The sequence below is a fragment of the Phoca vitulina genome, unplaced genomic scaffold (assembly GCF_004348235.1).
Source record: "Phoca vitulina isolate PV1807 unplaced genomic scaffold, GSC_HSeal_1.0 scaffold32, whole genome shotgun sequence".
Lineage (NCBI taxonomy): Eukaryota > Metazoa > Chordata > Mammalia > Carnivora > Phocidae > Phoca > Phoca vitulina.
In genome coordinates this window covers 14,910,567-15,198,924 of record NW_022589735.1, presented here as the reverse complement: position 1 = coordinate 15,198,924, position 288,358 = coordinate 14,910,567, and the positions used below count along the sequence as shown (strand labels likewise).

The following is a 288,358-nucleotide window of genomic DNA, read 5'->3' as shown; positions in this document are numbered from 1 at the left end:
AAAGTTCCGATTTTGTGCTCTGCTGCTCTATCACTTGCCAGAAGCGGCCGACGGAGGCCCCTCCCCCGCCGTCTATCCTCCCGCATATCGCCTCGGATTCACTTCTCCGCACATCCTACCTTCCAGAAAGTGGTCGCTTTTCTGTTCAGAGAGTTGTTGCTATTCTTTTCTTTAATCTCCTGTTGAGTTTGTAGGTGTTCAGAATGGTTTGATCCCTATCCAGCTGAATTCCTGAGAGGAGACGAAATCCAGGTCTCCTACTCCTCCGCCATCTTGCTCCGCCCCCCCCCATGGAGGTTTTTGAGCCGAAGTTAGGGATATTTACAGCCGTTCTCCATCTTGGATCCGAATTCTTTGGGAGAATAAGGGTCTCAAAAGAAAGGGAGGAGAGAGGGTGAAAAAGTGGATCCCATTTCTTTCCCCATTCAAATCCTGTAGGTGGAAACTTTTCTGAACAGGGAAAATGGGAAGAGACGAGATTTCCAACAGATACAAGGAGACCTTTTAAAATGGGTTAAATTGGACTGAACTGATATATTAATAGGTGGAAGTGATCAGAAAGTTATGATCAAGCTGTCATTAAGGGATGGGAGAAGACTGAGTGGAGCACAGTTAGAAGCAGTAACTAGAGAAAAATGGAACCATTTTACATCTGTACTTGACCCAGACCCAAGCGTAGAATGTTAAACAAACCAGTTATTTAATAATAAAAAAATAAAAAAATAATAGGGGAGCCTGGGTGGCTCAATTGGGTAAGCATCTGCCTTCGGCTCAGGTCATGATCCCAGAGTCCTGGGATCGAGTCCCACATCGGGCTCCCTGCTCAGCAGGGAGTCTGCTTCTCCCTCTCCCTCTGCCCCTCCCCCCAGCTCATGCACTCTCTCTCTCTCAAATAAATAAAAATCTTTAGGGCGCCTGGGTGGCTTAGTCAGTTAAGCGTCTGCCTTTGGCTCAGGTCATGATCCCGGAGTCCTTGCTAAGTGGGGAAGCCTGCTTCATCCCTCTATCCCTTCCCCTGCCTGTGCTCTCTCTCTCTCTCTCTCTCAAATAAATAAACAAAATCTTTTTAAAAATTACAAAAATTAAAAATAATTAAAAATAATAATAATATCCTGTCAAGTCTTCCGATCTTCCCAGTAACACTGTGGGAAAAAAAGCAGGGCTTTCATTACTTTTTAACACATGAGAAAATGTGAAGTTGAATAACTGGAACAATTGGATAATAATGAGAGGCCAGGTCATCTGACAGCTTGTGTGAAGCTACCCCAGTGATTTCAAACTGGGGTGAACATATGACCTGAGCCCATGGAGCTGTGCCAGAAAACTGGAATAGAAATTCCTATATCCTATCGGGAGAACAACAATGTTAGTCGATGGTAAGAAATTAAAACATGAAGCTTTATGGATACAATAGACATTTTTGCGTGACTTAAAAAGAAAAAACTTAATACTTCAAAGAAATTTGTTTTGGACTACACCTTCAGCCTTTTCCCCACCCAAACTCCATCAATGTCAAGCCTCTTCTTCAGCTAAGGGGTCATTTGGTGGACTTGCTGAAAAGCTCATCTCTGACATTCTTGAACCAGATTCGCTTTACTATTCGTGGTAACGAAAGGGAGAAAGACAATATCTAAGGGGAAGGAATGTCCTAATACCACATAGTGCTCCAGGGGTTTGGAGAAGATTAAATTTATTTCCCTAATCACACGTTGAAGTTGTTGTTATTTCAATAAGGTGAAGGAAGTTCTCAGGAAACCTGACTTGAATATTCTAATTACTTCAGTTGAAAATGGTTGGATGTTCAGCAGTGAGGTCCCCTACTGTGATACCAGAATGTTAGTGTACTCTATAAATTGTTACAAATTTTTATCATAAAATGATGAATGTTCCAGACAAGAGTTGATTAAAGGTAAGAAGCAGTGATTTTTTTTTAACTTTTAGCTAAAAATCTGCAAGGTCAACATTGACTGGATTATCCTAACATTAGCCAGAAATATGTAATCTCCCAAAAATCAGGAATAGCAAATTCCAGTAAATTAGAGAACATGTCTATTTTGTGCATTACTATACTCGTAGTGCCTAGAAGAGCGTCTTGAGTAAATTTGTAGCAGAGGCTCAAGAAATTCTCATTAAATAAATTAAGCCAAATTTACAACAATGTTAGAATTGGATCTGCACCAATGATGGATAGTAAGAGATACAAGACTTACGTGTATAGAGGACAAAGGTGGATATGTAATTCGGTGCAGATTAAGAAATGTAGCTACGAGACTGTCTGATCAGATTGTGCCAGCCATTCTCTGATGCATTAAGAAACACTTCGCCGTCTATTTGATTTCAGAAAGGTGCTAACAAAATGAGAAGAAGTGACTAATTGGACTAGAGGAGAAAAGAAAGATTTATGGTGATACTTTGGGAAAAACTTGAAGGTTAAGATGTATTATAAGCAGATGATTTTACAGGGATATCAGGCACGAGAGTGAGTAGGTTAACCTTGAAAAATATGATTATTGTACAAGTGTCAAGAAGAGAAAGGGGAAAAATTGACGGAAAGAAAAGGAAAAAAGAGAAATAAAATGTGAAACTTGTCTATTTCATTAGCATTCTCATTGGCAGTGCCACAGAAATCTGATAAACAAAGAGGATTACTTCATGAGGGAGTGAGAAGGATACGTACATGACAAAGAAAAATATTTTAAAAATCTAGACTTTTGCAGAACTTCAGCCAGTGCTCAGAAATACAATGAGAAGTATCTTCCAAGTATGTTTGCACAAGTATGTATTCATCAGCCATTTTTTAAAACATATTTTATTTATATTTTGACAGAGAAAGAGAGAGATAGCGAGAGAGGGAACACAAGCAGGGGGAGGGGGAGAGGTAGACGCAGACCCCCCCCCCACTGAGCAGGGAGCCCAATGCAGGGCTCGATCCCAGGACCCTGGGACCATGACCTGAGCCGAAGGCAGACACTTAATGACTGAGCCACCCAGGCGCCCCTTGTCAGCCATTTCTAATAATTCTTACTAAGATAACATTTGCATCATACCGAGATATGGGATGTTATAACTTTGTCCACCATCCAGACAACGTTTACTAATAAACCAGTTTCTGTTATCTCCATCAAGGAATATGAACACACCAAAATGATATCTATTGAGCAGGATAAAGATAAAAAGACGTTGTATTACTTGTTCATTATTTTTTTCTTATTGGGAATTGTAACACTATTTTGGTACATTGCATCCCATATCCTTGTTTAAATTAACAACTCATTAAGTTCGTAGCACAAGTGCCAACAAAGTATAATCTGTTAATTAAGTTCCACGAGACAGGGACGTTGTTGGTTCAACTCTCTATCCCCAGGGTCTAGAATAGTCGATGGCAACACAATAGGCATTCAATAAATATTTGTTGCACAAGTGGCCAAAACCATGATGGGTTTTAGCCAGTAGATGGACTTTAAACCTGGCTTCACGTGATATATTTGACTAATATCCTCTATTGCAAAGCAAAAATATAAGAATATTAAACATTTTCTTGGAATATTCATTTCTTCGAAATAAAATGTTGTACTATTTTTTTAGATCTGGCGGGCAGCTTTCTACCTTTGTCAAACTCTTAAGCTTCAATTTTTTTAAATGTAGACATCAAAAGTTTTCAAGGACTTTCTCCTATTTCGTAATTGGACCACAACAGAACCATAGGCACCATCAGAAGTCCCAGGGGTGTCTTTAAATTTCAAATATCCAAATTCACATCACTGTCTATCTTGGAAAGTTTCCCACTGAACTTAATCAGAAGGCTTGAATAAATTTATCCTACATCTACGTTCCGTCAAATTCACTGGTGATTTTTTTTAATTAAAGTGAGCTTTTAAGTTTTAGGAAAAGTGATCGGATATTCCACTTTCCTTCCATTTAAAAAGCATTAAATGGTATAACAAATGCATTGCAATGGACCCAATTATCATCCTATCGTAATAGTTAACCACTTCTGAGACGAGAGCCTAGGGAGTGCTCATCTTACACACATGCTGGGGTTTCTTTTCTTCTTGTCCTTTCCCTAAAGCTTTTCTGCCTAGATCAATTAGCTTTCTCCCAACCCAGCCTGGTTCTCATGAGTATGGGTGCCTCATGTTATCATTTTGAAAAGGTAGAACTTCATAGCAGTTCCTCGGATGCATTAACTTCAAATCCGTTTAAAACAAGCAACGTACTTCAATCTGATACCGGGAGTGAGACAAAATTATTCTACATATTTTTGTCTCCCAGTCCTCTCAGATCAACATTGGCTCCATTCAAAGATAATAACCTATCCAGACATGTTATTCACTTTGGTTAAAATTTCGCTCATTGGGATATTTTCTTTACAGGCCCTACCCCTAAAAGAAAGTCTTTTTGTATTAAAATGTTTTCAATTTTTGGAAATAGAACCCCCAAATAAGCTCAGGTTCGCTGTTTGGACTCTATCAGATACAGCTTTCCATTTTAAAGTCTCCAACATGAACCTCCACCCACAAACAAAAAAAAAATAGAGTTAATTTAATACATTTCCCCTTAATTTAAGAGCTTTCTCTTTCAGCGTTGCTTTTTCTTTTTCCTACTTTTTCATGTCAGCAAAATAGAAATCAATTTAAGTCTAGATGGTCAATATTCAGCCAGCCTGAATACTTTATTTCCTCTGTGGCCACATGCTATTATGATGTGTGGGAATGTAAGAATCTAGCAAATTAAATATAAGTAAATAATGGAGGATGGATGCCAAAGTGCCTATGCATCTGTAGTCTGCAACATAGATACTGCTCAGTTTAATGGAGGAAAAAAAAAAGTGGAAACCTCAAAATAAGCATCTTTGAAGGGCAGAAGATTCCCTATCGAAATGGAGCATAGCATTTCCACAACTATTTTGGCACCTAAGTAATCTTCAAAAACTTACACTGTCAATGCAGTTACATTTCTTCTAGCAAAGACTCGTGTAGATTACCTGGCATCTGGGTTTGGGTTTTTGGTTTTTTTGTTTGTTTATCACCTGTCCTTCCCACATACTTAAAGGTACTGATTTCTTAGACGCACAATTTATGGAACAAAATATGAAGTGATTTCACTAAAGAGGGAAAAAGGTGAGTTTTTTTAAGTTGACCTGCTTTTATTTTTATAGCTTTGTTATTTCAAAATATTTCAATAAACTTAACGGAATGAATGAATTATCTGAAAGACATCCCTTTAAAAAACAAGGATTATTTTCGTGATACTATAAATGGTTATTGAAATCTCTCTTCAATGTAATTCTTCAACTTGATGATCTGATACATGAATTATTCACAAAGAAATGTATCTTAATCACTTATCAGCACCGATATTTTAAGATTAGATCTCAAGGACATTATAGGTAAAACATAGTTTAAGCACAAATCCTATTATTGAGATTTGCTTCACGATCATTGGCATTTTGTGATTGCTAAAAGCCCTCATCTCATAACCAACCGTATTATTATGCTGTATTTAATGGAAACTCTTAGTATTAATATTTAAGATGCTATTTGAGGGGATTAACTTAAATCGATAGTTAGAGACTAAAGCAGCCTATTCATTCCAATCTATAAAGTGAAACTCAGTTCACGCTAGAATCATGAACCCACATTTTGAGGAATTCTTCAATATCATGTACATTGTATCAGTATTAGCATGCTTTCAGGGACAAGGAATGGAAAGGTTTACCCACACTGGTTACAGACTAAGGGAATGGTTGCAACTGGGGCTTTAGCAGCAGGAGGGGTATCAGGGTGGGTGTAGTCCCTGTGAGTTTCTCATCTGTGTTCTGCAATTAGAATGGTTTCATTTTCCCGTGGTGGGAAACAGTCCTGTGCTTCAAGGCTCCACAAAACGCCTTTCAGAGAAAGAACTTGTCTCTTCTGGGGGCTTTCTCCTAACAGAAAGGAAATTTCTTTCCAACCAGCCGAAGTCCATTGGCTCACCTTGGCCATTGCTCATTCCTGAACAATCTCATGGCTGGGGGAATGCCACAGCTGACTTGCCCAGGGCCTATTCCTAAACCAGTCACTGTTGCAAGGATTTGAGGTTACCTTTATTTTTTAATTTTTTTTAATTAACATATAACATATTATTTGTTTCAGGGGTACAGGTCTGTGATTCAACAGTCTTACACAATTCACAGTGCTCACCATAGCACATACCCTCCCCAATGTCCATCACCCAGCTACCCCATCCCTCCCACCCCCCCCCTCCACTCCAGGAACCCTCAGTTTGTTTCCTGAGATTAAGAGTCTCTTATGGTTTGTCTCCCTCTCTGGTTTCATCTTGTTTCGTTTTCCCCTCCCTTCCCCTATGATCCTCATATCGGTGAGATCATATGATACTTGTCTTTCTCCGATTGACTTATTTCGCTTAGCATAATACCCTCTAGTTCCATCCACGTTGTTGCAAATGGCAAGATTTCATTCTTTTTGATGGCTGCATAATATTCCATTCCATATATATATATATATATATATATATATATATATATACACACACACACACACACACACACACACACACAATCTTCTTTATCCATTCATAAAGAAGATACCACATCTTTATCCATTCATCTGTTGAAGGGCATCTTGGCTCTTTCCACAGTTTGGCTATTGTGGACGTTGCTGCTATAAACATTGGGGTGCATGTGCCCCTTCGGATCCCTACATTTGTATCTTTGGTGTAAATACCCAGTAGTGCAATTGCTGGATCATATGGTAGCTCTATTTTCAACCTTTTGAGGAACCTCCATACTGTTTTCCAGAGTGGCTGCACCAGCTTGCATTCCCACCAACAGTGTAGGAGGGTTCCCCTTTCTCCGCATCCTCGCCAACATCTGTCGTTTCCTGACTTGTTAATTTTACCCATTCTGACTGGTGTGAGGTGGTATCTCATTGAGGTTTGGATTTGGATTTCCCTGATGCCGAGCGATGTTGAGCACTTTTTCATGTGTCTGTTGGCCATTTGGATGTCTTCTTTGCAGAAATGTCTGTTCATGTCTTCCGCCCATTTCTTGATTGGATCATTTGTTCTTTGGGGGTTGAGTTTCATATGTTCTTTATAGATTTTGGATACTAGCCCTTTATCTGATATGTCATTTGCAAATATCTTCTCCCATTCTGTCAGTTGTCTTTTGGTTTTGTTGATTGTTTCCTTTGCTGTGCAAACGCTTTTTATCTTGATGAAGTCCCAATAGTTCATTTTTGCCCTTGCTTCCCTTGCCTTTGGCGATGTTTCTAGGAAGAAGTTGCTGTGGCTGAGGTCGAAGAGGTTGCTGCCTGTGTTCTCCTTTAGGACGTTGATGGATTCCTGTCTCACATTTAGGTCTTTCATCCATTTTGAGTCTATTTTTGTGTGTGGTGTAAGGAAATGGTCCAGTTTCATTCTTCTGAACGTGGCTGTCCAATTTTCCCGACACCATTTGTTGAAGAGACTGTCTTTTTTTCCATTAGACATTCTTTCCTGCTTTGTCAAAGATTAGTTGACCATAGAGTTGAGGGTCCATTTCTGGGCTCTCTATTCTGTTCCATTGATCTATGTGTCTGTTTTTGTGCCAGTACCATGCTGTCTTCATGATCACAGCCTGAGGTTACCTTTAAATCAACCAGGCCTAGCTCCCAGGCTGGAGATGAAGTCACCTTTCGCTGAAGCACATGGGTTTGGAGACATGACAAAAAATTAGGGCACAGTGAGGAAGGGTGAAGGGAGAATGCTAACAATGTTTAGCAGAAGATAGCAAAGCTTTTTTTTTTTTTATAGGTGATGTTGATCTAATAAATATTCAATAAAAGTCAACAAAATACTATAGAGCAGTAATTCTCAAAGTGGGGGGGTATCAGAAGCAACTAGAAATAATTTTATCTAAGTAAAATCACTCCCCATTCTGATTTGCATCTGTATGAGGCTCTCTTGCTTGCCTCATGGAAAATTAGTTACCCTTTGGAACCATGTTGGATCTGCTGGATGATAGGGGTTCAAAAGATTGAGAACCATTGCCACGGAAAAAGCTTTATGATAGGTGTGTGTGTGTGTGTGTGTGTGTGTGTGTGTGTGTGTGTGAAAGAAATGGTCCCTAAAGAAATAAAATAATGTATCTGGTGATTGATATTCTTTCTTGCTGCCTGCCTCTTTTCACTTGTCTTTTGCTTTCACAAATCCTGTGACAAAAGCTGTGACTGTTTTTTTCATCTCTTTGAGGAAAAAAGAAAGATTTCACCTAACCTAGTGCTAAGAAAGTCAGCCAAACTTGTTTTGTTTTGTTGACCCTGTATCTCACCGAAGACCGTGTCTCTTGGTAGAAAATGGTTCAGGACTAGCTATAGCATTTCCATCCCTTTCTCAGCAGAGGGCAAAAGAAATTTCTCAAAGGGCCTGGACAGCAGTGGCTAGTCACCCTTAGAAGCTTCATCCTGGAAACATTTGAATAGACCAGTTTGTTTATTTCCCCACATGAGGTCTGTTTTAAATTTAATAATATTTTGATAATTTTAAACAAAATAAAAATGAAACATAGAAAATCGAGAACATGTAGAAAAGTATAAAGAATAAGATTAAAAACCCTTAGAATCTCTTCAGCTAAAGAACCATTAATAACATTATCGCATAGTTTTCCAATTACATATGAATTAATTGTTATATATAATATGTGTATACATAGAGTGCTTTTTAAAAAGTAGTACTTCACCGGAAATGCTATTTTGTAAACTGTTCTCTTTGTTTAAAATACATTTCCCCCAAGGATTAATAATTCTTCTAAAACCATCATATAAACAAGACTATTTAACCAAATAAGAAAATATCTTACTCTTGCAGATAAAACCGTTTACAAAGCCAGGTCTCAAACACAACATATACCAAGCTCCTTTTTGAGCTACCTGAGTCCTAAAATTAGTGTTAAATCAGAAATCCGGTAGGAAAGCAAGGAACGAAAACCACAAACTGTAAAACGAAAGTGTGGCAAAGAGACAGAACAAGCTTGGAAAAGAACGATGAATCGAATACAGGCTGGGATTTCCTGGAAGTTTTCAGATCCAAGTCAGAAATGTTGCTTTGCCTACACGCGTCTGCACTCAGCTTCTGTTACGAGCTGCTCCTTTACCAAGGCGAGGGCCTTGCTGATGTCAACGCTGGAAACTGAAGCAAAAGGGAGAGGATCCAGAGGCAGAGCCCCTGCCCTGCAGGTAGCTATTCGTTTAGATCCTGGGTATGGGAGTTTTCAGGAGAACAGCTGGGGAAGACAGCTGTGCCCCTACTATCTCCATCACTCTGGGGAGGGGAGCGGGACCCTGGAAACCAGCGTTGAGCACGATACTGACAGTGGTCGCTCAGTTGGATCCAGAAGTGCCTTTGCTCTAAGGGAGTGTCCCCTCGTGGACAACTCAAACACCGGAAGACCACTATTTCGGCTCATCTTACATGGGAGAGCATTAAGACTTTCGATCCTTTGTAAACCGCCTTCCTGATCTTTCCATTTGCACCTATCGCGAGCACGATCATTAATATTTTTCTTTCAACTGAGTCACTTTTTTCTTTTAACTTAAAGACTTCATGTTATGTAAAAAAAAAAAAAAATCATGAATTTAACGGGAAAACAGAATCGCCACAAATGGAATGGTGGGTGACCTCATGAATTCAATGAAAACTAACATGTAACAAAAATAGTATTTAGTTAGGGATGGCTATTCAGTTAGGCTCTTGAGCTTGAGGCCTGATTTCTGTTTGTTTAGGAAAAGTGGGGAGGGCGGGGAGGAGCAATGGGTAGGGAGGAATTAGCAAGTGTTAAAAACATTACCAACAAACTCAGACTGCCAGATGACTTCCTCAGAACTGCAAGGGAATTCGGTCACTTTCACTACGTGATTCAACGTTATTTATACCACCTAGCTTCCTGTCCAGTGGCGTAGACGCCTCTCTAGCAAACACTGTGCTGGAGGAAGCCGCCCTCCTCTGTAAAGGGGTGGGGAGAATATCCCCATGCCACCTGGAGGCCCACCTTAGGAGGTATTAGGAGTTGAGGACTCACCATAAAATCCTATATACTCTGTAACTGAAAGATAGATTGGCTAGGGAATGCTCTCATATCTTGTAAATGTTCCTGTTATTCCCTGTCATTTGCCCTCACCCCAGCCACCCCCAAACTCATATGTTGGAAGCCCTAACCCTCAGTATTTCAGAATGTGTTTCAGTATTTGGAGATAGGGCTTATAAAGAGGTAATTAAATTAAAATGAGGTCATTACAGTGGGCCCTACTCCAGTGTAAGTGGTGTCCTTACAAGAAGACAGAATTAGGACCCACACAGAGCCAGACGCACAGAGAGACAATAGGCACTTACCAGCCAGGAAAGAGGCTTCAGAAGAAACCAACCATGTCAACACCTTGATCTTGGACTTCTAGCCTCCAGGATCATGAGAAAATAAACTTCAGCTGTTCAAGCCACCTAGTCTGTGTTTGTTACGGTAGCCCTAGCGCACTAAGGCGTCTTCCAAGTGGGACGAAGTTTAAAAGAGACTTCGTACAACCGCTGTGGCTTGTTTCCTGGAATATTACGAAGGTAGTGATGTCTAGAGCACATGTGGAGACCATTTGGGTTTGGTTCTCCGGGTGGTAATGGGTATTTTGAAGGCTACTAATGCGAATTATGTATTGGGGGCCATCCAGGGATGCATGTACAAGGTACCTGTTCAAGTCAAGTGATTAAAAGCAATTCTATAGGGGCGCCTGGGTGGCTCGGTCGGCTAAGCTCAGGTCATGATGCCAGGGTCCTGGGATCGAGCCCCACTTGGGGCTCCCTGCTCAGCGGGGAGTCTGCTTCTCCCTCTCCCTCTGCCCCTCCCCCCTGCTTATGTGCGCACTCTCTTTCAAATAAATAAAATCTTAAAAAAAAAAAAAAGCAATCCTGAATATTGTTGATGTCATGAGGTGTGTACTTGAAGGGAGGAAACAGTCTTAGGTTAAAATGGAGCCATGAGTCTGACTAATGGTGTTCTCAGAGGTGTGGCCCTTGCCACAAGAGGTCATTGGAACTTATTCCAAAATATGGCCACCATAAAATCATAAAATAATCCACAAATGAGATAGGCACTGTCTCTATCAACTGATAACCATGTGTTCCGGTGTACAAATTTTGAAAGTCTGAGTGTCCGCCAGGTGGATCAGAGACCCAGTCCGGCCACTTTGAGGGGAAGCTTAACTCCTGAGGCAGGGAGCGAGCCTCTGATACGGGGTGTGGATCCTCCCTCCAGGCATGTTTCCCTCTAGCTTCCTTTACGGTGGAAGGGACGAGCCAGATGATAGACTGGCCAATAATACAAATCAAAGATTTTTCTGTATTCTGTTACTTCAACCTGCAAGGGTGCGGGATAGTAGAATATCAATGAGATGCTGAATTCAATGACCTGGTGTTACTAGGGAGAAACATCGGACTCAGCAATGCCGCCTCCCCAGGACGTATACATGCCTGGGCTACAGCACTTCATACAGAGGGGATTACTTTCGCCATTTGTTTTTTTCACTTTCTGTTTTTGTCCCTCCTGCTAATCCCCATTGAGATCGAGAATTTTTTAGTTGACTACTTTATCTTCAGCATCTAGCAGGGTGCATGACACATAGTTTATGCTCAATTAGTACTTTTTTGAAGCAATGATAAGAGCCAAAGGCATAGACTGCGAAGCGAGATGGAAATCTCAGCCAGGTCATTCAAGTCGCTCTGTGACTCTGGGCAAGTTACTGACTCTTCTTAAGCCACAGTTTTTTATCTGTAAAATGGCTGGGGTAATACTTACTTCACAGTGCTAATTTAAGGAATCAGTATAGCACAGCACCTGGCACATAAATGCCTAATAAATATTAATATCATTATAATTATTGTGAGATAACATAAAAACCGAATCTGTTTAATTGACAGAGAATGGAGTGTTTGGGCAAAAGTAGATCATACTACTCATTGGTTTCACTACTTTTTTTTTATGTGTGCCCTGTAGATTTTTATTTTAAAAAATCCTGAATTCCTGGGGCTCCTGGGTGGCTCAGTTGGTTAAGCATCTGCCTTCGTCTCAGGTCACGACCTCCGGGACCTGGGATGGAGCTCCAAATCTGGCTCCCTGCTCAGCGGGAAGTCTGCTTCTCCCTCTTCCTCTGCCTTTCCTCCCTACTCATGATCACTTTCTCTCTCTCTTTCTCAAATAAATCATAAAAATCTTTTTTAAAAATCCTGAAATCCTGACAGCCAAAACATGTTTGGAAATTCTCACAATATTATACTGTAGTAGTTATAAGAGTCAATCTATTTTTTTTATTTTAGACTTTTGCTGTTCAAATCTAGTCAACATATTTTGTTTATAGTTAATGCATAATTCAACATATAGACTATTGCATGTATTTGTTGAAAACATTCTATTATAGCTTACAATGTATTTCAATGTTTTAAAGATTATTTTGTATTTAATGGAGCATTCCACATCTTTATCCATTATGAAATGTCCATAAAGGATAATGATGTTAAAGCAAATCATCACAATAACTTCAGATTATAACTGATTTATATAAGTGTCTAAACGAAACGTTCTGTAACAAAAAGAAATGCATGCAGTAACTGTCTTGTAATCGGCTGTTATCTAGAAGCAAGTGTGGGCGTGTGGGTGTATATTTCAGGAACATAAGACACTCTTGGGTCCTCTGAATATAAAGGGTTGTACTTATAAAGGGAGGCTAACAAAACTAGAAGTTCCAGTTTAGCTTTAGAGATATGTCTAATGACAGCCTTTCATGCAAGAACAAATCGCTGACGGTCAACTGGCCATTTTGATTGTTGTTTTTGCAGAAAACATAAAAGGTTCTTCATCATGTGTTCTTACCTGGGAATCAAAGTGTTACAAAATGCTGTGTTTATATTGTTGATTATTTATCATGTCTCAGACCAAAATTGCTTTTCCACCATGGTAGGGAAAGCAGACAGACGTGCGCACGCACACACACACACACACACGATACATACAAAATACATAATGGCCTGTTTTTAGGAGATTCACTATACTCTCTGAAAATTATTAAATGTAGCTTTATTCAATTCTTTTGAAATCAACTCTGTCTTGCAGAATTCTTTGATGGAGTTTATAATATATTCTTCAAGGTATAATTATAAGCAAACTGTCACAGAACTGTAGATGCTTTTAGCTCATTTGCCCAAAGCCTTGCAAAGCAATCTATTAACAAATACTTGTTTTATATGTTGTGCGGGAATACGAGAAAATTATGAGATAAATCCCCACCTATAAGGAATTGTCAATCTAGTTAGGAAATAAGATATCCTTATAAAACCAGCAGTGACCTTGTGAACAAGACAGGATTTTATACACACATGTATTTTGCATTTTATTCTGATTTTATACAAATGTTTGGTCCCCCTCCCCAACTTTTCTCTAAAAGACAGAGTTCAAGGAAGAAGAAAATCGCACTTTGATTTTTCATCTTGCCTTACTTGTGGCTTGGCCACGTGAATGATCCCATGCCTTTCAAGGATCCTTCTTTGAACGTGTTTTGTGTCGAAACCATATCATTGAGTAAAGAGCTCATTCTTTCCACTGAAAGGGGTGAAAACAGAGTCAAATTAAGTAAGATGCTTCCTCTGTCCTCGAGATATGGTCTAAGAAATTTTCTTGTAGATCTGTTTCTCGATGACCTAGAATTTAAGCCTAAGTCTCTACTCACTGTTTCTACGTAAGAAATCTGCGTACATTGTATTACATCCTACATATCTTATTCTTCTATTTTTTTGACTCTCATCTGAAAGCTTGGAAGGGTGGTTTTTAAGGCTCGGAGAGAGTAAGAAAACCTTTCGTCTGCCTCTACATCGCCTTCTTTAGAGCCCCTGGCAAAACGCAGAACCTCGAGTGAGACTTAGCTAAGCAGATGTCTGAATTCACCGTGTTCCTCAGGAAACAGTGGAGAAGCATTCATTTAGGGTGGCTTGCTCTCCCAACATGATGTGATGTGATCCCCCTAATTAAAGCCTAAGTGGGGACACAGGTGGCTACATGATTTTCACAAAGGCAGCATCCCGTTGCCCTCATTTACTTCTTGAGTTTCAGGTTCTTTTGTGTAAATGAGACCGAGAGTAGATACTGCATCCTACCACTTTAGAGAGCTAGACAAGAATTCATGGGGACCGTAGCCTAAAAGCATGCGGATGCAGACCTAGATTGGTTTTACGTTCTTTGGTTTGCCTTGATTTTCACTGCTCCTGACTAACCGAGTTCCTTACATAACGACTATTAGAAATTATTTTTTACAACTGTCGTTTGAACTCTCTCCTGAATGGAGAAAATAAAGCCTTTTAAAGCATTTTGTCCTAGCAATGTGTTTTCTTTTTTTTTTTTTTACTCTTAGCGGAATTCTAGTGGTTTGCCTGTACATGTAAGGATAACATTTTACATTTGAAGCTTCCAAACATAAATGTAGAAAAAGCAGCTCCTTTAGAAATTCAATAAATTCATTTTGCTTAATCTAATATATAGTGAGATCTTTAGTCAGTAAGAAAAATATTCTCTAATAGAAATATGGGTAAAGGATAAAATTAATATAAATGGCCAGCAGGCAAATGAAGATAGCCTTTACTTCAAACTTAAAAAAATGTAAGTAGATACAACACTGACATATAGTTTTTCACCTACAAGAACTTTTAAAAAATCTTTCAAATGCCCATGGTTGGCGAGCTGGAGAGAAAATGCCAACTCTTTTGTAATGTTGATAGGATTTAGATAGGTACAAACCTCTCGGACGGCAGTCTGGCAAAACACAACAACCTCGAAAAACTGCATAAACTTTAACTCGATAATTACATTACTAGTAACACATCTCGGGAAGATAATAAAATAAATCCTCAAGAATATTTTATAGGAATATCACACTAAATCCTTAGAATAGTCTAATGGTTCATCAATAAGAGGTTTATAAATAAATTAGGTTATAGTCACACATCAGAATGCCATACAGCCATAACAAAAAAATGATGATTAACTGCATGTGTATTTAACATGGAAAGGTGTACAAAACACAATGCAGATTTTAAAAAACAGATTACAGTACAACCTCTACAGTATTATCCTAATTCTATAATCCTCTATATCGAGAGACCCTTGGAAGTATGCTATTCAAAATACAAATAGCGATTATCTCTAGGTGCTGAAATCTGGCATGGTTTTTGTCATATTCTTAATATTTTTTTCTGCATTCTTAAAATTATTACACTGAACATGCTTTACTTTTAGAGTTTGAACAAAAAAGCAGACGATCTTTCCTCACTTTCAGGAAAAATTTTTTTATTAATGACAATGGTACTTTTAAAAAAATGGAAAACACCTCAGTTCCTTCACACTCTGTAGAGGTACATGCATTTTATAATTATGGAGTTATTCTTAGTAAATCAGTGTGAGTCTTTTATGTTTGAAGCTTTGTCTGACTAAGAGTAACCAGTAAAACAGGTGTGCTAGGTGGGGTAGACCATCTGTTTCTCCTCTTAGAGATTTTTTTTCAGAGATGGAAAAGGATTTAAAATATATCCTCATTGGCTGAAAAGCTAGAAAAAGAAAATTAATACCTTTCCTACAATCCAGCATTACCTTCTGTTGCTTTTTTCAGGGAACGTGTATTTAGAAATAACCAACAATGCTGTTCGTGAAGTTTTGCAAATGCAGGCTTTGATTCAGGCCAGAGTGTCAAAGTTTACTTGCCAAAAAGATGTTAATTAATAGCTTAGGGTAAGGTGAAAACAGCCACAAATGACTAAGTTCTTTCCAGAAAGTCCCACTTGTGATTAAAGGTTTGTTTTGTACTAGAAAGGTTTGGGGGTCTCTTGAGTCGAGCAGAGAAAATCTCTATTTGTCCTCCCTGCTTTATCATTTCCTTCCACTACCACAGGAGAAAATCACAGCAAGTAATTCACAGAGGGATTATTTTTGTTTTTTAAAGGGGTCACACAATAGCTCTCTTATTTGGGAAAAAAAAAAAGTCATTAATGTGTACAACCATTTTGGAAGACAGATGGGCAATTTCATACAAAACTAAACATACTTTTACCATGTGACCCTGCAAACATACTCCTTGGTATTTATATGAATGGATATAGAGACTGTGGTACGTCCACACAATGACAAAAATAAATGAGCTTTCATGATATGAAGAATCTTAAACGCACATTGCTAAGTGGAAGAAGCCAATGTGAAAAGACTACCCACTATATAATTCCCACTACATGAGAATTTTCTGGAAAAATGAAAATAATGGAGATCGTAAAAAAGTTAGTGGTTGCTGGGGATTTGTTGGGAAAGAACAGAAGAAGGGACAAAGAAGTGGATGGAGCGCAGGGGAATTTTATAGCAGTGAAGCTCTTCCGTATGTTACTATGATGGTGGATACATGTCATTAAACATTTGTCAAAACTCATAGAACGCACAACACAGAGAAGTGAGCCCAAATGTGAACTATGGACTTTAGTTAATAATAATAATGTATCAGGACTGGCTCATCATCTGTACCACACTAATGCCAGATACTAATAATGGGAGAAACCACGGGGGTGGGAAGCAAGGAGAAGTGGTATTTGTGAATTCTCTGTACTTTCCACTCAAATTTCCCACAAACCGATAACTTCTCTAAAACATAAAGTCTATTAATTTTTTTTAAAAAGTCATTAACAGGGGCACCTGGGTGGCTCAGTGGTTAAGCGTCTGCCTTCAGCTCAGGTCATGATCCCAGGGTCCTGGGATCGAGCCCCACATCAGTCTCGCTGCTTGGCGGGAAGCCTGCTTCTCCCTCTCCCACTCCCCCTGCTTGTGCTCCCTCTCTCCTATCTCTCTTTCTCTCTGTCAAATAAATAAATAAAATCTTAAAAAAATAAATAAAAATTAAAAAGTCATTAACGACTTTTATGTGAACTTCTGGATCCATCATAGAGCTCTGCAAAATATCTGTAGCTTTGCTCTGAAAGGCACTGCCTGTCCTGGCCTGTGCCTTTGTGTCCTATAGCGTACAGTGTACCATCTGAATGGTAGAATGAGAATTACAACGGGTGCATCGTGCATTGTGTATGTGCAAGCTCTTACGCCCATTGTTTCTCGTGATATATTACAATATTCTGGTCTCAACCCATATTTTCAAAAACTTCAGCCCTGAATTACTTTAAAAATATAATAGGTACCATTTTTTGTATTCATCTCAGAGATTTGCAAGGATGAAAAAGATGACTTCGAAGATCCGTGGTGTGATGCCACTATGTCTAGATACCTACGAAGTTTGAAAAGGGAGAGAATATACTGGTTTTGTAGTCACGCAATTTGTGCTTTCAAGACAACTTGGCTGAAAACTCCGGTAGCCGTGGAAATGCACCACGCAGATGTCCTGCTGCTGGGTGCATAGTTGATGGACAGCCCAGCATTCTGGAAGCACCTCAGTGTATGAGCTGAGGACACACTTGCCCTGGGCTCTCCCCAGCCAGTGACTAAGCACAGAGGGCTTGGTAGAGCACACATATTGCTGCCAGACACGGGACTCATCCAGAAGGCAACTTCCACTGCAGGACTCACCCTTGGGATGGCCAAAACTCACTTAGACCCCTTCCGTCTGAGACTTCTTCTCAATCCTCTTTCCTTTCCTTCACCTTTCACAGGGGTTAGACCTACATTGCCGTCTGCTATCTCCCTCGCCTTACTCCTTCTTCCTCCCCTTTATCCTGCATGAATAAATTTCTTGCTTGTCTCATCCCATCTTGGCATCTGCTTCTCAGAGGACCTGAACGAATACAAAGGCCAATCTCTAACACATGGTCATTTTTATCTTTTGAAGCATAATATGTCAGTGAAAATCTCTAAAGCTTGCGTGTCCACATTTATGAATTAAACTCTGATATCCAGAAACTGCAAAACTGAGAATAAAATCACATATTCCATATAATTTTTAAATCAGAGGACTATCAATTTAATTGTATATGGTTTGTCACGCAGTTCCCAAGTAGACATTGTGTCTTGGGAACTCATGTATTTCTCTCTTTCTCTCATGGGTATGAAGAACAAGAGGAAAAGAGAGATTTTAATATAACTCAGTTTGCTTAGTGAGCATCATTGCTTTCTTACTCATGTGCCATCTTACTCTTTTCTTTTCTTTTAAAGGTTTTATTTATTTATTTGACAGAAAGAGAGAGAGCACAAGCAGGGGGAGCTGCAGAGGCAGAGGGAGAAGCAGACTCCCCGCTGAGCAGGGAGCCCGATGCGGGACTCGATCTCAGGACCCCAGGATCGTGACCTGAGCCAAAAGCAGATGCTCAACAACTGAGCCTCCCAGGCTCCCTATTACTCTTTTCATATAAAGGCAAGATTCTCTTCATTTTAAAAGTCATACATTTTCAAATTTTTTTTAAAAAAACTCTATTTTGAATTAATTATAGACTCAAAGCAAGTTGTAAAAAAAGTAGTACAGAGAGATACAATACTACATTCAGCTTCCTCCAGTAATCAAGTTTAACATCAACTTTTATACACAATAAAATAATTTCAAGCTCTAGTGCAATGGCCAATTTATTTTTCATGAAGCAAAATGGATATTTTTCAATAATTTTAACAACCCACTGGAATTCAGTCTAACTACCCAATGGGATTTGGCTAATGGGGTGCCTCTATAACGTGCACCAGAATCACCTGGAGAACACGTTTAAACAGAGATTATTGGGCTTCTCTAAAATTTTGAATTCACTAGGTTTGGGTCAGACTCCTAGAAGTTGCAGTTGTAATAAATTTCCAGCAGATGCCGGATGGTGGTGATGGCGGCCCAGGCACCTCTCTCTGAGAACCGAAGGATGAAAACCACGGAGACCACAGCTAATTCCACATGTTTAGAAAGTAAGTGGAGCAACCCTGAGCTCTCCGAGAGAGAAAACACAACCGGTGAAACTGGTTGTTTTATTATCTGTCAATGTGTGACAGAGAAGATCGGGAAACAACCAAGTCTGGCCAATGTGCAAAGGTTGTTCTTTTCAATGAACTGGAATTACTAGAAAGTGATAGTGACATAGAAAGTTGAAACCTGATTAGTTGAATTGCAATGCATCTGAAGAAAAAAAAAGTCATCCACAGAGAAGAAGCGGTCTGGATAGATTCTGGAAAAAGACAGTCCTTCAGAGTAACATTTGTAGTGATTCAGCATTATCTGGAAAAGAGCGACCTTGACTAATGCTTATTAATGGTCACCTGGAATCAAACCTAAAGTGCTCATGCATGTATCAGACTTGACCACACTGGCCCTTGAGAACACTTCATTATCTCTGCAATTATTACACCTGATGTGCATATAGAAGGGACATGGCGCTTTTCTTTTCCAGCAAACTTTTGATCTGCTTGGAAATATTTTTTATATAAATGAACACATCAGCCTTCTGGACTCTATCTCAGACTCAAAGGAGTTTTCTTAGTCCCTAAGCTGCATCGACTCTGCAGACCCAGATAGCATAGAATTTCTGAATCTGCAAGAGCCTATTGGCTTGGTCAGTCCAATTTTATACAGACACTTGTATCTCGTCTTTATACTACACATCCTGAAAAATCATCCGTTTTAAACACATGAAATCTTTCATTACCTACCAAAACTCCAGAGAAGAGACCACTATGTTTCCAAGGTAACTACCAAGGTGAGTACCGTCAAGAACTGTGAAGGTTCTGAGATTTGTACTTTACTTGCTAGCTCACAAGATAGCCGCCGCACTGTCATGGATGCTGGTGGAAAATACTAGAGTCTCAGATCAGAGCTTAAGGACAGCAATAGCAATAGCTAGGATATAAGCGTTTCTGGGCGAGTTCTCCGAGCCCCACCTCCTACAGGACAACATGAAGAGGGCCAGGTGACAATGGTAACGCGCAGGTGACTGCATTGCAGGAGAAAGACCCTGTGCCTAGAGGGTCTTTTATAATGGGCAGTAAGCATGCCTGGCCTTCGCTCTAGAGGGAGGGGTTATCTTCGTTATACTGGATATGACGTATGCCTGCCCGTTTCTCCAGCAGCTGATACTATCCCTCTCTTCTGGGCTATAAGGAAACCTGCCCTTTGCTCCAATAGGGCAACACTTTCTCTATTTTCCAAGTGTGTTCTCTCTACAAATATCTTTGATATTGACCAGAACGAAAGACAGTCAGTACCTCGCTTATAATACATGCAGAAATGTGAAAGACCCACAGAGGATTGTCTCCCAACAAGTATGTATAACAAAATTTCCCGTCCTGAAAACATTAGCTCATAGATAAATGGTTTTTTGCTAGAAATCTTGTCCTTCCAAAATGCTATTCATATAAATTAGAGCTAGGTAAAACTTGTTACCCAGGCTAGTCTACTTCAAGATAAAGGCAGATTTGTTATAATATGTAATATAAAACGGCAGAAGCTATATGTATATTTTCAGGTCGTGCCCTTTCAAATACCGGCTCTTTTCCCCTCGATATTTCTAATATTTCTATCATTGCAAGTTTTTATAATTTCTGTTTTTCTTGCCTTTAGAATTGTTAGGAAATACTCTGATTCTGATTTTACCCAGCAAAATGACTCACTAGCTTAGAGCCACTCCTGAATCTTGGACATTTTGAAAGGTTAGTAAAATGTTACGTTGTTTCATTATTACTGTTGTGGTTACAGTTTTCTTCTCCCTTCTGCTTGCTGAGCTTTTGTTTATGTCCTGCTACAAAATACTTCTGATGCTCCCTTGATAACTTGTTCCAGACATAATGTCTCCTATCAGAGATCTGAGAGGGCAGTTGAAAAGAAAATCTCTATTGTCTCTTTATGTTAATTGGAACATATGGTCTTGTTCTCTTTTTCTCAATGAGATGCAGAAAAGGAGAATTTTATCTTGTTTAATTTCTTTTCCAAAAAAAAATAAGCATTTAGCATTTTATACAGAGTAAGTGTAATCCTTTCAAATACAGTGGGTAACCTTGAAGAAATACCCTGTCACAAATGGTTAAACTCTAAGGGAAAAATTGTGACAATCATTTCTAATTTTTGCAACTGTAATTGTCTACGGCAGATTCATTTGATGTGGATATTAGCTTAGACTCGTCCCTTGAAGCCAGTTATTCTTTCATTCTAAGCAGGCTGCTCACTGTAAGAATAAAAACAGTTTTAGCCTCTTCAGAAGCTCATTATTTTGAGAGGCAGTCTTTGGCTTGATAACTAGAACCAATTCTGGCTCATGGTCAGCTTTGTCTCCTTCCACACAAACATGTAGCAGTTGACTTGGATCCCAGAACTGTAATGTGGAAGATGCATTAGGGAGTTCCGGTCGTTCTCAACGTTTTACATGGAATAAATTCACAAGTTCCAGGGTTCCACCGTAACAAGAACCACAGAAACAAAAGCAAAATACAAAATTTTCTTGGGGGAGGTTTTGTACTTTCTGTCAGTATGATAAGGTCTTAGAATGTGTTCAGAAGACGCAGGCTCGCCCCCTCTACTATGTCTTTGTTTTTCTTGGTTGAGAGCGACCGCTAGTTTCAAGATTAGGGAATAAGCCTCGATGGGCCAAGGTCATACAGCTGGCTGGTGGCGGAGTCAGGTCTGTGACCCACTTCTCTTCCCTCTCAGAGGTGTTTGTCAGTATATTCCCTCCTGGGGCACTGGGCAGATGCTCAGTTGCTCCTTCAGTGATCGATCGACCCTTCCCTTCATGCCTGTAGTCCGGGCAGAATCATCTGACGAGTGAGTTAGCCTCAGGCATAAATAAGGCCATTTTCATTAATGCTTAAAGGTCATTAGGGTGCCATTAGCAAATTAGAGTTTTAGTTTAACTAAAGGCGTCCTAGTAGCTTGAAAGAATTTATGTTCCTCAAAGTATATTAAACCAGAATTGAATAATTTAATTTACTTTAGTACTTTGACAAATAATCCAAAACTTCTGTCCTCTTCTAAACTATTTAAGAATATTTGATGAAAATTCTATCATATTTGCGTCTCATACTCACTTTGGTGTCTATTAATGAATCACTGATTGACTGCATCGTCATTCGTCTGTGTCACATACTTCTACTGAGTGACACGACTTGAGAATAAAGATAAATCCGATACTCCCTGAACTCAAGACTCTCAAAATCTCGGAAAGAATAAAAAATACATAAGTAAAAAGTCACCTGGCTTGACTAGGAGTGCAGAGAGCTGTAATGTTTTAAGAACTTTACTTTTTAAAATATATTTGAAAATCCCTGCTTTTGCTACTAATGTAGAATCTTATTATATTAAGATAATCAAGATTGGGAGGGGCTTGGGTGGCTCAGTCCTTTAAGTGTCTGCCTTTGGCTCACGTCATGATCCCGGAGTCCTGGGATAGAGCCCCGCATCGGGCTCCCTGCTCAGCGGGGAGTCTGCTTCTCCCTCTCCCTCTGCCCTGCCCCCTGCTCATGCTCTCTCTCTCTCAAATAAATAAATAAAATCTTTTTTAAAAAGATAATCAAGATTATTAATTAATAATAAAGTCATATATTTCAATAACTGCTTTTAAAAACAAAAGGTTTTTATGGTTTTCTAAGAACTTACATGTACATCGTCTCATTTAATCTTCAAAACAACTCTGGGAAGTAGGATATATAATGCTGTCATCATTTTGTAGGTGAGGCACTGAGAACTCAGAAATCTGGCACCGAGCATATTGCAATGGATTAATACACTGTGAACTTACTGGTATTTATCTCCCTTCTGATCTCTGCCCCTGTTCAAGGTCCTCTGAGCGGAGGCTCAAACTTAATGCAGATTTTAGTCCCGGACCAGGTTTTCGGCCCCTGAATCCTTTGCCTATCACGGGAAGCCAGAAAGCAATGTAAACTCACTTTGGCCTCTGTCATTTAAGCCTGCGGTCAAACTTAAACAGAAAGTAGCCCATTGTATGTTCTTGGCACCCTTGCCGAAGATCAGTTGACTGTGTATGTGTGGGCTTATTTCTGGGCTCTCTCTCTGTTCCACCAGACTGTTTTTATGCCAGTAACACACTGTTTTTGACAGTTGAATGGACAAAGAAATGTGACATATACATACAATGGAATATTATCCAGCCTTAAAAAAAAAAAAAAAAGGAGGAAATCCTGCGATTTGTGACAATGCAGACGAACCTGGAGGACATTCTGTTAGCTGAAATAAGGCCTGATTCCACGAACAGGAGGTATCTAAAATAGTCAAACTCAGAGAAGCAAAAAGTACAGTAGTGGTTGTGAGAGGCTGGAGGGTAGGGGAAATGAGGAGCTGATATTCAAAGGATATAAAGTTTCCGTTACGCTAAATGAGTGAGTTCCAGCGATCTGCTGTGCAACACAGCACCGATAATTGGCAATATGGTATTGGGGGCTTCAAGGTTTGTGAAGAGAATCGATCTCATGTTGTGTTCTTAACACACACACACGCACACACACACACACACACAAAATGTAGCCTCAATGAGAAGGTTGAAGATGATGATCTTCATGCAACAAGCTAAATTCTCAAAGACCAGAACTCACAAAAACAAAAACAAAAACAAAAAACAAAGCACAACAACAAAAACTATGTCTAAAAGACCTCTCCAGCATTCCTGGTGATCAGGCAGAATTTTCTCTCATCAGATGCACATCCCATCCTCAAGTTGTAATCCTTCTTTCCAAAGGCAGAATGATTCAAAGGGAGGAAGGTTGGCCTTCCTAGTCCCCAGAGTTTGGCCTTATTCTACGTTCTCTCCATCATGTCCTAGCTTACTACTATCAACACTGCTTATGTGTTTCTGGTGATTTTTTTTTTTTTTTGACTTTTTTCCTTTCTTATCGTCTACTAGGACCTCTGAGAGAGGAAATTCAAGTGGAAATGGTAAAAAGTGTGGCCAAAGAATCAATATGGGACTTGTTTTGTCTCACTTCAGGTTCATTCCATACAACAAGCTTCCTCACTGAACCTCTTTATATTTTAAATTTTGCTTCAGTGATTTGAGGGTTGTTCGTGAGTATTTAGATTAAACTGCTCAAATTAAGGAATAAGTAAGACCAGTGTTTTCATATACTGATTAGCCACCCGAGTTAAAGAATCAATTACCTTTCAAATCAAACTATATTTAGAAATCTTTCAACCCTAAGTAATTTTTTTAAAAGATTTTATTTATTTATTTGAGAGAGAGAATGAGATAGAGAGAGCATGAGAGTGGGGAGGGTCAGAGGGAGAAGCAGACTCCCTGCTGAGCAGGGAGCCCAATGCGGGACTCGATCCTGGGACTCCAGGATCATGACCTGAGCCGAAGGTAGTCGCTTAACCAACTGAGCCACCCAGGCGCCCTCAACCCTAAGTAATTTAGAGTAATAGAAGCAGTCTCTAAAAATGAGAGAATTTTTTTAATTTTTAAAAATTAAAACTTTTACTTAGATTTATAAGGGCTTGGGGATGTTTCTAAAATAAAATAGACAATCACATATGTAACCTGAATGTTCTCAGACTGTGGGCTAATATGGTAAGACTGTGGGATAAAGGGTTCAAGAGTGGGATCTAGGGTCTAACGGCCTCGGTGGGTCTGATCTGGGACTCTCCCACTTATTCACTGTGTGATCTTAGGCAAGTCATTCACCTTCTCTGTGCCTCAGTTTGCTTATCTAAAAGAAATCATGGATAACAATAATATCTATCTCTTAAGATTGCTGAAATGTTGTCTTTGGTCATGACTGCACATGAGCTAATATTCATGTGAATACACTGGCTTATTCCCCTGCCTATGGTTGCAGGAATTCTGGCATCACTTAAAGTCTCACCAGTTTATTTCTGGAAGTTTCCAGTAACAGTTCTCATGAGCTCACAAAAAACTCATATTCTTCCACTTTGGCCTAAGCCAACCAAGGGCATCATTTGACTCGTGTGCTTTTGGCCCTGTGGTAGCCTGATTAGCCTTACCAAGGGTGCCATCTCTAGACACATCCAATCTCGGATTCCCACTGCACCAAAGCTGTGGTCTGTTCCACCTGGAAAGGAATACCTCTCCGGCCTCCTGACGTCATGTTCTGCCCTCTGGAGGGTATGCCTCAGGGAATTTGCTTTTATGCCTCATGCCTTCTACCTCTTTCTCCATAAGCTTCACACCTGGGGCCCTGGCTGGGGGGGTGGGGATAGTGATAACGGAGGCCCAAATCCCCTTGTGTTCCTACATCCTCCTTCGTCTTCAATGAGAAACTCTCCTGCAAATGGAAGCACGGAAGTGCCGTCCAGCAGTTCCTCACATGAGGTTGGTGGGCTCAAATCTTCCCTCAGGCTCCATCCAGGACTCTGAATTCCCCCCTACATGATTACACAAAGATGCTCATGAAATCCTGACACCCTCTTTGAGCAACCGGTAGAGAGAATTTCCTTTTAATGCTCCCTTTTCTGCAATTCCTGCACTATTTTCAGTAACTACATTTTCTAAACAAAGAGAAGTTTTCCATATGCTTTTGTGATTTTAGCATGCTGCTGAATGAGGACAGTAAAAGTCTGAAATGTGTGCATCGCTGGTAAGAAAGTCCCATATGTGTCTACTTCCTTAAACAACTTTCCATCAAAAGTACTAAATGTCTGCATAATATCAACTAGTAACAATGTTCTCAGTTCAATGTTTTATCAGTTGAGGCAATCAACTGATTTAATGTTACCTGGAGGCCTTTTTCTTTGAGATTCAAAATGGCAAACAGAAAGGGAATTTATATGCAATTGATGAATTACTGAAATCTACATCTGAAACTGATGAAGTTCTATATGTTGGCTAATTGAATTTAAGTTAAAAAAAAAAGAAAGGGAATTTAACATGCATAAAGCTCCGGGAAAAATATGAAGGCTTTCATGGTAGTGGGGAGTAGTAAACTGTTTTTTTCTTTTTTCCTGACAGATAATGTTTATATGCACAAATATATAGACCCACTGTTTCTACAAGCTTAGCAGAGGTACACTTGGCTGCAGGCTGTATGTGGTACTCGGAAGGCTAAGCTGTAAGCCCCTCTCTTCGCCCCACCCCCCACTAATCTGCCACACACTGGTGATTAGGAATTCCGGCTCCCACCATTAATCCTTTCACCATGAACATACTGCCATACAATTTATGGTTGCAGTTGCTAATATATCCCGAAGTATACCTAACCTTCAGTTGCTGTCCCATCTGGTGGTGTTTCCAGTTTTGTGAGTTTTATCTCTGAATCAGCTGTAATAGAAAATGGCAATGTCCCGAAGCATTCCTAATAACCTGGGTCCGGAACTCTATTTACTGCCGTATTTCAATAATGTACATTTCCCCCTTTAACTCCAGTGATCTGGGGGTGTTGAAAGAAGGCTTTGTATAGTGTTTCCCTAATATCCACATAGAGGTTCCCTAAGCCTCTAACTTTGTGCCATTCAAGTGTATTGTCAGATAAGGGGTTAGCCTGGCATTGAGCAATTGGAAACAAGGAAGCTTGCCGTAAATGAAGGCTAGGGCAAGATATTAAGATGAGCGACACCTGCTTACCATCAAGGCCAGGCTGTAAAAGCAGCAGTGCAAGCCTGACACCAAAAATCGACATGTACAAATGAAAAGGACTATCATTCCCACGCAAGCTTTTCAAAACCACGAGGACTGCCCCATCACTGAGGCACTAACACGACTTTGCAAACATTTCTAGTTTAAAAACGACCTGCAGAGTTTGACTTCTTCTTTGCCGATTCGGATGCCTTTTATTTCTTTTTGTTGTCTGATTGCTGAGGCTAGGACTTCCAGTACTATGGTGAACAGCTGTGCACAGAAAAAGCAGGATGCTTGATTTAACACAAAATGAGATTTTATGATATAGTAAAGGATATGTTCTGTATAAGCTGTAAAAGGAAGAAGAAAGCCCATAAGGAACTACCCCAGTCATTCAGAGATCGCTAATGTTCCTCTTTTGGTTCTCCATCCTCTCTAATTCAGCTCCCGGGGACGACTGGAAACTTCTGGCAGTCTTTCTGTGGCTAGGAACTACAGCACATAAGCCAACATTCACTTAGACGCTTCCAGATGACTGAGCTAACAGTTTAAAGTTTCACAATTTTAGAAGAGGCGGCCACCACCCTCGGACACCATAGTGCATCTGAATATGTGCAAGTGGATACAAATGATCATCTTTCCCAATCTTGGGCAGTTAGAGACAGAGACACCACACCAGACCTGCAAATTTTGTTATGGTGCCACTAGACTGTCCATCGCCGTCAAATTTCTATTGGTATTTCCATTAAAGAGGGAAGAAGGGGAGAGGAAAAGGGATGTGAAAGGGGAAAAAAATCGTAGCCCTTGAAAGTCGGCTCACATATTTGCGCTTAATATATTCTACGCTTTGATGATTTGGCAGGTGCAGTGGTAGAGACTAATATCCAACGTTGTCTGGCATTTATCTCAGCTTCTCCTCTGTACCCAGACCCAGAGTCAGCTGGAAGCACCATGCAAAGTGCTCCACGATGGAAGCACCTTAAACCAATGGGCTATTTTGTCTATGAAGCTGTCCCTCCAAATGAATAATTTCTTATTTATTGAGTGGTTTTCTTTTTCCCCTAAAGGAGTAATAGATTTTCACCTAACCATCTGTATACACTCACTCAGCTCCTGCTGGTGGCAAAGTCCAGTCTTTTATCAAGTGATTACCTTGGGCATGCAGTACAACATATGATCGATCACATACAGAGATCATTCTCCACAGAGTGAGAGGAGAGCCATATAGTGAGCCCTTGACCTGGGACTCATAATTACAATGCGCTTGCCAAGTGAACTTGCTGGTTACAGAAAAAGAAAGTATTTCAAGTTAGGAAACCAACCTGGTTGCCCAATGTTTTCTACTGAATATTAAATTATCCTCAGCATTTTTGCCTCAAGTTAAATAACTCAATCACTTTTATTCTTTACTCAGAAAGCTCTCATTTCCAGACACCTGACAACCAAGTACATCTGTGAACTTGGATTGGATCCTGATTTGAAAAAAATGTATAAAAGATATCTTTAGGGTAAGTGGAGAAATTTGAATATGATTATATTAGGGAATTACTGTTAATTTTCTTAAGCACAATATGCTACTATAGTTTTACATGAAAATACCCTTACTTTTAGAAGTTACAACTGAAATATTTAGGTGTGAAGTATGATGTCTGCAACTTTCAAATACAATACCTGTGCACGTGCGCGCACACACACACACAATAATGAAATTATTAACAAGGTGGTATTTGATTATTCATTGTACCATTCTTTTTTTACTTTTCCACATTTTTGAAATTTTTCACATTAAAAATTGAGGAATAATAATTTCTCTTTCACAAGTTGGGATAGCTTAATGGATCCAACATTCCAGGCAGGGGCAATGGTTAAAATAAAATAGAGATAAGAATTCCTCTCCCCAGTTAGGTTGCAAAGGAAAATAAATTCGAATTTGTTTCATTCATTCATCTATTCAACAAATTTTTATTGCATATTTACTGTGTGCTACATAATATGGGATAAAGTGATAATCAGAAATTCCTTCAGGAACTTGTAATTCAATAGAGAAAATCAACAGTAGATATTGTTAATTTTACCTCTTATAGCTTTGCATCCCCTTCAAGACCTTGACTCAACCATCATCTAATGCAGGTACAACCACTGCTGAGTATCTTCATCAACTCTCACTTGGGTCACTACAATTACTACGGACTTGGTCATGCTGTTACCCTGCTAAAGCTCCTGCCTGTCCTTGGACCTCATACGTCTATGATTAATTGGGTCTCCAGGCTTATCTAGCATCTCTTCATACCTCAATATCTACTCTCAATATAAATTAAATTGCTTTCCATTTTCCAGATTACTGAGCTACCTCTTACTTTAAGGGTGTGCACATGACATTCCCTCTCCTTGAATCATACTCTCTACTCCATTCCTCCTCTATCTTGGCCTGACACTCTTATCCTTTAGGTCTCATATTACATGTTGCTTCCTGCAGGAAGCTCTCCTTGACCTCCAAAATCATCACCCTGACAATACCACCATCTACTTTCCCTATCGTTCCACTTAGCACCCCATATTGTGACAGTCAGTTGAATAACCCGTTCAGTGCTTAAAAATTAGGATGGTATGCTTCTCACTATGAATTCTTGCATCATTGATAAGGATAATAACATTGACTGGAAATCAAAGGTATATTGGAAGAGTTTTCAGCTCTTTGTATATGGGTAACCTGAAAGTAACAGTTATTATCATATATCACCAGGGACAAATGGTCTGTGGATAAATACAGACCAGATGGCAATATATTAGCTGCCTTTTGTTTGGAATTATTAATAATATCTTTAGGAACCTAAAGGAGATCAGAACTTGACCACATTGTACATGCCCAGTATTGTACCACATGCCTTTAAATGGCATACATGTGCACATACACACATACACTTACAATGGAATGGAATAAATGAAAAACTCACAAACTGACAATATGCTTATCAATTCCCCTAGTTATTTGTTGAACTCGTCACTAGAAAGCCTTTCCTGAGTCCTCTGGTAATGTAAATAATTCTAATTATAGTACACTTCGTGCTTTGCTGAATATCTTGTTACTGAGCGCTCGCTCCTACCTTTCCTTCTCTTTCTTTTCTTTCCCTTTCCCCTTCCGTCATGGATTATTAAGGATGGCCGGCTGTGATTTATTAGCCTTCTTGCGCAGTGTTCCTTAAGTGCATCGTTGACATTAGCGAGATGCCAAGGTCTTAACCCTGCCATAATCCCTGTTGCACTGTTTTCCACTGAAACACTTGCTATTTTGCCCAAACTTCATTCATCACTGATTCCTTTCTAACAAACAAATATAATGCTGCCTACTAAGCTTTATTTTTAGTAATGCTTTGATTAAGCATATTTTAATTTTGAAAGTTGGCTTAAAGGAAGCTCAAATACAACTTGGCGTATTATCATGCAAGTATCTTTAAGTATTCCCTTTATAGCTTTAAAAACCAACTAATTCACATAATATACCAGTCACTAGACCGAAGTGATAACTCAGCCTCTTTTGAAAAATGAGGAATCACCCTGATTTATATGTATCACAAAATCATATCTACCCAGCTTTCTATCATCTGACAATTTTACATGACTACAGTAAATGATGCTCATCCTGATGAACTTGAAAAGCCTATGAGTCAGGAACATTCAATTATGGTTGGTGTATTTTTAGTGTTGAGTGCGTTTAATCTTTAATCCCTTTTGAAATGTAATGCAAGGGTTGTATAGGTAACCTAAATCGGTGTATATTTTTAACTGCTAACTCTCATTAGTCTCTTTTCCTTAATAGAGTGCCCTTGTGTGCACAAAATTGTTGTTAAACACTCCAGGTATTTTTTTGGTTCTCATCTACATGCTTTTTTTCTGTATGTGAATATTAAGTGGGTCATTTCAGAATTCAGAAAGGAAAAGTTATAATACATAGTTATGAAAGTTATCTCTCTGCAGTTATCACCAGGAAGAGTCTGACATTGAATTTTCTACCAACTCTCCTTTAACTGTGTGGTTTAATGGCAATAAATGTGAGCATTGCTTGCAATAATTTTAAACAGATTCCTGACCTACCTGAATATGGTTCTGTGGTCCATCCCAGTCTCTGCTTTCTTCCTTTGGAGAAACTGAGGTACAAAGTGTTCATAATTCTATATAAGCAGAGCATGAAACTTGGCCTTGAATCTTCGGGTTTCTTAATTCATGCTTATTTTGGTAGGCCAGCCATGAATCCTTTCTTTAATCCAAGTGCTCTTAAAATATTCAGGATTAGAAAAAAAAATCAGCATCTGTCATTGACTAATCCAGGAAAAAAACATGCGATGTGTCTTAGTTTAAATTTTAATGTGTTTTAAAATGAGCTTTAAATTTCTGAAGTTGTTGATTAAAAGAGATGAAGCAGACCCAAAATGCTTTGTTTGAATTTTTTTCACTCAATGAACTTTGTGTCTTTGCTGGTAACACAAGTCTTGTTCTAAATTCAAAGTTTGAAAAAAAAAATGGGAACAAATAGAAAATCATGTGTAATCTTTCTTGATTTCCAGAAAGAACCTCTATTACATGGTGGCTTGTGTCCATCCCCTGTGACACATCCCCAGAGCACCAGCTATTGCCCCTTTTATAATAGTCATCATGCTTATATTAGTTTAATGTTTGCTTTTCCCTAAAGGCTGCAATTTTCTGGAAGCAGAATGATCTCTGCCCTAGGCCCTGTCATATCCAGAGGGCCTCGTGTGGTGCATGTCTCGTAACAGGCACTCAACAGGTATCGGCTGTGGAAAGAGGACTGTTCTCTATGCATTTTTATACATATGATTTTTTTTTAAAGATTTTATTTATTTGACAGAGAGAGAGACAGCGAGAGAGGGAACACAAGCAGGGGGAGTGGGAGAGGGAGACGCAGGCTTCCCGCGGAGTAGGGAGCCGGATGCGGGACTCGATCCCAGGACCCTGGGATCATGACCTGAGCCGAAGGCAGCCGCTTAACTGACTGAGCCACCCAGGCGCCCCTATACATATAATTTTTGCTTCCAAAAATTAGTACTATATAGTCCAGATAGCGTGTTTCTTTTTTTCTTTTTAAGATTTTAAAAATTTATTTGAGAGAGAGAATGAGTGGGGGGAGAGGCAGAGGGAGACAGGACAAGCAGACTCCCCGCTGAGCAGGGAGCCCAATGCTGGCTGGATCCCAGGACCCTCAGATCGTGATCTGAGCTGAAGGCAGACTCTGAACCGAATGAGCCACCCAGGCGCCCCAGATAGCATGCGTTTTCAAGTAAAAAGCCTTTTAATACACAATTTAAAAGATTATCTCAGGCGATACAATGGTTGATGCCTTATTCTACTTCTAGTATGAAAAATATATATACGTAATAAATCTTCAAGTAAATACTTCACAGCATAGTACCTGTTCCAAGCCAGATCATACTCACACAGCAAAAAAATCAGTAGAGCCAAGCACAGATACCCAGCAAAAGACATTTATCTAAATATGAATAATGCTATAGTGGCTTTTCCAAATTTATAGTACCATATCTTTTTAATTTGTGACAATTTCTCAATAGGAAAGCTGTTGCATTTCAGAGCTCTCATGAGAATAGCCTAAGCTTTGACAAAAAGGTAGGTGGGGGACTGGGACAGAACAAATCACTAGCCTATGCAAAGGAGAGGGAGCTTTCCAAGAAATTTTAAAACCAGTGTATAATTACAATGGTGACAGGCGCTTCAATGTAGAAAAAAAAAAATGATAGAACCTCTCATCTGATGCCTCAAAACTATATTTCTCAGAAGACCTGAAACAAGATCTAAAATTAAAAAATTGGATTTGTTGCTGATACTCACTGTACAATTCCCCATGGGTACCAAGAACTCATTAATCACCAAATATAATCATTATCTCTTTTCCACCATCGATTTCATTGACCTCTTTTTCTTTCTTCATTTTTAATCTGTGCAAGGCACATCCTGATTGCTGTCACTTTCTTTACCTTCAATATTTTGTATTGGTTTTCCTCTTCCCTATCTGGCCATGATTTCCCATCCTGTTAATGTACCGGGCTTCCTTTCCTTGCTCTGTAAATATTGACTTTTCATTTTCTTGTCCTCTGAACTCTCCTCAGGCAATTTCCTATATTTTCATAGATTCAACTGTAGGACCCTCCAGAGCCCTATTTCCAACAGCCTGGTCATTTCCCCTCCATTCTCTTAAATTTTTGGCACTGCTCTCACTCTTCCTCTCCACGGCGAGCTAGGTTTCCATCGGAGGTGATTCAGTATTCTGGATGGCCCATTACCTGCCTCCCACATCTTCCAAGACCTACCCACACCACCTTAGCCAAACACTCCTGTGGTCATTCCTTGCAACTTTTAATGAACTGAAAACACTCTGCCATCAGAATGACTAATTTAAATATTCTGTGCTGTGACCAAAGCTTCCTCTTTTTCCAGTTTCTTCTTGAACTATATTCTCACCACAATTTTTCTGAAGCCTCATTAGATCTCTAGTCTTTTGAGCTTTTATCCTTCCCTGACGATCAACCCTTTGCCTTTACTTCTTTTCCTATACAGCTTAGTTACTATAATCCAACACTTCCAACATTCTCTTCCCAATATCCTAAACTGCCTTCACTCGATAGTTCTTCTGTCTTGCCTCCTCACCAAGCCCATTCAGGCTGCAACACTATGGTGCACTCCTACACTCCAGGGTTCTAACACTAGACAGGTTAATGTTGCCATATAGTCGTGACTGTTAACCTTAATTCTCACAAGGCCTATAAAGATATTTATGTTACTTAGCCAACTCTCTAATTCTTCATATATTATTCCAATATATTTCCCATTATCCTCAAAATTCTGATACTCTCTCTTCCACTTTCAAATGCTTAGTCACCCACAGATTTTCTCAGTTTCTACTTCACGGAGAAGAGCATAATCACAAAAGCAATCTCCTCAACTTGTCATTTGAAGACCTACAGACTTACTTACATCTGCATTCACTCTTCCTTCCTTCCATCTTACTATAATCCATTTAACAGACATTTATTGAAGGTCTTCTTTGGGCCAGTCCCTGTGCTAGGTGCTGGAAGTATAAAGAAGATTAAGATAGACATAATCTCTTACCTCCTGGACCTTACAGTTTGGTAGAGAAGAGATCTATTAAATAACTATCCTAATAATGAATTCTTTTCATTGGCGATAGGTGTTGTTATGAAAACGGGATGATGTAAGATCATATAGCAGGAGGACCTGACCTATATTTAAAGTAAGACTTAAAGGTAAGTAGGCGTTGTTCAGGCGAAGGTACATATATGTAGGAGTTTCAATCAAGAGAATGGATAAGAAATGTCATGTCCAAGGAAATAAGAAACGGTTGATGTATCAGGAATACAGAGAAATATAAGGTGAGATTGAAGACAGATAGGTCCTTGTTAATCATGCTAAAGATTTTGGCCATTTTTCTAACAACAGAGGGACATTTTGAGCTGGGGAGTATACAATGGAATTTCTTCTTGTTTTGTTTTGAAAAACACCTAATTCTGGCATTTAGAAGAGATTGTTCAAAATTGCGTGGAGGTAGGTAGAACAGAAGCCTGATTTGATTGTACTGAGGAGTGAGTGAGAACAGGACATGGATCAGGAAGAGCCTATTCCACTTTCTAATTTGGTTACAAAGAAAAAGATGGTTACTGCAGGGGGCTATGAAATTATAGGGTGGTTTGCTTTCACATGGAACACATTTGAGTACTGTTGTTGTAGAGAGGGCAACAGTGAAGGTAAGAAGGATGTTGCATTTGCAAAGATTCGGAGAAACCTAAGAAATCAGATTTCTTTCAGGGAGCTGACACTATAACTAGGTATACTTGCACTTGAAAAGGTCCTTCCTTATACCAGGAAGAACACATGTCACAATATGGCGCATACAATAAGTTACATAGTTTAGCATGAGGAAAAGATGGTGGGGATAGTTAGGGAGGAAGTGGTATATAAACTGAGCCTTGGAAACTGGGTAAAATAAAGATGTCATCAACTATGATGATGGAAGCTTAGATTCACGAGACATTTCAAGAGTCTATTTTACTTTTTGATTATGCCAGTATAGATGGTAGGACTGAGGGAAAGTCCAAGGTTTCAAACCAAGATGTGTGTGAGCCGGTGGTACTAATTTGGGAAATAAAAGGGCTGCTTCTCTCTTTTGGTCTCAGATATGAATTTTTTTTTTTCTTCCCCTAATGAAGCACAGAACAAAAATAGGGAAATGTAGGGTAAGGAATAAAATGGAGAAATTGACCAATATCCAGAAAATATTAAACTCAGTCTCTATTTTGTGGCTTGTTTTCTCTCCAAGTCTCCCAGAACGGCAAATCTACACACATCCAAGCATAAGTTCAACATTATTACCCATTTTTGTCTGTCAGTTGGCAGGAAAAAAAAAGAGAGTTATAATGCCTCATATTGATGAGGCTACGGGAAAATACGCACTCTTATGTACTTGGAGTCAGAGACTGAAACAGAACAAACTTTGTGCAGTCTAGCAATAAGTAGAGAAACTATATCCTTGAGGGAAAAATTCCATGTCTAGACATTTAGTTCAAAGAATGAATTGCAAAAAGTATAGGTATGAGGATGTTCACGGCAGAGTTATTTAAAAAGAGTGAAAAATTTGGGAAAAAAACCCAACATGTCCATTTTTTGAGTAATAATTAAAGTATGGTATATGTGTTCAAGGAAATACCATGAAGTTGTTACCCAGAGATATGGATCTATATGTACCAACATAGAAAGTGCTTCACAATCCAGAAAAAAATAACAAGTGACCAAATATGGTATGTATGTTTGCATCTATGAAGAAAACTATTTACTGACCCATAATAAATGTCTGAAAAGAGACACAAACAGAGAAAAAAATCACTTCGGAAAGACATGTAACCAAATGTTAAACGTGCATGAGAATGGAATTATGGCTGCTACCTAGTTTATTTTTGTTTGTTAATATTCTCTTGTATTTTCTTGTTTTTTTTTTTCAATTTTTTATTTTCATTTAAACGATAAGAGTAGTGGTATTTCACCTGCGACCCACAAGGCCAGCGGACCCCGCCCTGCCCCTTCGCGGGGATGGAGGGGTGTCTGGGCCCCACACTTATTCTACACCTCTCATGTCTCCTCACTGTGCCAAACTAGAGTCAAGCTCAACAGGGTCCGCTTTCCCTCCTATTCCTCTAAGCCCGTTCCCTTGGCTGTGGTTTTGTTCATCCATTCATGTGGGTCGCTAATTAGATGATGAGGCATTTGGCTACCTTAAGAGAGTCATAGTTACTGCCGCCATTTACCTGCGCCTCATTGAATTTCTTCATTTTGATCTCTTGTATTTTCTAATGATTCAGTAATTGATACAGATTGTTCTTATAAGGAAAATGTGGTTTTTAAGCTTAAAAATCCAAATCTAAATAATTTGGCATGATACATACATACCAACATTCTTATCCATCTACATGCTTAATGGGCTATCCACTATGAAAGGGAAGATGAATTGAAATTTTGGAGCTAAGATAAATAAATGAAAAGCCTTTTCATACTTAGGATACCACAGACTATTTTCTCCTTAATGTGATATTATCCTGAACGAGTCTTTAGAGACTTGAAAGTGTTACATCACCTCTCTAAGTATTCAACGAAAAGTAAGATGCAGTAAATAAAAATGGCCTTTCAAAATTGGACAAATGCCTGAGTAAAATCCAACTCCTCCAGAGCTGAGACTAAAAACCCATTTTCCTTAGAGTGGTCCCTGCTCCAGATCAGAGAACATTCTTTTAGGAATTCAGGTCTCTCCATGATGGACACAGCTCAGTTTAAGATTCTTGGGATCTTAATGCATAAAGTAACTATGAAAGTGCCTTTCACTTGGATGGCTCACTGAAATGAATGAATTAATGAAAGAATAATTAGATAAGTAATTATTGGCCAACAGGCCAGCCTGAGCATCAGAAATTTTAAGAAGCTTTTGAAAGTGATAAAATTATAATTATGCTGCTATGAAGTAAGGCAAATACATTGCTCTTAGACTCTACTGAAAGTAACGCCAATGAGCGATATTAGAAAAATGCTGTCTCAGTTAGTTCTGGCTGCTACAACAAGTACCACACACTGGATGGCTTAAACAACAAACATTTCTTTCTCACTATTCTGGAGGCCAGAAGCCCGAAACTGGGGTGCCTGCATGGTCAGATTCTTGGTGAGGGTCCTCTTCCTGGTTTTGTACTCGCCTGGCCTTTCCTGGGTGTGCACACTCAGAGAGAGAGATCCCATGTCTCTTTCTCTTTACTAAGGGTCTTGATCACATCCTGGAGACCCCCCTCCGAATGCCATCACAAAGGGGAATAGGACTACAACGTATAATTTTGGAGGAGACACAAACATTCAGTCCACAGCAAATGCCAACTTAATTTCCAGAGGCAGAATGTCTCCTTCATCCTATTGTTACCACTTATCCATCAATCAATGCTATTGTTTTTCTACAGGAAGAAAGGAGTCAACAAAAGTTGGGTAGTCAGCATGAGTGCCTAGAAAAAAGGAGACGTCAGAGAAAAAACTTGGCACTACCCATTCAGCATGTCCAGTGGACAGGGAGATAATCTAGCCCTACAACTACTCTTCCCAATCCCCCGTGGCAAGTGACCACAGCACAGAGGCTGAAAAATCAGGTTATTATAGGGTGATGTCATTAAGCATTTAGACATTACAATTGTCTCTCCTCCCCTCTCAACCACCATGGCTCTCTGTCTCTCATTCCATGTTCACTAAATAGCTTCTGATTGTAATGTACTTTCCCGTACAGATTTTGCACAGGGAAGGAATGTGCTGCTTTTGCAGACTTGCCAAGTCCATGGCATGCCCACATTTCTCCTCTCAGCTAGCTAACTGTCATTCTCATTTATACAAGCCCCCTTCCATGAGCTCACTTGGGGTATGCTGGATATCTAGAGATTAAACATGGTCTAGGAATGCCGATCAAGTAAGATAACATCTCTTAACTATTTGCTCACTCATAGACTTTGACCCCTTGCTCACAGTCTTCCTCTTTGTTTCACACTCTGCCATCCTCATAGGTGATTTAAACACCCAGATGGCTGTCCCTTCCAACATCTGGCTTCTTGGTTCTTTGACATGCAAATGTTCCCATTAGTTTTTCCCTCACTCCGCCTCATCCACCTGCTTGCTCCCAAGGCCAGATTCTAGACCTCCTCACCACCACCTGAAACTCTTTTACATTCCAAATCATTAACTCCTATTTCTTGTTCTCCGACCACAACTGCTTTCTAGCTTGCTAGCTCACTGCTGTCATGTCAACTGCTTCCTAAGTTCCTTTAAGGAATCAGAGCCATTCAGAGTTTTCTCCCAAATTTTTGTGGCCATTTTCTAAAGATATTTTCTCATTAGCTTTCTTTCTTTTTTTTTTACTGGGATAAAATAGCACAACATAAAAGTTACCATCTTGATCATTTTACAGCATACATTTTGGTGGCATTTAGGTACATTCTCACTGTTGTGCAACCATCCACCTCCAGAACTCTTTTCATCTTACAAAACTGAACCTCTGTACCTATTAAATCCTAAGTCTCAGTTCCCTCTACCTAACCCCAGCCCCTGGCAGCCACCTGTCTACTCCCTGTCTCTTTGAATTTGACTGTTCTAGGCACTTCATATGTCACACAGTAGTTGCCTTTTTGGGACTGGTTTATTTCACTTAGCGTGATGTCCTCATCCACGGTCACCCATGAGTTCATGAGAGGTTCATCCATGTTGTAGCGCGTGTCAGAATTTCCTGCCTTGTTAAGGCTGAATAATACCCTATTGTATGGATAGACCATGTCTTGTTTACCCATTCATTTGTTGGTGGACACTTAGGTTGCTTCCACCCTTTGCCTAGTGTGAATGAAACTATTATAAACGCGGGTATACTCATGTATCTTTCTTATTGCTGTCAATCTCTGAAAGTCTTTGTAATTTACTCATTTATGAACCAAACCAGTATTAAAATAATTCCTCAAACATTTGCCATTTATCTTCTCCCTTTGCCTTTTCTGAAAAGGTAGTGATAATGTAGTGATGATTGTGATGGTGCCATTTGACTAATCCATTCTATACTTGCAAAATGCTATTCATTGATTGGCTCTGCTATCAATGGATATGAGTTCTCTATTAAAGCTGGCTAGCTAGGGGTGCCTGGGTGGCTCAGTCATTGGGTGACTGTCTTCGGCTCAGGTCATGATCCCGGGGTCCTGGGATGGAGCCCTGCATCGGGCTCTCTGGCTCCGCGGGAAGCCTGCTTCTCCCTCCCCCACTCCCGCTGCTTGTGTTCCCTCTCTCACTGTCTCTGTTTGTCAAATAAATAAATAAAAATCTTTAAAAAATAAAAAAATAAAAAAGCTGGTTAGCTAAAATTCATTTATTAAACATGAAAGGTACGTGAGGTACTTCCTTAAAAGGGTTCAGACCAATAACATCGTTGTCAAATATAGTTTTTCAAAGTTAATTGCATGGACAGCTCTCCTTTCCTTCCAGACACAGGGGAAATTTTTACTTCCCTACTGTCATCGCAGTGATGAGAGGCCATGAGATAAATCCTGGAGAATCGGTTGCATGAAGAGTGTGTACATCTCTTCCAGGCTGAAGCAATGTAGGTTTACTTCTGGGCCAAAACTCTCTCTTCTGCTGCTGCATCCACTAAGGAGGCCATTCGCTGCAGATGGCACAGCCATAGGCCGGTGGGACCGCTAACAAGTGATCACTGAGTAGCCGTATGGAAAGGCGTTTGCCCTGGACAGTTGCCCAGAACCTCAACAGACATTTTGTAAACAAGAAATAGACCACTGAGATTTGTGGGATTGTTTGTTTCTGTAATACAACCTAGTCTATCCTGACTAATACAATAGTGGACTATTTAAGCAAATTGTGAGTGGCTATCTGTCCATTAACCATGCAATAAAAAAAATGAGGTTAGAATGGTTAATATAGAAAGATCCTCCAAATATATTAACTTTAAAAACCATCATATAGAATTGAGTATATATTGTTACTGTTTGTATAAAATACAACTAAACACTAACATATGTATTGAAGATCTGTCCAGATACACAAAAAAACTGGTAAGAGAGGTTTCCTCTGGGAAAAGGAAGGGAGGACAGACAGGTGTGGGAGAGACATTTTTTGCTGCTTGATACTTTATAACATTTAGTATTTAATAATATATTTTTTAAAAGATTTTATTTATTTATTTGACACAGAGAAAGAAACAGCTAGAGAGGGAACACAAGCAGGGGGAAGGGAGAGGGAGAAGCAGGCTTCCCGCTAAGCAGGGAGCCCGATGTGGGTCTCAATTCCAGGACCCTGGATCATGACCTGAGCTGAAGGCAAACGCTTAATGACTGAGCCCAGGCCCCCAGTTTTTAATAATATTTTAAAATAATGAATGTGTATGGATTACCTGGCCATAGATAAATAAACACTAAAAGCAGTTATGAAAGTCTAAATCAATCCAGTGGTTAGGGGAAGAGAAAAAAAATAAGAAATTTGAGAAATCATGCTGTAATCAGTATGACACAGTTTGAGAGCTTGTAAATATTAGGAATGCAGGGAAGGAAGAAATCAGAAGTAACCATAATATAAGTTCCATGAGGGCAAGAATTGTAGTCTCTTTTGTTCATTGACAGTCCATATGGATTGACTGACTATATAAGGTATCAATTATTGTTATGTTGAAAAAAATGTTTTTGTCTCTTGCCATTTACATTATGTTTAGAAATTGGTAATGTCTTTCCTTTTTCATGTAATGAAATTTCAATAAAGGAAGGGTTCCTTTATTTTTAATTTGGCCTACTTGTTACCTTCAAGTGCAGGTAACTATTTAATGAGAACATGTTAACAAAATATAAAACCACACCACGGAAATATAGAATTAAACATAAAGTTTACCAAACATTAAATGGTTGGGACTTAAAGGTCTTTATGAATTGGAGTGCCTGGGTGGCTCAGTCGGTTAAGTGACTCTTGGTTTCGGCTCAGGTCATGATATCAGGGTTGTGAGATCGAGCCCTGGTGTCAGGTTCCAAGCTCAGTGCAGAGTCTGCTTGAGATTCTCTCTCCTTTTCCCTCTGTACCTCCTGCTTGTTCTCTCTCTCTCTCCCTTTCTGTCAAATAAATAAATAAAATCTTCTTTAAAAAAGGTCTTTATGAATCTACGGCAAACTAGAAAAATATAAGCTGTTTTAGAATTCAGAAATCACTTCACAGAAAATAACATTGGCTTTAAGGTATGATATCACTTGTATAAAGTTATTCCTGAATTTTTTTTAATTTTATTTTTAAGTAATCTCTACACCCAACATGGGGCTTGAACCCACAACCTTGAGATCAAGAGTTGCATGCTCTACCGACTGAGCCAGCCAGGCACCCCTATTCTTGAATTTTGTTTAAACAGTTTTGTTAGGAGCATCTGGGTGGCTCAGTGAGTTAAACAACTGACTCTTGATTTTGGCTCAGGTCATGATCTCAGGGTTGTGAGATCAAGCCCCCCATAGGGCTCCATGCTCAGCGAAGAGTCTGCTTGAGATTTTCTCTCTCCCGCTCTCTCTGCCTCTCCCCTCCACTCACTCTCTCTCAAATTAAATAATCTTTTAAAAAATAATAATAAATAAATGCTTTTGTTTGGAACCTTCCAAAAAATAGCACTCATTTGTTTCAAGTTACTACATATTTTGCCTACCTGGTCTGAATGTGGGATCCTTATTCTTCTGTGAATTGTTGGAATTTTGCATAGATACACTGTAAATAGCATTGACCATCAGAATTACTGTCCTTTCTCTTGTGAATTTTGAAACTATTTCAACCATGTGAAGCCAACAGTATCCTATGTCATAGAACAATTTCTAATCTGTCAAACATGTAAGAGGAAGACAAATTGCTTGGTGTGGAGGGAAACCCTTTACGTGTAAGCAGCCCAGCTCTTTCTCCAAATAAAGGTGGAAGGAATGCTGAGAGTTCTTGTGTTACTTGAGGCGGCAGCGGGGGGCGGGGGGGGGGGGGGGGGGGTCACCTTTCTTCTTCACAGGCACAGGTAGCCCAGTGACCCAGAAAGGGATATGGGAGGCATCCCCCAGTGGCAGAACTCTGCCTCCCAGCGACTGTGCTATGGGCCCCGGAGCAGGTGAAAGTGTACCTGACTCTCCAGTCCATTTGGTTTGTTAATTACAGATGCCCAGGCTGAGATCAAGAGGCTTTACCGTGCTAAGCTTCGGCCTGAAATTCAGCCTCCCTGCTCTGGCCCAGAAGATTTCTGACTAGTGCCTGGTCCTGCGTGGCCTCAACATTTTCTGGGCTGTTCCCATATCACACAGCAATGCTGGCATCTTGTATGAACTCCAGGCAGAAAGCTTTCCCCCTAAACCTGCTTTCAGATTTATTTCCACTTTCCCAACAGCTGACCTCATTCATAACCTTTTCCTTATTTTTGGCATCTCTCCTCCATCATGGTTTTTAGTCATCCCCTTGATTATGCTGCTTCTGGCAGCTTAAGGGAAACACCTTACCTTGCCTTGCTCAGCCTCCTCGTCCTCTCAGGCTTCTGCAGGCAAGACCTTGCCGTGTACCCTGAGTCCCCCAATGGAATCTAGACAAATAAACAGGAGATTTCCAGAGACTATCTATATTCAAGAACAATTCACATAATTGGTCACCTCCAGGATCATAAGGAAATATGACAGTCAACTTGTCACTGCATTTGTTAGCATTCCATGATATTCTGACCCCCCAGAAGTTAAATCTCATTTCAGTCAATTATAAGGAGTTGTCAAAATTCTTTTGCACTGCAGGAATTGTGTTGTCTTGAAACAAAGTTGTTTTAAATATAAATTGCTTTCCCAGCACCATAGATTTGTTTAAAACAATTTTTCTGTCTATTTTACTTATAGGTTGATTTAACTTTTTTATACACATGCCAGATACTAACTATAGGAATGTTAGATAGTTGATTTTTTATTGCCTTTTTGTGGGCTTAAAGAAGGGTTTCCAGCACCTCAGTCCCCTTATTATTTGGACAGAATCCCCCACTGCGCAATCCCCTCTGGTACAGAAGTCACATTAGTCAAGTAAACCATCTTCCTCTTCCTGGAGGTTTCCATTCAGGCAAGAGACCAAGACTCTCTTTGGAAATTTCTCTTGAGAAATGGGGGTCATCTGAAAATCATTTATCGTGATTTATCTGAGGAATTTATCTTATATATTTTTAAATATTTATTTATTTATTTATTTGAGGTGGGAAGGGCAGAGGAGAGAGAAAGAATCTCAAGCAGAACCTCCGCTGAGCACAGAGCCCAACATGGGCCTTGATCTCATGACTCTGAGATCAGGATCTGAGCCAAAACCAAGAGTTGGACGCTTAATTGACTGCAGCACCCCGGCGCCCCGAGGAATTTATCTTAAATGAGAAAGGCGGTTGTCCTCATGCTCCATCCTCATCAATACCAATTTCTTCAAACTCGTAAAAAGAATCCCGTTTCACCATGCTTTGGGGGGATTATCAGGAAAAGTCCAACACAACAAAAGATCTGAGTGACTAGAACACATCCTGCTATCTTCTGTGTTATTGCATCTTGACATCTCTTTACCCTCTTGCCTGGTGGCAACTACACGTACTTTTGCTAGATTCGATTCCCCTAACCATCATGGTAAGCAGGGCTGCCTAGTCTATGTGTAAATTAGGAAAAGATGATCCTTCTTCAAGATGTTTTATGGACATCTGTCAGAAAATTGTTACAATACACTGATTTTATTAGAACAAGACACTTGACTACCTTAAGCCCAAAAATATTTGACCATAACACGTATATGATTCCGTAATGAAAAGAGCATACCTTCCGTGTGGCAGACATGACTATAACCGCCTTTTGAGTTTGCCTCCCGATGGCATGAGGAGTCCCAAGCAGCTAAGTGGAGGTAATTGCTTCCAGTTTAGTGGAACCGTAATTATTTTCCTGGCAGAAGAAATCTTGGAGTACTAAGAATTCAAAATCAGCAGAACCCCATGAAGGAAGGAAAAGTGGATCATTAGGTTTAATAGTGAGAGGTACCATTGGGTTTAAGAGTGAGAGGTTCCACACATTTGTTCTCAGGCCCATATATTGTATTACTATTTCTCTCTGGTTCAGAGCACATACCGCATCTACACATTACCTCCCTAGATTGGCACGATGTTGTTCCCTGAGCTACATAACTGAATATTCAATAGACATTCTGCTAGTCTCTAAGGCAAACTGCTTTGATCCCACAGGCATCAATATATTGCCTTATCTCACTAAAAAAGTAAAATGTTAAAAACAATGTTTTGAAAGAGAAGTTGTGAATGAGTCGTGTTCCGTACATCTATAGACTATGCTGCTGCTGGTGTATGGCTGTCAGGAAAAGCAAATCCAAATCCCAAATAAGTGCCTATTCCAGGAAGAAATGTGATCAGTTTGATGCCAAGCACCTTTCTGGTCTCACGAGAGTTGGGTCCCACGCTGGAGGCTCCTGTCTGCTTCCTGCAAATGTCAAGTTGGACATTCAGCAGTGACGGCAGGCAGACCCGCCTTGGTGAGGGGAAGTCTGAATAGCTGAGCCCATACATAGTTTCTATTTAGTCTCAGGGTCACCACTTGGTTTATGAGCTCATCGCAGCCACAGAGTATCTCAAGGAATGTCCAGTTTTATTAAAAACATCTCATTTACAATGGGAGGTTCATGAATGGAGTTCTCAGGACCGGTTTCAACCCCTACCAGGAACTGATCGCAAGCCCAAAGCTGTTTCTCAAAAGGAGAAATATTACTTGTCAAAGAGGATGTGCTTATGCTCAAACATCCTATGGGCCTCTCCTGTGATTCATTTATTGGAACTTTCTTCCTTCCTTCCTTCCTTTCTGTTTTCTTTCTTTCTTTCTTTCTTCTTTCTTTCTTTCAAGAATTTATTTGAGAGAGAGAGAGTAAGAGAGAGAGAGCACAAGCTGAGGGGTGGGGAGGGGCAGAGGGAGAGGGAGAAGCAGACTTCCCATCAAGCAGGGAACCTGATGTGGGGCTCCGTCCCAGGACCATGAGATCATGACCTGAAAGGAAGGCAGACATTTACCGACTGAGCCACCCAGGTGCCCCCTGTTTATTGGCATTTTCATCGGGTTTAGATAGTGTTCCAATCTGCTGTGGGACTTTTGAGTCCTGTTGGATTCACTAGGTCATAAAGGTCAAATAGTAGAGCTGCCTGCCTTGAAGCTTACATTTCCCAGCCTTCTCAGATCCCGGGTCTCACTCAAAATTTGCAGCCATTCGGGCCACCCTGTAAGTGAATCAAAGAAGCACACCTGTAGTATATGTTACTTCCAAAATTCAGTGAGGCTGATCGAGCACTATGCCTTTTTCTCTATTGCTGTCAGATGCAAGGTATGTTAACTTGTCCTTCATATTGACAAGGATATCCCCATGGAATTCAGACAGGTGCGAGACCCCTCTAAAGTCATTTCTACTTTCTATAATTGGGTATTTTCAGCAGGAAACAATAATGTATTAGATTAGCATGATGCCCCATGAAATGATGAGACTATCAGGTACCCTTTGGCCAAATTGTGGCACACAGTTCAAGAGCTACTGTATTCCTGAGACCAGATAAGTAAACCTGTGCTGGTGCCAAGTGAAAAGAACCTTCTGAGATTATTTAGCATTTGTGAGGTTGACAGATGTAAACTGAAAACTGTTCTTATTTGCTCCAGTAATTACATCTGGATTGGCGACTAGAATTTGGAAAACGGATTTGGCTAATGATCATCAACTGGATAAGGATGTTTATGAAACGTTTGGGAGACTCTGGTGATTTCTGCATGGGTCAAACCAGCTACCTCTGCATCTTCTAGGTCTTGGAAGGTAATATTTAACTTTGTATTTCCACCTCACCTTTCCCAGCCTCCTCCTGAGGATGTGATATGGCTTTCGATTTACTTTCTGATGGGGAGAGGGAGTTATAAGAGTTTTCCTTGGTCCTTCTTACCATAATAGCTAGGGTAACCATATAATTTATCATTAAAACCAGTACATTTTTTTAAAAGATTTTATTTGTTTGAGAGAGAGTAGAGCAAGAAAAAGAGAGCTCAAGCAGGGCTGAGGGTCAGAGGGAGAGGGAAAAACAGACTCTGCTGTGCAGGGAGCCTGACTCGGGACTCAATCCCAAGACCCTGAGATCATGACCTGAGCCGGAGGCAGATGCTTAACCGACTCTGCCACCCAGGTGCCCCTAAAACCAGTACATTTTTGATAGTGAAAAAGGACTGTTAATAATTATGCTGGAAAGACAGATACAAGCTGGTGCTTTATGGGGTCAAGAATCCAGTGTGGGGATTTGGTATTTGCTGAGGTTATCTGTACTGGTAATGCACTCAGGAACCAGGAAAGTCATCATCAGATATGATCAGGAACCCACTGAGCCTCCACAAGCTGGACTGGGTTCATGACTCTCTTTCAGCCTCCACCCTAACCAGTGAACCACACCGATGGTCTCTCTGCATTCCCGGAAATCAGTGTTAAGCTCAGAGCCAATGTTCAACAATCCCTGAGAAGTCTGGGTATTTGCCTTTCCCCACTGCACTGTCAATCTGGTAAATGAATGCTTTCCCTTGTGGAAAGCTGGAAAGAAAATCACAGAACACACTAGCATATTACAGGGTGCTTTCCTAGGTACATCCTGCCTCATCCCATTGTGCTAGGGATGCGTGTGTACAGACTCAGGTCCGAGAATTAGGTGAAAAGCTGTGATCATTGTGGGAGCTGAAAACAGGCCTGTCCAAGCCCAGAGGGGTGTTGCTGTTGTTATAGAAATCAAATAGAACCTCCATGGGCTCTTCTCCAGGGACTCTAATTATAGGCCTGGAGATTATCAGGGTTGGTGGAGGTCAGCACACAGACTCAGATTTCCCTGGCTTGATAACTTCCTCAGGTGAGGCTCTTACAGGCGCTGAAAGCAAGGCAACTGCAGACTTCTCCAAAGAGGAAAGAGACAACCCTTTGAGACATTCTGTTCCTTCCCAATTTCTTTATTCCTATCCTTACAGATCCAGTCTTTTTCAATCACTACTCTAATTTTCACACAAGAGACTGAGAAGAGCTGTGGATTCAGTTGATATTACTCAACAACCCACTGGATCAAATTCTGTATTTTATCTTGCCCAGCAACTTAAAAAGATAAAAGGTTTTGTGTGTTTATTTGCCCTTTTTTTCTTTTTTCTTTTTGGTAAGCGCTGCTATAGGAGTTTCTTGTCATTCACTAACTTCAAGCTTTTTGGAACCAACTGAAACATCTCTTTCATCCAATTTTCCTCAATCTCCTAATCCTAGGTTGAGCCTGAGATCCATTGTCTACACCGGGACACTTTGGAGAGTAAAATGGGTATGCTAAAGAAAATTATGCTGGGATAAGAAGCATAAAATATCCAGGAGACACTGGACATGTAATCCTTCAACTCATGCCCTGTATATTGTCTCATGGCGTTAGCCATGTGGTTGCCCGAAGTCTTACCTTCAGTGGATATTTCATTCCAGATGATAATTTGATTCAATCTGAATGAAAAGGTTGCCAGAGCAGCATGCCTTAATACTTGCTTACTTTTATTTTAAGTCCAAGCATACCAGATAATCAGTCCTAGATCCCCTTTACTCCCATCAGGATCTATTGCTAGAAATTTCCCTATATTCACTCATCTTACCAATTTCTTATCAGTTACAGTATTAGTATCAAATGATACCTAACAGAGAGTGTTGGACTGCCTGGAATCCCATTAAGTAACTCTTTAACTTCAAAGGATGGTATATTCTGGAGTGCCTAGAAGATGTGAGGTAGGGTCATCTACTTTGGTGGCATCTGATACCAACATCAGATCTACCACAAAAATGGCAGAACAGCTCTCATTCAGTTGTATTTTTGACATCTAATTACTGTCATGTGTTTTAATGGATCATAGCCTAATTCAAAAAAGTTACACAAAGCATTTGCTTTGTACATTAAAGACGGCATACTCCTAAGTCATATAAATGTGTTTTGGCCAAGGCAATATATCTGTGTAATTTGCAGACTCAATTGTATGGTTTAGAGCTAAAGCTTTTGTTTTTTTGTTTTTTGTTTTCATTACCTAGAGAAAAAAAGAGTGACTCCAATGTGTACAATAAGAGAATAAAGAACAATGTCAATGGAATCACAAATGGGGCAAAAAGGAATTATTTTCATGCTTTGGAGGACAAGGGAATCAAAACCAATCCTCTGGCTCTAGGACAGGATTTCCTCATCAATAAGTGGAGAATTGGATTCGGTGAATTATTAAGTAACTTCCAGCTCCATTAATTCTATGAATTTATAAAACTCCAGCATGGAAAATGTATGAATAACTAGCTATCACTCAATGTTAGAAAAGGAGAGTCATTATAATTAATTAAAATGTATGTGCCTACAAAGCGTAGGGTGTTTTTTGTTTTTGTTTTTCATGCATGCAGGAGAGGTGGGCTGGAGGGAGAAGAGCTGTCAGGCTTATTCCATGCTTTGGCAGAAGGAAGTCGATGTAGGCGTAGTTCAGGAAATCACTCTGTCACCAGTCTGGAAGGTTCTGAAAAGAGGTGCTTGACAAGAGGGTGAGCATGCTAGAATAGAGGGAACCACCCATATGGACACTACAGATTTCAGTTTGGGTGTGGTGCTGTTGGCTTTTTCCTTTTTGACATGGATCACACCCTTTCCATGCCAACTTGGATCTCAAGTCTTTCCTAGGATGGGACTTTACCATTTGCCACAAGATATACATTTCCTATGTGGTTCCAAGAAACTTTGCTTTGGGAAAATGAACCATGACTCATGTTCCAAATGTTGCACTCCAGAAAATCGAATGATCTTTTCATGTTTCTATTTTGAAAAGTTCTTTGACAATGATTTAAATGGCCCATCTTAGTACCTTTGAAGTCAAATAATTGTGGCCTCTTTTGGATGGAAGCCTTGATACACAGTACATGTTTCCCAGAAACGATGTTTTACAAAAGAAACTAAAGAAAAGAAGTATTTAAAAGCAGATGTCTTACAACTGCTTTGGTGATTTAGGGGCAGACACAGTTCATCTTCTACTATGTTGGCTGTGTGCGTTTGTGTGTGTGTGTGTGTGTGTGTGAACTCTTGGATTTGATTAACGATGATGAAAAACAGTATTATAAGAAAACAAACATAGATTTGCCCTTGGAAAGTCATTTTTATTGAATGGCTCAAAACCTGCTGAATTTACACTTACCAAGCAAAACTCTATGATTTGATGTTCTTTTATTTTGAATCCAGGTTTCCCATTGAAAATGTGGGCTTTGATCTTTATCTGTGACTTGCTCAACGTAGGCCTCAACATGTTCCATTTTGTAAGAAATTACTGTGCTCTACTTCTGGAATGAATTTCCCCAGGGCTTCTTAAATGGTTTGTGCTTTAATGCATGATAGTTTAAATTTTTTCCAATTTGATCAATTCCTTTTAAATTTGAATGAGATTCTGCTTTCCTTCCTGTCCTCAGATAACACTATTGACTCATAGTCAGGGGGCATGCACTTGGAGTAGATTTTGTAGCAGTGGTGATGAGAATCCATCCAGACCTGGGCACTCTTAGTCACCTCTTCTTGGGACTAAACGTGTTCCCGTTAGGGTACTGGTGTAGTCTTAACTGTAGATCAGAGCGAAACCTGGAAGTTCACACTGGTCTTACTCTTAGCCTGGGTCACCTTGGCACTGTTTTCTGACCAGTAGAATTAACTGACAGCAGACAGTTATTTTCGTCTTTGAAGTAGATCCAGGCTTTTGCTGTCTTGTTTTCTCTTTCCATTTCCTTAGGTTAGAGTTGCTTTATTTGCTGATATTTCCTAGCTTAGGTTGAGTTTCAAGCCAAGGACATTACTGCAAGAGTAGCAAGAATAGAAAATCAATACCATATTGATTGCCTGTGAGAATGATTATGAATAACTTCAGTTTCCTCTTTGTAGTTTTAGGTTCATTGTTCTATCTTCCCCATTTATGGCTCTCCGAGTTTTCATAATGAAAATGTGATTGAATCAAAGACGTGGAAGAAAATGATTTTGTCTGTACAAGTCTATAAATTCTTAAATGGTGTGCTTTAAAAAAAAAAAACAATCTTTCATTATGGATGTAAAAAGAATTATTTTCCTCTTCAGTTTTTTCGTAGGGAAAGTGTCATTTTCCTGGTCACATTTATAATAAAATGGCCATGTTTAGCCTGATCTAAATTAAGGTAAAAATATTTACCTGTTCACAATAATTTTCACTCCATTTTAGTACTAGAAAAAATGTATTGCATGATAATGCATTTATTTTAGATCCAGCATTCCTTCCAAACTTTGAGCATGAGAAAATAATGTTTAGCAAACCTATGAACTTAGAAGTGTTTTAAATTTTAAAGAAATCTTAGAGAACTAGGTCAAGCCTTAAGCATTTTTGGACTTAGGAGAATGTATTCTTTAACTGGCAGAAATTGGGGAGGGAGGCGGGGAGGGAGGAATCTGCCGGCCTTGGTAGGCTCCTAGAGAAATATCATTCTGCAGATAGAGGGCGGCTTTTGGGGGCTCTTTAAACTGTAGGGACGTTGATCTGGACTTACCTTTGGGAAAGCTGATTTGGAAAAGAACCGGAATCTTGCTGTCATCTTCAATGCTGAATCACTTACATTACTTCGGTTGCAGGCAACAGAAATGACCTTAGCTAATGTAAATGAGAAGCAATTCACTAGAGAGATATAGATATTTCCAAAATCCAGGAAATGCTGAAGACACAGACCTCAGTAAGGCCTGGAATCAGAACACTGTTGGTGATCTGGGTGTCCACTGAAGTCCAGACGCAGGCCTGAAACAGTGTCAATTTATTTGTCATCCCTTCTGTCTTGCCCTTGAGATTCAAATGCTGAGAGAGAGAGACAGAGAGAGGACAATTTGCCTAGCTGGACCTAGGGTGGGCAAGGATCTCTGATGGACGTACTGCTGTGACTTTATTCATGGGGGATGGGGAGGGGTCTCAAAAGGAAACAGGAAACTATTACCAGAAGGGCAGGAAAAAAACAACAGATCCCCTATGGGCAGTATTCTTCTCCCCCTCGCATTTTAGGACTTGTCATAATCTTTTGTCTGTCCCTATATCTCATGGCCTTATACTCTTGACTGTCCCCAACTCTTCCCCACCCTTTCCACTACAGGCTCACCCCACAAAAAGGATTTTAAAACTTTACTCCAGCTCTGAGAGGACTGTGCATTGAGTTCTTACTTTGGTCAGGCTATGCCTTGTCGTTTAGTCTAGCATAGGCTCTGCCTCGCTCCTGAGGTCCTGTCATCTTGTTTCTGAGATTCCAGTTCTAGCGACTACGACCTTATCTTATTTCTTGGATCTGAGTAGGAATAAAACCGTGATGTGCCTTTTGCTAGGCTTGGGTGCTTTCCTTCACTTCCGGTGGGTGGCCTACTGCCCTGTTCTCTACCAGAAAACTCCCTGGAGCTCTCTGTCTGATTGCTTCTAGATTTTCCAGCACCATGCTTCTGGTGCTTCTTCCATCAGAACACTTCTGATATTCCCGGTGGGATCCTGCTGATGCCAACTGTCTGACAAATTTTCTCTCTTTTTTTAAAAAATACAGGAACACCTCTTTATACAGTTCTGGCTCATCCAGTGTTCCCACTTAATTCTACCTTTTAAATTAGCATTAGTAAATATTGAATAGATATAAAATCCTAAGGATAATGTATGTGAAGTTTAAAGAAATATCAAATAATGACCTCCAATGTGCCTGCCACCCAGTTTAAGAAACAGGGTGCAATGTTCTTCTCTCTTTTTTCCTCATTAGATATTGGTGTTTTATTTATTATTTTTATTTTTAAAAGTTTTTATTTAAATTCCAGTTAGTAAACATACAGTGTAATATTAGGTTCAGGTGTACAATATAGTGATTCCACACTTCCAGCACCCGGGGCTCATCACAACAAGTGTGCTTCTTAATCCCCATGACCTATTTCCCCCATCGCCCAACCCACCTCCCCATCAGTTTGTTCTCTATGGTTAAGAGTATCTTTGTTTGTTGGCTCCTCTCTCTCTTTTTTCCCCTTTGCTCGTTCACTTTGTTCCTTAAATTCCACATATGAGTGAAATCATATGGTATTTGTCTTTCTCTGACTGAGTTATTTCACTTGCCATAATACTCAGTAGCTCCATCTCTGTCATTGCAAATGGCAAGATTTCATACTTTTTTTTTTTTTACAGCTGAGTAATATTCCATCGTATGTATGTGTACCACATCTTCTTTGTCCATTCATCAAAGCAGGGAAGAATATCCAATGGGAAAAAGAATGTCTCCCCAACAAATGGTGTTGGAATAACTGGACAGCAACATGCCAAAGAATGAAAATGCACTACTTTCTTACATCATACACAAAAATAAATTCAAAGTGGATTAAAGACCTACATGTGAGACCTGAAACCATACAAATCCTGAAAAAGAACACAGGCACTAACCTCTTTGACACTAGCTGGAGCAACTTCTTTCTAGATGTCTCCTCAGGCAAGGAAAACAAAAGCACAAATAAACCATTGGGATGACGTCAGAATAAAAACCCTCTGCACAGCGAAGGAAACAATCAACAAAAATGTCATTCTCTCTTAAAGTAACTCTGTGCCTGACTGGTTAGAATGGGCCCACCCCACCTTTGAGGTCACAGAAACTGTGTGAGACCCTCAGCTCTAATATTGCCAGTGTGATCTTAGGTTACTGCACTTCTCTGAGCCTTAATTTAAGCCTCCTACGTTTAAAGTGGATGACAGCATAGTTAGCACTCATAGACAGAAATGTTCTTTTATCTGAGTGCTCAGTGAGTGTCTAGCACTCTGCCCCTCCTCTTATACTTGCTTCCCATAGCTGTAACCAACCTGTTGAAACCCACTTTGCCCTGAAGTGGGATGTTCACAGGTAGTTGGACTGGAAATCCTTAAATCCTTTTCAGATGAATACAAGACTGGCCTTAAAGCAGAGCCCAGTGGGGACCTAGGGGTCCTGGTGTGGGAAAGAAGGATACACAGAGGGCCACACTATTTGAGGATTCATTATCCTCACCCCCTAAGTTACAAGGCTACATACAGAACTCAAGGTAGCATAACAGGAAATTATCCATCCTTAACCTGACCACTGAAACACTGATTCCCTTTAAACATCCCTCCCATCTTAACACCGGTGTTCACACTAGCCTACTAAATCATCTTTGCTGTGGGTCAGTCTTTGCTGGAACACATGTCTCAATTATACAATTTATTATGCTAGATATTTACTATTTGCTTAAATGTCTTCCTTCACACTAGACAGAGCTCCTCAAATGGAGGGATCTTTCTTGCTTGCCTTACGTTGTTATTTCCCTGTGCGCAGCACTGTGACTGACTCTTAGTAGGTGTTCAATACATGTTTGTTTCATGAAAGATGGAGAGGCAGGATTCAGCCTACCCAGGCTTTCTTAACATCACTTTGATCTAAAAATAGCAATTAAGTATTACATGTGCAAAACAAAAACAAAAACAAAAACAAAACAGGAGCTCTTAGATTGCTGCTTTGATACTAAGAAGAATCAATAATCAAATTTCACACATGAGTCATGGAAACAAACAATGGCGTCGAATTGCCTTTTTGTATAAATTTTAAAACCCTTAGCCTGTATTGCAAACTTCTATCTTGTTATTCCAACATTAACTACAATCCAGTCGTGATTCTCTGTTTCAGGCTGGCCTTGTCTGTTCCTGAGTGGGCAGGGAGAATACTTTATATTCAGCCGGCAGCAGTGAGCGGGAGGTCTTAATGGGAACACCGAATCTCCCCCGCGGCTACCACCTACACCCTACGTCCCCACCCCCAGTGTGCTGTCACATTATGAGTGTGGGGAATGCTCTACAATGTTGGCAGACAGAACCACACCCAGAAGTTAGTTAATTTCAGTTTAAATGGTTGTGTCCGAGTGAATTGCCACCCATAGTTGAAATTCCCTGGCTTATATAATACCACTTGTTTTGTTTTATTTTTTCTTAAAAGAAACCCCATTCTGGAAGCAATCAGAATTACTCAAAATTCTAACAATTGTGACATTGTCTTGCAAAGATCATTAAGGGTCTTTAAAAATCCAATTTAGGCAAAAGGTCTGTAAATATGTAAAACGTTGCATTCAATTAGGAAAAACAACAGAATTTAACGTATCAGATTCTAAGGAGCACATAATAAGTATTCTAACAGTTACTGTGTGTGGGTTGATTCTGCAGGGGCTGAACAGCTCAGAATATTGAAAGAGCAGTATTTCTCTGCGTGGGCAGTGGGCAGGAAGGGATGTCCTCTATGAAGTCAGCCAAGCAGCAAACATACTTGTGATTGCAGTGCCCGGGAAAATATTCGTAAAGCTTATTAGGGTAAAACAATTACACATAGACTTCTTGTCATCCTGCATGCGTTAAAGCCAGGATCAGTAACCTAAAACCGATAGTCTAATTCTGGCTTGCTTAAAAGAGTCCTAAAGAATTCTTGGTCCAGCTCTCACCAGCCCAAAGCAGATCAAGCCAGACACACGTCGCCAGTTTGAGATACTGTAACTTCCCTTTTCCCCCAAAGCCATTGGGACCTATTGTACTATTCAACTCCATCCCAGGTTCCTGAATTTAGAATTCAACTGTGGTTGGCTTTACGTGACTAAGAGACAACTAGATGACATTTTAATAGGTAAGTTCCAAAATGTATCATTCTTAAAAAGGTGAATTTCCAGGCTTTTTAGGCATACTGCGCTTTCAGTCAGTCTTCTCTTATCGGTTCCTGTTGTGTTTAAGGGCCTTAAGAAAGTGAAACCTATTCGTTTTGGAGGGGTGGGGACGATAAAATCATATTCAAAAGCAGTTTGAATCTGGAAGTCTTTTTTAAGTGAGGATAGAGAAAAGTAGAGAAAAGAAGCATCTGAAAATGAAACTGCCATCACACAAAAAAACATCAATCAAGTAACAATTCTTAAATATACTACAAAAGTGCTTTAAAATATATGGGACAAGAAGAGGCTCCACTGGGAGTACTCTAGGAAGAAGACAAGATTATTGGGGAAAAGTCTATGCTCTTGGGGAAAAGACAATTTGGCATGCCAGGAAACTCATTCATGGAGGTAAGGGAAACAATTACTTTCAGAGTTTAAGCCCAGGGATTCTGGGAAGGTTGTATGCAACAAAATTCTCACCCACCTTTTGGTATCTCTTCCCCTTGAAATTGTTCCTGGAGAGATTCTTGGGGGCAAGGAGTATGAGGGGTTGTATCCACCAAGTATCACGATAGACATTGCAAATATCCCCAGAAGTGGTAATGCATTGTTACTATTAATGTTGAATTGTTTCATCTAACACCTAAAGACATAGATGTTCAATGAAAATTAAGAGAGGGAGATCATTTTGGACCATGGACCACTGCCTTGAAAGTATGAGAGCACTTGGCTGGGGTAGGAAAGACAGGAAAGATTCCAACGTATTGGGGAAGGTGGAAGTAGGATGGTGGGAATTAGGGGATGGGGTGGGGAAGACATTCTATTTAAATTATATTTCTTCTTAAGATTTTAGAACTATTTTAGTTTTAGGGGCACCTGGGTAGCTCAGTCAGTTAAGTGGCTGACTCTTGATTTTGGCTCAGGTCATGCTCTCAGGACATATGTCAATTACCTATCCAGCATTCAGTTCTGTTGTCTGTTGTCTTAGGAAAATCCTGTATTTGCCAGCTAGTGGAAGTTTGGCAAGGATTAAACCCAATCTTAACTCTAAGAGTTGACTTTAATGGGTACAAGCCAATCATTTCATCCAATGTAGGCTAAAGCGGTATGGAGAGACCTTTGGGCGGGGGATACTTCTGGGATATGTGCTAACCCTTCTGCTCTAAGAGACACTCTCTATTCCAATATGTGGTGCCGTGTGTTGACATGAGTCTTGGAATGACTGCAGCCATTATTCTACCAGAAGGAAGTTAGCTGAAATTGAATTTGACACACAATGCAGAGCTAAGAAAACTATAGAGAAATTCAGCCAGAGCAGTCTTGAAACTAAAACCTCACCTACCTCTGGACTCTTTAGTTATACAAGCTGGTAAATTCCTTTTGTTACCTAAGCTGGGTTTGGTTTATGTTCTGTTACTTGCCACCAAAAGATTGCTAACCACTACATGAAGTTCTTGAGGGTTTTGTGAAGATTATGGTCTAGCACAATGCTTTGTATATAAATATTACTTCAAGAAATGATAGTTCCTTTATAAAAATTAATTTAGCAAATACGTGGTGAATACCCATTATGCCTTTATATATATATAAGACATGGCACCAAGTTTTAGGTCTATGCATGTAAATAAGACTGGTTCCCTGTTCTCAAGGAGTTCACAAACTACTAACTGGTATATACTAGTCTTTCAATAAGTCCTTGGCTATCACTAAAAAAATATAAGCAAATAGATACTGGGTTCTTTCATCTGGAATAAAAAGTTAGGTTACCCAGAATTTAAAAAGTTCATTCATGAATATAGAAATTTGACTATAATGCTAAGTTACCTGAATATGTTAATGTGGACTATAATAAATAAAGCAGTCTAATAATTTCTTTAGAAACTTACAAATTGGGGCACCTTGGTGGCTCAGTTGGTTTAACATCAGACCCTTGGTTTCGGCTCAGGTCATGATCTCAGGGTCGTGAGATCAAGCCCTGCATCAGGCTCCACGCACAGTAAGAAGTCTGCTTGAGACTCTCTTCCTCTCCCTCTGCCCCTCTCCCCACCTCTCTCTAATATATAAATCTTAAAAAAACAGAAAGAAACTTACAAATAGCATAGAATCAATGTTAGATAGGTTTTAACTGTGCTTTTCAATTCTTCACAATTCCTGTAACTGTTGGGGCTTCTCTTGGTATCATTTAAAAATATAAACATTCTTCTCTTCTGTGATTCAGAAGAATTCTGAAGTAAGTACCGCACAACTTCAAACATGTTCTATTTAAGTAAATTTAACACAGTTCTAAAGAATCTGTAGGTATTTCATAACACAGAAGCATTCTTTTCAAGATTTCCAGTTGAAACTCTGCTGCTGCTAGTGTTTTTGGAGTGGGAGAGTACTATTTTTAGAGCCCAAATTCAGTTGCTATTATGAGCATTTTCTTAAGAGTAGTAATACTCATCAGTAAATATTACTTAAAATTCAGTTGGCTTTTGTAGTGAGTTAGATTTGTTCCTTGATAGTTTGGGGAATACTACCTAGTATATTGTTATGATTCTATCTAAAGTACTTCTAACACTAACATCACACTGAATTTGGTGTTATAACAACTAGGTGCATCGTGTAACTTTGTAAAGTTGATCATAGTAATTTTCTTCTGCTATGTCATTCTTTGCACATGGGGACACCAACCTGAAGTGGGTGGAGCGTCCTTAAAAGTTAGAATGCAGGGCGCCTGGGTGGCTCAGTCGGTTGGCTCTTGGTTACCTCTTAGGTCATGATCTCAGGGTCGTGAGATCAAGCCCTGCATCAGGCTCCACGCTTAGTAGGGAGTCTGCTTGAGATTCTCTCTCCCTCTCCCTCTGTCCCGTCCCCCATATGCCCTCTCTCCCTCTCCCTCAAATAAATAAATCTTTAAAAAAACTACATTAGAATGCATCAATAAAGAATTTAGAAAATATCACCTATGTGGTAATTAGGCTGGTGTCAAAAACAACAAGCATAGGACACAAGCTGTACCTAAAATAATTTTCTCTGTTATTTCAATGTGAGCCACTTGAGCAAAAGGATGTGTGACCCTCTTTCAGGATCTCAAATGTTGGCCTATTTAAATGAAGTTTCAATAAGGAATTTCAATAAATAGTATCTGGTTTCACTTTCACAGGCAAAAGTTAATCAATAATGAGTGTGTGGAATTAAAATAGCTTCTCTCCCAGGTAGGAAATAATATCCATAGAATACTTTTTTTTTTAAGATTTTATTTATTTATTTGAGAGAGAGAGAATGAGAGAGAGCACATGAGAGGGGGCAGGGTCAGAGGGAGAAGCAGACTCCCTGCCGAGCAGGGAGCCCGATGCGGGACTCGATCCAGGGACTCCAGGATCATGACCTGAGCCGAAGGCAGTTGCTTAACCAACTGAGCCACCCAGGCACCCCATAGAATACTTCTTAAGGAAGCAAGATGGTTTTTCAACAAATGATAATTGAAAAAGAAAAGAAGGAAGATAAGGTAACAACAGAAGGAATAAATACACGTTACTGCTAATCACCATCCTCATGTCTTGCCCGAGAGTTTGAGCTAAACTTTTTGAATCGCCTGTTTGATTGAACACTAAAGCTGCCCTGCATGTTTTACAAATTTTTCACAGTCCGCATCATACAACATCAGACATAAACAACTTTGCTTTACATTGAAAACATGAAGCAGAGAGGTAAATACCAAGAAAAGACAAGCTGGCCAGCAGCTGTTATAAAGAAAAGAGCTTTGTTCCCTGTTTCATGTTGTTGGTTGGTTTTTTCCTCTTTGTTCATTTGTGTTGTATCAGCTTGAGGTTAATTCCAATGATGAGTGGTTCTGTCTCCTTGTCTTCCTCGTCTTCATAGCAAATCCTTGTCTGCTTATGCAGAATTCAAGTAATTCAACCTTTTGGAACTGAGTCAGTCCTTGTGCATCTATGATTGAAAGTGAAGGTCATTTCCAAACAAGACAAGGTGGTGTAGACCTCTTTTCCCCTGCTCCTTCCTGCTAAGTATGACTATAAACCTTGGAAAGGTGGTTTGGGACCCCAGGACTGTAGGAGCAACATAATCTCAAGGTATCTCATGTACTTCTATGTGACAGAGGAAGGCCACCCAGACCCAGAGTTTCTTGACTTTCAACCTAGCAATTGAAGGCCCCTCAGGTTGGCTCATTGCTACTCCCGGATTCCACAGGTGATCTAACAACATCACCTGTACACCTGATACCACTAGTGAAGGAGTATGGATTAGGAACATTGTTGGAAATAAAATACCACAGGGGGTACTGTTTTTCTCTGCTGGGTCTGAGACTCTCCTTTTCAATTCTTTTCCATTGAGAGATACTGAGGTAGATAGGCAGAGTTAGCAGGAGAGACCCAGTAGACTGATCTGGGAGACCCCTTTGTCCCCACAGGCCTGAAACTCTCCTTCCTCATTCAGAAGCACCCAGGGCAGCAGGGGGAGGCGGGGTGGGGAGTGACCAGTATGGGTACCTCTTTTAAAGCTGAATTAATGCCAATTTTACACAATCTCTTCCAGATAAAAGAAGAGGAGATGATGCTTCCCGATTTATTTTATGAGGCTAGTATTACCCTGATACCAAAACTGGACAAAGTCAGCGCCAAAACCCAAGGAAACAGCAAACGGTACAGACTAATATTAACTATGATGCAAAAATCTTCAATCAAAATATTAGCAAACCAATTCTAACAATGTGTTAAAAAATTATATACCACGATCAAGAGGCATTCATTCCAGTTCTTCCAAAAATTAATCCATGTAATCTATCATATCACTAGGCTAATGAAGAAAAATCATAACAGCATAGCAGTTGATGCAGAAAAAGCATTTGGCTGCAAAATCTAATACCTGTTCATGATCAAAACTTCCAGCAAATTAGGAATAGCAGGTAATTAACACAACCTGATAAAGAGCATCTATAGAAAACCTGCAACTAATATTATACCTTAATGGTGGAAGACTAATGTCAAGGTAAGGACATCCACTCTCACCATCTTAATCAACATAGGGCTGGAAGTTCTAACCACTGTGATAAGGCAAGAAAAAGAAATAAAAGGCATACATTTTGGAAAGGAAGAAATAAAATGATGTCTATTGGCAGATGATTGTCTACACAGAAAATCCCAAAAACTCTACAAGATAAAACCCCATAAACTATTAATGGAGTTCAGCAAGATCAAAGAGTACAAAATCAACACACAAAAATCAAACACATTTCTATATACTAACAATGACTATGCAGAAAACACAATTAATAATGCAATTACCATTTATAATTGCTCCCAAGAAAAGGAAATACTTAGATATGCCCATAAGAAATCAGGTACAGAATCTGTATGCTGAAAATTCTAAAATGCTAAAAATTCTAAAATGCTCACAAAGGAAATCAAAGATATAACCAACTGGAGATATATATCATATTCACAGAATGGAAATCTCAATTGAGTAAATATGTCAATTCTCCTCAAATTCTTCTGACACTTGATTTTGGCTCAGGTCTTGATCTCACAGTCCTGGAAATGAGTCCCGTCCAGTACCATTCCCCGCGCCCTGCCCCCACCCCCCCAGTCGGTCAGGCTCCTCACTCAGCAGGGAGTCTGCTTGGGGATTCTCTCTTCCTCCCCCTCTGCCCCTCCCCCTGCTCATTAGTGCTCTGTCTCTCTCTTTCTCTCAAATAAAATAAATCTTTAAACAAATAAAAAGGAAGGGGGAAGATCCTTGTAGTGTTTAGTATCACAACTGTGGTGGATATATGAACCTACACAAATAATAACATTGTATAGAAGTTCACATACACATCCAACCAAGTACAAGTAAAACTGGGGAAATCTGAATAAAATTGGTGGATTTTATTAATGTCAATATTCTGGCTGTGATATTATACTATAATTTAGCAAAATGTTATCATTGGGGTAAACTGGAAATATTGTCCAAGGGATTTCTCTGTATTACTTCTTATAAATGCATGTGAATCCATAATTATTTCAAGAGAAATTTCAGTTAGAAGGACTGAAAGTCAGCTTTATACCCTGAAGCTTAGAGTTTGTAAATTTAGAACAATTAAAAGGAAGTTGGTTGCAAATGTATACACTTTATTGCTCTAATTTCAGATGCTGAAAAATGTGGACACAATAAAATAATCAGAGATAATTGTATATAAATGATCCATCCAGGAATGCCTACATGGCTCAGTTGGTTAAGTGGCTGCCTTCAGCTCAGGTCATGATCCAAGGGTTCTGGGATGGAGCCACGGGATTGGGCTCCCTGCTCAGCAGGGGAGTCTGCTTCTCCCTCTTGCTCTGCCCTTCCCCCACTCCTGTTCTCTCTCTCTCTTAAATAAATAAATAAATAAATAAATAAATAAAATCTTTAAAAAATGATCTATCCATAAGGGATTCTTCTATGTAATTAGGATATTCATCACTATACCTAAGCTTTAGGGGAATTCATGTCCTTTCAAAAATGTTCTTTGGTGCCTCTGACAAAGATAATACAGTACTCGGAAACTGGCTGGTATCAATTCTAATATCAGTGACTCACAATATTTTGAGGTGTTTTTGAGGAAAAAAAAATTCCTATCTAAATTCAAATTCCTCCAAATATTTTTAATTTACAAGAAAGAATCTTCCCTTACACTCAACTTTTGTGCTCTTAAGAAAATATAATTTTCTTAAAGATTTATTTATTTGAGAGAGAGCAAGCCAGCACTAATGAGCAGGGGGAGGTGCAGAGGGAGAGGAAGAATCTCAAGGAGACTCCCTGATGAGCAAGGAGCCTGATGGGGAGACTCAGTCGCAGGACCCTGAGATCATGACCTGAGCCAAAATCAAGAGTCAGATGCTTAACAGACTGAGCCACCCAGGTGCCCCAAGAAAATATAATTTTTAATAAAAGCATAAATTATAAGAAGACCTTAGCCATATACTACAGCTATTTTCCATGTTTGTGCTGAACCAATTCATGATACAATCTACTGGGATGTTAAGTTTTCTACACCATCAACTGTATCCTTTTTACAATAATTAAGGTCATTGTGAGGAAGGTAAAACATAAATCATTCCAAGATACATAAAATATCACCTGTCCAATGCTCCTTTCAGCACAGTTTCAAAAGGCCTCCTATAAGCAACCTTCAAACATGAATTTTTTTGGTATGATGATTTATAAGATACCTTATCTTCTGTTGTCCCCCTTGGTGTAGATTGGAAGAGAGCCAAAAGGAAACAAATGAAAATATCAATTTGTGTTCACATTCTTTTTTCTGTATAAGATGAATATATAGAATGGCTCAGACCATAAATAGATAAACCTATGTCTGATGGTATGCCAAAAGGCTCAGTGTATCAATACGGTTTTCATGGCAATGTGGTAATATGATTTCCATTTGAACTTAGTTCTGAGGTTGTCATCTTCCCCAGTTCATCCTTCATCTACAGAAAATTCCTTAAGGGTTTAAGTCTAATCAAGCAGTAGGTCTAAGGTGGCAGTAGGGATCCCAAAACAATAATAACAATAATAAATTAATGTATGAGAATGCAGTGAAGTTAATTCAAACCTGTAAGCAGACCAGAAATTACATGCCTAACAGCCCTTCAATTCCAAAACGGTCTGAGTCAGCCAGAATTCCCCTGGCACTCCCACCTCCAAGAGTCAGTGGAAACCACATCAATTCTCAGAAGCATGTGTGCATTTGGAGCATGGGCATGTTGCCAGTGCAATCTCTCCATGGTGATCATCTTGTTATAACATCAACCATCAGAGAACCGTCAGCCCGTGAAAGACAAAGCAAACGCAAAGAGATATTTCAATATCCAATATCTAAAATACAGAGACCATAGTTAATATTTTAAAAATACATATTACTATGAAATATTTTGTAGTTAGTACTAATTTTGTAGGCATGGTAAGTGTGATTACAATTTCAACTTTCAAGTCACTGTATTATCTGTTAATTTTTCAAAATGTACTCCATGGTCTTTAAACCCTTTGAGAGTTAATTAAATTAAAATGAAATGGTATCCTGAGCATCAAAGAACAATTCTGCTAATGAGGAAAATAAAAGGAGGTCTTTATTTGCAAGAGTTTCACTATCAAAAAGGGTATTACTATAGAAAACAGTTTTTTGTGATTTCTAAGTGATAAAGAATAAAGGAAAGAAGCGACCCTTGGTGAGCATCAATATCCAGAATTTTTTTGGTAGGACCTCTCTTGATACCAAGAGGTAATAAGGCAGATTGAAATGGTCATGTGCCGGGCAGCCATTGCCAAATAACAAGGAATTTTGTAAGAACGGTTGATACCACATTGATAGTTTGACATTGGCCAGGGTGGGAATATTCACACCATGGATATTAGCAAATTCTGCAAATCATAGCCCCCTTCTCCTTCTCAGAGAGCCAGTAGTTAAACATTGACCACCATACCACTGGATTTAACTCACATTGGTGGAGTAAGTTGTCTCTTACATTTGTGATTTTGAGAGGAGGAACTGAGGGAGGTCCTACCTCTTTTAAAAAACTTCTGAACTAGTCTGCTACAATCATCACTAGGCCACTGTGAGATAGAGAAATGGACCCAGAAAGTCTGTTTGATAGTGAGGATTGCTTGTGTATAGTCTTGTATAGTTTACAGAGCTCTCAAAATGGCTGGTGCCATTTGATCTTTAAACAGTCCTGGAAAGCAGGTTTTAGTATTAATCTCATTTTACAGGTGTGGTAACTGAAGCTCAAATGGATTTAGTGTCTTGTCCAAGGTTACACACCAATGATGGAACGGGTAAACTTAGGTCTTCCATTGCTAACTTCAGGAAACTTCTACTATGTCATGTTTCTGAAGTAAAAGTACACTAAATTGGGCATACAGGCTGATTTGGTTTGGATTGGGAAATCTGGGTTGGAGAAGGTTGTAGAGCATGAACTGCTTCTCTAGTAATGGGTAAAGTATTCCCAAGCAAGCAGGGAACAATAAAATAGTACCAGATACTTAAGTGGTGAATAGCTCAGGAGAAACTATATTATCAAAAGAAGGCTAGGAATTGTGCCAAAGGCAAAGCTGCTTTCAAACACAGGTGATTTACTGAAGGCATTAAAAAAAATTAAAGTATTATAAGATCTGGCGGTTAAGATAGGGAAGGTGATGTCTAGAAATTGCAGGAAGCTGCTCCTACTCCTAACCTTAAAGATATTTAGAGACTAATTTTGGTCAAGAGTCCCCTTAACAACTCACATCATTCTAGTTAATGGGCTGGCTTGTGTGTGTATTGAAGTGGGCTGGTGTGGGGAACAGGAAAGGTAACTAAAGAGGCCAGGGAGAAATGATCATACGGACTTTGTTCTGATGTAGGGAGGCCCGAGATGAAGGTGATTTGAAACAAAGAGTGACCTTGGGATTAGCTCAGGTTCTAGAAGCGGGATTAAAGTGGAATTCATTTCATAACACTCGGATCTGACTTCGCTTCCAAAGACCTCCCTTTACTTCCAGTGATTTTATGAAGCCAGTCCTCATAATCCAATCTGAGATCTGCTTTAAAGTGATCTGGGAGTCTACAGTTTGTAAAAAGGGAAGGAATTAAAGGTAGAAAAAACCATTTACTTCACCAGAGAGCAACAAAGCTTTACTCTGAAAAGGACATGGGTCCAGGAGGTTTTTGGAGGTTAATGTGGTTCAATTTGTTTGCTCACATGAGGCAATACGGAGTCAATGTCACCAAAAGTATGTATGTGCTGGGCTGGGGGTGGTTGACGGGTAATATAAAAACAACCATACTCCACAACAAAACACCTATCTTTCTATTATATGTTATATTCATAAACACATCTATATATTATACACACATATATATACTAGATAACACATATTGTAGTTATACATTATAAAGGCATATTATATTACACACACACACAGACATTTAGAACAAGGACAGCTACAGACTTAGAGTGACACCCTTTGTGACTGCCCACCCCCTCCCGGATCTTTTTTTTTGACAGAGAGAGAGAGACACACAGCAAGAGAGGGAACATAAGCACTGCGAGTGGGAGAGGGAGAAGCAGGCTTCCCGCAGAGCAGGGAGCCCGATGCAGGGCTTGATCCCAGGACCCTGGGATCATGACCTGAGCCGAAGGCAGACGCTTAATAACTGAGCCACCCAGGCGCCCCCCCACCCTCCTGGATCTTGTTAGGGCTTGCCCAATGATATGGTGGCAGTCTCACGCCACATTAGAGAATCCATAAAACATATAATCTCCTTGCAGACAGTAGAGAGATATATGGGAAACTCATATTAGTGAGACCACAATGGAGAGATCATAAAAGGAGAAAATACGTTTGAAGCAAGAAGAGGGCAAGAACTTTGGTGGAACTGGAGTGTCTACAGCGTCCTGCTGGATCATTCGGAGACAGGTCTTATTTTTCAGCAGCATAGATTTGGTAACCCATAAGAAATTAATTTGAGTCACGTTCCTTTGGCTGAGACGTGACAAAGATTAAAGCTGATTCTCACATTTTCATCTCAGACTTTCCAGGGTGTTAGAGTCCCTGCTGCATGATTTACATTAAGTGGGAAAACTCTGTATTAAGGTGGGGGTAGTGGTGGGAGGCATGGAGAAGGGAAAAGTCAAGAAATAACTAAGAGGCTTTGGGATCTTAGGCTATTTCTGAGTTTTGGTCTCCCTAACATTTGCTCCCCTGTGTTCCTCAACACAGTGGTTATGACGGTTTGTTCAATGGAGAACTGACGTGGCATCCACCAGAAAGGAACAGAGTAAGGAAGGAGGCAGTTTTTCCCTCACTCTCCCCACAACAAAATCACAAGCCTTTGTTGGAAGGCAGCCCACATGGGCAGCATCAAATCATCAGGAAAAGAAGGCCCTGGCTTCACCCTCAGCGTGGACTGGAATGACAGGGGCGTTTCAAATTCTGAACATTTGACATGAGATAACCTTCATTTAGCCTAATGAAAGGCTATTGGCTTTGAGAAAGAAAAATGGTGTGCATAACACACACACACACACACACACACACACACATATTAATTATATTCTGAATGCAATCCCTCTCTGTCCCTCCATTACTACCTCTCTGGTCCTGGGCAGCACATGCGAGTGCATTGTTATAATCGCCTCCTAAATGGCTGACCACACAATCTCGTCCCATCAGAGCCACGGGAGAGATCTTCAGATGGAAACTGAATTATGTCAGAACTTTTCTAGAATTCTCCAGTTGCTTGCCTTTACATACCTCACTTGCAAAATGGACTTAACAAAAGTCTGTACTTGCTGGGGTTCCGAAAATTAAGTAAGGACTTGGTGTATGGCAGCCACTCAATAAATATTCAGTTTATCTTTGCTATTATTAGTATTCGTATTATATTTATTCAATGTGTAATGAGTTGAGAGTCATTTTGTACTTACACTATTTATTATTTTTTTTTCAGTCACTAGTGATGTTCAGTTGATAGTTGCTTGGGAGAATTATTAGCCATTGCCAAATAAGTAAGTTCCAGCTATTACACATTTTGAGGCAATATGTAAAGAATGCCCGTGTGAAAAGCATTTTCTTATGCAAATGACTGCCTGCCCTTGCTTCTTTGTTTGGGACTAGATTTGAAAATACTCTTTTATCTGTGACTAATACTTAAATTTAATAGCACATTTGTCTTAACTGACAGTCATAGAAGTTTCCCTGTACCTCAGTTTTGGCTGCTTCAGAAGATGAAGACATTTCTCCTTGAGGTACTCTCTGGAACTTCCAGTGTGAAATTTAGGAGTGTCATATCTAGGTCAGACTAGCCCAAATACACTCTCCAAATTTGGAAAAGGATAAGACTAATAATTTTCATGGAATGTGCCAAATAGACAAATAGAAAATTTGTTCACGTATATTCAATACTCTGTTTCATTATTACTCTGCAGTCTATGCAAATACTTATAGGATAACAAGATAAAAGTAAGCAGTGGGGAGGAGTAAGAATATATAAAATAAGATTATTCTAGAGTTGGTTGACCAACATGCATGCCATAAGGTACATGGACTATTTAGAAATAGGTTGCCAAGCTGATTCTAGGCTTCTTAGAAATCAGCACCAGAAGTAAATATGAGAATGAAATGATTTATGACATCTGTAAGATGAAAGCAAACTAGCTGTTTAAAAGAAGCATGGCTCCTCCTGGGTTTATAGCTGAGAAATTTGTTCCTTGGGTCCTCATGTGGAAGACATGATGTGATACGGCAAATGTCATCCCTAAAAATATTCTTATAGTAATTACTATAATGAGTTTCATAGGGCTGTCCCTCGATGTAAGCAATATTGGAACAGATGGTTTGGTAAAGCAAGTCTATGAAGGTGTGTTTTGGGGGGCAGTGGAGGAGATACAAAATAGTGTGGGCCAGATACATCTGCCTAAATACAATGATAGATTTGGGAGTATCTTTAGAGATTGGACTGAATATATTTTAGAAAATCCTCTAAAAATATTTTTCAGATTCATTTTCAGCAAGTATTATGTAACAAGGCAGTTTAAAGTTATACTCCCCAACGAACACCTCTCTTGCTAATTAAAGGCAGGCCCTATAATACACTGACATCCTCTTACCAAAGCCAAATCTAACCAGGGCATGTTCGAACAAACACTAATTTCAAATAATATAACTTCCTATTGAGTCCTCGTACCTGGCATATAGAATTTTAAGCAGTTAAAAGTTGGAGAATGTTTACTAAAATTAATTATTCATAACTATTGTGTACATACGTGGCTGAAAAGAGCCATGTACTATACCATGAAGCCAATTGTACACAAGTAAATATTGATTCTTTGGTTTAAGGAATCTCTCGTTCTTTGGGACTTGACATTTGGAAGAAGAGCTGATTAAGCACTAGGACTACAAACCGTAGCAACTCTCTGCTTCTGTTTCCTGTGAGTGCGACGTGCTACAATTCTCGAAGCTGTGCGTAGAGAAAGGTCTTATTTTTCCCCCTGCCTGTCCTTCTCCATCCCTCTCCCCGATACGTACTTAGAGTTGCTCTAAATCAGCTTGGTATAAATTACTAATTTAGGATCCCTCTTTCCCTTCCTGTCTTCTTCCTTCCCTCCTCCTTCATTCCTTTGCCAGTTTCGATCTGGAGGAGTAGTGCTTTAGTAAGTCATTCCTCAGTCTGATGGTATGCACCAGGTCGCCTTACTTACCTCCCCTATTACATCAGGAATGGCAGCATAAATACATGGACTCTGGGGGCAGACGTCTCTGTATTCAAACCCTAGCTCTGCCATTGACTAGCTGAGTGACCTGAACACTTTTCTTAAACTCTCTCCCAGTCCTACTTTTCTCATCCATGAAAAGAACAAAATGATACCTATCTATGGTCATTAAAAGAGCCGTTTTCTAGCAAGCACCTGACATTCTTTAGGCACTCAGTAGTTGTTAATTTCACTCTATCCCAGTTACTCTTACATAAGGCTTACAAGCGATAGAGACAAAATTATTCTAAGAATGGTGTTTGTAAGTATTGGGTGCTTACCTCCAGCCACCGGGGACAGGATCTACCTTTTAAAAACAAATACTCAAACTCAACAAAACAAATGGATAGACAAACAAAAAGCAGAACCAGGCCTAATAAATACAGAGAGAACAAACTGATGGTTGTCAGAGGGAAGGGGGGAGAGGGTTGGGCAAAAGGGTAAGAGGGAGTGGGAGGTATATAAGCTTCCAGTTATGGAATGAATAAGTCACAGGAATAAAAGGAACAGTATAGGGAGCATAGTCAATAATGTTGTAATAGTACTATGTGCTGCCAGATGGTAGCTACACTCGTGATGAGCATAGTATAGTGTATAGAGAAGCTGAATTACAACACAGTGAACTAATTAATTTCAAACCCTTCTATTTCACTTGGTCCCTGTTGAAAGGCAGAATAATGGCCCCCAAAGACATTCGTACCTTAATCCCCAGAACCTGTGACTATATGATCTCACATGGAAAAATGGGCTTTGCATTAAGATTAAGTCAAGAATTTTGAGACAGGGAGGTTATTCTGGATTATCTCCGGTGGGCTCAATGCAATCACAGGAGTTCTTCTGAGTGAAAGAGGAAGACAGGAGAGCGAGAGGCAGAGGATCGTGAGGGGAGAAGCAGAATTCGGTGTGAGGTGATGCTGGCCTTAAAAAATGAAAAGGGGCCTTACCAAGGAATGCAGGAAGCCTCTAGAATCTGGGAAACACAAGGAAAGCAATTCTCCTTGAAAACCTTCAGAAGGAACACAGCCCTGCTAACACCGAGATAGTAGCTCTGTGAGAACCATTTTGGAGTTGTGACCTCCAGACCTGTAACATGAAAATGTGTGTTGTTTGAAGCCTCTAAACTTCTGGTAATTTGTTACAGCATCAGTTGGAAACTAATACATGCTATTTTCTGCTTGTCTTTCTTCCAAAGGTTCCACTAATTGTAAAGCATGGGGGCCCAAGGTGTTCATTACAACTGAGTTGGGCTTATCTTGGAGCCTGTTCAGTGCACTGAGCTAAAAAGTATCTATAGAAAATAGTTGTGAGTTCATGATGATTTTTTGTGTGTGTGTCCTTGGGCAAGTATATTTGAATTACCAATTCAAATTCAGGATACAAGACTGTTTAGTTGGTCTTTTCTTTTTTTTCATCTGTATCATCAGGGATGGCAGGATTAAAATACACCATAATTACTCATTTTGCTTTGTCCCATGGTACCATATATAACAGTCTTAGGAAAACAACATCAACACTGCTACCAGCAACATGATTACTGAAAAATCAAAACAACACAAAAAAAAATCATACCTTTTTTTTTTTGTAATTTTTTTCCTTAGGATATATCCCATGAGGAATATATAGTCAAATTACTATATTTTAAAGTCACTTGGAATTACAATCTTTTATTTATTTATTTTTTTAAAAGATTTTATTTATTTATTTGAGAGAGAGAGAATGAGAGAGAACACATGAGAGGGGGGAGGGTCAGAGGGAGAAGCAGACTCCCTGCCGAGCAGGGAGCCCGATGCGGGACTCGATCCAGGGACTCCAGGATCATGACCTGAGCCAAAGGCAGTCGCTTAACCAACTGAGCCACCCAGGCGCCCAGAATTACAATCTTTTAAATAAATCATTTAACATGGGCAGGATAAAAATCATACTTCTTTCCCTTTACTGACCAATCATCATCTCAATATCTGCCAGATAATTATTTCTATTGCTGTGCACAATGTTTTAGTCTATTGAGGTTAGTACTAACAACAACAACAACAATTATTATTATTATTATGAACAGTTACCATAACAATCACATACAATTGGGTTGTCTGTTATCTGGATATGAATTCTAAAGCCAGCTTCTGTTTTCTTTTCTGCAACCTTGATCATGACTCAGTAACCTACTCAACATCACTGATAGATTTCCAATAAGATATTAATGTCCGGTTTAAAGGCATGCAGGAGTAAACTGAGGACTGCAGCCTTGGATTGTAGCCCAAACACTGCACACATAGATTCTCTTTAATATTCCAAGATCAGAACTAAGTTGATAAGGTGGCTTGCAAAAACCAGGGCTACTCCATCACTAAGTACTGAAATATCTGTAGTAACTTCAGAAGACAGAATGCGTTCCATTGTAAAGAGACCAAGCTGATTTGTCTTTGTCGATTTGAGTCAACAAGATCAAAAGAACACGGGTAATACATGGAAAGGAAAGGAGATACAGGAAGAGATTGGCTTTTATGATCATGAATATAAATTGACAGGCATATACTAATATGAATGAGAGTCACAGCTCTAGAAAGCAGTGAGTATTGGCATTTGATTGAAGTTTCTTCTTGGTTATATCTGGCAGAATATGAAGCATGAAGTCACAGCCCAAAGGGATAGGTCTGCAACTGGCAGGGTTTCCACCAGAAGCTGAGGTAGGGCTCCTGGTGACTGAAGAAGGCAGCTGCCGTGAAATACAAAGCTTTAGCAGGGTGTGGCCGGCTTTGTCCATCAGGAGAATATGAACCTAAAGCCAGGGCGCCTCACAACAACAGCAAGACAGAGGTTATATATATTAGGGAGAAGCCAAAGAAGCAAAGCAGGACTGAACCACGGCTTGGAATTCGAGTGTTCATGTGGACACAGAACCAGGCCACACAAGAAAGGAGACAGGTGGGAGATGGCACTGAGCTGAACCAAAAGCCAGGATGAAAGCCTAGTGATCAAGGTTCTTCAGTTACAAACGATCGAAATGTATTCTGGGTAATGCAAGCAAAACAGAGTTGTGTGAAAGGCAATTGGGGGTGGGAGGTCTTGCAGAATTGACAGGAAGCTGGAGGTCCTAGTTGGGGCAGAATCCAAAATGCTCCAGAGGATAAAATCTTAAAAAAAAAAAAAAAAAAACACCCAAATGCTCCAAAGGCTGGGATATAGGATCATAGCCACTATTGTATGGCGGGAGCTGTGTGGTTAAGGTGCTGGTCTTGGAATGGGGTGCCATTCCAAATGTTTTTAGATTCCATGTCCCTCTGCTCAAGATTCAAACCCAGGGAGAGAGCATCCATTTGGCATTGTTTAGGCAATGTGTTCCCCATTACTTCTCTCCCATCCGGTCAGGGACTACAGGGAGAGGGAGAAAATTCATCAAAAGTAAATCTGGGGAATAAACAGGTGCTGGATAGCCACTATATTAAAATGTCCAAATATACATGGTAGAATCAAGAGAAATAGGGCCTGAGGCAAATTTAAATAATGTTTTGCCTCCAGACACAAATCCCATTGATTATGTCTTAGACTTTTAAAGCTAGGGAACAGGGACATCTGGGTGGCTCAGTCAGTTAAGCCTCTGACTCTTGATTTCAGCTCAGGTCATGATCTCAGGGTTGTGGGATCAAACCCTGTGTTGGGCTCCCCCTCAGCAGGGGAGAGGAGCCTGCTTAGGATTCTCTCCCTCTCCTCCTGCCCCTCTCCCTCCAAGTAAATGAATAAAATCTTAAAAAAAAAAAAAAATAAATCTAGGGAACAATCTGGGAGCTGATATTTTCTATTTTGTATTACAGCTCATGTTGGATTAGAAAATGCAGGTGCCTAAGAGTCACATGATAGCTAACAACATACATATATTTATTTATTCCTTCCTCTACGTCAGACGCCGTGGTAAGGGCATTACAGATATATCATTGCATTTAATCTTCCTGATATCAGTGTGATGTAGGAAATACTGACTCATTTTACAGATGAGCCAACTGAGGTTCAGAAGGTTTAAATTGCACAAGGAAGGAGGATAAGAGGAAACTGAAAAGCAGTATGATCCTGTGATTATCCTAGAAAGGAGGATGAGAAGTACAGGGAAGGGAGGCTCTAAGTAAGGTACCCTCCCACGTCAGTTTTAACTTCTGTTGACCCAGCGATTTTGTTCAGTTGGATATGGCAACAAGAGCATAATAGGAACAGGTGGGGGGGGGGTGAAGACATGTCAGGAATTTAGCAGTACTGCTTGGTGAAGAGAGGGATGAAATTAAGACCAAGCATGACAGAGACTCAAGAAACATAATTAGATACAGATGTTGACCCCAACAAGGTAGTCCTCTGTCCCCCATCCAGAGGGCACATGAAGGTCAGACATGACTTAGACAAGCTTTGGTACCAATGTTCTTATCCAGAAGAAGGATATAGTAATCCAGTAAGCCCAGTCAGTGTGTGGTATTTGGAGAAGTTTCATCCTAGCAGGACCCTGGCCAAGGACCTAGGGTGTAGTCAGAACTGGGACTGGAGAACAATTTTCCACATTGGATGGGGTTCTGGGAAAGCCTATAGTTTCAATCAGAAGACACCAGAGGAGGAGTTCAGGGAAAACATTATGGGAGGGAAACAGACAGGGAAGTGGCACAGTTGGACGTCTATACTCTTACCCAGAGTGGCACTCTGAATCTTCAGCCAGAGGACTGCATGATTCCCATGGGTGAGGGCTGAGGAAACACCCAGTCTTGGTCAAATTTGGCTCATGTACTGGGATGGGCTCCTGAGGTAGTTATTAGAAAATAGAACTGTGGGGAGCAAAAGAATACCAAGATATGGAAAGTGGAGCAGGGCCAATCATTACAACCATCTCTAAACCTTAGATTCACATATTCCAGAATTCAAGCTGTTCTTAAAACCAATACCAAAAAAAAAAAAAAAAAAAAAAGGTAAAAAAGAAAAAGGAAAAAGAAATCACAGCTTTAGCTAACTCTTCCATTTATCACAAAACATTCTTCAGATAGCCAACTTTGTTTAAAAGCTGCCAAAATTCAGGCCTCCTAATGGAAAAAAAACAAAAATTAAATTGCCTAGCTAGAGATTTAGCCATTTTTTTTTGGCGAGACTCTTTTACACTTTTCATGGTGTTTATAGCTTGTCTCTCTCGGCAGTTTTCTTTATTGAAGTTCTTTCTCTTAAGAATATGTTCTTTTCCTGTATGAAGTTTTAAAATTATTTGTCTACAAGTTGTCTTCCCTAATAAATATCCTGTCTAATCTTTAGCTTCTCTTTCATTTATAGATGGTATACTCTACATAGAAAGTATTCTTTGAGGAGTGGTATAAACTAAATTGTGTCCTCCCTCCTCCCCACCAAATTCATATGTTGATGTCCTAACCCCTAGTGTGATGGTATTTAGAGGTAAGGTTTTTTGGAAATATTTAGGTTTAGGTGAGGTCATGAAGGTGGGGCCCTCATGATGGGGTGAGTGCCCTTTTAAGAAAAGCTAGGGAGAGAGAGATCTTGAACACACAATGAGAAGGCAGCCAGCCATCTGAAAGCTATGAAGAGAGCTCTGCACAGAACCTGACCATGTTAGCACCCAGATCTCAGACTTCTGGCCTCCAGAACTGTGAACAAATACATTTCTGTTGCTTAAGCCACCCAATCTATGGTATTTTGTTTTGTCAGCTTGAGCTAAAACAAGGATGCCTTAACAATGTGATTGTTGCTAAACATTACTTAAGATTGTTTTTTAAAGATTTTATTTATTTATTTGAGAGAGAGAGAGAGCAGTGAGCATGAGCAGGGGGAGGGACAGGGGGAGAGGGAGAAGCAGGCTTCCCGATGAGCAGGGAGCCTGATGTGGGGCTCAAACCCAGGACCCTAAGATCATGACCTGAGCCGAAGGCAGCCGCTGACTGAACCACCCAGGTGCCGAACATTACTTAAGATTATTATTATAAGATAAAATAAAGCCTTTTAGAAAAGTTTTGTGATTCTTGTACCTGGCTATTGTCTTTGACTCCCTTTCTACTGGCATACTTCCTTTCCTCTCCTTGACTGCAGGCTTGACTGGGGAAGAGGTTATCTTCCCAGTCTTTCTTTTAAAAGAATTTTTTTAAAGATTTTATGTATTTGAGAGAGAGAGAGTGAGAGAGAGCATGAGCAGGGTGAAGGGCCGAGGGAGAAGCAGGGTTCCCGCTGAGCAGGGAGTCCGATGCGGGGCTCGATCCAGGACTCCAGGATCATGACCTGAGCCGAAGATAGACACTTAATCAACTGAGCCACCCAGGAACCCCTATCTTCCCAGTCTTAGTAAAATACTTTGCTCTGCTCCCAGGCTCTGGCTACTGTTACAATGTCCCATTTTGTATCTTTCCTTTTTCTACTTGAGCATTTACTTTTTCTTAATTATATCTTTCTTCCAGGTAGTTTACCTTAAGGATAATATTGAAAAAGAAACAAGTGGTTTGCCAATGTCTCGGGCCCTACCCTCTGTCAATAAGTAAATCACCATCCTAGGTTTACCATTACAGTTAAATAAAATATTTGGAAGAAGAGAATGAATGTTTCTTGTTTTTATTTTCAAAGGTTTTCGCAAATACCTTAATCTCATAATTTTGTATTTTATATTTAACAGGTTATCAATTGTCACATGATTTTGGGCAAGTTAATTAAACCTCTTTGAGCCCATCATTCCTCATTCCTAACAGGGAAAAATGATAACAGCTGCTATATTACTTCACAGGATTGTCAGACTCAGATGGAATAATATAAATGGAATTTGTACAAGTGTTGGTTGTTACATTGTTAGTTGGGAAATATCTGCCTGTGTTTTACTCAGCCAGATTGGCCACATAGTTTATACATTGCACCAAAGTAGAAGGCTAGGTTCATCTTCCCTGCCTATTTGTATTTGGGGGTTATTTCTTGATCAATTTGTGCAAAACAGGTTTGGCTTATTTTAATAGTATGAACGGGGTGTAGGGAGTAAATGACTATAGCACAAACCTATGTGTTAGTGCTCTCATAATCTTTTTTTTTTGGAAGATTTTATTTATTTATTTGACAGAGAGAGAGCACAAGCAGGGGGAGCTGCAGGCAGAGGGAGAAGCAGGCTCCCTGCTGAGCAGGGAGCCCAATGCGGGGCTCGATCCCAGGACCCTAGAATCATGACCTGAGCCAAAGGCAGTTGCTTAACCAACTGAGCCACCCAGGCTCCCCGAGTGCTCTCATATCTTTAAGGATACACTAGGAACTTGGAATTACCAATTTTTTTTTTGACAAAATGCTTTCTTTCTTTTTTTTAAAGATTTTATTTATTTCGGATATAGAGAGTGCGAGAGAAGTACATGCATGAGGGAGGGGCAGAGGGAGAGAGAGTCTCAAGCAGACTCCCTGCTGAGCACGGAGCCCGGATCTAAGGACCCTGAGATCATGCCCTGAATCGAAATCAAGAGTTGGGACGCTTAACTGACTGATCCACCCAGGCACCCCAACCATATGCTTTCTTTTCATGTCCTACAAGTTCTTTGCTTGAGAGAGAACGTAGGTATATTTTGTGGAGAGTAAAGCTGGCCATTTTTCCCTTTTTTATAAGCAGTAAAACTTCAAGTGTGATAAAGAAGGAAATGGAATACTTTTCCTGCTTAAAACTCTAATTGAAGGCCTTAATTCTATACTCTCTCTATGGGGTGTGTGTGTGTAGGTGGGGCTAGGTACCCGAGGTAAGCATTCAGGAGAGAGGAAAAGAAAGAGAAGAATCAAAATACGTAAGGGAGACACTGGGATCAGATGTGAAATTAAAGGTCCCAGAAATTTTACTTTCTTTCTTTCCTCAAACTCCCACTTGGTAAATCCGGATTTTTTTCTAAGAAATTTATGGTAGTCTTAGGCTGAAGTCATTTTGAAGTAACTTCCCCCCCCCCCCCGATTTTAATAGAAATATACAGGCAAAATTCATGTTGGCTGTTTCATCCTGTTTTTCATCGAAATCATTACAGTTGTTGCATGCCTAAATGATGGAACAAATATTTACTTGTATCAACAGAGATCTACACTGAACAGAATAAAGTTCTGGGGGAAAAACGTGACACTGCTTTGGAAACATGAAAAATATTAATAGAATATAAGTATCTGAAGAGTGGCAATGATAGGAAACATAAAAACTATTTGATGTATAATATAGATGATGAAGAACTGTGATTTGTCTGCTTATGTTGAGACATTATGCTGCAAAATGAGTTTTGGCTTAGATGCCTGTGGTTTTTCCTTCATTAACGTAAGCAATTTGCATACTGCCAAATTTTTCTTACAAAAGAATAATATGAAAATCTCATTGGTTTCCTACCTGTACTACTTGCCAGTTTTAATCTATAGCAATTTCTAGGGCTAAGTTTAACAAAAGAGTCTTTACTGAAGTGTTTAAAAATGTAAACTTTTATTCCCATCCCTATCTAAACATGTGATTTGATCATATATTTATATACCTATATTTCGTAAACATTTATCGGTCTTTGAGGGGTGGGAGGGAGGTATTCTTAATCTAAACCGAGTTTTTTGAGGCAGAGTAAAAAATGGTTTGTTGGTTGTCAATGACAGTATTTATAGTTTGCTATATTGCAGACATTTCTTTCATTTATTGAGATAGGATTAACTTTGTTTCCTGTCTGTACTGGAGCCTGGGATAGATCAGAAACTTTGGGATATGTAATTTGAGTAGGCGAATTATTCTCCAGTCAGGGCATGCAAAAATCTTAGTTGCTTCTGACTCTCTAATAAAATGATGGTGGTGTGGCAAACACAGAAGCAGTTCTCTTATTATCTGTACCAAGTAATAGTCACTTCTTCACCTTCAGTTTAGGAAACAGTGTGAAAAGAGAGGTCAAAAAAATGTAAGAAACCTATTGTAATAATAATAAAAAAAATCCCCAAACAGCATCTTTCCATATAACTACACCTCTGAAGTTTACACATTAACCTTATCATCAGTCTGGTACAGCACGGAGGGAAAAAAAGATAAATCCTCCATGATTTTAAAATGCATCTGTTTCACTGGAGACTTTTAAGTTTTTCCTGAGAGAGAGAGAGAGAGAGAGAGAGAGAGAGAGAGATGGAGAGACTCATGTCTCTTGATACAGTTTATCAAAACATAAATATGTTTGATAATGAATTTTTAAACAGCGCTGGGCTGTGATTGTTCTTCAGGCACACCTTAATGCCTGACTTTTGAAAGAACTTTAGACATAAGTAATATTAGGTAATAAGTAACAATTAAAAACATATTTTCAGAGTCCTCTACAAATGCCTTCATGGCGAACGATTTCCACAGCGGTTTTTCAAAGTGACGTATCTTCATCCCACTTATCTGTAAAGACAGAGTATGGAATCTTCTGCCTTCTCTGTGTGGGCAGATGGGACTGCAAAGTGGAGTGAGAAAACACCGGTTCCACCTTGTGTTCTACAACTTGATAACCTGAGTGATGTTTGGTCTCTCGAAACTTCAGGAGGTGCATTTAAAACACTGAGCTAGTAACTATCACGTTATAGAGTTCCAAGGATTGATTACCTGAGCTCACAAACGGAGGTCTCTATAGACCGTAGTAAATGGGATGCAAACGTGAGCCACAACTCAGAGTTCCAAGCAGCTGCATCCCTGCTGTAGCACTGAGGTCACAAAAAAGGGGGGAAATGTCAACCCGGTGAGGTCACTCCCTTAGGCCAGGGCCCTAAAATTCTGCACCTGGAGGGCTGTGCTCGGCAGAGCCTCGAGAACCTGACTTGGCACAATGGCGCCCTTAGGCTCTTTGCTCACCCAAGCCGCGGAATTTTCAGTAGCTGTCCCTAATCACGGGAGCGTTTTCTTCCAGTTCTCCCCCAGAGACCTCACCAAGCCTCTCCTCTCCTAGCCTCGCCCAGAGAAACATACCCGTATCCACTATTACTCCACGTTCCCCCTCACGCACCGCTCGTGCGGAGGTGGGGATGGAGGAGTGGCTTGGCTTTTATAGGCCTTGCCAGCCAATGAACGTGCTGCCTTTCTTCCGGTTGGCGAGCCGGCCAATCCGAGCAGGTCGCTGTAATCTTCGGCTCTACTCGGCTCTTTTCGCTGATGCGGGAGCTTGGGGGCCGCCGCCGCTAGAGAGACGCTTTCCTTTTTTATTTTTTTCATGTGTTCACTTCCGGGTCCGGCGCCGATCCGGATGCCCGAGGCAGAAGGATGTTTGACCTCCGGATAAGCGAGGCGCCGCTGTGCATTCATTCCCGGCTGCATCGGTGGCGACAGCAGCGGCCCGGGCGGCGACTCTCCGGCCAGAGGCGGCGGTAGGAGGCACCGGCAGTAGTGCAGGGAGCGAGTCCGAGCCGAGCTGCGTTCCCTCCCTCGCTCGTTCCTTCCCCCCCCTACCTCGCTCGCTCCCTCCCTCCGTGGCTCGCTTTCCTCCTCCGGTCGCCGGCGGGTGTGATGTGCCGCCGCCGCTGCCCCCGCCGCCGCTGACTGACGGAGCAGGGGGCGCCGCCCGCGCCCGGGACCGACCCCGCAGCTCGCGGCCGCGCCTCTGAGGTAAAGCCCCCTCCGCGGTGGCGCGCGGCCGGGTGGCCCGGGCCCGGCGGCAGCCTCGGCGGGGCCGCTGCTCCCTCCTTCCCGGGTGGGGCTGGGTGGGCTGGGGTCCCGGGCTGGGAGGGCTGGGGTGCGACGGGGGCGGCGCCGCAGGCGGGGGCCGCGGAGGAGGAGGGGTGGGCGAGGACCCCGGCGGGCGGGCGGCGCGGAGGGAGGGGCCGCGGCCGGGGGGGAGGGGGGAGGTGGTGAGGGCGCCGAGGGCTGGGCGGCCGGGGAGGGGGCCGCGGGCGGCGGGCAGGGCGGGTGCAGAAGTTGCCGAGCGGTGCGGCGCGAGTGGGGACGCGGGGGAGGTGGGCGAGCCGGGAGAAGGCGGGGGCTTCTGCGGGGAGGGGTTTTGAGGTCGGGAGCGCAGCCCCGGCGCTCCTGATTGTGTCTAGACAATTACCCTCGGAGTGGGGGTTTGGGCAGGAGGGAGGCATCGGGCTGCTGGAAGGAGGTGTCAGGGGCCAGCATTCATTTCAGGGGTAAACTTCCCGCTGGGGTGTCTGTTGGGGGTGGGGGGCAGGGATTTACCTATTTGATAGAGCTTCTGACTTAGCTCAAAACTTAACCAAGGCATTAGTCGGGGGTAACAAAATTTCTCTGCTGACTACTGTTAAGGTGCTGGTTTGTTTGTTTACCCCACATGCAGGGGAAGTGACACACCGAAGCGTCGGTGCTCTTGGTCCACAGCTCCTACATTTCTTTTCGGTGGGGTGGTGATGGAGATGTGTGTGTGCTTGTGGGGTGGGGGTAGTTAGGCCTGTATTAGGATCATTCCAGTTTTCCCAGGGAAGGAGGAAAAGTTAATGGGTGGGAGAGAAAGAGAGAGTCTGTGTGGGAGACGGCTACTGTTGCTATACTGTGGGAATTAGTTGTAACTCTGTTGTAATGAGTAGGGAGGCTGGCTAATAAATGACCCCCTTTTAACCTTTTGTTTTAGAACGTCGACTTTAATTGGAAAATTAAAAACCTGATTTAATAAGAAAATAAGTCAATATTTCTCGGGCAGTTACTGGTGAATGACATTCGCTCACAGTAACCGATGTTGAACTACATCTGAGTTGGAATACTTTTAAAAATTAAAAATATTTAATTTTTAAACCCGTGGATATATTTTTGAGGAATATTTGCTTTCCCTATAAATAAAAAGTGGAGGAAAAATAACACAAATTATAAGAATGAGTTAGGGTTAGAAAGATAGGAGGCCAGTTTAAGAAACCATCTTCCAACAAAAATCAGATACAGTTGGTGACATTCTTAATAACTTTTTTCGGGGTGGGGTGGAGAGTTCTGCCTAGTGTATTTCATAACTCTTTCCAAACTTTGCTCCGGCTCTATTCTGAGCTAAGATAAAGTATCTTTTGTATATATTAGCCCTTATCATTGCACATTAAAATGAAAATCGTATTTATTGGCATTGAAAGGAAGACATTAATCAACTGCATGGCTTTGGCATAGATTCTCTGGAATGTACAGACACTTTGGCTTCCAGGAGCTTGCATTTCTGCATATGCATCAGGTATTAGTATTTCTTATTAGAATGGGGACAGAAAGATTAATTTTAATATTGATATATATGAGAGTTTTTGGGGGGATCTTAGAAAGTGATAATCTTCAGTGATGACTTATTGTGCTCTCTGCCATTCATCAACTCAGAACCTCTTCTGCCATTCATCAACTCAGAAATTAATGCATTATGTAATTATTGTTATTTTCATTGTTAGATTTACAAAGGGTTAACTCTTACCAAAATCTTCAACACATGGTATTCATTTATTCCTTCAAATAAAAAGACTGGAATTAAAATCAAGGAATAGTTCAGTTCAACCCGGACCTTTACTCTGTGGTGAGGATGGAAGAGTGGTTAGAATATGAAGATGAATCAGACCCAGTAGTCGTCTTAAAGGGAGAAGCAGACATGCACAGAAATAATGGCAACACAAGACACCTGTGGGATTTATTAGAGGTGCATGGAAGCGTGTGTGTGTGTGTGTGTATAGAGAGAGAGAGAGAGACTGATTTTTGACTGTGGAATTATGAATGACTTCAGAGCTGGTAGCACTCCATTTGGGCATTAAAATATTTTAATGGGCAAATGGGGGCTTGGTGTTTGTGTGTGGGAGGGGGCTTAGTTTTCTAGGCAAAGAGAACAGCTGGAGCACAGGCATGTTGGTTGGGTATTATGGGGACTGTTGAGCTGCACATGAGGCTGCTGGGCCAGGAGGTCTTTATGGGAGAGGAAGCTGTGAAAATAGGTGGAGATCAGGCGGTGGAAGTCCAGAATGCCTTGTATTTAAAAAATGAGTCAGTTTGAGGTATAAAGGTCCAAATGTCCAGATTTTATGCTTCTAGGAAGTAGGTAGGCAAATAAGGATAGTAAGTTCAAGGAAACAAACTATAACAGAATAATCAACTTGTTATGATTTATGCTAATGGAGGAAAGCAGAGAAGTATATAATCTACAACACTCCATACCTGGCTTTGTCATATTTCTGTACTTGAATTTGAATATGGGTGTGTCTGGAAATCTGGTAATTAGTTGTATATGAAATGAATCCAGGGTGTAAAAATGAGCCTCTGGAAGAAATGGGAAGCTCTCTGTTTATTTCTCTGTCCCCTTTGTAACCCACTCTGTACTGGCAATAGGCTATTTTTCTGGTGTAGTTTATTGATTCAGAGTTTTTCAGAAGGGAACAATTGGTTGTTTAAGTTTTAGAGGGTTTTCCAAAAGAATATTTCAAACTAAATTGAGGGCATGCTGCACTGTTAAACAACAAAACAAAACACAGATCATTGGATAGTTATATTGTTGTTAATGCATTTGAAGGTGAGATTAACTATGGATAAAGTGAAATGTAAGGAATCTACATACAGGGAGAATTGACCATGACAGTGGGATGATGAAATGGGAAATGTTCACGATTCCAGATAATATGTGTAAGGTTTTTAGTTATCTTAAGTATTAAATGACCCTAAAATAATTTAACCCCAATCTTTATCCCTATCAAAGAAGTACTTAGAGGGCGCCTGGGTGGCTCAGTCGGTTAAGCGTCTGCCTTCGGCTCAGGTCATGATCCCGGGGTCCTGGGATGGAGTCCCGCATCACGCTCCTTGCTCTGCGGGGAGCCTGCTTCTCCCTCTCCTCCCGACTTGTGCTCTCTCTCACTATCTCTGTCTCTCTCTCTCAAATAAATAAATAAAACTTAAAAAAAAAAAGAAGTACTTAGAAAAATACCACCGTCACAAATGACAGTGTTTAAGTCTATGTAGACTCACCTTTCTGGGAAGATTGTTTGATATTTTACTAACTATTCCCCTCTAGGTGTCCAGAAAGGGTATATATATTATAACTGAATTTGTGAACCTGCGTATAACTGAATTATCATAAACCTTCCATTTAAAACACTAATACTTGTTAAAATTTATTAACTGCCTACTTTGTAGAGCGACAATAGATGATACTGTCACGAGAACTCTTCTTGTTAGATGGTGTATAACCCTTGCTTTTGACAGTTGGAAACAGTCATCTAGAGTTTAAGTAACCTTTTTAAGATATAGCACAGTGCTTATTTAAATCATTTTTTTCCTGACTTCAGAGTCTTAAACCACCGATGATTTGTTCTTTTCTAATCTTCCATCCTCTTCCTTTTTTGTGTTTTCTCGAGAGGTTGGCACTTAATGGTATTGATTGGTATTGTTAGTATATGTTTGGGTGTTGGTTCTTCAAGATGGAACTTTTTTGGAAATGGCAATTTTGGGGGTATCTGTAGTTCTTTAATTGTAGAGATTCCGTAGGAACGGACAGGACAGTATGGTTCTAGTGACTAAAGCTATCTCAGAGTATCCTTTTGTTATGATCTATAGGGCAGAACCATATTTGGGATTCTTCATGTGTAGAAATCAAGTGTGTATTATCCATGAATGTGAAGTGACTTGGGAGACGCTCTGCATTACTCAGAAAATAAGGAATGAGAGAGAGAGAAAAGGACAGATAAGTTTTACACATACATTACAGGCTGCTATTAGCCATGTTTTTTCTAGCTCCCTTCTCAAAGCTAGGATTTAGAAACCATAAATGTTTCCTAAACTATAGGGTTTCCTCCTATTATGGGACCTTAGGAGGGTGTGTAGTGATTTGTTCTTAAACTACAGTAAGTGATTGGTTATATTCTCTCCTGCCACTCCCTGCCCGTCATCTTTGTTATGAGAAAGAATTCTTAATCAATGATCTTGAAGCGTTTATGTATTTGGTAGAGAAGACACACACTTCGGTCATTTTCTTGACTAATGATAGATCACACAGTTATAATTTAATTTAATGAAAGTCTATAGCTCAGTTATATCCACATATTCCTAAATCACATCCACATTTTTTATAGCTTTCACTGGAAGTAAGTAAAATATTATGATACTCTTTTTCTTAAGATAATGATGAATTGTTAGAAGGTTGATTGGTGGGTAGAATAAGCAAAGACTCTTGGGAACAGCCTATTTCAAGAGACTGTTTTAACTCACCTGTTTGACCCACTCAAAAGATTAATACTCTTCATTCATTTGCTGCTTGATGCCCATGCTATACTAAATGGCAGTAGACTACTCTCTAGTTTGTTTTGGAATTTTTAATCCCAGTAGTTATTTTATACTTACCAAGAATTGTTTGTGTTTGCCCCCAACAAACTGTTGATGGGACTTGTACTTGATGTTGTAATTACATAGTTTAATGAAACATTATTTAGTGAAATATGGAGGCAAAAAGTTATTTGTATAAGAACCTCTGGCTCCTTTGAAAACAGGTGAGTAGCTAAAATAATTATAGTTAAAATAGATGTGGGTGAGATAACTTTAAACAATGAGGGAAACCCTCATTAAACCCTAAAAATCTAAAAAGAATCGACAATAAGATTGCTTTTAAGTTTTGCAAGATATCTATCCATGTTTAAAAAACAGAAACTGGAAATCACAGGTGATGTACACTAGGTGTGGTTTTGCAAGAAAGACAATAAACTGTGATCTGTAGACCAATACTTGAAGAAAAGGCCTTGGCCTTGCATTAAAAGATTGTCTTGGGAGTGTACATTTTTTATGTTTTAGTTGCAGTAAAATGTTCAAGATATGTAGATTTTTTTATGATTCCCATTTCATGTTTTTTTTAAAAATTTTTAAGATTTTTTTTTTTTTTAAATTTGAGAGAGCGAAGGAGAGCAAGAGAGAGAGAGTGCGAGTGTGAGAGAGCAGGGGGAGGGCAGAGGGAGGGGGAGAGAGAGAATCTCAATTAGACTCAGTGCTGAGCGCAGAGCCCGATCGGGGCTCAATCTCACAGCTCTCAGATCATGCCCTGAGCCAAAACCAGGAGTCAGAGGCTTAACTGACTGAGCCACGCAGGCACCCCATGATTCCCCTTTTAAACTAACTTAGGAACTCTTGGTTAATAATATGTTAAAGACAGTATCTGCTTCTAAAATATCTATTTTATACCCTATCTTAGAGATTGATTTAATAGCATCGTCTGATAAAAAAGAAATTCTGGTATTTCTGACTGTATTCATTCATACCTTAGGATGAATTGTTTAATTATCTAGTCAGGTGATCAACCTATGGTTTTCACATATTTCCCTGTATGGTCCTTGATCTGACTTTGTATTCTACCTTTCAGCTTTTATATAGAGAGGAGCCTTCGTAGAATCCCCCCATCTCCTCAACCTGAGTAGGGACTGCTGGAGTGAATTGGTAGAGGAAATTGTCCCTTGGAAGAGGAAATGCCATACCCTTGATGTGTACCAGGAGTGTTTGAGCTTGGTGCAAAGCATGCTGGTCTAGCAGCTTAGAGGAGCTGCCCTCCTGAGCCCTCCTAGCTCAGCTCAAGTGTAAAGGAAAACTTTTAGGTTATAGGAAAGGAGGTCCAGGTGGGGGAAGGAAAGATAGATAGGTTATGCTATTTATCTTGGTGTTGCTGCATTTTAATGCCTGAAATGCAGTAGTTTCTGGTATGGAACACTAAAGTATTGAGGTAGGGCTAGTTTTTCAGAGCTTTGGTCTGCCTCTCTTTGATTTTTTTTGGCTCTGCTCTCCTCTTTGTGTTGGATTCATCCTCAGGCTTGTAGCAAGATCACATCTAGACATGCATTGGCCAGGAAATGTTTTGCACAAGCTTACCAGCATACTTTTCCTTTCATGTTTTATTGACCAGAATTAGGTCATGTGTATTTCCTAACCAGTCATGACAAGGGGAGTAGGGTTATCATGGTTGATTTCTGTTAAATCAGGATATATCCCCTGCATTTGGGGATGGGGTCACATTTTCCTGAGTTACATTGTGGAGGGAGGATATTTTTAAAAATTGTGGGAAGAATATGGGGGAAATGGATGTTAGAGAGGCAATCAATAGTGACCACTATATCTACTTGTTTTGAGAATGAAAATAAATAATGCATATGAATGCACTTTGAACTTTAAAGGGTTGTACAGATGTAGCGGATGAAAGATTAGAAAGCTGCTTCTATGTTGCTATCTTAAATGTGCTCAGGTATGAATATTTTAGGAGCATAAAACAGTGTTAGTTTTTTTATTGACTAACTTTGCATCAACAAAATCAGTTATTCAAGTTGTAAGATTATATATATCTTTTTTCCACAAAACTCATAAAGCTATTATAACTTTAAATTAAAAATTTCTACCTGTAAACTTACTTAAATTTTTTTGAGTTGCTGCCCTCCCTCCTTTCCAAAAATTGCCCACATCTTTGATCTTGTCAGATTTCTTTCTTCTTCACACTTAGAGGACAGTGAGTTGAGGAAATGGGAATTTGTCAGTCAGAGGAAGGGTTTATTTTGAATCACGGAATCCTAGTGAGATAGGAAAGGACAGTTTTTACCTATCTTGAGAGAAGCAAAAAATTGGTGGGGGAATGGGGAGACAGGGGAGAATCACAGAATTTTGGAATTGAAATGAAGTGAATCATGGGAAGGTTGAGTGAAATGCTCACGTCACACCCCTGGTGGGTAGACCCTTCTATACTAATTGGTAGTGTGGTGCTCTTTCTGACCCAAGAGGTGGGAGGCCATGAAGAGATTTGTCGACTTTGCAGTTTTGCTTGAGACCATGGGGTAGTTCTGTAAAGGAGTCAGCCAACTGCTGTTAGAACGATATATATTTCCAGGCTTTGGAAAATTTTAGCTAGAGATTTGGTTTTTTTTTTTTTTTTTAAGTAAAGCAAACAAACTGACAGATTTTTAAATTTTCCCTCAAGCACAGCAACACACACAGACAGACAGAGAAACAAGTAACCTCAAACCTGGCCTGCTTAAATGAAAATGCAGAAGCAGAATGAGTGCTTGGAACAATTTATGTATGTTTAAATTCAAGGAAGTTGTTATCTTAAAGATTTTTGTGCCTGTAGTATATGTAAAAGAATGCATGTGTGTGTGTATTATACATCTATATTGAGATACATGCATATATTATATATAAACACAGGATTTTAATTGTTGTAATACTTATCATTGTAATTGTGGCACTTGTAAATATACAGAGTAAATCCATCCATCCTCTGCAAGGGTATTTATGTTAATGACAGTTATTTATAAATAGTGAGATTTGGGGTGATTTTTATTTTTACACTTTTTATACTTCTCTATATTGTTTGGATTTTATGCTATAATTAATCATTATTATTTATTGTTAGGAAAAATAGTAAAGTTTTTTTTAAAGAGGAAGAAAAAGTAGAATCCTGGGGTAGGATGTTTTTTACCAACTTAGATTTTAACATACTTCTGCTTTTGTTTGTATATTACCTTGAATAAAGTATGTCTGGAATGCAGGGCTACTTTGCAATTGTCTTTACTTTTAGAATTGTACTTTTTAAAATTATTTACCTTAAAATTTTAAGTTGAAATTGGCCATTTGATACCTTTTGATACAAGTGTACTGTATAAAAGTAGTGGACTTATGAATATTTTGTAGTTATTAATCGTGTTACCTATTTTTACGATTTTATTTTTGACTTCAGGTGGTATACTTGGCAGTGTATTAGAGGACACTGTATTAAAGTCAAAGTTATAGTCAGAGTTTCCTTTAGTAAAAAAGGGAAGTGACAATGTTTTTTTCCCTTAGAGCCAGTCTGTGTCATGTTTATTTTCTATTTTTGTGAAATACTTATTTTATATTCTAACAATGAATACTTTCAAATGGCAGGCAAATATAGTAGGTAATGTCATAGGTAGAGAAGAGAGAAAATTCGTGGTATTCCTCTAGTTTTATGGTGTGCAAATATATGGCTACAAGACCTTTTAATAAAAATCCTGATTTGAAAAACTAATGTTGTAATGTATGGTGATTAACATAACATAATAAAAAAAAAAGTAGTGATATACATATATGCTACAATTGTATTATATACGTGTCTATGTGCATACACAATAAAATATTATTCAGCCTTAAAAAAGAAAAAAAAATCCTGATTTGAAGTGCAAATATAACCTAGTATTGTTTTGGAGGTGAAACTAGTAGATGTCAGTTGTTGGTGACATTTTTAGAAACTGGTATTTGTAGGTGCATATTTTTATAGGACATTATTTTATATTCTTTTATTCTAGAGATCTGAAAACAATGTGAACCAAAAAATGTATACATCTTAAAGAAGTGGAATCTTGTAATGCCAGTTTTCATTTAAAAAACGGTAGATTATTTACTGAGTTTTTTTTTCTGACATATGAATGTCTGGGCATATTGTGGCTCATATTCTTTTATACATTTGAGGTTCTGAAAGTATTTGTGGTTAGTGACATATCAAAATGTAATCAACTCTTTAAAATCATTCCTTTGAGTATTTTCTGATACTCTGTTAAACGTTGGTAACTGAGTATGTATCATATGCATGTTTATTGTATGTTCTGCTGTTGATACACATTTTAGTTACCAACTACTGGTGAAGTTGTTTCTGAAGACCAATTGAAAAAGTCCTGAGAATTGGGAATGAGAATGTGAGATAAGTCAAAATGTCTTTTATTATAGGCACTTGTTTAGAATCTTCCAATTCAAAATTAGTAAATTTTTTTCTGTGACAGAGTAAATGAGAACAAAAAGGGGTAATTTTAAAGATAATCCTTGCTGTAAGGCTGGGAGTGCTACCACTGACTAGAAATAAAAGTGTTTGTGAAGAAGGCTGTGTGTACCAGTGGTTCTCAGCCCTGACTTGACATTTACATTTTTTGGGGACCTTAAAAGACATGATGGATAAAGGGATTTTTACCCCTGCTCATTGATATTTGAGTCTGGGGCTGGGGCACTGATACATTTTAGGGTTTCTATAGGTGATTCCGGTGTGTGGCAGGGTTGAAAAGGACTGATTTCTCCTTTTTATACATCTCTTAGCTCTTAACTTTCAAGTTCTCTTTTTAATTGGGATAGGGGTGTGAAAGTGAGACAAGATATGCATAGGAAACATTTGCAAGAGGACCAGGTTAACAAACCAACTTCTGTTCATAGTTTCGTACCCAGAATCCTTAGTGATGCCACTATATTCTTTGCTTATTAGCAGTTTTTACTACACAGCACCAAAATTAGAGGATTTTTGAAGTTTGGAATATTTGTTAAAGGGAAATTTATCAAGAATAAATTAAAGTATCATCTCAGATGCCCCTGAAAATCTTAAGAAACCTAAAGTGATAAAAACAGTTGTATCTTTAATGTTATGTAAACTATAAGAAGGCAAGAATTGTTGCTAATCAAAATTTTATTAGTCATAGCTTATATTTATCATATTTATAATATCATTGAGTTGTATTTTTCCTGGAACATAAGGTTGAAAGAGGCCTTAATAGTTGAGTATAACTGCATGTGTACTGCTTTACTCTCTTTAATACCATTGTTGATGAGGAATATCTCTGTTTTCCCCTAAGTGGAAATAATTCACTTCAGTTATAGTACATTGTGTATATAGTATGTTGTCTATATCCTATGTAGTCAGTAATTGTATACATGTAAATGCACTATGATAATAGGGTTTTGTGGTTATTGTATCCTGTCATGACAATCAGGGTCTTTTTTTTGTGTGCCACATTTAGTGTAGCTTCCTAGGTCACAAACACCCTTACCAGTTACGGTCTTTTGTGATACAATGAGAACAAGCCGTTTTATGATGAGTTCAATATGCTAAATTCCATTCAAGGAACGTTGTTTGCCTGGTGGCAAAATTGGGTTTGGCAGTTCCTCTGTAAATTTCAAGGGTTAGACTTTCGTAAACTGCCCTAGAAGGACAATTTGTGGTAAAGAAATTTAAGAGCGGATAGAGTGTAGAGGACATGTTCTGTGAGAACTTGGAGAAGACTTTTAGAATTATTTTGTGTTCACCAAAATCCCACAAGTAAATCAGCACATGATAACAAGGCTCCCAGTAACACTTTGCACACACAGTGATTGAGCAATGGGTACTGTTCTTTAGGACCATAATTTCTTATCAACAATGTTAACATCCAGAATGCTCTGAAAACCAAAAATATTTTCTTGTATGTTTGGCACAAATTGGTTTTTTTCATAAAACTTGTGTTGAACTGTTGTGTCTTTATTTCATGGATTTGTTGGTTTCACTGCAGGAATACTAAATGTTTGATTATAATATACTGTTCCAGACTTCTGTGTGTCGTCCCAGCCTTTTTACAAAATATGTGGTGTATATACACTGTGTCACCTGTCAAAAATCCCCTAAAATTCCATATTCCAAAACATATTTGGCTGCAAGAACTTTGGAAAAGGGCTAGTGGAAATTGCATTAATTTGCTTCTACGTCTTGTTTCTTCATAGAAACTCTTCAGCATCTTATTCCTCTGAAGTGGAGTTTCAGTAAGATGCTAGTAAATTTTAGTGTTTTTTTTTTTCTCTTGTAAATACATACATACCAAGGGGCACTTTATTTTAATCTGTATTTGTTTAACAGTTGTTGAAAGCTTTTCTATTTTTTTTGGCACTAAGTTATTAACCCTGGTCCTGTGGGCCCCAGTGTGGTCCCAGGAGCATTGTGTAATTAGGATGCTTGGGATGGAAAATGTTTCGGGTAACTGGCATAGCCGAGTATTCATCACACATTCAGTTTAGTCCTTGGGGTTATATAATTTTACCTCTGCACATGGTAGCTTCATGCCAAAACACCTGTAGGCAGTCCTCTTTTTACATATCTTGGCTTCCTTTTTTCATAACAGAAAGAAGCAGGGGTGTGGTTGTAATGCCTGTTTTAGTTTCCTTAAACTTCCTAAATTTGTTTTTAAGACTTCACTGCAAAAATCTATATACTTAACTCTGGCTTTTTTTCCCCCCCACCGACCATCTTTTCTGGTTTTTTCTTTTCTCTCCTTTTCTTTATTACTCCACCCTCCCCTCCTTTATTTATTTATTTATTTTTAATGTTTTATTTATTTATTCATGAAAGTCAGAGAGAGAGAGAGAGGCAGAGGCAGAGGGAGAAGCAGGCTCCCCGCCTAAGCAGGGAGCCCGATGCGGGACTCGATCCCAGGACCCTGGGATCATGACCCGAGCCGAAGGCAGACGCTCAACCATCTGAGCCACCCAGGCGCCCCACCCTCCCCTCCTTTAAAATAATATTTCTCAACAAGAGAAGTTCATGGTTATGGTATTCTGAATCAGAAAAAATGCCCTGCTGGTGGGAAAGGTGACATATAAATCTGCATATTCTGGTATTCTCCCCCCCCCACCCAGGAGGACCTTATTCTAGGGGAGTGATTATTGTACTGCTTGATAGTGTTCTGTGTACATGGTCATTGCTTTCTTTGCCTCTGTAGACACTGAGGGTGATGGGGTGGTGTACCCTGTGGTACATGCTTTTTCAGTTGTGTTTTTGAATTTACCAAGATGGTGGGCATTTTACCATGTAGTTACTAATGGAAGATTTAGAGCTTACATAGTTAGGTTATGTGCACTTGCTGTGTGCTCTGAAAAGTGCTGTAATTCTCTTGTACATATCATACTTTATATTATTGTTCGTTTGAGCTGTGCGATGTCAGGGATTATGATTGTCTTGTGTGCCATTTCATTTCATGTATTTGGCACATGATAGGCCTCTTGTGATTACTTATTTGTTGAATGAATGGATTAATCATTTCATCTTTTTTATTAGGGAGAATTAACATGGAAGAACCTTGATTAAATGCCTCCTGAGGCACTGTGCTCGCTCCAAACCAAGTTAGTGTGCATCAGCATAGTTGTGTGAGGTATCTCAAACAAATAAATTGGCCCTGCTTTAAATGTGCTAATAAACGCAAACATCTGACATAGTTACTCAGGCTTAAAAGTAGAGAAATACTTTATAGAAAGGTTTTCTTTTTTTAAATGGCAGAAGTTGAAATTAGATGCATTTATGGGCTAGCCAGAAAATTTAAAGGAAGTATTCAGTTTTTTGAACATTTCACTGAATTACGATTTTGTCGCAAGGTATTTTTTTATGTTAGATAAATTTTTCTTTTTCCTGTTTTTAAATTTTTGCACACTAAAGTTCACTCCCCGTACTGTTAGTGCATGAAACAATTCCATTAGCTCCAAATATTTCCCTCCTGCTGCCCCTTTGTAGTCAACCCCTTCTACTCCCAGCCCCTAGCAACCCCTGATCTGTTCTCAGTTTCTGTAATTTTGCCTTTTTCAGTTTCAGAATAGCATATCAATGGAACCATGTGGTATGCAGCCTTTTGAACCTAGCTCCTTCCCCTTTGCATAGGGTATTTGAGATTCATCCAGGGTGAAGCATGTGTCATTTCTTTTTGCTGCTGAGCAGTATTCCATTATCTGGATGTACTTCAGCATGTTTATCCATTCACCATTTGAAGCATTTGCTTCCAGTTTTTGGCAATTAGGAATAAAGCTGCCCCAAACATTTATGTGCATTTTTTTTTTCTCTTTTTGGTAAATTGAAGTTTTCATTTCACTTGGTAAGTTCCTAGGATTGGAATTGTTGGTCATGTGATAAGTATATGTTTAACTTTATGAGAAACTGCCAAACTTTTCCTAAGCAGCCGTATACCGTTTTGCATTCCCACCAGCAATGTCGAAGAGTTCTAGTAATAAGCAGTTCCTGAAATTTAAATTTGCAATCTTGAATTACTTTTTAATAATTAGCTTGTTAATTTAGTTGCACACCAAAATATCATGACCATAATATTTATTCTGAACATGATCTTTTCATTGCCGTAGACTTATCAGATAGATAGTGATTTAGGGGAACCTCAATTTTTAGGGAATGCAGTCTTCATGATGTTTCGGAGCTTTTCTTTCTGGCTCAGGTGAGCCAGCCCTGATCTCTGTAAGAAAAACTAGACCTTGGGGCGCCTGGGTGGTGTAGTCCGTTAAGCTTCCAACTCTTGGTTTTGGTTCAGGTCCTGATCTCAGGGTCGTGAGATTGATCCCCACATCAGTTGGGTTCTGCACTCAGTGTGGTCTGCTTAGGACTCTCTCTCCCTTTCTCTCTGCCCCTCCACCCTACTCTTTGTCTCTTTCTCAAATAAATAAATCTTAAAAAAAAAAAGAAAGAAAAGAAAAGAAAAACTAGGCCTTAACCCTACTGCCCATATTGGGACTTAAATTGTCTTTCAGTTCTGTGTCTTTGTCTTCTGGCTACAGCATTTACTTGGAGAAGGATTTTCCGTAGTCTGAAGAAGTGGTAGTTTAAGCTTTTCTATCACTTATTGCAAGTTTCATTCTAGAATCTTATAGAAGTCAACTTGGTTATTCATGATTTATTCTCAGTTATGATATTAAGTTCTTTCTATGATGAGAATTGACAATATTAGCTTCCTAAGTAAAATTCTCAAGTGTGAAATCTTCTTTTTAAAGGTTTTATTTATTTGTCAGAGAGAGAACACAAGCAGGGGGAGGGGTAGAGGGAGAAGCAGGCTCCCCATTGAGCAAGGACTCCAGGATCATGACCTGAGCCAAAGGCAGACACTTAACCAACTGAGCCACCCAGGCGTCCCTCAGATGTCGATACTCTTGAGTGAACCTTTTAATTTTGTGACCTTTGCCTACACACGACGGTTATTTGTAAATATATATTTTTACAAATTTAGGGAATTAGCACTGTAGTTAAAAAAATATAATTTCATTATGAGAACTGTGAATGAAGCAGCTACTGACTTTTCTGAAGTACTTTCTCATTTATCTGGCATAATCACTCAGCGACCTGTTAGATAAATTAGAAGATTGAATTTATATTAAAATATTTTATTTTAGTATTCTTTTAAAATGATCAACTTTATGAGGTAGTACTCTTCTCAGTGTTTTCTAAACATATTCAGATCTTGCTGAGTCAGGGTTCTCATTCTGCACATCAGTTATAAAGTGTGCTGTGATGTATAGATTGTCTGAATTTATCGAGGTGTAAAGGTTGTCTTCTTTGTTCTCTGTCATATTTTTACTAGTCACTTCAATTGTTCCTTCTATGTTTGATTTTCTAATACTTACTAGAATTATTTTAAGATTAAAATATAGTTTAGGGGCTCTTTTTGTTTAATGAGCAAAATATGCATTTTGTGACTTCTTTTAGTGCATTTTTTTTCCTTCTGGTTCATAGCTATGTTTTGGAGATTTGAAACTACAGTATAGGGGCACCTGGGTGGCTCAGTCATTAAGCGTCTGCCTTCAGCTCAGGTCACGATCCCAGGGTCCTGGGACCGAGCCCCGCATCGGGCTCCCAGCTCCCCTGGAAGCCTGCTTCTCCCTCTCCCACTCCCCCTGCTTGTGTTCCTGCTCTCTTTGTCTCTCTCTCTGTCAAATAAATAAATAAAATCTTTAAAAAAAAAAAAGCGAAACTACAGTATAAAGGACCTTTGATTCGTGAGGTGTTATTCCACTTGTATCTTCTTAGAGCTGTAAATTGCCGGCCTGTCCATACCTTTTTTTTCCTTCTTTCTTTGAAAAAGACATGATCTTATAAATTAACATTCCTAAACTTCTAAGAGGTAGTTTGTCTGTTCACTCATTCATTCATTCACTCATTTATTCAACAAACTTTTAATAAACATCTGCTATGTATTATGTATTATAATAGATAATGAGGAGACCAAGTTCAATAAAATATCCTTGCCCTTCAGGACATCAGATAAAATAAATGGGCTATCTTTTTTTTTTTTTTTTTTAAATTTTTTTATTGTTATGTTAATCCCCATACATTACATCATTAGTTTTAGATATAGTGTTCCATGATTCATTGTTTGTGCATAACACCCAGTGCTCCATGCAGAACGTGCCCTCCTCAATACCCATCACCAGGCTAACCCATCCTCCCACCCCCCTCCCCTCTAGAACCCTCAGTTTGTTTTTCAGAGTCCATTGTCTCTCATGGTTCATCTCCCCCTCCGATTTCCCCCCCTTCATTCTTCCCCTCCTGCTACATTCTTCTTCTTCTTTTTTTCTTTCTTAACATATATTGCATTATTTGTTTCAGAGGTACAGATCTGAGATTCAACAGTCTTGCACAATTCACAGCGCTTACCAGAACACATACCCTCCCCAGTGTCCATCACCCAGTCACCCCATCCCTCCCACCCCACCCCAATAAATGGGCTATCTTAAGGTTGAAAAGTAAAAACGTTATGCCTTGTCTTTCCTGTAAATTGGTTGTAAAATGTAAAGGTTTCATCAGGTTCACTTAAAATTTTTTTTTCTTCCATTAGGAAGTTCAAAGGTTATCTTTTTTTTTTTTGAAGTTGGCAGCAAGTGATACTTGCCTACTTCTATTAGTTCATTAGGAGTTGCATAATGACAGTATTTGAATTCTTTCATTTCTTACTTATTAGATGGGAATATATTTAAAGAGAGAAAATTCCTCTCATCAATTAGGGTTGATCCTCATTATTAACAGATTCTATATTTGCAGATTTCTCTGCTTGCTAAAATTTATTGGTAACCCCCCAAATCAGCGTTCTTGGTGCTTTCCCAGGCATTCACGATATGCACATGTGCAGATCGGCAAAAAATGTGAATTACCCAACATGCATGTTCCCACCCAAAGCTGAACAAGGTGGTGCTCTGCCTTCTTGTTTTGCTTTTTGGGGTCTATTTAATGCTTTTTTGGGGGTGATTTTGCTGTTTAAAATGACCCCCAAATGTAGTATGGAAGTGCTGTCTAGTGTTCCTGAACTCAAAAAACCGGTGTGATTTGCTTTATTGAGAAAATGTGTGTTACATGGGCTTCGTTCAGGCATGAGTTTTAGTGCTGTTGGCTCTGAGTTCAATGTTAATGACTCAACAATACGTATTAAATAAGACGTCTTTAAACAGAAACATCCGTGAACAAGACTGTATATTAATCGTTTGATGAAAATGTTGTGACCAGAGACTTGCAGGAACTGAACCCTTTATCTTCCCTAGGAGCATTGGTCCATTGTTCCTGTTTCAGAGTTTGCTGCAACTTTATAGAACATAACTCCTGGGAACCAACTGTTTTTAGTTTTGCTCAGGTACAGAAGGATATCCTTTTTAATCAATATAAAAAATATACTACAGCGCCATGGGAGTCATGAAGTAGATAGGCTTGAAATGGCATGGTGAGACCTGTTCTGGGACAGGTTCATTGCTATATCCCCAGACCCTTGGACTGTGCTTGGTACAGGGTAGATATTCAGTAAGTATTTGTTGAATGCAGGTGAGTGCCCCAAAACAGAATATGACTTTCCTTGACAGCATGGAGTTAAAATTTAATACTGTTTCTGTGATTGGGATTTGCAGCCATATTTGTATTCTTATAGTGAGATGACCTGCTCATAGAGATTGATATTGTGAATTTTTCATTAATAGAAATTTCCTGTGACCTCTACTTGATTTTTCATTCCCATGATGCTTAAAGGGGCAGGAGATGAGGGTGAGGTATGCTTCTCTGGCTGCACATGTAATAAATGTTTAGGGGGCTGGACATTTTCAAATTAAACATTCGTTCCTGTTCCAACCATTGAGACTCCTTAGCTATGGTAAGGGGTATTACCAATGAGAGTATAAATTCACATGTGAAAATGAAAAGAGGAGGCACAAAAGATATTTTGAAGACCTATGATATAGTCGTATCCTAGTTACTAGAAGAGAGTCAGACCTGGAGAGTTAGAAAATTTACTTAATTAGATATTCCGTAATGTTTATGTTTATTAAGAAAATTTCTCATTAAAAATTGACTTAGTTATAACTGATTATAATTTAGCATGTTTTGATACTCCTGTGCTGTCATGTATTTATTACATCTTTCAAACTGAGAAATACTTTTTGACCATAACTCATAGAAATCTGTTTATCACAACCTGTAAAAATGTATTTTACATTGTGACCCGTGGATACGTATACATTGATATAAAGAACAAAAAGAAAATCTCATTGAACAAAACCATTCTTTATGACATATGTGTATTCCATTTTTTTTTCTATATAATACTATTTCATTTAAAAAAGTGCTGCTCAAGACTTCTTACATTAGTTTAACAACCCACTAATTTAGGGTCATGATCCACACTTTGGAGAACCCTGCTCGAATAGAACTGGTGGCAATTTTTAGACTAGAATTTCCTGGATCTTGATAGGAATATACAGGGGGCATCACTGAAGTCAGGTTTCAAAAATGTAAAGTGCTTTTGACTATAGTTACTAAATGTTTCTGAGACAAAATAAGTTTCTGTAGTATGTAATTAGAGAAATTAATCTCCATTTTTGACATTACAGTTAATGATTTAGCTTTTAAAAATAAGTGTTGAGTCTTTTCTTAGACAACCACAGTTGAGCTCATGCCAGAAACCAGTAACTGGGACACTTGCTGCTAATAGAAGCATGTGATGTACCGGCTAGCCATCACATCACAAATATCCTTATTCATTTAAATTTTGGAGGAGCCTGGAGACATGTATTGTAATGTAATTTTTAGAGACTGAATAAGGCATTTGAAACACTGCATGGGTCATTTCATATACTAGATACGGACTTTTTCATTTAAGTTATAAAGCAGTGACAAGTTATTAAGTTATCAATGCTGTGACAAGTAACATGTGAAAAACAATTTTTAAAATTTCCATTACTTCTAATTTTGTATTTGCAAAGAACATTGACTAACATGTTGAATATGAAAAGATAACCATAGAACATTTTCATACTTAATATTACAGATACGTGGAACAATTCTATATGTATTGCAGCAATATTTTAGAAGCTAGATCGAGTATTTAAGCATTTTAAAAAATTTAGAACTGCTCATTAATATTTGAAAGCTTTCGCTAACTCTGGGTGGTTTTTTATGAGGTAGAACATACTATACTGATATGTTCTCAGACTACTTACTCTGTTTTATGTAGTTGCAATCTAAAAAAGGTCAGTTGGCTCTGTAATGTATTAAATTATTGGCCCATGAAGATTAGAGAATCTGATTTTCTATTTTATGTTTTGAAGATTCGTCATTGATCATCAAATTAGGAGTATGCCAGTGGCCTGCATTTCTGTTCATCTAATCAGATTATGTCTAATGTTTTCTGTATTTAGCAGCTCTTTTTTAAAATCTTTATTAGTGGATGATATGACATCAAAATTCTATTTGTTTATGAAAGCAAAACAATTGATTATTTGTATTTGTTTATCAATTCTTGAGGATAATTTAAAAATACATCCTTTTAATAAATTCTGTCTTCTAAATGTAGGTATTTAAGTCAGTATGCTGAGAATAGTGATAGAATCAAACCTAATTTGTAAATATTTTGTTAACTCTTTATGCACATTCATGTAGCTTTATGCATATTAACTATAAATCCATGTCCATTCTTTTGGTTATAGATGGTTTAGGGTTTTAGTTAAAAGGGTAGTATCTCTTAAATAAAAGTTAAAATATCCTTAAGCCATATAGATCATTATTTAATTTGCGTTATCAGGTGTATCCTAGACATATTTGTATGATACTTGGTTCTCTCAGTTTTTATTTCTCTGGATGCCTGATTTTTAAGTTTTCAAGCTATGTTTTTCCATTCTCTTCCTTGTAGTTTTTGAATTTAAAACTTCTCAGAGAAATTTTCTGTTACTACTATTGACTGCCTCTGTAGGTATAATACAGTACTAGGATTATTTGTGGGCTTTTAGCAACCAGGGTAATTTTAATGGACATGAACTGTAATTGTAAAAAGAACTTGCTTGCAGCTTTAACAATTAGAAACCCTTCCCAAATAAAACTTGTCTTCAAAAAAAAAAAAAAAAGCTTCTGAATCTTGTATCTGCTTATATTTGTTTTTGCTTGACCGTTAGAAGTCAGAAAAATAAATTTGTTAAGTATGGGTACTGAACTGCATGGTATACATTTTGTATTTAGTATTACACAGTTATATTTCTAACATGACCTAGCTTCTTGCCTGATTCCTTACTTGAAATTTTTCTCAGTTATTTTGTAGGGTGTGTATTGTAAACTGCCCTAAATACTTTTCTCTAACAAGGTTGGCTTTTAAATAAAGTACAGATATTATTTAGTTTTTAGGATAGATTGTTGCTAAAAATGTATCTATAATTTAGTGAGAAAATGATACACTTTTCAGCGGTTCTTAACTTTTTTGGGTCATATAATCTTCTTACAATCTGTTGAAAGTTATGGATTCTGTCTTAAGAAAATGCTCAGGAGGTCCATGGATTTCAGGTTAAGAATTCCACAACTGTTTCCAGTGTTAGTGGATTGTATTTTCATTCAAAGTAAAGTAAACCAAACCAAAACAAAAACTATGATTTGTAGAGGCACTTACTACTTTACTTTTCAATAACTTGAAATGTTTTTATTGGGTTTTGATGGTGATTTTTAGTTACTGTAGGGTGAAGGCTACTTATTTATTCATGGTAGAATTAACATTTTTATTAAATTAATGACTGTATGCTAGAATATTAAAATAATGGAGAAAGATGTAAAAGTAATAGTATCTTGCCTCATATCTCTAGTATTTGAATTTTTCAGTAGATAAAACCACTTTCTTTTTTCCCTTGAGGAAGAATTAAAAGCCTGTCATTAGGTCATAAGAGGAGAAAAGAAGATTCCTTTGTAAAGGATCGTTTAATTAGGATCATAGATAAAAGAAAATTTGGTATTTAAAGAATGGGTCATTCCCCATGGAATTCTGGGAAGCTGAATAGCAGTTTAGTAAGTTTTCACAGACTTTAATATTTAAGTATATAGATTATAAACTTTCCCATGACTGGTTCTAGATTCCTCTCTCCCAAACCCCTTATGTAAACTATCTCTGAATCTGAGGATGTATAAAAGAACTTTTAATTATTTCAGTTTTAAATGCTTTAGGTAGTTATTTCTATAATTTAAAATAATATGCATATACTATTCTCTTTGATTCTATGTCAAATTATTTTAAGTAGGCTCCATGCCCAGCGTGGAGCTCAATGCAGGGCTTGAACTCACTACCCTGAGATCAAGACCTGAGCTAGATCAAGAGTTGGACACTCAACCGACTGAGCCACCCAGGTGGCTTTTGCCCCTATGTGAAATTAACAGTTTTTTTTCTAATTTTAATTTAATTTTTTTCCAGCTTTACTGAGGCATAGTTGACAAAATTGTATGTAAACTGTACAATATGCTGTTTTGTAGACATTGTAAAATGATTATGACAATCAAGTTAATTAACAAATTCATTACATAGTTACCTTTTTTTTTTTTTTGTGGGTGGTAAGGATAGTCATCTACTCCCAGCAAATTTTAAATATACAATATAGTTTTATTAAAATACAGTACAGTATTACTAACTATAGTCACCCAGCTGTACATTAGATCCTCAGAACTTATGGATCTTATAACTGAAAGCTTGCCCTTTGACCTACATCTCTCCATTTCTCCTAGCCCCTGGCATCTACCATTCTACTCTGTTTCTGTGAGTTTGACTTTTTTTTTTAGATTCCTCAAATTAGTGATTCCCTATAGTATTTGTCTTTCAGTCTGGTGTATTTCACTTAGTATAATGCCCTCGAGGTTTATCTATGGAGTCCCAGTGGCAGAACTAACTTCTTTTTTTATGGCTGAATAATGTTCCATTGAATATAGCCAGTTTTCTTTTTCCATTCATCTGTGACAGACACTTAGGTTGTTTCCATATCTTGGCTATTAGGAAATAGTGCTTCAATGAACATGGCAGTGCAGATATCTCTCTGAGATATTTATTTTGGTTTCCTTTGGATAAACACCCAGAAGCAGGATTACTGGATCATAGGGTAGTTCTATTTTTGATTTTTTGAGGAACCTCCCTACTATTTTCCGTAATGACTGTACTAATTTATATTCCCATTAACAAGTGCACAAGGGTTTGGTTTTCCCCATATCCTTGCCAACATTGGTTAATTCTTATCTTTTTGATAATAGACGTCTTAACAGGTAGGTATAAAGTAATATCTGATTGTGGTTTTGATTTGCACTTGCATGATAACTAGTGATGTCGAGCACCTTTTTTGTATACCTGTTAGCTGTTTGTATATCTTCTTTGGAAAAATGGCTATTCAGATCCTTTTCCTATTTCTTAATCACATTATTTACTATTGAGTTGTATGTGTTCCTTATATATTTTAGACATTAACCCCTTATCAGACATATGATTTGCAAATATTTTTTCCCATTCCATAGGTTGCCATTTTATTTCATTGGTAGTTTCCTTTTGCTACAGAAGACTTTTAGTTTGATGTAGTCCTACGTGTTCATTTTACTTTTGTTATCTATGCTTTTGGTATCATATCCAAAACAATCATTGCCGAGACCAGTGTCAGGAAGCTTTTTTCCTATGTTTTCTCCTAGGAGTTCTGGTTTCAGGTGTTATATTTAAGTCTTTGGCCCATTATGAGTTAATTTTTGTGAATGATGTGAGATAAGGATCCAGTTTCATCTTTTGCATGTGGATGTCTAGTTGTCCCAATACCATTTATTGAAGAGGCTGTCCTTTCCCCATTTTATGTTTTTGGTGCCCTTGTCAAAGATTAGTTGATATGTATATGGATTGATTTCTGGGTTCTCTGTCCTGTTCTATTGATTTATGTGTCTTTTTTTTTTTTTTTAATGCCAATACCATATTGGTTTGATTTCTGTAGCTGTGTAATATAGATTGAAGTCAGGAAGTGTGATGCCTTCAGCCTTGTTCTTCTTCAGGATTGGTTTGGTATTTGGTCTTTTGTGGTTCTCTATGAATTTTAGGATTTTTTTTTTTTTTGTTCTGTGAAAAAAGCCCTTGGAATTTTGGTAAGGATTGCATTGAATATGTAGATCACTTTGGGTTATTTAATCATAACAATACTAATTCTACCAATTTAAGAACATAGGCTATCTTTGTTGTATTTGTGCCTCTTCAATATTTTTCATTAATGTCTTAACACATTTCAGTGTATAGGTCTTTCACCTCCTTGGTTAAATTTATTTCTAAGTATTTAATTCTTTTTGATCCTATCATAAATGGGATTGCTTTCATAATTTCTTTTTCAGAGCATTTGTAGTTAGTATATGGAAGTTCAGCTGATTTTTGTTTGTTGATTTTTGTGTCCTGTAACTTTACTAAATTTGTTTATTATAGCTAACAGTTTTTGGTAGAATTGTCAGAAATACATCATACCAAAACTAATGGATATAGCAAAAACAGTTCTTAGAGGGAAATTTATGGTGATAAGTGCCTATAATAAGAATAAAAAAAGACCTCAAATAAAGGAACCTAAGTTTATATTTCAAGGTAAAAGAAAAAAAACTAGAAAAAGAACAAACTAAGTTCATAGTTAGCAGAAGGAAGGAAATAATGAGATCAGAGCAGAACTAAGTGAAATAGAAACTAGAAGAACAACAGAAAAGATCACAAAATGAAGAGCTGTTTTTTTAAGGATAAAATTGATAAAGTCTTAGCTAGACTAAGAAAAAAGAGAAGACTCAAATAAAATTAGAAATAAAAGAGGAGATACTGCAGCTAATACTGCAGAAATACAAAGGCTCATAAGAGACTCTTGTAGGCAATTATATGCCAACAAATTGTGTAACCTGAAGAAATAAAGTCATAGAAACAAACAACCTACCAAGACTGATTAAGGAAGAAATAGAAAATCTGAATAGACTTGTAAATACTAAGGAGATGGAATTAGCAATCATAAATCTCCCAACAGCAACAACAACAAACCAGGACCTGATGGCTTTACTGGTGAATTCTACTAAACATCTAAAGAAGAATTAATACCAGTTCTTCTGAAACTCTTCCAAAAAATTGAAGAGGAAGTAATACTCCTAAAGTCATTTCATGAGGCCAACACTACCCTGATGCCAAAGCCAGATAAGGGCACTACAAGAAAAGAATATTACAGACCAATATCCCTAATAAATATAAATGCAAAAATCCTCAACACAATACTAGCAAACTGAATTTACCAGAACATTTGAAGGATCATACACCATGATTAAGTGGGATTTAAGCCTGGAATGCAAGGATGCTTCAATGTTTGCTAATCAATAAATGTAATACACCACATTAAGAGAATAAAGGATAAAAATTGTGTGAGCACCTTAATAGGTTCAGAAAAAGACTGACAAAATTCAACATCTGTTCATGATAAAAGTCTTGAGAAATTATGTATAGAAAGAATGTAGCTCAACATAATAAAGGCCACATGTGACAAGCCCATAGGTAACATCATATTCAGTGGTGAAAAGTTGAAAGCTTTCCCTCTAAGATCAAAAACAGGACAAGGATACCCCCTCCTACCACTTGTATTCCACATAGTACTGGAAGTCCTAGCCACCGCAGTCAGACAAAAACAAACAAACAAACAAAAAAAAACCCAACAAAAACAAAAAAACAATAAAAGGTATTCAAATTAAAGGTAAGAAGCAAGGTTGTCTTTTTTTTTTTTTTTTGGCAGATGCATTGTCTTAGAATTTTCTACTAAAAGTGATGAAATTTTAGCTCACACATTTCCACTTACCCTTCTGTCTTTAAATGTTTGGATAGTTATTATGTTTACTTCCTCTATTGCTTACCTTTGACACTTTAAATAACAGTCTTACATCTCTGTTTTGTTCTAGCAAATTTTACATTATTATCTCTTTACTCTGTACTTTGTAAGGTGCAGATATTCTTATTTCTCTTGTTTCTTTTACCACTTCTACTTCTCCTTAGTAGGTGGGCATTTGTCAATTGTATCAAGGTTGGAAAATTTTATATTCTCTTCTGTAACATTTATCTTGCGTTTTTTGGGTAAAATTGATTCTAAAAGCTGAAAATCAATTAACCATGCTTGCACTGTTAGGACATGCAGGAGAACCAAGTAGTATGCTAGAGAGAGCGAGTGGGAGAGAGAGAGCATGAGTGGGGGAGGCAGAGGGAGAAGCGGGCTCTCCAAGTAGGGAGCCCAATGCAGGGCTTGATCCCAGAATCCTGGGATCATGACCTGAGCCGAAGGCAGACACTTAATTGACTGAGCCACCCAGGCACCCCAGTTAACATACAGGTTTATATTGGTTCAGGTATACAATATAGTGATTCAGCAATTCTGTACTTTACTCAGTGCTCATCGTGGTAAGTGTACTCTTTCATTCCCATCACCTATTGCACCTATTTCGCTCATCCTCACACTCACCTCCCATCTGGTAACTGTCAGTTCTCTGTAGTTAAGAATCTGTTTCTTGGTTTGTCTCCCTCTCTCTCTCTTTTTTCCTTTGTTTGTTTTGTGTATTAAATTCCACATATGAGTGATATCATGTGGGATTTGTCTTTCTCTGACTGACTTATTTCACCTAGTTAAACTTTCTCGCTTCATCTGTTATTGCAAATGACAAAATTTTATTTTTTTATGGCTGAATAACATTCCATTGAATATGTATACCATATCATCTTTATCCATTCATTCATCTTTCGATAGACACTTGGGCCAGTTCCATAATTTGACTATTTTAAATAAATAATGGTGCCATAAACAGAGGGAATCTTTCCTGATTAGCGTTCTATGGGCCCTTTCTGCTCTAGCTCAGGAAAATTTTTCTTAATTTTCTCTGTCCTCCACAATACTTAAAATTATTAGTTGGAAGTTGGAGGTGTTGGATTGCTTCATCCTATGTGTTTTCCTTTATTTGTTTTCTTATTTTTGTTTTACATATTAAGATTGCTTCTCCACTTGGTCTTTGCTTATTCCATTTAATGTAGCATTATTTTATCATTCTCCCTCTGTATTACTGTTCTTCTCAGAAGCCTGTGAGGATCTAATTGTTTTTATTTTTTGTAGTTTTTCTCTTATTTTGTGTGAGTGATCTCCTTTTTCCAGATTTTTCATTTGCTTTTTTGTTTGTATTTTTCTTTCGCATAATTAGCTTTCTTCACAAATATTGTAATTCTGGATTGTTGGTTCATTAGTTTCTTGGTGTCATGTATACACGATGGTGCTTATTGACTGTCAGTTTCCACATTAGAATGAGTACTCAGGGAACCAGTCTTTAGGCAAGGAATTCTTCAGAATGCCAAATGGGGATAGGTTTTATTCTGTGATGCCAGAGTATAATTTCCCCTCCCCCCATATTCTCCTTTGGACCCTCCTTTGGCTTCTTTAGAGGTTTGTTTTATTTTGTTTTGTTTTGTTTTACATAGGAAATAGTAATAGTAGTTAGTAACAATTTTCCCATTCCCCCATTTTGCCCCTGCCTCCCTTCCCTTTTTCATTCCTGCTTACTATTTCACCTAACTTCCTTTAGGAAGCCTTTGTGGACTTCTTTCTGGCAGGTCACTTCCTTACTCACCTGTTGTATTTTCTGGCACTTAGTTTGGGACTTTGCTTCCTTCATTGTTTCATCTGCAGTAAATGTGTTTCTTCCCGTCTTACAAAAGTTTATTAATATTTCATGTCTCCAAATGTTTTTATTGATATGGATATACATAGTTACAGTTGTTAACTCTTTTTTTTTTTAAGATTTTATTTATTTATTTGACAGAGAGAGGCACAGCGAGAGAGGGAACACAAGCAAGGGAAGTGGGAGAAGGAGAAGCAGGCTTCCCGCTGAGCAGGTAGCCCGATGCGGGGCTCGATCCCAGGACCCTGGGATCATGACCTGAGCCGAAGGCAGACGCTTAACGACTGAGCCACCCAGGCGCCCCAACAGTTGTTCACTCTTAAAAAAAAAAAAGAGTATTTCAACAGAAAGGTGTATATATCATAGGAAGACAGCACGTTGCAGTTTTGTAGGTTAATGATTTATTTCTTCTGGTGTGTGTGTGTGTGTGTGTGTATGGTCTTTTTGTTCATAAATGTCTTGGAACCCTGTGTACATGAATGGGGCTTGTTGAATGGTGGGTTCCCCTCCTTCCCCCAGGTTGGTTCAGATTAGGATCTGGCAACATTGAGGTGTTGTAGATACTGAGAATATAGGCTGGCAAAAGGGGAAAGTCCCAGGCCTGCAGATCCAGCTAGAAAGGTATTTTGAGAGGTCAGACAGTTAGCAAAAACAACATTAGGAGGTAAAGTGGATAAAAATATGAACTCCGGAATTCTACTTTTAATCATATTCCCACTGTACCACTTACTGACTTCATGATGCTGGTCATGCAGTATAATTTCTTTAAATTTTAGTTTCCTTTAAATTTAATTTCCTGTTGGTAAAAGTATGGATTCATTATAATACCTTACAATTTTGAGAATTGATGAATTAATCTGTTTAAAGTACTTAGCATAGTAAGTGCTCAGCAAATATCAACTACGGAGATTTTACAAAAAAAAAAAGGCTTCTGTAGTAGAATGTCCAGATTCCTGAATGGGAATGATATTGTTTCCAGCTGAGTAATAGCTGCCCCTTTCAAGTGGGGTATTTGCTTTCTAGTTTGCTGTAGTCCCCAGTATTCCTTATTGTCTTCTTCTCTGCTTGGTTTACTCATACGTATTACCTGCCTTACTTGTTTGGGCATTTGGATTTGTGACTCCTGTCTATTGGTGTTAGGTATAGCTGAAAGAATATCTTCAATCTTCAGAACTGATTTTTCTTTGGTGCTAGGATGAATCACTGCAGAAGACAGAAATGCAGGCAGTAATAACAGAGTAAATCAGGCAAGGGAACTCCGTCTCATCCAGGAAATTCTTGGGAGCACTGGTAGCACACTGGTTGGCATATGTGAATAATGCTCACTGAGGTGTTTCAGGTGAATGAAGAGCCTGATGTTAGGAGTCTGGTGATAAGTATCTGGGAGGGCTCTAAGTAGGAATCATACACCTAAAACCTGGAAATGTTTAGAGATAGAAATAACTAATTTATTAATCTACAATATCTATTGACTGCCCTACATGCCCATTAGTGTACTAGGTTCAGAGATCACAAAGTTACATATAAGAGTTGTTGTCATCAAATTTGATAGGAAATTCTAATACTGTGCATAATGTAAGAGTATCCTTAGAAATCTCCTCGTCTAATCCTATTTTATAATTATTAAAATAAGCACAGACATATTAATCGTTGCCCAAGTCTTTGCTACTAGTTGGTGTTCGAAGACTTCTTTTTTCTAATCCTCCGTAGGCAGGTAGCATCAAAGAGGTCTGGAAGCACATAGTGAGGGTCCCCAGACCTGGGAGAACTGTTACATTAGAGCGGGGTACAAAGATTGGAACTTAGGTATGAGAGAAGGTTATATTACCTTACATAAAACTCATTCTTAGAAAATTGGAGTTAGAGATTCTTTCTGGGGACTCGAAGAAGTAAGTGGCTATGTTGGAGAGGCCCACATGGCAATGAACTGTAGGCAGCTTCTAGGAACTATAGGCATCGTGTAGGACCTGAGGGTGGCCTCCATCCCAGAGCCAGCAGAAAGCAGGGGCCCTTACTTTTACGTGGCAAAAATGTGAATTCTGCCCATAATCCGAAAGGGCTTGGAAGATTATTCTTCCCTACTTTAGCCTCTAAATGAGAAGGCAGCCTAGCTGATACCTTGAATGAAGCTGTGAAGTCCTGAGCAAATGACTCAGTTGAGCTGTGCCCAGACTTCTGATCCACGGAAACTGTGAACTAATATGTGTGTATTGCTATAAGCTGTTAAGTTTTTGCTAATTTGTTACACAGCAATAGAAAGCTGGTATTTTTGTCGTGTCCAGGTATATTGTATTCTTTAGTATAGTGTTATAATGAACATAGCGCTTTACCATCTAATTTTGAAATACCTTGTCCACCCTGTCCTGTGATTTAAAAGCATGACAGTCATAGCAGTTTGTGGTGTGCTGTGCGGCAGTGGGAAGTGACAGGTGTGCCACAGGTGGCCTCTCACAACTACTCAACTCATGTAGCATGAAGCAGCCCTAAATATATGTAAATGAATTAACATGGCTTCATTCTTATAAAAACTTATGAACAATAAAATTTGAATTTCATCTAATTCTCATGTGTTACAAAATGCTATTATTCTTTTAATTTTTTCCCCCAACCAGGTAAAAATGGTTTGGGGGATAGTTTGCAGTGTACGAAACAAGCCACAGGCTGAATTTAGCCTGTAGGCTGGAATTTGTAGCTAGAGCGAGTAGCCAAACTTGTAGGCGGGACTAATACTGTTAGATAGTTGCTGTAATTGGGAAGGTACTAGCGCTGTTTGAGATCCTTAATAAGAAATTTTTTTTTTTTTTTTTTTTAAAGATTTTTTATTTATTTGACAGAGCACAAGCAGACGGAGAGGGAGGGAGAAGCAGGTTCCCTGCTGAGCAAGGAGCCTAATGTGGGACTCGATCCCAGGACCCTGGGATCATGACCTGGGCCGAAGGCAGCTGCTTAACCGACTGAGCCACCCAGGCGTCCCAATAAGAAAATATTTTAATAAAAAATCTAGTTTGTAAAAATATTTTGAAGACTAAAAAATCTGTTATGGGTTTATGAAGAGTTTCTTGAGTGTGGTGAACTGGATGGGCTAAAACAGAAAACAGCTTCATTTCTCACTAACCAGTATTATCATATATCTAATTGGATTATTTCTACTTTCGCCACTCATAGATGATATCTTAGCTTCCATTGATTTCTTGTCACATATTTATAAGAATAAGTTCACTTTTGGTAATGGACTTATTTTCAGGTATTTAAAAAATACCCGTTCTGGTTTTGATGTTCAATTTTAAGCTAATTCATTGCTTCTTTCAACCATTGTCTCCCCACCTCTCACTTTCAGGCCTGGCTCTTGGCTCTGGAACTTCGTTTGGGGAAGGGATTTGGTTGTCTCCTGACTCTGTCCCCCATTCGTTATGCTGGCCCTTAATCCTCTACAGTTCAGATTGGGTAGAGGGATATGAAAGCGAAAGGGCAAAAGTCCTTTCATGTATGAAACACTTCCATATGCTGTTTCTCTCATGAAGCAATTTTGGTTCTTCAGAGGCTTAAGGACTTCTGTAAAACAAGCAAGCAAACCCATAAATATTGCTGTACACAAGTATGTGCATGCATTACAAAAAAACTCTGGAGCATACGCACCAAACTGAAAGTAATGGTTATTACTTTCAAGGCAAGTGGGATGGAGGACAAGGGGTGTGGTTATCCCAAGGGGTATTTTTACTTTATCTTTATTTTTTTTTTAAAGATTTTATTTATTTATTTGAGAGAGAAAGAATGAGAGATAGAGAGCATGAGAGGGAGGAGGATCAGAGGGAGAAGCAGACTCCCTGCTGAGCAGGGAGCCTGATGCGGGACTCTGTCCTGGGACTCCAGGATCATGACCTGAGCTGAAGGCAGTCGCTTAACCAACTGAGCCACCCAGGTGCCCCTTTACTTTATCTTTATTATTTGAATTCTTATTACATGTAGATTGTGTTTTGGGTATTTGATTAAATATAAACAAAAAGCTACATATTGAAAATAACGTGAAAAATTGCAAAAGGAAAATTACTTCTAGAAGTAATAGAAAAAGTATAGAAGTATAGAAAGGCCCTTTAAGCTTCTAAAGTAAAGTACTGATATGTTCATTAACTCTAAGAACAGTAACATTTTCAGATAACTTTTATGATAATGTTATAGGATGGAAAAAACATGAGCTTTCAGATATAGCATGAAGTTTTTTGGATGTGGGTTATTTCTAAAAGTCACATTTTGAAGTGTCGTTGACATATAATATGATGCATAGGTTTTAAGTATCATTTTATGATTTTGGGCAAATGTATACACCTGTGTAATCCTTTCCCAGTTAAGATGTAGAACATTTCCTTTCCCCAGAAAGTTTCCTCATGCTACTCTTCACTCAGATATCCCAACACCCTAGGCAACACTGGTGTGATTTTCTATCACTGCAGCTTATTTTTGCTGGCTCTAGAACTTCACGTAACTAGAATCATATAATATGTACTCATTTGTTCCTGACTTCTTTCACTCAAATATCTGAGAGATTTTATTAAAAAAAATCAAATTCTTTTAATATATACAGAGCTATTGATATTTTGTTTCATCTTGTAATTCCGTGTTGGATTTTTCAAAAAATTTGTCCATTTCCTTTTTTTTTTTTTTTTTAAAGATTTTAATTAATTATTTTAGAGAGAGAGAGAGAGCACAAGAGGTGGGGGGAGGGAGAAAGACAAGCAGACTCTACACACTGAGTTTGGAGCCTGATGTGGGGCTGGATCTCATGACCCCAACATCATGACCTGAGCTGAAATCAAGTCAGTTGCTTACCCGCCTAAGCCACCCAGGTGCCCCAAGAAATTTGTCCATTTCATCTGAGTTATCAAATTATTGGCATAAAGTTGCTCATAATTGTCCTTTATCCTCTTAAAATTTCTAAGATCTTCAGTGATGTCCTTTCTTTCAGTATTGTTATTGGTTATTTGTATATTTTCTCTTTTATTTTTGATCATTTTTGCTAGGAGTTATCAGTTTTATTGTCCATTTTCAGAGAATGAATATTTTGGCTTTATTTACTTTCTCTGTTGTTTATTTTCTACTTTATTGATTTTGTTCCCTGGATAATTTCTTTGGATTTCCTTTCAGGTTCATTGACACTTTATTCTGCTTTATACAATCTACTTTTTTTTTTTTTTTTTATATTTGAGAGAGAGAGTAAGAGAGAGAGCACAAGAGGAGGGAGGGTCAGAGGGAGAAGCAGACTCCCTGCTGAGCAGGGAGCCCAATGTGGGACTCGATCCCGGGACTCTGGGACCATGATCTGAGCCGAAGGCAGTTGCTTAACCAACTGAACCACCCAGGTACCCTCCAATCTACTTTTAAGTGTATCCAGTGAAGCTTTTCATTTCAGATATGAGTCTTTTTATTCTAGAGTTTCCATTTTTTTGTATGATAGTTTGGCATTTATCTGCTGAGACTCCTGTTTTCACTAAGACTATATTTTCATATAAGTCCATGGGATATTAATAATAGCTCTATAAAGTACTTCTTAAAGTGATGTCTAATTTGCTCTTTTCTAACTTTTTAAGAAGAAAACCTAGATCATTACCTAAAAGTGTTTTTAAATGTAGGCATTTTAAAGCTTCTGATTTTATTCTAAGCATTGATCTAGATACAGCTTACAATTTTTAATGTTTCATTATTATTTTGTTAGTTTTTTTCTCATTTCTCATGTGATTTATTTTTCAACTCATTATTTATTTAAAAGTATATTTAATTTTCAAATATTTGGGGACTTTCTAGATATCATAATTTTTGATTCCTTTTTAAATTCTATTTTGATCAGAGAATGTGCTCTGATATTTCAGTTATATGAGACTTAAATTATGACACAGCATATGATCTTTCTTGGTGAACATTTAAAGGAAATATTCTGTAGTTTTTGGATGTTGTATTTTATAAATGTCAGTTTAAGTGCAGGGTATTGATGGTATTATTTTAGGTCTTCTATATCAGTATACATCCTGCTATTTTTGCCTCCTTTTAAATTTTTTTAAAGATTTATTTATTTTAGAGAGAGAGAGAGAGCATGCAAGAGTAGGGGGAGGGGCAAAAGGGAGAGGGAGAGAAAATCTCAAGCAGACTCCCGCTGAGCGTGGAACCTGATGTGGTGGGGCTTGATCTCATGACTCTGAGATCATGACCTGAGCCGAAATCCAGAGTCAGTCCCTCAACCACCTGAGCCACCCAGGCGCCCCTTGATATTTTTGTCTTCTATTTTATCATTTATTGAAACATTGTTAACATTTTCAACTTCGATGATCTTTTTTCCTTTAATTTTCTTAGTTTTAATTTTGTTAATTTTAGTTTTTTTAGTTTTTTATTTTGCTCATACGTATTTATGATTTTTATGTTTTTCAGTTTAACTGGTATTTTGGCATTATGAAATGGACCTCTGTATCTTTGGAGATACTTCTTTGTTTTGCTCTTTACTTTGTATGATAATATTATAGCTTCTCAAGCTTTCTTACACTTGTAGTTTGCATAGTGTATCTTTGTCTCTTCTTTTACTTTCAGTCTCTTTGTGTCTTTGTATTTGAAATTGTTTTTATTTATTTATTTATTTTTTTATTTTTATTTTTTTAAAGATTTTATTTATTTGACAGAGAGATACAGCGAGAGAAGGAACACAAGCAGGGGGAGTGGAGAGGGAGAAGCAGGCTTCCCGCTGAGCAGAGAGCCCGATGCGGGGCTCGATCCCAGGACCCTGGGATCATGACCTGAGCCGAAGGCAGACGCTTAACGACTGAGCCACCCAGGCGCCCCTTGAAATTGTTTTTAGAGATGAATCTAGTTGGATGTTTCTTTTTTATACAGCCTGACAGTTTTTCCCTTTTGAGAATATGGTCCATTTTCATAGTCCTTTGTGTGTTTTTGACTGTAGTGTCTTGCTCTTTGTTTTCTTTTTGTCTCATATGTCTTCTTTTTTGTTTTAATCAGATGTTGTTTATTGTTTTTATATTTTGTCTTAGCTGTTTAGTTATTCCTATTGCAGTTAATTTTTTGTATTTGGCCTAAGTATTAAAATATACATTCTTTACTTGTCACTGGCTACTTAATATTGAACCACATCATTCCCCACAAATATAACAATCTTAAAATAATGCAGTTCCATATACTACCCCCCCATTTTTGTTGTCATATATTTTACTTCCATTTTTGTTATAAATGACAGTAAAAATTTATTTGTGCTTTAATCAGTAATTTATCTTTTAAGGAAATGAATACCCATGCATTTCTGATTTCCAGTGCTCTTGATTTCTTTTTGAAGTTTCACAGTTCCTCAATTTGTAGGTTAATGTTTTCCACTGAATTTGGGACAGTTTGAACCATTATTTATTTAAATATTTTTTTTCTGCTCCATTCTGTTTATTCAATTTAATAAGACTTTAACAGCTAGTTAGTTGTTTTAAAGTCCTGTTTTCTAATTCCACTATCAGGATCATCTTGGAGTCTTGTTTCTTTTGACAGCTTGGTTTCCTGGCTGTGGGTCACATTTCTGCTTATTTGCATGTCTGGTAATTTTTAATTGTATGCTAGATATTATAAGTTCAACATTGTTAAGAGTCTGGGTCTTTTGTCTTTTTAAGTATGTTGAGTTTTTTTATGGAATGGAGTGAGTTTAATTGATGCTTTTCTTAATCCTATCTAGGCTTGGTTTTAGGCCTTAGTTGAGCCCTGTAGGGTAGTCTTTACTTTAGAGTATGGTACTTATTCTTAAGACCTGGTCTTTGTGGTGTCTCAGCTGAATTCCTGCAATATTAATGAGTTCCTTCCACCATGACTACATATGAACTTAAAGCTCTCCCAGCACTGTGCAGCCTTTAGTATGTTCATTATTCATTTAAACCCATAGTAGCCTAGGTATTTCAGAATATTGCCACCCACACGTGTAGTCTAGCTTTCTGCCTTCCACTGTCTACCCCCAGAACTGTACCACTGCCCTCCCTTGTGTACCACATCCTGCAAATTTCACTTGTTTCAACAGTGACTGATCTGTGATCACTGTGTATGACCTGTGTTTCACCTCCCTGTACTGTCGTCAGAAAATTATCCCTCCCTAGAGAGCTTGGGTAAAGGTGGGACTCACCTTATGTGTTTGCTTTTTCTTGAAGATCACAGACCACAGTGCCTGTTATTCAATACCTGAAAATAGGTGCTTTATAAGTTTTATTTAGTTGTGTAGTTATTTACAGCAGGATGGGAATTTCAGTATCAGTTACTCTATTATATTTGGAAACAGAATAAGGAGTATATGTAGAACTCATTCAGTTTTACAAATACCAAACAGAGGCTTACAGTTTTATCTGCAAAATATGAGTATGGCAGAAATAATATGAAACACCTTAAGCACATGGGGTATTAGGACTAATTGCCTATTTGGGGGATTGCTGGGAATTAATCAGAAAATACTGGGCGCCTGGGTGGCTCAGTTGGTTAAGCGACTGCCTTCGGCTCAGGTCATGGTCCTGGAGTCCCGGGATCGAGTCCCGCATCGGGCTCCCTGCTCGGCAGGGAGTCTGCTTCTCCCTCTGACCCTCCCCCATCTCATGCTCTCTCTCTGTCTCATTCTCTCTCTCAAATAAATAAATAAAATCTTTAAAAAAAAAAAAAAAAAAAAAAAAAAAGAAAATACTATTTGTTTCAACTCTTGTTGTGATTGCATTATATAATCAGTTTCAGAAATAGGAATAAGAAGTCCTTAATATTGATCCTGGTTTCTTTATTAGTGACTATGTTTTGAAGTCATTTCTTTAATTGCAAAGAATAGGAATCCACTCAAATTGAAACAAAAATAGGAGAATTGCTTAAGCTTGCAAAATTGAGGTATGTTAGATGAGTGAATTTCCTAGAGAAGATGAATGGGGAAGACTCCTCCAAAGGCCTTTTTTTGAGCTTTAGTGTTTTCATGTATATATTAGAAGATATAAAAGCAAATCTTCTCCACCTCATAAGGTGGGTGCCAGTATTTCTTAACTTTGTGAAATTACGTTTTTTTAAAGGCCTAGTTCAAATGTTATATAAGAATTGTTTCCCGTGACGGGTGGCAAGAATGTTCTTTGCATTACCACTTTTGAAGTCCATTTCCATGTATTGTTATAATTAATAATAAATATTTATTTATTTATTAATAAATACTATTTGAATTATTTCTTTCCTTTTTTTTAAGAATTTTATTTATTTATTAGAGAGATAGAGAGAGAGTGAGAGCATGAGCGGGGCGGGGAGGGGCAGAGGGAGAGGGAGAAGCAGGCTCCCCACTGAGCAGGGAGCCCGACGCGGGGCTCGATCCCAGGACCCTGGGATCATGACCTGAGCCGAAGGCAGACGCTTAACAACTGAGCAACCCAGGCTCCCCTGAATGAATGAAGTTTTGAATGAATGAAGTTCAAATGAGAATGTATATTTGAAAAGATTTTGGAAATTTGTATGTATGTGTGTATGGACGTATGGAAGACATTTTTATTAAAATCTTTTACTAATTTGCAAAATGTATTCTCTTTCTGCTTTTAAGTGGAAAATCTTATGTTGACTTACTGGTAAAAACTGAAATGGCTTTAAGTTGTAGGGTCTAGGTTAGTGAATGTATATTGGCTTATGAAATCTCACATTTTTGATATATTTTTAGTTTTTAATAAATTTCCTGTGTTTTTGTTATCTCTTTGTTATTAAAGTATAGGAAAGAGACTAATGGTTACTTTAAGTCTACTGTGGTTTGATTTAAGTGGGAATCAAATAACAATAATCCATTGCTTGAACTTATGTTATTAATATCCCCAAAATATGTTTTTTAATTCTTTAAGTTGACTAATTTTCTTTTCTAATATTCTAGCTATCAATATCAGCTTACATCATTGAAAAGATAATTTTGAAGATATGTTTTGCTGAAAAGACAACTGAGAAAAATTTTACGAATGGGATGAACACGCTCCAGTTAACTGACTACCTACTGCAATTTGAATGTTAACAATTACCCACCTGGTACAGTTAACCTAGTGATGTACCTATTCTCACAATACCCTATTTCATTGTGCTTGTCTTGATTAAAGAATTCAAAGTGGAGTACCGCAAACTTGATATGGATAATAAAAAGAAAGACAAGGATAAATCAGATGATAGAATGGCACGACCTAGTGGTCGGTCGGGACACAACACTCGAGGAACTGGGTCTTCATCCTCTGGAGTTTTAATGGTTGGACCTAACTTTAGAGTTGGAAAAAAAATTGGATGTGGCAATTTTGGAGAATTACGATTAGGTAAGACTATTTTGTTTATTATGTTGGAAGCATTTTTTTAAAACTGAAAGTACTTTCTAATGAAAATGATATAGTTATTGTTTAGTTGTTTAATTGTGATAATTTAAAAGAATATAAATGTTGGAAATTTCTTTTGTACTTGTATTTTCTTTTTTTTTCGTACTTGTATTTTCATTTGTAAGGAGTTCCCTAGTATATGAATGTTTGTTTCCTTGAGATCATCCATCTGGAATATGAGAAAAAAGAAAGTAAATTGAAAAGCCCCAACAAGCTGAAAAAAAAAAAAAAAGGACCCACAAGGAGCCATTTGCAGTGTATTATTTAAGAATGATATTTAGGTTGCTACTTTTTCAGATTTGAAAACATTAGTAGTAACTGACTACTTTAGGAGGGTGTGTATGGCTTAAAGTCAAGGTAATATACTGAAACTGTGTAAAAATCAGTGAAATTGGGGAGCCTGGGTGGTGTAATCGGTTAAGCATCCAACTCTTGGTTTCTGCTCAGGTTGTGATGTCAGGGTTGTGAGATCGGGCCCTCGCATTGGGCTCCGCATCCATTGTGGAGTCTGCTTAAGACTCCTTTACTCTCCTGCTGCCCCTCCCCCCTTCTCTCTCTCTCAAATAAATAAACCTAAAAAAAAAAAAAATCAGTGAAATTTACATTGTAATTCCATCACCACCCCCTCCCCAACCAAGTACCTCCAGGGTGGGGCTCTGAAATCTATATTCTTTTTTTTTTTTTCCTTTGGAGACCCAGTGGGAGTGGTAGGGGTAGAGGCAGAGGGAGCGGGAGAGAGAGAATCTTAAGCAGGTTCCATGCCCTGCTTGGAGCCCTAGGTGGGTCTCAATCACACGACCCTGAGATCATGACCTATAATGAAATCAGTGTCTGACGCTTAACTCACTAAGCTACCCAGGCGCCCCAAGAAACCTATATTCTTAACGAGGGTGACACAGAGTACTGATTCAGTTTATTTTTGTAATCAGACTGCTTTGGTAAACATTGGTCTAATTAAACCTCCTAACTCTACATTTAAGGCAATTGAAACTCAATGAGGGAAGGTTGCCTGCCAGATGTCACACAGCAATTTAATGACAGACTCAGGACCAAAATCTAAGGCTTTTAACTGCTAGTACAGTAGAGATATGGCTGTCTTGAATGAAGAGAAATAACACGGCAGCATGGTTATATGGGCGTCAGTACTGAGGTTCCTTGAGGGGTCTGGTCAGTGGACCACCAAGAATGGACACTTGCTATGTAAAAAGGAAAATTTAGCTTTACAATTTTCCTTAGATATAACCCCACTTATTAGAAATAAATCCAATTGTATGTTTATCTACTCAGTTACTTCTCCTTTTCATCTTGTAAAACACCCTAATTTGTAGTTAGTCCTTCATTTTAATACTATTTTGTGTTGTTATTGTGCATTAAATCTTTTCATGAAGCAAGCCAATAAAAGGCAGTGACATACTTTGTAAAGAACTGTGGTTGATGTGTCTGGCAGACTCTTGCATTTTAGTAGGGACTCACATATTTGAAAGGGTGAATGTTTTACACTTTATTTTCTGAAGGATATTGAGTTGGATATTTGGAAATTCTTAAACTGTTTCTGATTTTGGAATTGGAAAACGAGGTTATTTACTTGTGTAACTTTGAGCACCCTTCATCCATCCAAAATGTACTGCATGTCTGTCATGTAGGAGGCATGATTTAGCACTGATAATACTGGAAAAATTTAAAAATTGTCCCCGCTATTATGGAAAATACAAGTCAAGTAACCACTTGGGGCCTCAATTCCCACTTTAAAATGGAGTTATTTCTACTTCCTAGTTTATTGTGGAGATGAAATTTAGATGGTAATGTAAAAGGACCAGCACTGTACCTGCATATTTTAGGAAAACAGTGATTGTTCTGCTCCCTTAAAAGATGATATCAAGATACTTGTTCTGTTTTAAAATTAAATTTGATGGCATGTTGTATGTACTTTTATTTAAATTTATATGTATAAATTAGCTCTACAGGTATATATTGTTTCATATGTATGTATTTGTATTCCTCCTATCTCTGTGGATATGACTATATTGGCCTTTTTTATTTAAAAGTGGTTTCATGTAATTTATTTCAAAATAACTACATACATATTTGTTTGCAAATACATTTATGTGTATATATACCTCCGTGTGTGTGTGTGTGTGTGTGTGTGTGTGTGTGTGTTTGTGTGTGCACACACAAAGCGAATCTAGCTGACCCTTTTCACCGGGACAATATGAGAAGCTATGTGTACCATATACTGAAACTGTATATGCTACATATAGTGAAAAAGCAGTAAAATACCCCTTTTTTTGCAGTCTGTGAATAATCAGGAATAGGAATAAAATGATTAGTCTGTCCATCCATCCCTCCAGCTATCCATCCCTCCATCCATTTATCATCCACCTGGCTGTGTATCTGTATCTAATCTGTCTATGGTTTTTTATTGTATATTTGTATATATTTATTTAAATGTATGATCTGTACTCTGTGTATTTGTGTTTTATGTGTATTTATAATATATATAACATCTATACTTATATAGCTAATTTAGTCATTTTATTCCTTTATATTGATAGGATACTAAAGAAAGCAGCATTTTACTCCTTTTTTAAAGGCCCCAGATAATGTCTCTGTATAAAAAAATTGTTCAAAGCATCATTCTTTATATAGCTGTGTAAACATGCTAATGTTAAAAGCTGGTTTTGGATTCTAAAAGTGCTTGCTTTAAAACAACATTAATAGGGACATCTTGAATATTTGATTCCTGGCCCTGAAATTTTTGTGATTAGTATTGGGTGAGAAAGAATATAAGGTGTACATGTTATAGGGAGGTAACTTTCAGCAAAGATGCTGTTGGCATTTTGGGCTGGATGTTCTTTTTTTTTGTAGAGGACTGTTCCAAATACTTCATGTTGTTTAGAACTTCCTTCTCCTTGGACACTAAATAAAAGTTGTACCTCCACATACAACCCCAAATACCTTTCCCCTGCTGTTTTCAAATGCCCCAGGTATTATGCACCATTGAAACTGCTCTTACAGGTAATTATTAAGAATAAAAAAAGTTTGACATAAAGCTGTCCAAATGCTTTGAGATTTAAAAAAAATAGGTAATCATTTTAAATAACGTAAATTACATTTACATAATTGATAGTACATTTTTGTTTTTTTATTGTAAAATGATTAATTAATGTATTTTTGGTTTTATTTTATCTTTATATGTATTGGTGGTAAGACTTGCCTTCTTCCTATTTGTAGATCTGTGTCTAGCTTAGACAGTCAACCGAAACCCCTAGAAATATTGATAGGCACTGAATGAGAACAAACATAGCTAGCTAAAATACAGTGTTTTATTGTATATATTTTTTCATTTTTCTTCTATTATGTTTTGACATCTTAAAAAAATCTTTTTGCCTGGGGAGAGACTACTCCTGCTGGGTCTCGCCAATTCTTAGAGATAGCAAAGGACTCGGTTGGGAGTGTGCCTTTGTTCTGCAGAGTAACCTGTCCAGAGCTATCCCGCCTCTGTCTGGCCTGTCTATTCTAGGAGGCAGTCTTCTTCATTCATCATCCCATGGCTAGGTACAAGACGAGAGGCCACCTGTATAGGCCAAAGACCCTGGAATTATTTGCCACCAGAATTATTCAAACTAGCTAATCCTGAACTGTTGATCCTGCCCTGCCTTGGCTTTCTGCAGAAACTCCAATAAAGGCTTTGGCCTAAGCTCCCTTTCCTTTGTTTCTGTCTCCCACCACTTGACCAAAACATGATACTTCTCCTGTGACTCCCTGTCTAGGACCTGAGAGGATAATAAACTTTGTTTTACTGAGCCTCTTCTTTTTTTTTTTTTTTTTTTTTTAAGATTTTATTTATTTATTTGACAGAGAGAGACACAGTGAGAGAGGGAACACAAGCAGGGGGAGTGGGAGAGGGAGACGCACGCTTCCCACGGAACAGGGAGCGCGATGCGGGGCTCGATCCCAGGACCCCGGGATAATGACCTGAGCCAAAGGCAGATGCTTAACGACTGAGCCACCCAGGCGCCCCTCATGAGCCTCTTCTATGTCCCCTCTCTTGGCTACCCCTGAATGACCATCACATAAAAGAACACAGAGCAAGGGTGTTATAGATAGCTTTATGAGACACTGTATCTGAAATAAGTTATTGTAACTTTTGACATAATGAAGTATACCACAGGAGTTTCAATAACTTTTCTTATTTTTATTTCTTTTCTTCTATATAGTTCATAATTCTTCTTGTTTGATTGCTTTTAAGAATTGTTTTATTGAAAATTCTGCAGGCCTTACGATATATATCAAATAAATATGCAGATTTGAGTGCATCCATCATTTTTATGCTTATTGATTTTCTACTGCTGCTAACTGAAGCATATCATGGAACTTAACTGAGAAATGTAATAATAAGGAACAGATTGTGATGCTCTAACAAAGAGGTCCTAGAATATAGTGGTATTAAGCAAAATAGGTTTTTGTTGTTTTTTTGTTTTTTTCACGTAACACAAACCAGAGGGATAGCACTCGGGGCTGTCAGGGCAATTCTGCATCCTCAGTATATGGCTTCAGTCTCTGTGTATAAGATTGCTCCTTTGGTTGCTGTCTCCCAGCCAGCCAGCCAGCCAGCCAGCCAGCAAGAAGAAGAAAACGGGCCAGGAGAGCACACATTCATTTTTGGAAGTGAGGAGGGACAAACCTTTGCTCATATCTGGAACTTAATCACCTGGCCACACCAAGCTGAAAGAGAGGCTGGAAATGTAGTCTCTAGCTGGACAGCCACTTTAAAACTGAGTCATTCTATTATTATAGAATGGAAGGCTTGGATATTGGCGGGCAACTAAGTTCGTTCTGTAAACATATACATACTTTCTGTAGAACATAGTTTTTTGTAATAATTACCACCCAGATACCACCAAATTGGTAAAACCATCTTCTCAAGTTCAGTATAGCACAAAGTTCTACCAGGAATGTCCTTTGAAATTGGATTAAAACATCAGTTAATTGGAGCCAGTCTGCTTGGAGCCTTGTCTTAACTGGATTCCCTCTACACATACACTCCCTCCCTCTCATTCATGTTATACACACAAAGACATACTTTGCACATCATTTGTTCATGCATGAAACAAACAGTGATTAAAAGCCAAGTGTGTGAGGCTCTGCCTATGTTAGGTAACACAAATGCATTGGTAGTATTGTTTCATCATTGTCATGTTTAAAAATATAATCCTCAGAGTTCAACACAAATATTTAATGTTCAAAAAAAGACGATGCTTTAAGGATTTAGTGCTTTCTGCTCTGACCTAAAAGTAGACATTTTATTGTATAAATGCCAGGAAAAACAGTACTTGTAGAAGAATTTGGTATATTTTGGTTCTGTGGATTTTGTATTTAACCTCACTTCTTGTCCTGTGGATAGTTTTTCCTTGTGTACCTGTGACTAAGCATCATATGCATGGTTGTGAAAAGATGATAATGTCTTGAGGAAATACAAATTCTGTCTTTGAACTCAAAACAGAATTATTCCTTTGTGAGACACCAGTTCCTCAAGATGAAGTTCCTTACTGTATCATTAAATGATTCACTCAGTGCTTACTCGAGGAAGCCTACAATTTCATACATACTGTATTCTTGAAAGTATAGATGAAGGCACATCTAAATGTTGAACTAATTGACTAAAAATATACGTTTTCTGGTTTTTTTTTTTTTTTTTAATATTTATGGGATCAGCGAACACTTGAATGTACAGTCCTCTTGAGTTCCATCCCTGTGCCAGCTCTCATGGGTTAGGAGCCTTATGCTATATAGCATTGGTACAAATCCTTGTTTTTTTAAATCTTTTTTCGTTCATTTTTATAAAATAAGGACAAAATTCAGAAGAGTATTATCGTATTTGTATGAACGAACACTGTTGTGTGTATCTGACACTGAAATTTTGCCTAGTTTTACTGCCATTCATTAGCTACTGTAGAAAAGGAAGTTAGGGGTATTATGGTAGAAAATCACATGTGTGAAAGTTGATGATTGCCTATTCTGTGTTCAGTAGTTATGTGAACAGGGCCAGTTACCATCACAATAAAAAAAAAAAAACAGCTATCATTTTTTCTCATTATAAAAATAATACATGCTTATTGAAACAATGCTGGAAATTCAGAAATCACATTCTGTTTTTTATTCTTTTTACTGTACTTGTGAAGAAACACGTTAATTTATGTATCAGATATTAAATCTTTATTTTGGTTTGTTATTTACCTGTTGTTTGTATATGGTAAATTGTTTTCAACATACAGAGGTTTAACATGTTTTATGCTTACCAGTCTGTATAAAATCTTCTTAACGTTTTCCACTTTTTTAAAATGCTCAGAAAGGCTCCTATATATTGGGTGATTTTTTTTTTTATGATCTATATCTATATTTTAAAATATTCAGAATTTAATTTGGTTTTAAGGTAAGACGTTAATAACCCTTGTTCCCCTCAAAGTAGTTAACTAGTTTTCAGATCCAATTATTGAATAATGTTTCTTTCTTTGTTTCATTTTTAATATATTCCAGATTTTTTCTGTGTTAATATATTTACTAGATTACATATGAGCTCTAATGAGGTTACATCTCATAATAATGAAGGATTTAAAATGAGGTGGTGGGCACCTGGGTGGCTCAGTTGGTTAGGCGACTGCCTTCGGCTCAGGTCATGATCCTGGAGTCCCTGGATCGAGTCCCTCATCGGGCTCCCTGCTCAGCAGGGAGTCTGCTTCTCCCTCTGACCCTCCCGACCCTCCCCCCTCTCATGTGCTCTCTCTCTCAGTCTCTCTCTCTCAAATAAATAAATAAAATCTTTAAAAAAATAAAAATAAAAAAAATAAAATGAGGTGGTGACTGGGAAAGGAATTTTGTATTCCTCTCTTTATATAGGAGTTCTGGTTTTGAGCTTTATTTTAGCATGTGTTTGACTATTGATTTACTTTCTGAGTTGTGTGCTGTATTCCAGCAAAATAATAATCTTTCCATTTTTGTAAGTGGGCTAATGTATTTATTAGTATTACCTTCTACTCTGAATCCGGGTGAAATGGTAAATACATCATTGAGTTGATAAATTTAAGATTTCCTTGTCATTGAGGTTTTTGCTATATAGTTGGAAGCAAAGACTTTTGCTTTATTTAAAGATTTATTTGAGAGAGAGAGAGAGCAAGAGAGAGCACGCATGTGCATGCACAGGAGGAGGTGCAGAGGATGAGGGAGAGGGAGAATCTCAAGGAGACTCCCCACTGAGCGAGGAGCCCAGGGCAGGGCAAGATCATAGGACCCTCAAGAGTTGGATGCTTAACCGACTAAGCCACCCCGGTGCCCCCCGCCTTTTGCTTTATTTAAATATATTATGTGCTTTTTTTTTTTTTTTTCCACCCAGAGTAGAGTTTTACATAATATATCTTTAAAAATTAATTATTGGTAGAATCTGACATTTTTTCTTTCTTTTTCAAGGGAAAAATTTATATACAAATGAATATGTGGCAATTAAACTGGTAAGTTCATGTTTCTCATTTTCCTGTTTTGTCTTTGATGATTAGCTTATATTTTAATTACTCTTCTGTTTTCATATCGTTTATAATTTGACTGTTTACTGGGAAAGTGATATGCATAACTGGGTTTTTTGTTGTTAAGCTGCGAGCATCAGCACGCCCCTCAAGTATGTGAATGTATAGATGTCTGTGTCTTTCTGTGCCACGAAAACTCAGTCCCTTTACTTTGATAGCATTATAGAATTTCATTTTCGAGTTTTGGCACAATTTTTCATTTACAGAAGCTGGCACATTGGCATTTTTAACTATAGAAAAACTAGAAAGCAAAATTTCTCTTAATGATTCAAGCATTTGTACAAAAATGTCCTTAGTATGCAGGATTACATTCTTTGAAAATCTATTTCCAGGTAGCTTCCAAAATCTCTTTTTCTACTGATCTTTTTTATATGGTAATAACTGGCTCTTGTTTGGCCTTCAGGGAATCAGAGATTATTGCTGTGAGTGGAGGGTAGCAGAGAAAGCAAACGCCCATGGGACCTGTCTGTAGTCCTAACTCTGCCAACTATGACAGCTGTAAGGCAGCTCTTCTCTGGAGGAGTTGGGATCCGGGAATTTTTATGAGACCTAACTTTCTTCAGGCACAACTTTTCTTTCTGGCTGGCCAGCCAGGTTTCCCTGAGGTTAAGCACGGCTTGGTTTTTCCAGTCCCCTTGCCATTGTCAGTCTTGCTTCTGCCAAAATAACCACTGTTAATAGGGTAATGTGGGATTAATATAGAAGGAGAGACTATTAGAAGAAGAGGCAACAGAGAGAAGTAGAAAAACTTTCGGGATGAGCTAGAAAACTGTACTCCTTCATTTTAAGTATCTTTGTGATTGTAGACGGAGTTTCGCTGTAACAAATGCTGTTTATTTTCACTGGGAAGTAAAGATGCACAATAGGGTTGTGACTCCACCAGGAGAGACTGGCTGGCTGACAGGTAGTTTGGGACTGGCTTTTGCCTGGATGAGTTCACCATAGTTTTAAGGTCTGCTCCTTGGCTTTATGATAGCAGATCTGTTTAGGTCATCTTTTAAGATTGTCACTGGCAATTAAAGGTGGATTTATGGTAACCATTCGGTTCACACAATCAGTCAAGCTCTCAGAGATGTAAATATTTGGAAGAATTAACTTCTAATTCAAAATGAGGTATTTTACTATTACACATCCACAGTGCCAAAATCAGTATAAACATGTTTGCTTTCTATAGGCTGATCTGCATAGAAAGCAAGTTAAAATGACAGGGTTCTCTTCTGAGCATGAAATCAGAACAAGGGGCGTTAGTTTGTGTGAATCACAATAGGGAGGCCGGGGTTGCAGGCATTGGACAGTGTCTGAAAGGGCATTGCTGACTTTCATTTCTTTGGAATTCTTCCTTTTTCCATGTTCTAGGCCAGCGGTCTAGGATCTAGACATTGTGTGGTGTTGGGAGTGGGGGTGGCCCACAAGGACAGGAATGTGGCCACACCCATATTTGGTGTTATTGCTATAGCAGCCCGCAGTGAGCAGTGCCACTCGGGAGCACGTGCGTGGTGTTGAACTGACAGCCTGAGGCATATCAACCACGGTGTCAAAGCAGGAGCCACTGCTCTAGGCTGACCTGTCCTTGTCTGATTCAGGCATTAATTGGTAACCCTTAGGTCTTGTTATTCTCCGATTTGGGACTTGTTTACCCTGCTTGCACCATTAACGCCTTAGTAAACGTTTAGTATGTCATCTTTCAGTCTTATATATACACACGTGCGTACAACTCTTTTTAGTTTATCTTCATGCCATATCACTATACCCTTAGTGATTGTTTTCCTTCTTTTTTTTATTTCGGACAGTCTCCCTCTGCTCTGATTTGCCCCTTTTTATAAAGCACAGTGATCAGCACTACATATAATAATTGTGGTTTCTTTGTGAAACTGGCAATTTTTTTGGATCTGTGTCTAGTATTTTGAGGCTTAAGTATGATATATAGTGTCACCTTTGCCTTGAGTTCATCCAAAAATATATTGGTAGGACAGAAGACATTTCACATAAACTATTGGGCCATAGTTTGGTACTTAGTTTATTAAATATTTTTGTATATAAAATATAAAATTTCCTTATATATTTTCTTGTTTGTATATATAACATATAACATAATTTTGTTCAGAACCTGCCTTAAAAATAATCACTTGAAAATGTTATGTCTGTCTACCTTCAGTGCCATCTGATTTCTATATTTTGGTACAAATAGGGGCATTTTGATAACAGTGGTGTTCAGAGAGCAGATTTCAGTGACAACTTTCAGTTCTGCTATCTCTTAGAACGGTTTTCACGTTTATTTAATGTTTATCCTAGTTCATGTTGATAGTTTGTTTCTGGGTAATTTGTTAATCTGACCTCAGCTGGTACCCTTATCTGTTGTTGTTTGCACTTATCTAATAACCTGGTGTTCATGAATAATGAAAATGTCAGCCTGTTAGACTTTTGTTATATGGTGGTGTAATAAAATTTTACTGCTAGTAAAATACTGGAATCAAGCTGAACTGACTCACCTAAATTAGACCTGAGTTTGTGTTTTTATCTAGGGAGTTTTAGTGAGTGAATAAGTTATATATTTAATTTCACTGGTGATTGCATAAGTGGGCATCTTTGATTACATTTTATGGTTACATACTTCTGTAGAGTTAAGTGAAGAATTTATAGGTATTATAGCACTCACTATGTGGAAGGCACTGTTTTAAGTCATATATGTAAATGTATGTATATATAGTATAATAATATGCATATATGTATAATGAAAAGGATAAAGTTTTATCCCTCTTTTGTAGAGGAGGGAACTGAGACGTACAGAAAGGTTAAGTAATTTGCCAAAGCCACTCAGCTAGTACGTAGTAGATTTAGGATTCAAACTCAGAACAGTGTAGTTTTAGTGTCTGTGCTTTTAACTATTCTATCCTGCCTCTCAAGAGCTGAGCTCATTGTTTTCTCTTACAATAATGTTTATGACTATAATTGTTCCCCTGGGATTTTACTCATTCCTTATTTGAAGTCTTTGTAATGGGTTATAGTTTTCATTATTAATAGGTCTTGGTATAGATTTGTTTTTAGTTCTTTTGTTTGGGATCCACATTCCTCCTGAGTCTGTAGTTTGTTGTCTTTCATCAGTTCTCAAAGATTCATAGCAATTACTTCTTCAGTTGTTGCTTCTGCTCACTTCTTTCCCTCCTGTCCTCCTGAGACTCTTATCAAATGTCTATTAGATTTTCTCAGTGTATTGTCTAGGTCTCTGATCTTTTTTCTTTTTTTCTGCATTTTCCATTTTTCTTCTTTCATAATGCATTCCGTATAATTTCTATAGAGGCATTCTACATCATTTTCTAGTTCTATAGATGTTTTCCCTTATATCTTCCAGTTTCCAAAGTCTCTCTTCTGTTGTGTTAATTTGCTGGCAGACTGAGTTTGCAAGTTCAATTATTGAAGTCTTAAAATTTTTTGAAGTTCTGTTGATTTTGTTTAAATATTGTTACTTTGTTATACTTTCCTACTGGATCTTGTACAGATTTCCTGTTACTTTGTTAAATAGTTTCTTGCTTTCTACAGATATATTCACACATTTATTGTTTATTACTTATATCTAGAGTCTCTTTTGCTTTTGTTTTTGTTGTTTCTGTGTGTGTGTGTGTGTGTGTGTGTGTGTATGTAAATCTTAAAAACATTATGTTGGGTGAAAAAAGCCAGACACACACATATAAAACATACACTGAATAATGTCATTTATATGAAATCCAACAACAGATGAAACTCATCCAAAGGTGATAAAAGTCAACAAGGGACTGCCTCTCAGGGAAGGATGATGGAAATGTTCTGAAGGTTTTTTTGAGGTGGTGGTTGTGGGAGTATATGTAGTTAACTAAGCTCATGGATGTAATGCTTATGAACTACGTGTTTGATTATAAGCTATACCCTAGTTAAAAAAGATTTTAAAAATATCTTGCTCCTGTCAAAATTTTCATATTTTCATCTTTGTTCTTTCTCCACTTGTCTATGACTTCCCTTTAACCTAGAACCTTTACATGAGAAATACACAGCTCAGAGGTGAATTCTTGGGAACGGGAGAAAAAGAGTAAGGGCCACCGTTTTCCCTAGTCATGAATGTTTGGAGTATAATTTTCTTCAGGGTCAAAGAGTCAAACATATAGATTTCCTTACTGCTTCTTCTAATAGCCAGTTAACCTTATGTACGTTTATGGTATCAGTTGATTTTAATTGAATGTAGAGTTGATTTTTATTTGGATCTAATGTTAGAGAAAGATGCCTAGTAGAATATTAAATTATGAGTTGACACCAAGATTTATAACATTTGGGATTAGGGCCTAGGGATGTTTTAATAATTTAAATATTTTTTGTTATTTTTGTTTATTTTTTAATTAGGAGCCCATGAAATCCAGAGCACCACAGCTGCATTTGGAATACAGATTCTACAAGCAGTTAGGATCTGGAGGTAAAGTCTTATATTAATTTTTAAATTTGTAATAAAATGAATTGTTATCATAATAACTCTTTGGTTTCAAAGAAGAGATTTTAAATTTGGTTAAAATGAATCACTTCTTAAGGCTATGCTTATAAGACATTTCCTTACTAGAGTCTTAATGTTCTCATTTTATTTTATTTTTTAAAGATTTTATTTATTTATATGTCAGAGAGAGAGAGAGGCAGGCAGAGGGAGAAGCAGGGAGCCCGATGCGGGACTCGATTCCGGGACGCTGGGATCATGACCTGAGCCCAAGGCAGACGCTTGACTGATGGAGCCACTCAGGTGTCCCTCTTTTTATTTTAATTATGACATTTTTTGGAGCTTACTGTGTTGGTGCTAATAAGAATGGAGAACATTATGAAAAAAATTTAATTTGAGAATACAAGATGCATATGACTCCTATAGTCTTAGCCTTTTTGGTGATATTATTTATTGAAATACTTTATGACATAGTAGTAGGCTGAAAAATGGCCCCGTAAAAGATATCCATATCATAATCCTTGGAACCTGTAAATTTACCTTTGCAGGTATGATGAAGTTAAAGATCTTGCGATGGGTAGATTATTCTGGATTATCTCGGTATTGCCTAAACACAGTTACAAATGTCCTTGTAGAAGAGAGGCAGAGGGATATTTTATATACACAGAAGAGGAGAAGGCAAAGTGGCTATAAAGGCAGAGATTGGAGTGATAGAGCCGTAAGCAGGGAATGATGGCAGTCACGCAAACCTGGGAGCGGCTTCTAGGATCCTCCCTCAGAACCTTCAGAGGAAACATGCCCCTGCCCACACCTTGGTTCAACCTAACGACACTGATTTCAGATTTCTGGCCTCCAGATCTGTGACGAAATAAATTGCTGTTTTAAGCCACAAGCATGCAGTAATTACATTGGCTGTAGGAAGTTAATACAGGTGAATTTTTTTTTTTTAAGTACAGATGTATTTTTATGTAAACTCTAAAATTAGTGAGAATGGATATTTTTTGCCATTGGAAAAAAACTAATGAGAACATTTCCTATAGTATGTTGCATTGCCTTTATGTGGAAGCCTCTCACAGCTATACTTTTCCTGTTTACTTCTGTTCTGCTAACTGTAATGATTTTGTATGTGTAGTTTCTTATCAGGTAGGGATATTTTGTTTCCCCAGATTTAATAAAATGGAATTTTTTCATGTGTCTTTTTGTAAGCACACATGTTTACATTCTAGTTCATAGAGCTGAGCACTTCTTAATGCATTATTAATTTTGCACGTTCTTTTTTTCTAACAGCATACTTTCCAAATGAGTAGTCACTGTGGGGACAATAAGTTGACATTTTGTATTAATGTTTTTATCACTGTAGGCTTCTTATAATGCACATCTAAGTCTGATACAGATAGCCCTTCAGGAGTTATCAAAATTAACACTGACAACTGAAATTTAAAGGATAGGGGGGATAAAACTAATTATGTGTGAAACCATACATATTAGTTAGAACTAGCAAGTGATAGAAAGTCTGAAGAAACTAAGTTAAAAAAAAAAAGAGTTTATTGGCTCATCTACTGGAAATTCAGAGAAGGGACCTATTTATAAGATATTATTGTACCCAGGATTTCAAATACTGCCATCAGGGACATTCTTGAATTTGTTTCTGTGCTCTGCCTTTGTGTGTGTGTGTGTGTGTGTGTGTGTGTGTGTGTGTGTGTTTATGTGTAAGATTCATTTTCTGGTCGGCCCTTTTTATGAGATGGCAGAGGTAGTTACCAGTAGCCTAACTTAGCAATTGTGCCATTTCTTTTCTTTTTTTTTTCATTAAAGATTTTATTTATTTATTTGACGGAGAGAGAGACAGCGAGAGAGGGAACACAAGCAGGGGGAGTGGGAGAGGGAGAAGCAGGCTTCCCGCGGAGCAGGGAGCCCGATGCGGGGCTCGATCCCAGGACCCTGGGATCATGACCTGAGCCGAAGGCAGACGCTTAACGACTGGGCCACACAGGTGCCCCTCTTTTTCTTCTTTTTTTAAAGATTTTATTTATTTGACAGAGAGAAGGAGCGAGAGCGAGCACAAGCAGGGGGAGTGGCAGAGGGAGAGAGAGAAGCAGACTCCCCGCTGAGCAGGGAGCCTGATGTGGGTCTCGATCCCAGGACCCTGGAATCATGACCTGAGACGAAGGCAGATGCTTAACCGACTGAGCCACCCAGTCATCCCTATAATGTCATTTCTTTCCTGAAAATCTAGCAGAAGTTCTAGGACCAAATCTTACTGTCTTATTTTGTGTCCCGTGCCTTTCCTTGTTTTAATTGCTATGAATGTGATTGCCCAAACTTAGATCTTTTGCTCATCTCAGCAGCTACCTGAAACTCTGGGACTGAGAATGGGGCAAGGTGGTTGCCTATTGGGAAACTGAGGTGTTAATTAGAAGGAAGATTGGATGCTGGGGAGATAAAGATAATAGATTGGTCATTACTTACGTAGTAGAGCTATCGGTTGGAAAAATAGGATTGAACACTTTAATTAGAGAAGAATGAATAAGTCAGTTTAGAGTTTAGGGAGTCATTGAATACCAGAGGTACACTTAACTTTATTATTATATTCTTTGCCTTTTTTAACTTTAAAAGTTATATCAGAGTAGTAATAAAAAGGAAGCCCGCGTCTTTACAACTTGAATGCTGTAGGGCTGCAGTGTTCCACAGTGACAGGGCCCACCATGTAGAAGACAGTCCGTATATATCAGGTGCTCCCCTGTGCTCCATGGCATAGCATTTACGGAGGTCAGAATACGAATGGTATTGCATGGAGCTGACAAAAGTGTGAATAGTTTTGAGTATTTTATGTGAATCATGTGAATTTAGGTTACTATAGTTTTTTATCAATTTTAAATTTTATTTTATTTTATTTTATTTTATTTTATTTTTTTAAAGATTTTATTTATTTATTTGAGAGAGGATGAGAGGAGAGAGAGAGCACATGAGAGGGGGGAGGGTCAGAGGGAGAAGCAGACTCCCTGCTGAGCAGGGAGCCCGATGTGGGACTCGATCCCGGGACTCCAGGATCATGACCTGAGCCGAAGGCAGTCGCTTAACCAACTGAGCCACCCAGGCGCCCTCAATTTTAAATTTTAAAAACATTTTTGAGTGCCCCTGTAAGCTTTGTAGAAAAACAAGAGTTTAGTTGTTTGGGGAGGGACTGATGATTTTAAAATAGTTTGAATTGGGGGCTGCTGGCTGGCTCAGTCAGTAGAGAGCATGTGACTCTTGATCTCAGGGTCCCGAGTTCAAGCCCCACAGTCAGCGTCTAGCCTACTAAAAAAAAAAAAAAAAAGTTTGATTTTGGAATTGATACTTCAAAGGATTATATTTTCAGACTGCTCTTAATCATAAATAAGCCATTCAAAGTAATTTAACTTAAAACTCTCTTAAGGCACTTCAAGTTTTATTTAAGTAGCAGTTTGCTTGTTAGTGTTCTCTTTAAAAATAGGTATAATTGAAGAACCATGAGAGACGATGGACTCTGAAAAACAAACTGAGGGTTCTAGAGGGGAGGGGGGTGGGAGGATGGGTTAGCCTGGTGATGGGTATTGAGGAGGGCACGTTCTGCATGGAGCACTGGGTGTTATGCACAAACAATGAATCATGGAACACTATATCTAAAACTAATGATGTAATGTATGGGGATTAACATAACAATAAAAAAATTAAAAAAAAATAAATAATGACAAGGAGTTGTAAAAATAAAACAGTATAAAGAACATCCAAAAAAAAAAAATAGGTATAATTAATCAATATCCACACTATTTAATGAACTCCTAAGACTTGACCCCAAGATACAGGCAGTCCACTTCAAAAGTGGGCAAAGGGCTTAAATAGACATTTCTCCAAATATATACAGATGGCCAATAAGCACCTGAAAAGATGCTCAGTATCAGTAATCATTAGGAAATGTAAATCAAAACTACAAAGATATACCACTTCATACCCATAGAATGGCTGTTATCAAACAAATGAAAGACAACCAGCAACCAGTAAACAAGTGTTGGTATGAATGTGCATTGCTGGTGGGAATGTAAAATGGTACAGCTGCAGACATTATGGAAAACAGTTCCTCAAAAAAGTTAAACATAGAATTGCCATTTGATCCAGCAATTCCACTTCTTGTTATCTGTACCAGAGATTGCACGCTAGCAGATATTCGTACACCCATGTTCAGAGCAGCATGATTTGCAGTAGTGGGGTGGGAACAACCCAAGTGTCCATCAGTGGATGGATGGATAAACAAAATGTAATCTATACATACAAGGAAATATATTATTCAGTCTTTTTTTTTTTTTTTAAAGATTTTATTTATTTATTTGACACAGAGAGACACAGCGAGAGAGGGAACACAAGCAGGGGGAGTGGGAGAGGGAGAAGCAGGCTTCCCGCAGAGCAGGGAGCCCGATGTGGGGCTCGATCCCAGGACCCTGGGATCATGACCTGAGCCGAAGGCAGACGCTTAACGACTGAGCCACCCAGGCGCCCTTATTCAGTCTTTTTTTTTAAGATTTTATTTATTTGAGAGAGAGAGAGAGAGCACGAGAAAGGGGAGGGTCAGAGGGAGAAGCAGACTCCCTGCTGAGCAGGGAGCCTGATGTGGGGCTCCATCCTGGGACTCCAGGATCATGACCTGAGCTAAAGGCAGATGCTTAACTGACTGAGCCAGCCAGGCGCCCTGAAATATTACTCAGTCTTAAAAAAGAAGGGAAGTTTGGACACATGCTACAATATAGATGAGCCTTGAGGACATTTTGCTAACTAAAATAAGCCTGTCATGAAAGGACAAATACTATGTGATTCCACTTATTTGAGGTACCAAGAGTAGTCAGATTCAGAGAGACAGGCAGCAGAATGGTGGTTGCCAGGGGCTGAGGGGAGAGGGAAATGGGAAAATACTATTTCATGGGTATGGAGTTTCAGTATGAAGTGATGAAAGAGTTCTGGAGATGAGTAGTGGTGATGGTTGCCCAGCAGTGTGAATATTTGCTTCATACCACTGACCTGTACACTTACAAATGGTTAAAATAACACATTTTATATCATGTATGTCTGACCACAATAAAAACAAAAATTAAAAGATGGATTTATTTAGAATTATTTATTGAGCTGTCTGTGAAAACATACATAATTTCTCTAGTTTTGCCTGTCTGGGTTTTGAACCCCCTGTAAGTCCATATGTCTCTCATTCTCTTTCTCTAACTGCTCGGAGAATATCCCTGTTTTCTCTCTCATTTGTTCACTGAATCCGTTCTATACAGACAGTGGGACCGTACAGCTTTAGTGCATAGATGAGGGATTGCCTCTCTCTTACTACTTAGCTTTCCGTAGGATTAGAATATTGTTTTATACCAAGATCACTTTCTGTGGTAGCGAAAATGTAATATACTGAATAGTCTTGTTTTGTCACATCCAGTCAGCATTTCCTGAGTCAAACAAGATCTAGATTTGGGAGTCATCAGCACATAGGTGGTTTCTAAAGCTAAGGGTTGAGATCCCCCAAGGGAGAGTACAGAGCGTGACATGAGAAGAGAAACAGAGACAAAAAGCATGCTGACCATGGTGTTGGGCACAAATGACTTTGTCAGTAACAAAAATCATGATAGCAGTAGTTTACACAAGTGAAAGGGATATTTTGTGAGGAAAAATCAGCAAGGAGTTTTCAGGTAGACAATTGTAGAGTTGATATAGCTGCTCAAAAGTAAGGCATCGGCTCTCTTTAGCTTCCTGCTCCTGTTCTTAGTATGTGGCTTTCATCTTTTTTTTTTTTTTTTTTTTTTTTTAAGATTTTATTTATTTGCGAGAGAGACAATGAGAGACAGAGAGCATGAGAGGGAGGAGGGTCAGAGGGAGAAGCAGACTCCCTGCTGAGCAGGGAGCCCGATGTGGGACTTGATCCCGGGACTCCAGGATCATGACCTGAGCCGAAGGCAGTCGCTTAACCAACTGAGCCACCCAGGCGCCCAGTATGTGGCTTTCATCTTAAGAGCCGGAATTTTTTGAAACCGAAGGGAGGGAGAAAAAGATGAAATTGGTGTCTAAATAAGGATACCTTCCAATTCTTTCTCTCTTGCCTCCATTCTTAAAATTTAGTTATACATGTATGTCCCTAGTGGAATGAGAAATTCTGTATACCTAGACTTTCGCTCCCTCCCTTCTTTTCTCCTTACTTTTCCAGTGATTTTTCTCTCTTCCCAAAGACCTCTTTGCTGAAAACATTAGTTGCCTTTGATTTCGGCCAATTGGGATGATCCCAAAGTTCTGTCATACCATTTAGCATAAAATCCAAATTTCTTTCTTTTTATACTAATCCACTTTTTGGTTGCTCTCAACTTACTGTTCCTTGAAAATATCTTATTTTCATCTGTCTGTATTTCCCTTTGTGGAATGTCTTTCTTTCTCAGTGAATTCCTTCTTTCTTCAGGCCCTAGCTAAATGTCACCCCTTTTGCAATGCATTTCCTGACATTGTTTTGTTTCTTTGCAGAAATGCTTCTTCTTTGACCTGACATTATTTTGAATATATCTTTAGTTTTCTTGTATCATATTATATTACATTATTATTTGCTTATGTCTGTCCCCTCCACTAACATTTGAACTCTTTAAGGGCAGTGAAATGATGTATTCGCTTTTTTATCTTTGAAACTGAGCTGAATGCTTGACAATTGTAGTTCCTTGGTAGATGGTTGAACTGATTTCTTAACTCATTTCTTAAATGAGAAAGACTGTTTTCTCTTACTAGATGTGAAGTTGTGATATATAATATATTCCATTTCAAAATTTCCTATAGTTTTTTTTTTTTTAACTTCTGGGATTGGTGTTGGAAGTTTGATATATCAGTATTATAAAGATTGTTATATTATTAATAAGTTTTTAGTTTATTTCATTTCTGACATAGAAGCATAGCCATACCATTTCAAAAATTTTATTTGTTTTAATTTATTTCATTTGTGTATTATTCTCTAATTAGGCAAATTTAATTCCTCATTTTAGGGATCTGGAAATAGAAGGAAAAAAATCAATAAGTATTTTTTAGAATAACAGAAATGATAAGCCTAGACGATAGCCAGATAGTTATCTAGTTAACTGAACTGTACAGTTCACCATCTAAAAATAATCACTTTCTAGAGAAGCATAGTTTTAATTATTAGAATAATCCGTTTTTTTATTTACTTAAAAAAAGTTTAGTTGAATTGTTGATACTTGATGAGAATGCATGGACTATGTTTTGAAATTTATGGGGTAATTTTCTCTGAAGATCAGTGATTCTGAGTATTGCTTCTTTATGTTAATTCTTCATAGCAGATGGTTTTCATAGGCTCTGCTGGGGAAAACTTTGCAATTATTTATTCCTCAGCATTTCTTTATTAGCTGATAATCTTTCTAACAGAAAGTAAAATACCCTTTCTTTGTCATAAGTTATTGCTTACCAAAGGAAGTAGAATAATCTTTTTTCTGTTATAAATTACTGTTGTTGGCAATCTGCAAATATAGGAGTGATACCAAACACCCTGTTTGAGACCATGCGTATGTTAAATCATTGTTTCTAAGTGAGTGTCTTGGCTTTTTGATGTGCCCTGAACTATGTAGTTCTAAACAATAATTTGATAATAGCAGCAGTGGCTCTTTCTAAAATTATACCTCTCCATGGTATTGCCTTTCAAGAGCTGTTAAAAGAGCTCCTCTCCCTGCCTTGTACTGACCCCTCTGCCTTCTTGGTTTGTGCTTTGTCAAAAAGTCAGGATTTAGGTGTTGCCTCTGTGTTTTGATCTGGTTTACAGACACCTCCATTTTCACATCCCCCTTTTCAAGACAGTTTAGGTCTGTCTGCTAGCTAAATGCGTGTTGGTGATTCCATAATGTATGGAAATTTGATCATACTATTTACTCTAAAGAAAGGTTGTAACAGTACAAACCTTTTAAACCTGGCTATATCCATTTGTTAATATCTAAAGTTCCTTTTATTCATTGAAAAGCCTGAGTTTTTCTGTGTTGAAGAAATTTAAGAAATTCTACTCTTTCTGTGTATCTTATGTCTGTTTGAGAAAGCTGAGAGGAAAATATTGTAAAAACCATGAAAGTGAAGTGAATATACTGATTAGATGTTACCTATTGTATTTTGGTATTAACAAACAATAAAGAATACTGTGTGGATGAACCAGTGGTTAGTGTAGACTTAATCTCAGCTCAGATAACCAACAGTTGATGTAGCAGTTTCTGAGAATTCCCTTTTCTGTCTTAGCTGAATTGCTTTTAGAAGACCTCTTAAGTATACGTAATATTTCTCATTCCTTATGGAGGCCTCTCTGTATGGGAATTTCTGTCAGTTATGCATTGCTGAACTCTTACTAATTTATACATGACTACGTATGTATATTGCTACTTTTTACAAAGTTTTTGTGTTAAAGTCCTTATAGTTGATGGACGATGTGTGCATTTAAAGATGCTATGTGTTATCAATATAAGAAGGAAGGGTTAACTGTTAGTGGTTTTAGTTTGGTTTATATGGTGCAGGTACTAGAATCGTTGTATGTTATGTGGTAATTACAGTATTTTTAGTGAGAAATTAATCACATAAGAATCTTAAATTAAAAAAACCGTACCTTTGAATAGGGTAGGACTAAATGGTGATGGATTTAATTTTCTAAAATGCAGCATCGTTTTTAAATTTCTCTATGTAATCGTAAAAAGATTGGAAGTGTAAAGCCATTAAAAACAGTATGATGATTCCATATTTCATTTTTATTTTTGATTTATTTTGATTTATTTTGATTTAAATATAAAGTAGCACATTGTGAGAAAAAAATTTGCAAACTAGAAGCTTGGGGGTAAAAATGATACAGAGGATTTATTTTTTCCTTAATTAACTAGGCCCAGAGGATAATAACTAAATAATGAATAATATAACATTATATAGCGAATAAAATTTTATTCAATATTCATGCAATATAATATTCAATATTTGATATAATGAACAATACTTGTTTGTAGGTGTTATTTTTTGAATGTTCTCTGAAATTTAAAATAGTCTCAATGTGTAAATAGAATTATCACAGAAAGGACTTTTTTTTTCTTTTTACAGTGGGGTGGCTTTATTTTATTTGGGGTTAATTGGTAGAATTTTATTACTAAATGTGGGTGCTGGAATTTAATGGAACCACTGTTGGCCAAGTCTGGAACTCAGTGCACCTACTTGTTCACATCAGAGCTTGCTGTTCAGCTGGGTCAGCAATTCTCAAACTTTTGAGTCTCAGGATCCTTTTTTACCCTTGAGACTTTTTGAAGATCCAAGAGACCTTTTGTTGTTGTGAGTTATTAGCTGTTGATATTTACCACATGAGAAATTAAAACATAAATATAAAAATGTTGGTATATTAATTCATTTTAAAATAATACTAATATTTTAAAATCACTCTTTTACTAACCATATTTTCCAAGTCAAAAAAATGTGAGAAAAGTGTCCTTATTTTTCAAATTTGCACAGTTCTTTAATGTCTGGCTTACTAGAAAACAGCTAGATTCTCCTTATCTTCTTTGTTCAGTCCGTTGCCATATCACATGTCATGTAACCTCTGGAAAATTCGACTGTTCGCTTGTGAGAGGAGAGTGAAAAGGTAAATGACATCTTAGTGTTATTATAAAAATAATTTTGATGTCATTGACCTCCTAAAGGGTCTCATGGGCCACCACCCCCCCCGCCCTGTGTGTCTCCAGACCACATGTTGAGAACTGCCCAGCTAAGAGTATAAGCATTTATGTTAAAGGTTAAGAACGCCCTAATGTAAAACTTCCTTGGAAAAGAACATAGCCGAGGTGTACTATGTGTATAGTATTTCTAATCAGATTTTAGGTTTTCTGAAGCACATCTGTAAAGTCAAATTTCCTAATCAGAATGTTAATGCTTTTGTTCTAATCCTTCCCATAAGAACAATACCAGACCCGAAAAATGGAATGAAACAACATGATATTATTTCTTTTAATGATAATGTTTAACTATCGCCCAACTCTAAGGAACTCAAGTACTTCAATACCTGGCACAAAGTACTAAGCAGTCTTTAAGAGTGCTTGTTAGACCTCCTGATGTTGTTCTGTGACTTAAATTAATGAATGTCTTGTCACTTAAATGGAAGGCTGAAATATAAAATGAAGTGTTTAATAAAATCAATTTTAGGAGACTAAGGGTGAGATTGTATTTTCAAATAATATATGAATTTTGTATTTTTGCCCATTCTTCAGGTTTCTTGGGGAAAGATATACTTGTCTTGAAGATGAGGGGTGCTAATAAGCAGCCCTGAAAATTAGTGATATTGGAAATCATCAGAACTAACTTTCATAAATTCACAATGGATGGCTCTTTATAGTAGCCTCACAAAGAATTTTAAAACAGTTCAAATTGGGTGCAGTGTAAGTTGATAGTTGAAACTTCACTGGATATAAGACCAAATACAAAGCTTGTTCCTGCTTCTGAGTTGGTTTGCATTCATGGAATTCAGTAGCCAAGTACTTTGATCAAGAGGCATCGGTAATAATGTAACACCTCATTACTCTTCCTTCTAAACCTTCTTTCTGCTTTTCTCTTCTCTTTCGCCCTCTTTTCCTTCATCTCTCCTTCCATAAATCCTCTTCCTGGTGGTCTTGCCTCCCATATTCATATTGGCTGTGGTTGTTTTGTTTTGTTTTTGCTTGGGGTACTCCCTAGCTCCTGTTTGTTAGTTGCAATGTTTCCTAACTCCTAACAATTTAATTTTGTTTGTTCAGTGTTAGAAAACTGCCCAGACTTTCCTGGGAAATGAAATTCTAGTTTGACCTTTACAGTGTTTGCTTTACGTTCTTGATTTTTTAAGAAAAATTATAACTCTTGATTTTATACTTCAGTGACATGAAATTGGTGTTGAAATACATTATTAATACTTACCTAAGAAGTACACTCATTGATTCATAGAACAGTATGTATCTTAAAGAGTCATTTAGGGTTATCCTTTTTTATCCCCCAACGATTTATGCTGAGTCATATTTTAAGGTAAAATTATGTTGCATGATAAAGCTGAAGTATTTTTGTTCAAATTGTAGACTAGTGTTAAATTTACTCGGTAAAATGTAATGCTGTTTATGGAATTTAGCCATCATGAGTAAGGTAGAGATACATAATTTTGAGACACTTTGAAACCATTAAAGAAAGGAAGTTTTTGAGAAAACCGAAACAGTTTTTGTCCCTTTGCTGATCTTTCTCATGGTGTTATTATAGAAACTCAAAGGTATGTTATGTAAATAGCTTGATTGAATGTGCATGTTAGGTACATGGTAATTCTCCTGGCAACGAGTTGGTTTATATGAAATAGAGCAGAGCAGATTTACTTATGCATGCCTTTCCTCATCTGTGAGAAATTGTGTGTGAATAATTATAAATTTCATGTCATGCTTAATAGAGATAGTTTGATAAGAGGAGATTTGAAGGTTGGGTAAAAATTGAAGCTGGCAGCTTGGATGGCAGAACTAGAGTAGAAATTTTTGAAATGCAGCTTTAGAAGAGCTCGAAATGAGGCAGGGTAACCTTTAAATAAGTCTGTTCCTTGTGTTAGTGAGGTGCGCTGGGAAGGCCAGGGAACCCACACACATTATAAGGCCCAGAGTCCTAAGGTATACTTAGCTTTGTTTCTAGGAGCTCCGGAATGAAGCTAATAGTTAATAGGAGTAGCGGTACACCTGTATAATTTTCAATATTTGGGAGAATGTATAAGAAGTACTTGCTCAGTGAGTTAATACATGGATTAAATAAATGTAGTCTAAATCATTTTCCAGTTCAAGATTTTGTTTGTGGTCCCAGAAAAATTTAAAAAATGAGCATTTTATTCCTGGTTGTAAAAATAGCATGTGTTCTTCATAACAATTTGGAAAAGTTTAAAAAGTATAAAAATGGAAGTAGAAATCACCTGTGCTTCCAGTAATCTGTTAGCTTTCTGGTTTTTCCTTCCAGTATCTTTTCGTATGTGTGTTTAATGATTCATTAGAAACTTTTTATTTTAAAAGTAATGTATGGTTGTTGTAAACAACAAAATAGATCACTTCAGACTTACAAGAAGTAAAAACTAGAAGTTTGTCCTTCACAATTTATCTCCACAGGTAGTTAAAGTCTATGTTATGTTCCACAGCGTGGGTATAATATAATTGGTTTTGTTAGTCTGGAGTTGATGAATGTTTAGGTGGTTCCCATTTGGTTTCTTTTTCTTTTTCTTTTCTTTTCTTTTTTCTTTTTTACTGTTACCAACAACAGCTTCAACATAGTTGTATGCATGTTTTTGCTTGTTTTGAAAAGGTTAGGGCAATTTTCCTCCAAAAATGTCCCAATTCACATTTCTCCAACAAGATTTTAACTCACAGCTTTGTTAGTCTAGGCTAATTAATTAACTTTTAAATTGTAAATATCCTTTTGGCACTACACTAAAACTTGACCAGTGGTAGTTTCTTAAAGTTGCAGTATAGAGTTAGAAGCCATACGGAAAAACCTTTTACTATTCTCTCTTATATTAAAATCCATTATACTTTAGATTATTTACCTGTGCATGTTTTTTTTTTTTTAAGATTTTATTTATTTATTTGAAAGAGAGATAGAAAGCACAAGTAGGCAGAGAGGCAGGCACAGAGAGAGGGAGAAGCAGACTCCCCACTGAGCAGGGAGCCCGACGCAGGGTTCGATCGCAGGACCCTGGGACCACGACCTGAGCCTAAGGCAGCCGCTTAACCGACTGAGCCACCCAGGTGCCCCTTACCTGTGCATGGATTTATAAACACATGCCTTAGTCGCTTGGAAAATACTGGTTTACTGAATTAGATTTTCAATTATTGCTATATTTATTACCTAAAATTAAGTCATAATAGTTAATGTCACCACAGTTTATTGGAAAAGGTATTGTATTTTTCTCTTTTTAGTATTGGGAAGCTTTCAAAGGTCATCCTGGCAGATATGAATTTAGCCAAAATCTGATTTTTATGTGAAAGCTTAAATTTTAAAATTTATTATTGGTAACAAATAGGAACAAGTAAATTATTTCACTTTTTCTTAAAGTAACAGACTCTCTTTGTTCATTTTTGAGAATGCTTTTTATTTATTTTTTTTGCTTTATTGCACTGTTGAATAAAAGAGGTGAAAGTGGATATCCTTGTCTTGTTCCCAGTCATAAATGGAAAGCATTCATTCTTTCACCGTTAATATGATGTTAGTTGTCAGTTTCTCATAGAGGCCCTTTACCAGGTTGAAGAAGTTACCTTCAATTCCAGATTTGCTGAGAGTTAATGTCACACATGCTTTTTCAGTATCTATTAAGATGATGTCATGGTTTTTCATATTTATTCTGTTACTGTGGTGAATTGCATTGGTGGATATTTGGATGTTAACATAAACTTGCATTCCTGGGTTAAATTATCCTTGATCATGGTGTCTTGTCCACCCTTAATCCATAATGTCCCACCCTGTGCATAAGGATGTAGTGGATATTCTGTAAGCATTCATTGAATTACTTAAGACAGTGAAAGTTCTTAAATGATTTTGTTTTTGGAAACCTTTGAAAACATTTGAATAAATCTGTCATTTTTATTTTTTTTAAAGATTTTATTTATTTATTTGTCAGACACAGAGAGAGAGAGAGAGAGAGAGAGAGAGTGTGCACAAGCAGGGGGAGGGGCAGAGGAAGAAGCAGATTCCCAGCCAAGCAAGGAGCCTGATGTGGGACTCGATCCCAGGACCCCAGGATTGTGATCTGAGCCGAAGGCAGATGCACTTAACTGACTGAGCCACCCAGGCGTCCCTAAATCAGTCATTTAATCAACCAAAGTATATTGCTGCCTTATTGAGAGGTCATTTCACAACAACTGGAATACAGATAGTGACTCAGAAGGAAGTCAAAAAGCCCTTTGACAGTCCTTTCATGGAAGAACCTCAGAACCTGTTTATTTTTACATTCCATATATAGTTCTAACAAGCTTGATGATCTGGTTTGCTTGCATCCTACAGATCAGAAGCAATAAACTAAAGAGTAGAAGTGAGTTATTAGACATTGCTAAATTAACAGCATGAAAATTAACTTTCAGTGGTAGAGTGGGGAAAACAAGGCATTGTGGAAATAATTTTAAAAACTTAGTAGCTGAGAAGTTTTAATGTCTTAATTGCAGCTCCAGGCTCTTAATAGCATAATAAAAGCAGTGTATAGCACAATAAAAGTAGTATTTCAAAGTTGGAATAACTTTCGTGAGCTTCTCATTCACTATTTCTGAACTTTTTTTTTTTTTTACTTTTACATGTGTGAGGGGTAGATCTGACACATGGATGCAAGACAGGCTCTGATAAGAGTGGCTTACACTAAAATAGTGATACCCTGTGATGAAGGGAAGTACAGTGTGTGTGTGTGTGTGTGTGGTGGGGTGTGCAGACATACACACATGGAGGGGTTGGACGGGAATCTCTTTCTGGGGAGGGGGATCATGTATGGAGTTTGAACTTGTCCCCTTTTCCCCACCCGCACCATGATTTATTATCTTGCCTTCCCATCCCCAGATGTCCTGCTGCCTCACTCATTCACATTTGAGGAAAACTGGTCTTATCTAAACTACTAATATTATGGAGAAGCAAACTGAAATGTATTTAAAAAAGAATAGGACAGTTTAGAAAAGAATAAGAAAGTTTTATCTTGAGAGAGTCTTTTCCCTTCTTTTTTTTTTTTATAGATTTTATTTATTTATTTGACAGAGAGAGATAAAGCGAGAGAAGGAACACAAGCAGGGGGAGTGGGAGAGGGAGAAGCAGGCTTCCCGCTGAGCAGGGAGCCCGATGCAGGGCTCGATCCCAGGACCCTGGGATCATGACCTGAGCCGAAGGCAGATGCTTAATGACTGAGCCACCCAGGTGCCCAAGTCTTTTCCCTTCTAAAATTACTAAAAACAAACTAGCAAGCAGGAAAAAAAATCACTTGGAAGTAAAAGTGAGACATTGAAGATGGAAGAAGTTTACTTGGTACAAATGAATAAATAAATGTATTGTTAAGATAAATTGATCACTGATGATATGTTAGTTTATTGTGAAACTCTTAGTTCTAAAAATCAAATACAGATGATTTCTGTGCATTTAGACTTCATATTTGGAGTTCGTATTATTTTATATTATCATATAATAAATTACTTAGTATTTAGTGGCATAGTGCAAGAGATTTCCTTATCTCCCAATTTCCATGGGCCAGGACTCCAGGGATGGGTGAACTGGGTCTTCTGTTGAGGGTTTTGCCAGGCTGTAATCAAGGTGTAAGCCTGGACTAGAGTCTGGCTTGAGGCTCAGAGTCCTTGCTCACTGGTTATTTCCAGAGTTCAGTTCCTTACGGCTATGGGATTGAGGCCCTCAGTTCCTAGAGCCTGCCCACCATTCCAGGGCATGTGGCGTCTTCTACGACAGGACAGTTTGCTTCTTAAAAATCAACAAGAGAGCTTCTCTGCTGCTTTGAATATCTTTGACTTGTAGACCCTCTTTTTTAAAGGGCTTACCTGTTAGATCAGGCCCACTGATGGGGCCTTAATTACATCACCTTTGTCACATAACGTAACCTAATCACAAGAGTGAAATCTGGGGTCTTACCTGCACTCACGGGGAGGGAATTGTATGGCGTGTGTACACCAGAGGACGGGAATCTTGGAGGGTGATGCTAGCATTATGCCTCCCTCAGACTTACTCAAGAGAGGAGCGACTTCTTTGTTAAAAAAAAAAAAAAAAAGTGAATCTTTCCAGTGCAGCAAGTGTTTCTGTAGGCCATGGAAATAGGAGGCTAAAAGGCCCCGTTCCTGTCTCTGGTGAGGTGTTGGAGACCAACACGGAAGCACTGTCTGTGATGTCGTTCGGTAATGCAGCTGCAGGACAGGTGTAACCAGGCTGACCTGTGAACATGAAAAAGGTACAGGGAGGGAGAAGGTTGGCTCAGGAAAAGTTCATTGTGTGTATGGAAGAAGTGCAAATACTGCCGCACTTCTTAAAAAGACAAAAATATTTCTTAAATTGCTTATTAATTTTTAGGAAGAAAAGTTGGATATTTAAGATGAGGAAATGATTAAAATCCTTTTTCTTTCCCCTCAGATGGTATACCTCAAGTTTACTATTTTGGCCCTTGTGGTAAATACAACGCCATGGTGCTCGAACTGCTGGGACCTAGTTTGGAAGATTTGTTTGATTTATGTGACAGGACGTTTTCTCTTAAGACAGTTCTCATGATCGCTATCCAGCTGGTAAGTCAAGCAGAAGGTTCTGAAACTGTTTGAACGGTTGTATGGTTCTTTTGGTCACACAATTATATTGAAAGTTTCAAGTTTTGTGATGTTACCTTTACAGAACATTTGATCTAATGAAGTTTCTATTAGGTTGCATAGAACTTAAAATAACTGAGCCAGCTGTATTTTATTTCAGTGAAAGAATTAATACCTTACTGCTTTAAGATCAGAATGTTCTCAAGTTTGAGAATTGTTTCTAGCCCTGTTTTCATATAGAAGATGAATGCTTAGAAAAGAGAACCCTCAGAAACATGGATTTATAATGTTAGTAATAAATTCTAATGGCCTAGAAAAAGAAGAAACAATGAGGGAGTCATAAAATATTTAAATTTCAGGAAACCAATGGGGAAACAACTTAGAGGATGATTTAAGGCAGTTTTGAAATCTCTGCCAATAGTATGTTGCAAAATCTTAAAGTTGTTTTTCTCCATTGACTCATTAATTCCACCTCTACAGATATATCCAGTGGAACTCTTCACATACACTTAAAGTTTTTTGTGCAAGGATGTTTATCATAACATGGGAAACAACCCAAATATAGAGAAATTACAGCATTAGTTGAGTAAATTATTGATAGCCATAAAATAATATGTAGCCATTAAAAAGTGTGTATTAAAAGAATGTCCTATAACCTGGAAAATGCTCAACATATATCATTAATGAAAAATATGGGTCATAGAAATACTGTATATTATGATCCAGAATTTGTTAACAAACGAAAATGGCCTAAGTGACTGTATGTGTACATTGTGTTGTCAACCATTATTATGGCTAAATGAAGCAATTTTGTTTTCTTGTTTGTAATGTCCTATGTTGTGATATTTTGTACAATGAACATTATTTGAGAATGTGTAAAAGAATTGGTGAAAATGTACTATATTAAAATTAAAATGGTCTTCCAAAATTTTCTGGTTTTAAGATCTTTTAAAATGTTTAATACCTAAGGAAAGATATAAGTAAGTTATAAAAAGGAAAAAGAAAGATATCCTGAAGGGTACTGTGTTGTTTTTATTTAACAGTTTAGACTGTAAGTTTCTTTAATATAACTGTAACAGTTGCTCGATGATTGAATTGATAAGGAACAAATGGTGACTTTATGAATATGTCTCAGTTCAAGACTTGGTATTAGTAAATAAAGCTTTTTGATTGTCTGAGGTGGCATCTGTAAGTGCTGTCTGCATCCGGCTCACTGGTATGAAAGGAATTCATGAAATTCAAATACTTTCTTTTATAAGTGACCATTACAGTGAAAGCAAAGACCTTTGGTCATAATTGGATATATTTTTGAGAAACTGTAGACTGATTATTATGTTACTTTTAAAGGGCTGAAACAGTTTCTAATTATTTTCTTCTTTATGTTGTTTATGAGAATTTTGTCGTGTCTCTATCGTGCTTTTTTATGCTAGTGACAGCCTAAAATAGAACTTTCTTTCTTTCTTTTCTTTTTTTATTTTTTTTGTGAATCAAGATCTCTCGCATGGAATATGTCCACTCAAAGAACTTGATATACAGAGATGTAAAGCCTGAGAACTTCTTAATAGGACGACCAGGAAACAAAACCCAGCAAGTTATTCATATTATAGATTTTGGTTTGGCAAAGGAATATATTGATCCGGAGACAAAGAAACACATACCATACAGAGAACACAAGAGCCTTACAGGAACAGCTAGATATATGAGCATAAACACACATTTAGGAAAAGGTATGTGTACCTTTCATAAGTACAGAAATTTGAATTCAGTAACTATGCTAACAGTGTGAGTTTTTATTTGTTATTATGGTTCAATTTTGGTTGGTTACAGTTGCTTCTGTTGTAATCTTTATTAATCACATCTAGCTAGAGTTTACTTTGATTTATATTTAATACAATTCTTTTAAAATAAGTTGCTCTAGAGTAAATGAATGACAGATATCCTCATATTCACTCTGTCCTTTGTTTTATATGACAACTTGAAATGTTCAACTTTGATACAGTTAGGCTGATACATATGATTTTAATTAAAAGATATGAGAGAATACTTAATTTTTTAACTGCATTTAGTGTGTGTGAAGATTTTTGAGACTGTGGCTTTTTGATACAGCCATTTTTTGACATGTACATTTAATGCTGGGAGTACATACATTAGTGGTTTTGTTTACTCTGTAGTAACTATATAATTTGGGGCAAATTATTTAACTTTTTTAAGGGGGTTCCTTATAAAATAATATCAACCTCACAGGGTTTCTTACAGCTTTTTTTTTTTTTCCCCTGTCCAGGATCCATTCTAGGAACATAGATTTCATTTATTTGTCACATCTCTTTAGTCTCTTTTTATCTGGAACACTCCTTTACCTTTCTTTTTTTTTTTGGGTCCTTTACCTTTCTTCATGGTTCATGACCTTTATATTTTTGTGGAGTACCTATGGGCTATTTTGTAGAATATCTTCAATTTGAGTCTGTCTCATAATTTCTTCATGATTATATTTGTGCATTTGTAGCACAAAATCACAAGTGATGTGTTGTCAGTGCATCATGTCAGGAGGCATAGGATGTCAATTGGTTGCATGTAGTTTTGATCCCTTGCTTAGTGTAGTGTCTGCTAAGTTCCTCCACCTACAAGTTTTCTATTTTCCCTTTGCAATTCAAGAATATTTTGTAAGTGGATTTGTGAGATTATGTGAATAAAAATATGTTGTTCCTCATCAAATTTTACCCACTAGATTTAGTTAGCATCCATTGATGATTTTCTAATTCATCATTCCTTGTGTATTTATTAATAATCTAATGTAAGCAAAAGCTTTTTCTTCTTTTCCCATTTATTGACTAAAGTCAGTTTGGACTCATGGATTCTTACTGAAAGTAGTATAGTTTATTACTGTCATTATTTATTTTGATACGTTGTCCTAGATTTGGCCATTGGTTCCTCCATCAAGCTGGCTACTCTGTCCTTTTGGCTTATTCTCATGATTCTTTGAGAACTTTACTTTCTGGAGCTACAAGTTGTTCCAGATTCATCTTGTAGTTTCTCTGCTCTAGCCCAGAAACAGACATTTCTCCGTTTCCCTGGGTCCTTTTATTGGATAATGTTATGTAGAAAGTAAGATTTGGGCACTGGGTGTACTCACTGCTACTGGTGTGTTACTGCTTCTAGGCCCCTTCTGCAGCAGAACTACGAAATGCATGTGTGTATGTGAATCACATGTCCACACATACATACACATGCAAACTGCATATGTACACATATATTAATACTATCCACTAAGAATCATGAGTTGATTATGATACTTTTAATTTCATTCTAAGACCACAAAGTAGTATCCCCGTTTCCATATGTGTAATTCCCTTCTCTTCTCTATTTATGTTTTTCTTTGCCAACAGTGAGAAATCTGGCTACCACTACTCTATTTACTCATTGTTAGAAGCCTAGGATCCTCAGAATGTCATTTCAGAATTGGTAACTAAGAGCAGTATGTAAAGCAAGCTTACTAGAATTGACAGTATTTATAATTCTTATTTTATTGAAAGGTTCATTTTTTAAAATGAAATAAAATTTACATTGAGTAAAGTTTACAACATTTGAGTATGTAATTTGTGATTTTTTGACATATGTACACATGTGGGTAGCCCACAACCCTGTCAAGATTTACATTATCATCCCCTAGACTTCATTCTTGCTTTCTCCCCACTTTCTCCAAAAGTAACCATTGATGTGATTTCTATCACCATAGATTAATTTTGCTGATTCTGTTACTTCATATAAATGGAATCATCTGGCTTCTTTTGCTCAGTATGAGATTATTGTTTGTTTTTCAAGAATCGGTAATTTGTTTTTGTTTTTGATTTTTTTTTTCTTTTTCTTTTTTAGAGAAGGGGGAGGGGTAGTGGGAGGAGGGGAGAGAGTGAGAGAATCTTAAGCAGGCTCCACACCCAGCACGGAGCCTGACGTGGGGCTTGATCTCATGACTCCGAGATTATGACCTGAGCTGAGATCATGACCTGAGCCGAGATCAAGAGTTGGACAGGACACTCAACTGACTGAGCCACCCAGGGGCCCCAGTAATTTGTTTCTTTTTGAGGCTCAGTAGTATTCCATTGCACAAATACACCACACAAGTTTTTATTTATTCTAATGTTGATGAACATTTTGATTATTAACAGTGTTTTACTATTAGGAATTTTTAAATCTTTCAGTGGGCATATGTTTTTAGTTCTTTTGGGTAAATACCTAAAATTGGAATTGCTGTTGGGTCATATGGTAGGTATTGTTTAACTTCATAGGAAACCGCCCATCAGTGCCCCAAAGCATTCTTAACCATTTTCTGTTTCCACCAGCAGTGAATGAGAGTTGTCTGTTTCACAGTCTTGACAACATTTGGAGTTGTCATTCTTTTTCATTCTAGCTGTTGTAGTAGATATGTAGTAGTTTCTCTTCTGAGCACTGTTACTTGTGCTTACTGACCATTTGTATATCTTTTATGACATGTGTGTCATTTAATTGTTGATTTGTAGAAATTCTTTATATATTCTGGATATAAATTCTTTCCCAAATATATGTACTGTGAATAGATTCTTCTAGTCTGTGGCTTACCTACTCATTTTCTTAGTGGTGTCAATAGATGTGCAAAAGTTGTAAATATTTGTGAAATCAGTTATTTATCAGTTTTTTTGTTTTATGATTACTACTTTTTGAAGCCTAAGAAATCTTTGTCCCCAGGAGATGAAAGACGTTTTATGTTTTCTTCTACCGTCTACAATTAATTTTTATATGGTGTGAATTAGGGATTGAGATTCTTTTTATGATACCATATTCTTTCCCATTGAGTTACCTCTTTGCTTTTCTAAAATAATCAGTTCTAGGTTATGTTTATAGTAGTTGATTCTTAAGTCTTAAACCATGGTCAGTTTTCATATCGGAGAAAGTCAAACTTTATTTTCTGCTTTTAGATTCCATCCCTGACATCTCACTCACAAGGAAGAATAGACAGAAATGTAAACCAGTCAGTACTTACCCATCATCACTGCTTAAGCGTACCTTGCAGCATAGTCACTTTTTGTTCAAGACCTTAGCAGTCATCTCACCCAGGCTTCAACTCCTGGTCATGGCTTCTTCTCTGACCATTCTTCCCAGACTTACCTGCTACATATGGCATGTCCGTGCTTCTTCCTCTCAGTCAGAACTAATAGCACTTGCTCACTAATAGCATTTTCCCTGACAGCTCCTGATAGTAGAGCCATGGTATTTTTTTCTCCTCAGCTGTCTGAAACACCTGAAAAATGTAAATCTGCCTTACTTTAAGAAAAGTAAGTTTCAAATATCTAAAATTAGTTGCATTCAGGTAGTGTTTGTGGGGGGAGTGCCTTTCAATAGCAAACTTTCATGATAGATTTAGAATTAGATTGAGTAGATACACAACTTTCAGAATTGTGTCTTCTGTTGAAATCAGGCATACCTGTATTTATATGAACAGTGTCTGTGAGACATTTTCATTTCATGGTAGTTGTTAACAGACTATTTCATAACAACTAACAAAGGTTCACCACCATTTTATTGTGAGACATGAAGTCACGACTTCCTTATGGCCCGATGTTTTTTTATCTGAACAATGGTAAATGTAACAGCATTCTATTTGTAGAAATGGCAAAGCGAATCTGATACGTTTGTCCTTGTTAGGAAAAGCCTTCAGAGCTTGGGAAATGGCATTTAACTGTTACAGTAATCTCTTTTTGCTCCTTTTTCAGGAAGAAAACAAACAAACAAAACATTTCTTTGGCAAGTATTGCAAAGAACAAAAGCTTTAATCCTTACTTTCTCCTATTTACAGAAGCCCTGCTTCTCAATTTTTATGTAGTACTTGGGAAGTAGATGGGCAGTATTAACAGAGAGAAAATTTGTTTCCCAGATTACATGATTTCCTGTTTTTTAAGAAATTAAGAGTAAGCTAAAGTCACATGAGTTTAAGTGGTGAAGAGTTTAAGCATTTTTATAAGTGAGGTGGCTGTGAACATGGGCTTATTAGTGATGTTTTGAGTTTAAAGCAGCTTTATGAGGAGTCAGGAACAGATAGAAAAGAAAAAGTAGTGAAAATGGGATCTTTTAGTGGTGATTTTATTTTGCGTATATATTTTTTCCTTTCCGCTTTGCCTGGACTTTGGTGATTACTCTTTTAAGAGGAATTAAAGCCTTCTTATTCATTCATTTACTCTTGTGCATTCAAGGACTTTCTACACACATGAGCATTTCAAAAGAGAATTTGGCCAGACAGACCTTTGTGCAGGTTTGTAAGTATTTTTCTTTTGTGGAGATTGTGCACTGTATTGGATTTAAAAAGGAAAAAGCTAGAAGAATAGTGTAAAATCACAGTGTGGATTTTAGCACCTTTATTCCTGTGGTATATATATATCTGTTGATGTTCACTGGACGATTAATGTTAAGGCAGATGTCGTGATTCATTTGTGTACCTCTTATAACTTCTTAAGTCACTGTTCAAAGTGAAATCTTAACTAAAGCTGTGTATGACGTGGATTTCTGTGGTCTGCTGTAGTGGAAGCCTTCTTTTATTATGTTGAAATATTATTTTAAACTGTATCTGCTTGAGTGTCCTATTTTTAATATCTTTTTCAAGACTTTTTTTTTTTTTTTTTGGGTCAACTGCTTTGAACCTCATTTTATAATCTTCCTTTGGATCACTTTTTTTTTCCTTTCATGAAAAAACTCTTCTTGTTGAAGTCATTTGAAATAAATACTCTGCATTTCTCTTTACTAAGGAGCATTAGAATTGTCTTTTTTTAAAATTAATATTGAGTATTCATGAACTAAGAGACTAGGATTTGAGGAATAAACTGCCAGTTGCTTTGTAAGTGTTAATAGAAATCTGTGTTGCATTGAAAAATAACATTTCAAGCCTCTAAGTGGTAAGCTTTCTGAATAGGGTGAAGGGATCATAGAATTTATGGTTTTACAAAAATGCCTTCTTTCTGTGCTGTGATTCGTATAATTTCTAAGTTAATTGCCCAAATTCCTGAGGACAGCTCTTAGACTCCCAAACAGCTTCTTAGCAGTTTAAAAACATGTATTTACATTTTATAATTACATTTTAACAGTTTAAAAATGAATTGCACAATTCCTCGCTTTCTTAAACAAAATATGATGAGCATAATTTACATTTTCTGCATGATTCAGCTTCGTAAGTTTTGTATGTTTACTATTATATAGTGATATCCTCAAGTTTAATTGGAGAATGTTAGGATGTATACCTTGATCTAAATAAGTTTAGAGAAAATGCATTTAAATAGTAGTGCTATTTTTAAATGTAATTTTTTAGAACAGTTTTTGATTCATAGCAAAATTAGGCCGAAGGTACAGAGATTTCCCTTATACTCCCTGCCCCCACACAGGCAGCACCACCCCCACTGTCAACATCCCTCACCAGAGTGGTACATTTGGTACAAGTGATGAATCTACACTGACACATCATTATCATCTAGAGTCTATAGTTTACTTTATGGTTTACTCTTGGTATTGCACATTCTATGGGTTTGGATACATTTATAATGACATGTATCAACCATTATAGTATTATACAGGAGAGTTTCACTTCCCTGGGCATCCTCTATGCCCCACCTGATCATCCCTCCCTTTCCACCTCTCTCCTTCCAAACTCCTGGCAACCACTGGTCTTTTTATTGTCTCCATAGTTTTGCCTTTTCCAAAAACCATATAGTTTGAAATAAACAATATGTAGCCTTTTCAGACTGGCTTCTTTTACTTGATTATATGCATTTAAGGTTTCTCCGTGTTTTTCCATGGCTTGATAGCTCATTTCTTTTTAGTGCTGAATAATATTCCATTGTCTGGATGTACCACAGTTTATTTACCCATTCACCTACTGAAGGGCATCTTGGTTGCCTCCAAGTTTTGGCAGTTATGAATAAGGCTGCTATAAACATCCACGTGCAGGTTTTTGTGGGATCTAAGTTTTCAACTCCTTTGGGTAAATACCAAGGACAATGCTGGATCATATGTTAAATGTATGTTGTAAGAAGCCCCTAAACTGTCTTCCAGAGTGGCTATACCATTTTGCATTCCCACCACCAAGGAATGAGAGCTCCTCTTGCTCCACATTCTTTTTTTTTTTTTTTTTTTTTTAAGATTATTTATTTATTTATTTATTTGACAGAGAGAGAGACACAGTGAGAGCAGGATCACAAGCAGGGGGAGAGTTAGAGGGAGAAACAGGCTTCCCGCAGAGCAGGGAGCCCGATGTGGGGCTCGATCCCAGGACCCTGGGATCATGACCTCAGCCGAAGGCAGACGCTTAACGACTGAGCCACCCAGGCGCCCCTTGCTCCACATTCTTGCCAGCACTAGGGATTGTTAACGTTTTAGATTTCCACCATCCCAATAGGTGTGTAGTTCTTTTAGGATTCCTGGAATGAATTCCTGTGTAGAGAAGGACTTTTCCCCTCCACAACACCAAGTACTTCTCAGACACAAGCAGTGTGTCTGAAAATTCAACTTAAATTCTGACACTCTCTGCCTGGAGATAGCATCAGATCCCAAGGTTAAGGATTCCATCCTACAAGACTGCTCTCCACCCCCTATTTCAGATAACACTTGCAAATTCTAGGCTGTTACCTGTGCTTCTAACTGATCATGTACAGATTAGAGGCTCCACCTACCTCCTCCTTAAGTTCAGTTTATTTGCTAAAGTGGTTTTGTAGACTCAGGGAAGCACTTACTTAGGTTTACGAGTTTATTACAGGACATGATGAAGGATACAAATCAACAGTCAGATGTAGGATGAGATCCCAAACAAAGGAACTTCTGTCCTTGTGCAGCTTGGGCCCTGGCTTGGTGATATATGCAAGTGTTCTGGTTCCCCAAGTGTGGAAGCTCTCCCAAAAGGGCCAAAAAGCTGTCCTCTTGGGTTTTATGGGGGCTTCATTACATACTCATGATTGATTAATGCATTGGCCATTGGCTAATTCAACCTCCAGCCTCTCTTCCCTTCCTGGAGGTTGTGGGATGGGACTGAAAGTTCCAACCCTCTAATCATATGGTTGGTCTCCCTGGCAACCAGCCCCTGACCTTGGGTGGGTTCAAGATTCACCTTCATTAGTAACAAGACACCCATTTCACCTTTATGGCTCTGACGTGTTTTTAAGAACTGTGGCTAAAGACTGAATATATCTTGAGAAATATATTCTGGTCATCTGACCAAATATATATTTCTTGTAAATCATTATGTCACAGTAGTGTTATCTCATTGTTGTTTTAATTTGTGTTTCCTGATGACATAGGATGTGTAGCATCTTTTCATATGCTTACTTGTCATTTATGTATCTTCTTTTGCGAGGTGTTTTTTAAGGTCTTTGGCCCATTTTTAATCAGGTTGTTTGTTTTATTATTGTTGATTTTAAGAGTTCTTTGTATATTTTGGATAATAGTTCTTTATGAGATGTGTCTTTTGCAAATATTTTCTCCCAGTCTGTGACTTACCTTTTTGTTCTCTTGACGGTGTCTTTAGCAGGGCACAAGTTTTAATTTTAATGAAGTCCAGCTCATCAGTTCTTTCTTTCAAAGGTCATGCCTGATGTGTTACATCTAAAAAGTCATCTCGAAACCCATGGTCATCTAGATTTTCTTCTATGTTATATTCCAGGATTTTTATAATTTTGCATTTGACAGGTATTTGATCCATTTTGGTTTATTTTTGTAAAGGGTGTAAGATCTGTGTCTAGATTCATTTTTATACATATTGATATCCAGTTGTTTGACTGCCGTTTGTTGAAAAAACTTAACTTTGCTCCATTGTATTGCTCGTTTGTCAAGGTGAATATATTTATGTGGGTCTATTTCTTGGCTTTCTATTCTGTTCATTGATTTGTCTGTTTTTTCACAAGTACTACAGTGTGTCAATTACTGTAGGTTTATAGTTAGTCTGAGAGTAGTTATTTTTTAATAGTTTTTTTTTGTATTTAAATGTCTCGTAGCGTACTGTTTGTTACCATGTGTAGTACTGTTGCTAGCAGGACTCTGCTGTTCTCTTCTTTTGATTTGCTTCTCTTGATAGCCAAATGTATTGGATTTTATCTAAATTAAGAGAACTGGATTTCAAGAGGACTTCTTTAGGAATCAGATGAATGCATGTGCTAGGTTCCATTGCTCAGAAAACTTTTTTTCTTTATGCATTCTTGTTATTGCTAGATTGGGTATCTGGATTGTTGAGTTGTTGCTGCACATTGTCTTGCATAATTGTGCTTTTTCTTTTCCTAAATAGGTTTGTATTTTTATTTAACAAAAACCATCTTAATTATGTAATTTTGAAAAATGTAAATGAGCTCAGTGAATCTTGAAGAAGAGTTTTTTTTTTGTTGGGTGTTGGGGAAAAATAATTGTCAACATTTTAGTAGGAAATATAAAATGAAATCTTTGCTTGTAGTAATTTTTATTTTTTTATTTTTTGGTTTATATATAAAGAATGATTTCAGGGAGGGGTTTTTTTTTGTTGGTTTTTTTGAGCTCTCTTGTCATGCCTATATTTAGTTTTAAGTAACATGTCTTTTGGACTCATTGTTTTTCATTTTTGTAGGAAAATGCAGTAATGAGCTTATTTTTTGCAAATACATATGTGTATATTAGAAAGTTTTCTGCTTCTCAGCGTTTGATTGATTTTTTTTTTTTGACAGGGCTAAATTTGAGTTAATGAGAAAGGGAATTTTTTTCTCTTTCTGAAAGTTGAATTGAAATTCAGTCAAAACAAACAGATCTAGCTGTGTGAGGAATAAAGTCAGTTTTAAAAAAGGGAAAATAATGTTGAGACAAGGAGTAGAAAAGCATTGCAGAAGGTGTACAATAAACATTTGATTAATTGGTTCTACTTTGCTTTTAGAAATGAAAAAGCGCATACATATATGGTTTAGACGTCTGCCTTTCTCTTTTAGGTGCATAGTTCTGGGCTAGTCTCTTAACCTTTCTGAGCCTTTGTTTTCTTATTTGGGTTTACCGTTGCTTTAAGTGTAGCTAGAATTTTAAATGATCATCAATATGACACACTGACCCATACTAGGCTCCTAATATGTGCTGGTTGTATGTATTTTATGTGATACATATACATTTTTTTTTTTTGATGTAGTGTTCCATGATTCATTGTTTGCGTATAACACCCAGTGCTCCATGCAGTATGTGCCCTCCTTAATAACCATCACCAGGCTGACCCATCCCCCCACCCCTGTCCCCTCTAGAACCCTCAGTTTGTTTCTCAGAGTCCATAGTCTCTCATGGTTCGTCTCCCCCTCCAATTTCCCCCCCTTCATTTTTCCCTTCTTACTATCTTCTTCTTCTTTTTTGTTTTTTAACATATAATATATTATTTGTTTCAGAGGTACAGGTCTGTGATTCATCAGTCTTACACAATTCACAGCACTCACCATAGCACATACCGTCCCCAATGTCCATCACCCAGCCACCCCATCCCTCCCACCTCCACCACTCCAGCAACCCTCAGTTTGTTTCCTGAGATTAAGAGTCTCTTATGGTTTGTCTCCCTCTCTGGTTTCATCTTGTTTCATTTTTTCCTCCCTTCCCCTATGATCCTCTGTCTTGTTTCTCAAATTCCTTTTATCAGTGAGACCATATGATACTTGTCTTTCTCTGATTGATTTATTTCGCTTAGCATAATACCCTCTAGTTCCATCCACGTCGTTGCAAATGGCAAGATTTTTTTTTTGATGGCTGCATAATATTACATTGTATATATACACCACATCTTCTTTATCCATTCATCTGTTGATGGACATCTAGGCTCTTTCCATAGTTTGGCTATTGTGGACATTGCTGCTATAAACATTGGGGTGCACGTACTCCTTTGGTGTGATACGTATATTCTTAAAAAGCAAAATTTTAATTGACTCTTTACATAACTTTTAAACTTATTGGAAAACCTGTTTAAAAGATTCTTTAATGATACCTATTGCAAAGTAAATCATCACTTTCTAATTTCTTAGTTGCTCATAGTAAGGGTTCCTATAATAAGGATTCTTGGCTTCCAGGGAAACATCCATTTTCAAACAGGTCTTTGTAGTTAAGTGTTTTATAAAATGTGAACAGGGTTTAATAAGGGCCAGATTACCTTTGGGAGATGCCCCCCCACCCCCACCCCATGAAACAGAGACCTGAGGAGGTATTCTTTAGTTACTGTATTTCAAAGATAAAGCCTTCCTCATGACTTCTGTTACTCACTACGTGGTGAAATTTACTTCCAGATTTATCAGTTGATGAAAGAACACAAAGAAAAGAATTATGAGGGTAAGGAACGTTTCAGACTGAGTTGCAGAAGTGGTTTATTTTACTAGCTTGTATTTATGACTTGAATTTTTAAATACTGTGTAGGTTTTGAGACTAATACTGCTTTCTGAGACAACCATCTAGGCAAGATTACCTTATCATCATGGCTTGTTGGCACTCTGGTAACTAAAGCCCCACACCTTGAATTTAGAGGGAAATTGCCTTTTATATTGTGTTCCTCTCCTTAACAAAGAATGCTACTTGGGAAGGGTCAGTATTAGCATATCGTTCAGTCTTTTAAATTTATCTCTACAATATTTCATATTTTTTGATGCTGCTAAAAATGGTATTGCTTTTTAAATTTGTTTTCCAGTTGTCGATTGCTTTCATAGAAGTACAATTGATTTTTATATATTGACCTTGTATCCTGTAACCTTGCAAAACTCATGTACTAGTTCTAATAGAGTTTTTTGGTAGATTACTTAGGATTTTTCACATATGTGATCATATGGTCTTGCAGAGAAAACTGGTTACACTTCTTTATTTCCAATCTGAATACCTTTTAAATCTTTTCTTTTTTTAAACTAACAAGGGCTTCCAGTACAACACTGAATAGATAATGTGAGAGTGAACATCCTTGTTTTGTTTCTGATTGTAGGGGTACCTTTCGCCATGTAAGAATTATGTTAGTCGTAGGTTTTTCATAGAAGTCCTTTGTCAGAATGAAGAAGTTTTTTTTTTCTATTGCTTATTTAACAAGTGTTTTTTTTATCATAAATGCATGTTATGTTTTATTAAGTACTTTTTCTGTATCTTTTGAGGTGATCATATGATATATATCTTTTATTAACATGGTGAATTACATCAATTCGTTTTTGAAAGTTAAACCAACCTTAAATTTATAGGATGAACTAGTCATCATGTATTAGCTTTTGAAGGATTTTGTGAGTGTTTTGATGAGAGACATTTCCTGTACTTCCCTTTGCTTGTAAAATGCCTTTGACTGGTAACATCATTAATGAAGAATTGGGAAAGATTCCCTTCTCTTCTGCTTCCTGAAAGAGTTTATGTAGAGCTAGTATTATTCCTTAACTGTTTAATAGAATTCACCAGTGATGCCATTTGGGCCTTTGGTTATATTTTGGGAAGATTTTATATTATAAAATAAATTTCTTTAATTGGAATAGAACTATTCGCATCTTTGTAATTTGTCTTTCAGGACATTTGCTTATTATTATTATTATTGGCCTAGACATAGATAAATGGGTCACATTACAGAGTCCTGAAGTGGACCCCTACACAGACGCTCAATTGGTTTTTGAGAAGTGTTCAAAATTTTAAATGTGTTTAAATTTTTCAATTTAAAAAAATGAGTAAAATATTTAAATAGACCCTTCACAATAAGATGTATGAATAAGCAATAACACAGTTGAAACAGTGTTCAGAAATATTAGTCACTGGTGAAATTCAAATTAAATCACAGTGAGCTAATACCTCACAGTCACTAGCAGGGCTGAAATATAAAAGAGTGACCATGCTAAATGTGGGATGGACACTACATCAACTGGAATTCTCATACGTTGCTGATGGAAATATAAAATGGCACAACCCCTTTGGAAAACAGTATAGAAGTGTCTTAAAAAGTAAAATTACTTTAGTGATTTTAAAAAAGTAAAATTACTGAGGCAGTAATCCTCCTCCTAAAAATTTACACAAGAGAAATGGAAACATACGTCCACGCACAGACTTGTACAAGAATGTTCGTAAAAGCTTTATTCACCATAGCCCCAAACTGGAAGTTACTCATGACCCATCAATTGGTGAATATATAAATATATTGTAGTATACTACTCAGCAATAAAAAGTAATGAACTACCAATGCACACAACAACATAAAAAGATTATGTTAAGTGAAAGAATTTAGACCCAAGGGTCCATACTATACTATGCTTTTCGTATGAAACGCTATAAAAAATCAGATTTAATGTAGCCTGACAGAAAGCAGATAAGTGGTTGTTTTGAGGCCAGGGGAGGGGAGAATAACAGGCAATGGGCATAAGGGAACTTTTTGGAGTGTTGGAAATAGTTGTTGATTGTGGTGGTACTTAGGTGTACATTGTTAAAATTTTTCAAACTGTACCCTTATAATGGGTGTATTTTATTATGTGTAAAGTACACTTCAATAAAAGGAGTTTCTTTTTTAGGGCTTTTCAACTCTGGCTGTATTTCAGAATCATCTGTTAAGCTTTTTTAAAATGCACATTCTTCTAGCTCATGTCATACCTAAGGAATCAGTCTCCAGCATTAGGCCTGCTCATTTGAGGCATTTAAAAGTTTCAGAGGTGATTCTGATTCTTAGTGGGACTTCAGAAATATTTTTTTTTCTTTGCATGACTCTTTATTCCTAAGGTTCCCAAGATCTAATAAAGTCAAATTGTATATATAAAATACATTACTCATTTTTCTCATGTTAATTCATATCCCCGCTTTTACTAATGGCTTTAAAAAGACCTTGAGGGGCGCCTGGGTGGCTCAGTTGTTAAGCATCTGCCTTTGGCTCAGGTCATGATCCCAGGGTTCTGGGATCGAGTCCTGCATGGGGCTCCTTGCTCAGCGGGGAGCCTGCTTCTCCCTCTCCCTCTGCTCCTGCTTGTGTCCCCTCTCTCGCTGTGTCTCTCTCTGTCAAATAAATAAAATCTTAAAAAAATAAAAAAAATAAAAAGACCTTGAGTCCATTTTATTTATTTTGAAAGTTTTCTATTTTAAATAGCATATGCTTACATTGTTATAATAGAAAATAGAAGCAAAAAAGAAAAAAATTTGCCATTATACTGCAGTTTGAGTATATGAAATGAGAAGGTGGAATGTCCTGTCTAATCCTCCAATCTCATAAACCTAATTCCTAACAAATCGATGCATTTTCTTCTGGATATCTTTGTTTGCTTGTAGGAAAGGGACACATATCTAGTATTATGTATTTTCAGATATTCATTTTTATATTTAAATAGTCTATGTTGAGTGCCTGCTCTGTGGCAGCCATAATACTTGGTCCTGGGGATAATGAGCCAAAGAGACATCTGCTGTCCTGTAATCTGCTGTCTGGTGGGAGGCTAGATAAAGACTAGATAATTACACTATATATCTATCTATCTATCTATCTATCTATCTATCTATCTATCTATATAATAGCAAGTGTTACAGGAGACAGTTGTGGAATGAGATTACATAGTAGAAATTAAAACCTTTTCTGTCCTGTTCATGCTAGTTGAGAGCCATGCTTTGAAAAGTTTGCTTTTTCAAAAGCATTCAGTACTGCTTAGGTAGTATGATGATAACTCATTTGGATAAAACATCTTACACATTTATAATTAAAATACTGTTTTTTCCTCTTATTGTTAGAGGTTTTGTATTTTAAAATAGTAAGAAATCTTAAGCATTTGACTTCAGTGACAAAAAAATTGAAAAAAATTTCACTTAGCAAATATAAGTACCTTTTCAAGTTTTCCTTTGTAATTGTCACTCACTTATGTGCTATACAACATTTTGTTACTAAAACAACAGTAACAATTTGAAAATGGCAGTTTGTTCTAGCAGCATGTTTTTGATGGTGGCAGAGGGGTTATTAATGTTGGGATGTGTCAAATACAAGTGTTTTTAAGAATATATTACACAAAATCCTAATTGCAGTTAATATTAATGGAGAGTGTATAGGATGGACGTTGTGTGCTCGTGTAAGTTCAAGAAATGCAGGGTTAAATGAAGTTAAACATTTTTATCTCGGGTTTTTCCTAAACCTTTAATATGTTACATCCTGGGTCTTTAAGATGGGGCTATAGTACACAGTGACTCTGTATTTGACCATGGAACCCTTTCTGACTTGCTTTATACTTCTATGGGTAGATATCTAAGGAGAGAAATGAGTGCCCAGTAGAATCTTAAAAAACAACAACAACAAACCCCCCCCCCCCCAAAAAAAACGGTAGTGGCATATTTTAAAGATGCACAATAATTTTAATGTTAAAAACATTGTTTAACTGGACCTGATTTGTTGCTTATAAGCGCTAGATATTTTATATTTATATACTGAATGTTGGGAATTAATTTATATGTAACAAAAGAATCAATTCTCCATTCTTGAATCCTTAACCGGGAGAGGAAAGTGAAATTGATGTTTCTCTTATGTTTCAGAACAAAGTAGAAGAGATGACTTAGAAGCTTTAGGTCATATGTTCATGTATTTTCTGAGAGGCAGTCTTCCTTGGCAAGGTTTAAAGGTAATTGTTTTTGTGTTTCCTTTTGAATTTTATAAATTGCTAGTATGTTAAGGTTCTGTCTTCCAAGTAGTTAATTTTAAAATCACCACCTTCTCAAGATTTTTTTCCTTTCTGTTTTAGGCTGACACATTAAAAGAGAGGTATCAGAAAATTGGAGATACAAAACGAGCCACACCAATAGAGGTGTTATGTGAAAATTTTCCAGGTAATGAATAACACCACAGTGGTACATGTGCTTATACACAGAAAACCAGAGCAGTTAACTTCCATTGCTCAAGTTTATGACTGTTTTTCATGCTTAAAAAAAATGAGTTCAAAGTATGATTTAAAAGATGTCAGTGTTTGGTGCATAGACCACAGGGACAATTTGTATATTTGCTCTGTTAAGATGGATTTAATATAAGAAAATCCCATTTTTTGATAGTGTTGACCAGTATCAGCTAAAATATCAGTGACATACTTTTAATAAGTTAAAATACTTGCTGAGAAATGCCAGCTATAAAGTTTTGGTGCACAGTGTCAGTCATTTGAGTCTCATTGTCAAGCTCAAAGGAGGTGTGTGATGTATGATTTAGTTTTCAAAATACATTAAGATCTTACAAACCTTAGTACTTTTTGGCTAATGTTACATTGGGGAGCTTTATAAAAATAGTTTTACTTCCATGTGAAGTTTTGGCAATTCAGATTAAGCCAACAAAAATTTACTTAAGATTCCTAAATCAATTAAGAAATAAGAATAATGTGTGCTAATGTTGTTAAGTAAAAAATGAACCAAACTGGAAGGTCCCAGACTGAGTTCATACCTCACTTCAATATTCGCCCGTCCTCCTGTCCATTGCTGGGCATCACTGCTGGGGTGTCAGCAAGCAGCATGATCTCAGGGAGCCCTTCCTCAAGTTTGCTTCTGTTATTCTTGGACAGCAGACTTTAATTACATATTTTTCGTCTTTGCTGTAACATCAGAACTGGAAGATTAAAAATATATTGGTTGACACTAACAGTGTAGGTGTAGGCAGACTGGCTGTGTGTTGTTATGAAGTGTGTACACATTTCTGCAGGATAAAATGGGGGTGTCAGAGTCACTTAACCAGGTAATTAGCTAGAACGTGGAATAGTGAGAGTCACCCTATGAGGAAGGTCACTGGGTGCCACTCTTATTGCCCGTTGGGCAGTGCATGATCCTGTTCTCACTGGCCACTGTCAGTGAATTGAATCAGAAAAACACGTGAGAGTAACCTTCCATCTCTCGCTACAGTGATTTCCTGTGCCCTGATGGTGAAACCCTGTTTTACGAATTGCTCACCATTTTACCTGTTGATTTTTATGGCTTTTTCTTTCTTTTCCTTTAGGAAAGTAGGATCTTTAAGAAAAATACTTGTCTCTAATACATTTGGGAATTACAGTGGCACAGAGAAATTTATATATTACTAAATAATTGTTGTATGACTGGAAATTCAAAGAAAAATTAAACTCTGCTGCTGTGTTTTATTTCTGAGATCTCTTAGCTTTATTTTGTTTGGTTAGAATTCTGCTCATGGCCCAAATTAGGAATTTGAATCCTCTGTTGGTCAGTTAGTGAATATGTCTGATGGTAAAAGAAATCCATCAAGCTAGTGCAGATGCTTTCATATATAAATCAATTCCCATTAGTATTTTAAATAAATTTTTAAGTTTATGAGCAGAGTATCATGCTTGTGTTTAAGTAACTATGCGTTATTAAGTTGCTAATTCAATCTTTAGTACTATCCAAGGTTTCTATTCAAAATAACAATGTAAAATAAAAATTTTAGCTTTTCCTAATGAAATGAAGCAAATGTATTTGTTAAATAAAACCTCTCATTTCTCCTTTGACCCTATTTTTTTCTTCCCTTCTCCTTTTTAATTTCTTTGTGATTAAATTCCTAAAGTTTTAAATTGCAGAATTTTATTGCTTTTGCATATTTTTATAACACTGTGTTTTTAGACATTTAAATAATTTTATTATTAATGAGTATTATATAGAGACATATAATCATTCTATTTTTATTCCTTTCTAGAAGAAATGGCAACATATCTTCGTTATGTAAGAAGGCTAGATTTTTTTGAAAAACCAGACTATGACTACCTAAGAAAGCTTTTTACTGATTTGTTTGATCGAAAAGGATATATGTTTGATTATGAGTATGACTGGATTGGTAAACAGTTGGTGAGTACTCTGTGCTATATAATGAAAGATTATTTGTAGTACTTTTTTCCCCATAGTACAGCTTCTTCAGTGAAAAGAGTTGAATACAAATGATTTTTTTAAAGGATTCATTTTATTGCATCTTCCTGGGCATTTTAGGCAGCATAATACTAAAATTATTCTTTGAATTTTATAAAAACCCCACATTTGGACCCCCTGCTTTTTGAAGTAATGAGTTATTTTCAACTTTTCATTCCTGATTTATTTCTTATTGTCAAATATAATTATTTTTTTGTATAATATCCTGTTACTTTAAAAGATCAGTTAGTCTTGTGTTTTATTTCAGTCATTTCTCAAAACATTTGTAAAATAAAATTATAGGTTTTAATTATACTAGCAGTTTTAGGTTATGTCTTGAATAGACTGGTACTTAAAAATTGGAGCATGTTTTGGGTTTTTAAAACTCTTCTAAGTTTTTGTAACTTAAAAAAATTAGTCTTGACTATAACTGTAGGATTGGTGCTCATCATTTAAAGGGACACGTTATGAAATTCTTTGAAGAGACAACTTTTAAAATATTTATTCTCACTATTTTTTTTTAATAAGTTAGAATGTCTTACAAAACTTTCTTTAATTGTGGCTTGCTATTGGCGAATTTTTGTCCATATTTGGAACTACCAAACTCTCAGATTCATGTATTTTTGAACAACTGACTTATTTAAATGTTTAATCTATATTTTTCTTAGATCCAAAGTGAATTGACTTTATAAGTCTCTCCTGAGTCAAAATATTGACAATAAGCCATTTTATTAGCTTATTTTAAAAATAATTTCCTTATTTTCTTAAAATGATTTATTGTGTTTATACATTAGCTTTGAAAATGAGAGACATAAATAAATACACTTTCATTTTTCTGATATGAAAGAGTAACCTGAAAGTAAAGATTGCATTAGAAAGTCTTTTATTGATATAAAAGTGAATACTTGATAGTCTTTAAACATTTTTGAAAATAATGTAAAAAAGTAGCTATGTTCTCTTAACTTATTTTTAGTGACATATTTCAAGAATGATAATCATTTTGTAAGGCTTTACTTTAAGTGTCTTTTATTATTTCCTTGATTCCATGAAGCAGCTAAGTAATTTTGAATACGACTTCTGAAATAGAATGTATTGATGCTAATTCTTGTACCGTAGCCTACTCCGGTGGGTGCAGTTCAGCAAGATCCTGCTCTGTCATCAAACAGAGAAGCACATCAACACAGAGATAAGATGCAACAATCCAAAAACCAGGTTTGCTGCCCTTTCAGATATGAAATGTCTTGATTTGCTTCTGTATTACTTTCTGACAGTTTAAAAATAAATTTGTTTTTTTACCATGCCCAGATGATAGGTTTACAGGTGTGCCTATGTGTATGTGTGTGTGGGAGCACATATCTACACATGTAGATAGATACTGAAGGATTGAAATACATTTTTTTTTTATAGATAAAACAGATGATATACACATGCTTATCAAGGGTCGAGAATGCATAGATTTGCAACAAATAAACCATTTCCCCCTCATGTTCACTCTTTACTAGTTTAAAAATCACATGAAAATGTTTAATGATAAATTTCTAATTAGTGGTATAAATTAGTATAAACTTTGCGCAGTATTTGATACTCGTAGAGTTGCAAGTGTTTGGAGATATTGTTGGAATAAATTATAATAGCAGTTGATCTTTCTAACTGCAGTCTAATTTAGCTCAATAAATTATTTGCTGAGTTTTGCTTTGAAAGCTACTATTCTGCATGTTGCAGAAATGCACAAGTAAGGAAAACAACATAACCTATAAGAAATTATTTTGTAATGAGTGGCTAAGAGCTCACTCAGTCTCTGGAATCAGACACACCTGGATATGACTTGATCTTGGACAAATTACTCTTATTTTTCAAAGCCTTGGTTCTCTCATCTGCGAAACAGAAATAATGCTTGTTAATTCCTATAAGCATTCAGTAAATCTCAACTCTCATGGCTGGTGTTATTGTTATCATGATTATTACAATAAACTCACAAGTAACTATATTACCAAACAGTGTAACCTCTATGATATGAAGTATTAATAAAGTGCCATGGAAGATCATTGGAATATGGGGGATCTGTAAAGATTTTATGCAGAAGGTGGCTTTTGAGTTGAGCCTGAAGAATGAATGGAATTTTTTAAAGGCAGATGAAAGAATAAGGGCATTTTGGGGAGGGTGAACAGTGTAAAATAGGAAGCAGAAGTTTAAAAATGTAGTTTGAGGAATAGTGAACATTTCAGTTTGCTTTGAGCAGAGAGTAGGTTCTATGCAGAGAGTAGGCATAGCAGATAAATAGGGAAGAATTTGTATTTCCTGGGTAAGGTAATTGAAAGCTGTTGAAATTTTTGAGTGATGTTCTTGCTTTTCTCTTTTTTGTAAAAAGAAGCTTGATTTAATCTATCTTTGACATAAAACATTTTGCTAATTGGAAGTTAAATAGCATCTTTAGAATTTTCAGTTATAACCCTTTCTGGGGAAGGATAATGTGCTATCCTTTCTTACTCTTATATCTTTTATCCCATCAGAGTTCCAGTGAGTTAAACAAGGGATGAAAATCAAAGGAAAGAACACAACACAATAAAAATCATAGCAAAATAAAATGCTCCATTTAGGGGATATTGAACAATAGTAGGCTTTAAAGTACAGCCAATTAAGACAGAGTAGTTCTAGAATTTTGCCTTAGAAAAATTGGGACAATAAAGGATCTTAAATATAAATTTCCTCAGATATAAATTAGTACTAGTTGGTAGTTTGAATACTACGGTAAGATGCTGAATATAGAAAGAAATGGCTCTAAAGTGAAGACTTGGAGTTTGTGTTTTATACATCAGAATTAATTTCTCAATTGGATGAAGATCAATAATTCATGTTCTCTGGAAATGTCCTCTTGAGCTGTTAGGTATTGTAATGAGTGAAACTCTTCTTTAAATGTTGAATTCAATTATAATTCAAATGTCTTCAAGTTTAACTTTCTGTGTGTTTCAGACTTGTCTTCCTAGCTAGATTGTGAGCTCACTGAAGGTGGGAACCATGTTTTATTTGTGTAGTCCTTGTTGCACTAAATGTAGGGAGTCGATTTTTGCTTTTCGTTTTGTGTTTTTTCAGGAAACCCTTTAGGGTAGCTTATGTATTAAATTTGAAACCTGGGTATGCAGACTGTCACCATAATAGAAAAGTTGTGTATCTCAAAAACTTTTCCTAAACATCAGTGAAGCAGTAAACATTTCAGGTGTATGAGAAACTCAAAATTGACAGTCGCAAAAGAAGAACATTTAGTTAACTGACTAAAATGTTGCAGTGTCCCCCGGTAAGCAGTTTTACCCTAGAGTTGGTTGTTGAAGTTCAGAATCCCGTGACATCTCAGGGAAGGTGTTAGATGCCTGTCACGATTGGTTCTGAGGAGAGGCTGGGGAGTTACCTTCTTAAAGAGGTCCATGACCCTTACATGTTACCTGTCGCCCTAGGCAGTATTTAGGTGTTTGTCTCCATTTTAGCACCATTTTCATTCTTTCATCTTCTTTAGATTTAATCTCCTCTAATTTATCTTAGTTTAAGCTACACACCTGCTAAATTCTGGTCATGAACACGGAGGGTTTAATGAAAAGACCTAGAGCTGTCTGTAATTGCCTTGATGATAGACTTCATGACGCCTCATACTTCTTACGTAATTTTGCATTGTACGCTTTAATTTGGGAAGCTTAGTGCCAGAACATTTATTCATTGTGCCTGTTTGGACTTAACATTTCTTCTCCCCTAGGCCTACTCCGGCCACTGATGAGCTCAGGCTCCCGATGGCCCAATATACTTGGCACTTTGTGGCAAGTTTTTTCTTTTTTGGCGAGTTTTTCTTGACTTAGGTTGAAAAAGAAAGAAAGTAAAGAGCACCGAAGACTTTAAATACATGTCACTGTGTTAAGGAGCTGGTTAGTACGACTGGCAGGGCAGCTGGCTCTTGAGTTTGAATCCCTGCCGTACTCTTGCAGTGTCTCTGACCTTGGTCAGGTATTTAGTCTCAAGCCTCTTCATCACTGAAGTGAGGATGATACTGTCTATCTCAAAATGGGATAGCGCATGCAAAGCAGCTGGTGCAGAACCAAACATGTAAAACAATCTTGAATATTGCATTCCTTCTTTTTATTAATGCTGTCCACATTTTCCTGAAACCTAAAAACTGACCCCTATTAAGCAGCTACTCCTAATTCTGCAGTAGATTATTATTAGTTTGTGGTTATTGCCATGCCAATTTGCCAAGTCCTGTAAAAGCATCAAGAATTATCAGCCTATCATGGGAATGGGTTCCTTAATTTGAACCAGATAAAAGGAGATCAGGGAAGCAAAGGGATTCATATAAAGTAGGATTGTCACTTAATAAAAAAAAAAAATTGCTTGTCATATCCTCATAGTGTTCTTCTGTATAACACTTGTCACTTTTTAAAGGACTTTCTGTTTTCTCATATTAACCTCACAGTCAGAAACATGGTACTTAAGCAAGAGAGAAAAGTTTTCTAGGATCTAAGTACAGCTGTTTAAAGACTATTTTTTTTAAACCTTGCTAGAAGTAGTTCCTCATCAGAAAACCAAGGGGGACCTCTACTGTAAGAAAATATAGTGGATGGCATTTTAGTACTTTGGGGATTTATTTGGAATTCTTCCCTGGGCACATCATTTTTACTTCCCTTGTTCTTTGTTAACTTCATTTATAAAATTGGAGGGTGGAGCGTATGATATCTATAGCCCTTTCACTTCTAAATTCTATGGTTCTGTTTTATTTTTGTGGTTGATCATTACCTAATGGTAGCCATGTGACGAAAACCTCTCCACATCCAGTATGCAAAGATAACTGCATCTGTGATTCAGAATAGCAAGGGTATTTTAAATTTCCTTTTATACGTTTGTTTTCTATATTATAAGGATGAGATGTTTAACATATTGGGTTTTTCTTCTTCCATGCATGCCACATGCATTAAATAAATGGCAGTCGGCAGACCACAGGGCAGCTTGGGACTCCCAGCAGGCAAATCCCCACCATTTGAGAGCTCACCTTGCAGCAGACAGACATGGTGGCTCGGTACAGGTATTTTCTGATTTTTGCATGAGTGATTATTTCCCAAATTTATACAACTAACCCTTTTTTGGAACTCATGGCATGACTTCATATCCTAATGAAAAACTTGTTGCTGAACTCTCCATAATTCTTTTCCTTTGTATTTAACCAAAAAGCAAAATTAACATGGTCTAGGAAGACCACCAGGGATACTACGATTTTGCCTTTGTTCATTTTTGCAAGTATATGCAACAATATTTAAGTTAAGTCATACTCACAACAGGTTAGAAAAACAAACTGTATTACTTGAAATATGTGTTAAGCTTGATTTTTCAGTAATAAGTTCAGACTTTTTTAATGCTGTAATAGAACACTTTTATAACTTTTCCCTTTCATTGATCTTTCCTTCTTTAAACTTTAGTCAGTTAAATAGGAAATTTTTTATTCTTAGTACTCAGAAAATACTTTCTGATTAATTGCTCAAATAAACATGACCCCAATTGTTATAATGGTATATTTTGTTTCTAGAAAATACCAGATGGAGAAAATAATTTCAAGAACAAGTATTTATTAAATACTCCCCTCAATTTTCTGGCTATTTCTAAAAATTTAAAGCAGTCCTTTATTTTTTTGAAGTGTTCATTCCTCCTTCCTTCTCTGTACCCTTAGAATACTTTATCTTGCCCTCCCATGCCCCCTAAATTTTCATCTTTTTTGTGAATTGTAGAAAGGGGAAGGTTACCAAGTCTCTTATTTCTTTTAAAATGCTAGTTTAAGGTAATTTAAATGACGGTTTAAAGTAATTGAGATAATAAATGTTATCTCCATCCATTTCAATTTAGAACTTCCTTTAAAAGTTTTGATTTTTTTTCTCCACATATTTCCACTTGAATAATTTTCCATTATGTTTTATCAAATTTGCATTTTTCTTGGTGAATATGTAGATATATTTAGTCTTTTGGATCCCTGCTCTGGATTTTATTCTTTCTTCATTTGAATTCTAAAAGTCAGTTCTTGATTAAATCTTATAAGTTCTCATGTTTTTCTCACCATTAAATTTTAGAGGTAATTTAAAGTATGTATTCAAATATTTTTATAGAACTTTGTAGTCCGTGGACCTTTCAGTCCTGTGTAACAGAGGTATTTGATGAGGACTTAGAGGCAAGGGTGCTTGAATTGTAAAAAAATTTTTATGACCCCAATTCATGGCCTTGGAAAAGTTAATAGAGCAAATTATATTTAGTTTCATAACACAGCCTGGCTGGTGTGTGTGTCTGTATACGTTTACACGTTCCTAAGTGTTGTATGTTACATAGCAGGTGTGTTGCTCAGTGTTCAGGGATATCTGCAACAGTACAACACTGCTAGAAGGCTGTCCGGCCATCGGCACCATTACCACAAATGTGTGATTTTCTTAGTTTCTTCTTACTCTGTGTGATTCGCAGAGGTGGCTCATGGGATCTCCAGACTATCACAGGGTGAATGAGTTTGATTATTGGCTCATCACTCTAGTACTGTATGTTCTCTTTTTTCGTATGTTCCCCAAGAGACATTTCTACTCCCCTCTTTTCTCACCATCTCTTTAAAGCTTCTCTGCCTTCGGAGACTACATCTGGCTTCATCCTAATATTCAATACATGATCAGTTTTACTTACTAGAATTTTAGTAGTATTACTAAAGTAATAAGTAAAAGAAAAAATTTTACACTATTTTCATTGACTTCCTGAATATATTTTACACCATTAACTAACCTGACATGATGGACATTAAGCAAGCTTCACTCTTGTGAAAAATTTACTGACAGCCTAAGTAGGCTCATGCCTGAACCTTGTTCTTTCCTAAAATATTGACTTCATTTATGCTTTATATCCTACCCACGTAAAAAGTTTGAAAAGTTACAATATGACACTTATATAATTGGGCTAATAAAATTGTAATTTAAAGCTAGTAATAAGAAGAGGAAAGAAAAGTGCCTAAAATCTAAGCTAATGTGATCATTATTATAAATATAATACTACATTGGATTCTGAACAAAGGAAGGGAAACAACGTTTTCAGTTATTCTCATTGTCTGATGAAGGGAATAGATAAAGAGAAAAACCCTTTTATTAATACAAAAGTGTGAGAATAATTTGCCTTGAGATTCTTTGTGTGATGATCAGTAAACTACCTGTTGGACAATTTCCAGTGTTGACTTTGTAGGAGATGCAAAGACTTTATATGGCAATTAAAAAATTAGCCTTCAGCAAATACTAAGGCCCTGTCATCGAATAGTTTCTTAGGAAAGACATTACCATAATAAGTTGATAGCTATCTGGTGAGAAATAAATATGGTACAGATTTAGGATATTTGGAAGCAGAATCAGGAGTTACCCCAAATAAGCCAGTTGGGGCCTGTGGCATTCGTCCCTCATCTGTCACTGCAGTGTTTTCCTGGAGCTCAGAATGGCTCTCAGTGTGGCACCACAAAGTATTCCAGGCTGCTTCCAGTTGACCTGCAAGATGAAACCTCTTGCAGTTTTGATTTACAGAAGGTTCCTCGGATATTCATTATTTCAGATGTGTTTTTAATAGGAACTGAATGGTGGAATCTAAATTTGAACTCCTTGTTTTTCTAGAATTACTATATGTGTTACAGGTCAGACATCTGGTTTGCCAAGTTGATCTCATTGTGTTTAAGAGCACAAGCCCTAGAGTCAAATTCGAGTTTAAAATCTATGCCATAGATTATTCATCAGTAAAATGGAAATTTTTTTTCCAGATTTTTAAAGATTATTTATTTATTTATTTGAGAGAGAGAGAGGGAGAGAGAGGGCAGAGTGTGTGAGAACACGAGGGGCAGAGGGAAAAGCGGGCTCCCTGCAGGGCTCGATCCCAGGACCCTGAGATCATGACCTGAGCCTAAGGCAGACGCTTAACCGACTGAGCCACCCAGGTGCCCCAGTAAAATGGAAATATTAATAATACTTCTACCTCATGGTTTTGTCGTGAGAACTTAATTTAAAAAGTATTAGCATAGAAGGTGGGCCTTATGAAGTACAAATACTAGAATAATCTATTGCTTTTTCAGATTAAGAAACTTGATTGGTCTCTGGGAAGTGAAGTCTAGTGGTACAGCCCAAAGAAAGCATTGTCAAATTGGAATTTATCTAATTTTATTCTGTATCTTTAGTGTAATCATGTTAATCCACTGACCAGAAGGATCCAGCTACACGTTTGATAAATTTTTCCCACACAAGAGATTAAAAATTATATTCAAATATCTGAAGACTATATTTTGAATTTGTTCTTGGCTTTTATGTGTTTTGGAAAAGCTCCCAGGGCAATCAGATGTATTCCTCTCTGCTCCCTTTAGAATCCTTGGTAATAAATATGGCTAAGAAACTTAGACCTAGCACTTTCAGTTTCTTGGCCAGTTGTTATTCAGCAAATATACAAAAATGTCTACTAAGAGGTACTAGGCATTGTACTGGAGTCTTTGAATAAAAGGAAGAATAACAAAAATAGGGTGCCTGTCCCCATGGAGCTTTCAGCCAATGGGGGAGGTTAATTAAACAGGCCATGTGGTAAGCGGAGAATGTATAACATGCTATGAGAACGTATTGAGAAGCACCTGACCTGGATTTAGTGGGTTCAGATTTCCTGGAAAAAGCGGAACTTTTTTGTGTTCTGTTTTTTCACCTGTTTCTAAAGTGAAGCATCAGTAGGAGGAGTTAGCAGATGGAAGGGGTCTAGAGAGGACCGTCCCAGGCAAGAAAGCAGCACACGTAAGGTGGTGGAGGAGGGAGAGACGTCCTGAGCAATTGACTACAGTCCAGTCAAGCTGGTATGTGTATTGAGAAATAAGACTGAGGGGTAGGCAGGAGGCAAGTCCTGAAGGACCTAATAAGTCTCATTATTACATTTGGACTTCATTTGAGGATATTGGGTGGCTGTAAGGAGAATTAGATAAGCAAGGTAACTCTATTAGTGTTTTTTCTAAGGATGGCTTTCGTTGGAGACTAAGCTGAAGGGAGAACAAGTCTAAGGCAGGAACACAGCTCTCAGAAGTCCAGCTGAGGGAAAGTGATGGGTAGCAGAGATGAAGAGAACTGAGGATTTGCAAGATAATTAGAAGGTAGAATTTAGTTTGGTGTCAGGGCTGAGGGGGAAGGTCATGTCACTGTCCCTTTTTGACGTGTCTCTGCCTGGCAAACCAGGATGTCCAAAATGAGGTTTTTAAAATGTACCACTTATGGCAGGTAGTGCTCATCTGGAATCCCACGGGAACTGTGCCTTTCACTGGAGCACGTCTCCTTTGAGCTCAAGGTCAGCCAAAAGTCTGGTCCTGGAAAGCGGAAAGGCAACTTCGAGCAGAGGGAGGAAGACAGATGTTAGGGGCACTATCGGAAGACTACTTCATGTGAGATGGTGTAGGTCCTGATCGTTGGGAAATCTCCGCTAGTTGTACAGCCTTTGGTTGCAGGTAAAGGAACACTGTTGAGTCTGAGCCCCTGAGGGGAGAAGGGCGGCCTCACAGACGATGCCGCCATGGCGTGCAGCCGGGCACTGCGCGTGCAAGTGAAGGACGAACATTACCTGTTGTGCTGGGCACTCTGGGATTTTCGTCAGTGTAACTGGAGACATACACATGCAGGTGAGGATAGCAGAAAAGAGTGAGATGAATGTATTTCGAAATGGTAAGGAAACATTCATAGTTAAAAGTCAGAGGAATAGCAGGTGCCACACCCCAGCCCGTCCTCCATCATGCTCATCGTTAATACTCCCCTTTCTAAAACATGGCCAGTAACCACTTTCACTTGCTTTCTCACATCTTTCAAAACACACAGGTACTCAAAAGGGGGAGAATCAAGTGATGAGTACAGTTTTATCTTTCTGTTCGTTTTCCAGGGCGCTGAAATCTGTAAAAGAGAGTTTGTACAAGGAGAGTAGCGGGGTGCCGTTAGCAGATAAGTAATGTCCAGCTCCGTCAGTTTAGCTTAATAAATGCCTTGTCTGAGGTGTCACTAGGGTAAATCAGCATTACAAGTTTATTTTCATATCCTTTTACAGCAACCTTTACAGTAACGTCTCAAAAGGCCGGAATACTCAGAGTATAGTGCTCTGCTTTGTACTTCTATAAGTGAAAGTTAGATTGAAAATCCATTTTGGTTTATCTTTGCTGAAAGTCCATGAGAATCTCACTGTGCCTTCAGGTCATCAGTTGGAATATCAAGAGGATCAATTATAACTCTAGCTCTAGGTTTTAGAATATGTAAGAAAGTTCATTTCATGTAATACATGTGAACCCTAGCAGGGGTCCAGAAAACTCTTTGGAAATTACTCTTAACTATATCTCATTTATTAGTGTGCTTTCTTATAGATAGCTTTTAGAAAAAGCTTAGGGCATAAGTAAGATATATAACATTTTAGTATTTCTAATATATTTACTGGATAGAGGGAGATCTGGTTAATTAAGATAGTGAGCCTTTGCTGCGCACTTGGTAGCATGCTTACAATAACTCAAATAGAAATTAGGAAGGTGGTACTATAACTGATTTGTATGAATTCATTGTATTTGGAAAGTGAATTAATTAGCCTTATAATATCATTGACTACAAAGATACCGTGTGTTATCTTTGTACTCAAAAGTCTATGTGGATGACTTCTTTTGGAATTAGATGTGGCAGGCAGCCATCATCACTTCTCTCCCATCCTGAGCTGCAGGCTGTTTCCACACCCCCTCCCCTTAAACTCTGGTACAGTGAAAGTGACGCTACATCTGATGCCTTTTTATTTACTTTATTTTTTTTTTTTTGGTAACATCTTAAAATAAGAACTGTACTAAGCTTCTTACTGAAGTGGGAATATCAGAGAAAATTTCTTTAAGAACAACAAGAACAAAAGCCCTGTAAAACACCTGAGTTATTTTTTTTAAATGTCAAACCTCAAAGAGGCTGTCATTTTTTAGATGGACTTTCATTAGAAAAATCAGGTGATGAACACCAGTATTTCAGAGACTCCTATATGTTCCACTTCAAGTTAGAATTCTAGAAATGTTACCTAAATGGGATCATTCTTTAGAATTTGGTTTATAAAAATGATTTGTGCATAGTTGTTTGGTTGATTTAGGTTTCTAGGAATATAATGACATGCTATTTATAATACTGTGTCTTTGTTTTTTTCTTTGTAAAATCCCTTCACTAAAAGATACTAGTTTTCTTTTTTTTTTTTTAAAGATTTTATTTATTTATTTGAGAGAGAAAGAATGAGAGACAGAGAGCATGAGAGGGAAGAGGATCAGAGGGAGAAGCAGACTCCCCGCCGAGCAGGGAGCCCGATGCGGGACTCGATCCTGGGACTCCAGGATCATGACCTGAGCTGAAGGCAGTCGCTTAACCAACTGAGCCACCCAGGCGCCCAAGATACTAGTTTTCTTAAGTGAAAACAATTTTAATGCCCTGATATACTCTCATGTCACCAGTATTAAGTAGGCTGCTTCTATAGGAGAACTCTGTCATCACGTTGATTCTGTTCTTAGCCTGGGATGTTAGCCTTTACTCAGAGAGTTAGGGAATCTGGGAAACCAAAGAGAAATTACTTAAAAAAAATACATAAATGAAGATATTATTTCCTTCTGGTCTGGTTCTGGTCAACCAGGTGGAATGAGATTTGAAACATTTCACTAAAATAAAGCTTATTAAAGTCAGTTATGCCTTTGTGTGAACTGAAGTAAGTCAGATTCTATAATTACCATGTTCATACAGTTGCTCTTGCTGGAAATGTAGAATACTTGGGTTATGAATTTTCAATAATGCCGCTTAAAGTAAGGGAAGGCATGTTCAAGGAGCTTCCTGTAGTTTGAGATGGGGTCCCTCCAGCTCTCTTGGGCCATTGAACAGGAAGGAGGAAAAGAAACCTGTGACTATCACGTTGAGGGAAGAACAATGGAAATTGTTGAGAGTTGAGTGAACTCTTTATCTTCTGCATGCAAAGCATACTGCTAATTACAGATAGTGAAGAATACAAAAGTGTAAGATAAGAACCCTGCTTTCTAGCTCCTTTCCAATTCAGCGAGGAGCTCTGACATTTTAAAAATTAAGAATAAAGAACCAAATTATGTTTGATAATTAGGACAAATAATGATTGCTAATTAAATACTTTCAGAAAGAGGGAGAAATGAAGAGAAGAAATTAACATGGAACTCAGTAGAATGCCAGAAAGGAGGAAGCAGGTGCCCCCAAGCAGAGCAGCAGATTGAGACACAGTGGTATTCCTCTCCTTGGCTTGGTTGTCTCTAATAACGATCGAGGCCGTTCTGTGTGTTCTCAGCTGTGGGCACAAATGCAGCATTCCTTTCTAAGTACTTGTTCTGCGTAGGATACAGGAAACTCAGCCTCCATAATCCTGCATTCATCTAGATTTGTTGGTTGACATCTAGTGACTTTTCTGGGAGTTGTGGGGTGGACTCTCAGGCCCATAAGGGCAGGGTGTTTTTCTTGTGGTTTTCCAAGTTCCTGGAACACTGCCTGGCATGTTGTGGCCTCTCGGTTAGAACGTGAGAATTAGTTAAGTTTCAGTAAAATGGGGCTCTGTAAACGGACCTGTTAAGTCTCATAGTCAGCAGTCAATCTGCTGTCCAGGCCTTTGATATATTAGCATTTTCTTTCTCTTCTGATGAGCTTGGATAAGGAAAGCAGCAGAGGTCTGGGAAGATGGTAAGGGTTTACTGGAAACTGGAACCCTGGATAGGAGGAATGACACATTTGAGAGGAGTATGAGAAATTCAGTTTTGGTACTGAGTGTGAAGTACCCCATGTGGTCTAGGTGAGCATGTGGGTGAGCGGTTGAGCTCAGCACGTCCTTTACGTAGAGCTTGTAGCCAAAGCCGTGAGTGCAGGCAAAACTGGCTGAGGAACAAGGGCCACCACTCCCGGAGCTCCTAGAATAGCCCTGTCATTGCCCTTCACATTGATTCCATTTCCTCCTCTCAGTCTTGTTAAATGCATACTCCTGTTTCCCATTGCATAGTTGAGAACACTGAGCTTTAGCACGATGAGCTCTCTTTCCTGGGTCACATAGCAGGTGAGGGTGAGAGCTAGGCTTTGTTTCTAGACCCATCTACTCTGGAGTATCAGCTGGTGCTAAGTGATACTGAAACGTACAGGAAAATGAGGACCGAGCAAAGGCCACCGAATGTATTTTTCTAGGAGTCGTTGGTAACCTGCAAGCGTACTCTTACTAGAAATCTGATGTAGCGACAGAGTACAGATTGCAAGGAATTAAGGAATAAATGAGTGGAAAATTTTATAAAAAATGGAAGTGATAAGTTAAGACTATTGTTCTGAAGAAGTTGAGGGGAAAGCAAGAAATAGGACAGTAAGGTGACTTTATAGATCAAAGAGGACTTGGGAGAATGTGGGAATTTTGCTATGATTTTTATTTTGTTCTAGGATTTCATTCATGCATGCATTCATTTATTTCAACAAATATTTATTGATTGCCTGTTCTCTGCCAGGTTTAGGGGGGAGATATAGTGGGGGAACAGTCCATAGTTCTTGCTGTCATGGAGCAGGAGGAGGTGAGAGTGGGTGTCAAGAAACACAATCTGGAAAACATTATCTGGATAAATTCTATACAAAGAGTTAACAGTAGAGTATAACATGACATAGTATGTCTGTATGGAAGTCTTAGATTGTATGATAGAAAAGGGCTGCTTTAGAGATGTTCTCTGAGAATCTGAAAGATAAGAATATAGCCCATCAGCGGGAAGAGAGTTAGTTCAGGCATCGAGAATAGATAATGCCAAAGCCTTAAGTTGGGAATAAGTTTGACATACTGGATGGAGGCTAGTGAACACAGGGGACGGTAGTATGAGATCAGAGAGGTAAGCAGAATTCAGATGTTGTGGGGCTTTGTAAATTGGGGTAAAGAATATGGATCTTTATTTTAAGTGAAATGGGAAGTTGATACTTGAAGAGATTTATGCAGGTTAATTATACATGATCTAATTTCTGTCTTAAAATGAGCACTCTGGTTGTTGTGTGGACAATACATTAACGGAGGGTGGGGGCAGGTGAAAGCAGAAGACCAGTTCATAAGTTGTGGCTCTTAGTCACACAAGAGATCATGTGGCTTGAACTAAAGTCCTGGTAGTAATAGAGGTGGGGAGAACTGATTAGACTGGGGATGTGTTTTGGGGGAGGATTTAACCAGCCCCGCTGATGGATAGGATGTGGGGTTTCAGTCAAAGAGAGGAATCACTGTGATTTCAGGATCTGGGCATGAACAACTGGGCGGATGAATGGGCAGTATTCAAGGGACACATAAGCGTGGTTACACACTGAAATGAAGGATCCATTGGAAGGAGCAAGACAAGTTTGCAAGGGAAAGAATTCGTGATGTAGCAAGGTGCCAGTGGAGATGGGCACACCTTGGGGAGCTGATTTGAGACAGAAATGTAGGAGTTGGCCTTACACAGCAGAGGGAAAGAGACAAGACAGAAATTTCAAGATGAAAAGGAAGTTGAAAAGCAAATATTGGATGGCCTTGAATTTTAATAAAATATTAGACCTATTACTGTATTCAGTTATAAACAGCTCAACTACATACTAATTGTTTTATGTTCTGCGTATTAACTTTCTAATTTAACCTTAATTTTTATCGTTGTATAACCTGTCACTTTGTGCATATATAATTTTTTTTTCTTTTTGGCAGGTTGTAAGCTCTACAAATGGAGAGTTGAACACAGATGACCCTACCGCAGGACGTTCCAATGCGCCCATTACAGCCCCTACGGAAGTGGAAGTGATGGATGAGACCAAGTATGTATTTGTTTGACTTCTTTTAGTAGCTTTTTGTGCTTCAGCTGTGAATGTTTGAGACTTATAGTCATGTACAATTATTCCAGGAAATTTTTTTCAGGGAATAGGTGCATGCAAAACAAGTGATATTTTCAGTTATTTTAATCACTGAGTTTAAAATAGTGCTATTTCAGTAAATAATTTATAATACAAAAATATTTATTTAAGAACTATGCTCAGTTTCTTAGAATTAACAGCATATTTTTGGCTTTTTATTTTTAGGAGTATTGATGCATGAAAATTATTTCTGTAGGTTAGATGCTCAGTTTTTTTTCTTTGTAAGCATAAGAATAAATAATTATTAATTTTATAGTATCCTGCATGTGTTCATATTAGTTTTAAAGTAGTTTTTCTGTAAATGTAAATGATAATGCTGCTTGGAAAAAAAAGTAAGCATGAAAAACAATGTGATAATTTCAATGTGGGCTATTTCTCATGATTTCTCCCTCTCTTTCTCCCTCCCTCTCCCTCCCTCTCTCCCTCTCCGTCCCTCCCTTTCTCTCTCTCTCACTTTTCTTGTATTTTTCTTTTTGTGTGTGTGTATAGCTGCCAGAAAGTGTTGAACATGTGGTGAGTTTTCAAGTGTAGGCAGGCAGAAATAGCTCCCTTGACTGTAATTTCAAAGATTTAGCATCATTTTGCGTTTAAAAAAAAAATACCTTTCAACATAGAAATTACAATTGGTCAAAGTTGTTCAAAAATATTTGGTGTCATTTACAGTAGTAGGTCTGAAAAGCAAGAAATAATTGTTTGAGGAGCTCTTTTGCCTGCTGCAACTTTTTTTGTTGTTCAAGTGACATAGATTTGGGGGCACTTTTTAATTGAGTAGTTGATAACACCCACTCTGCTTGTGCTTGTGCGTTTGTTCTGTAACACAGAGGCTTCGTTTGCTATTTTAAGTAGAAAGACAGGATTTTGAGTTTTAAGCTCTCTTTTTTCCCGTTCAAAAAATTATTAAATACACATAGCAGATCCTTCACCTGTACCCACCCCAAGAGCATCACTAAGAGAGTATTTCATTGACTGATTGTATTGCTGTTGAGTACACATGGGATACACTGATAAATTTATGATTAACTATAGTAAGAGGGTGTTATGGAAGTCCTCATCTAAATAGTTCCTGCTCATTGCAGATATTATGAAAAAAATATTCCTATTAAGTCGAGTTAATGTTGGATTTAAACTCTTCTCTGATCTTTGCCTCTAGTTGTAATGCCATGTTTCATATGTTCCTCTCAGTTTCAGGACAAATCTTGAGTGAGCCTGGGAGTGAATAAGAAAAGTTGCTTAGATTAGCAAATTTTGGAACATTCTACTCCTATCCAAAAGGAGCCTTACATGAATTCCAAAATAATGCTCATTTGCTGGTTGCAAGATGAGGAGACTTTTGTTGGGGATATTTCTTTTTCAAGAGCAGTGAGCAAGTATCCATTTTTATCACTTTGTGGAATTTATTGACAGTATGACCTAATGGATTTGAGGATGTAGTGAATCAGCTACATACTTGTACATTTTTACATCAAGAACAGATACCACCGTCGATGTTTGCTCATGCAGTCGTAAGCGGAGTTCCGAAAGTGGTGTGGCCGAGTGGGGCACACAGGTCCTGTGCGTCCAGCATGGGTCGTAGAATCCTGCTTCTACAACTTAGAGTTACCTTCTTCAAGCTTGTTTCTTTCTCTCTAAACTGAGGCTCATAATAACTGCTTCGCAGGTCACTGAGGAAATTAACTGTGATAAAGCACTGCTTTTTTGTCTGGCCCATGGCAGGTACTCAGGAGCTATTCCCACCCTATTATTTCCCGGGGGCCAGCCACCTCTCCCATCTTTGTTCTCCTCGGCCTTGTCCCTCCAGCAAGTGTCCCCTGTTTTTCCTTCCACACCCATACTCTTGACTGAGACTGGGTGTTCTGTGTCCACTTCGTCCTAGACACCTGCTTTGAGCCAAATCGATTCCCCTTTCCCATGTTTTCAGTCACCACTTACACCGCTTGGGTTTTAGCAACAATCTGAACCCACCCCAGCCCTTAAGTAGATGGCTCACCGGTAGGGAAGATGGCGGTATATTAGCGCACGTTCATGGACGCGGTTTCAAATTTGATAGTGGTGATGGATGTAAAACTCTTTGAATGTATTAAAAACCACTGAATTGTATACTTTAAAAGCATGAATTTTATGATGATTTGAATTATATTTTAGTAGAGCTGTTATTTTTTTAAATATGGAGAGCAGCCCATAATTTCAGTAAAGCCTGACTCCAGATGGGTTACAGAAATCCTCCGACCTTCCCTGCCTCTTCACTGGTTAAAGACTTCCAACACATCACATTTGGTTTCCCTTTAATCACGGTGACTCTCACATTCTTGCAAGTTTGTTATTGCATTCCTCATACCTTCTTAGTCTGTGGTGAGGGACTGTGAGTGTGGTTTTTTCCTAAATTGCATCTTACGCTCACTTCTCTTCTCTCTCCCACCATTTTATAGGTCTCTAGGAACCCGCCAAGAATTCCCTTTCAATATGTGTTTCCAACTCCCTCTCTTTCTTCTCACCTGTGATTGGCGGAGGCCCCTCTCACCCACCCCATTAATTAGAATGTATTTCACATTGGACATTTTAGAGGCTCAGGCTTCCTAGAATAGTACCTTATAGGGCTTGATCTGTAATTTCCAAGTGATGCAAAATATTCTGTTGTCCCGCATTTAAAGTGGCTCATCCATTAGTAATGAGATTTTGCCTTCTTCACTGTGGCTGAGAATTTTCTTTTTTTCCAAGACAGGTGATACAAGTGGTATCACCCTCATCAGTCCTTCCAGGAATTTAGGAAAACAAGGCTTCCTTTGGTTTAGTTACTGAGGTTTTAAGTAGTATGTAATTATCTTTTTTCACCTTTATTTCTCTTTGTGTTCCCTTTCCAACATTGCTGAACAGTTACTGTGCATTTGGTAACATGGTGATTACGAAGATAAGTCAAGGCCCCTGTGCTCCCTTAGAAAAAATAGCAAGTACACCAGTAACTTTGACATAGTGGTCCTCAGTCCTGGCTTCCAATCACAAGCATCTGGGGAGTTTCAAAAATATGCTAACACCTAGGCTGTGCTATCAGAGTTTCCAATTTAATTGTTCTATGGTGGGGGTCTGGTTGACAATATTTTTTTTTTTAAGATTTTATTTATTTATTAGATAGAGTGCGAGCATGAGCGGGGTGGGGAGGGGCGGAGGGAGAGGGGGAGGGAGAGGGAGAAGCAGGCTCCCCGCTGAGCCAGGAGCCCGATGTGGGACTTGATCCCAGGACCCTGGGATCACGACCTGAGCCAAAGGCAGACACCTAACCGACTGAGCCACCCAGGCACCCCTGGTTGACAGTATTTTTAAAAAGCTTGTAAGGTGATTCTGAGGAGCACCCAGGATTGAGAATCATTGGTCTAATACCCAGTATTACAGGATTAGCTCATAGGATACAGTGTGACTGGATTTAAGAGACTGGAATGTGCTCTTCCAGCTGGAAGATCAGAGGCATCTTCACGGGTAAGGGTACATTTGCCCTGGTTCTCCAAGATAAGCAGGCTTGGCAAAGGAGTTGGGTGCAGGAGTCCGAGAGAGGAGGCTGAGCAACATGTGGAGCAAGGACAGAGTGAGGCAGGTGTGAGAAATGACCCATTCGTGTATAGCGTGTGCGAATGCATCCTGGTGGGAGCTGAGATAGTCTAAGTGCCCAGTCTCAAAGGCCCTTAGTAGCCAGGTGAAAGCACCAAAAAAAAAGACATGATCCTTTCTCAACACAAGCAAGCAAGCTGTGGGTTTTAAGCCAAGAAATGGTATAATCAGATTGAGCCTTGAGATAATTAGTTTGGCAGCACTTTTGAGGCTTATGTCATTTCCTGGGGTTCATTAGCTTACACAAAATCAATCCATCCTCCCCTTCTCTCCCTTTTGTAGTACAGACTGCCTGGAAAGGCAGCTTGATGCAAGATGAGACTAAGAGGAGAGGGAAATAGATAGGAACCAAATTTGTAAGAGCTGTGTGTGTGGACCTAATGCCTTAGACTGTGGGAGAACCAGTGGTGAGATTTAAAAGGCAGAGTTGGCAAGGCCGTATCTCGGCAGGGGCAAGTTGGGATGGCGCACTGGAGAGAGGAAGACACTTATCCTGGGCGTCTGTTAAGAGGCTCTTAGCAGTGGGGGAGGCAAGAAGTTCTGAAGTCAGCAAGCATTACAGGATGGGACAACTTTGAAAGTCATTTCAGACTTGAGGGACTAATTGCATGTGGATGGAGAGGAAGAAATTGAGGATGAGGATGGATCTGCAGGTTCCCAGTTGGAGTAGTTATATGGATGGTCTTGGGCTTCTATCTGAACTCTTCTTGCTTGACTGATCAGTTCCACATTTTTTACACCAAGAGGTCCAGAGATAAGAAATTACGTTTTCATGTATGGATTTGAAGGGGGCAAATCCTTTGTCAAAGAATTAAAGATAGATGTCTTAAAAGCTGTTTTCTGTATACTCATCAACTTAGATAAGGAGAGGCGAGGCTCGGGAGTCCTGAGTGGGTAGGGCCTAGCAGCTGTGAAGCAGTCTTTCAGCCAAAGGCGAAGCCAGTGAGTCTTTGCAGAGAGGACAGACAGGAACTTCAGGTCTGGACAGAGACCCGTGTGTCAATTTCAGGTAGATGGGAGAAGGAAGACTAAGACCTGCATCGGGGAAGATAGTCAAATTCTAGAGGCAGGAAAAGGCCACGAATGAAAGGGAAATGGTGCAGTGTCACTAGCAAAGCCTCGGCCCTTCTCCTGTATGTTTTCTACAGAGTTGAGGACTTGGATCCATTATGATCTCCTGTTTACCACCTTAACAGTTTTTACAGCAACAGCCCTTAAGTTCATCAGAAACAGGATTTAACCATTTATTTTGAAAGAATTTTAAGAGTAGAGCTGTGGTGGGATGCCTGGGTGGCTCAGCCAGTTGAGCATCTGCCTTTGGCTCAGGTCATGATCTCAGGGTCCTGGGATCAAGCCCCATGTCGGGCTCCCTGCTCAGCGGGGAGTCTGCTTCTCCCTCTCCCTCTGCCCCTCCCCCTGCTTGTGTGCTCTCTCTCTCACTCTCTCTTTCAAATAAATAAATAAAATCTTAAAAAAAAAAAAAGAGTAGAGCTGTGCCTTCAAAGCTTTTGGGCTAGCTACAGAATCCTGTCAGAGGCATGGACCTGACTCGTGAGATCCTACTGACTTACTGGAACCACACAGGCATAAGCAAGAAAGAGCCAAGAGAAAGAAAAGCATTGACAAGAACATGATTTAAATGTCTAGTAACCTTAATCAGTTTCCCCAGGGCTGTCAGTAGTCTAGATCTGAAGAGACCCCAAATGAGGCATCAACTAACGAATAAGTAAATGTCGCCACTGAGCAGCTTGGAGAAAAATGTGTTTAAAAATTTTAAAGGTGTGGATAATTTTCTAAGACCAGCTAGTTGAATATAGTGATCAAAGTAACCTCACCTCACCTGTGGGAACTTCCATCTGTGCTCATTCCTGCACTGTTTGCTATTATTTGCAGTTATCGTTATCAGTAACTTTTGTTCCTGTTTGACTTGCGGCAAGTGTCAGAATTACATTTGTTTCCTTTTACACCTTGCCCGCACTCTTGTCAGTTGATGGCATGGTGGCCCCTCAGTATCTGCGGTGCTCAGCTCACAGCTTCTGGGACAAGGACTCGCTGGAAATGGAGAAGCCAGAGGGGAGGCCAGGCAGGTGCACGTAGGTAGAGCAGGGCTTCTTGGGTTTAGACTCCTGTAAGAATCTGATGCAAACCAATTTTCTCCAGGGAAGCTTCCACAGGCACTCAAATCTGCATTTTGTGAGATTTCACTAGGGCTTGTGGGCTCTGGGGTAAGAACTCTAGCTTTAGAACATGGTGTAGAATTTTGACTAGGTTCTTACTCTAGGGGTTGCACTTATGAGGAAAGTCACTCATTTATTCGATAAATATTAAATGAGTACCAGCTCTGTGCCCATTTGTGGGATGTATCTGTGGACAAGCCCTTACGAAGCTTACATTCTGTGTGGAGGCAGATAATCAGTAAATAAATAAGATAAATTCAGATTAGTCTGAGGACTGAGGAGCGTAAAATGGTCATGTGACAGAGTGGCCATATGGGAGCCACACTGTTTTAGATGGAGGGCAATTGATAGGAGACCTAATTTCTTAATCACAGACTGTAAATCAGCTGCTTTGTAATGAGTTTTAAGAAACCAGCCACAGGTTAAATATCAATTTTCTTCTTTTTATAACTATATTCTATTTTGAGAGCATCTCTCCTTTATTTGGATGCACTCGTATTGCCTAGAGCAATGCTGTCCTCTGGTGGTAGTCAGTTTAATAGCATGCCAGCTTCCCTGGCAAATCGGTTTCAAGGATTTACTCTTTATTTGGTGGGATTTATTTCTAACAAATAGGTGTCTTTTTTTTTAGATTGGCTTTTAATTTAAAAGGCCTCTACAGTTATGATTCATTTGAAAGTTTCATTTAGTCTCAAGTAAATGCTTGGATTGGTTTTCTGTGTTAAATAATACGTAATTGAAGAAAAGATGACCTAAGGAATAGGTCTGCTGTCTTGAGCTGGAAAGCAGATTGATGATACTAGAAAAATAAGCCAGACAAGGTGAATTGCTAATACAAGTGTGGAAAATCTGGAACTTGTTGATCAAAACATGTATTACATTAAACTCCCTGTTCCAGAAGGCTTATTAAAACACTTTTTAATAAACACTTATTAAAACACCTTTTCAGCAGAAAAATCTTAAAAGATGGTAGTTTGGAATTTGAAGAGACAAATGACAGTATTTGGAAACAGTGAACATTATTAATATAACTTTATATTAAATAATAAATCTCCATTGAAATGTGATCATATTCTTAAACTTAATATTTTAAATATTTGGTCTGTTCCTTCTAAATACCAATTAAATTTTTTTTTTTTTTTTACAATATGAACGTTTTATGACTTTTCTAAGTCCTTTATTGAAAGGTTTTTTTTTTTTTTTGAATAATGGTTTTCATCTCTTAGGATCTGAGTTAAATAATTTTTTTCATTGTTTTATTTTAGAAAATTTATGTAACAGATTTGAGAAAGTATTTAGGTAGCTGACAGTTACAAATAAAGTTGACTTATTTTTATAAATCCAGGAAAAATCAATTGTATCCGGAGTCATCTTTTATAGAGGTAGCTCTTTTCAAGGCCCCTGTTGGGTAATTTGTTTCTGGTTGCTCTGGTGGTCACCTCAATAAAAGTAAAATTCATAAAGATTGATAACTGCACAGATTTCCAGTTGAGTCTCTAGCAGCTGACATATATAGGTTTGAATTATTCACACTCCATGGTCTGATCATTATGTGCTGTTTGAATGGGGTTAAAAAATCCAGTCGTGTAATTTGGTTTTGAATGCCCCATAGTGATTTCATAGTCATGGCATAAATCACAATAAATGGTCTGAAATTATTTCTGACTAACGATAATGTGGGTGGAGAGATTGTGTAATTTAGCTGGGACAGTATGGGTTTCTGTTTACATTTCTTTCACAGAAAGACATAAAAGATAATCTAGCAATTATTTCATCTTCCACAATCTTTTGCTGGAGAGGACACTTAGAGCTAGGTGGTCTCCATTATGCTTAGCTTGAAATGACTTGTTTAATAGCCTTTGCAGGCGGGCTGGTAAGAATTAGAGGAACATCGTTATAAGGTCACATTCTGTACGAGTTTTGAATTGGCAGCATTTTGTTGATTGAATCACCATGCATATAGATATTTCTTTAATTACAGAACAGGATTTACATATTTACATATGCACACACACTAGGCTTCCATGGAAAAGACAAAAGAGCCTCTATGTGTCGCCTGTCTTCTTGATACTCTGATAGATGGACTTTCCTTTAAGTGTGGAAGGGGAAAAGAGCCAGACCTGTATTTGAAGGAATGCCAGACTTTTAGAATAGATATATGCATGTGGGTATGTATTTTTTTGTGAGTTTCTGCTCAGTGATTCTCCTCTAACTGTGAGTTGGCACCAGCCTCAGCATCACTCCCCACATGCTGCATGTGTTTCATCTTCTCATGACCAGGGGAGAACTTACTATGGAAAAAACCAGGTCTCTCAGGCATCATCTCTAGATTTTTTTTTTTTACTTAGGAATGAAACTCCGAATGCTTTTCCTTCATAGACTGCAAGACTGAATCACCTTGATTATGCTATTTTAAATATTAAGCACAGTTTTTACTTTCATTAACTTAGGATCAGTTTGATCTTAACTCTTTTTTTTTTTTTTAAAGATTTTATTTATTTATTTGACAGAGAGAGAGCGAGAGAGGGAACACAAGCAGGGGGAGTGGGAGAGGGAGAAGCAGGCTCCCTGCTGAGTAGGGAGCCTGATGCAGGGCTCGATCCCAGGACCCTGGGACCATGACCCGAGCTGAAGGCAGACGCTTAACGACTGAGCCACCCGGGCGCCCCCAGTTTGACCTTAACTCTTAAAGAATTAAGAAGTGCCAGTATTGACATGCTAGTTAATGCATTTTCTCTCTTCCAGTTTGTAAATGTGGTAGAAAATGTTTGTTGAAGAGTCTATTTGGGCTTTCTCTTTTTCTTTCTGGAATCTCATCCTTGGTGAAAATCAGTTCCTCAGTATTAGGATAATTATTGCTTTTCTAACAGTGACTTTAATAATCAAATGTAAATATCAGGAAGAAAGGGAGAGAATGCATAAGATGAATTTTATAAAAGCATGCCCCTGCCAGAGGTTAATGAGTATTCAAAATAAAATACGGTGGGTCAGTGAGGATTCAGAATTCCACACCTCCTCATTTAGTCTTGGTGCAAAGCCTTTTCAATTTAGTGGCTCCTTGTAATGTTGCATAGAATGTCTGGCTGTCTTCCTAAAAGGCACGTTGATGAAACTGTAGTAATAACTCTGCCCTAGGTTCACTAATATATATGCTTCACTGGCATGTTCACTGTGTATCTTGCATTAGCCTGTTGCTTTTTACGACCATTGAAATTAATATGCTAAGCTCAGCCTTTACTTTGTGACCCTTAGTATCTTTATAATACAAGAAGTGTTTCCCTCCATCTGCAGGTGCTGCTGTTTTTTCAAACGAAGGAAAAGGAAAACCATACAGCGTCACAAATGACTCTGGACACAGACAGATCATGGGGAGTTACTTACGTGTTCATCTGCTGTCTTGTGATTAAAATCATCTCTGTAGTGACCACATATATTTCCAAGGACTCACTCTTAGAAACAAAATGTCATACTTTCATACTTCATTTTGTGGTTGTCTTACATTCATATTTTTTTCTAATTTAACTTTTATGGAAGCTTTAAAGTTTTGTCCAAACATGAGTGCTTTGCCCATCAATGAATGGAATGGACCAAGGGGGTGGTACTGACGGATACAGTTCTAAAGACATTTTTCAGAAGCTCTCCTTTCAGAAGCAGTACAGTATCTTCCGTGTCAAACAGTTACATGCCTAATCTGGTTTTTTTTTATAACTTCTGTAAGAGCATAATCAAGCAGGAATTTTCTCCCCAGTGGATAATGCAACAGAGAAGACGCAGTTGCCCAAATATGTAAAAGAAGCTATTTTGTGAGAAGTTCATTTCTTGTGTGACATCCGCATTGATTTCAGTATTACTGATGGTACTGCTAGTCGTGAGTCATACTAACGTTCTCTCTGTGAAATCATGGTACAGTCACTGCCCAGAGGTACTGAGGAAAAGCTCTATGGGTTCGGCAGACGGTAATGGTCACACGAATCACCGGTACCGTGCTAGGTAGGAGCCCTGCTTTTGTGGCACCACGACGGGAAGTACAGTGTTGCTGAAGTGGCAAAAGCGCTTTTTTTAAAAAAAAAAATGCAAAATATTTGTATAATGTAACTTTATGCTTCCAGATAATAATGTATGTTAGACAGCAAGAAATGAATACTTTGAGAAATTAAATATGTTGGAGTTTTTTTTTTTTTTAAATACACTAAGGAGAAGAAATAAATGTGAATCTCATTGCAATGTGTAAGGTTGAAGTCTGAGGAGATCCCACTGAAACCTGCTGAATGATTACATTCTCCCTTAAGCAGAAAATTTTGGATGTGCCATGCAGTGGTGTCTGTTTATTAATTATTTGCTCTTTGATTAAAAAAAAAAAAAAAGGACCCCCAGCAATAAAAACTGGGTCACTCTATTGCCCTCTGTGCACATTAGTCTCTTGTATTCAACTTTGCTGGTTCTCTGGAATTTTCCTACTTTTTAGTATAATTTTGATGATTGAAAACTATTTTGGAAAGGATGGGTCAGGTGCTTTGCCTCCATAGTCTTTTGAAGTGCCTGCATATGAACAAAGTAACAGTTCTGTAAAAAAGGAAACCCATTCCACTTTTTAAGTATGCTTTGTTTTAAGCCATAAAGACACAGGTGTACTTTGGTCGCATTCTACTAGCCAGATTCTTCAAGAAGAGTTAAGACATAAAGACTGGCTAGAACGAGAATGATGTTTTTCAAATCTCATCTTCACCTTTGATTTAGAAGATTGCTACTTACTCTTTCCATGCAACCCTTTCTTTGTCTTTAAGTGCATGCCTTCCGGCGTGCTTATTTATTTTTATTGTCTCAAGGTAACATTTAAAATGTGTAATTAAAGTAAATAAATTACATTTTTGACTTCATTATTGCATTTACAGGGATTTAATTGTACTTGGTAATTTATTTTTTCTTATTAGCCAAAAGTTCAGTGTGTTGTTTTTGACAAATTAGGCGCCCATATGAATACTGCAAATCAGGACATTGTTTATCATTGTTGCTCTGAATCGTCTGAATGATCTTTTCAAGTTCTTGATTTTAAAGGCCCACGCTCAGCCTAGAAGACATTTGCTGTATAATTTGGTCAACAGTTTCCATTCTGTCTATTTGTATACTGTCATGATGTCTTAAACGACAGGAGTTACGTACTGAGTTTTTATTTTTTGTTTGCCTTGAGCAAGGTAGATGGATGTTTTGGCCATTATAATGTGAAACCACTTTTTTCTTTACAGTATTTGACCAAATTTGTGTGTCTATGATATTTGTAAATACATGGCGATATCTGTATTTCTTATCATAAGCCTATTTAGTTTTATTCTCAGTAGGGCTTTTGGACTGTACAGTGTTTATATGATCTGAACTCCTTATACATAAGAAGGTGTGTATATTAATCCAATTATGGACTTAAAATATTTTAAAAGTATAAATACCCTTATTTGCTGCAAAGACCAGTGTGTAGACATTTGCTTTTTAGCAATATTTTTAAGTGCTCCATTTTAATGCCAAGGAATAAGTCTTTTGGCAACACAAACTGGTCAATAATAGGTAATGCAGGTATGTTCAGGTTAAGCCAACAATGTTTTGCATTTTTATGCTTCTTTTCTGTCAACACTAATGAAGTCAACATTGCCTGAATGTCTGAATAATGAAACACATCCCTGTTTAAAAGTATGTAACTGAAAAAGAAATAAAAAATAAAGGTAGTTTTTTTAAACTCGCTTTTTCCCCCTTCCTCTAATGACGGGTGAAGTGATGCTACTCGTAATAACCTAAGGTAGGAGTTCTAAAAATCCGATTCATTTAGTTTTGTGTATGTGAGAAGCCAAGCTAAAGGAAGACGCTTTTGTGTTTTGTGTTTCTGTTTGGATTTTGCTTTGTGGGAGCCCCAGCGTAAAGAGTACATACCTGGAAGTATCTGAGCTTTCCTTCAAGAAAAAGCCTTTTACACTTCCCTGAACCATTTAATAGAGCGATTAATTAAAACTAATGCTACCGATAAAGCAAGGAAAAGAAACAGAATCATTTTATTCCTTTTAAAAAATGAAGTCATACTGGGATGTGCACAGCAATGAAACGTGATTAATCACTTTTCAGTGAATGACTTTACCATTGCAGATGGAGAGCATGTATCTGGGACAGACTCTCACAGCTTATCCTGTGCCAGGTGCTCGCAGGGGAGTTTTCCAAAATGGTATTAATAGTGCTGTGCTTACTGAAAGATGCTCCAGGTAAGATAAGGCAAAGCAGCACCCGCTGACACCAGCATTCAGAGGCGGTAGACCTGGAGATGAAACATAATGGTCAAAAGGCCCGATGTAGAAAAATCTGATTTAAGATGGGGATTCAGTCGGAACGACAATGCAGCTGCATCAGCCAGCACCCTCTGAACTGCGAGAGGCTTACACAGTAGGGGTGCACGTTACCGTGTCTCACTGACAAGGCCAGCGGAAGGGCCGGCTTCCGACGTGCTAGATCCTGGTGCAGTCAGGATCTCCCTGTGTCTCTCTTTTGCTTCCTCCCGGGCTGCTTTCATTGCCAGGGACACTTCTCCTGTGTGATAGTGAAGCGGCCACCCAGCAGCTTCCGACTTCTGCCGTCTTCGTAACCTCAGCCAAAACGAAGAGCGGTTCCTCTCAGCAGTCCTAACAAAATCCTCAGACTGACATTTATTGCTTCCTTGGTTCACAGGCCCACCCCTGAGCCAATTACTGTGGCCAAGGGAATGCTGTTTTCCCACCTTCAGAGGACACACTGGACTGAGAGATGAGGTACGAGGGGTGTTAGCCAAGAGGAAGTGAGGGCATGATCACCAGAAGTCAGAGCAAGCCGACAGTGCCCAGGCAAAATCCATAGGCGGCCATCGTCTTGAGGAGAAAAGCAGGAGAGAGCCGAAAGGCAAACCTAATCATTTTAAATTCAAAAATGTTATTATTACTGGACTTTTATTAGTCTTTTTTTAATATGTTATTAGAAATTATATATAGCAAGTGAATACATTTGAAAAATGTTCTAGACTCAGGTAAAAACGGAGAGGTCCTCAGTACCTTCTTTGGTGTGTTTTTGTTTTTGTGGAGCATTAAAGGCGTTTGTGATAGAGCTGGGTTAGTAGACTAAAAAAGCTGATTTTTCTGCAAGAGTACGAATAAGTGGAGTTACAAAGCTTGGCTGATGTTCAGGATAACTAGTTTCCCCTCTGCCTAAATCTTATACAAACCCACATGTTATTTTCTTAGGAAATGTACTTAATGAGAATACGTGGATCATAACCAAGGGAAGAACTACGTATTACCAGGTTGTATTGCTGGGATATAAAAATGCTTTTGCTAGAAAGAACAGTTGTTCACAGGAAGGTTCACCATATTGCAATTGTATTCAAATGTAAAAACACTCCTGCACTGGTCTAGACTGAAGGTTGGCAAACTTTTTGTGGGCCAAGAGGCAAAACTGAGGCTCTTAAATACTTGTGTAACAAGAAAACAAATTTCCACTAATTTTTTATTAATGGAATCCAAATTATATATTAACGCCTGAGTACAATTTAAAAAAAAAATACAAGTCTAGTAATGATAAGAATTGAATTATTTTGAGGGCATAATATTTCACATAGCTGGGGTTTGAAATCCATGGCAAATGTTCATCTGTTATACTGATTGGTAATGTGACTACATATTTCATCTTTGAGAATGTCTCCCGCAGATAGATACTACCAAATACTGTTATCAGTCCTCACATGTATGATTTTCATTGAACATATTTATCATTTGGAAGGTACTTACAGAATTCCATTAGATTCCACTCTTGATATTTGCCCTTTGGTATATTATTCCTTTGCAGGTATAATCACTTCCAATTGATGGCTAAGTAAATATTCCTCAGTTGTACAATTACATGGATTTTGAGATCCCAAAGTCCAGCTGGAACTGTGGTTGAGTTTGGAAAATAGATGCACTGCAAATTTGTGTGGGAATGGAGCTCTTGTTCCCTTTGAACCTGACCATTTGGGAAGTTGTGTAAAGCAGTATGACATTACTCGTGATTTAAACATGAGATGTTACCGTATTGACTTTGCTGCAGTGTAAGTTTCACATTATAAGTGCTGTTCTGCCTTGTAATTTTAAGTTGAATTTATTAAGAAACATGATCAAATCTGCAGCACAAGAAGAATTCAGGGTTTATCTATAATAGGCAGAGGTGATTCTCATTTAGCAAATTTGCAGTCTTCGTCCTGAGCTGAAAAAAAAATTGCAGTAACACTTTACCACTGCCATCAAACTGCTGTATGGTTGGGCTGGTCAGGATCCTCAGTTTCTATTTCTGATACAACTTCACGGAAGTGATGATGGCTAAGACCATAAGGGTGAAGGAAATACACCATTGACTACAAGTTCAATAACCTGACAGATTCAGGTATATTCCACAAAATACCTGCTGACGAGTAATACAGAGTATAAACATTGACTTTAAACATCTTACATTTTGACCAGCTTTGTAGATTTGTCCAGTATACCTTTCTCCGCTCCACGCGTTTTTAACCATCTGTTGCAACACATCTTAGCAGGTTCCACTTCATTCCGCACTGAATTGGTGTTTTCTCAAGTTTCCTTAAAAATATTCCTTAAAATAGTTGTTCTCGAGAGGCTCTTCCTAAAGACTAATTCTCGAGTCCCTTCAAGCTCAGCACTGACTTCTCTAATAAACAAAAACTGGGCAGTATCGCTAATGTCTGTTGGCTCATCAAAAGCTAAGGAGAGCTACTTGGAATCATTTGCCTTGCTTTTTATTTGACTGTTGGTGTCGTCGAGTCTTCAAGCACCCGTCCTTGCTAAAAAGCTAGTCTTCGACAAATTCATTTTCTCTGTGCATACTTTCTGGCTGCTGCAGTCAAACACAATTAACCTTAAGTCACCATCAGCAAATAGCTCTGCTTGGCTAACAGTGAGCCCCTTGTTCTCACTTTTGTGTGTGTGTGAAAGATTCTACTGCGATGAGATACTCTGTTGTAAGTTTTCTAACTGTTCTGACTGTTGCTTTCCTGTGAGCTGGGGATATTGTGATGAGTGCTTAGTCTGGTAATGTCACAATAAATTGTATTCTTTTTGCACAGCTAGAGTGCTGTTGCATAATAAACACGATGCTTTGCCATATAATTGTGTAACAGATAACCCACATTCCACTGTGCCTTAAAAGTGCTACACTTAAAGTTCACTTTACTTTTTTTTACATGATTAATATGCACTCGTAATAAAAAATAGGAAAATGTCTATGTGACAATATGTGTGGCACTTGAAATGCTGTTGAATTATAAGTGCATCATTGAGCTTTGGAGTGTGTTGAACGGCAGTGTGTAGCAACGTGAATGCCGCAGATGGTCTCTGTCACACTTACTCACCTCAGCCATAGACACTATGTAAATGAATGAGCTTGGCTGTGTTACAATAAAACTTTATTCATGGACAGTGAAATTCGAATTTCCTATAATTCTTACGTGTCATGAAATACTCTTTTTTTTTTTTTTTCAGCCTTTTATTAATGTGAATACCGTTCTTAGCTCATGGACCAAATAAAAGCAGGAGGTGGGCTGAATTTGACTCGCAGACCTTAGTTGGCCAACCTTGGTTCTAGTCCACATTGGATGGATTTGGATATTTGAAGTAAGTTCTTTTGGTACCTGATTGAGTGTCACTACCTACCAAAGGATAACCTATCCTCCCTTTGTAAAAGGAAGGGCCATTTTTAAAGAGCATCAAGAAGTATGATAATGGTAAAGAAAATATACCACAGTGCATACGGGAGTTGGAAATAAAGCCAGTGAGGTATCTGGCTCCCGTACGGAGTTAGATGTTGAAGCAGGAGAGAGCCTGAATTTTGAGATCAGACAGATTTAATTTGATTCTCACTTCTTCACTTAACTTGTAAGAACAACGGCAAAGTTATTTGACTTCTTGGCATCAGTGTCGTCCCCTCAAAGTGCGGATAATGCCTTCTCTGCAGCGTGGCTCTGAGGATTAGTGATGATATTTATAATCACTCTTAATTCAAGGTACCTTTTACCATTCCGCTTATAATAAAGTAGAGTTTAAAACTGAGCAACACCTTGACTTCTCATGCAGAGAGTGTGCTTCTGCTCCGAGACAAGAATAAGGCCTGGTATTTATCAAACTTTGTCTTGGATGGAAGCCATCATTCCTATCTGTTGGGAAATATTTGTACCCTAATCCTGTCACATTGCACCATTAGCTATCTTGCCTCCCTTAATGGCATTGATAAATTCAAAGCCATCAATTCTGTACCTTTATTGATAAAAATGTCAAACTGCAGAGAGCCAGAGCCAGACTCTGTGTCGAGTCCCTGTATCCTAGCTGAAGGTCAGTATCAATTCATTGAGCCAATACCACAATCTCTAAGCGTTCTAATGTATGATAATCCTCTGCATTACTACCATCAGCTTCTTACAGATGCTTTGTGGAAATCCAGGGGAACAATCTAGTTCATTTCTTTGGCCGTTTCCATTATCCCATCAAAAAAAAAGAAAAAGGGCAACTGGATTTAGTCTGATAGGACTTATTCTAGCGATTCCTTGTATATTGCTAACAATCACCATTTCTATTTCTAATATTACAAATTGCCTTTTAACTAATTCAGTCTAATCTTACTTTGAATCAACATTATTTATCAGTCTGTAAGCTACATAATCCATCTTTTAATTTTTTTTTTAAATAAAAATTTCATTTCCCATCTCTCTTCTATCTTGCTCCATTTACCACCCATACGATCTTTCAGTATGAAATCTGTCCAGGTCTGGATACTCAGTTTTCCTTTTTAAATATCTGTACCTGTGATGGGCTTCCATTTCCTTCTTGCCATATCTTCCCCCCTAACTTTCCTGGCTGAAGGTTGTTCTTGATAAAAAAAAAAAGCAAACTAGAAAAAAACTGTAATAAGCTAAGCCTATATGTTCTTTGTCATCACCCTGTAGCCTTTTCTCTTCAGCTGGCTCAACAGATAGTTTACAGAACACTTTTTTGTTGGCTTTAATATTTTTTTTAAAAGAAATCTTCAACTAATTCCAAAAACCTCAACTGACATTTTACCTTTTTTCATATTCATTGGCTATGCACACTGTTTCAGCTCTTGTATGTATGCTTTTAAAAGCTGAGCTTGTCAGAAGAGACTTTTTTTTTTCTTTTGGCAAGCTTATTCCTTTTTTCCTTATCAGGATCATTTTTAATAGCAGAGCTGGAATCACAGTCTTGAGCTCCCTTCACGAGGTATCAGAGATCTTAACATGAGTTGCTCACCTTCTCTCCAGGTGCTTGACACTTCCACTTTATCACTCAATTCCTTCTTGCTGGTCATTTTTGTGTTCTAGAGTAGATTTTTGCTATCTCTACTTCCTGGGAGATTAGCTTTCTGGCATATAAAAAATTGTCAGATGTTCTGCTTTTAGAAAAAAAAAGATTCTGTGGACATTTGGAGTTCTCTATCAACTGCTAAAATTTATGTTTCAGTATTTTGTGCTCTTTTAACTGAAGTTGATGTATTTAACGTTTTTTTTTTTTTTTTCCTCACACTTAGTGTCCGATCTGATTTTTCTTTCTCTGTCTTGGCATTCTGTAATATATTTTCATCATTGTATTTGAGTTTTTCCTGTCTTCTTTGCCCCAGTATTTTCCACAGTGCATTTTACCTTGCGTGTCCTTCACTTCACTGTAAGTGTATATGATCCCAGTAGACTGCTCCATAACTCCCTTCTCGTGTGAGTGTTTCACTCAGAAATTTTTACACCCAGTCGTAGTGACTTCCTGCTCGTATTTACTCTACTCTGTTTTTACCTGAGTCTTCCTGTTCATAGCTGCTGTCTGCGCATTAGTGTGAAGACGGTTGCGTACGGTTTTCAGGATTACTGCTACGTTCTCTGCTTGAGTGAATTACTTGGCCATCTCTAACCTGGTGGTGTAGACAACAGCCACTTCCATGGCTTTTATCTGCTCTTTTCACCTTCATCCTCATTCAGTTTAAAAATTGCATTAACAAGTCAAATAGGCTCTTTGCCAGATCTCATGAGGTAACACTCTAAGCCATCTTGAATTGTGCTTTGGAAATGAAAATCTCATTGTAAAACATCGTATGAATAGGAAAAGCCTTCCCTTTTTTCTTGTACTTTGTATTTTGTCCTGTGTCCCATATTGACTTCATCAGGTTGCTCTCAATTTTCTATATGCAGCTTTGTTTTCAAATGATAAAAACTACAAATTATAAATTTATATGATATATCTATCTATCTATCTATATAATGAATTATAAAAGTTTGGCAAACAGAGCTCTTTTTTCCTCCACAATCATTGGTGCTCAAATCACTTCAATGATGTCACCAACTGAAAATCATATGCCCACAGATCAGCATCTGGACGCTCCTTAGGGTCTCTCCTACATGTTTGACTGAGGGAAGACCAGAAGCGGGGACTAAGGCTTCAAAGTACCCATTTTTCATATTCCAGAAAGGAAAAGAGTCTTCTTTAGCCAAAGTCCCAAGTTGGGAACCAGTAACTGCAGTTAATTCAAGATACCTTCAGATTAATTCACCAGCTCTGCGGAATTGAGGACATCCCTCCCGTGGCTGTGCTGCTGAGAACGAGCTGGTGGACGGCAGCCTCACTCCAGCCCTCTGGAGGCAAGCAAGTCAATGACAGCCCCACGCTTGTGGCCGACAGCTGGGCAGCGAGTGCCACAGTCCTGTGGCCACGTTCCCATAGGCAGCTGGCCACCCAGCCTACCCACAGGGACCATGCCCAAGGTATTGTGTTCAGCTCTTTCTGATCTCCTTCACCCCTGCCGAATCCCTGTCAATAGTCCACTTAGGACATCCTTCTCCCACCCCGCTGGTGCCATCTCCTTCCTTCTGTGAAGTTGGCTGACACCCTGAGGTTTTAGGAATAATTTTGTTTCAATACTGGGTGTGCTTAAAAAAAATGCTCGATAAATTCTTCCCTAAAGAATTGTGAAATATATTTATTCTTTACGTGGTGCTTAAGGAAATGGGAAACTCCATATTCTACATAGTCAATAGTATGTAGGAAGATTTCTCTTTGAAGGTATTAAACAGGTCTGACAGCTACACTGACCAAGCTTTCATGGTCAGACTACCTAATTGTTCTGAGTCCTTATTCCTCGAGAGGGTCTGTCTGCCACAGCAGGTGAAGCTCCCTTCATCCACACCTTAGAAGAGAAACAGCCCTGGGTGTTAGGTTTCTCACGGGAGGCTGAACTGTCATTAGTGGGCTTCAGTAGCCAGTCTCAGCTACTGGCAGAGTGCGGGGCCGTGGGGAACTCACGACAGGAGGGGGGCCCTGGGCACCAGGGCAGAGGGGGCTGTGGGTGAGGGTCTGCGCTTCGTAGTTGCATAAACCTGTGCCTTGGCTCTCACACTTGCTGGCTCTGTGACTTTGGCCAGCTCCCTCACTCGCTAAGCCTCAGGTCCCTTGTTTCAAGAAAGAAATTGATAGCACTCATTTAATGGGGTTTTGGTGAGGACGGGATAAGTTCATTGTCGCACAGTTTGGCTCACAGTAGGGTCTCCATGAATGGTCGTTATTATTGGCCATTATTGAAGCTGTACAGAAGACAACAGCTGCCCAGGGGTTGGGGGTGTGGAGAGGGGTGAAGTGGGGGAAGGGGTGAAGTGGGAGAGGCCCCAGCTGCACACTTAGCCTGCAACTGAGCCATACGTTTGTAGTAATTCAAATATCTGCAAGTGAAGGTGTTTTGGGCAAGCCGCAGATCAATGGGAAATTCAGTTATTTTGGAGAAAACAGAAAAAAAAAAAAAGACTGCTGGGAGAGAGGGTATTGATTCCACTGACTGAGTGTCAGAGGTTTCCTTGCTCTTCTCTTCCACCTCATCGGTGACTCAGTGGCCTCAGAGAAAGAGCCCTGGAATAGGAAATCGGAAATGTGTTCTATTTGGGGTTCAGCTATGACCCAGCTTCATTGCTCCATCTTTCTGGGCTTCTATTTCAGCTCTAAAAGGGAACTGTTCTGAATGTTTGTGCTCCACTCTCACCCCCAAATTCATTCTTGAAGCCCCAACTCTCAATGCAGTGGTATTTGGAGGTGGGGCTTTTGGGAAGTAGTTAGGTTTCGATGAGGTCATGAGGGTAGGGCCCCCATGATGGAATTAGAGCTTATGAAGTCTCTCTCTGCCATGTGAGGGCACAGGGAGAAGGCAGGTGTCTGTCTGCAAGCCGAGAAGAGAACACTCACCAGGAACCAAACCTACCAGCACCTTGACCCTGGACTTCCCAGCCTCCAGCACTGTTATTTAAGCCACCAGTCTATGGTATACTTTTCTGTCAGCTTGAGCACACTGATTCAGAGTTTGGTACCCGAAAATGGGATGCTGCTGTAACAAGGATCTGAAAATGTGGTAGTGGCTTGAGAACTGGGTGGAGGTTGGAGTAATTCTGAGGGGTGCGCTAGAAGAGGCTGAGATGGCTGTGAAAGGGACTGTGAAGGGCCATTCTAGGGAGCACTCAGAAAGAAGAGGAGAGCTGTGGAGAATGCTTCCATCTTCTTAGAGAATACGTAAATAGCCATGAACACAATGTTGGAAGAAACACGGGTGGTAAAGGCCATTGTGGTAACTCATGGCTGAAGTGAGGACCATGCTCTTGGACAATAAAGGAAAGGTGACTGTGTTGTAAGGTAGCAAAGAACATGGCTGAACTGTGTTCTAGTGTTTGTGGGAAGTAGAGCTTGCAAGGGATGAAGTTGGATATTTATTTATTATTTATTTTTTTAAGAGTTATTTATTTGAGAGACAGGGAGGAGCAGAGGGAGAGGGAGAGACTCTCAAGCAGACTCTTTGCTGTGCTTGGAGCCCGTCGTGGGGCTCGATTTCACGACCCCAAGATCATGACTTGAGCCAAAAGCAAGAGTCTGAAACCAAGAGTCTGAAACTCAGCCGACTGTGCCTCCCAGGTGCCCCCTGAAATTGGATATTTAGCTGAGAATATTTCTAAGATAAGTGTTGAAGGAGCATCTTCGTTCCCCCTGATGGGTTATAGTAAAACATGAAAGGGGAAAGACAGACTGAGAAAGGAATGGTTAAGGCAAAAAGGAACCGGAGCCCAAAGTTTTGGAAATTCTTAGCCTATCCACGTGGCAAAAAATTAAAAACCTTGTTCTGAGGAGAACACGAAGGATGTGAGCAAACAACTGTTTAATTAGACTAGTCTGGGTGTGAGCCACAGACCATATCAGCTGGCCCAGTAGAACGGCAGGGGACAGAGATGGGATGGAAAGAAGGAAGGCTGTTGGACTTCTGAAGTTGTATGTATAGACGCTAGGAAAAAAATGAACAACGGTTAGAACTCAGGTGGTGTGATATTTAGGGAGATTATGGGCTAACACTCTCCTCCTGACCAAGCCCCAAGTTCATACGTTCTTCTTATAAGACAATGAATGCAAGTTTCAGAACACCAAGGGACAGGATCTGACAGGAAGGCTCTTCAACAGAGACCCTTTGATTTTCCACTTATGATAATATCAAGTGATGATTAGATACCCTCATTAGTTTCTCAGTTCTCTGCTGGTGTGACTTATTTCCTTGAATTACTTTGAAAACCTATAGAATTAAGATGTCCAGCAAGAGGTTTGTTGGTGATAAAGTTTCTGGATACAGTCTGGTTACTGCTGTCCTTTTTATATAGCAGAGATCATCAGCAATGATAATAAGCATGTCCAGCTTTTCCCTTTCACATTGAGGACACCAAGAAGTAGATTTCCTGTATTCTCTAATGGAAATGTTCAAAGCAGGCAAACCATGCTCCAGAGAACGCTGAAATGATTGAAAACAACTGCATGCTTTCTTTTGCCTCCCCTGGTTGTAAGCTATAGAAATTAGCCCTGGGGAACAAAAGCTCACACTCTACGTTGTAGCTCCATTCAGGAGATAGCTCATCTTTATCCCAGAGGAAGGAAGGATGGCCATTTGGCCAGAGGTCAAGAAGCCTTGCAGAGTTTTCTTAGAGCCCCCTGACAGAGATAGGCATGGATGGAGAGGGGGAGATTTTGTTAATTGAAATGGCTTTTCTAAAAAAGTGAGACTGTGAATGAATTTTATGTTTTAGACTTTTGAAAAAGTGTTTTACAAATGAAAGATGAAAACCATTGAAGGTAGTGAAGAGACAGAGGAAACAGACTTTGGATACAGACTCTTCTTTTGGGAGGCTTGGCTAGGAGGAAAGGTGATGAAGAAATGACCGGATGTAGGAAGAGCATCAAGAGAGAAGAGTGTTTTGCTTGTGGCTTTAGAATTGGAGGAGCTTGAATGGGTTTGTTTACTGGGGAAGGAAGCTATCAATCCATGGCATGGGGGAAACCACTGGTGAGGAAGAATGACATGGAGGAAAAGAAATCTCTGGGGAGATGAGCTAGGAATCCAAAGAAAGGGGCAAGTGAGGGAGAAGGGGCTGATCAGATTAAGCTTTGTAGAGATGACTTGCCTGTGGGTTGAGGGAGGTGAGAAAGTTATTCAAAGGAATAGCTCTGCTGTCCTTGTTGGATTGAGATATAAGTGAGCCAGAGAGGAGGCTGCCTGTGGGTTGCTTTTCGTCTGGAAGAAAAATGGAGCCATCAGGAGACTAGGGGTTGGTTCTCAAAAAAGTCAAAGACCAAACGTAATTATTTCAAACTTCGTTTTCTTATAATATTTGCTACCCTGACCTTCAGTTTTCCTTTAGGCAATGTATGAAGTTACTGACATAAACATCATTGAATTACAAACTTGTAGTTAAAGTGAAAGAAATCTTTCCCATGCTGTTACAATGATAATACACTTTTAAAAAGAGCTTTTTGTATAAGAAGTGTTTTGCAAGCAAGTTGCTCTTTTTTTTTTAAAGAGTCCTTGGTAATATAAGTTGTATTATGTATCTTGCTGACATTTTATGAATGTTTCGTATTAATCATCTTCCATTGTTTTTGGCACGGATATAGAATTCTAGTTAGCTCGAGACTGAAAAATTCCATGCCAATACAGTGTAATATTTTGCTTTCAGATATGTGTAGACCATAAATTGTGATCTTCATGTATTTAAATTGTGAGTATTATACATAAAAGATAAAGTTTTCCTAAATTTGATGTTAACCAAAATGAAAACAAGGAAAATGCACAAAATTCTATTGATTCCGATCTTGCTAGTGGAAGAAGAAAATAATGGAAAATAATTAAGTAGGACAGAAAATTAACTTGATTACTCTGTTATATACTTACTATTGATTAAAAATATACATTTAAAATTTCATTTTATCTCAGAAAAAAACAAATTTTATGTTTCAGTGAGCTAAGGTCTGAGTCACTGAGACAAGTTAAGTTTTGTATATATGTCAATTCACATAAGAAATTTCCTCCTCTTGGGAGAGAATTAGATTTTACTTACCTCTTTCCATCTTTTGTGCTTCAATAATATACTTAGAGTGAATAACACAGTGTGTGGTGCTAAATAAAGGTAATACATTTAGGGGTCAAAAAGAATATGAATGCAGATGAGTAGTGCTCTCAATTGCTAATCTAAAAGTGTTCTTCCTACTAGTCATTTTGTCATTGTAAGGATATTATTCTCAGATTTAAAAAAAAATCCTGAAAATAGGCCAACTCTTGTAGGTTTCTTCTATGTGAACATAGATGTATAATTCTATCTATCTATCTATCTATCTATCTATCTATCTATCTATCTATCTACCTACCTACCTACCTACCTACCTATCATTGAGAGCAAATTCACATTGCAAAAATTTATCATTTTGAACATTTTAAATTGTACAGTTTTGTGGAATTAAGTACATTCACAGTGTTGCGCAACCAACACCACTACTTAATTCCAGGACATTTTCATCACCCTAAAAAGAAACCCCGTACCCACTAAGCTGTCACTTTCCATGTCCCCTGATACCAGCCTTTGGCAACCTCTCTCCTACTTGTGGTCTCTATTGACTTACCTACTCTGGACATTTCATTTAAGTGAAATCACACACCTTTTGAAAATAGTTCTTTCCCTCAGCATCATGGCTTCAAGCTTCATCCATGTGGTAGCACGTATCAGTACTTCATTCCTAGTTTACGCCTAGTAACATTTCATCATGTGATCATTTCTGTTGATTTTATTGCCTCTCACCCCTGGAATCCCTATACTACACGTGTTTCTGAAGGTAATGGCTCTTCTCTCTGTAAGGGTAGCCCCCTTAGGAGATGACAGGTTGTTAACTTGCGGAAAGTTCTCAAGAGACTTCTCCTTGGATTTCTACACCCAAATGGCAATGCTGCCCTGCACTCCTCTCTACTTGCCTTCACCAAGTTGAATGTGCCATCATCATATGCCTTAAAAATGCAGCTTTCTTCTGCAAATGTTTTCAGGACAAAAAGACATGGGTGAATGAGTGTGTCATTTTCATGTGAGCTACATTGTAGGCCTTAATTTCTTTCTGGCTCAGATTAAGTTCATGTGAAATTATGGCTTCAAGTTCACTTTGGGAGTCCACACCTGAGGAGGTATCACCACGAGGATACGACAAAGCTCTGCCTTGTGACTGGGATCTGTTCTCATTAAGTACCTGCAAACTGATTAGGAAAATTAAATATTTGTGTTAAATTGGGCCACACAAGAGTTATTTTGGCTGTGATACTTGTATTTGGGGGCCTCAGCTGTACCAAGTATTTTTCACAGTTCATTCTAATTGTGTCTTGAAATCACAGCATCTATCTCAAGTAAAGGAGATCAGATTTGATACTGAAGTGAATTCTATAATTCCATAATTTTCTAAACCATATTTTGTTTTTTAGAGTAGATGTAATGAATATGATCCTTCTGTTTTCACAACCTGGTATTAAGATATTAGGCCATGGACTCTAAAATTAACTCTTTGAAAAATGATATATTAGAGCAGTATAATATTACTCTGCCTCCATGCATCTTTTATAATTAACCAAGTATTTAATGACTTAGCTTAACCAGTCCATTGTTACTGCAGTCCTGGGTCCCAAGAAGTGAAGCTCAGCACCCAGCTTGTCTGGCTACCTGTGCTCCTTGGAGCTTCTAAGTATCCTTTTATTAATTCAAATAGCAATATATGCCGGTGATGGAAACCCATAAAGTACAGATGTTTGTGCTGGGAAAGTGAAGTCTCCTTCTGATGCCAAACGAGCAGTTTACCAGACTGCCTCTCCAGAGGCAACCAGTGTTAAGTTTCTTGCCTATCCTGAATAGAAATGTTCTATGCATGTGTAAACTTTATACCTATTTTATATAATATATATATATAAAATGTATATATATGTATGTATACACATTTACACAAATATATCATATATCTCATATTTCTCTGTATAAGTAGACACATACTGGACATACTGTTTTGTCCCTTGCTTTTTTATTTAAAAATAGATCCTAGAAATTATTTCATATTAGCATAAGGACTACTTATTAGCATATAGGTAAGTTGGACAGATTTCTAGAATTGGAATTGCTGGGTCAAAGAATATATATAGGGGTGCTAGGTGGCTCAGTTGATTAAGCATCCGACTCTTGGTTTTGGCTCAGGTCCTGATTTCATGGATCATGGGATCAAGCCCCGCATCAGGTTCCACATTTAGTGGGGAGTCTGCTTAAAGATTTTCTTCCTCTGCCCCTCCCCTGCTCTGCACATTCATTCCCCCTCTCTTTCTCTCTCAAATAAATAAATCTTTTAAAAAAAACAAAACCCAACTGTGTATATTTACAACTTTTAAAAACTTTATATCTACTTGAATTTATTTTGATAAGAGTGAGATAGGCAGTTAGCCTGATCGATTTCCAGATGGGTGCTAGTTTTCCCCAACACTCTCTTTTGGGGAAATCTTTTTCTAATGCTCCAAAATATATGTTTTTTTATCATATGCTAAATTTCATATGTATATTCCGTGTGTGTGTGTGTGTGTGTATAACTGGACTGTATTCTGTCCAATCACCTAATTTCTTCAGCTTTTTAATTACCATAGCTTTGTAATATGTTTTAATTTCAAATTAGGTTAGTTACCGGATAGGAGGAAAGATGGCGGAGGAGTAGGGGACCCTATTTCAACTGGTCCCCAGAATTGAGCTGGATATCTGCCAGACCACTCTGAGCACCTACGAAACCAGCCTCAGATGTAAGAAGATCTGGATCTCTACAAACAGAATATCGCAAGCGGTTGGTTTTGAGGTATGAAGCGGGGAGCCCTGTTTCCGCGGGCAGATATCAGAGGATAAACGGCAGCGGGAGGGTGCCTGGCCGTGGGGATCCTGCACCGCCGGTGAGCGACAGCCTCGCTTGCTGGGGACGGGGCACAGACTCGCAGACCGGTAGCGGCGGGGAAAGGACTCTAGGGCAGCCCCCGGGGCGGAAACCCGGAGCGGCGGGGTCACGCGGGCAAACTGGGAGCGGCTGGTGGTTTTAGAAGCACAAAGGGCAGAGACGTGCCCCGACCTGGAGGCAGGACTGGGAGCGCTGCGGAGGGGTGCACAACCCAGGATGCTGCAGTTTATAGCAGCACAGACAGAAACGGAGACAGTGTGGCCTGGAGAGCTCACTGAAGAACAGACTGCGGTCTCTCTGCTCTGAAGCAGAGGGTTGGAATTGGTCTCTTCTGCTCTGACTCGTGGAAGAGACGCAGAAAGCCACCAGGGAAAGCCGCCAGAGAACAAAAGCCCCAAAAACTGATTCCCACTGAGCCCATCCCCCACCACAGGGGGGCAGGGCAACTCTGCCCAAACAGGGTTGCCTGAGTCACAGCGCGGCAGGCCCCTCCCGCAGAAGACAGGCTGGGAAAACAAGAGGCCAGCAACCCTAGGGTCCCAAGAAAACAGATGCATCTTGCTTGGGTTGTGGTCAATAATTTGGACTCTATACATTCCCTCAAACACCCATCAACAGAATGACTAGGAGGAGGAACCCCCAAAGTAGAAAAGACTCAGAGATTATGACTTATGCTGCAGATTTACAAATGGATGCAGATATAACCAAGATGTCGGAGATGGAATTCAGGCTAGCAATTGTGAAGACAATGGCTAGAATGGAGAAATCAATTAATGGCAACATAGAGTCTCTAAGGGCAGAAATGAAAGCTGAATTGGCAGAACTTAAAAATGCTATCAATGAGATCCAATCTAATCTAGATAATCTAACAGCTAGGGTAAGTGAGGCAGAAGAACGAATAAGTGACCTGGAAGACAATATAATAGATAAAAAGGGAAAAGAGGAGGCCAGGGAAAAACAACTCAGAATCCATGAAAATAGAATCAGAGAAATAAGTGACACCATGAAGCGTTCCAATGTCAGAATAATTGGAATCCCGGAGGGAGTGGAGAGAGAGAGAGGACTAGAAGATGTATTTGAGCAAATCGTAGCTGAGAACTTCCCTAATCTGGGGAATGAAACAAACATTCGTGTCCTAGAGGCAGAGAGGACCCCTCCCAAGATCAAGGAAAACAGGCCAACGCCCCAGCATGTAATAGTAAAACTTGCAAATCTTAGAACCAAGGAAACCATCTTAAGGGCAGTTAGGGGGAAGAGATTCCTTACGTACAGAGGGAGGAACATCAGAATAACGTCAGACCTATCTACAGAGACCTGGCAAGCCAGAAAGGCCTGACAAGACATATTCAGGATACTAAATGAGAAGAATATGCAGCCAAGAATACTTTATCCAGCAAGGCTGTCATTTAGAATGGATGGAGAGATGCAGAGCTTCCACGACCGGCAGAAACTGAAAGAATATGTGACCACTAAGCCGGCCATGCAAGAAATATTAAGGGGGGTTCTATAAAAGGAGAAAGCCCCCAACAGTGATATACAACAGAAATTTACAGGGACAATCTATAAAAACAACGTCTTCACAGGCAACACGATGACAATAAATTCATATCTTTCAATAATCACTCTCAACGTGAATGGCCTAAATGCTCCCATAAAACGGCACAGGGTTGCAGATTGGATAAAAAGACAGGACCCATCCATATGCTGCCTACAAGAGACTCATTTTGAACCTAAAGATACATCCAGACTGAAAGTGAAGGGATGGAGATCCATTTTCCATGCCAGCGGACCTCAAAAGAAAGCTGGGGTAGCAATTCTTATATCAGACAAATTAGATTTTAAACTAAAGTCTGTAATTAGAGACACAGAAGGACACTATATCATTCTTAAAGGGTCTATCCAACAAGAAGATCTAACAATTGTAAATATCTATGCCCCCAACATGGGAGCAGCCATCTACATAAGCCAACTGTTAACCAAAATAAAGAGTCATATTGATAACAATACGTTAATTGTAGGAGACCTCAATACTCCACTCTCAGCAATGGACAGATCATAGAAGCAGAAAATCAACAAGGAAACAAGAGCTTTGAATGATACACTGGACCAGATGGACCTCATAGATATTTACAGAACATTCCACCCTAAAACAACAGAATACTCATTCTTCTTGAGCACGCATGGAACTTTCTCCAGAATAGACCACATACTGGGTCACAAATCAGGGCTCAACCGATACCAAAAGATTGAGATTATTCCCTGCATATTCTCAGACCACAATGCTTTAAAACTGGAACTCAATCACAAGAAAAAATTTGGAAGAAATTCAAACACTTGGAAGGTAAAGACCACTCTGCTCAAGAATGTTTGGGTCAACCAGGAAATCAAAGAAGAACTTAAACAATTCATGGAAATCAATGAGAACGAAAACACATCAGTCCAAAATCTATGGGATACTGCAAAGGCAGTGCTAAGGGGGAAATACATAGCCATCCAAGCCTCACTCAAAAAAATAGAAAAATCCCAAATTCACCAACTAACTCTACACCTTAAAGAACTAGAGAAAAAGCAACAAATGATGCCTAAGCCATACATTGGAAGAGAAATAATTAAAATTAGAGCAGAAATCAATGAATTAGAAACCAGAAACACAGTAGATCAGATCAATGAAACTAGAAGTTGGTTCTTTGAAAGAATTAATAAGATCGATAAACCACTGGCCAGACTTATCCAAAAAAAAAAAAAAAAAAAAAGAGAAAGGACCCAAATTAATAAAATTATGAATGAAAGGGGAGAGATCACGACTAACACCAAGGAAATAGAAACAATTATTAGAAATTATTATCAACAACTATATGCCAATAAACTGAGCAATCTGGATGAAATGGAGGCCTTCCTGGAAACCTATAATCTGCCAAGACTGAAACAGGAAGAAACTGACAACCTGAATAGGCCAATAACCAGTAACAAGATTGAAGCAGTGATCAAAAACCTCCCAAAAACAAGAGTTCAGGGCCTGATGGATTCCCTGGGGAATTCTACCAAACATTCAAAGAAGAAATAATACCTATTCTACTGAAGCTGTTCAAAAAATAGAAACAGAAGGAAAACTTCCAAACCCATTCTATGAGGCCAGCATTACCTTAATCCCCAACCCAGGCAAAGACCCCATCAAAAAGAGAATTTCAGACCGATATCCCTGATGAATATGGATTCCAAAGTCCTCAACAAAATCCTAGCTAATAGGATCCAACAATACAGTAAAAGGATCATCCACCACGACCAAGTGGGATTTATCCCTGGGATGCAAGGGTGGTTCAACATTTGCAAATCAATCAGTGTGATAGAACACATTAATAAGAGGAGGGAGAAGAACCATATGGTCCTCTCAATTGATGCAGAAAAAGCATTTGACAAAATACAACATCCTTTCCTGATTAAAACTCTTCAGAGTCTAGGGATAGAGGGAACCTTCCTCAAGTTCATAAAATCCATCTGTGAAAAACCCACAGCAAATATCATCCTCAATGGGGAAAAGCTGAGAGCCTTTCCCTTAAGATCAGGAACACATCAAAGATGCCCACACTCACCACTATTGTTTGACATAGTACTAGAAGTCCTAGCAACAGCAATCAGACAACAAAAAGAAATAAAAGTATTCAAATTGGCAAAGAAGAAGTCAAACTCTCTCTTTTCGCAGACAACATGATACTTTATGTGGAAAACCCAAAAGACTCCACCCCCAAATTACTAGAACTCATCCAGCAATTCAGTAATGTGGCAGGATACAAAATCAATGCACAGAAATCAGTTGCTTTCTTATACACTAACAACGCAACTGTAGAAAGAGAAATTAAAGAAACGATTCCATTTACAATAGCACCAAAAACCATAAGATACCTCGGAATAAACCTAACCAAAGAGGTAAAGGATCTATACTCTAGGAACTACAGAACACTCATGAAAGAAGTTGAAGAAGACACAAAAGATGGAAAAACATTCCATGCTCATGGATCGGAAGAATAAACATTGTTAAAATGTCTATGCTACCCAGAGCAATCTATACCTTCAATGCCATCCCGATCAAAATTCCAATGACATTTTTCAAAGTGCTGGAACAAACAATCCTAAAATTTGTATGGAATCAGAAAAGACCCAGAATCGCCAAGGAAATGTTGAAAAAGAAAAACAAAGCTGGGGGTATCACATTGCCCGATTTCAAGCTATATTACAAAGCTGTGATCACCAAGACAGCATGGTACTGGCACAAAAACAGACATATAGTCCAATGGAACAGAATAGAGACCCCAGATATGGACCCTCAACTCTATGGTCAAATAATCTTTGACAAAGCAGGAAAAAACATGCAATGGAAAAAAGACAGTCTCTTCAATAAATGGTGCTGGGAAAATTGGACAGCCACATGCAGAAGAATGAAACTCGACCATTCTCTAACACCATTCACAAAGATAAACTCAAAGTGGATGAAAGACCTCAATGTGAGACAGGAATCCATCAAAATCCTAGAAGAGAACATAGGCAGTAACCTCTTTGACATCACCCACAGCAACTTCTTTCAAGATACATCTCCAAAAGCTAGTGAAACAAAAGCAAAAATGAACTTTTGGGACTTCATCAAGATAAAAAGCTTCTGCACAGCAAAGGAAACAGTCAACAAAACAAAGAGGCAACCCACAGAATGGGAGAAGATATTTGCAAATGACACTACAGATAAAGGGCTAGTATCCAAGATCTATAAAGAACTTCTCAAACTCAACACCCAAAAAACAAATATTCAAGTCAAAAAGTGGGCAGAAGATATGAAAAGACACTTCTCTGAAGAAGACATACAAATGGCTAACAGACACATGAAAAAATGTTCATCATCATTAGCCATCAGGGAAATTCAAATCAAAACCACATCGAGATACCACCTTACACCAGTTAGAATGGCAAAAATGGACAGGGAAAGAAACAACAAATGTTGGAGAGGTTGTGGAGAAAGGGGAACCCTCTTACACTGTTGGTGGGAATGCAAGTTGGTACAGCCACTTTGGAAAACAGTGTGGAGGTTCCTCAAAAATTTAAAAATAGAGCTACCCTATGACTCAGCAATTGCACTCCTGGGTATTTACCCCAAAGACACAGATGTAGTGAAAAGAAGAGCCATATGCACCCCAATGTTCAGAGCAACAATGTCCCCAATAGCCAAACTGTGGAAAGAGCCGAGATGCCCTTCAACAGATGAATGTGTAAAGAAGATGTGGTCCATATACACAATGGAATATTACTCAGCCATCAGAAATGATGAATACCCAACTTTTACATCAACATGGATGGGACTGGAGGAGATTATGCTAAGTGAAATAAGTCAAGCAGAGAAAGTCAATTATCATATGGTTTCACTTATTTGTGGAACATAAGGAATAACATGGAGGACATTAGGAGAAGGAAGGGAAAAATGGGGGGGGAATTGGAGGGAGAGATGAACCATGAGAGACTATGGACTCTGAGAAACAAACAGGGTTTTAGAGGGGAGGGGGGGAGGGGGGATTGGTTAGCCTGGTGATGGGTATTAAGGAGGGCACATACTGCATGGAGCACTGGGTGTTATACGAAAACAATGGATCGTGGATCACCACATCAAAAACTAATGATGTATGGTGACTAACATAACATAATAAAATTAAAAAAAAAAATAGGTTAGTTACCTACATTTGCATGTTTACTTTTTCTTTTTAATGGTTGAATATTTTTTAGCAAGGTAAAATTTGTTGAGGTATATAATGTTATACTAGTTTCAGATGTTCAACATAGTAATTCAATATCTGTATACACTACAAAGTGATTACTACAAGAAGTCTACTTACTATTCATCACCATATAGTTGACCCTTGCATGTGTACACCTTTGAATTCATTTTTTTTAGTGTAAAAAAATAATCCTTTATGAGGTTTCTTTTTCTGGACTCACCCTTAATTGATGGAGATTTAAAATAAGTTAAGAGTCTTCTTATGTAATAACACGGTATGCATATTATTTTAATTTACCTGGTTGCATTATTTTTTGTATCATCTTTAAAGTGTTTCCCTTTATATTCTAAAATAAGATTATCTCCATTGCTCCATTTTTCAGCTTTAAACAATATCTAGTGATAATCTTGCTAAATTAGAAAAAATCTATGACTTATATTTCCTTATACCATATTCTTTCCTTCCTTCTTCCTCTCAGTATTCATTAGATTTTTTTTCAACATGTTCATGATGTATAACATCTGTATTCTTTTCTTTGACCAAAGTTTCCACAGTTTTAAAATTTGAATGGAATCAATTTACTTCACTAGTCCTTCGGCTGTTATTTTTCAAGTTATTCTCGAGTCCCTTCACATTTGAAAATTTATGTTATTTGCCTTTATTTGTGAAAAATAGCTTGGTGGGTAATAAAATTTCTGCATCAGCCTTTTGCCCCTGGGCCATCTAGCCCTGCCTCATTGTCTTCTGGTGATGGAAGAAGCTCCATGGAAAGTGGACTCAGTTCCTTTTGCACCCCACCCCCCACAGGAGACTTGATGGGTTTGCCTGGTGTTCATAGTATCTTTTGAGTTCATCTTTGAAATCTTGGGGTTGATTTTTTTATGTCAGTTTTGGAGGAGCAAAATACACCTTTTTAAAATTTTTTTCTAGTGAGAGAGAGAGGTGTAGGGGAGAGGGAGAGAGTGAATCTCAAGTAGGCTCCATGCCCAGCATGGAGCCTGACATGGGGCTCGATCTCACGACCCTAAGATCATGACCTGAGCTGAGATCAAGAGTTGGAGGCTCAACTGACTGAGCCATCCAGGTCCCCCAAAACATACCTTTTCAAACTTTTATTTCAGGAAAACATTTTTTTTTCTTTTTTTCTCTTTTAGCCAACTTCTGTCTTACTTGTTTTGTTTCCTTTTTCAGCAACATTGATTATTCCTGTCTTGGAACTCTTTTGTCTGTTTGTCATATTCTTTCATTTTCTGTTTCCTATTTGTGCATTGTTTTCTCTTTTTCATTTTATTTTGCTCAATGTTATCAGCGTGGTTCTCCCTATTCATGACTTTGTTTTCAGTCGTGTTAAGGCTCTTTTTTGATGCTTCTTGTGTTTCATACATTTAAATCACAATTTTATTTTTTCTGTTTATTTTATTTCATTAATTTTATATAAAAGCTCCCTATGACCTTCATCTGTGTTATTTGTTTGCTTGTTTTGTGACATATATATATATATGTATATATATAGTGGCATATATTTGTGTGTATGTGTTGTATGTGTGTGTATATATTATATAGTATAATAATATTATATATATAGTACCATGGCATATATATGCTTTGTGGTGTGGTGTTTATGGTGTGGTACTTGGTTGTCTTCTATATTTTCTTCTTGAAGTGTTTTTAAATATATTTTAGCATTTTCTCTTGGAATATCTCTTTACATATTTCATGTTAGCTTATTTTTAGTAATTATCTTGGAATTAAGGCTTTTAAAAGAAGGGGAGGGAAAACTGAGTCACTTGGCACAATAAAGAAGAGATGGGCCTTTGAAATAGGAGCGTTGCGAGGAGATGAAAAAGTACTAAGGCAAAATGATAAAACAGCAGAGAGAGATGAATAGTGAACTGGTAGAGCTCAAAAAGAAATGAGAGAGAAAAATAAAACCCTAAGAGAAATCAAGACAACATTAGATGCTGCAAAGAATAGACAGCATGAAAATACAGTCAGTGATGAATAGAACAGGCTTGGGATCCATTTTGTTTTTAGTGGGCCATCTATTTCTTTGAAGATAAAGTAGAGTGAAGGGCCGCAAGAGTGAGCTGGATTAATTAATTGTCTCTGTGGGCTTCACGGGTGAAAGACCAACACCCCTTGTGGGTTGGATTCTGCCATTATCATGCAGAACTTCCTGATGGGTCGTACTGAACTTTCCTGTGCCACAGGATTTCTTGTGTACTGATTTCCTGTGTGCATCTCATCTCACCAGGAACCAGTTCCTGCCCTCCATCTCTCTTGTCTTTTCTCACCCCAGTGGGTAGATTTTTTTTTCGGTATGTCACTTTTTCCTTACTTAGATCCATCCCCCTTGCCACGGCTGGTTGTCAGGTGGCTATAGGGACTCTCCAGTGCTGTGTCATGCCCCCAGATCTTGCCTTTGCAAGGAAGGAGTTGTTGATTTCACTCCTCATCTAATGACCTCTCTGTAATACTAGAGATTTGCAAGCTCCTGTGGCTGCCAGTCAGCCTTCTCTCTCCCTGAGGTCTGACACTCACTGTCCTTGTCACCTCCTAGAAGGGAGAGACTGAGTTAATGACATGATGACACTTTAAGTCAGAAACATTGGAGACTGAATTTATTTTTACCACATTTTGTCAGCCATGGGAAAGTGCCAGGGAAGCATGAGAGGCAACTCCCTGCAGGGAAAGAAGTATTGGTTTGTTGCTCCAGGCACAGACTCTCCCAGTGAAAGACCTGGGTGTTCTCCAAACGGCTCCGTACTTCTCTGTTTCCTGACAGGATCCTGAACAAGGTGAGATGTTAACGGTCTCATATCTATTGGTTGGTTAAGACCTGGAGTTAGGAGTGCTGTCCAAGGTACTCAGTGGCAGACAAATCCCAGAAACAGCTTCCTACTCCCCATCTTATATGAAATGATTAGACCATACCCATCAAATGTGGCCCTCCATGAAAAAGGTGCTGAATAAAGGAATAGTTTGATTCCGTTCTAGGACTAGAGTCAGGCTTCCAACCTCGCTGCTCCTCTGGGACCCTGTAACCATGCCTCCTGTCTCATGGCCTCCCACACCATGTCTCTGCTTCTTCTCTGTCTGTAACAATGACGTTGTGGTGGGATTTAGGGCCCAGCTGTTCAATCAGCGTGATCTCATCTTGAGATCATTAACTACAGCGGAAAAGACTTTTTCAAATAAGGTCACATCCACAGGTTTTGGGTAGATAGGTATTTTGGGAGCCACAATTCAACCCACTGTGGAGAACACATACTGGAGAACAGTCTCATGTCTGTATGTAATAGGATGATGTATGGGAGGGTTATAAGCTGGATGTATGTGAAATTCTTGAGGAGTTAGTGACAGCCCCAGCTCCTTCTTGCCCTCTGACCTCTAACCTAACAGTGAATTCTTACAGTGGTGGTTGGAAGCCAGTGGACGATTGTCAGGCCACTTAAATGCCTGTCTTTGAAGATCACTGGGATCTTACTTGTTGCTTTGCCTCCCTGTCAAGGTTCTAGCCACCTGATTTTGATCCTTGTCCCAAACCCACCTAAGCTTGCTAGTTCTTTTTGTATTTTCCGTTGCCAACCCTGTGTGTGGCCACAGACTTTAACACATGCTGCCTGGTCCTATAGAACTTCCCTTCTCATATTTCAAGGGTCCTGACCTGATTTCAGAGCAAAGTGCCTTTTCAATGCAGAAAATATTTGCAAATTCTCCAATTGTGCTGAGGTGTATTTTGCCACAATTCCATAAGCAAGGGGGTAATAATACTAATAAAACAGTGGGCATTCATTTTGTTGAGTGCAGCACCAGGGAGGTTAGGTAGCCTGCCTTCTGTTCCCACAGCAAATAACTGACTAGGACTAAGTTTCAAATCTGGGTCTTTCTGAATCCAAGTGTTGAGCCACTATGCTGTAAGGCTCCATTGGAAAACAACCACTTAAATTGGGGATGGGCTTACATCACCACTGTGTGCAAGTTTAATTGGAAACCAACAAGAGGGAATTCGTGAGATCATCTGACTCCTCAAAATAGTGTAGAAGATGAAATAACTTATTTTATTGAAGGGATTCATTCCTTGATTAAGGAACTTTGCAGAACTATTTCATGAATGTAATTCTTGCTTTCTGGTAACAAAGGCTGTTTTTAACCTAAATTTTTGATGCTATGCATGTTGTCTAACTCGTGTAGATGGTAGGGCATCAGAAGCCACCTTGCTCAGTTAAAAAGGCACTGGGGAGAGGGCAGAGGAGAACAACAGAGAACACAGTAAAATGAGGACTGGGTGAAGGCGCTCCCATCAACAGCAAGAAAAGCACTGAAATTATACTGCACAGCCTAAAGACACAAAACATTTCATTTCCCTTTGCATGAAACTGGTCTGACCTTCACCATTCTGAAATAACAGGAAATATTATTTTTCTGGTAGCTGTACTGCATTTTAGGCAAGTAGTTAAGCAGAATGCTCAGCATGAATAAATACAGTTAGGAATTGTTAGGGCAGGTTTCCATGAAGAGTGCATGTTAAGCAGTAATATAAATGTAAGAGCTTGCAGCAAAATGAATTTCATAATGTAAAGGTCAAACCTGCCTAAGAGAGACTTTTAGGTAAACTATCGGTTGAAAAACCGATTCCCATTCTGTTTTAATAGTTAGCGACGTATGGTGGCTGAGGGGATGTGTTTCAGTTGAGTGGATCTTGTAGCATTATCTTCTGCTTGATTCAGCAGAAATGTGCATGACTTCTGCGGGGCTATGAAAAATGGCTGAATTCCCTCTTCCTGAACCTGAAATTAATGACTAGAAATATTATCAACCAGGTAGGTTGTCAAAAAAATAGTGTTAAGTACTTTATCTAGAGATGGTATATTCTCCCTTAGATAAATGCTGGGGATTTTATGGGATCATTTAGGAGGGCCTATTTATGTAATATTGAAGTTAGCCACAGTTATTAGCTAAAAACAACTGGAGATAAGAATCAGAGATACTTATTTACTTTTTTTTAAAAAAAACTTATTTGTTTATTTTAGAGAGGGGGTGAGGGGCAGAAGAAGAGGAAGAGAGAGAATCTCAAGCTGGACTCCCTGCTGAACGCAGAGCCCAATGCAAGTCTCACAATCCTGAGATCAGGACTGGAGCTGAAGTCAAGAGTCAAATGCTTAACCAACTGAGCCATCCAGTTTATTTATTTACTTTTTTATCTCCTGCCTAATTTTTGAGTTTGAAGTATATTGTTTGGACTTGTCCCAAGTGAGAAGGCTGGTTGGAGCCCTAAGCACTTGTAGGAGAACCAGAAGATCATTAATATCATATCTGGAAAGGTGGATGAGTCATCACAGGTAGTCCTCATCCTTTGCAGAAATTTGTACTTACTTATTTAATCCTTACATTTGTCACACATTTATTAAACCCAACCAGATACCAGCCACTCTTCTAGAGATAGAGAGATAAATGAAGCATAGTTATTGTCTTCAAGTCTGTGTAGAGAGGGTGGGCATGGTGAATGAGCAGGCACACTAATTAAAAATCAGAGTGCTCAGGGAATGCTGCAGTGGGGATTTGGGGGGAGCCCAGCTGGTACTACCCAATCCTCAGAGGGAGGAGAGACATTCAGGAAAAGCTTCTTGGCAGGTGTGTGATTTGAGGGGAATGTAGATGATACTCAATCTCTGGCCTGTTTACTCCTCTGTAAAATATTGAGAAAGTATCACCTACCTTTCAGGGGTCTAGCAAGGATCACATAAGACAGTGTATGTGAAAAAGCCTGGCACAGGTAGGAACTCCATGTTTTCTTTACGATCATTGTGGATGGGTTTCTGCTCTCTCTCTCTCTCTAGTCCTGAAATGCTTGAATCCCAAAGGATTAATTTAATCTCAGTATTAGAGCAGTTTAACTCTTAGGCCAGACGTAAAAGCACAACGTAAATTATTAGGCACTATAAACTCATGATTCATCACTCTGAATGAACATGGAAAAGAAGAGATATGTATTAGTTTCTTATTGCAGTTGTAACAGATTACAATAAACTTAGGGCTGAAAATGACACAAATTTATTGCCTTCCTTTTCTGGAGGACAGAATTCTGAAATCAAGTTCACTAGGTAAAATCAGGTTGTTGGCAGGGCTGGTTTCTTCTAGAAGCTCTAGGAGAGACTCCATTCCTTACTTTTTCCCGGGTTCCAGAGGCTGCCCCTTATCCCTTGGCTGGTGGCTGCATCTCTCCCCTCCTTGCTTCCAGAGTCACATTAACTTTTCCACCTTCTGATTTCCTAACTCCCTTTCATAGGGACACTTATGATTACATAGGGTCCACCTGGGTAACCCAGTAATCCATCTCAAGATCCTCAACTGATTATCCACAAGGTCCCTTGTGTCATATAAGAGAACATTTACAGGTTCTGGGGATCATGATGGAGGTGTCTTAGAGGGATGCTCTTCAGCCTGCCACAAGGTAAAAAGATCAGAAGACACTGTCCTTGCTTGCAGTGTTACCGTTTTGCCCCTGACACAGTTTAACTGCTCCCAACACGAGTGTGAGCCATTGTACAGAGATAGGGCTGGCCTGTAAAGGGAGATGCCTACCAGCACCATTGACTATTCACATCCACCATACTGGTAGTCAATTTCAGCAAGTCCATAGCAATCATAGTGATTCACCTTGAATTGAGAATTCTGTCCCACTCTCACATAGATTCCATCTCACTGCTATTAGATAACAATATTTCTTAACACTTCAATTTGTTTAGTGGCCATGTGGACAGTGTCCAAATAGAATGGTGGTATGCTAAGACCGTCGGGTAACAATTAAATTAAATGTGGTGATGTTATTTGAGCATAACACATTTTTGCTGAGGGAAAGGTTGCATTGACTGTATGATTGAGAAAGCCAAATGAGGCAGAGATGTATTTGTTCTATAACACTCACGTTCAAGGTATTAAAATGTATTAAGCTTTATTAAAATTATATTAAGTAGAAGATAATAAAATATCGTATTGCTTTATTTTCCTAAATCAAATTAAATCTGAGCCCCTGCTTACAAACGTTGGCAAGATATCCGCTATCAGTCATGAGGGGGAGGCCCTTCCCAACTCTAGGGTTGAACAAGTGCTTGGAAGTTCAATCAGGCCAGGAATCTGGGGTAAGGGCTCTGGTCTTCCGTGAAGCACAGTTGATCAGACACTACTCATGGTTTCAGGCCAGTTAGAACATTAAAAAGGGAGTTAGTGTGCTATTCAGAACATCCATTTCCCTTATGAACAACTAAGCCAGTAAATTTTTTTCTGTGGTCTCCTAAGGCCAAAGCTCCTAGGGTTCATTGTTCCCACACTCCATTCTACCAAGGTACTGTGCTGGAGGAAGATTCTGGTCTCTTTTATTCAAGAAGACCATTCTCCCTAACTTAGAGATTTCCAGTCATTCCCCAGCCCATCTTCAACCTCACCCCTTAAAACAAAACCCCATTTCCTTTTCAAGCCCTTGAACTTGCTCATTGTGGATTACCTGCCAGTAGCGTGTGTGAGAAGGCCTGCCACATGGAGGTACTGCATGTTTTCATTATGATCAGTGTTTGCCACTTGTCTTAGTATTTACAAATTAAAGCTCCTTAGCTCTCCTTTGAGAGAAGGAAAACCCTAAAACTTGAAAGCATGAAATCCAGCTAGCCTTCTCTTTTTTTGTGTGATGAGCTGTGTGAAATGAAGGCATAGGCAATTTCTCAAGCAGGTGATTCTGATAAGATTGTTCATGGCTTAAAAGTGAATTGTTGGCTCCGTGCACATCTAGCTGGTAAGGAAAAGTCAAGTGTTAGTTCACTGTTGAGACTGTTGTCTTTGATGTCTCTGCCTTTACTCTTTCTGTGGCCACCTTCCCCTTTAAGTATGCCTCTTGGGTCGCTTGTGCTTGTGACAGCAAGATACGTAATGTTCCCAGCTAATCTCACACAGGATAATACCCAAGTGATGCATTTTCAAAGTTCATTTAGATATGATCCATCAGCTCCTGAAAGTAGCGTGAATACCGTTGTCATGATTTTATTAGAGTATCATAAGAGATCAGCTTTTCCTGGTGATTCATCTCTGTTTTATGGGCTCCAGAAGTCACTCAAAACCTGCTGGATCCATTTTAGTGGAAAGGTTGAGGTGAATCCACTTTCAAATGTTAGAGCTTAACTAGAAAGAATTTTAAGAGCTTATGGTTAGGTATACACAACTGTAATATTTATTTACTTAGTAATTTAAACCAACTGAGGCTATTTACTCCTCTCTTTGGGTACATACAGTACGTAATAGAATTTTCTGCCAAGACTAGTATGCCCAGGTTTGTGATGTTTGTGGTTTCTTTTGAACTTGCCACCTCCCTGGGAAAACTTCACTCACTCATATCCTAGTGGCTTCCTGTTCCGGCTCCAAGTGGTGACCTAGATTGTCACTTGCAGCCATCACTTCTTCAGGAGGAAGACTCGTCACCCCCAGGTTAGTGGAGAATGAGGTAGCTGTTGCTGGAGTTCCTGTGGTTCTCCTAGTGTCAGGAACACCTAATCGTTTCCATGAGTCTTCCAGTTCTTCAAGGCTGCTTGGAATAAAATCAGGACATCCTTTCTTAGAGGTCTATACCACAGCTTTCCAGGGGCTGTCCACCCACTCCAACTCTTTGTGAACAATCATTGAAAGAAGTTGTGAAAATCATGCAAAGGTAAGAGGAAGGATGTCAAACTCAACCAGGTACCCATCACCTCTCAGATGAACTCCTTTCTCCTCTCCTCTCTCTTGACCCTTGTGCCAGCAAAATGAAAGAGAGTTAAAAAAATACACAATTACATAAAAAAGGGTAGTATTTTTGTAAAAGCCACCCAGAAAGGTGACTATTGAAAGAAACAATCTTTAAAAAGTTCTGAATAGACTCATCTAAATTCTCAGTTTAAATCGACTTATTAATACATTTATAGTGAAAAGTGTTTTTGGTTTTCTTTGGCACTATTAATTCTCTTGAATCAATGTCGAATGAGGCAATGAGGTGTATTGAAATGGGGCTATGATTTACTATAATTCTTTAATTTTGGTTTCCCAGTCTGGATGATGTACCTCCTGCAGGAGGGAATGGGCTTCATCACCCTCACCATGGAGGACGGAAGAGGAAAGCCTCCCATCTCTCCAGGGACATTTGCTGGGATTTCTGACCCCTCCTTGACCAGCACTTTCAGGTCTGTCTGTTTACCGTTCTTTCTTTGCTTTTTCTTTTTCTTCGGTCTTTGTGGAATCACTCTGTTCCATAGCAGGTGATTTTTCCTTTTTGATCTAATAAGGAAATTAGATATAGAAATATAGAGGGTACTTTTTGCTTTTTCCCATTTAGTGTCTTGACAATCATGTTTTCATTTTGAACCTATCATTTTTTATGATCAATTTTAATTTTTTTTTTAAAGTAGGCTCCACGTCCAGTATGGAGCCCAGGGCGGAACTTGAACTCACAACCCCAAGATCAAGACCCTGAGCTGAGATCAAGAGTCAGATGCTCAACTGACTGAGGCGCCCAGGTGCCCTGATCTGCTTTTAGTTTTTAATCATTTTTATTTGCCACATGGTCTGAGGGATTCATATTTTTTCCAAGTGTTTATATATTTAAATCATGATTTAATGAGCTGTCGCTTTAAGATTCAATATCTATTTGACTCCTCTTCAAAGAGATAGAGAGATGAGTATGTTTTCTCTTTATTCCAACTTCCCCTCCTACTTCTCCTTCCCTTATATCACTTGAGGTAGATTGTAGTATTATTGCTAAATTGCTGTGGTCTATTACATTTATATCCTGTTCTATGTATAATTCTTACAGTCTTTACAACAATTTCTCCATTTATCTCTAAATTTATGGGTTATCATACTGCAGACATTGTTTTAAAGAAGAGCTCAAAGGAGATGTGTTCCTGATTTCTTGTATGTTTCTTATTGTCAATGACTTTATACTTGAAATGATAACTTGTTTAGATTGAACATTCTTGGTTTCTATTTTCCTTCCCTGAAGACTTGGTAGATATCCCTCTGTTGCCTTCTACAGTGACTTTTTTTTTTTTTAAATTGGAGGCCAGCCAAATTTTATTCTTTCTTATAGGAAAAACTGATTCTTTCTTGTTCCCTATAGACTACTCTAGCATTAAATTCCAGTAAGTTTCTCAGGTTATGTGTTGATCATTTTTAGCAACTGTTTTTCTGGTATGCAGTGTCCTCATTCTTATCTGCACGTTAGAGTCTTCCTTTATTTCAGGAATTTTTCTTTTATTGTATCTTTGAATATTTATTGTTATGTTTCTTATTTAGGAATGTCAATTATATACATGTTGGATCTCCTTTGGCTCCAGAACAATAATTTTCTTTCAAAAGCTTTAAAAAAATCTATGCTCTTCTGTATTCTGTGCTTTTAGAAATGGCTTGTTTTTTTTTTTTTTTCCTTTTAATGCCTTTATTGTAACCATCATTTATGTGATAGTTGCATTTTTCTCTTTTTTGACTCTGACACATCACTTTTCATTGTATTTATTTTGTGATCTTTTTCCTTGAGTTCTACTATGTTTTGTCTGAAGTCTTGTTTCAGAAGGGTTGTGATTTTAAAAATAAGTTATTTAAAGAACACGGTGTTTTTCATTTTTGGCCTGATGTGTGTTATAGTCTTGCAAATTTTTACCTGCCTTCTGCTTGCCATATTCTTTTTCTCAGGCTTTTGGGACTACTTTTGTATAAGCTCCAGCTGATTTTTTTCTACTATTCATCTGTAATGCACTCCTGAATCAGCTCTTTGATGATGGATAGTATAGAGGAGGCCCAGGTGCAGCAAGATGTTTGAATTTTATATAGACCATGGCTTTTGAGCACATTGCCACTAATGTTCTACCCTAGGTATTTAAATCAACTCTCTTTGAGTTAGCCAGAAGTTTCTCAGCATGCAGTGAAGCCACCAATGTTTTTGTTTGTTTTTTTTTCTTCTTTCTTCCTTCTTTTCTTTTTCTTTTTTTTTTTCATAGTGATTTTCCCTGCTTCTCTGCAGGACTCCTTGCCAACAGTAGTTTCTCTGTCACCCTGTTTCACTTGCAGTAGCTCTTGAAGAGATGGCATATCTGCATGTGTTCTTATTCAGCTGGGTAATATCTGCTACCCTGTCATATAAATAAGGTTTACTGAGGGTCCCATAGCTTCTTCGTAAACCCAGCTGGCCATTCAGGTGAAGAGTGATTCTTTCTGTCTTGGTATATTCCACCCACCTAGTGTGACAAATGCCTCACTCAGCTTAGGGCCTGAAGTGGCTCGTGTCTCCTCCGGAGCTCTCCCCTGTGTTTGTATTACTTGCATTGTACTTGGCAGCAGTTGTGGTTCAACGTTGTGATTGTTTCTTCTTATGTTGTGGTTTAGGGTTATGGTTGTTCCTTAGTGTATTAATTATCTGTTGTTATGTAACAACCACCCCAAACCTTAGTGACTTGAATCAACCACAACTTATTATGTCTTCTAATTCTGCGGGTTGCCTAGGCAGTTCTGCTGGTCTCTCCTGGGTTCATTGATGTGGCTGTGGTAAGAAGGAGACTCCGTTGTGAAGGCTGAGAGAGCCGGCTTGTCTGGGCCTCTCCACGTGGTTTTCATCCTCGCTCGCTTCATCGCATGGTGCCCTCTGCGTTCCGCGAGGGTGAGGAGCTTCAAGACCTCTCATGGCTGAGCCGAGGAAGTCTCAAAGCAACCCTCATGCTATATTCTTCTGGTCAAAGCAAGTCAGAAGACCAGTCCAGTTTCAAGGGCTGGCAAAGTCACACCATGTCTGGTCTCCAGTTTCAGAAGGAATTATTATTCCTCTCTTTGGGCAAACAGTCTGACACGTGGACGTTCATCTTTTGATTTATGTTTCTTGACCTTGTTTTTGTTTGGTGTCATAGTAAACAAAGGAGTGGAGACCATTTTGCACTGTTGTCTTCACAGAAATGTCAGCTATTACTAGTTTTAATGGTGATGAATAATGAGAAAGGAAAACTTATGCTGTTATATCCTCATGTTAATAATGTAGCTCCTTTTTTTTTTTTTACTTACTGAAGAGCATAAGACATACTTACGAAGTGTCTCTTCTGTATGTAGTCAATAGCTCCCTGTCATAATAGTGCAAAGATTTTGAGATCCGACACGGGAAAATATTTCCCAGTTTATATAGTATAGGATAACGAATTTTGGACTGGCGGGCAGGAAGACTGGTTTCTGTTTCTGACTCTAATCCTAACTTTGTGATCTTAAGAAAATCAGTTCATTTTGGTCTCTCTCATTTACTAAAATGAGGAGGTTCTTAAACTTTAAGGTCATAAAAGTAACAAGGGATTTGTTAAAAATTCAAATTCCATTCCTTTCTCCCTTGGAATTCTGAGTCAGTAGGTCCAAGATAAGGTCTAAAAATCCCATTTTTAAAAAAGGTTTTATTTATTTATTTGAGAGAGCGAGAGTGAAAGAGAGAGAGCATGAGCAGAGTGAGAGAGAGAGAGCATGAGAGGGGCAGAGGGAGAAGCAGGGTCCCCAATGATCAGGGTGCCCAACACGAGGCTTTGATCGCAGGACCCTGGGATCATGACCTAAGCCCAAGGCAGATGCTTAACCATCTGAGCCACCCAGATGCCCCTAAGAATCCCATTTTTAAATAAGCATTTGATGTGATTCCTTTGCAGGTGGTCTCTTGACCACAATTTGAGAACTACTTTATGCCATAGGTTTTATAGAACTTTGAAAACCTCAGAACCAGCTCTTCCAAAATTCTGTTGACTATGAAATGTATATATAAAATGTGTCTGTTCATTGAGCAGTGGTGAACTATCTAATTGCCTGTATCACTTAAAAGGTATTTGTGAATAAACATGCCCACTTGGGCTCAAGTGCTTTCACATACACCATTATGTAAATGAAAGAAAAAAATGAGTTTCTCACGAACATTGTTAAAATCTGTTGATTCAAAAAAATTGCACGTTTTTGTAATTTTCACCTCTATTTCGTACTTTTCTTCCCCACCATGCAAAATGAAAATAAGTTAATGTTACAATTAATCGTACAGATATGGGGACCCATCTTTAATACATTAAAAACCTATACCTCCCACCACCTACTATGGGAATATATCAGGCTGAGTTCCATGCAAGCTGTTTCTCATCACTCAGACATCCTATCTACTTCAAAGTTAATTATAGGCAGTGAACAATGAAAGTTCTTAAAACCGTTTGTCCATATCAGGTGCTAAGATTATTAAAACAATTCCTTTATTAACATCAGAAGATAAGAGTTCAATGCCTTTTAACATGTAATAGTTCAAGTTCAATGCCACCAACATATAACATTGCTTTAGACTGGTTTGGGGGTGAGGGCATATGATTTAGTAATAAGCTACTAATGCTAATACCCTAAAGAATATTCACTTGTAGAGTATTATTGTAGTTTTTTGTTTTTGGCTTTGTGGACCACATTTTTAGCCTGCGGGCTGTTCAAAAACAGGCCATGGGACACCTTTTACCCAGTGGTCGTAGTTTTAAGGCCCCTGTTTATGATAAAAATGCTCGTCAAAGTCTGAGTAAGATTGATTCCAGGTTTGAAACACTGTGTTAGCAATTTGGTTGACAACTTTATTTTTTGTTAGGGCAACTCTCTGTTTGGCCACTTGATGGCAGCATTTACTACGTGCTAACATTGAACGTTCTTATTTTTTTTCCCTCCTAGGTTGTTCAGCCTCGTTTAACATTGGTAGTGGAAAAGATTGATAGCAATGCAAATGTATTTATAACCACAAGAGATAGTCACCTTCCACCCCGATTAGCCTTTGCATTGATTTACTGAGGAAAAACATCTATTACCGAAAAAAGTCTTAGAGATTAGTATTGCATTATTTTTTTACAGTTGAAATATGTAGGAAAAGTGATCTCAGAGAAGATATGCTTTAATCTAACCAAAAATGTACTTTCCCAATAATTAAAAAAAAAAAAAAGATACATCATTGAGAATGCAGCTCCTGTTCAGAGCACTGTACCACGATTTCCCCCCTTAAACTATATACTTAGTTATTTGAATATTTTCTAATAATGAGCTTGTGTCACATTTTAGATCTTTAAAAAGAGATTTATTCATGAGCTGTTGCTTGGATAAAGCCATTGATCTACCAAAAAAAGAAAATCCCATTTCTCAATTTCTTTGTGAGAATATAATTATGGTTGGAACTAAATTCTTCTTCTTTTTTTTAATGAAAAGGCTTACTGCTTCCTGAAATACATTTTTGTACCCCCTCAAGACTGGAACCGCAGCCATGACTTCTTCTTTTTCTTGCAGAGAAAAATGTACCAGTAATGATTCTATAAACATCCTGCCAAGCACTTTCTAGGGGAGGGTGCAGTAAGAGAACTCCTGTTAGAGATTTACATGGAGCACAAATTGGTAGAGATTTACAAGGCAGTTACGATTTAGTGCTATTGGCTTGAGAGAAGGGAATGGTATTTTTGTTTGTTCTTGTTTTAAACCATCTCGTCTTTTCCTTGGGTCCCTTATTTCTCTGGAAAAAATCGTGGCATTTGGAAAAGTTTGGTTGAGTTCTTATGTTCTGAGCTGTTACCAGAGAAGACGCCCCGTATTATAATTTACTGCCATTTGAACTGATCTGCCGGAGTGAGGTTAGGATGCTCAATATAGGGTTGTAAAGGAGACTCTGCTGGAGCGTCAGGGCTGCATAAATGGCAAGACAGTAACATGAGAAGTCTCAGATGGCGAGTTTATATAAATATCGTTGTGGGTGTATATAAAAATATTCTGGGGAGGTGATTCCAGCTCTGCTAGTTTCACTAGTTCAGCTTGATTTTCCTGAGCTCCGTGTATGTTTATTTACATACAATTGTACATTTCCTTCTGTTTATATACAGTAGGCTCTTCTGGGTTCTGTAAGGAGACCTCCGTTCCTTACACACTCTTCCTGCAGCTCATCTCATGCTCATTTAAAACTTTTCTATTATTTTATAACAAAAGCAGTGCGAGGTTACTATAGAGACCTCGGAAAACACAGGCATGTGAAAAGTACATAAAAACATCTCTCTCTCTCTCTTTTTTAAAGATTTATTTATTTTAGGGAGAGAGAGAGTGAGTGGGGGGGTCAGGGCAGAGGGAGAGAGAGAAAGAGAATCTCAAGCAGACTCCCTGCTGAGTGCGGAGCCAGACTTGGGGCTCCATCCCAAGCCCCGGAGATCATGACCTGAGCCGCAACCAAGAATCCAACGCTTAACTGACTGCACCGCCCAGACGCCCCTAAAAACATAACTCTTATCATGCTCTTCTTTGAGTTTTATAGTCTCCTAGTTACATATATAATAGATACAAAAATATTATAAACGTTGGATCCCACATTCGTTTTGTACAAGCGTTCCCAATCCAGCTGAATACAACTTTTATTGCCACGCAGTTTCCTGAACTTCCTTTTCTTTCTTTCTTTTTTTTTTTTTTTAATAGATTTTATTTATTTATTTGACAGAGAGAGACACAGCGAGAGAAGGAACACAAGCAGGGGGAGTGGGAGAGGGAAAAGCAGGCTTCCTGCTGAGCAGGGAGCCCGACGTGGGGCTCGATCCCAGGGTCCTGGGATCATGACCTGAGCCAAAGGCAGATACCCAACGACTGAGCCACTCAGGCGCCCCCTGATCTTCCTTTTCTTTTGCACATAAGCACGTACTTCTCATTTTCTGTATTTATCGTTAGGAGAAATGCTACCTGGCTTGCACCCTTAGGGGAGCCCTGAAACAAGACCCCTGTAGTCACCTGCCAGGTCTGACTGTGTGCATATGGGGACCCATAAAGAAGACCCAACTCCAGATGGCCTGGTGTCAACAGGGGATACTTTCCAAATTGTATAGGAAGTTTCAGTCTGGATTTGACAGGCATAATTGCTGATATGTTCAGTCTCAGATGAAATCAATGTGGAAAAGAAAAAGGAAATAATGGCCCTGACAGCTTTTGCTGTATGAAAAGTGCTGTAAATTCGAGCCGGCAGTGTAGAAAGGAAGGAAGAGCTTAAGTGGATGCACTCGAGAGGGGGTGGTATTTTCCCTGGAGAGCCTGGTTTTCCTCTTGCCCCTGTGTGCTCTGAAACCCCGAGCGCCCGCTCCACAGGGCTGTCTCCCTCCCTGGTGATGCAACATCCTGCCCATAAATGGACAGCCACCTGCCCATAAATACCCACTGGCAGTCAGAACCACCACAGCAACCACCTTCTCGCCAGTGATGCAGGGGTATGTGTGTGCGCGCGCGCGTACGCGTGTTCCTGCGCGTATTCCAGGCACGCTGACTTTTCCACTTGGCATGGTTCAAAGCCTGGCTGCTGGAACCTGAGTCAGTGGTTGCGGGGTAGCTACCCACCTCAACCAGTGTGCCGCCTCTGAATACAGGTACCCAGACTAGAGTGAGGACTGCTCCATTCTGCTCAGTGGGGCTTCAGCTAGAGCAGAACAGAAGCATCTCCGAAATGAGAATGAAGTAGAGACCGTGCTGGTGGTTTATTCTGGGGGAGGGGGCACTGGGGGTGTGTGGAGAACCAGAGGAAGTGATTGAGGGGCCCTCACCTGTCATAAACATTTGGGAAATCTCCCTAAAGGCTGAGGCACACTCAGATCTGGCAAGGTTGCTCCGTGGCTTTGGTCAGCCCTGGATCCAAAAGCTCGTTTCTGGGTTTTCGTGCAGTGGAGCTCTGTGTCAGATCTCTATTTTGTTTTATTTGTTGTTTTGCCATTTGCAAATGTTCCGCACCTGTGAAATTTTTGTCTGTTCGGTAAAAAAAAAATAACGCAGAGAGTTGAAATTGGCATTGATTTTTAATTTATACAGGAGTTATTACAAATATATATCAGTGTCAATTAAAACAGTTCCAGGGCCTACAACATATAGGAAATCAAATCTCATAATTGCCTTTACCATGTGGGCAGTAGTACTGGTTTCAGAGTATAAAGGTCATTGATGATTAGGCTCTGAGTTTAAATTAAATTGCATTACATATTTTCCTTTCCCTCCTAGATTGCAAATGTGACAGACGGGAAATAACTGGCAATCATTAGCATTTTCTAGTAAAAGAAATGTGATGCCTATTTTCTGTTTGCCTTCTTTCTGCCATCCCACCCTCCATAATTGCAAAGATAACTTGCAGGAAAAGATATTATCGTTTGAACAATGAGAACGATAATACTACCTTGTATAATAAAATACAAATGGGACCTTTGGCTTTGATTTATAAAAGCGACACGAAGAGAAAGGTCAGTACTCATTTACTATCATACGGTAATTTAAGTAGTGTTCTCAAATTCATGTGTCCCCAGTAAATCGCTTTGTAGGATTCTTCCCTAAGTTCTGTTTCCCCCTCACACCCCCCATTCTCCATCCTCCCTTGGTCACTACCAAGTCCTTAGTGTCTAGGAATTTTGTTCTTTTTTTTTTTTTTTTAAGGTTTATTTATTTGAGAGAGAGCATGTGTGTGCAGGGGGGAGGGGCAGAGGGAAAGGAAGAGAGAGAATTTTTTTTTTTTTTAAGATTTTTATTTATTTATTTGTCAGAGAGAGAGAGAGAGCACAAGCAGGGGGAGCAGCAGAGGGAGAGGGAGAAGCAGGCTCCCCACTGAGCAAGGAGACCGATGTGGGACTTGATCCCAGGACCCTGGGATCATGACCTGAGCCGAAGGCAGACGCTTAACGACTGAGCCACCCAGGCATCCCAAAGAGAGAGAATCTTAAGCAGACTCCCTGCTGAGCATGGAGATGGGCTTCATCCATGACCCTGAGATCATGACCTGAGCCAAAATCAAGAGTCAGTTGCCTAACTGACCGAACCACCCAGGCACCCCAGAATTTTGTTCTTTTTTCTAGCATGTTCCAGTAAGGAAAAAAAAAAACAACACCTCAGTTCCTTATCAGTCTGTATCAGTGATCTACACTGGTTCTAGAGGGTCATCCAGTGCATGTCAGTTTTCCAGGCCAACACTTCAAGTGCAAAATGAGGGTGACGAACTATTTGACATCCTGGGTCACTTTTAATTTTCAATCCTGTGGTTCTTAGTTTCATTCCCCTATGAAGACATTCAGAAAGAGTTCACTTTGCTTTCTATCTTTTTTTAGAAAGTATGTACAGGGAGGTCTCTCCCAGCCTGCATTTTTATCAATGGAAATAGAAATGACGTTTTTTGTTTTCTGAGGGAACATGATTTATATTATGGAAAATGCTATTCATCCTGATGTGGTAACTGCTGGAATAAAGCTGTTGCATGAGCAACTCAGATGCTTTTAGTGTTCTAGTGGTTTCTTTATCATAACAATGGGTAATACATATGGCATGATTGAGGTGATTAGTGGGTGTGAAAGGGCTAGACTAGTAAAAATACTGACCTTAATAGCGAAGAGACTCCATTGATCTCAAGCACTATCTAAATTTAAATAAGTTCTTGATTTGCTTTATGATATATTGAATTTATAGTCGTACAAAACATTTTTATAACAAAAATGTCTGGAAGACATTAACTTTATTATTGTGTCTAAAGGTCTTTAGTATAGAACAAAATCAAAAGCTGGTTGGAAACGATTTATAAGAGACAAACCTCCAACAAGAGTGATCTAAACTAGACAAGAAAGACAAAATACAGAAAAAACTTTCAAATAATCACAGCACAGATTTAAAATAATAAAAATATTATGAAGAAACATATACATACAGTTCAAAAAGGGGTAATGAGTGATTTCTGAAAATGCCAAAATTGATATGAGGAAGGAGCATATGAATAGGCCAATAATCATTTAAAAAGAAAACAAAAAAACAAACCCATCAGTGGAGATCAAAGACCTCCTACCATTAAAGTCTCATACCCAGAATACTTAGTAAGAGAATTTTACCAAGAAATTGAGGAATAGAATCTCTATATTATACAGTTTGTTCTAGAAAATAGACATTAAAGCCACCCAACTCACTTAGAAGCTACTGCAATCTTGGTTACAAAGCCAAATAAAATTATAAGCCTATTTCACTTATGAGCCTGGATGGTAAATTCTAAGTAAAATATTAATTAAGAGCACTTAGTAGTGTAATCAAAACAATAATAGCTGACATTACATTTATCTTAATAGAATTGAAGTGTTCATATTACAAAAAATCCGGAAACATTGGGAAAAGTATAACAAATCACCCTAAATGCATAACTGAGCTCTAAGAAAGTGAAGGAAATCATTAGAAATACAAGATGGAGGTGGATGGGGGATGCTAAAGGCGGGGAAACATATATGAGTTGATGTTGCAATTGCCTTAGATGTGGGACAAGTCTCATTAACCAAAGGACTTGGTCTTAATGGTCAAACCAAACATGCCAAATGAGGTAGGAAATTTGAATTTGGAGGTGTTTAAAGTCTAAACCCTTAAAGAGCTACACCCTGAGTTCAAAATGGACTAGAAAAATTCTTGCATTTTCTAGTCTTTTGTTAACTCACCAGCAGAGAAGGAAAAAAATTTTTTCACAAGAAAAAATTCTTCTCAAATAATTTTTAATTATGAGTGTGCTATAATGCATGTGTACATTTTTAATTAACATAAAAATCAGTCCTAAGACAGTACTACCCCTGGAGTGCTTTAGAAGAAAATATAAAATTACACATACAGCATAAATCAGGTTATATTGAGTTCCTGCTAGTAATGTGTCACGAAAGTGGAGATCACAACCTCCAAAATATAAAACATACATGGAAATAATCAACCATGCGTAAGAATCAGTGGCCAGTGGAATTAGGCCTTTAAGAAGTTCAGATATAATTTTTTATGATATTTATATAGTAGAAGTAACATATTTTAGATTCTTAAGGACTTCAGTGTTCAGAAAAAGAGAAAAAGAATGAGAATAAATAAGTAAAATAGAAGGTCTAAAAATTAAGTTCAGCAAGGTTGCAGGATACAAGATAAACATATAAAGTCAATTATATGTTTATATACTAGCAATGAACACATGGACACTGAAATTAAAATATCATGTACATATGTTCAAAAAAATCAAATGCTTCATTGGAGATCTAGCAAAACTTGTACAGGACTTGTGTGCTGACAAGTATACAATAGTTGTGAAAGAAATTAAAGATCTATCTAAATGGAGAAAAATCTGTGTTCCTGTCTTGGAAGACTCAACACAATAATCATGTCAGTTCTTCCCAAATTGATAAACAGCTTTAATACAAATCCTATCTAAATGCCAGTGATATATATGTATATATTTTTAGATCTGAACAAGATTATATAAAGCTTATATGGAAAGAAAAAAGAACTACAGTAGCTAGAATGATTTTGAAAAAGAATAGAGTGGTAGGAAGCCATCTACCCAATCTCAAGAGTTATTGTGTAGTTACAATAATCATTATTATGTGCTATTAGTGGTGGGATAGGCATGTAGATCATGGGAACAGAATAGAGAACCCAGACATACCACAAACATGAACACACAGACATGCCTGATTGAGTTTTTACAAACATGTGAGAGCAATTTAATAGACTTAGATAGAATTTTCAAGAAATAGTGCTGGAACAATTGGACATCTGTAGGTTAAAAAAAAATAAAGCTTGAACCTAAGCCTCACACTTTATAAAAATGTTAAAATGAATCACAGATTTACATGTAAAACATAAAACTAAAACACTTTTTGAAGAGAATATAAGAGAAAGATTTCAGGACTTAGGGCCAGGCAAGTGTTTTTAGATTTGACACCAAAACACAACCTATAAAAGGAAAAATTGATAAATGGGTCTTTATGAAAATTTAAAAATATGCTCTGGGAAAGACTCTGTTAGAAAGATGAAAAGACAAGCTATGGAATGAGAGAAAACCCACATATGTGACAAAGGACTCTCAAACCCGCACATGAGACAAAAGACTAGTACGTAGGGTATATAAAGGACTCTCAAAACTCAACAGTAAAAAAGCAAACAGTCCAATTATCACATGGGCAAAAGGCCTAGACATTTCACTGAAGATACACAGATGGCAAATTAAGCACATGAAAAGAGACTCAGCATCAGCAGACAACAGGGGAATTCAAATGAAAACCACTATGATATTATCACTACACACCTATCAGAATGGCTAAAATAAAAACTAGTGGCAACATCAAATTCTGGTGAGAAAGTGGAGAAACTGGGTCACTTGAATATTGCTTATGGGAATCTAACATGGTACTCCCGAAAATAGTTCGCAGTTTCTTTAAAAAACTAAACACATAACTATGGTGTGGCACAGTAATTGCACTCATGTCCATGTAAAACCACATAAATGAAGACTTATGTTCACCTGTGCCCAAATATGTATGGCAGCTTTATTCATAACAGCCCCAGACTGTAATTAACAGGTGAATGGTTAATAAACTGTGGCATATCCATACTGTGGAGTACTACCCGACAGTAAAATGGAAAGAACTATTGATATACAATGATCTGGATGAATCTCCAGAGAACTATGCTGAGTGAAAAAAGCTAATCCCAATAGGTTGCCTAATGTATGATTCCATTTATATAACATAATCGAAATGGCAAAACTATAGAAATGAATAACAGTATTGGTGGTACCAGGGGTTGAGACTGGAGGGAAGTAGGTGTATTTATAAAAGTTAATGTGAGGGCGACTGGGTGGCTCAGTTGGTTAAGAGTCTGCCTTCGGCTCAGGTCATGATCCCAGGGTCCTGGGATGGAGTCCCGCATCTGTCTCCCTGCTCACTGGGGAGTCTGCTTCTCCCTCTCCCTCTGCCCCCACCCCCCCGCTTATGCTCTCTCTCTCTCTCTCTCTTGCTCTCTCTCAAATAAATAAAATCTTTAAAAAAAAAGTGTGAGAGATTCTTGTGATGATGGAAATGTTCTTTATCTTGATTGTATCACCATCAGTATCCTGGTTATGGTATTGTAGTACAGTTTTACAAAATATTACCATTGGAGGAAACTGGGTTAAGGATCCATGAAATATTGCTATATTATTTCTTATAACTGCATGCTAATCCAAGATTAGAGTTGACCCTTGAACATTATGGGTTTTAATTGTACTGGTCCACTTACACATAGATTTTTGTGTGTGTGTGTGATAAATGCTGTACTGTAAATGTATTTTCTCTTATGATTTTTTTTTTTAAAGATTTTATTTATTTATTTGAGAGAGAGCACAAGAGCACACTAGAGAGCACAAGTGGTGGGGGTGGGCAAAGGGAGAAGCAGACTCCCCACTGAGCAGGGAGCCCAATGTGGGACTCGATCCCAGGACTCTGGGATCACAACCTGAGCCAAAGGCAGATGTGTAACCGACGGAGCCACCCAGACGCCTCTTTATTATGATTTTCTAAATAACACTTTTTCTCTAGCTTGCTTTAGTGTAAAAATATAGTATATAATACATAAAAAATACAAAATACATGTCAATCAACTAGGTGTGGAGCCCACTGTGGGACTTGAATTCACAACCCTGAGATCAAGACCTGAGCTGGGATCAAGAGTTGGACACTTAACTGACTGAGCCACCAAAAGTTATACATAGATTTTTGACTGCATTGGGCCAACATTCCTAAATCCCATGTTGTGCAAATGTCAGCTATATATCAAAATAAAAAGCTTAATTAAAAAACAAGAAACAATAAAACACAGAGTGGGGCAAATAAAAAGGAAAAAGTGGTTACCCTGGGTCAGATGGTAGATTTATCCACCAAGTGGATAGGCGTCAGTAGTAATAGAGACACTTTTTAGTGTATACCTTTTTCTTAACATACTCATAGGAAAATGCACAAATCATAAGCTTATATCTTGATGAATTATGACAAAATGGATCCACCCAGATGACTACCACTCAGATTAAGAACTAGGATATGATCCAACTCCAGAAACTCCCTTTGTGCTTATAATTTCTTCCTGTCATCCTTATAAATGTAATCACTGAGTTTAAGGACCATAGATAAGTTTTGACTTTTCAAATTTTATAAAAACAGAATCATACAGAAATTATTCTTTTGTGTCTGGCTATTATAACTCAATGTTACATTTATGAGATTCATCTGTGATGTTGTGTGTAGCAATGATTTGTTCATTTTTATTGCTGTATGTTATCCTCTTATGTAAACTGTCATTTATTCATTCTTCTCTTTATAGACATTTGATTTTTCCCCCCAAATTTTAACTATTATTAATCATGCTGCCATAAAAATTCTTTTTTTCTAAGACTTTCGGTGCATATAGGTACAAACTTTTCTTGGGTGAATAAATGAAGATGAAATTGTATTTCTTAGAAGGCAAGTTTAGTGATGATGAATTCCCTCAGCTTTATTTCTCCTTCATTTTTAAGCATAGTTTTGCTGGATATTGTATTTTTGGTTGGTGGTTTTTTGTTGTTGTCGTTGTTCAGCACTGAGTCAGAATTTTGGACACATTTTCCCCTCTTCTCTTTCCTCAAGGGAGAGGCAGTGGAGCTGTATCATCCTGTCTGCTGTAGAACCTGTCCTCAGGAGCATTGTCAAGCTGGCCAGCTCTTCTGTCATTCAGAATGGCCCAGGCAGCTAGAGTATGTTATGTCCTATCAGTGCTCTGACACAGGAGACAGATACAGGTTCCTCAGGAAGCCCCCAGGAAAGACAGTGTGTTACACATAGGTTCCAACTCCTTCCCTTCCCAGGAGAAGTTGGGAATTGGATTTTCTCCTGCATTCCGCACTGAGCTATGGAAGGGAATATGGCAAGTGAATGCTCCAAACCCTTATTCTCCTTGGTCCCCAATCTGGTGCTCTCTCCTGTCAGTGCTCAAATTGAGGAAACTGGTCCCTCAGGCAGCCCCCTCAGAAGTCTGAATGTTGGACATATATTTCAGTCTTCTCTTTTCTTCCCCAGGAAGAAGCTGGGAGTTGGGAGTTTTCTCCCAATTGTGCCATGTTGGGAAGGGGGAAGAATTAAGGTAAGTGAGTGCTGTGAATTTTCCTACTGGCTTCATTGTGGCTGTTTTTGTGCTCTTGTGGGGTACAGGAGTTTCTTAATTGTTTTCTAGGTTTCTCACAAATGAGAATTGGTCTATGTATTGTTGTTGAGTCAATGTCTCTGTTGGGGGAAAAGAGAGTCTGGGGCTTCATATTCTGCCATCTTGCTCTGGACTGTATTCTTACATTGGTTTCTTTGTTTATGTTTGCACCAATACATCACTGTCTTAATTAAAGTAGATTTGTATCCAGTAGTAGAAGTTTTCCAGTTTGTTTTTTTCAAGAAGTCCTGGCTATTACTGATCTTTTTAATTTCCATATAACATTTAAGCCAGCCAGTTTCCACACACACACACACACACACACACACACACACACACACACCTGCTGATATTTTGTTTGGAATTTCACTGAATCTATAAATCAAGCATGCAAATGGATATCTTTACAGCATTAACTCACAATACATGAACATACTACATCTCACTATTTTCTTAGGTCTTCTTTAATTTCTGTCAGTAGTATTTTGTAGCATTTTTGCATAGTTCTTGTTAGATTTACTCCAAGCTATTAGGTGTTTTTCACATCTTATTATAAATCCTCTTTCAATTTTAAGAATTTAACTTTGTTTGTTAGTATTTAGACATAAAACAGATTTTGAATATTGTGATTGCTCTGAATTCTTGTATTAATTCTAGTGGTTTATAGAATCTATTGGATTTTTTATATACTTTTTATGTCATGTAGAAAAAAAAATAACTGTTTTAGTTTTTTTTCTTCCAGTCTTTTTCTTAAGGCTTTCTTGCCTTGCCTTATTGTAGTAGCTAGGACAATGGGGATTAGAAGTGTTGACAGCAGACATCCATATCTTGTCTTCATTCTCAGAGGTAAAGCTTTCAGTATTTTATCATTCTCTATAATTTTTGCAGTAGAATTCACAGGTAGCTTTTTACACAATAAGCTCTTCCCCTCTATTTCTAGTATAGTAGCATTTTTTTTTATCATGAATAGATATTTAATTTAATAAAATCATTTTCCTGCATCTACTGAGATGATCATGTGATTTTTCTAATTTAATCTTTTGATGTAGTGAATTACATTGATTTTCAAAGGTTCAATCAGCAGCCTGTATTACTAGAACAAACCAGATTTTATCTTGATATATTGTCCTTTTCATATACCTTTATACTTTGTTAATATTTTAAATGGGATTTTTACATCTTGAATCCTTACCTTAGGGTCTGCTTCTGGGAAAACCTGCAATAAAACAAAGTGTATAATTTTAGGATTCAGCTTCAAGTCAAAAAACTTAGCCATCCTTAAACAAATAATGGTTTACTTTTCTCCCATAACAAAAATGATAGTGCATAAGGTTGATAGAATCTATTCACTTGCTTACTGATGCCATTAGAAACCTAGTTTCTTTCTTACTTTCCTTACGAACTTTATTACTGCCTTTTTATCTTCATGGTTGTTACCTTATACTGTAACTTACAGCCTCATAGTCTTACACTTTGCAAGTAAAGAAATAGGTATGGTGAGGCTTTCCCCAAGTGACGCTATTTATACAGGAAGAAGGGAGGGTCCCAAGCACACATCCTATTATATCTCTTGGCCAAAAATGGATCACACACTGATACCCAGAGAAATCACTGGTGGAGAAAGTGGAATTCCTTTGATTGGATTAAATCAAACATAATTCATCCTCTAGGATCAGAGAGACTTATTTTCTCTTGAAATCAAGGGATCTATCTCTGTGACAATCTATGTTCTGTTAGCCAGGAATAAGTAGGGGAATCACGTCTGATACAAGTAGTTCAAGAAAGAATAATTTTGTGTGGTTCTCATATATGAATGTAGATGCAAAAATTCTTACCCAAATATTAGTAAATTGAATCTAGCAACTAAAAAAGTCAAAATGTAATTGAGTTTATTTCAGAAAAATGTTAATAAATCCTGAAAGGGAGGATTACTACAAAACTGTAGAAATGAGACAGTATGGTGCAGAAACATATCGATAGATCTGTGGAGTAGAATTAAGTGTTCAAAAACAAGTCCAGGTTTGCATGGGAATCTGATATATGTAGAAGTGGACCTAATAGAAAAGGATGATTTTTTTATTACATGAAAATGGGAAAACAGGCCACTATTAGAGAAAGATAAAATTAGTTCTCAAAAATATATTTTAGATTAATTCCAGGCTTAAGGATGAAAGGTAAAACTATAAATTGAATAAAAAGTACATCAGAGGGGCACCCAGGGGGCTCAGTCATTAGGCATCTGCCTTCTGCTCAGGTCATGATCCCAGGGTCCTGGGATCGAGTCCCATGTCCCTGCTGAGCAGGGAGCCTGCTTCTCCCTCTCCCTCTACCTGCTACTCTGCCTACTTGTGATCTCTCTCTCTCTCAAAAATATATAAATAAAATCTTAAAAAAAAAGTTCATCAGAAAATATATCTCTGTAATTCTGAGTTGTGGAAGAATTATTAAATAAGACCCCAAAAGTACAAGGCATAAGATTTAAAAAATGGTAAATTCAACTACCTAAAAATTATAAAATTTTTAAAAAAGATTATTTATTCATGAGAGATGGGGGGGGAGGGAGGGAGAATGGCAGAAGCAGAGGGAGAAGCAGACTCCCTGCAGAGCAGGGAGCCCGATGTGGGACTCAATCCCAGGACCCCAGGATCATGACCTGAGCTGAAGGCAGATGCTTAACTGACTGAGCCACCCAGGCGCCCCCAAAATTATAAAATTCTATTCAATGAACGGCACCATCAATAAAGTCAATTGGCAGGGAATTGGCTAGGAAACATTATGTGGGAAGTCAAAAACTGACAAGGAATAATATCTATAATATTTTTAAAAATGTCACAAAAAAGAGATATCCAGAACAATAGATAAAGCAGAGACTGTAGACTCAAAAAGCTAACCCACAGAATGATCTGGAGATACTGAGTTTAATTTAGTATGCATGGGCGTCATGACACGTTCATTCCATTCCTGTGGAACTTGTGTTCTGGTCCCTGAGGAGGCATGTGTAAGAAGGTTCAATTAAGTATTATTGGTAGGGCAAGGTGTGGTTGATAACCTAGGTCTCTATCTATAGGGAAATAGATGGGTCAAATATTGTGGATACTTACAGATGTAACAAATTAGAAATAGCATTAGGAAATCTTTCTAGAGGAAGAAATCTTTCAAACATGGTGTTGAGAGGAAAAAGTGAGGTAATAGGACCTGTAACATGATTTACTTAGGCAAATTTAAAACAAACACACAACAGAACAGTACCATGTTTCAAATATATGTAAGTGGTCCAAGAAAAATGTTAAACACATTGGAGTAATTTCCTACAGACGGAGGAGTGGATTGGAGTGGAGATTGAAGTTAAGGAAGAAAAAGAAAGTGAAATAAGATGAAGGCCTCGCATGGCCAGTTGATGATGGTTGTTCCAGGATCTTGGGAATAATACCAACTTGGTTCTCTGCATTTCAGGTTTTATGTTTATTTGCTAAATTCTATTAAGATTCTCACTTGCACACCAGCTCCAAATTAGGTACCTGGCTATGATTTTACATATTGTTGCCAGAAAATAAAGTAGGATTGTCCTGTAATTATTTAATTTCTAGAAGCCACTGTATACCAGAATTCTAATGTCACTGTTAAACAAGTGGGTATCTTCTTCCAAAATCATGCTTTTTTAAAAAGAAGATTTATTTATTTATTTGGGGGGGGAGGGTCAGAAGGAGAGAATCTTCAAGTAGTCTCCCTGCTGAGTGTGGAGCCCCACTTGGGCCTCCATCCCAGGACCCATGAGATCATGACCTGAGCTGAAACCAAGAGTTGGACGCTCAACTGACTGAGCCACCCAGGTGCCCTCAAAATCATGCTTTTAAATTATTGATGGGAATATGTTATCTTTTCCATTCTTTCTCAGAGGTGTTAGTTTCTGGAGAACCATAATCAACTTTTTGTGTGATTTTACTCAATAGAATTTCATTTTGCTCAGTACTTTCTTACTCATTGTCAATGACCAAGGTTAACATTTTAAAACTCTTCTGGATGAATGGTTAGGTTTTCACTACTTTTTCCACTTTCTTGAAAATGGAGTTCACAAAGAAGTTTGAAAGAATTATACCTTGGTCTGAAGATATTTTAAAAGTGAAGGTTTGGCTGGAAATTTAACCTGGCTCAAAGCTGACCACACTGTGTTCACTTGATACAAAGTTCTGAAATTCATTTTAAGGCATAGGAATGAGATTTTTCATGTAAACTCTCCTCTTGAATTACTAGGTCCATTTCCTTGTCCCTTCTGTAAAGCAAATTTACTGTCTTCCTGATGAAATTCTGATTTAATTTTTTTTATTGATTGCTTACTGTTTGCCAAGACACATATGTTATTTTATTAATCATAGGTAAGTTTGCCTTGCCCGAGAAGTTCAATAAGATTTTAATGATGGTAAGACCAATTAGCTGATGCTGATTAGGATATTGCCACTCCAAATGTGGTGTGAGCCAATAGAATCACCTGGGAGATTTTCAGACCTGCAGAGACTCATGCACAATCACAGACCTAGTGAATCAAAAGTTGCATTATAGAATAAGATCTCTAGGCAATTCTTAGATAGATTGAAGTTTGAGAAGCACTGGGCAGCATTCCTTGGCATCTGGACAGGGATGTCAGGTTGAAGAAAAGCTATTTTTAAACTAAATCTAATTTTACATGGTTGTACTTGCTCTTCCGATTAATTCCACCATTCATTCATTATTTCATTAAGTCATTCATTCATTCAAATAAACACCGTGTGAGTGCTTATTATATTTCAGGCTCTATATTAGGCATATGCAAAAGCCAACAAGACATGCTTAGGAATTCCTGGTTTTTTGAATGCTAAAATAAATGCAGAGAAAAGCCCAGAAGCTGGGGTGAAATGTGCTTTTTGGTCCTCTGGGAAAGGTTCCCAGCCCAGTGGTCTGACAGAAGCAACACAGGTTGTGGAGACAACCCTCCAGACCCTGTTCAGTGACATTGGCTGTGCCGTGGAAGCTCTCAGCAAGGTGTTCAGGCTGGAATCAGGTAGTGCTTGGCTGGAGAAGCTTGGTGTCTGGGATCTCAGTCAGGCCTGAGCCAGGTCCAGCTCTCCAACTCAGAGCTGGCTTCTGGCATCCAGGCCTGCCTCCTGAGCTTCAGGGATGGCTTGGTGAGCAAAGAATGAGAGAATAGAATCTGGATGACAGGGCAGGGTAAGACGTGTCCAGTAAGGGGTATTTTCTCTAAGCCTGTGTGGTCTGATTCAGGTGCTGTGAGCAATGTTTTTCAGGATTATGATGGAACAGGAATGATTGAGTGGATTCCAATGGAAAACACTGGAAAACATTGCATCTGGGCTTAGTCCCAAGGGGCAGCAGGAAAAGGAAATGCCACAGGCAAGTTCTTTTATATTAAGTTTTACGGCACACCAAAATCATGTTGCATTAGAATTTTAAAAATAATGTGTACATTGATTTCATAAATCTTGCTTCAGAACTAAGAGTTGAAGAATATCTGATAGCCAGCCCTTTTATGTGAATTAGCCACATAGTGAATCGGTCTAGAAGCAGACATGAGAATTGTCTAATAGCACTTGCCATCTGTCCAGATCCAAATACCTGCATTTTTGGTCTTTTTTCTTTCTCTATTTAGTGTCTGTTTCTGTTAAGTTGGAAATATGGTTAAGAAAAGGACCAGGAAACAAACTCCAGTTATGGGAAGAAAATAGCTTTGGTGAGATGAATTTCCTTCTTCCTTTTCAACCCATGATGCAGAGAGCAATCCTTAGGATCTATCTACATGGTGTCTGATGGCCAGATGGAAGAGGAAGGAAGAAAACATTTGAAGTATCTGACTGCTCATTGGAGTAATTTGTGAAATACTGTAGATTTGGTTGTAGAATTGGCTGTAGATATGGCCTTATGAAGTCTTTGTCATATATATAATTTTGTTCATCCTTGGATAAGCTATTTAATATTTGTGAGGGTCAGTTTCCTTACCTGTAAAGTGAAGGTAGTTAGGCCACACCAAGATTAAATGAAATAACGTTTATTGCATTTAATTAGGGCAGTGACTGACACATGGCAACTGCTCAGTAAATTCTAGCTTTTAGAGTAGGGTCAAAATTTACACATAATGACTGGTGGGTTTTTCCACAAGAACATTCGTTTTCTGTAATTCAGCACACTTTGTCCTTGAGTCTCCCAGCCTGCCTTGACCGGACAACTTATTCTTTCCTTTTCAGGTATTTTCAGTCCAGTCCATGACTTCTCAGCTAAATTCAGATGTTATCTCAATTAGCGTCTGGTTTCTACCTTACCTGCCCTTATGTATATTCTCAGTTTGCCATGTGGTCTTTATGCCTCCTTTTTGTCCTTCTTTGCCACTTATGGGTGATCTATTTTCACAGAAGAGCTTGTGTATTATTATTCTGGCATTAGGAAAGTGATATATGAGGTCATGTTGTCCCCTGCTTGAGTTTTGTCCCACTTGGACTTGGGGCATCAGTTTCTGTCACTGTGGCACCTGCAGTGATGTTCCTTAGTGAGCCTGTTCCCTGAACTTCCTGACCTGGCATCCACTGAGGTGTCGTTGGCCCAGCTGGTCTTGGGGTGGCTTGGTGGCAGTTGGCCTTTGTCTCCAACTGCAAAAGCTCTCACGTTGGTAGCCATCACTCTCTTAAGCTCAGACATCTTCCTGCCTACCTGCCACCCCCAACACCCATATCACTCTTTTTCCTTCATGGGGGGCAGGGTCGGGAACTCTTGATGACATTTCTGCCTCACCCTAGAGTAGGACCTACATAGTTGTCCTTATGCCCACCTGCCCTTGGCTATTACTGCTCTAACTCTTCCATGTTTAATGTGAGACTTTTCTAAGAAACTTGCTGTCTTCCTAGGTTAGGAGAGGAGAGGCATAAGCCCTGATATTTATCAGTTCAGGCCTGAACTATCTGGGTAGTTCTCTCCACAGGTTTTTGTTGTTGTTTTACCTTCTGAATAGTGATTGAGGAACCTTGAGTCTGGATGCTTTCTGTCTTGCCTTCTGCTCACTGCTCTTCTCCTGGTCCCTAGAGAGGCTTACTGGGTCCTTTGTAGCAGGAACTTCTTTACTTCACACCCCCATCTTTCTTATCCTATGAGTCATTGTAAAAATTCTGTGCTACAATTGTCCATGCTTAGATCTTGACATATAATGCTTAGAGTTTCTTAGAAAATTCTTTCCACCCCCCTTAGCTTGCCTGACTGTTACATATCAAAAAAAAAGTAGAAGGAAAAAGATATGAAGAGAACTGTTTTAATAGGTAGTTAGGCAGAAAATGCTTAATTAGGTGCTTACAAAATAGTTAGAGGGCCAGGAACAAACTCTTGGCTGAGCTTCAAGGAATAAATCAGAGGAGTACCAGGAACTGCCCATTATTGTAGCTGATCTGCACCAGTATGGGGAGTCTGCCATGCAGATGTTTATTTCTGGACTGTACCACCTCACACATGATCCAAACCATGAAAACGGTTGCTCTGGTCCTGCTTCTTCACAGTCATGATGCTAAGGACCAGACATTGAGTTCTTTCTTACTTCTGCTACAGAACAATCAAAACCTTCCATGGCTGTGCATGTTCAAGCTCAGACTCTGCCTCCTGTCTCCCTGCTGCATCACAAGCCGTGCATCTACTTGGTAGAGATTATCAGTGGATGAAACCCAAGCTACACAGGGCCTGGGGTGTCCTTAGGTCTCCCTTCTCTAGTGGGACAGTAGAGTACACTTCAAGAGGGCTGGGTTGGGGTTATGGGAGAAAATCCACACTCAATGCCATAGGGAGGGAAGCCTAAGAAGTCTGTGGGTTAGAATTGTGAGATAGAATCTGTGCTGGAGATTGTGGATGGAGGGAAGGGTAAGGTTTTGGAGAGCACCTGCCATCTGTTCTCCTTTCAGATTTTTTCCCCCTAACAAGTGGTATGTATATAAATATTCATGAATACAACCTTCTTTGGACTACAGCAGGAGCAAATCTCCTTCAACGTCAAACAGCGGATATGGCCTGGATCCTGATGAATAACTTTTGCATTTATTTGCCTCAAACAGATGTTGGTTAAGTAAAGTTAGATTCCACGAGTATTTATGGAACATGTACTATATATTTGAGGTACTTCAGTTAGTAAGGAGGAGATTTACATTTATTTGTTTATTCTTATCAAGCTATTAGGTTTCGCTACCATATAAGAAACTTAAGAGAAAGAGGCTTATTTACTTATGAAAATTGCCCGGAAGAGGAAAAAAGATATCTGAAGCAAGTAACACACATAAAGAGCTACCATGGAGGATTTGCAATACTACCATTCCAAGTCTTCATTGTTGTTCCTGTTGTGTTGTGTGAACTCCCAGTGATGGCCCTTGAAACTGCCCCTCCAGTGACCCACAGTGAAAATAGGAAATCTTCCCATTCTCCAGCATTGACTTCACGAAATTGGAATTTTATTACCTTATTTGTGGCTCTCCTTCTCTGTCAGGAAAGAGTCAGCCAAGTACTTTCAGGCTTTTCACATATATCTAAATCACCTTGTTTTCCAGCCCTTAGGAAAAGCATCATTTTTCTTCCTTGAAACTCTGACCCTGTAACACGTTTACCCCACAGCATAGTCTTCCTTTGAGGAGGAAAGACCCTATTTCACTGAACGAAATGGCTTGGCTGCCCTTTGCGTCTTGGCGTGCGGAAGCACATATTCTGGTGTTGAATTATCCCGCCTCCTGAAATGCAGCCATTGTGCTTGGTCCCACTTGTGTCAGCTCCTGTATGGTTATGTTACACTTAGTTTATTTGCCATTATAGCGTGGGAAGGGGCGGCTGGTTAACAATGCTGTTCAGGGATAGAAGCACTGAAGATGATGCAGAACAATTCACAAGTCCATTTGTTCTTAAACATTATGGGCATAGCATTTAACAGATATAATACATATTTTTCAGTGGGCAGTCTTTCCATGTCATGGCTGGAGCCCACCCTTCAGAGAGTCTGCTTTCCTACAACAAAGAGGTGCTTTATATACTACAAACGTTCCAAAATTGATAAATAGAAAATACTTTGTTTGGCATTTTATTATGAACATAGAGCTCTACTAAAGAGAGAAAAATAACAAAAATTCATCTGTCAAAGTTCTGATTGATCAATCCTGAGAACCTATACATTTTAATGACACAGATGACACCTGGTGCTTTCTTGCCCAATATAGAATTTTGTAACCCACTTCTATCCTTTTAATTTGTCGGGTGGGTTATGTTGGTGTATGGAAATTCCCTGGAGGACAAAGTTTTACTATATAGAAGAATTCTCTGGCTTAATCATTGTTTACTGATTATGTGTTCTGGAAATCCAGGGAATGGATAGCAAAGGTTTTATTTGTTATTTTTGTGAGGGATTTTTTTTTTTTTTTTTTCTCCCTTTTGCCTATTACTTATGATGCTTTTCCCAATGCTTGAATTTCAAGTTACGTCCCTTCTTTAGTATGTTTGCATCAATACCATTCTATTTGAAACCAAACCTGGCAAAGTAAAAATAAGTGAAGAGTTGGAATTATGATCTTGGTAATTCAGTCAACAGAAAAAATTGCTTTAACCTTTTAAAGTAAAGAGCTGGTTTCAAGGATACATCATTATTTCTGGCCAGTTGTGTGCACTGTTTTTTGTTTCTTTTGCTTACATCTCCATTTTAGGGGTTGACCTAGACTCATTCTGGCTTTCTGGCATTACAGTCATGTCTAAGGAACTCTTAATGAAATTCCAAGGCACGGAGTGAAATGAGGTGTTAAAGATTGTGGGTTAGAATTGCAGACTGAGTAATTTGTAATCAGAATCCAGAGTATCTATTAATGTCCAAGTAGAAACAGATTCACTTAGCATACACATGAGTTCAGTCTTCAATATCTTAATGGACTTAATGTCACCTGGATAAGGAACTTTTTGCTCAGAGCCTTGATTTTTCCACTTAAATACTGATATACTCTGGGCTTTTACATGAATATTCTGAGGATTAGTCCTTAAGTGATAGTTGACTTACCCAGCATTCACATATTGGTATTATGCCTAAAAACCAGATAGAACAAAGAATTTGATGAATAACTAAATTAAGTAACAGCCCCTTGTACTTTTCATATAGGATCATCTTTCACATTCTCCTGTGAGGCCAATACACTACAACTTATAATAAGATGGATTCTGTTTTCTAAGCGATGGTCACTTAGGAAGGTGTAGATTTCTGCCTGGTAGAAGAACTCCAATCAGACACATTGTCCACAATGACTTTCATAACAAGAGAAGCCTATAATGTTGCAGCTCTGGGGAAACAAGGGGCAAGAACAGGTAGAAGGTAAATGTGAACTCAAGAATAACAGGTATCTGGGGTGAATACAGACGTTGAGAGTCATCATGATTGTGGTGATTTTATCAAGAAGATGTCCAGTTACCTTTGATATCATTTGATTAAGAACATGAACTCCATTTTGGAAAGTTTGCCAACCCAATAACTTAAATAAATAAAAATTAAAACATTTTGATACACAAAGGGTTATACTTTCCATTATCTGCAAAACTTGGCTTCCTGAGCAGCTAAAGGAGGAGACTGGAAACTAGCTCAAACTGGCTATATTTGATCTATAGATGTGTGCATTCAGTGGAATGGAAGCTTCCAGTTTGTCACTCAACCCAGCTCCAGCCCAGACCTGTGCCATTTGCCATAGGGCCACACCTGAAAATAAGAATGGAGATTTCTATATATTCACAAATAATAAGAAAAAAAAAAAAAAGAAAATCAAACCCTGCCCCCCCCCCCATGTCCTCTCCTCATTTGATTACTAGGATTTCATTTTCTGTAAAAGCCTACAGAAATTATTAGCTTGTACTTTTGGTTTTGTTCAAAACATTTATTCAAAACTAAAACTACATCTTCTAATGTATAAAATGGGTATAAAATAGCAAAAAGAATTGAAAGCATGTAGATTTGAAATAACCCAAAGATTGTTTTTTAAAGGATTGCTTTTAATGATTATGGAGGATTAGAAGCATGGAAAATTCCAGAGTTAAAAAAAAAAATCCATGTCCTCAATTTAACTGGTGTGAAAGAAACATGATGATACTAAGAAGTTCTTGACCAAAGAACTTCCTTCTTCCTCTGGGACCTATAGATCTTTGACCAGGTGAGCAGTGTGGGGAGAATGTGCATGACAACTTTGGGAGATGGGGCTGGTTCAGCCAGCTGCACAGAACTCATCTTGTAGATCATTGGGGTGAAGACATTATGGCTTATTCTCTTTCTGTTTGGAATAAGAGAGTGGGCAGATTGTTAAACATTTTATTTAAAAACAGAATTTGTAAGACCTCAACAATATTCCAGTCTTATAAAGTGTGTGCTATAAATTCTTTCTGAGTAAATGGCTTCATGTCCCTAAGAGAGGGATATTTACTCTCTGAGGCTCTGTAACTTCTAGCCCTCCCCTTTGCATTTCATATTGATCTGCTCCCCACCGAATAAGCTGCTCTCTTCTTGTGCTCTTTCTACTTTCTGTATTAAAAGTGCTTTCTGAAAGGGAACTGGAAACCATTTATGCTAAGGGCTAAAACTAAGGAAATGAATAGAAATTTGGGCATCACCTAGAAAGTGGAGGAAGGACATGGGGCTTTCTAACCATCTCATCCTTACTTTATATGATACAGACTCATATAGACCAATTGTTTTCAAAGTGAGGGAGGGGAGCATGAGTATCCCAGAAGGTGTTCAAGATAATCCATGTTAGAATACATACACATGGAGGGCTCCTGGGGGGCTCAGTCAGTTAAGCAACTGCCTTTGGCTCAGGTCATGACCCCAGGGTCCTGGGATTGAGCCCCAATTTGGGCTCCCTGCTCAGCGGGGAGTCTGCTTCTCCTTTTCCCTCTGCCCTTCCCCTCTGCTCATGTTCTCTCTGTCTCTCGCAAATAAATAAGTACAATAAAAAAAAAAAAGAGTACATACACATGTATGTGTAAACACACATCCAGATTCATATTTTAAATTTACATTTCTGAGTATTTTTTTATATAGATAATTTGTTAGCACTTAGTACAGGTATATAATGTATTTAAATAAACATATAGGAGCTGTGATGGTTACTTGTGTTTGTCAACTTGACTGGGCTGCGGGATTCCCACATAACTGATAAAATATTACTTCTGGGTGTGTCTGTGAGGGTGTTTCCAGAAGAGATTAACATTTGCATTGGTAGAGTGATTCAAGAAGATAGCTCTCACCAGGGTGGGTGGGCACCATCATTTTTCTGGGGACTTGGTAGAATGAAGTGGTAGAGGAAGGGTGAATTGGTTTCTGCTTGAGCTGGCACATTCAGGTTCTCCTGCTCTAAGACATCTCCACTCCTGGTTGTTGAGCCTTCAGACACACACAGGGACTTAGTCTAGTGGCTTCCCCATTCTCAAGCCTTGTGGTTTGGCCTAGAACTATACCATCAGCTTTCCTGGGCTTCCAGCTTGCAGAAGGTGGGTCAAAGGAATCTTCAGCCTCCACAGCTGTTTGACCCAATCTCTCATAATAAATCTTTTTCTATATGTATATGAGTATATATATGTATGCATATATCTACCTATATCTTTATATCTATATCTATCCTATTGGTTCTCTTGCCTTGGAGAACACTAACAGTTACAGAGGTCATGATCAATAATTGTTTTTTCCTGATCAAACTGTAATTTCAAATATTTTGAAGATTACTTATTTAGACAATCCTCTGTGCACTTGCCCATAAAGCTGTTACTGTTTTTCAAATATTTGTTATAATACTTACTTAATGAAATTTTTTGTCTCTATAGTTACTCCTTTTGGTGTCTCTGTTCTCACACTTGATCGTTGGTCAAATGTATTCTACTCTGTCAGATGGTGAGGGCTCTGCAGGTGGTTCTTAGTTGGGCTCTGGGGGTCTGACTTCTGGAGGCTATGCTTATTTTTTTCATATCTCACCTATGCCTGTAAGGTGATGCTAGCTATATTTAATCCAGTATTTCCACGTGCTTTTAAAAGATATATCATATAGGATTTGTGAAAAGATGGCAGAGGAGTAGGGGACCCTATTCCAACCAGTCCCCAGAATTGAGCTGGATATCTACCAGACCACTCTGAACACCCATGAAACCAGCCTGAGATGTAAGAAGATAGATCTGGATCTCTACAAACAGAATATCGCAGGCAGTTGGTTTCGAGGTATGAAGCAGGGAGCCATGATTCTGTGGGCAGATATTGGAGGATAAATGGAAGGGGAGGGAGCCAGCCTTTGGGATCCTACACCGCTGGTGAGCGATAGCCTCCTGTGCTGTGGATGGGGCACAGACTCACAGACCAGTAGTGATGGGGAAAGGACTTTAGGGCAGCCCCCCAGACTGAAACTTGGAGCAGCGGGGCCTCACGTGCAAACTGGTGGTGGCTGGTGGTTTTAGAAGCACAAAGGGCAGAGACGTACCCCAACATGGAGGTGAGGACTGGGAGCGCTGCTGAGGGGCGCACAATCCAGGACGCTGCAGTTTATAGCAGCACAGACAGAAATGGGGATAGTGTGGACTGGAGAGCTCACTGAAGAACAGACTGTGATCTCTCCGCTCTGAGGCAGAGGGTTGGAAATGATCTCTTCTGCTCTGACTCTCAGAAGAGACGCGGAAAACCACCAGGGAAAGCCGCCAGAGAACAAAAGCCCCCACAAAACTGGTTTTCACTGAGCCTATCCCCTGCCACAGGGGGCAGGGCAACTCTGCCCAAACGGAGTTGCCTGTGTAACAGTGCAGCAGGCCCCTCCCCCAGAAGACAGGCTGGGAAAACAAGAGGCTGGCAACCCTAGGTCCCTATAAAACAGGTGCATCTTGCTTGGTTGTGGTCAATAATTTGGACTCTGTACATTCCCTCAACCACCCCTCAACAGAATGACTAGGAGGAGGAACCCCCAAAATAGGAAAGACTCAGAGACTGTGACATAACCAAGATGTCGGAGATGGAATTCAGGGTAGCAATTGTGAAGACAATAGCTAGAATGGAGAAATCAAATAATGGCAACATAGAGTCTCTAAGGGCAGAAATGAAAGCTGAATTGGCAGAACTTAAAAATGCTATCAATGAGATCCAATCTAATCTAGATAATCTAGCAGCTAGGGTAAGCGAGGCAGAAGAACGAATTAGTGATCTAGAAGACCAATTAATAGACAAGAAGGAAAAAGAGGAGGCCAGGGAAAAACAACTCAAAATCCATGAAAATAGAATCAGAGAAATAAGTGACACCATGAAACGTTCCAATGTCAGAATTATTGGGATCCCTGAGGGGGTAGAGAGAGAGAGGACTAGAAGATATATTTGAGCAAATCATAGCTGAGAACTTCCCTAATCTAGGGAATGAAACAAACATTCGTGTCTTAGAGGCAGAGAGGACCCCTCCCAAGATCAAGGAAAACAGGCCAACACCCCGGCATGTAATAGTAAAACTCGCAAATCTTAGAACCAAGGAAACCATCTTAAGGGCAGTTAGGTGGGGCAGTTACATACAGAGGGAGGAACATCAGAATAACGTCAGACCTATCCATAGAGACCTGGCAAGCCAGAAAGGCCTGGCAAGACATATTCAGGGTACTAAACGAGAAGAACATGCAGCCAAGAATACTTTATCCGGCAAGGCTGTCATTTAGAAGGGATGGAGAGATGCAGAGCTTCCAAGACCGGCAGAAACTAAAAGAATATGTGACCACTAAGCCAGTCCTGCAAGAAATATTAAGGGGGGTCCTGTAAAAGGAGAAAGATCCCAAGAGTGATATAGAACAGAAATTTACAGAGACAATCTATAAAAATAGGTCTTCACAGGCAACATGATGACAATAAATTCATATCTTTCAATAATCACTTTCAATGTGAACGGCCTAAACGCTCCCATAAAACAGCACAGGGTTGCAGACTGGATAAAAAGACAGGACCCATTCATATGCTGTCTACAAGAGACTCATTTTGAACCTAAAGATACATCCAGACTGAAAGTGAAGGGATGGAGATCCATCTTCCATGCCAACGGGCCTCAAAAGAAAGCTGGCGTAGCAATTCTTATATCAGACAAATTAGATTTTAAGCTAAAGACTGTAGTTAGAGACACAGAAGGACACTATATCATTCTTAAAGGGTCTATCCAACAAGAAGATCTAACAATTGTAAATATCTATGCCCCCAACATGGGAGCAGCCATCTACATAAGCCACCTGTTAAGCAAAAGAGTCATATTGATAACAATACGTTAATTGTAGGAGACCTCAATACTCCACTCTCAGCAACGGACAGATCATAGAAGCAGAAAATCAACAAAGAAACAAGAGCTTTGAATGACACACTGGACCAGATGGACCTCATAGATATATACAGAACATTCCACCCTAAAACAACAGAATACTCATTCTTCTCACACGCACATGGAACTTTCTCCAGAATAGACCACATACTGGGTCACAAATCAAGTCTCAACTGATACCAAAAGATTGAGATTATTCCCTCCATATTCTCAGACCACAATGCTTTAAAACTGGAACTCAATCACAAGAAAAAATTTGGAAGAAATTCAAACATTTGGAAGTGAAAGAACACTCTGCTCAAGAATGTTTGGGTCAACCAGGAAATCAAAGAAGAACTTAAACAATTCATGGAAACCAATGAGAGTGACAACACATCGGTCCAACACCTATGGGATACTGCAAAGGCGGTGCTAAGGGGGAAATACATAGCCATCCAAGCCTCACTCAAAAAAATAGAAAAATCCTGAGCTCACCAACCAACTTCAAACCTTAAAAAACTAGAGAAAAAGCAACAAACGATGCCTAAGCCATACATTGGAAGAGAAATAATTAAGATTAGAGCAGAAATTAATGAATTAGAAACCAGAAACACAGTAGATCAGGTCAACAAAACTAGAAGCTGGTTCTTTGAAAGAATAAGATCAATAACCCACTGGCCGGACTTATCCAAAAGAAAAGAGAAAGGACCCAAATTAATAAAATTAGGAATGAAAGGGGAGAGATCACGACTAACACCAAGGAAATAGAAACAATTATTAGAAATTATTATCAACAACTGTATGCCAATAAACTGAGCAATCTGGATGAAATGGAGGCCTTCGTGGAAACCTATAAGCTGCCAAGACTGAAACAGGAAGAAATTGACAACCTGAATAGGCCAATAACCAGTAACGAGATTGAAGCAGTGATCAAAAATCTCCCAAAAAACAAGAGTCCAGGGCCTGATGGATTCCCTGGGGAATTCTACCAACCATTCAAAGAAGAAATAATACCTATCCTCCTGAAGCTGTTTCAAAATATAGAAACAGAAGGAAAGCTTCCAGACTCATTCTATGATGCCAGCATTACCTTAATCCCCAAACCCGGCAAAGACCCCATCAAAAAGGAGAATTTCAGACTGATATCCCTGATGAATATGGATTCCAAAATTCTCAACAAAATCCTAGCTAATAGGATCCAACAATACATTAAAAGGATCATCCACCATGACCAAGTGGGATTTATCTCTGGGATGCAAAGGTGGTTCAACATTTGCAAATCAATCAATATGATAGAACACATTAATAAGAGGAGAGAGAAGACCATATGGTCCTCTCAATTGAGTTCAACATTTGTTTACAGCTTTTATTCTCTTCGTTAAAATTTAGATACAATTATGTATGAATCCTAAATGTAATTTTACTGAGTTTTGAAAATTGCACACTTGAATCTCTATCAAGATATTGAACATTTTTACCCCATCAAGATATTGAACATTACTGTCACCTTATAAATTTTCCCTATGCTAGAGGCAGCTGTTTTTTTTTTTTAATTTTTATTTATTTGAGAAAAAGTGAGAACGAGAGAGAGAGGGCACAAGAAGGGGAGAAGGGGAGAGGGAGAAGCAGCCTCCCTACTGAGCAGGGAGCCCGACTTGGGACTCCATCCCAGGACCTGGGATCACGACCTGAGCCGAAGGCAGATGCTTAACCAACTGAGCCACCCAGGTGCCCTAGGCAGCTGTTTTTGTATGTCTGATTTGCAGACTTGTGGTGCATAAAGTGACTCTATAGGTAAGTAATGCTTTTGGCTGCAAGTAACAGAAAACCAGACATAAGTGAATATCAAGTAGAATTAAATTTTTTCATATAACAACAGGGAGGGAGGCAGCTGTTGGTAATAATTCAGTGGCACAATGATGTCAAGGAAGATATCCCTGGGATTCACCTGATTTTCTCTCTGTATTTCAAATAGCTGGTGTAACTGCTGGCATTGTTCAACAAAATTCATTTATTCGGAAATATCTAGGCATGTTCTAGGTACTTTCTAATGCTTGGAACAGAGCAGAAAACAAAGAAAAAAAGCTCTTGTCGTCCACATAGGAATACAAGGGAAGACACAACCTAGGTGTGACTGTCCATTTATCATGAAGGCAAAAGCTTTCACAGAACACCATTGATCCTTTTGGCACAATTCTTATTTCTCACTGAATGGTGTTAAAAAAAAAAAGAGCATTTGTATTTTCTAATCTCTTTTCTGTGAGGGGATTTGGAATAACTTTGGTGTCAGCTAATCAACACTGTTTGCCACAGGAATGTTGGGAACTAATTTATGATCTACTCGATTTCCTTGCCCTTGTAGATTGTCTCAGCACTTACACTAGCAACGAGATGAGAGTGGGATGGGTTTTTATCACACTAAAGGGAATGGCATCATTTTCCTTTTCAAGAGTGATGGGTTCTACACTCAACTTCTCCCTAATGCCAATGGTAGGAAAGTTTTTGTAGACCCTCAGTCACTGGCGTGTGGCCTTGGATAGGACAAGAGCCCTGAATGGACAATCAGGAGACTGGGTTTCTAAGGCTGTCTCTGGCTTGCTTAGTGTGAAAATGTAGGTGAATTGTCTCACCTCTTTGGACCTCTGTTTCTTTATCTGTGAAATGAGTGGCTTTTATGCTTTCACTTTGGAGTAGCGTGGAGCAACTTTTGAAGTCTAGTCAACAGACGAAGCACCTCCCTATTGTAGGGACACTGCTAAGGGTATTCCATTTGCGAAGAGAGCCGGCCTCAGCCACACAAACATAGGAGAGAAGGACTGACCATTACAAATTACATATTTTGTTTTGTAATGATAATACATCATGACTTTTTTGAGAACAAATGGACTTGTAAAAATGTTCTACATCTTCTTTGGTCTTTCTCTAGCTGTTATTCCCTCCCTTGTGCAGTAGGCAGAATAATGGCCCTTCTATAATGTCCACATCCTCGTCCCTAGAATTTATGAATGTGTTCTGTTATATGGCAAAGGGGGATGGAGGTTCTAATCAGCTGACTGTGAGTTGGGCAGACTATCTTGGTTTATCCTGGTTGACCTAGTGTGATTACAACTGTCCTTACAAGTGAAAGAGGGAAGCAGGAGAGTCACTATCAGAGTGATATGAAGTGTGAGAGACCTGGTGGTCATTGATGGCTTTGAAGATGGATGAGCTGAGTGGGGCACATGGCCTGTAGAAGTTGAAAAAGGTAAAGAACAATTCTCCCCTAGGGCCTCCAGAAGGAATTCAGCCATGCTGACGCTGCAGTCTTAGTCCAGAGAGACCAATTCAGACTTCTGATGCCCAGAACTGTGAGATAATAAATTTATGTTGTTTTAAGCTACTAAATTTATGGTAATTTGTTACAGCTGCAGTAGGAAACCAGTACACTTTCCCATATTACTATGTCTGATAAACTAAGTTCAAGAGAGCTAAGCAGAAGTTAGCCCAAGTGGAATCGTGTAAGCCAAGGCAAACATGAATTTCAGCAGGATAGAGAATGTAATATTAGAATATATGTTTTTATACATCAAGATACAAAGGGAAGTGAAGCCATCACCTCTAGAGAATCAAATAAGATCTTTTTCCTCCTCAAAGAGACCTGTGTTATGGACATTATAAGGCCAAGGTTTCAGGAGGAAAAAGAATACTTTTCCTAAGTGCTAGAAAAAGGGGGATTTAAACATATGCAAACAGCCCAAAAGAACTTGGCTGACTCTTCCCTGGCGGTGGAGGAGAGCCACAAATAAGGTAATTCGATCCTCAATTCATGAAACCAGGATGGAAATATGTCCCCTGTTGGTCATGGGTCATTGTGGAGGTCGCTTCAGACTGAGTTCATATGCTACTAAAAGAACAAGAGATGGAGACTTGGAATCCAGTATTTTCATCTTCTAATCTTTCAACCTTATGTACGCTATTATATCCCTGCTCTTTGCTTTGGGTTCCCTGCAGCCCCAGCCCCCACTCCCTGCAATCTTGAAAAATACAAATTTCCTTATAACAAGTTTTCTTTTGGACTGTTGAATATTTGTTTTGATAAGAACAATTGAAGATGTAGGAAACCCTTCATTCCACTGCAGAAGGTCTTAAATAGAGTACACACTCCATGTGTGGAGTATTTGTTGAATCCAACTGTGTTTCATCAACACGAGTTTAAGGTAAATCCATGGAAAACAATTTTCATTGGTGTCCAACACACTTCTTTTGTTTGTCTTTGAATGAGAGAGACTCATCCTGTAGTCCAAAGAAGAGATTATGTTCAAGAATAATGTTATATTGCCGGTCTTACCTTACAGAAAAGAAAATCTCTGAAGAGATAGTCACATTAATTCAACATTTCCAAATGTTAAAACAAATGCTGAATTACAAGATGTATTTGGGTTTATGAAGTCATCCCTTCTTTTTTGTTGCGTTTGAAGATATGAATCCCAGGGTTTAGGCTGCATGGGTTCAGGGGTGTGCTGGGGGTCACATCAGCAGGTGAGAGTCACTTATGCACATCTCTCCCCAAATCTGTGTTCAGTGATGTCATACTGGTAGCTTGAAATTGGTCATGGTGGGAATATGTGCACAATAGAAATGGGCAAATGCTACAAATCAGGATTTTTTGCCCTTGGAGAACTGGTTGTGAAACTTTTATTAGCACATGACTGATAGTAGACCAAACCAAAATAGACCATGGGCTAAAAAGTGAATCAAAGTGGCTTAAATTTTTTTGGCAGGGAGATGGGTATAGCAAATCATTCTGTTCCTATAAATTGTTTTTGTTAGGGCTCAGGTTTTTTCCCCTTACTCCTAGTAAGGGTGCAGCTCTCTGAGTACAAAGAAATTCTAGCCCTTCTCGTTTGGCTTGGGCCTGGAACTCTAACACCTGTCTCCCAGCACCGGGAGGCTGCTCACCTCTGTGCTTAGCTTTCTAGACTTGCAGCTACTGTTTTCTGCTGTGTGTGCATGTGTGTGTGTGTGCGCATGTGTATGTGCTATAATTCTATACACATAAAGCCTACAGGCTGACTACAAAAGGGAGATTGGTTGACACGTTTTGAGGTTCTCTTCTCTGTAGTCCCCTGGTCTCTGAAACTTTGCCCTTATATTTTAGCCTCTGCGGCTGCCCTGACTTGGACCTCTGCCTTGTCAGCCCAGCAAGACACCTGTTTTAGCCTGAGCACTGTTCTTTCCTCACCTCTGTAAATTGAATGGTCTTAGGAAAAAAAGCCAAAGTGAGCGTAGAGTTCATTTCCTGTGTTTTCCTTTTCTTAAGGAAAGCAAAGCCCCTTAAATGGAGCCTTCATTCTGCCTATAATGCCTTCAAACAATTTTAAATTATGTCGTCCTGCTTCTATAACTATGTTCCATGGCAGGGTTAGTCCAGTACCATCTACGTTGTCACGGCCAGAGCTAAAGACCTGAGGGAAAGATTTTACCTGTAAAAACATTACAGAGTCTTCAGCAAAACTAATTTCAAAAGCCATTCAGTGTTGGATAATCCTGGTTGGAGGTAGTTCTTGTCATTCAGAAAAATTTCAGTCTTGGCCTTGAACTCCAAAAATAGAAATGACATTTCTCCAAAGAAGTCATCCAAATGGCTAACAGACACATGAAAAAATGCTCAACATCACTCATCATCAGAGAAATACAAATCAAAACCTCAATGAGATACCACCTCACAGGGGGCAGAATGGCTAACATTAACAACTCAGGAAACAACAGATGTTGGTGAGGATACGGAGGAAGGGGAACTCTCTTACACTGCTGGGGGGAATGCAAACTGGTACAGCCATTCTGGAAGAGAGTAGGGAGGTTCTTCAAAAAGTTGAAAATGGAATCTACCCTATGACCCGGCAATTGCACTACTTGGTATTTATCCAAAGGATACAAAAATAGTGATCTGAAGGGGCACATGCATCCCAGTGTTTATAGCAGAAATGTCCACAATAGCCAAACTATGGAAAGAACCCGGATGTCTACTGACCGATAAATGGACAAAGAAGAGGTGGTATATATATACAATAGAATCCTACTCAGCCATCAGAAAGAATGAAATCTTGCCTTTAGCAATGATGTGGATGTAACTAGAGGGTATTATGCTAAGCAAAATAATTCAGAGAAAGACAATACCATATGATTTCACTCATATGTGGAATTTAAGAAACAAAACAGATGAATGTAGGGGAAGGGAAAGAAAAATAAAATAGGATAGAAACAGAGAGGGAGACAAACCATAAGAGACTCCTAACTCTAGGAAACAAACTGAGTGTTGCTGGAGGAGAGAGGGGTGGGGGATGGGGTAACTGGATGATGGGCATTAAGGAGGGCACATGATGTAATGAGCACTGAGCACTGATGAAACACTAAATTCTACCCTGAAATTAATAATACACTATAGGTTAACTAACTTGTATTCAAATTAAAAAAATGGAAATGAAATTTCATCTCTACTAAACCATGGAACTGCTATATGATATGACATGAGAATATTCAGTTTTGATTCTGACAAAATGCAGAGAACTGACAATGGTTTAATACGACGTTCATGTGTCATGAAACATTCTTCACATTTTTTTTACCGTTTAAAAATTTAAGAATTATTCTTAGCTCATGGGTCTTACAAAAACAGGCCAGGGGCCAAGGTTTGCCAAGTCCTGGTATATACAGTATGAATTTTAAACGTTCATTTTGAAATTCAGAAGCCAAGAATTGCATCTTTCCTTCTAAGTTCATCCTGTCTCTGGATGCTAGACTTCCTCAATTTCATTCCCTATATCTCACTTATATGTTCTGTGATCTTGGACCAATTAGATAACTTCTCTCTGCTTTGATTCCCTTACTGGTGAAACTAAGATAATTTATGAACAATTTTTGTCTTAAAGTATATTGTATATGATGTTGTTATAGCCATTCTCATTCTCTTTTGATTCCTGCTTGCATGGTATTGTTTTCTACTCTTTTACTTTCAATTTTTTTTTGTCTCTGAGTTTAAAGTATGTTTTATATGGTTGGATCATATTTTTTAAAAATCTGTTCTACCAAAAATATACATATATTAAAAATATATGTATATTTTTAAGTTATTTCTTAGTGATTGCTCTGGGATTAAAATTAACATCTAACTCAAAACAATTTAGTTTCCATGAGTACCAGCTTAACTTCAATAGGACACAAAACTTTACTTTCACATAATTTCATTCTGGCCCCCCATCCTTTGTGCCATTCTCGTCAAACAAATTACACTTTCACAAATTGTAAGCCAGTTGCCATTTTTATAGGTATTGCTTTATGAAGTTGTCTTATAAATCACATAGGAGAAGAAAGATGTTACAAAAATGTATTTATACTTCTGATGTTCACCGATGTAGTTATCTTTACCAGTGCTCTTTATTTCTTTATGTGGATACAAGTTACTCTCCTGTGTTCTTTCCTTTAACCAAGGAATCCCTTCAGTGTTTCTTGTAAGTCAGGTCTGTTAGTGATGAATTCTCTCAGTTTTTATTTACTTGGGAATGTGTTAATTTCTCCTTCACTTTTGAAGGGTCATGTTTCTGGATATAGAATTCTTGGTGGACCATCTGTTTCTTTCAGCAGGTTGATTATGTCAGTGGACTGTTTTGAGGCCTCTCTGGTTTTGGATGAGAAATTTGCTGTTAATCTTATTGAGGATCACTTGTATATCCTGAATTGTCTATCTTTTGCTGCTTTCAAGATGTTCTCTTTGTTTTTGTCTTTCAATGATTTAATTATGATGTTTCTAGCTGTGGATATTCTTGAGGTTTTTCTCCTTGGAATTCATTGAACTTCTTGGGTTGTAGATGAAAATTTTCATAAAATTTGGGATATTTTAACCATCATTTCTTCATATATTCTTTCTGCCCCTTTTTCTCTTTCCTCTCCATCTGAGACTCCCATTAGGCATATGTTAGTATGCTTGGTTGTTTCCCCTCTTTGTGGCTCCGTTCATTTTTCTTCATTCTTTTTATTTCCTGTTCCTCAGACTGGATAAAGCTTGCTGATTCTGTCTTCTGCCACCTAAAATCTGCTCTTGACTCCCCCTAGTGAATTTTTCATTTCAGTTATTGTACTTTTCAACTCCAGATTTTCTATGTGATTCTTTTTTATAATGCCTAATCCTCTATTGCTATTTGCTTTTCTGTGAGACTTTGTTGTCTTTCTTTCCTTTAGTTCTTTCTTGTTTGTCTTATACAGGGACTTAATTTTTGAAGCAGTTTTAGTTTCACAGCAAAATTGAGCAGAATGTACAGAGTCATATGCTCCCTCCCTCTCCCAGCAAACGATCTTCTCCACCATCAACATCCTGCACCAGAGTGTAGACTCAATGAACCAACATTGACACATCATTATCACCCAAAAGCACACTTTACATTAGGTGTCACTCTCGGTGTTATACATTCTAAGGATTTTGACAAATTTATATTTTGACATGTATTCACCATTGTAGTATCACATACAGTTTCCCTGGCCTAAAATCCCCTCTGTTGCACCTCTTCATCCCTTTCCCCTCTACACCCCTGGTAACCAGTGATCCTTCTATTGTTTCCACAGTTTTATCTTTTCCAGAATGTCACATTGTTGGAATCATATAGCATGCAGTTTTCTCAGATTGTCTTCTTTCACTTAGTAATGGGCATTTAAGGGTCATCCATGTTTTTTAGTGCCTTGGTAGCTCATTTGATTTTAGTGTTGAATAATACTCCATTTTCTGGATTTACCACAGTTTATTTATTCCTTCACCTACTGAAGGACATCTTAGTTGCTCCCAAGTTTTAGGAATTATGACTAAGGCTGCTATAAACATATATTTTAAAAAAGCAGGTTTTTGTGTGCAATAAGTTTTCAACTCATCTGGGTTAAAACAAGGAGTGTGACTGCGGGATAATATTGTAAGAGTATGCTTAATTCTGTAAGAAACTCCCAAGCTGTTTTTCCCAGAGTGGTTGTACCATTTCACTTTCCCACCAGCAGATGAATAAGAGTCCCCGTTGCTCTACATTCTTGCCAGCATCTGGTGTTATTAGTGTTCTGGATTTCTACCACACTATTAAGTGTGTAGTGGTATCTCACTGTGGTTTTCATTTACAATTCCCTAATGACCTGTGATGTTGATCATCTTTTCATTTGTTTATTTGCCATCTGTATACCTTCTTTGGTAAGATAGCTGTTTAGATCTTTAGCTGATTTTTCATTTGGATTGTCCCTGTTTTTATGGTTGACTTTTAAATGTTCCTCATATATATTTTGGATAACAGTCTTTTTTTTTTTTTTTTTTTGATAACAGCCTTTTATCAGCTATGCTTTTTGTAAATATTTTCTCCCTGTCTATGGTTTGTCTTCTCATTCTCTTGGCCCCTTAATTCTTTATATATGGTTTTCCTTATTTTTTTTTTTTAAGATTTTATTTATTTATCAGAGAGAGAGAGACAGAGGCAGGCAGAGGGAGAAGCAGGCTCCTTGCCGAGCAAGGAGCCCGATGTGGGACTCGATCCCAGGACCCTGGGATCATGACCTGAGCTGAAGGCAGAGGCTTAACCGACTGAGCCACCCAGGTGTCCCTTTCCTTATTTTTTTGAATATACTTATACTAGCTAATTTAAAAGTTTTATTGAGTAAGTCTAATTTTAGGGTTCCTTCAGATCAGTTTCTGACCACTGTTATGTTCCCTGTGTATTGGCCATACTTCTCGGTTTCTTTGCATAGGAAAGAGGATGGGAGTAAGTCAAGTTAAAATTCCTGAAAATCTTACTGTGATTTTGCAATATTTCTTGAATATTTCGTGAATATTCCTGAGATAGTTGCAAGCCTTTGATTAAATTTTTGTATTCTGAAAAGTTAATTTTGACAGCTTGTGCTAGGGTTTTCACTGCTTTTATGCAGAAGCAGATTTATAGAGGTTCCCATGCCATCATCCCATCCACTGTTTTCTGAGTTTTATTTTCACTTATCTTAGTAGGAGTTGATTCTGTGATTGGCATTTTTTTAAAGATTTTTTAATTTATTTATGTGACAGAGAGAGAGATAGTGAGAGCAGGAACACAAGCAGTGGGAGTGGGAGAGGGAGAAGCAGGCTTCCCGCTGAGCAGGGAGCCCGATGGGGGGCTCGATCCCAGGACCCTGGGATCATGACCCCAGCCGAAGGCAGACGCTTAACGACTGAGCCACCCAGGCGCCCCATGATTGACATTTTTAACATTTGAATGTGGTTATGATAGTAATGAAATAAACATAACAAATCTAGGGGCACCTGGGTGGCTCAGTCATTAAGTGTCTGCCTTCGGCTCGGGTCATGATCCCAGGGTCCTGGGATCGAGCCCCGCATCCTGCTCTGCGGGAAGCCTGCTTCTCCCTCTCCCACTCCCCCTGCGTGTGCTCCTGCTCTCGCTATCTCTCTCTCTGTCAAATAAATAAATTAAAAAATCTTAAAAAAAAATAAAAAATCTATTATCTATTTTAAGGAGTAGAACATTTAAGAACTTAAATATACTGTGTATTCATTTCTCCCAGAAGTAGATAGTATACTGAATTGTGTTGTATTCCTCTTTTGTTTGTTTTTCCTTACTATTTATGATATATATAAATGTATATACATATATACATGTATACATATATAAACGTACTATTCTATATGTAGTAAATTTACTACATACTATAATATACATATAGTAAATTTACTGTAAATTTATAGTAAAATATACTCTCTATATAGTGTATATGTCTACAGTATATATATATGTGTATATATATAAAGTCCTTAACATATTATTTAGTTTTGCTTATTTTTATGAAAATAGTTTTATAGTGAAGCTCCTTCATTGATGTTGGCAAGTATAGCCATGCATCTTTCATTTTCATTTTCAATGTTGTAACATATTTTATTGTAAGAATGTATGGCATTGCATTGTATAAAAATTGGTTACATCAATTGGTTGATACTGTTCAGGTTATTGTATCTTACTGTCTTTCTGTCTAGTTCTATTAATTATTGAAAGTAAGGTATTAAAATCTCCAACAATGAAATCAATAGGTGTGAAGAATAAAGGAGATGATCCAATTTAAGGAAAATAAGAATTGATAAATTGATAAATAAATATAAAAAATATAGGGCACATGTCTTAATCAGGGATGAAGACCAATTTTTTCATAAGCTTGAAAAATTTTCAGATTAAAAATGCTCACTGTGGTCTTCACCAAATGAAATGAAAGTAGCAACACATCTAGATTCATTATGGCAAAATTTTGAATTCTTGTGAATAAGAAAACCTCTTGCAAGCTTCCAGGCAGGAAAAAAGTACTGTCTTTCAAAGGGCTCAAGTAAGGTGAGCCTCAATATTCCCTGCAATGCAGAACACTGAAAGATAATAGAGCATCTACCAAACAGATGTGTGAAAAAAATCTGTGCTTCAAGTATACTGTTGTTAGTGAATATGTTATTCACATGTATAAACAATAGAAAGACATTCTCAAATATGCAAAGATGCAAAAAACACACTACTTATATATCGTTGAAAAATTTCCTTGAGCTCCTTGCTGATCAAAAGTGATGCATCAGCATCACCTGGGAGCTTGTTAGTAATGCAGAATATCACACCCCTCCCAAGACCTGCCAAAATTAGAATCTGCATTTTAACAAGATCCCTAGGTGATTCATACATTGAAGTTTGGAAAGCACAGCTCCTAATGATCAAAAGTCAAAAATAAAGAAGTAAAAATTGAGGAAGTCTGTAAAAAAAGACTATATTATTCATTGATACAAGTTAAACATATAGAACTGTCTGGATAATTCTTGAGCATTAAAAATTATCCTTGAAAGATACTATATATAATATAAAAATGTAATAAAACAGTAATTTGTGTTTAAATCCTAAGTTATTTTGGCCAAGATCAGCCTAGTGTGGAAAATAAGATTGTGCTAAATTCCTCACCTTTGTAAGAGTGGGATCATTTTTCAAAGGAAGTGGTGTGAAGTGCTTAAGACAAGATGACACATGAACTTATTAGCTATAGAAATTAAAGTGAATGGATAAAACCATTGTAGATAAAACACTTTAAGTAGGGGTGAAAAACATGTCTGGAAGGAAGAAGATGGGAGAGCAATGATTTAGTCTTATTATTTTGTGTTTCTGTTCCACGGCCTGCCAAAAATGATCATCATGTTTATTCTCTCAAGCCAAGATCATGATATGTTTCTTTTTTTTTTTTAAAGACTTTATTTATTTGAGAGAGAAACAGAGTATGAGTGGGAGGAGGGGCAGAACAAGAGGGAGAAGGAGAAGCCAACTCCCTGAGGAGTGGGAGGTGGGGCTCAATCCCAGGACCCTGGATCATGAACTGAGCCAAAGTCAGACACTTAACCAACTGAGCCACCCAAGGGCTCCTCTTTCTTTACTTTTCTAATTCAACAAGGTAGGAATTGAAAAAATACTGAAAGACAGAATGCTCAATGAAATTCATATTTCCTACTAATTGCAAGGTTGATATTAGCAGACCATTTCCTGTCTTCTTCCACACTCTTCCTGAAGGAGGGCTTCTCCATAGTCCAAACAGTCCTTGGGCTGACAGGTCACTAGAAAAGGCCAGTCACTGCAGGGATAAGCAGGTGAATGTGATACTTTGAGAGTGAGGGCAGGGGGAAGAGGACAGTAGAAAGACCATGGCCCAATTCTTTTAATTTGTTTTATTTCTGAACGGACAGTGTGAGCCCATGGTCTCATTTTTGTTTGTTTGTTTGTTTTCGTGCCTTATTTCAGGGACAAAAGGAACAAATTTCATCTAATTTTATTTCATTTTCCCTCCTCTTTAAAAACCAGTAATGTTATTAGGAAATATTTCACATTTGTAGACAAGTATAGACAAGTACAGGCTAGAGTTGGGAGCATGTACGTATCTACCAATCAGATTTATTAAATCTTAAGATTTTTGTGATCTTCACTTGAGATATTTTTAAAGAAACAAGACATTGCAATTAGAATTGAGGACAGCAGTATGCTGCTCCCTAACTTTATTCCTTGGCTTCCATTCCAGAAATAACCACCACTATGAATTTAATGTCTTTCATGTTAATGGTTTTCAGAAATACTTTTTTGGGGGGAGGGGCAGATGGAGAGGGAGAGAGAGAATCTTAAGCAGACTCCATGTCAAGCACAGAGCCCATGCAGGGCTTGATCTCAGGACCCTGAGATCATGACCTGAGCCAAAATCAAGAGTCAGAGGCTTAACCAACAGAACCACCCAGATGCCCCTTTTACAAATACTTTTATACAAATCTAAACCTCTATAAATGTTTAGCTCTTTTTTGTAGATTTTGAAAGGATATGTTATCATACTCTGTGTTTCCTTCTGCAGTTCATTTTCTTTGACTATTGTGTTTCTGAGGACTCTCCATGTTAATTAAATGTGGCCCCAGTTTATTCATTTTAACAGCTGCAGGTTTGCATTGCTGAATATGGTATAATCTCTGTAGTTTCCTGCTCATGGGGCATTTAATTTGTTTCTCAAGTTTTGCTCAGAATACACAGTGGTGCGATTGGAAGAACATTCTTACGCGGGTCTCCTTGAGCACCCAAGAAAGCTGTTTCCTAGATGTTACCAAATTTCTCCAAAATATATCTTTACCAATCTCCTCTCTCCTTAGTAGTGACTGAGAAATCCTATTGCTCTATATCTTCATCCATGCTCAGTATTGTCTGACATTAAAATGTTTGCCTATTTGGGACACCTGGGTGGCTCAGTCAGTTAAGCGTCTGCCTTCGGCTCAGGTCATGATGTTGAGGTCCTGGGATCGAGCCCCATATCAAGCCCCGCATCGGGCTCCCTGCTTAGTGGGGAGTCTGCTTCTCCCTCTCTCCCTCCCCTGTTCATGCTCTCTCTCTCTCTCTCACTCTCTCTCTTGCTCTCTCTCTCAAATAAGTAAAATCTTAAAAAAAAAAATGTTTGCCAATTTAATGGGTGTAAAATTACATCTCCTTGCTGCTTTATTTGCATTTTCCCTGTAACTTTAGGGGTTGATCACTTTTTCATAAGTTTATTGACCCCTCTGATTTTCTCTTTTATGACTATATTGCACATGTTGTTTTCCCATTTTAAAAAGTAGGCTTTTAATATTTGTTTCCCATTGATTTGTAGGAATGCTCTATGTATTCTGGATACAGATTCTTTCCTGATTATGTATGTGCATTCTTCCAACCTGTGGCTTGATTTTTGTTGCTGCTGTTTTTTTTTGCAGAAGCTTTGAATTACTATATAATTAAATAGAACAATATGGATTTTGCTTTGTCTCCTGTTTAAGACATTTTTCCTACTTTAAGTTCCTACAAAGAACTTTTATGTCCAGTGTGAGGTAGGGATCTAATTTTGTTTTATTTCAGGTGGGTGAATAATGGTTCCAACCTAGTTATTGATGGGTTTATCATTTCTTTTCTTTGTAATGTCACTTCTGTCCTAAACCCAGAGTGTTTTTGCTAGAATGTGAGATCTTTACTGGCAGAGATCTTGGTCTGTTTTGTTCACTGGTCTACCCTAAGCATCCGGGACAGTGCCTGGTACATAGAGCTATTTAATTTTATTAATGAATGAATCAAAGCATGAACACTGTTTCTGGTATAGAACATGAATAAGCATGATTTCTAAGCAAGGGGATTTTAATCAGGAGGTTTAAGGGTGTTCATTGTTCTTTTCTTTCTGAGAGGCAGCTCATGTCTCTGAAAGTTCACAGATACCTTATGATACGTTATATGAGAACAAAACCCACACCAACCCCATCTTTTCTTGTGAAAAGGAAAAAATTGTTTCATTTCAGTAATGGATGTCACAGGGTCCATTACCATGGGCCTTTAGATATAGATCTTAGTGATAATATCCAGATGTGAATGGGAGAGGGTAAATGGTGAAATTTGGTTGGGTATATCAAGTGACTTTTATCCCCACTTCCTATTTCTTTTTTTAGGGATCATAATTGAGTATATTATTACAATGGTGTCCTGAAAGGGGATGGTTGGCAGACAGGGAGGGAAGTATAGGATGGTGAGTATGCTCCATACAACAGTCATAATCTTATAGGAAATCACCATAGATATTTTCCTGTGGGACTTCATTCAGATCTAAAATTGAAGTTTTCTTGAGTTTACTCTGTATTGCTCATGACTTGATGAGGGCTTCCTTGGTTGGTATAAAATTGTAGGGAGAAAGAGAAAACAGTGATGGGTTCACACAATGCAGTTCATTGAGGAAAATCAAGGAGTTTTGTTGTAAGTAACTTAAATGAAGACTTCAGTTGGAAAGAGTTGCTTTAATCAAACATTTCTACCCAGTGAGATCACTGCCATGATGTCCGAGAAATTAGCACCACAAGAAGCTAGAGTCTGATCTCTGTAGCATGATAGTCTAAATGACATTTTGGGTTGGCCAATGGAATCTCTCTGATTCCCCTGGGTGCACATAGGTGCACATCCCATCATGCGCCTTGTGGCATAAAAGAAGTCACCTCACTGTGCTTTGGCCAAGCCTGATGATGCACCTGTTTCAAGGGGCCTGGTAGAAAAGGGTGGATGGGGGTGGTGCAGAATCCTGAGCTCCTATCCTATTGCCAGGCAATCTGATCACGTTACTGTGGTCACAGGTTTTAAATCAACAATGAGATATTTGTTCATCCATTGCTACAAATGACGTCATTTGATCCCCTTATCCCTTTTCTGAGGCAGAATCTTTACTTACCTTATGACATGAGAAGTGTGTGTTCCTCTGTGCTTGAGCCTTGGTTAAGTCTTTGTACCCTTCCGGTGTCCTTGGGAATAAGAGTCAGGTTCCTGCTCCCACCCCCCCCCCTGCCCGTCTCCATCCTTAACTACTCAGATGATCCTCTCTTAATACCCTTCTTATGAGTTTGCAAAGGTTTGTGTTTTATCTCCTCTCTCTCAGTAAACTGAGAGGTTTTTGAAAGTAAGGAGTTATTCAAATATATATCCGTGGGGCTAGGACGGTGTCTGGATCCTAAAGGGAACAGAGATGTGAAGTGAAATGAAGTAGAAACTTATTTCAGTCTACTGAATCTTTCATTTGGGCTCTATCAACTTTTTTGTGACCCAGACCAGAGTTCTATGATTAATCAGCTTCCTTTCACTTCAATTTGTATGTATAGTTTTTCATTTTTGTTTTTTTTCTTTTTTCTGCTTCAAATTTTTAAATGTTTGTAGAAATTGGTAGGGTAGGTATATATGTCAGATTTAAAGAGTGACAATACATTTAAGGCTCCTTCTTCTTGTAGCGTGGTCTGAGTCATTGGCTAAGAGTATCAGGACAATTTATAACATTAAAACAACTGGTGAATTCTAGGTGATAATATCAAAAGGCATGGTGAACATTTTAAATTAACCTGTGTATCAGAACTTGGATATCAGAGTGAAAGCCCATCTGAACAACTTGAATTTTTATATCCAGCTCTTTTAGTGCATTTGTCTTAGATCCATTTCCTAAATACAAACTGTCCAGGGATGAACTCTGTTGTGAAGCTCGTTCTCAGAATTGGTAAAATCTGAGATCCCAACTCAGCAATATTTTACTGAGTCCATTCACTGCACCTGGTAAGAATGGTTCCACCAAGTAATGATCTTGTTTTAGATGGACGGCTGGATATTAGCCATATATCAATGTGTAGGACACTGAAAAGAAAATGGTAAATAGGCAGACATTTAATTCCCCCCCTTTTTTTTCTTTTTTGCTGATGTGCTATTTTTGTTGATGGATTATATTTCTGGGAGAAAGGAGGTTTCTAGATAAGTAGTACCATTCTTTCAAATTGAAAAATATGAAATGTGTTAAGAGTTCCTGGGGACTTGACTGAATAATCAGTTCTAGGAGGTTTGTCTGTCTATAAGACCCAAATTTGCTTCCCTGCAAGAGTGTATTGGTCCTCGGGGCCCCCAGGAAGCAAATGTTGACAGGAGCGCTTAAATCAGTGTGTGGTTTTTTACTGCTGGAATTTTCGCCTTGCAGAGACTCATGGTCATGCTGTTGTACACTTTTTTTCCCCTGTCATTGTAGATTACATTTTCCAGGTGAATAGAACTTGAAGCCCTCAGATGATATAGCATCCCTGTGAGAAATTATGTAGCTAGTATAGAGACCTATTCCCAAACAATTACCAAATAAAGCAGCCTTCAGAGGCTGCCATTGTACCACTGTTACACTCAGTCGGGTGCAGCCATCCATCTCATTTCCTAGGCAGGAAGCACATCATTTGAAGGGTCATGCTGTGGCCCCTTGTGTCAGAGAGACTCTGGGTGCCGGGCCTGAAAAGGTCTTACTTGCTCTTTGGGCAGTGACTCGGCTTTCCCGCGCCAAATGGCTTTTAACGAGGGGGATGTGATTGCTTCATTCTTGCTCTCTCTCTCCTTTCTTTCAGGATTTATATAGCCAAGAACCCTGCAAGAGTTTCCTTTTTTGTGTGCTCATTGGGATACATATTTTGGTAAGTGCTGACACCTATTTTTTTTTTTTTTTAGGGCAATCAGCTGTCTCTTTTTTGCTTACCTTGCTACACTTTTATTTTTAATACCCCGGTCACTCTTTCAAATGCCTCGGGGAAGGCAGTTGGCGGTTCAGTGGGAACAGGGAGAGGAAGAGATTTACAGAAATGTTTTCTGGTTTGTATTATTTATGAATTCATCGGTGGTATTTGTTACCTTCCCAATAAAGGGAGAGTTTCAATATTTTAACTGTCATTTTGATATTTTGTTCTAAGCAGCAAGCTAAAATCGGAGTTTTATAAAGAAGGACCACTTGAGAAAGGATCCCCAAAATGGAACATTAAGGAGCCTAGCAGCAATTCACTGACATGTACATTTTCGCATAAATCATAAAGCAAAGATCACAGAAGCTTAGCTCATTTGATCAAAATCATAGTTGTTTAATAGCAATTTCTTTTCTTTCAACATCCCCCAACAATTTATCCACTTAGTTACCTCATTAGAAGAGATAAAGGTTTTTTTTAAGATTTTATTTATTTGACAGAGAGAGACAGAGTGAGAGAGGGGACAGTGGGGGGAGTGGGAGAGGGAGAAGCAGGCTCCCCATGGAGCAGGGAGCCCGATGCGGGGCTCGATCCTAGGACCCCGAGATCATGACCTGAGCTGAAGGCAGATGCTTAACTGACTGAGACACCCAGGCATCCCTAGTTAGAACAGATAAATGTTAATTTGATCTCAAAGTCTTGAGTCCTCATCAAGTGGATTATTTTGTTCGTCTCTTTGGTAATTCATAGTTCATCAGTTTAGTACTCTGTGATGCTGCCTAATATTTGTGAAACTTTCCCAGCCTGGCACACAGTGCCGGTGCCCTTGGTATGAAGAAAGGCACCATGTTGTGGAAAGACAGAATCACAGAAAAGGAAAACGAGAGGAAGAAGTAGCCCTGCTGAGCGACCTCGTGTGGTGTCAATGTGCTTTCCTGTGTGGACATCTCATCGGAGCCTCAAATGTTGTAAGGGAGGTGTTACTGCTCCATTTTACAGATGACGAAACTGAGGCTTCACGAAAGTAAATAATTGGTTGAAGAATAGGAAGCTGAAAAGCAAAAAAACCCATATTTTTCTGATGCCAAAGTCCTTACTCATTCTTCGCTACATCATGTTTCCAGAGTGAATTCCATATATGGAGAGGTAGACTTGCTATTCAAGAAGCATAATATTTTGCATCTAGTATTTGTTTCTGGTAACGTGAGAAATGTTGCTCCTTATCCCTCAGGATATAAGTTGAGGGTTTTGTAGGGAGGATGGGAAGGAGGTTTTAGAAATGTTCTCTGGGCTGTATTATTTATAAACCTATTTGTTAACTTTACTGTCTTACTGAGAGGTGGAGAGCTTCAATACCTCAATTGTTATTTTGAATCATCTAGGGAAAGAGACCCTTGAAACAGCCCTCAGCTGTAAAGTAGAACCCTAGCCTTTTTTGAATATTCTCCTATAAAATACAGTGCATCCAAAACATGGCCTTTCAACTTTTTGTTTGATAAGTACAGGTTTCTCCAGTTTGTGACCTGATCTCACACTTCTGTTTAGTCTGATTCCTCTGTCTTTCCAGCCTGATTATGTGCTGAATCTTATTCAAATGAACCAGAATTTCTCTGAGCGCCACGGGGTCTAAGGGATTCCAAAAGCACTGGGCCTTGGCTGGTCAGTGGTATGTTAGATGCCATCTGCTCTCTTTATGGTTTTATGATTGTACCGACTTACCATCTACACTGTCAATGACCTTTCAGGAAAAGAAATGTAAAAGGTACAAAGGAATTTGGGTTGCTTGAAAAATAGTAAGTACCGTGATGACGGATGGATAATGAATAGATGGTTGGTGCCAAGTGACACTTTTTCCTTAAAAATTTTTTTGAAGCATCTTTATTTCATTGTAAACCAGAAAATTGTGACTGTTTTTTGCTGTCCTAAGGATCTGTGTTAATCTTAACATGTTTGCAGTTGTATCGCATTCATTTTTAATAGGAGCATTAAATAAAGATGATTAGTTGTAGCTAGAATTTAAAATGAGCTTTTAAGATTTATAACTTTCAGAGGCCAGATTTTAAAAATCCCCCCACTTCCTTTTTCTAGTACACTCTTCCTCCTCCCCATCCCCCCTTACAAATTTTAGAATCCAAATTGTTTTGCAATCAATCTATAAATGAGAGGATTGTCTAAGTCTGAATGCAAGCATGGGAACAGCGACATTTTAAAGGTAATTGATCTCCAAATTTATTGCAGTGCCAACAGGTAACGTTATAGTCAGACTGACTTACCTTGAATCTCTGCATTCAGAGATTTAAACTCATGTCAGGACCTGCTGCATTCCCTTCAGGCTGTATACAAACGTATGTCAACTTGGGAGAAATAGGTCACAGTGTAATTCAATATAGGTAGAGGCTGGGGGAAATTTACAGAGGGAAGCATAAAAGTAAATCTCCATGGCCTTGGTTCTTTGGAGGCCATGTGGTAATTTTCTCCTCTCAAGATCTTCACAGACCTGCCTATAGGGCGTCAACCCATTCATGCCCCCTGGGAATTCCAGGATCTCAAGGAACTTGTTGAACTACCTCCAGAGTCAGAAATTAGAAGAAAGGTCAAGAGAGCTCACGAAAAATCTGTCTTCAGTTACTGTTGCCGCTTTAAGTTGACTCAATACTTTTTGGAAAATTTTACAGATAAAAGAGATTGTTTGATGCCATATTTAATTCAATATTGTGTCATAGGCATGTGCCTTAAAGCTTGGCATTAGGCTGGTATCCTGTGATATTGTATTAGTTTTAGCGTAAGTGGTATTGGTGCATAGAAGCTTCTGTGGGAAGGTAACGTGCAGAATTATCTAAGTATGGCTTTTATTTGTTTTTATAATTTTGGTTCAGCTTAGTACTCACTGTGATTTCTTGTGTGCCCAGAAAGAGAAATCCCACAGGAACACATTAGTATACAAATACTATATTTGTATAGTATATATATCCATATACAAATACAATGAGTCAGACCCACATGGCTTTGCATTTATAAGGTAATCAGTACAGTGCTGGGTAGCATAGTATTGAACTGCATTATTGGAAAGACATTATTGGAAAGAACCATCAGGCTCACACTCAGTGGAATTTTCAATCTGATGGAGAGACAGAATATACATAGATGTGACTCACTGGAGCCTTACAATGCATCATGCAAATGAGTGGAGGCCTCTTACTCCATGCTAGGAGACTCACAGTAAAGGTATTCAGTAATCTTCCATCAAGGAAGACTCCCTGAAGGTGGTAAACCTTTCTGATTTTTTTTTTTAAACTTTAAAAATTACTGTGCTTGCTGTTTGAAAGTTTAAACAATTCAGAACTATGTATACTACTGGATCTCACATTCCCTTCCCATCCTTCTTCAGACACAACTCCACCCAACTAAAGGTAACATCTGCGAGACCTTCCTATATAACACGCTATACATCTATTCAGATATCTTTCTATGTATGTATCTATCTCTCATGTCATACTATAGGTATTATTCTGCAATTTGCTTTTTCACTTGTCAATATGTATCAGAGCTGTTCTCATGTTAGTATATGTGAGTGTGGGCGGATCTTGTCAGTTTTCTATGAAAAATTTACATAGCCGAGGTATATCATCATTGAAACTTTCATTTCTTGATTGATTTTTTTCTATCACAAAGAGCAAAGCAGTGAAAACCCTTGCAGTCACTTCATTCAGTTATTCGCTTGTTATTTTATTGAGCGTTTACTATATGTCAGACCTTGCCTTAGGTGTGGGAAAAATGAACACAAACAAACCAAGAATAATAAAAATAGATGGTTCCTGTCAGGATTGGGACCAGGATGAGAGGAAGTGAGGTAATGTTCATAAATGTTCATAAAATATGAACATTTTAAACAAAAGCAGAACCTCTCCTTAGTTTACAGTCTAGTCGAGGAGATACTAAATTATCACAAACTTACTATTACTATTATTCACAAATTATGAAGGGAAAAGTGGGGTATTACAAGAGAGGCTCTTTGGCTAATTTAGATTTAGACATCAGCCACTATCACAAGGTTGGTTTAGTTGGAGAAGCCTGATCTGAGATGAGCATTTAGAGGATTTATTAGGGCACGTGCGTGGGGTCAACACCTGGGAAGCAGGATTTGATAGAGCAAGAGGTTGAGCTGTAATATTGTCTCACTGGAAACCTCAGGTGACCCCTTGGGGAGTTTCAAAGATGGGATGATGGCTCTACTAAATTAGGATGGGAGGTCTAGGCTTTTAAGTCCTCCTGTCAATAAGTCACTTGATGTGGATTGCCCTGGGGCGGGGGTGTGCCTTTGGACCAGGTGGCTTTCTTCCGTTAAGTCAGTTCCAGCCAGGGCAAATCTACAGTGGAGTGCAGACTGCTGGTTGCCCTCCCAACAGTTGGGATAATGAGTCTTTCGTTCTTGAAGGGGGGATGCTGAGTGACACATTGGAGAGATGACAGCGTCCACCACAGAGTTGATTTCCCGCAGGAAATGAGGCCTGCAGGAGAAATAATAATAGGAAATTCACTCAACAAATATTTATGAAGCTCCTGTTATATGATGGGCACTGTTTTAAGTTCTGGGAAATACAGCAGAGAATGAAGAAAAGGTTCAGAAAAGTCCCCGTGTTAAGCCCTTCACATGAATTATTTGATTCTTTCTTTGCAGTGAACTTGTAAACTAGGTCCTATTACTATTCCCATTTTATAGATACAAGAAGTGAGGTTGAGAGATATCATATCTTTCCCAGGGTCCCACCGCTGACTAGAGTCGGAGGTAGGATTTGAACATAAAGTTTTCCTACTATAGATTCCTCAATTTAATATTGCCTTATTATTGTATGCATGTTAGAGCATTTCTGTATTATAGATTCTTAGAAGTATAATTGTTGGGTCAAAGTGCATATGCATTTCTGAATGTTGGTAGATATTACCAAATTGATCTTCAAACAGTACTAATTTATATAATCACTCAGGTTCTATGAAATTGCCCATTTTCTCAGTCTTGCCAACTGTGGATATTAGTAATTCTTTTAATAGCTGTCAAAACTAATGGGTGAAAATAAAACATAACTTATTTTAATTTGATTTCCCCTAATAAGCTATGCGGTTAAGTTTTTCTCATGTTTATTGGCCATTTGAGATTTTTTATTTCTTGTCAATTGCCTGTTTATACTTGTGCACACTTTTATTGGGTTACCTTATTTCTCAATAGTTTGCAGAAGACCTATGCCTGTTATAGGTGTTTCAAACATTTTTCTCGATGTCTTTCTTGTCTTTTAAATTCATTTATCCATCTTTCCTAATATAAGCTTTTTTAAAAAAAATTAAGTAGTCAAACCTGTCAATCATTCCTTTACATTTCTAGATTTTATGTCTTGCTTAGAGAAGCTTTTTCTACCACAAGACTATTAAAAACATTTTATATTTTCATATATATATATTCATGTCATTATATATGTTATATGTGTTATTTTATATGAATTCATTGTATTATTTATAATATATAATATATTCCCTATAACTACTTATAATAATATCAGAATCTTATGAATATTATATGTTGATATAATATATGTAATTCAGGATATTCTGTATCAGGTATATGAATTCATTATATTATCTTCATATCTATGTATTTATCAGAGATATGATCTATTTGGAATTTATTTTTATGAATGATGTGAGATAGAAACGGAACTCTTTCAAGTAGATGGCTCTTTGGCTTCTTCACCTATATAGTGATTTTTTATTAGATGTTAGACATTTTGTTGAAGATCTTGGTTTTCTAGTTTTCCTTTCAAAGGTATGGGATTTTGTTTTCACCTTGATCTTTTCCAGGCTTATTTTACGCTTTGTCACAGTGACCTACAGTAGCCTTTACTTAGCTAGTTCAGTCCTGCTATTCAGGCATAACCCCTTGGGGATCTTTCCTCAGTATGTTGGGAGATTCTCATTCTCATTCTTCACTATGACTTACCAGAAATTGAACATTTCTCAGCTCTGCGTGGGCTTGGAGATTGTTTAGGTTTGAATTTCCCACACTTCTTTGCTGCCTGGCTTGGTAGAGGTTTACCTTACTAATTAAGTGTAATTTGCTTAGATTCCCACTCTATGTTCTGTGCTCCAAAAAGTGCCTTCAGGCAGAAAGACAGTGACCTCAATTTTTTTCCTGTCCTCAGGGATCACATTCATGTGCTACCTGTTACCCAGTGTCTGAAGACAATTGCTTCTTGGAGTTTTTCCAGTTTTCTCTTTATTGTGAGAGAGCAGGTCTATTACCAATTATTCCTTCCTTGCAGAAGTGGAAGTTTACTTCCTGATTTTTTAATTCTATTAATGTACTGAATTCCATTGCTAATAATTACACTGATATTTGAAATCCTACTTTTTATGATCTATTACTCATTTAATACATTTTTTAGATAATTGTACTAGTATTTTAATGAGGATTTTTGTGTTTGCATTCATAAGTGAGATTGGCTTATAGTATTTTTAAATACTATTTTTCTTTGATTGTAGTATCACTTCTGGTAATTTGTAAATTTATTTAGGACACTTAAAATTTTTAACATGTTCTGGAATAGTTTAAAAAACGTAGGATTTATACATTGTGTATTAGGTTTCCCATGAAAATATCTGCAGCAGATATTTTAGTAGGTGAAGAGGTTTGATATTTTCACTTGCCTTTGAAATATCTTTTATTATTACTAATATATTTGGATTTTCTCTCTCTTCTTTTTGACCTTTTTTGCTAATTTTTTTTGCATTTCATCTGTTTTAAAATTTATTCCTATGTATTTAAATATATAATTCCCTCATTATTTAGAAAACCTTCAGTACTTCTCTATGTAGGATCCTTTCTCATTTCTAATGTTTTAAAATCTGTTTAACTTTTTTTCTTCTCTGCCTTTTCCACATTTTTGCCTATTTTACTTGTCTTCTCAAATCATACAGTTTGATATTTTCAAAATGGATAAATGTTTTTAGTGACGTTCAGGAAAATGGCAGGGCTGAAGAGAGAACACAGCATTATGTACAGAAAGTTAACACCCACACAGGCATGTGGGCAAGGAAGGAGAGGTGGGGAGAATAATGACATAAAAAAAGGGGGTGGGGTGAAGAATTCTGAGAAGTGTCTTAAAAGTTAGGGAAGAGGGGTGGCTGGCTGCTGCAGTTGGTTGAGCTTCCAACTCTTGATTTTGGCACAGGTCATGATCTCAAGGTCATGAGCTGGAGCCCTGCACAAGGCTCCATGCTTAGTGGAGAGTCTGCTTGAGGATTCTCTCTCCCTCTCCCTCTGCCCCTTCCTGCACTCAAGTGTGTGTGCACTCTCTCTCCCTCTTTAAAATAAATAAATAAAATAAAATAACAAACAAATTAAAAAATAAAATAAATAATAAAAAAATAAAATAAAAAAATAAAAGTTAGGGAAGAAATTTCTGAAAGGAAATACTAGATAATGACAAACAACGCAATGTTTATAAGCTTCAGAGGTATACAGCGGAACAAGACTTTGGATATATTTACAAGCTTTGAGTATATCAACCTGTGCAGCTTTTGAAGGCGGAGAGGTCTTCTTAGAGTGTTTTTGCAGAAGGTCAGGGGAGAACATGGGTTGGTTTCGATGAGTTGTTTGGGAAATGGAAAGACAGACCCAAAATATGTTAGTGATGAGTATGGGGTGTGTACTGACTCTGAATATGCGTGTGCGGGGTTAGGGGTGGGGAAAAGGGAACTTTTAAAAAGAAGCCCACTGCAAAGTGGCAAGAGTTGGGGACCGAGAAGTAGCGTCATTGATATGGATGAAGAATTTGGGTAGAGTGCCTGATGGAGACTGTGAAGGGCTAGCTGTGGTTGGCTCAGGAGGCATAGTTGATGTGACATACTTAATAAGTGCACAATTCTACAGATTTTCCTGAGACATGAATCAAATGCTGGACGATGGTCAGGGTCACCAGGGACCTCAAGGGTCTGGCTACCCCAGGCTTCAGAAAGCACTTTCGGGTGATGGTTTTCTCTTCTTGGCTGTTTGTTCCCTGAAATCAGAGTGGGTTTTGACATTTGCAGGAGTCTCTTACCACGTGAACAGGAGAAAGGTCAGGTAAATTAAATTCTTAAAAAGAATATGCTCTCTAGCAGCTTTCATGAAGGGTATTTGAGAATAAAGGCGATATTTATGAAAGAAAGCTCAGGGGTGAGAGCATGCATGATATAGCACTTTGGTTCTTTTTTTGTCTTCTGATGACCAACAGGAACATTGACTTTTGAAAGGAGGTCACTGGTTTGTGATGGTCCCTTCCTTTATTACCTGCACTCACTCTCCCTAGGAGGACCAGCGACTGTCACTGTGGCCACTACAGATGCCAACATGAAGGACCAGAGTGAGAACGTGCCGCCACAACACTTTGACCTTACTGCTTTAGGCCCTCGTAATAGCTGTTGTTTCAGAACACAGCTTTTGACAGACCGTGTTTTCCCAATACCGCAGTATGTTTTCCCCTCCTCTAATAACTTACTTAAAGAGCCATTCTCCCCAGTTACCCATGGATGTTGGAAATAATTTCTGCATTTCCCCTGGCTTGTATTCTAGTTGTCAAAAAGTCAAAACACAAACACTAGCTGAACAGACTCAGTTACATCTCAACACGGTAATTGTTAAATCACTCAGGAAGAGGAAAGCCAAAAAAAAAAAAAAAGTCACACAAGGAGTTATTATTATGCATATGCATTTTTAATGTCTGTATAACCTTAAATTACAATGCAGGTTAAATTTCCCTTGCTGATTTATAAGCATAATGTAAACTCTAGACACAGTTAATGATATTGCGATGTAAAACCGTTCTGTTGCAAACTAAAGACCTTGCTTAGCACTGCAAAGCTCCAGGTTCATTTCAATGTGATCATTGAGGCACTATGCGGAGATTATGCATTTATTGTATTTTTTTCATGAATATATGAATGAATAATAAGTTCAACAAACAAGAGTTTCCTACTGGGAATGTCAAACAAATCATTCTGCAAAGTGCTCTGAATTTCAATCAATCACTCTCCATAACACTTGTCCCTGTGAGGTCTTCGGCTTCAACAGAGTCAGCACTTGGAAACACCACTGTCTTTGTGGAAGATCCGGGGCGCGTAAGATGGGGTGCCTGCAGGTGGGGAATCCCTGCCGAGGCCGCTCCAGGTTGCCCCTGGACTGGTGGAGCCGTAGGGTACTGGTGCATCACATTCCCATCATCTTGCTTCAGCCACACCCCCGCTGTTACTCCTGAGCTGGAATCCAGCAGCTTTAGGGGATGGCTCAGGGGAGGGGAAGTCCACTCGAGGTGAATGGATAGGACAGAACAACAACAGGAAACAGACAGCATGCATAGTCGTAACTTGTGTCAGGCCTGGGCCAATGGGATGATTGGGGTCCTGTGTGTGAAGGTGCCATGCGAGGTTTGTGCAGAGAGTCTGGAGTCTCTATTTTAGGAAGTATCACTTGAGGTTCTGAAGCTGAATTTTGGTGTCTGGGTCTTAGAGAATCCTTCTTCTCAGCCTAGAAAATTCAATGCTACTGGTACGGACTTGATTTATATGGAGGCGGGGGAAGGAGAGGCTTGAAGAAGAAGAAAATCCTTGATTTGGAATTGTTTCTCCCAGGGAAGTTTGAGGACAGACAGCTCTTTAGATGGAACTGTTTCCTCTTTTTGTCCCTTTGCCTACATTGTGACCTGAGGCCAGTTCTCCTCCGGAAGCTGAGAGCCTCCTGTGGGGGCGGTGGCGGGTGCCAGTTTGAGGTGAAGCTCCTACAGCTTGAATGAAGCTCCTACAGCATGCTCAGTCTGAAGAAACTCGCCCTGTACCAAGGAATCTTCCTCTTTGTCACCTACCAAATCAATGAATGGCAACCAATTTTGAGTGAATTCCAAAGGCTGTGATAACCAGCTTTCTTCTTCAGTAGAAATGGTTGTCTTAGCTCTCCCCAGTCAACTAAATGTAACTAAACAATACAGTTGCTTATGCTTTCTTTGTAGCCTCTGAAATAAGAATTCTGATTGTTACTAACTCTTACTAGACCCTTCTGGCCACAGGATCTTTCCGTATCTGTGAGGCTCCGTGAAAAGAGTGCTGAGCTCAGTGATGACTCAATCAAAGTTGGTTCCTTCCCTTTCTTCCTATTCTTTTAGATGAAGCATAAAACCAAATACCACCAGTTGCAAATTCATTGCGTTTTGTGACTAAGATGCCTTCCCCACTATGAATCTGATATGAATAAATAACATGACTCATTGCATTTTCTGCAGAGGAAAGTGACTGGATAAAATGTGACAAGCATGTCACCCTTTGGGCGGGCCCTGAATTATTCGTTTGGGGCAGGGGAGTGTTTCCGATTGAACCAGGCTCTCCGGTCCAAGCAACAGGCTGATTGTCCCGACCATCTGTGCGATAGAAAAATAACAGCACCAACGAAAGCTTCAGTTTCCTCTTCTGCAAAATGTAGAAGTTGAACAGATTCGCTCCAAGGACGGTCATGATAATATAGCATAATTTTTAGAGCACGGATGCTAGTGGATCTCAACGAGTTCAAGCTGCTTGCTTTTTCTCCACTAACCCAGAGTGACCACTTGCTTTGGAACTAGTGAGGGGTCCAGTGTGTGGCTGTTGCCACGTTCTGCTTCTTTGTCCCCCACTTGCCTTCATGGTCCTATTCCCCTTTCCCCCTGCTTTTTTTCTGGGCTCCTTCCTCCTCCCTGTCCGTTCCTTCCCACGAATAAAAGGCAAAAGCAACTCACTCTGGCTCACATGGCGCCGTTAGAATTTCTCGTGGTTCCCATTCCTCTTTACTGTGTGTGTGTGTGTGAGTGATAGTAGAGGGGGCGGTGAGGGAAGGGAGAGAAACTGCACCATCCTTTCTTTAGATTGCCCACCAGCAATATACTCAGTACTTGTGATGGGTTTTTGTGGTCGCTGACAAAATAGCCGTTTCTTCCCTAGGAGTCCAAGCAGGCTTCTAAAGCTGGTAAGCAAGAGATAAAACCGTAGCATATTTCTCTAAGTCCACTTAAGCTATTTATTGCCCCCAAGTCTCTGAATCAGAATTTGATGTCCCATGGAGAGTGCCTGAAACTCTCTCTCTCTCTGAGGACAGAGGCTCTCGGTGCTTCTTCAACCAGAGGCAAGTGTATTTACGTAGTGGATTTACACGGGAAGATACACTCGGTTACTGACTACGGTGCTAATTTTAAATAAAATGCTGCATGTAATGCTTCATCAGATCCGATTCTCTGCAAATCTTTTAATTGTGCACCCTAAGATTGTCAATCAAGAAGCAGGTGCCAGCTGGAAAGAACATCAGGTTATCCTAAGTGGGGTTACCTTTGAATCTCTACATCGACTAGGCAAAGGATTCTAATATTGTGCCCCCCCCGCCCTGTCCTAGCTACACAATAAGGGAGACAAGTCCATGTCTGGGCCAGGAACTGGAACAGATTTTCTCCCTTTGCAGTTCTCGCTCCCACTTTTCCTTTAGTCATTGGTATTCAGTGAGGTCCATGTGCGTTTAGTATTCAGAGGGACACGTATACATCAATATAGCGAGAGCGAATGGACAGGGCACCTTATTGGGAAATGCAGGTTTTGGGCATTCGGAGCGTGTTTCATCATTTGTAAAGAGAGGAGAACATCCAATACTTGGTGACCCCACATAAATGTAAAGGTGAGCCACGCTGAAATTATTACCTCTCAGGTCTAGAAATTACAAAAACACAAGTCATTAACCAACAGAATACAGATAGAAGAAAAGCTTTCTATCCATCCCTCTTTATGTCTGTGGAACACGTTTTTGTGCTCTTGCCATTGGTGGAGTGGTTACTCGCTTCTGCTCCTCTTGTCTCTGTCACTCTGATTTTGCTTCCTCTCACTCCTGTCTTCAAGGTGCATCCTTTCCTTAGAGTTGAAAGAATCTGTGCTACCTTGTCCTTCTTGCTGTTCTTCCTGAGATGTCTGTACACACACACTATCATCAGAAGTCTTCCCTTCCGTATCTTTGTTCTTCAGAATGTCAGCACATTCCCCTTTGATTCTAGGGTTTGGTTTATAGTTTGCCCTTCATCTGTCATCTTGCCTGAGGAGCAAAGACTCATTCTGTCCTGTCTATTGACGTCACCCCTGAAATATCCTCAGGCCTCTCAAAGCCCGTGGACTCCATGATTGATGATCTCTGTCCTTTCCTTTCTTGCTCCAAAACCCATTCCTCCTACCATGGTCTCTCTCCCGGTTAACAACTTCATCATTCTTTTCAGTTGCTGCTAGAAATTTCTCCTGGAAACTTTGGTCTTATCTACACCTCTTCCTTCTTCTACTCATCACCCTCAGCCCCCTGTTGCCACCCCCCACCCCTGCACACACACTTGCCTTAGGTTTGAAGTCCTACTAATTCCATATGGCCCACTTCTCCCCCTTCAGGTTCTTACCTTCTCTTCACTGGTTTACTTCTGTATCCTCCTAACCGGATATCCTGGGTTCAGCCTCTTCTCTCTTAAATGGATCCTTCCAATCAGTGCCAGGGGAATAGCTCTAAAATTCAGGTTGTTCTCACCTCATTCCTGTTCCCAGACTCTAGCGATGGCTCCTTCTTTGCCTGAGACCAAACTTCTGAACAAATCACACAACTCTTCTCATGCCAGGTTATCCCCCCAGAATATCTACCATATATCCTTCACCACACTAAACAATTGCTTACTGTTCTTTAAACTTATCATGACATTTTATATCTGTGCTCATTTTTGCATCAAATCCTCTCATGCTTATGTATGAAAAGCTGAAGCAAAGAGACCATGTCTGTCCTGTCCAGTGTTGAATCCCAAGAACTCTGCACAGTATCAAGCACAGAATGGACACAGAAAGGGAAACTGATTTACCCAAGGACACATAAATACTTTCAGGAGAGAGGTAGTGTTTGGATCTGTTGAGTCTCAGCCTTACATTTTCCGTTTCAAAATATTTGATGGTTTGAGGAAACAGGTTTCTCGAGTGGTGTCAGGGAGATCCTTTGGCTTTTACTTGTTCAGCCATGGGACTTTATATAATATATATCAAATGCAAGTTGACATTTTCCATGGGCTACAAGAAAGAAGTAAAGATAATATGTTGGGTTCAATTCTTCTCTTTGGTTCTAACATCATAAACACAACTACATCAGTGCTTTTCACAATTCAATGTTCACATAAATCACCTGGGGATCTTGTTAAAAAGTGGATTCTGCTTTAAGAGGGCTACTGGTATCTGAGATTCTGCATTTCTATCAAGTTCTCAGGTGATGTCCACAGTGCTGGTCCCTGGACACACACTTCAAGTAGTGAGGAGGTAGATAATTATATACAGAATGCTCAGGTTAACTAGTTTGTTTCTCTTTGCCAAGAAATTTGGTGAATTTAAAAAAAGTCTCTTCTCTGTATCCCATGGTAGCAAAAGTTAATTATTCCAGTATTCAGAACAAATCAACTCGATGCAATTATGTATCAGTCAAACCCAAGTACAGATATATGAAAAACAAGACAGCGGTGGGAATCAATGTTTATCTATAACGTGTCTCTTCCTGGACCCTATTTCAGAGACGTTTTCTAAACTGCCATTTCTCCATGCCAAGGCAATGCTTATTGATCAATATTTCTTTGAGGAAATCTTCAGTATAATTAATCCGAAGGTGTATCAAAACTTATCTGGAGAATGCCCTGGGAAGATATTTGTGAGAGCATTGTTCCTTTCCATTTCCAGGTGTCTGAATCCACATAGTAACTCCAACAGGGTTTACATCATCTATCCCTACTTGACCTGCTGTCTTCGAAATGGCTAAATCCACACCTGTGATCTCACTGTCACCCTGTGGACTTTGACTTTAAGGAATCCATGTTGAAAAGAGATCTACAACTAGCCCTGGTCAGGGAAATCTCAGGGCCTAGATGGCAAGTGCCATTATTATGTAAGCAGGTCAGTGTCCCATTACTGATGATTAATATTAAATTTGGTTTGTGTAGCTATTGCATTGTATTAGCAGATAAGTTGGGTATGTACTTCAGTCATATAATTGCTATACTCTCAGGTTTATTAATTTTTTTGAAAAACGTCGACATACAACAACATGGCTAGTACATAGCTTGGTTCCTATGTACTACATTTAATCTATTAAAAATGTCTAATTGAAAGTTAAAATAACAGGATAATTTCCATTATAATTGCCTGGCTGGAAGAGAGGGGTTTACTGAGCCAGGGAAGGAATTAGTGATTAATTTGGGAGCAGAGTCCTTTTATATATCTAGCTAATGACAGCACTCAGAACCTTATGAATGGTATTGGATATTGAATTATTAGATGGTTGGGAAATGATTTTATAACTTAATAACAAGTCCTTGTAAGCCTTGTAAGGGATCCCCAATTTCCACAATCCATAGAAGACCCAGTACTTCTGTAATAAACATAAAAACAGTCTGTTTTGGTAATATTTTAAAAATTAACTTTCTCCCTCCCCAAATCCCAAACTGGAGGCTCTCTGGCATGATTGTTCAAGTGTGTTCAGTTTGAACACACTGAATTCCTATTATAATCCTGGTTTTGAGGGAATGTTCCAGGCTGGAGCTTTATTTGCCTTGAACTGAAAATGATGTTCAAGAGGAAATAGTTATTGTTCTGATTTAATTTACTAAGAACCTGTCTGGATACTTGACATTTCAGGGTTAAGAAAGTTCCTAAGGCTCTGTTGGGGAAAAAAAATATGCATTTTGAGTGATTGGCCAGGTTACCTTCAAGTTGATATTTTATATCTGGGTATATGTCTGGAATTTCACTTGAGGATTTGGTTTAACACTTTTCAGGGGTGGTGGGTCCGGGGGGAAAACTCTTCTTGTTTATGCTGGGGGCAGGTGAGCTAGCAGGGAGGAGGGATGGAGAGTTACATGATGTTGAAGTGTGCACTTGAGAGCCATACATTCTGCTTTAATTTTCAGGCATTTTCTCTTTGCCTTCTGGTTATGGCTGGTGGTGGCAGCAGGATGGAGGGGGCTTTGCCCTATGTGCGCTATGTTTCTCAAAGTGTTCTGGAGAAGAACAAAACACCCTTTTTAAGGCATTTTCCATGGAGCCCATTTCAGGATTAAACACTTCCAGGCTCTGTTATGACTTTCATGGAGCCATGTCTGTTTTTCTGTTGAGGTCAACCTCTCCTTCTGTTCCCCAGTGAATCCAAGGGAAGTGTGAGTCATTGTCAGTGAAATCACACTGGGAAAGGAGCAGGGTTGTTACACCGTCAGGCCCAGAGTTGGGTGTTTCTGCAGATGATGTGCTGGACAACCGATGAGCCTATGAAGACTTAAAAATATATATGTGTTTTGAGTAAATACGAGCAAATTAGGGTAACTTTAATTTGGGGGCTGGCCCAGGAACCAGGAGACCTGGGACTTTGCCACAAATGGACTTTGCAATCTTGGGTGAGCAGCTTGACATTTTGGGGCTTTAGTTTTTCCATTTTAAAATAAGACCACATGATCTCAAAGGTCCCTTTTGGCAAGATGGTTCTATAATTTTCCTTTAATTTACCACAAAGAGAGCCAGGCCAGAAAATTCTCTGAAAACTTATTTTTAACATAAGATCAACCTCATGAATATCACCAATGTAAACAATAAATCATTAACAGGTGCATATGGTATTTGTAGTGTTATTTGTTTCTTAAATGCTAATCTTCAGTAAATTGCTTGATCATTTGGTAGGCAACATGCTGTAAGTGTATTAAATACTGTATTTGTATTTTTATTTGGAAGTGCCATTGAGCATTGCATATGGTTGTTCTGAATTTGTCAATAATATTCCCTGTTTAATCCATATGGGAACAGCCATGCAATCCTTATATGGTAATATACAAAGTAGTAGAGTGTAATTAATGTTTCGTACAATCACTGCATGTATTTCTAATAGTCCTACACTTTCCCAAATTATACTTTTAAGATGGAAATGGTGATTAGAGCAGTTCTGTATAGTAAAAGGGCTAAGTTATCTGTCTGTCTATCATCTATCTTTCTATCTATCTATCATCTATCTATTTAAATAACAAATTGACTCTAAAGAATATTATTTTCTAGAGGAAAATCTATGATAATGTTGTTAACTTTCAGGAATGTTTTTGGCTAGCAAATCATATGTATTCAACTTGCACATTATCAAATCTTAGTTAATTATGACTTTTCACATCTTATTTCAAGTCTTCCAATCTCATATTTTGATAAGGGCAAACTTAGAGTTGTGAATAAATCTCTTTATGCATCTTGCATGTTAATGCCATTTGTATTGTGAAGGCTTAAAAAGATTGATAATTCATATCCTTTTGGCTTAAATGTGTATGCTTTAGTTTATGGGGAATATAGGAAGTGCTCTATTTTGTGTGAGACAGTGTCAATTTCTATTGTTATGAATTAACTATGAAGTGGTCTCATTTCCAAAGAGTTATGCAGGACATATGCTTGCACATTCTGTTAACAGCTAGGGATCCAAATGGAGAAAACCATTTCCATGAGAAAAGTGAGTCATCTATTGAAAAGGATCCTAATAATCCAGAGGAGACTATTAAAAACATTCCAGATTGTCCACGTTGATGATACGCATTTTGAAATGTTTTAAATCAGAAGTCTTTGCCGTTGATCACTGTATTTAGTTAATGACCGAACAGTTCCCCCAGATCATTGCCTTGGGTCAAATCCTCCCCTGTTCCGAAAAGCACATTTATTTGAGACAAAGAGGTCCTTCTCCATCACTGTTGTGTAGAGCTCAGACCATGTAACCTCTGCTGTTCCATTCATTTTCCTGACTTATCTTTATGTTCAAAAAAATTGCATATTTGTTTGGCTGTTTGCAAAACCCTTCCAGTGTTTTTTTTTTCTTTCTCATGTCTGAAATGGTTCCTATGAAAGCTTTCATAATACCCTTCAGTTTCTGTGTTAAAATGATGTTTAAATTGGAAAGAAAGCGGGAACTTTGGCAGTTTCGATAATTCACTTCATCTGGTGGCAGCTATGTTAACAATCACATCATATGCCAGCCCTCAGATGAGATGAAAGGAGCCCTCAGGGCCCCAAAGCGACATTTGAGGAGTGAAGAGAAAATACAGTTAGAATTCTTTGTTTCATCATTTTATTCCATAAAATGGGAAATTATTTTGACCGGAATTTGAAAGTGCTAAAAGAACCATTTAAAGGTTATGTGGCGGGCTTAGCTGTGGAAGCTGAATGCAGATTGTTGATCAGTATGCTGGACGGCGAGTGTTGAGCCCCATGTCAGCAAATGATGTCTTTTATTCCCTGTGTATTGAATGCTGTGAGGAAATGCTGATATTGTTAGCATATGAATAACATCAAAGCACTACGCTGGAAGATAAACCTCCATCTTCTGAAATAGAGTGCACAGCCTCCCCTCAAGTACTGAAGTGTCTCTCTTTCCACCCGTGTGCTCTGTCCAACCCCAGAGCGGTTTCTTCCAGAATAGGCGAGTTGATATTCAGCACCGGGTTGCTGGTGCATGACCACACATTCCATCACTTAGGAGAAAACATTTTCACATCAGATTGCCTTTTTACATGAAGGGTAGGAGGACTATTAGTTGTTGTTTTTTTTTTTTTAGCATTTGTTGGGGGGTGGTGGAAATGTTATTTTCTTTAGAGGTACCCTAAGAGGCTCACAATTTTTATTATTATTTGTCCTAAAAATGAGAGACCGATCCAGCCAGGTGACAAGAAACAGAGTGGATGACTACCCCTTCATCTGGGAATGCAGACATATGACTCTTTTCTCTGCCACTGGATTCTTCAATCAATACTGACATGCTGGCTGGACACAATTTAAGAATAATGCACCAGGCCCCTTCTCTTCTGTGCATATTATTGGAGCATGATACATAGTTTTGTTCAAGTCCGTTCTCTTTCCACCTGTCCTGATGGTCAACCCATGGTGCGTTTGCTCCAAATGGAATTTGAGTTTAGCCGCAGAGTTACTGGGGCTTTTGAGATCACCCGCACGTCCAGTTGGCTCTGGGATGATAAACTGTATGACAGCCCATAAGAGAGCAAGTAATTCCAGATGCCTTGGATGGTTCACCTATTAGCTCATGGGGACATGTAAGGAATAGTCAGTTTCCATTAATGTTCAATTTCTTATTGGCCAAGATGTGTAGGGTATGATGCTGCTAGTCATTTTCTATAACAACTTTATTTATACAGGAAGTCTTTTTCTGAAAGGTACATGGCTGGAACTCCATTGCTGAGCTCATATGTTATGCTGACCAAAAATGTCTGTCAAAACTTAGATCAATGTCATGGGCTATATTTTTGTTTTCATTACTCTCAGAGTCCTTTTTTTTTTTTTTTAAATTCACATTGCCCGCTGTTATATGAACATTCCGTCAAGTTTAGGTTTGAATTCCAGCCTGTGGTTTAGAAATAAGCAGAGCATAATGTTGACATGATTGATTTCCAGTTACTCCGTGTGGTTTCTCTTGCATGTTTAAAGACATATCTGTGTACAAAAGCAAAGGAACAACACATTTGTTTTATAAAGAGCTGAATGTACTCTTGACGAGGAGCTGTTTTACAGTTATTGTAATAGAATACCTTTTCTTACTTTCTGTCTCTCACCCCGTTCACCAAGTTATTGTTCTCATGTCCTCACTGAGTGATATACATTGAGAAAGTGAATCTTGGTGAGTCAAGCTTGTCTGATTGTTAGATTCTGGATCGCTTCCAATGGGAGGTTGCATTCGAAAGAACTCACACAAAGGCTTCCGGGACATGTTAGGAATACCAAGTACTATCTCCAGATTTTCTAATTAGTTTTCAAGACAAATGCTCAGGAAGTTACAGCTATGTACTTGATTCAGCTCAAATTTCAAAACAAGTAGATTTTAATAAGAATTCCTATTCCTACATTTAGATGATTCCGTGTTAGGCCTCAGGTTATTTAGTTCTTATATTTTAAGTCCCAGGGGTTTTTTGTTTGTTTTTTTGTTTTTGTTTTTAACCCACATATTGATCGGCAAATGTCATTGTTCTGAACTGGGTTTTCCTCTCTGAAGAAGGGACAGCCTTATATAGACCATTCAGGGAAGGTGAAAAGAACACCATACTTAATTCAATAATGGGGAGATTTGCGTGCATGGCAGAGCATCAGGGTTTGCTTGTTACTCTTGTAATTATCTTTCAAAAAATCTCTACACATTTTGAAGAATACTTTACGGCAAATGTGGGAGGGCAGAGGTTGGAAGGAACCAAGTGATTTCACTGATAAAAAGAATAGTGCTACGTAATGATGTCAGAGTTGGATGAACTAATGGCTTTGTATGTCAGAGATTTCAAGGCATCTAAATTACTCTCCAGTTATTGCCAGCTATGCTGATTTTGGGGGATGACTATTACACATGATATGCAGTCAGTTGTTAGTCCCCCTGCTGGCAAAAAGGATGGTTGGAGTGGCCTGTAAAAATAAGAAACATCAAACTAACAGATAAAAAAAAAATCATCTGGCCACATATTGTTTCGAAACTAAATAGAGTATGGAAAGTTTAAAGCCTTTGACTCCTTTTTGCTGTGAATGATGATTCAGTAAGGTTATATTTCTGTCTGGGAATCAGGACTTGCGATTTGAGAATTTGCCAGCAAGTCCAGTGACTAATTTTGTAGCTTGATAAAGCTCTGAAAGCACCTCTATGTGTTTCATTCTGTGAATAATACTAATAATTTCAATTCCCCCAATCCAGCCCTTGTGAGAATTCTTTCTTAAGGTCACAGGGAAATTCCAAATGTGAAATTATGAACTTCAAAGTTAGAAATAGTGGGAGAGAAAGGGACTGAGAGAGAGAGAGAGAGAGAGAGTGAGGAAGAGAAAGAGAGAGAGATTGCTCTTGTGATGTTGTGTTGTGTGTGTTCCTGCAGGGATGAGCAGCATTTAGTGGAATAATAATTTCTAAGCCACCTTCAAAGTCTATTTCTATTCAGAAGTCTGCTATTTCTACTCCTCTTATAAAGTAATTCCATTCGTTTACTAGGAAACAGTACTATTTAGCCAGGATTTAGAAATCATTTTATTTCAAAGCAAGATAACAGCCTGTCAGTTAGTATACTCTAAATCTTCAGGAGCAGCTGTTTGACTTATCTCAACACTTAAAAAATTGGTTGGATATATTTTTTTCCCTTTACTCAAATTATATATTAATTGGTCAAATGAATTATTTGGGGAGTTAATGATCAAGAAAAGAGTACAGAAATATCCATGTACTTAAGTAAATAATTTAATGACATGTGTAAGGCTTGAAAATAGGCCAACATGATTTAAAATATGTATATTACCAATTAAGTGGAAATTTCCTTTTATAGTAGAAAAACAAAGTCTCAAGTACTGAAGAAATGCTTTATAATGAAAATTACTTTTCTTGATTGAATAACCAGGAGGTTCATGAGGCTGGAGGGTCCCAAATAGATTTTAATCAATGCAAGTCAGTAGCCATTCACTCATTTGTTCATTCAGTGCCATGAGAGGGTGGCAGATACAGAGCTGGGGACAAGGCATGGTGAGAAATGATAAAGACTTGAGCGATAATAAGGGTAGAGGGAATAATAAGTAGAGGACTTTGAGATTAATCTAGAAGGAAGGGTAGATTGTAACTCAAACTATAGAAGCACCAGCCCTCAGTAGCCCGAATGTCAGGATCACGTATCTGAGACGTGTCCACAAGCTATTTATGAGGCCAGGATATAACGCCATTATGTACTCAAGAAGAGGCAGCTTGGGTCTTTGCTTGGGCCTATTCATCATACTCGCATGACCTCCCCTGTGAATGGCAGCTCTTGAGAAATCACTGTTCCAACCGAGCCCTGGAGTTGTTTGCCAGTGCTTACCACCACCACCATCTTTCTGGTATGGAAGAGATCTTCTTTACTCAGTATATGGGCACGTATATTTTCCCAATTCCTCCTGGTACAAAAGCCTTAATTAAAGTATTAAAAGGGGCGCCTGGGATGGCTCGGTTGGTTAAGCATCCGACTCTTGATTTTGGCTCAGGTCATGAGCTCAGGGTTGTGAGATCCAGTCCTGCGTCGGGCTCCACGTTCAGTGGGGAAGTCTGCTTCTTTCCCTCTCCCTGTGCCCCTCCCCCTGCTCATGTGTGTTCTCTCTATAAAATAAATAAATAAATCTTAAAAAAATAAGGTATTAAAGTAATGCATATTATGAAGCACAAGAAAAATTCCAACTCTATATTCCCCCATTGTTTCTTGCTCCCCCAGCCATACTTCCAGAGGTAGCCATTAAGGCTCAAGAAAATATTTTAGGTTCTCAAGAGAGTATATGAATATTAGAGGGGCTTATATTTTGAAATATATTAATATTCTTTCCCGTTTTACACTTCTGTGTCTATGGCCCTTTCTCTGGTTATCAAATTGAGGTATCAAATTGCCTAGGGGAGTAGGATTAGAATTTTTACAGTAGAAATGCAAAGAGACAAAAATGAATCTCTATTCAGCTTCTGAAACTTAACAAGGGATAGTTGAAGTCAAAGCGAAGTGACAGGCTTGAAATCTACTGATCTCTGAGAGAGATAGAAACTTCCTAAATTCCTTTACTTATTTCTCTCACAAATCAAAAGGCAGGCTTGGTGAATAAGACCATAGAGAGTTATATGCCTAAAACAGGGCAAAGGAGGGTCCAACTAGAAAGAGGGAATGCCCCAAACCTGTTCCTCTGGTTCCTATAGGTTGACTGCTAAATATAGGAGACAGTAGGAGATATGACTTGATCTATACTCTCTGGGCAGTTCACCGCACTGGGCAGATCATGTTAAATAGTTGAGGTGAATGCTGTTCCTTGATTGGGGCAGTAGAACAAGGTGTTCCATAAACTTCAGAACCAATATGGGGTTCACAACCCTAAAGTATGCTCAGTGGCCCAACATGGTAGGGAGAAAGTAGCCAGGGTTTATATTCTGAGCAATCCTGAGTTCCCATAGGAGATATGGAAGTTGGTTGAGTTGCAGACCTGGCATGTTGTGGCAAGGGGTGAGGAGCCCCAGCAGCAGAAGCCATGGGGTCCAGAAGCTATGAGGACTATGATCCACGTGGAGCACAAAGAAGAGGCTAAGGGAGTTCCATATGCTTTTAAGAACTGGAGCGAGGCCACACCAGCCAGGGAGCATCAGCAGGCCTGGCCCTCACTTAGCCAAATGAGACCAGGAACAGATGATAGCAGATTCTAGAATACCCAGAGACACAATAAGGTCAACTATTACAACGAGCAGTCCCAGGATCCCCCAATCCTGGTACTCCGCAGTAGAGATGAACAAGAGTCTAGTAGACGTTCGTGGATGTAAGGCATCTATCTTGTCTGGTCTCATGCTGCCTCGAAGCCACAAATGTGTCACACTTTTCCTTTCCCAGCTGCCATCTTTGGGGAGCAGAGGAAAGGAGAGGAAGTTAAAAGGATGGAGTTTTACCCGAGGAACATTAAAATTATTGCATTGGATTGAATTTACTGATTTGGACTAAAATAGAGGTTCCTGCTGATTAGGTGAGGGTGCATGAGGATGATCACATTATTTATCTATAAAGAAATAAAGAAGCCACTTTGAGCATCTGAATGCATTTTGAGTAAATTAATTCGATGTTGGACCTCCTGAATTGATTATGTATGTCTCCTAACTGCTTTTTCTCATATATCCCATTTCCTCCTTTTTATTCCACATTCTGGGAAATTTACTCAAATTTTTCTTCCAGAATTTCTATTGAATTTTAAATTTTGACACTAATACTTCTCATTTTGAGGAATGTTTTCTTGTTCTCTGATTGTTCCTGTCATAGCAGCTTCTGCTTTTAATTTGTTTTATTTGTAAGGGATATAATATACTCTCAAAGACTTGATGACATCACTGAGAATTTTTAAAACACTTCTCTTTTTCATTCTGAATTGTCTTTGGTCCTTCTGAGGTCACTTGTTCTGCTAGTTCATTCTGGCCCCTCTCTCTTAATGTTTATAGATGCATGTAGGTGATATCTGCAACATAGTCTAGATTTGGCTTCTGAACCTCCAGTTGGGTCCCTTTTATTCACTCCTCACCAAGACTTAGAAGTCTTGAGTCCTACCCAACTATGGTTATGTTCTTATAG

The 288,358-nt window shown here is 38.4% G+C and overlaps 1 protein-coding gene across 7 annotated transcripts; it reads left to right on the top strand.

Annotated features, from left to right (window-relative positions):
• Positions 1-77,712: 77,712 nt before the first annotated feature.
• CSNK1G3 (casein kinase 1 gamma 3) lies at positions 77,713-202,313 on the top strand. 7 transcript variants are annotated; one of them, XR_004301935.1, is made up of 15 exons: positions 77,713-78,181; positions 113,893-114,316; positions 121,838-121,878; positions 126,319-126,388; positions 142,535-142,683; positions 144,194-144,428; positions 159,181-159,266; positions 159,387-159,471; positions 161,303-161,451; positions 162,625-162,720; positions 166,472-166,567; positions 176,233-176,339; positions 176,925-176,948; positions 185,501-191,871; positions 202,279-202,313. XR_004301935.1 is itself a non-coding variant. In XM_032425475.1 (14 exons), the coding sequence occupies exons 2-14, from the start codon at positions 114,139-114,141 to the stop codon at positions 185,553-185,555; spliced, it is 1,368 nt and encodes a 455-aa protein (XP_032281366.1). In that variant the 5' UTR covers positions 77,713-78,181; positions 113,893-114,138; the 3' UTR covers positions 185,556-192,892. The 7 variants fall into 7 exon arrangements, 5 of the variants coding, with proteins under 5 accessions (XP_032281366.1, XP_032281364.1, XP_032281367.1 ...); XR_004301936.1 differs by lacking the exon at positions 202,279-202,313 and adding an exon at positions 194,719-195,184; XM_032425475.1 differs by lacking the exon at positions 202,279-202,313 and having other exon boundaries at positions 161,306-161,451; positions 185,501-192,892.
• The last annotated feature ends 86,045 nt before the right edge of the window (positions 202,314-288,358 follow it).

What these genes read in the sequence shown, in the direction of transcription:
- CSNK1G3 (XM_032425473.1), top strand. Translation starts at nt 114,139, where the DNA reads ATGGATAATAAAAAGAAAGACAAGGATAAATCAGATGATAGAATGGCA. An exon ending in AAACACACATTTAGGAAAAG is followed by an intron (nt 144,429 to 159,180) that starts GTATGTGTACCT and finishes CTTATGTTTCAG; the next exon opens with AACAAAGTAGAAGAGATGAC. An exon ending in ACTGGATTGGTAAACAGTTG is followed by an intron (nt 161,452 to 162,624) that starts GTGAGTACTCTG and finishes CTTGTACCGTAG; the next exon opens with CCTACTCCGGTGGGTGCAGT.